Genomic DNA, 228,883 nt, shown 5'->3' on the forward strand with positions numbered 1-228,883 from the left:
TATTTCAGAGTACAGAATTATTGTCAAATAGATAAACAGCACTTAGTGAGTTAAAATAGCAAGATCAAATTGTTCTGATAATACCCGCCAGAGGGCGTAATTGACTTGAAAAATGTTGGTAGCAATCAGGACAAGATAACACCGATATCCGTGTTATGAAGTGGTAAATCGGTGGTGGATGATGGTTGCAACTGAGATCAGCTGTGTGGGGGATTTTAGAGCATATTGATGGTTTAAGGAGAGATCAGCTGGCTATAATCTAGTGGCCAATCTTGGTTTCTATTGGACCATAACTTGTATATCTTGGTCAGTCCTTGCATGATAGCTCTATGAATTTGAGAGTGGTTACATTTAACCTGGCACATCCCTCTGCCTTTTACTAAAAAAGAGGTGGGGGGGCATCCACTTTGTTATTGTTTCAATTCCGGATTGCCCCTTTAAGGGTGAGGAATGAGAATGCAGTTCATCTTTTTCAAAATCAGTTTTATTTCAGTCGCAGCAGTAAAAATCTGCCAAAAATACAAATACAAGTACTAACCTCCAATGAGGAGCAACAGTACTTTGATGCATTGCAAAAGTGAAGAAAATTATATTTACAAAACATTGCACTAAAATGAAGGAACCACAAGGATTGAGAAGTAACCAGTGATGCAGAATGATTTTCAACCATTTGAAAGATGAATAGTCTCATCACAAAATACCATTTTGGAGTGATGCAAGGTTACATTAGCAGAACAATAGAGCAACCATGTAAAGCAGAAAGATATTACATTTCATAACAACAAAAGAGATTGTGCTGAAATCAATGACTCCGATGATACGTTACATTTTCTAACCAACTCTGTGGCATTACTTTCGGCATCCTATTTCAAAATGTGACAGACTACTTATTAAGCAGTTAAACCATCCTGTACATATCTAATAAGCTAGGTTACCTCAAAGGGTTTGTACTTATATATCCTCTTTACACACTTTTACTTTGCTCCACTGCTTGCCCAAACATTCGGGACACATAATTCAATGGTCTAAATTCAATCTAATGTCACAGGCGTCCACCCTTAACAAAAGACTGTTCTGTTCTGTCCAGATCATTCAACGGGATCTGTCTGGTTCTAGCCAGACAGCAGACTGAGCGGTGTTCTGTTTCACGCCAGTGCTGCTGCATTTTGTCCTGAGAACAAACTGTCTCTTCGATTTTCAAAAGAGGTTTCCCTTTTCCTGTCACTCCTTAACCTGAGGAACGATACAGTCCGTCTCATGTAAAGCCAACGAATAGGCTGATGTTTGTAGTTACTGTATATTGGCTTCTGTCACACAGACTTCAGATGAGTTAAACAGAAAGGTCACCGGGGGAACCATGCAATACATTCAGATGCATCATGCTAAGGCAACGCCACAGCGTCAGCGAGCGGGAGATGTTGCCTTTTCTTTTGCAGATCTGATTTAGACCTAATATGAATTTTCTCTGAAGCTAATTCATTACTCCACACATCTGTTCCAACACTCTCTTTCAGACAGAAAAACACAGATGTTTAACAGGGCTATCCTATACATCTACTGTATACTAGATGCACTCCCATACCTGACCTAGCACAGCCAAAGGGTCAGGGGACGTGAGTAGCATTGTTTTCTCTGGTAAGCCCTTAACACCCAACTGCCGCACTTCAATATGACAAAGAAAGCAGAAAATAAGAAAAGGATATGAATTCCCCCTTTCCAAGCAGACTCTTACTCTATTCACCCAAAGCTCATAAAATCACCCTCTCTCATTAATGTTGATTGATACACAGCCCATTGCTATAGCAGGGGGTCAGCCAATGATCATGTTTTCTTAGATATTAAATGCACTATTTCTCAATGAGCATCCCTGACATTCACATTTGTACACAACCACCACCAGATTCACCAGATGGTCTACACATGGAGTGAAATTAGTCCTCCTCCACATGTTGTCGTATTCTTTCCCTGTTTGTGACACGTGTGTGTGTGTGTGTGTGTGTGTGTGTGTGTGTGTGTGTGTGTGTGTGTGTGTGTGTGTGTGTGTGTGTGTGTGTGTGTGTGTGTGTGTGTGTGTGTGTGTGTGTGTGTGTGTGTGTGTGTGTGTGTGTGTGTGTGTGTGTGTGTGTGTGTGTGTGTGTGTGTGTTATAAGCAAGGCAATAAGGACACAGTTCAGTCTTTGGAGCTCATCCCTTCTCCTTGAAGGCCTTTAAAAGGGGGGTGATTTGGGGGCGGAGGGAGGTCAGGCTAGGGGAGTGTTTTGATCCTCTGAGGTTCGGATGTCATGGTCCATTCCCAGTCTAGTGGGGTGGTCAGTGCTCAGGCTCCTGGTGTACCAGCCTGATGGCCCATCAGGGGGTCTCCCCCCTCCCCTACCATACCATCCTGGGTGGGGGTCTGCTTCTCGGCCGTGATGACGATGGTGTTTTCATCCAGCAACTCACAGGTTGGGTTGGAGAAGGCCGACAGGGGCAGGGTGATCCTCTGCATCTCCCGCTCATACACACGCTGGTCATGCTGCTGCTTCAGGTCCCGACCTCTGCAGCAAACAACACATAGACAGAACAGGTTAGGTGGACTGTGGTACCAGGGGCAGAGCCAGAGGGGTGTCCGGGTGGCACTGGACACCACTGACATCGGATTGGCCACCCCGGGTGCCACACCAAAATGTCATTCCCTACTGGCAGTTTGATGCTGATTGACATCTCATTTCTCCTCTTGTTGAAAGAAGCAATTATTTTGACGTTTTCAAATCAAGGACGAGGAAGAGAGAATATTAACGTTGGTTGCGAGATACAGAAGAAGAGAACATTTTCACAGATCCACTAGCTCTTTTCGCGATTGGTGAAAGCATCATATTTGAAGTAAGTTTTAAGGTTTAGCGTCGGGTTTAGGTTTCCTGAACAACTTTTACGAAAGTTGAGTCGCTGTGTAAGTTAATGGAGCCAAAGGTCTAACGTTAACAGACAGTTCATAAAATAAGAGAGATTGGTTCCCAATTTAGCCTAACATTATGTTTACATCTGTGCTAGTAATACACGCATATATAGTGCAGTGTCGTAAGTTACAGTATACGAATATTTAGCTCATGTGGGGTAACTAGTAGGCTACAGCTGTCAGTGTTCAGCAAGTTAACATTCAGCCATTTGAAATCCATTAACTCAGATTTTCGTACTTGAACTCAAAACGAACAATTGTTATTATCAATCTGTTAACGTTACTCAAAAGATTACCACAATTTGCAGATAGCCTGTTTGCTATCGTAAAGGTGTAAGAAATGTTAGCTAGCTAACTTACTTACTGCAGCGTAGGGCTAGCCATGATCTAACTAGTAACTTAGGCTGGTAGTTGATTTTAACGTACAGTTATGATAAAGGGGATTTATAATTGAGATTGAACTAAAATGTGGGTAATTGGATGCTTATATGTAACTATAGACTTAAGTCTTATTTTTGCATTGGGTCAATTAAACATGAAAAGAAAGGGAGAGATCAGACTTATTTTTAAAGAAGCAGAAACAGGCAGATCAGGTGCAAAAAGACCCCAGCCTTTGCATCACCACCAAACCCCAGAGCAGCTCCCGACATGAGGCTCGTCAGTGTGGTCAGACTTCACAAGGACCCAGTCTACCAACACCAGGTCAGAGCAGCTCCCTTACATGAGGCTCGTCAGAATCAGCGTGGTCAGACTTCACAAGGACCCAGTCTACCAACACCAGGTCAGAGCAGCTCCCTACATGAGGCTCGTCAGAGTCAGTGTGGTCAGACTTCACAAGGACCCAGTCTACCAACACCAGGTCAGAGCAGCTCCCTTACATGAGGCTCGTCAGAATCAGCGTGGTCAGACTTCACAAGGACCCAGTCTACCAACACCAGGTCAGAGCAGCTCCCTACATGAGGCTCGGCTGTGGTCAGACTCAGTCTACCAACACCAGGTCAGTCCCTACATGTGGAGTCAGTGTGGTCACTTCACAAGGACCCAGTCTACCAACACCAGGTCAGAGCAGCTCCCTACATGTCAGGTCAGTGTGGTCAGACTTCACAAGGACCCAGTCTACCAACACCAGGTCAGAGCAGCTCCCTACATGAGGCTCGTCAGAGTCAGTGTGGTCAGACTTCACAAGGACCCAGTCTACCAACACCAGGTCAGAGCAGCTCCCTACATGAGGCTCGTCAGAGTCAGTGTGGTCAGACTTCACAAGGACCCAGTCTACCAACACCAGGTCAGAGAATCCACCAGACAGTCAGTCACATGCCCAGTTCAGAATTTAAAGTTTAGCTTCAGCTTTTAATAGATGATTTTGTCAGATTAAGCCTCACTTTAAAATGTTGGTTGTTGATTCATGTGTGTTCTTGTTTGATGGCTGTGTATATTTTTATTTTGATTATACACTAATGGTTATTGTGTTATTTTAATGCAATAGATATATAAAGGGATGACACCGAGACCTCTGGCTCTGAGCAAGACAGTGAGCCAGAGCTGCCAGGAGATGTCATCGAGCCCCTCCCAACTGCATCAAGCACCAGATATGCTGTTCCAGAAGGACCCAATGGTAGGCCAGGCCTATACTTTAAACTACCCATTTTAGTTAGCAGCTGTTAGTATCTAATCTTGTGGATCCCTTAATTCTACATTTCCATAGAGATATGACACATTATTTAACGTGTATTTCAGACATTTCAAGATCCAGAGAAGAGGGTCCTGTACAGCCCTGTTTGAAAACATTTCCCAGAACTCAGCATGGTACTAGGAAAGGGGCTTCAAACAGCGCCTGGTATAAGGACAATTCATGGCTTAAATATTCTGTAAGTCAAGATTCAACTTGTTGTTTTACCTGTAGGCATTTTTCTCTGCCCAATGCACCTGAATCTGCCTTCACATCACAGTCATGTTTCTCTGCCCAATGTACCTGAATCTGCCTTCACATCACAGTCATGTTTCTCTGCCCAATGCACCTGAATCTGCCTTCACATCACAGTCATGTTTCTCTGCCCAATGCACCTGAATCTGCCTTCACATCACAGTCATGTTTCTCTGCCCAATACACCTGAATCTGCCTTCACAACACAGTCATGTTTCTCTGCCCAATGCACCTGAATCTGCCTTCACATCACAGTCATGTTTCTCTGCCCAATACACCTGAATCTGCCTTCACATCACAGTCATGTTTCTCTGCCCAATGCACCTGAATCTGCCTTCACATCACAGTCATGTTTCTCTGCCCAATGCACCTGAATCTGCCTTCACAACACAGTCATGTTTCTCTGCCCAATACACCTGAATCTGCCTTCACATCACAGTCATGTTTCTCTGCCCAATGCACCTGAATCTGCCTTCACATCACAGTCATGTTTCTCTGCCCAATACACCTGAATCTGCCTTCACAACACAGTCATGTTTCTCTGCCCAATACACCTGAATCTGCCTTCACATCACAGTCATGTTTCTCTGCCCAATACACCTGAATCTGCCTTCACAACACAGTCATGTTTCTCTGCCCAATACACCTGAATCTGCCTTCACATCACAGTCATGTTTCTCTGCCCAATGTACCTGAATCTGCCTTCACATCACAGTCATGTTTCTCTGCCCAATACACCTGAATCTGCCTTCACATCACAGTCATGTTTCTCTGCCCAATGTACCTGAATCTGCCTTCACATCACAGTCATGTTTCTCTGCCCAATACACCTGAATCTGCCTTCACATCACAGTCATGTTTCTCTGCCCAATGTACCTGAATCTGCCTTCACATCACAGTCATGTTTCTCTGCCCAATACACCTGAATCTGCCTTCACATCACAGTCATGTTTCTCTGCCCAATACACCTGAATCTGCCTTCACATCTCAGTCATGTTTCTCTGCCCAATACACCTGAATCTGGGTTCACATCACAGTCATGTTTCTCTGCCCAATGTACCTGAATCTGCCTTCACATCACGGTCATGTTTCTCTGCCCAATACACCTGAATCTGCCTTCACATCACAGTCATGTTTCTCTGCCCAATACACCTGAATCTGCCTTCACATCACAGTCATGTTTCTCTGCCCAATGCACCTGAATCTGCCTTCACATCACAGTCATGTTTCTCTGCCCAATGCACCTGAATCTGCCTTCACAACACAGTCATGTTTCTCTGCCCAATACACCTGAATCTGCCTTCACATCACAGTCATGTTTCTCTGCCCAATCACCTGAATCTGCCTTCACATCACAGTCATGTTTCTCTGCCCAATACACCTGAATCTGCCTTCACAACACAGTCATGTTTCTCTGCCCAATACACCTGAATCTGCCTTCACATCACAGTCATGTTTCTCTGCCCAATACACCTGAATCTGCCTTCACAACACAGTCATGTTTCTCTGCCCAATACACCTGAATCTGCCTTCACATCACAGTCATGTTTCTCTGCCCAATGTACCTGAATCTGCCTTCACATCACAGTCATGTTTCTCTGCCCAATACACCTGAATCTGCCTTCACATCACAGTCATGTTTCTCTGCCCAATGTACCTGAATCTGCCTTCACATCACAGTCATGTTTCTCTGCCCAATACACCTGAATCTGCCTTCACATCACAGTCATGTTTCTCTGCCCAATACACCTGAATCTGCCTTCACATCTCAGTCATGTTTCTCTGCCCAATACACCTGAATCTGGGTTCACATCACAGTCATGTTTCTCTGCCCAATGTACCTGAATCTGCTCATGTTTCTCTGCCCATCACGGTTCACATCACAGTCATGTTTCTCTGCCCAATACACCTGAATCTGCCTTCACATCACAGTCATGTTTCTCTGCCCAATACACCTGAATCTGCCTTCACATCACAGTCATGTTTCTCTGCCCAATACACCTGAATCTGCCTTCACATCACAGTCATGTTTCTCTGCCCAATGCACCTGAATCTGCCTTCACATCACAGTCAGGTTTTTGTAACTGGAAAAAGGCGCTGTTTAAAGATTCTGGGTTTAAGCTCCATTCGGAGGCAGAGCATCATATCAATGCTATGTATGCTTGGAATCAGCATAAAAGGGATATTGACAGCAACTCATCAATGTTAGATGTCATAAATGAGGACTGGAAAAAGAAAGTGGAGGAAAACTGTACTTATATTAAAACAATTGCAGATGTGCTCCTAGTAACTATCACTCAAAATATAGCGCAGAGAGGTTATCGGGAGTCTGATGACTCTCACAACAAGGGTAATGTTTTGACAATCTTAGAAGAAATAGCAACGCATGACCCTGTCATAGAGAAAATGATGAATGCATGTGGCAATGCTAAGTACACAAGACACCAAATCCAGAACAAACTTCTTGAGGGCTGAGCTGATACAAAGTGAAATAATAAGAGAACTAAAAGAAAGTGAAGTTTTTGGTGTAATTGCAGATGAAACCAAAGATTTAAAGAAAAAAAGAATAAAGTCTTTAGTTGTGAGGTACTATTACAACGGGGCCATCCACAAAATATTTTTACACTTTCAGTCAGCTGAAAGATTAGATGTCTCACAAATTATAATTGATTGCCTTGATTAGGCCAATTCCCAAACTTTTCTTTGCTATTAGTTAACATCATATATATGAGCATAAATATGATACTCTAAATTTGTAATATTGATTGGGCACAAATTATTTTTAAAGTCCATTTCTGCTTGATACCAGGTGTGTCAAATTGCAGTGTTTTTTTGCAAATAACATTTTTTGTAAATAACACAAATGCTATCTTATTGGTGCTTGATCTTTACTTTCTGAAAATATTTTGTATGTTCAACACCTATAGACCCAGATGATATATGAATGAAAACAGAGTGATTCAAGTCTCTCCAGTGTGTGTGTGTGTGTGTGTGTGTGTGTGTGTGTGTGTGTGTGTGTGTGTGTGTGTGTGTGTGTGTGTGTGTGTGTGTGTGTGTGTGTGTGTGTGTGTGTGTGTGTGTGTGTGTGTGTGTGTGTGTGTGTGTGTGTGTGTGTGTGAGAGAGACAGAGAGAGAGAGAAATTGAGCTGCAGTTCTGAGGTAGAGACACTGACTATCCATAGTATGTTATAGAATTCTAGTGAAGTAACCCTTTATATGAAGTAGCCCTTTATATGACCCTTTATATGAAGTAACCCTTTATATGAAGTAACCCTTTATATGAAGTAACCCTTTATATGAAGTAACCCTTTATATGAAGTAACCCTTTATATGAAGTAACCCTTTATATGAAGTAACCCTTTATATGAAGTAACCCTTTATATGAAGTAACCCTTTATATGAAGTAACCCTTTATATGAAGTAATCCTTTATATGAAGTAACCCTTTATATGAAGTAACCCTTTATATGAAGTAACCCTTTATATGAAGTAATCCTTTATATGAAGTAACCTTTGGACCACACTATCTGCCACAATGAAGAACTCTGCGTTACGTGAATTATCACTTCTACCTCCAACCAGTAATCATACGATTCATTCATGCTCCTTAGATGCCATGTTAGGGTTACACACTCATTTTGTGTCATGGTCTATGGACCCCCTGAAGTAGCCTTGGCCACCCCATGTATAAAAAACTCTAGTTCCGCCACTGTGTGGTACTGATCATAGTGTTGGGGCAGATTATATACACACATGGGGTTGACAGTTGCTATTTCACACTGCAGTTTGCAGAACTAATGTCTTTAACCTGAGGAAAACACAGCTTTAAATCAGAGAGGCTCATCATAGCGTGCCTCAGCAACTTATTTTGGCCTGGATAATCTTTCAAAACACTTGGAGAGCCATCTTGGGTCCTGATTTCTATTCATGACAAGAACGAGAGGTAGTGTCCCATGCTCAGTCTCATATCATTGGATGAGGCTATTTTTAAGTGTCCCATGCTGAGTCTCATATCATTGGAAGAGGGTATTTTTAACAGTGTCCATTAATCTTGAGGTAGCAGAAATGACAGGGGTGGTTCAAGGCAGTATCTGGTCTGGTACAGGGAAGGGAATGTTTTGATGGAGACTGGGGGTAGGTGGTGGCAGGCATGCTGCAGTATGAGCTAAGCCAGTCCAGGCAGTATGAGCAAACCCAGTCCAGGCAGGTGACTGGAGTTGTCTCAAATGGCACCCTATTCCCTATATAGGGCTCTGGTAAAAAGTAGTCCACTATGTCGGGAATTGAGTGCCATTCGGGACACAATCTGAGGGTGTTGTGAGGTCTGCTATCTGTTGAGCCCCAGCCGGCACAGGGAACATGCCATACTGTTGGCCAGGAGCCTCTTCCTGCCCCCTGCTTCTATGCGACACTACGCCCCACTACAGCACTGATTCTACACATTGGGTCTGCGTTATGTCATTTTAGGAATCAGCAAATCCTCCTAACCTTCGCTATTTACTTATTGTGCGGCTATCCTTCCAAATCTTGTCTCGTTGACTCGACAAGCCTGGGTTTCAGAGGCTGTACCTTTTCCCTAAACCTGATATTACTGCATGAGAAAGAAAAAGGCTAAAACTCTGTATGTACATATGATTTCAAATTGATCTAATCAACACATACACATATCATTGGTGGCATGGATTCACCATCAATATGTGATGATGCATGTTTACTATACATGTAGGAGGCTAAGCAAGCATCACATTACCCCCCTCTCTCCACTCTTTCAGAATCAAACGTGGGTGCCTAAAATACCCAGACCACAGGCATTCTCGTCCCCTGTTTTTCCATTACGTTTCTTGTTTTCACGTTGTTGTTGTCTTTGTGGCAGTTGGTCTCATTACATCCGACTGACACTGCTCTACATCCTGGTAACATTCTGTGCCCACTGCCCACACATGCCCTCCCTACCTCCCACTGGCATTCCGCCAAAGAGGTTCCAAGCACTCAGAGCTGCTGCCTTCATCATGAACACGACAAGTCTAAGCTTGCCTGTGCAACGCTACATTCCAGTTTTGAATCACCACTACACCACTGTCTCTCTCGCAGTAGAACAAAGCATATGTTGCAAATCGATGAAACATTGTGTTCCTACTCTCCGGAGGCACCATTTAGTCTTGTGGTGCACAACATGTGCTCTAGTTCTTATGTCACTCACACATACCACGTGATACAACCTAACAAAGTAGTGAAACATAGCTAGGGTTGTAATGTGCTGTCTCTCCAGTTGTAGCACCTAATGTAGCATAGTGGCTGATACTGACCTCTTGTAGAAGTATCCGAAGGTGATGCCCACCCCGAGGAGGATGATAATGGACATCATGAGGATGCCAACCACATAGCCTGAAAGAGACATGACAAACCGGCTCTGGTTACCAAACTGAATTCACAAAGGTTTATATACAGTATGTATTTGAAAATGTGCATATCAGTGCAGTTCACTTGCAGTGAGGTAAATAATGCTGTTATGACTATGAGAATATTTTGAATCCTTTATAACTCGTGACCATTTATATCCATCTCATTGTACCAAGCCGAGCTGCATCAAGCTGGCCCATTCCTTTTAATACTGTCCCTTTAGGTTCACATGTTATGGCCCTATGGCATCGCCCCTTTCCCCTATGGTCAGCAATAAGATCAGGACATACCAAGAGTGCCCAGGTCCTTCTTCTTCTTGGGTCCTGTGCGTACCCTCTGGATGATGCCCATGACTGGCTGGACCGCAGTACCCCCTCCCTGGGCAAGCCCAGACTTGGCCGGCTCAAAGATCTCTGTCTGTGCTGTGGTGAGGGGGCCTGCTTCTGCCTCTGTAGGGGCTTCGTCTGGGGAGACAATATGATCAACATCCAGTCCCCAAACACTGACCAACCGCCATGTTAGTTTGCTTTCTGTTTTTTTCCGATGTTGTATTTGGGTTTCTGTACTTGAGGACACATGATAGTAATAGTTTTAACTCTATTTCTTGTTTAATGATTCACATTTCCCAGGCCGGCCAGAAGGGGCTCTTTACGTGCTTTATTGTAGAATCAACATTGAGATCAAATAAATGAGTGAATAGAGGAGGAAACTAATTTCCACTTGGTTCCATGTAGTAAATCGCATGGTTTTTAATCACTGCCTTGTTTGACATCAATAAAGTGGACACAGAGGCCATCCTCAGATGGGCAGGAGAGCTACTGGATTTAGTCTCATTTGTTTACTTTGGAAGCAGTTCTATAAAGAAAATGCATAATCAAAAATGACAGCCATTTCACAGCACAATGGGGCAGAAGTGCCCTACACGTGACGTGATCGCAGTCTCAGGGAAAAGGAAACTGCAGCTGCGGATGTCAACATCTGCTCTCCAAAAAAGGTGTTTACCAACTCTGCTGGAGTTAAAGAACATGAGGTCATAGCCAGCATTAGCCAATTGCCTGCTGTCTCCATGGGAAAGGTCTCATTTCCACCGATGGGTTGAGTAAGAGTTTCAGGCTTATACCTAACTTTAGGCAGCCGCCTGCCTAACAAGTTATGGCTCTTTAAAATGTAGCATCTGCAGATTCCGTAAGGACAGGGCCCTTGTTATTGTTTGACATGTATTGTCTTCCCAGACAATGAGAGGTCAAAGATCAAACCCCCAGGAAACAGCCTCATCATAGTGGATTGACTCTTCTCTCACAGCTTTTCACATGGGAGAAGAAACTTCTCCAGATATGCCAATTCAGCAGGGTTATTAAAAATAAAATGCAGCAGTTTGTGTATAAATGCATAACCATAAAAAAATAACTACAGATATCTCTTGTCTAAAAATCTTCAGCTAAAGATCTCTAGTTTCCTTTTTAAAAATGTATTCTTTATTTAACTTGGCAAGTCAGTCTAGAACTTGCCTCCTAGAACTTGAGAAGAAATACATTCTAGGTTCCCGAGAAAAAAGACACGCCTCCCATTAGTTTGCTTGGTTCTCAAGGCCAACTCTTAGGGGGACATTCCCACCATAACACTTCTAGAGCCTCGCACCTTAATAATAACATTCACAGGGTTAGTTCGGAGAAAAACATTTACATTTCACCTCTTTAAAGTTAGCGATTTCTCAACTACAGTGACTTTCCTTTCCGAGAACTGCTTTGAGAATACATTTAGGGAAGGGCAGAGGAAGTAGTCCCCCCTCCTCATCCATTAATGTGTTTTTTCCCAGCCCTGACCTACATTTCAATGTGTGTGCATAATATATATTCCCTCCGGCAGGTATATGTTTATTTCTATTAGACTGATTATGTATTTTTATGACTGGGCAGCTAAATACCTTTGCATGTGTCAATGTCACATGACTGTCTCTGTGCCTCAGCATCTGGGCCAGTCACGTAGCACCAGGGCTTCTCAGATGAGTCTGGGTTACGGCAGTAGTTATGTTCCCCAATACCTACAGAGCATGAAGAAAAGGACATCAACATCCTCACTGTTCGTCACGGGTGGAAAAACCCTCACCGTATAATTAATTACAAGCTTGCATAATGAACACAAAGGGCATGAAATATACTGTACTACTGAAATGCATGGTCTGGCTCTGTATTTTGCCAACAATATTGAAATGCATCAACCCTGACCGTACTAATATAACCCACACAGAGAGACTAGAGCCTCGAGTTATACACTCGTGTCAGGAACATCTATAACCAAACAAACATTTTTACCATCACAACAAATGTGCCATTTAAACCAGGAACACTCCAGCAATGGTGGCTGGTGAGAACTTGTCAAATCAATTAACTATCAATTTGATGGTATATTACATGTTTGATTGTGTCATGAAATGACAATGTAATTTACCCATTTGTGAATCTCTATACGCCATAACATCATAGTCCCGGGTTGTGTTGGTCCAGTTCAGACAGGTTAGTCCTGTGTAGGAGTTCTGTTGCTCCCCTCTGTACTCTACGCCGTTGGATTTGATGCAGTCTGGGGACACATTGATTTATGGGAAAATGAACATGTTCAGTTGAAAATAAAGAGAAATGAATAGCAAATAAAACATCAATATACTGTAAGTGCAGAATCTAGAAGTAACACAAAGTGCTGTAGTCGTACATTCATATGAATTATCAACACAAAATGTATTCTTGAATCTTCTTGTAAACAAATACATTTTAGAACTTGCATTTTCTTGGACTCAATTTCTCAGGTCCTAAGCCATAATGTAACCATACAATTCTTAACTGATAAAGGGAGCATATTGAGTATATAACGAAAACAAATAAACATTACATGTAATAATAAATAGACTAGTGTGAACAAAGGCATTGCTTTTCAGTCGTCATAATAAGAGAATTGTGTTACCTTCAGCATTGGGTGTTCTGTCCGCTAAAGCAATGCTTAGCAAAACAAAGTGCAGCAAGAAAAACATTCCGTAGAAAGGATGAATAAAAACGAAAAATTATCAGTGCACAAAAGGAAATAGGTTATTTAAAAATAACAATATGTTTTGTTGTGGAAGAGCCTATGCTGAATAATTCAGTCAAACTGCTCTCCTCTCTGCAGACGAGCCCTTCTTCTTGTCAAAGCAAGATCTGTTTTCTTCGTAAACAGCCTCTCTCTCGCTCTCTCGGACAAGGAACGCCCCTTTGCACTGCAGTACCGGGCAGCGACAGCTGCGGCGCGCTGCCCTTTTCAATGTCCTAGACGTAGAGCCAAAAGAGCTCAACTCAGAAACTCGCTCCATCCATTGGGACCAAATTGACATGCTCAGATTGGTTACTCGGCACTGAATAATACACCTTTTAATATCGTATCGTCATGTAGTTATACGATTTGAATAACTCACTGTTTCTCTTGATGTTTGAGCAGCTAAAATGTAGTTTGTATAAGTAAATAATATATGGATCATTTGGGATCTGTAGATTTGAATGAACTGTGTTAAATGAAAAGGTTTTTAGATGACCTTGTTATACTGATCACTGATCAATTGTATCATCCTTTTTTCTAATCTTCTTTTAATGGTAAGATTTAGGTGATCTCCTCCTTTGGCAGCACAGAGCAAAGCCATCCCACTGCCCCACCAACTAGATTATCGGCTGCAGGAGATGATGAATGAATCGAATTGCAGAAAATGAAACAATGAGAAGCTCCTTGGAGTAACAGCATTGAAACACTTCTCCCTTGTTTGTTTCCCATTCAGCCTGCTGGCCCACTAGGCCCATTAGGTCCACTAGGCCCACTAGGCCCAATGGAACACATTACGGAACTCATCAATGATTTCCCCACTGCCCTACTTCGCCAGCGTACAAAACAACACTCTGAATATAGAGACTGAGTCCAGACACCGTCCCACTGTATCTCTCAAACAGCCTCTCTGCCTTCCTGAGCTGTCCAAAGATTACCCCAAAAGACTCACACTATAATGTATGAGTGCTGACAATAGACAACTTGCAACACTTTACATATTACCTCAATTATTACCCCCAAGTCATAAGACTCCTGAACATCTAATCAAATGGCTACTAATCAAATGACTATTTGCATTGACCCCCCCCCCCCAGACACTGCTGCTACTCTGTTATTATCTATGCATAGTCACTTTAATAACCCTACCTACATGTACATATTACCTTAATTACCTCGACTAACCAGTGCCCCCGCACATTAACTCTGTACCGGTACCCCCTGTATATAGCCTCACTATTGCTATTTTACTGCTGCTCTTTAATTATTTGTTAATTTTATTTAAAGTTTTATACTTATCTATTTTTACTTAACTTATTTTTCTTAACTTCTTAAAACATTGTTGGTTAAGAGCTTGTAAGTAAGCATTTCACTGTAAGGTCTTCCTACACCTGTTGTATTCGGCGAATGTGACAAATACAAAGCTATGCCCTTTGCTCCCTCCACTACCCACCCCCTCTCTCTCCGCCATGTTCTCCCTCAGCCTCTGTCCCTGACAGGACATCAGAAGGCCATGGGGACTGGAGGGGGCGGATGTTAAATGCTGCCCCCTCTCCCTGTACAGGCAGCTGGGTGCTCAAAGGCGAGAGGCCCCTGTCATTGTTGGCTGACCCCAGCAGAAGGAGAGAGCCACAGGCCACTAGCAGAGCATGACTCATTCACTCAGCAGCCGCTTTTCAAACAAACGTCACCCTGCTTTCAAACAATTACCAATACAAACACTCTCCCTCTCTCTCGTACTCTCTATCCCATACTATAGTCACTCTGTCTTTCTTCCCCATGCCAATACAAATACTCTCTCACACCCAGTTCTCTCTCTGGTTCATCTAAACACACACACTCTCTAATGCAGTATATTACTTTCATTGTCAGTCCTAAAAAACAATCTCACACGGACAGACTTCGTATATTTATTAACTTTACATTGAGTTGACCTAAATCAAGTTGTGTTGGTGCTGAGTAAAGTGTGAATGTTCACTCTTATTTCCTTAACCAGAACTGCACTGACTGGCAGAATGTCAGTTAGAGAAGATTCCTTGTGACAATAATGGAACACTCAGCTCATAAAAGACTTGTTCCTGTCTGCCGTGTCATTACCTGGACACAGACTTAATGAAACCTATCCAGGTAAACCTTCAGTCTCAGGGAAATGGTAACAAAAGCTCTAAGGCCAGACGGACAGCCTCCAGGTTCCTATTAAACCCTCGCCAGAGTGCAGGAAGCACGTACGCACACACACCTTCCAGAAAAGACCCAACTTTCCTTTTCTTAATCATGTAAGGAAAGTTCCCAATGGAAAAACATTTGGACAGTTAAATAGGTCATTGTTAGATGAGGGGGGGGAAAAACACTGAAATAAGAAAATGGGAAATTGTTGTTTATAAGATTAGGCGAGTCATGCTTTCATTATTAATTTCATTATATGTATGTTCTAGTTGAGGAAGACGTTGAAGGACAGAAATCAGAACATGTTATCTGTCCGTCTGGAACTAGCAGAGTTCACAGATCTTTTTTTTCTCTTTGTTTTAAAAGCACTTGAACCTCAGTGCCGGGTGTCACAGTGGGTAAATCGGCAGACCCATTTAAGTGTTCTGGTGCTGTTCCTACTCCAAGCCTGCTGTGGTTTGCTCTCAGACACATAAATCCTATAGGATTATCTCTCATTTCTAAGACGTGTCTGAGGAACACGTACTGCATAATTCCCACGTATGATTCATTAAGTGGTTACATAAAGTAAGTGAATAGGGAACTGGTAAAGAAACTAGCTAACATGTCACCCAGTTGCTCTTAGACCTGTATGTTAACATTGTAATTAACACAGGAGGGGAAAAAATGACCAGTTCAGAAACAGTCCTACTTTATAATGCCTGCGCCAACAGTCTACAAGGACATATTAGAAAGGTCATTCAGCCCCAATGTACACACAAACACTTCTAAAGAGTGTGAACTGTAGCCGTTCAAATATTTGCCTGCCACCAATAGAACAAAAAGGAGTGGACTGCTGTGATAATGGTGTAAGACTGTTCTAGTGTGGGGTGTTGCACGGCAACCAGCAACAGTAGTCAATCATCTTCATCTGAGGGAGGCAGGCAGTCTGACAATGGACACTTATCCAGGCAGGAGACTGGCCACTAATGGAGCGTAAAGCCTTGTATGCCCATTCTGTTCACCAACCCTCCTGTCTGTCTGCCTCTACTCCTGACGGCCGCCAGCATTACATCACTGTCTGTCTCCCACTGCTGCAGATGAAGCCCAATAAGACGTGGCTAATGCTGAAAGATGAGAAGGAGAGAAGAAAAGGCAACGTAGCCTACTATAGACTAGAATGAAGGAGGGCGCCTTGCTGTGGCTGCTGGTGGTATGACAGATATACCAGGAGTGGTCGGAAGCAGTTGGAACCGGACTGAGACAGCTGGAACCGGTCTGAGAATTCACAGAGGGGCCTTGTTCAAGCACAGAGGGATTTAATGTTGGGCAACAGATAAAGACATCCTAAACATAAAAGCCTACAGAAAAGAGAGGACAACCCCACTTTAATAGATTATTTAATCTATAAAATTAAACATTCATCCTTTAAAACCATACAAAAATACTTGCATCATGGCTGCATCATGATTACAGACATGCAAATGCATTAACATAGTAAATAAAATACACAATAGTATCAACAGAGATGTTCTAAGAGGCTCTTTGGATCAGTATAGACACTCTCAGTTCAGGCATAGTAGGTGTAAGGAGATGCTCTCTATAGCTGGTCAATACTTAGCAGGCCTCATCAGCTGCAGCAAGTAATCTGATCATTGCATTCATCTGGCTATAGTCAGTTCTTTTACATAACTAATTGGAGAACCTGCCTGCCAAATGCTACTGTAGTGCAGAAGCTACAGAGAGTACATTCAATGCCCACGTTGTTTGTAGCTGCAGTAGGCATTCATGCAGCATCCATGGATTCATTCATTCTGGACTTGGATCGTCAAAGAGGAGAACTAAGGCAATCTGTTGTCACAGTGTGGACCAGACTACTGTATCATCAAGGCAGGTCTCCAGTCAGTGCTGCAGTAAAGGCAGCGGGCATCTGGACACCGTTCTGGCGGAGCACACAGTGAACTTCCTGGATGTTCTTACGTAAACTCTCGGGATCACAGAGGGGCCGGAGGTCATCAGACATTTCTAGTAGCCGCAGGAGGAATGCTGCCCTGGCCCACAGACCACACAGGGTGCCATGGAAACTAGAATCCATGAGAAGGGCCAACCAGGACGGGTCCAGGGTGTCACCTAGAATGGAAGAACAGTTAAAGGGATACTTCGGGATTTTGGCAAAGATGTTCTTTATCTACTTCCCCAGAATCAGATGAACTTCTGGATAACATTTTTATGTCTAATTTGCGTCTCATGCTAGTAAATACCCATAGACTTCCAATCATTGCGCTAATTCTAGTTAGCTTTGGCTTGCGTAATTACCTCTAACTTCCTTCATAAGGAGACATACAACTGGTATCCACAAGTTCATCTGACTCTGGGGAAGTCGATAAAGGGCCTCATTGTCAAAAGCCCGAAGTATCCCTTTAAGCTCACGTAATCCTGTCTGCCATGACATTTTCAGTACGTTTACATGCACACTAATAATTTGATATTAAACTGATTATGGAAGTATGCAGAGTATGGCAATAGTCAAGTAAACACTTCACTCTGTTTATCTTAAAATCGGAGTGAGGTCAAAATCGAAGTAAGCATACACTGCTTAAAACCTGGTTTTCTGAGCCACCTTTCACTGGGACATGTAAACAGCTTAAAATATATGTATTTGATCTGCACATGTGCCAGCAGCAGTAGCGCAAGCCTCCCTCTTATGTGCGAGTATCTTAGAAATAGTTCACATACAAACTTTATATGCCCGAACTCAGAATCAAATATGCTTCGCAAAAATAACATGGTCGCTGTGGTAGAACATTTATTTTGATTGCTGATTTTCAGCATTTATTTAAGTCCCATCAGGGAGCCTGATTTCAGGTGTGTCCATGTAAACAGGATTATTAGGGAAATTGTTCTTCTTGCAAAGCATGTAAACATTTTCAAGAAACTATTATATTAATGACTAGCCACAATAATTGTGTTATTATGTGCTTTCCGACACAAATCAGTCAGCATGTGGTCCTTGGCCTGTGTGTTACCTGGCTGGAGGTCTTTACAGACCCGGAGGTTCTCCAGCAGGTCTGTAACATTCTCCCTGGCCCATACACCCAGGCGTTCTCCCACCACTGAGGATGCTGGGTACTTTTCAGCGAGCTGAAGCAGGTATGGAAGCAGACATGCTGACATCACAGACGGTTCTGCAAATACGTTGGCCTCATCCTGCTCATAGAGACTGGCACACCTGTGGAACAGAGAGGGATTGTTGAACAACATAAACAAAACAAATGACACTCTGCCTACATGCCATGAATTTGTGGACTGCCTGTGTGTGTTGTGACTCACCCAGTGTCCCTGGCCTCCCTCAGGACTGAGCTCAGGTCAGACTGGGGCATGTGACACAGCAACACCTCCAGGGCACCAGGACTATCCCAGCATTCCTCCAGCAGCAGCTCCAGCAGGAAGGGCAGAGCCTGGTTGACCTGCATCAGGTACATGCTCCTCTCCCCTCCTCCTCTCCTGGCTTGGCAGAGTGTGGAGGCAAAACCTGCCGCTTTTATCCTCACCTGCTGGCTCTCGTCCTGCAGCAGGTAAAGCCCTGTGTTGATCAACCTGCATAGGAAGAAAGACGGAGGACATTATGCAGCAGATTGTGACAAAGTCAGCATGCACACTGTAATTTACTTTTTAACCCACGACCCTGCTCTAGAACTCTACCTGGTGCTGAAGACAGGGAGAGGAGTGTGGTCCCTCAGGGCCATGCTCAGTAAGGGGGCCCCAGCCAGACACAGGGCCCCAGCACAGGATCTCCTGAGAGCCTCAGGGGCCTCTGGCACCCGGTGGACCTCCAACAGACTGCACCACCGAGGGAACAGAGATGTCTGAAGACTGAGACAGAGGGAGAAGAAATGTGTGAATGTTCAGTATGTTTTTTTGTGGATCTGACACCCTAATGACTTGTTGTCAAGTAAATTAAAAATCATGTCAAAACAGAGATGAGTGCAGTGTGCAGAATTCTGTATGCTGACCTTTGGGAGAGCAGCAGGCTGGCAGCACACAGGGCCTGGGATAGAAACTCTGGCCCCCCCTCTGTGGCCCTCCAGGGCCCCCAGCAGCAGCTCCACACACTCCAGCAGGACTGGACCCTCCAGGGGGGGGGAGAAAGGGAAGGCTTCTGGGATAGAGTATGGTCAGCCCCAGGAGTCATCACGGCAATTAGAGTTGTCAGATATGTCCTGCTGTACTCCACACTCTGATCCAACAACGCCTCCTTCAGGTTGGCCTGAGTACAGAGAGCAATGTTAAACACCATTCCCATAAAACAGCATGGTCAGGTCACCATTGTCAAATCAGGAATGTGAAGTCATTAAAGGGCAGCTAATAGGTGGGAAGACTTTGCTGTCCAGAAACCGAAGGAGGTATAAAAACAGGAGCTCTCACACAGGCATATTGATTGGGCCTATGGAGTTTTATTAAAAGGCTAAACAATGTTTTCTTTAGAATGTACAATAATATATGCCATTTTTATCCAATGTGAATTAGTCATGGGCACATACATTTTATGTATGGGTGGTCCCAGGAATTGAACCCACTTCCCTGGTGTTACAACTTACAAGTGCCATGCTCTACCCAGTGGTATTTGAAAGTACTAAAGCAAAAATACTTTCAAGTACTTTTTGGGGATATCTTTACAAAAATATAAATAGTAAGAGTCAACTTTTACGCTTACTTCACTCTTAAAGAAAATAGTGTACTTTTTACGCCATACATTTTCCGTGATTTCCACGGCACAACACAGCAGAGAAAAAGGATGGATATCCTTGACTGTATTGGTCTAGTTCAGATTTACCTGACCCTGTTTAGTGAGTTGGGTGTGAGCTGATACACACCCATTCATTTTCATGAGAAAAAAACAACAATTCTCAGCTTGATTTCAACCCTAAGCAGCATTGTGTTAAAGTCATATCTTTAGTGCCTTGATTCCTCATGTTGTATATTGAAAACTGTTGGTAAGTTTTTGGACCGGGTGACTTTTCCAGCATTCTCTAGTCTAGACAGGGTGTTTATGTCTCACCTGCAGTGCCGTCTGCAGCACCTGTTGCATGCTGGTCCCACTCCATCGCCGCCTTTCAGCCGCCCAACTGACCAATGACAGCCTCAGGTCAGAGCTCTCTGTGGAGAAACTCCCCCACACCTGGCAAGCCCACCGGGGCTCTGCACAGAGGAAGTGGATAGCGTTCTGATGGAAGGAGGCGGACCCAACCTGTAAAATGGAATGTCATAAACTTTCAGTATTGTGGGACCCAGATTATGAAAAGGATAACAAATCATGACAGTATCTCTGGATAAGAACGGTGTGTGTGTGTGTGTGCATGTGTGTGACAGACAGGATCTGTTGGGCACCTGGAGCCTTTGGTGTGGTGAGTGGAGCTCTGACAGGAGTACATCCCTCATCTGGCGGAGGAACCCCTGAGAGCAGAACCCCCTCAGCAGGCCTGCCACACCCAGGTAGGCCCCACGCACAAGGGGACAGTGCTGAGCCCCTGTCACCAACCACAGTCTGGACTCTACACGGTCCACCACATCACACAGTGCGTCTGGGGGAGGACTGGGGAAATAACAAAACAAATGACAAAACCTGACAGTGCCTTAATCACAGAATAAATAGAACCTCTATGGCCTCCATAGAATCCTTCCCTGTTTGTTTTCTACTCTGTAAACCCTCACCGTTGTGTGCATAGACCCCTGTCCAGGATGGCTCTGATCTGCAGTAGCTGTCCATGCAGACGATTGTGACAGCTGGGGTCCTGGGGCTCCGGCAGCTCTCCTGTCAACCTGAGAAGGGTGCTCACGTATTGGCAGGGGGGGCGTCATGGCGACCAATGCTTTGGAGGTCATGACCCTCACACTGTAGACGGGACTGGCAGCCAGCTGGAGCAGGGGAATCAGGAAGTCTGACAGAGTGCTGCTGGGAACAAAAGGTTTCATGGACCAGTTTTCATACTGCAAGGAGATGCACAGAACACTGTAAATGATTGTGTGCCTACCTGGAGAATACAGGTGTGTTATCCTTAAACAGGCCCATGGACATCATCACCTGCTTCATTGAGTAGATGCAGCTATAAAGGGATTCCTTAGCTTGACAAAATTAAATAAATGACACGAAAACAGTAATCACCCAGTTTGGTCTTGGACCCCTCGCTGGAGTTTGGCCAGGAGGGTGAGGACAGGGTAGAGGGAGGGGTGCAGGCGGAGCCGGGCCTCCCCAGAGGGACCCTGCAAGTCCTCTGCCGCCCCCCTCAACTCCCCCAGGAGGAAGGGCTGCAGGGCAGGGTAGTGGGTGAAGAAGGCGGGGGGGAGACATGCCATGCTGGGTGGAGCCCTCCTCACCTCCAGAGCGCTGACCCAGCAACCTTGAGCACAGAGAGCCTGTTCATGGGAAAGGGTTCAGTCAGAGGGAGCACAATAACAAATGAATAATTTAACATGCATGTCTGATCGCTACATGAAAGAAATTGGAGCAGACAGCGCAAGTGAACCTAATGGATTCTCTCCCGGTCTATATGATCTAATGTTTGAGCTGGTCAGTTTCAGAGAATACAAATGACACTGAAACCTGAGCTCTGTCCTCAGTGTGCGCATTACAGTAGTGAGAGGGAGAGATTGTCTTTTTACTGTAGAGCTGCAGTGCAGCATTCCTCATGGCCCAGCAGGGGGAGCTGAGGAGGGTCAGGGACAGGATGGCCACAGCCGGGGCAAACTGCAGCACAGCCACCCCCAGCCCAGAGCCTCGTACCAGGGCCTGCAGGGTGTGGACCGCACACACCTGGTGGAGAGGAGGGGAAAAGCCAACATTAGACAGCATGCTAACTGACCTGGACTTGAGTATCCTATTGGTATGTGTGTATCTCGATGGCTGTGCATCTCATCTGTGTACGTGGTAGGTAATGTACATGCGTATAATAATCATTCAGAATCTGGCTAACTTTTGATGAATTCATGATGTGTATTACCTGTGGCAGGTCCAGTGTCTGGTCCCAGTCCTGGGGCAGAGGGGACCTGGCTGTGTCCAGCAGGGTGTGTATGCTGTGGGCCAGGAGGGGCCGGGCCTTACTGGCCTCCTCTGCTGACACCACACACAGGATGAGCATGGGAAGCCCTGCCGCCCGCCGGGTCACTGACGTACAGCGAGACTGCAGCACTTCTAGGCCCTGGAGAGAAAACCCCATATCAGTTAGCACACACACAGTTTAACCATACTAGCTTAATATGCATGCAACATAGCTTCATTGTTGCAGGTAAAATTAGATATGAATTGGCAGAGAATGATAAGGTACATCACTGGCCTGGACCTAAAACATAAGCTACAGAAACCCCTTTACCCCATGAGAACCCTGTCTGCGGTGTGGATGAGCCCCCTCAAAAGGGCCTGGGTCAGAGGTTACCTGCTTCAGCATGTGTGCTGGGATATCCCTGAGCTCTGGGTCACTGCTGCTCAGGAGACAGGCACAGAACCTGGTAAAGCCCACACAGCAGCCCTCTACTGCCCCCTGGGGGATAGAAATGTGTATGTCAGGACTGAAGATGTGACAAGAAAACCAGGGAGGCTTTGAGTTGTGACCCATAGATGGATATTATGTCCTTTTTACCCAGTGGCGGCATTTGAGAAGAATGTTCTTGAACACTTTAGAGGCCCTCTTCAGGTCTTCTAAAGTTAGAAAGGGTTCTGTCTGTTTGGCCTGAGCAAGGATTCTCTCCACCAGAGAACCTAGAAAGATTCCTATTTCCTGAAAAGGAAAACAACAATAGTTATTGAAGGCCAGAATGTGTTTCTTAATTGTGCTGAACATGGGTTTGAATGTGCAGCCGGGTGGTCAGTGCGAGTGTTGATCGGTAAGATGTACCTTGAGGGAAACCCAGCAGCAGGTGAGGACCAGACTGTGTTCCTCAGACAGCAGCACACACTCATCCCCCTCCCCCTGGACCTCTCCTGCCACCTGGCCTATCAGAGAGGTGATGGCATTCCCCATGTCACAGAAAGATGGGGGTATATCTGGAAAAGACAAGGGCGGGGGTGAGACAACCGTTCCATTTCAAATGTACCCTTCTCCGATCTCGTGTGTGATGTCTCTTTACTCCTTCCTGGCGATACCTTTCTCATCACCGCAGGCATCCTGGTCTCCATACAGCACACCCAGTAGGAGCAGAGTGATCCTCTCCAGGAGAACCAGGATCTCTATGGTCATTCTGTGATCGACCACATCACACAGGGTGTTAGGTACCTCTAGTATACACCTCTCTAGGGCAGTCAAAATACCTGAAACAAATACATCACTCAAATAAGGTTGCAATGTCAAATGCTTTGGAATTCAACATGTTTATATACAAGCTGTTAGATAGCTGCAAAATGTAATTTTGTGAAATAGCAATGATGCAACAGGTCTCACCGTGTATGGGTTTGGTCCTTGCAGCAAGCATCATATCATCCTTAGCAATCAGGTAATGCTGCTCGAGTTCCTTGAGTAGATACCTGACCAGAGTAGAGGCCTTCGAGTCCCCAGAACTGACGTAGTTGATACGGCTGTCCAGCCAGGGCACATGAGACTGACCTCCAGACCTTCGGAGAGGGGGTCATGCAACACTGAGGTCGAGGACCAGAGCTCTGGCTACAGGTGGTGTAGAAACTAAGGTCTACTTACTTCTGGAGGAGGACCTTGATGATCAGAGCTCCCATCTGAGCCTCCGGCACACGGGGACTGCAGAGGAGTAGTTCCGCTCGGCCGAACAGCACAGGAGTAATGTCCTCCAGAAAACTAGGTGGGAAAAATCTCACCAGTAACCCTGCAGAGAGCTCCCGAATCTACATAGGAAGAAAATAGAGCAGAGAAAATACGTTATTTCACTTATCCTTTGTCACTTACAAATGTATTAAAAATAAAAAATGGAATTTGTAACATAAGTATTAAGTCTACCTCATTGGTGGAATCCTCTAAACAGCCAATAAGGACCAGCTGTTTTGATCGAGAGAAGAAATCCCACCATCCTCTCAGCCTTGCCCAGTTGATCAAAGAGGCCATGTTAACTACAGAAAGGGAACAAAAACCTCTTGGAATTTTGCGTCATACAGGCTTTAAAGCCCCAGAATGAAGTCAACCATCTCATTCATACCCCCTTTTACTGACCTGGGGGTTGGCCCTTCTTCTTGTCTGGGCTCCAGGTGTCTGTGCAGGTCTCTAGTACAGCAGACAGCAGCAGCAGGACAGTCTTTTTCCTCTGGTAGCTGTGTCCTGGTGCCAGATAGGACAACGTCAGCTGGGACAGCCAGTCCACAAACCCTACAATGATCAGGATGAACAGGATATTAATAAATTGCACCACACAGCTAGATGGGACAAGGAAATAAAACCATTATTTAGTGCTTCAAACTTTCACAGCTCTCACCTACTCCCTGATCAAGTGCCATCTCTGTCTCCTTTGTGAGGCTGACACCACCGTCCCTTTTTCCCTTCTGTCCTCTGAGGTGGGCCAGGCAGCTGTCTCGGATCCGGACCAGAAACCTCTTCACCCCCGCCTGAAGGTGCTGGCGGAACGGTGACGACTCACTGTTGAGGTTCTGTGGGATGAAGGTCCTCATGGTAGACAGCTCCTCCGGCGTCGGGGCCTCTTTGGTCTTTGGGCTGCAGCATAGCAGGTTGAGGGCGGCCAGGCGGACTCTATCGTCCACACATCCCAGGGCAAGACGGAGAGTCTCCAGGGCATAGCCACTCTCCAGGGCCCAGGGGGAGCCTCCATAAGTGGCTCGGCGGGCACTCATCACACAGGCCCAGGCATGGAGGTGCCCTGGAGAGGCAGGGTCTAGAGGGGCCAGCAGGGGCTCCACAGCAGCGGGGAAGACACGCAGAGTCCAGGGCAGCAAGTGGCTGGAGCTGTTGTTCTGAAGAAGGGTCACGTCAGACGTCAAGGCCTCCAGCAGAGTGGTCCGCCAACGCCTGGCCCACTGATTGGCCAGATCCAGCTCCAAGGGAGGAGCATCCTGGGCCAGTTCCTCACACAGCTCGCACCGCTGCTTCTGGATCAGACACTTGTAAAGCTCTGAGGCACATGGGGACAGATGATTGGTGGACATGCACTTCAGGAGATGGTTGGGAAGCTCGGAGTACTGCTCCAGCACCTGAGGGGTTAACGGAAAATTAATTATAATCAATTTCCACAAATGAACATACACTTTAAAAAGGTTAAGATGACTTTGAATACACTCACCATGTCAGTGCCAACATAAGGGAGCAGTGAACAGAGGGGGAAGTATTTGGCTTTGGCCTCCCAGGGCAGTTTGGTTATGCGGTGGAGTAAGGAAATGTGCAGGTTCTTCTGTGTGTCTCCAAAACGCTGGCAGTCCATCTCATAGATCTCCAGCAGCAGGCAGAATGCACTGCGCACAACCTCTGACACACCCTCGACCTGGGCATGTGTTAGGAGAAATGGGATGTTATTGTTACTACTATACTTTGCCCATGAGCTGTTCTTGTCTATTCATGTTCTGTATTATGTCATGTTACATGTTTTGTGTGAATCCCAGGAAGAGTAGCTGCTGCTTTTGCAACAACTAATGGGGATCCTAATAAAATACCCCCCCCCCCAAAAAAAAATATATATATACACACACAGTGGGGCAAAAAAGTATTTAGTCAGCCACCAATTGTGCAAGTTCTCCCACTTAAAAAGATGAGGCCTGTAATTTTCATCATAGGTACACTTCAACTATGACAAACAAAATGAGAGAAAAAAAAATCCTGAAAATCACATAGGATTTTTAATTAATTTATTTGCAAATTATGGTGGAAAGTAAGTATTTGGTCACCTACAAACAAGCAAGATTTCTGGCTCTCACAGGCCTGTTACTTCTTCTTTAAGAGGCTCCTCTGTCCTCCACTCGTTACCTGTATTAATGGCACCTGTTTGAACTTGTTATCAGTATAAAAGACACCTGTCCACAACCTCAAACAGTCACACTCCAAACTCCACTATGGCCAAGACCAAAGAAATGTCAAAGGACACCAGAAACAAAATTGTAGACCTGCACCAGGCTGGGAAGACTGAATCTGCAATACGTAAGCAGCTTGGTTTGAAGAAATCAACTGTGGGAGCAATTATTAGGAAATATAAGACATACAAGACCACTGACAATCTCCCTCAATCTGGGGCTCCACGCAAGATCTCACCCCGTGGGGTTAAAATTATCACAAGAACGGCGAGCAAAAATCCCAGAACCACACGGGGGGACCTAGTGAATGACCTGCAGAGAGCTGGGACCAAAGTAACAAACGCCTACCATCAGTAACACACTACGCCGCCAGGGACTCAAATCCTGCAGTGCCAGACGTGTCCCCCTGCTTAAGCCAGTACATGTCCAGGCCCGTCTGAAGTTTGCTGGAGAGCATTTGGATGATCCAGAAGAAGATTGGGAGAATGTCATATGGTCAGATGAAACCAAAATATAACTTTTTGGTAAAAACTCAACTCGTCATGTTTGGAGGACAAAGAATGCTGAGTTGCATCCTTAGAACACCATACCTACTTTGAAGCATGGGTGTGGAAACATCATGCTTTGGGGCTGTTTTTCTGCAAAGGGACCAGGACGACTGATCCGTGTAAAGGAAAGAATGAATGGGGCCATGTATCGTGAGATTTTGAGTGAAAACCTTCCATCAGCAAGGGCATTGAAGATGAAACGTGGCTGGGTCTTTCAGAATGACAATGATCCCAAACACACCGCCCGGGCAACGAAGGAGTGGCTTCGTAAAAAGCATTTCAAGGTCCTGGAGTGGCCTAGCCAGTCTCCAGATCTCAACCCCATAGAACATCTTTGGAGGGAGTTGAAAGTCCATGTTGCCCAGTAACAGCCCCAAAACATCACTGCTCTAGAGGAGATCCGCATGGAGGAATGGGCCAAAATACCAGCAACAGTGTGTGAAAACCTTGTGAAGACTTACAGAAAACATTTGACCTCTGTCATTGCCAACAAAGGGTATATAACAATGAATTTAGATAAACTTTTGTTATTGACCAAATACTTATTTTCCAACATAATTTGCAAATAAATTAATAAAAAATCATACAATGTGGTTTTCTCATTTTGTCTGTCATAGTTGAAGTGTACCTATGATGAAAATTACAGGCCTCTCATCTTTTTAAGTGGGAGAACTTGCGCAATTGGTGGCTGACTAAATACTTTTTTGCCCCACTGTATAACCCCATTTATATTAATAATGAGATGATTGGAAACTCACTGGACTCTCAGCATTGTCCCAGATGACCTGGATGAGTTGTTGTCTCAGGCTAGAGTCATCGGGCAGCAGGGGAGCGCTGGTCACCTCCCAGATCTCAGCTAGACACTCCTTAACACTCTTCAGCCACAGTGTTAACACTGCCATCAGACATAGGCTTTAATAAACATTGATTTGATACTCAGGTATTTCTTACTTTCATTACGTTTGCACTTACAGAAACACTGGTTTGGTTTTACAATACCTTCAAAGACATAGTAGTGACAGTCAAGCTTCTCCTCACACAAAGCAGAGACCAAAGGAAACAAACCACCCAGGAGTAGACAAGTCTGAAGAAATAGAGAGAAAACTTTGAATCAGAAACCACATTTTCTAGATTGGCCGAGGAGAATTCTATAAGAACGAATGAAGAAGATATATCAGTTAGCATGAGCAGTCTGTGACATACCCCTGTGGTGTCCACCTGACTGACTAGGATGCCCCTTCTACAGCAGGTTAGCAGACCCCTGCTCACAGCCAGTCTGTCCACTCCATCCTGCGAGCGGGGGATGCACTGCACCTGGAGACCACCCACACACAGCTGCCACGGCTCTGAGTAACACACATCAACCAGTGGCATATTATTATTATTTTTTAAACACTTAATCAGCACAGTCCTAATATGCATAGGGTTCTGTTTCAAATCCTTCATATGTGTTGTGATGATTTGTAATGTAAACAATGTAGAATGTAAACAATAAAAGTCAACATACAATGTCAACAATATGAAAGTCCTGAATGTGTACCTGAGTGAGTGACTTGTAGCAGACTCCAGGCAGCTGCTCCTCCCTCCCCTCCCTCGAGTACGGTGTTAATCAGCATGGCCACTGTGGTGCCAGCCAGGAGACGGGTGTCCCTGTTGGAGCACTGCCCGCACCCAGAGGAAACAAGTAATATAGTAATACAATTTTTAAAATGCTATTTAGCACACGCTTTTAACTAAAGTGACTTACAGTCATGCATGCATAATCTTTACATATGGGTGATCCCGGTAATGGAACCCACTACCCTGGTGTTACAAGGGCCATGCGCTACCAAATGAGCTACAAAAGGACCATGTAGTAAGAGTAAGAGCTGGACCATGGAGCGACATCAGGGAGAACAGACTGGCAAACCTCAATCATATTTATTTAAAATATGTTGGGATTTAACCTGAATCGATGTCAAACACAGACCTGTCCCAGGATGATGTCCATTAGAGACTGTAGGATGCTCTGCACTGCCAAACTCCTCTGTTCCTTCTCCCACACCAGAGGGGCCACCTCACCTGGCAACAGCTGAAAAACCTGCAAACACACCTGAAGGGACATGTCCCAGTAAGACACCTACTAACACAGCCAACTCAGAGGTCAGTTCAGTGACAAGACGTCTTCTGAACAGTGCTTCAAATGAATGAATGAAAAATGAAAAAAGAAAAGTACAATTTTGTTGACAAGCGCAAGGAAGTTAAAGGTTGATAAAGTGCATATAGAGTATTTACCTTGACAGCTTGGTAACACAGTGGTCCATTTCTCAAACCCTCCTGCTCCAGTATTACAGGGAATAACTCAGCCACTTTATCTATCAAGGAAGGGCAGGCCTCTCGCCACAGCTCACGACCAATAGAGCTGTCCTCCAGGAACATGCAAGCTGCAAACACAAACCACACACAGGAGATCACTTGGCACCTAAAATGAGGCCAAAAAGATAATAGTTAATATTGACAATGCCACTCACACTAAAACAAAGAACAATTCAAGATGATTCTAATCCACAACTAACCTATCTGGAGGTCTCCAATGGATAATGCCTGAAAAGGAAAGATGCTGAAACATTAACATTAAACATTATCACATTGCTAAAGAATACTTCTAAACATGGATTATTTTTAGAACACATACACATACCTGATCCTTTCCCACAATAGCGCACAAACAGTGTTGGATTTCTCGATAAACCAGCAAATGATTGACTTCTGCCAGATGTTGTAACATCTGTAATGGCATGATCACATACATATTCAGAATAGCACTTTAGTTATTCAGCATTGAAAACATAACTTCTAAAGGACAGAGCTTGTTCTGCACCTGGTCTAATTTGCGACTGGCAATGTTAAACATCTGCATCTGCATGGCGACGAGTAGCCTGATGAGTGGCAAGAGGAGCCTCTCCTCTAAACACTGAAGCTGCTTCACGGGGATCTTCCTCAGCAGCTGGCCTGCCTCCTCCAGACTACGCTCTTTGCATCGCTTTATGTTACTCCTGTTCAGAGACAGACAACATGTCATGAAGATGAGTGACACCGAAGGTAAACAATGAATGTGTACTAATTGGTTGGAAATGGGAACAGTCGGAGTGGAGCTGGAACCAGCAACTCAGTGACACCGCAGGGACTATCCCACTGCTGCCACCAGTGTAGTGACAGAGATAGAACAGGGCTTGAATCAACAACCCTGTGGTTATTGTGATGTGAATGTGATGTGAATGCATTACCACCTGATGTCTTGGCAGAGGCAGTAGTACATGCATTCCACCACATGCATTGTCATACAAACATCAGGGATGTATTCATTATGGAAACAGTTTAACGTTTTAGCACCAAACAGAAGCATCAGAGCATAACGACAGTTTCTATTAGAAAAATGCAGGTAGGTCCCTCCTGTTTCATTCCGTTTAAGAAACATTTTGCAACCGAATTGGTGTAATGAATAAAACACATTAGGCACTTGTAAACCAGATTTACCTTGAGCACTCATCAAGTTTGTTCATGAAAAGCTTTAACGTAGTGCTGACATCTGTGGGTATTTTATCCTCAGTGACCACACAGTCTAGTACAGCTTTCATCTGATCTTCGACCGATTGAACAGGCACCATTGTTTGTTAATTCCCGAAAGTTTGTCTTAAAATTATCCCTGGAAAGAAAGAGAACATGCTTCCTCGTGTTTTTCTTGTCAAACTAAATCTACTGTTGGAGTTGAGTCGTTACAGAACAGTGCATTATGAATTACCGCCATCTAGTGTATAGGAGTATGCGTTCGGTTAGTAAATCATCTTTGTAACATTACATTACGCTTTTGTGTTCATGTTTTGTTGTCAATTCATTAGGGTGCATGCAGAGAGTCCATATAATAGTGCATGTTGCAAATTTACTTCTAGAAGTTTGCTATAATATAATATAAGATATATTATTTGTCTGTTTCCGTAGTACAGAACAGCCCCACCGAAGGTCGCTGTTGGCTATCTCAGTAGAAGCTCTCCCATTTCTGGAGCATGAACGCAAGTAATCCCCTAAACTGTGATTGGTTAATATGTCATTGCCATTGACATCTCTCTACAACACTTTGCAAAAATGGTGACTCCCTGGTGAGGTGGAACTATTGCGTTCTCTGCAGGTTGTAGGGAAGGTTCACAGAACAATTCGTATATATATTAGGTTTAGTTATACAAATATTTGGAAGGCTCGCAGTTCGATTCCGGGGAGGACTACGGTTCCTTCCGGTTTAAGAAAAAGATGTCGGAAGCCGGTGCTGAGTTCGAAGCAAAATAAGTGAAGACGAATGTTCTGAATGGACAACAGCAGTAGCGAAAATATAACAAAAAGGAAATTGTCTAAAATTGGAGTGGATGATACGTGTATGAATGATAATGAATCGCTTCTTGTTGGGATGCATATGTGGGAAACCCGTTTGATGTGTCAAATGGTGAGGTATGCGCTGGGAAAAGTCTGTCATACTGGTCTTATTTTGATTAATCGTATTTCTGAAGAACATAGGAAGATTGCAGTGAGCCTCAAAAGAATCCGAATAACAGAAGTTTAGAACTTCGGAGTAGAGCACTCTCAAAGGAGTCGTTAAATACCTGAAGAAGAATTCCTGGTGTGGTTGGTGCCCGGCGTCTAACCCGCTGGGTGAATGGAGAAAAAGAAGAGTCTGTCAGCACCATTCTGTACTAACTAATTTTTATTCAGACATTTGGAACAACACAAATAAATATAACATTTTAAACTATATAAATCTAAAAACATATACAAAAAGACTCATGAATAAAGTGACAAAGAAACCAATTGTAATTTATAAATACAAATAAAAAATATAATTATTACCTTATTACCCTACTGCTAACAAAAAACACAAATAAAACTATATTGCACAAATCCTATACCACACAAATACACAACACACTTTTAAAGAAGAGAACCTGATTATTACACTATTGCACTTCAAACAAGAAACACACTAAATTGCACAAATAATACTGTACAAAGGTAGAGGTGCGCTATTTGATAGATTCCCCCTACCTCGGGTTTTCAGTGGGGGGACCTGAAGTCAACAACCCCCTACCCACCCATTTCATACTTCGGAGTGGGAGACCTTCCCAGGCAGTAGCCTGCCTAGCTCACTGACGATCCAGGGCGTCCACTCCGACAAGGTTAATTGACCCACAGTCCCACACGATGACAAGATATAATTGACGTAACGTGCAAATGAGTGATAGATAGCACAAATGTCACCTTTCCAATTTGTTTTTGTGCGGGTGCCTTGTGCAGCCCCCGGCAAGATGCCTCCCTGGGAGCCTGCCCATGTCGCTTATACCTACATCCGCATCATTAGAATTGATAAGGATTTGGCCATGTTTCAAGTATGTGCAGATGGACAGGGTATTGAAGAACAATGTGTAGAAGAACGATGGAGTTGCAATTGTGGTGGTAATCATGATCCTGAGTTCCTGGAGTGCCCTGTAAGGGTGAAGGAGATTGAGGTGGCAAAAGGTAGAGCAGTCAATCGAATCTCCTATGCGGAGGCGATTCAAATAATTGAGGAAACAAGACGCACCACAGCCTGTAGTCATTTTTGTTTTGAGGGGGATCAGCTTAATGTTGCGGAAAGATTGTTGCTTCCATCATTGTAATTGTCTGCATAATTTCCAATCCCCCATATCTTTTTTTTTGTGCTAAATATATATATATACATATGCATACACAAACATTCATAGTTCATAACGAGCCAGGCAGCCCAAACTGCTGCATATACCCTTACTCTGTTGCAAGAGAAGTGACACAAATTCATGTTAGCAGGCAATATTAACTAAATATGAAGGTTTAAAATATATATACTTGTGTATTGATTTTAAGAAAGGCATTGATGTTTATGGTTAGGTACACGTTGGAGCAACGACAGTCCTTTTACGCGAAAGCGCACCGAATTGATTAAATGCAACGCAGAACACGCTAGATAAACTAGTAATATCATCAACCATGTGTAGTTAACTAGTGATTATGATTGATTGCTTGATTGTTTTTATAATATAAGTTTAATGCTAGCAAGCAACTTACCTTGGCTTACTGCATTCGTGTAACAGGCATGCTCCTCGTGGAGTGCATTGTAAAGCAGTTGGTTAGAGCGTTGAACTAGTTAACCGTAAATGTTTTGTTTTTCTGTCTTGAATAAAAGTAATAATGGAAAAGAATAATGGCTGGGTCTTGACTTGTTTATTAAATTGTATTATGTATTATGTAGTCTCGTTTGTGTAGCCAGAAGGCTGACATTTCATTTATTTTATGCAGTGACTAAATACATTTTATAAAACAAAACCTTGAGATGATAATTAAATGTATTGCTAGAATAGGCGTATCATTGATTTTCAGGCTAATGAATGATAACGAATGTAATAAGTCAATCTTAGCTGTTATATACAGTAGAGATACATACTTTTTTTAGAATATACCTTTATTATTCCACACAAACCCTACCACCCTTCCCCCAATTGGAGTAAACTAATAAACAATAACACTTAGGCTTCTACCTTCAGTTTTTACATATTTTACCCATTTTACAGACACAATCTATTTTACAATAGTTCTATTTTGTTTGTTTTTTGTCCTTCCTCTATTTCTGATCCATCTGGTCCATTCAGTTTGATTTCTATTTGGAACTGTGCTATTTCACAGATTTTCTTAATTTACAGCTGATGTCGGAAGTTTACATACACTTAGGTTGAAGTCATTAAAACTCGTTTTTCAACCACTCAACAAATTTCTTGTTAACAAACTATAGTTTTGGAAAGTTGGTTAGGACATCTACTTTGTGCATGACACAAGTAATTTTTCCAACAATTGTTTACAGACAGATTATTTAACTTTATCACAATTCCAGTGGGTTAGACGTTTACATACACTAAGTTGACTGTGCCTTTAAACAGCTTGGAAAATTCAATTTCAGGGCTTTAGAAGCTTCTGATAGGCTAATTGACATCATTTGAGTCAATTGGAGGTGTACCTGTGGATGTATTTCAAGGCCTACCTTCAAACTCAGTGGTCCTTTGCTTGACATTATGGGAAAAGAAATGATCCAAGATCTCAGAAAAAAATTGTAGACCTCCACAAGTCTGGTTCATCCCTGGGAGTACTTTCCAAATGCCTGAAAGTACCACGTTCATCTGTACAAACAATAGTACGCAAGTATAAACACTGTGGTACCACGCAGCCGTCATACCGCTCAGGAAGGAGACGTGTCTCCTAGAGATGGACGGACTTTGGTGCGAAAAGTGCAAATCAATCCCAGAACAACAGCAAAGGACCTTGTGAAGATGCTGGAGGAAACAGGTACAAAATTATCTATATCCACAGTAAAACAAGTCCTATATCAACATAACCTGAAAGGCCGCTCAGCAAGGAAGAAGCCACTGCCTCAAAACCGCCTTACAAAAAGCCAGACTACGGTTTGCAACTGCACATGGGAACAAAGATCATACTTTTTGGAGAAATGTCCTCTGGTGTGATTAAACAAAAATAGAACTGTTTGGCCATAATGACCGTCATTATGTTTGGAGGAAAAAGGGAGAGACTTGCAAGCCGAAGAACACCATCCCAACCATGAAGCACGGGGGTGGCAGCATCATTTTGTGGGGGTGCTTTACTGCTGTAGGGACTGGTGCACTTCACAAAATAGATGGCATCATGAGGCTGGAAAATTATGTGGATATGTTGAAGCAACATCTCAAGACATCAGTCAGGAAGTTAAAGCTTGGTCGCAAATGGGTCTTTCAAATGGACAATGACCCCAAGCAAAATGGCTTAAGGTCAACAAAGTCAAGGTATTGGAGTGGCCATCACAAAGCCCTGAACTCAATCCTATGGGAAATTTGTGGGCAGAACTGAAAAAGCACGTGCGAGCAAGGAGGCCTCCCAACCTGACTCAGTTACACCAGCTCTGTCAGGAGGAATGGGCCAAAATTCACCCAACTTATTGTGGGAAGCTTGTGGAAGGCTACCCGAAACGTTTGACCCAAGTTAAACAATTTAAAGGCAATGCTACCAAATAATAATTGAGTGTATGTAAACTTCTGATCCACTGGGAATGTGATGAAAGAAATAAAAGCTGAAATAAATAATTCTCTCTACTATTATTCTGACATTTCACATTCTTAAAATAAAGTGGTGATCCTAACTGACATAAAATAGGGATATTTTTCTTTATGTACATTTTTCTTTAGGCTAAGGCACTAGGATTGGACTATAGTGAGAACCTGACCCAATATATTCTGCTCAGGTAAGTCACTGGATACACACACTGAGAAGTTGATCAAAATACCGCTCAATGCATACAAATGAGAAGGATCCATGTCTCTCTGTAGAATGTTTGACCTTCCTCATCTACCTCTGTTATTTTTTAAATTTAATTTTACCTTTATTTAACCAGGCAAGTCAGTTAAGAACATATTCTTATTTTCAATGACGGCCTGGGAACAGTGGGTTAACTGCCTGTTCAGGGGCAGAACGACAGATTTGTACCTTGTCAGCTCGGGGGTTTGAACTCACAACCTTGCGGTTACTAGTCCAACGCTCTAACCACTAGCCAGGATGGAGAGCCAGATTTCCTTACCCTGGCTGACTGGTTGATCAAACCCTTTCAACTTTAACTATTAAATCCTAATATTAGCTTAAATAGTCACCCTATTAATTCATAATTTTGGCTTTGTTGCTTCTCCATTCCACTTCTGTGACCAACACACTGAATAACTCACAGTTGTGAAACTGAACTGTAACATGGTATTCCGTCCCACCGGCACATCCACGTTAGGATCATTGTGACAGAGGTGGTGGTGGTGTGGGGGGGGGGTTGCCTTAGTGGGAGATCCAAGCAGTGGAAGTCAGATAAGTGGCAAAAGCCTATAACACTGTCCATTGCCATCACACCTATGTTACTTTTCTGTCTGTGCTGTCCTTCTGTTGAGACAAAAAAAGTGTAATTGAATAAAGTCCTCCCTGTTAGGACTACTGTCTCTGATGTGAGTGTTCCCCCGACTGGGACTCAGTCTTTCCCTGTCACCTCCACCATCACCTTCACTGATATCCCCATCAACACAGGACCACCCAAAACCAGGTGACTGACACCTGAAATACTAAAGCCCTCAGAATTGAAATCAACAGCCTCCGTATAATGTTTTTAAGACTACGTTGAAAGGTTTGGGAAGTGCTGTGAATAAAACTCTGATGTGGTTCTGCCCTGATGTCCTTCAGGTTTCAGATTAACTTTACTGAGTATGACTGCGACAGGAATGATGTGTACTGGCCCCAGCTGTCTTTCCCCCTCACCAGGTATTACACAGGTGAGACTCTGCTGTCCCAAGATGTGACAAGTGAAATATTATAAATAGATGATGGCAGTAGGATTAAAGCTTTCCCTCCACCCTTCTACCTCCAGGTGAGTTCTGGCCAAGGGCCTTATCCTGGTGTTTTTCTTCATCGCTGCCTCCATTCTTGAGACTCGATGGAAACAGATCCGACAGGCATGGATAAGTGCTTTTCTCTAAACCCAGGTATCTGAGAAAGAGTGAGGTAATAATCAGACAAATTAACATGCACCAACTCTTGAGGCTTGAATATGCTTGATCCTGCTGTTTGAAAAATAATGTCTGAACATTGTTATTGATGTAATGAAGTCATGTTCAGGTGGTAAGCTTAACAGTTTCAGCAGGTTTTCATGGTTTATAAGAATGTAAATTATCAAGTTTGATTGTATTTTGATATCTTTAAAGATATTTTTTTACCTTTTAAAATCTAATTTTTGATTAACTTGAAATGTGAATCTGGCCTGAGACAAAGATTGTCTATTATATTTATGAGATATTCAAGTGACCGCTCTAAGAATGGAAGAGGTGAGATCAGGTGTGACCATTCTAACCAATGAGAGGGCAGATATGAGTGTGAACAACAGGCATAGAGATAGATAGAGGACTCGTCTTTGTATCTGTGCCATTCTAGCATCTGCGATGGCATGGACAGTGCCATTGAAGACATCTCCATTTAATAGTAGTCCATTTCCTTCTTCAATGGCTGATTACTCCCTACTCATAGCAATCCCCACCTAGTTGACTACTTTATTTTAAAGTAGTACATTTTCTTCTTCTTCATTGGCTGATTGCTCCCAACTCATAGGAATCCCTATATAATAGACAATATTTGTCCCAGGCCAGATTCACATGTCAAGTTAATAAAAACGCTTTCCCTTACATCGGACTTTTTTGTACATGATGTTGCCGCTACCGTCTCTTATGACCGAAAATAACTTCTGGACATCAGGACTGTGATTACTCACCACGGACGGGCAGAATCGTTTTTTTCTTTTAACGAGCCTGAACAAGCCCAACGCGAACAACATACTGCTTTCTCGGGAACAGGCACAGATCCCCGTGATTTGCGTGAAGAGGAGGTGGAAAAAAAGGTGCTAGAGGGCAGGCTGCCTTCTGAGAATTTGTAAGCGATCGAATAAACCCCCACTTCCTTCCATTCTGCTAGCAAACGTGCAATCTTTGGATAATAAAATCGATGACCTACGCGGAAGATTAAACTACCAATGGGACATTCAAAACTGTAATATCTTATGCTTCACTGAGTCGTGACTGAATGATGATATTATCAACATACAGCTGGCTGGTTATACTCTGTACCGGCAGGATAGAACAGCAGCGTCTGGTAAGACAAGGGGCGGCAGAATATGTATTTTTGTAAATAACAGCTGGTGCACGATTTGTAAGGAAGTCTCCAGCTATTGCTCGTCTGAGGTAGAGTATCTCATGATAAGCTGTAGACCACTCTATCTACCTAGAGAGTTTTCATTTGTATTTGTCGTAGCTGTTTACATACCACCACAGTCAGAGGCTGGCACTAAGACAGCATTGAATGAGCTGTATTCCGCCATAAGAAAACAAGAAAACGCTCACCCAGAGGCGGCACTCCTAGTAGCCGGGGACTTTACTGCAGGAAAACTTCAATCCGTTTTACCAAATTTCTGTCAGGATGTTAAATGTGCAACAGGAGGAAAAAAACTCCACACACAGAGATGCATACAAAGCTCTCCCTCACCCTCCATTTGTCAAACCTAACCATAATTCTATCCTCCTGATTCCTGCTTACAAGCAAAATTTAAGCGGGAAGCACCAGTGACTAGATCAATAAAAAAGTGGTCAGATGAAGCAGAAGCTAAGCTACAGGACTGTTTTGCTAGCACAGACTGGAATATGTTCCTCTGATGGCATTGAGGAGTACACCATATCAGTCATTGGCTTCATCAATAAGTACATTGATGACATCATCCCCACAGTGACCGTATGTACGTACCACAACCAGAAACCATAGATTACAGGCAACATCCGCACTGAGCTAAAGGCTAGAGCTGCCGCTTTCAAGGAGCGGGACTCTAACCCTGGAAGCTTATAAGAAATCCCGCTATGCCCTCCGACAAACCATCAGACAGGCAAAGCGTCAATACAGGACTAAGATCGAATCGAACTGAACGGGCTCTGACGCTCATGGCAGGGCTTGCAAACCATTACAGACTGCAAAGGGAAGCACAGCCGAGAGCTGCCCAGTGACACAAGCCTACCAGACAAGCTAAACTACTTCTATGCTCGCTTCGAGGCAAATAACACTGGAACATGCATGAGAGCACCAGCTGTTCCAGAATAACTTTTAAATAGGTCAACATTCACAAGGCTGCTGGGCCAGACAAATTACCAGGACTTGTACTGCAAGCATGCACTGACCAACTGACAAGTGTCTTCACCCACATTTTCAATCTCTCCCTGTCCGCGTCTGTAATACCAACATGTTTTAAGCAGACCACCACAGTCCCTTTGCCCAAGAACACTAACGTAACCTGCCTAAATGACTACCGACCCGTAGCACTCACGTCTGTAGCCACAAAGTGCTTTGAAAGGCTGGTCATGGCTCACATCAACACCATTATCCCCAAAACCCTAGACCCACTCCAATTTGCATACCACCCCAACAGAATTCAAAATAAATCACAACAGTGTCCACAGCTAAGCACACCCACACCATCACACATCATCCTCCTTGCTTCACGGTGGGAACCACACATGCGGAGATCATCCATTCACCTACTCTGCGTCTCACAAAGACACGGCGGTGGGAACAAAAAATCTCAAAGATTTCCACTGGTCTAATGTCCATTACTCGTGTTTCTTGGCCCAACAAGTCTCTTCTCTCTTCTTATTGGTGTCCTTTAGTGGTTTTCTTTGCAGCAATTCGACCATGAAGGCCTGATTGACGCAGTCTCCTCAACAGTTGATGTGAAGATGTTTCTGTTACTTGTATACTCTTCAAAGCATTTATTTGGGCTGCAATTTCTGAGGTTGATAACTCTAATGAACTTATCCTCTGCAGCAGAGGTAACTCTGCGTCTTCCTTTCATGTGGCAGTCCGGATTGACTGACCTTCATGTCTTAAAGTAATGGTGGACTGCCGTTTCTCTTTGCTTATTTGAGCTGTTCTTGCCATAATATGGACTTGGTCTTTTAACAAATAGGGCTATCTGCTGTATACCACCCCTACCATGTCACAACACAACTGATTGGCTCAAACACATTAAGAAGGAAAGAATTTCCACAATTTAACTTTTAACAAGGCACACCTGTTAATTGAAATGCATTCCAGGTCACGACCTCATGAAGCTGGTTGAGAGAATGCCAAGAGTATTTAACCTTTATTTATCTAGGCAAGTCAGTTAAGAACAAATTCTTATCTTACAATGACTCCCTACCCCGACCAAACCCTCCCCTTACCCGGACAACGCTGGGCCAATTGTGCACCGCCCTATGGGACTCCCGATCACGGCCGGTTGTGATACAGCCCAGGATCAAACCAGGGTCTGTAGTGACACCTCTCGCACTGAGATGCAGTGCCTTAGACCGCTGCATCACTCGGGAGCTAAGACAAAGGGTGGCTACTTTGAAGAATCTCAAATATAAAATATGTTTTGATTTGTTTAACACTTTTTTGGTTACTACATGATTCCATATGTTATTTTATTGTTTTGATGTCTTCACTATTATTCTACAATGTAGAAAATAATACAAATAAAGAAAAACCATTGAATGAGTAGGTGTGTCCAAACTTTTGACTGGTACTGTATGCTTCAGTAAGGTTGGCTTCTTAGCAATGGTTATCACAGAAAATAGATGTTGTGGTGCCAGCTGCAGAGATGTATTTTGGCATACGAGAGATTTGACTTCAGAAGAGTTACAGGATGTGTTGAGTGGTGGTGTCCCGTTCTCCCAGGCCGTTGGCATGGTGCAGGAGCAGATAGGGTCAAAGTAGTTGAATGAGGTTGTGGACTTTTAATGAGTGTAGAGTTAGTTGGTAGCGTTTTTTTTTTATTATATATTTTTTTTAGTTTGGTTTAGTTTTTCCTTTTCCCATTTTGTTTCACAAAGTATAATATATTTATATTATAGTCCAGTTGTAGGCGGTAATGCAACATATTGGATGCCAACCGATGTTAAACTCAAAAGAAGAAGACTTGCCGAGTTGGATGATGGTTGGATCAAGTCGGAGCTCCTTTTCCCCCCCGAGTAAGTCGCTCTGGATAAGAGCGTCTGCTAAATGACTTAAATGTAAATTAGTTACCAGTCGTCTTGAACGCACTGAAGTCGGAGATTTCCAAGTTGTTTTGAACGCGGCATAATTTGCGTACAAGCTCCATATCAATGGGCGCATGAGTATTTAAAGCAAGTTAGACTTATTTGAAATTTCAAGTTTGTAAAATGTGATTATAGTAATAGTTATCTACCGGAACGTTTGTACTGTCAGAAGCTAGCTAACGTTACCACAACTTGATTGAGAAGAGAGTTTACGGAACCATCTAACGCTAGCTAGTGACAGTGGACCTTCTGGTTCGCTAAATCGATAGCCACGTTAATATGGTTACAAGAAGATGACTTCGACGGGTCCTTTTTGAGACTCACTGGACTGGAGACGTGTCACTGATGGGCCAATGATTGACACGGTGTTGAAGTGAATGCACCGGTAGTTTGCTAGCCAGCCAGCCAGCTAGCTGCTAGCTTGCTTGCCAGTTAGCTACTTCTAAGACGCCGGAGCTCGCGGGTGAGATTGTTCGTCTGCTAAGCCTACCCAGGGAAGTGGTTTGTGCTCGTGACTAAGATTAGCTGAAACTAGAGAGCCGGTTGTATTGTGTGAGGAGAAGCGCAGGCTGTCAAGATGGGCTCGTTGTTCCGAAGTGAAGAGATGTGTTTGACCCAGCTGTTTCTGCAGTCTGGATCAGCATACGACTGCATCAGCGAACTGGGAGAAATGGGTATGGTGGAATTCAGAGACGTAAGTATGATCCCCAAATAAACTGTCATGTAACTAGCACAGCTGTATTGAAACAAATTGAAAAGTTATTCTCTTGGTGCTGTTGTATTGTGAGCTGTCACTGTCAGACATGAGCAGGAATGTAGAATGATGCCCATGGGTTTCCTTAACACAAGACCTGACACAAGATGGCTTGTATAACACGTCAAGTCTAACCATATTGAGTAGAGTAGATTGTGCTTGCTTTACCGATGTTAACAGGTTCTTGTGAGGAGTCTGGACCAGTTTGATTTCATTCGTTGCAACTTGCCCTGTAGAGCAGTGGTCACCAACCTTTCCTGAGGCAAGACTACTTTGAGGCTAAATTCAAGCAGAGATCTACTGCTCAGATTGTTTTTAAACATGACTTTTAAAAAACGTAAGCCGAGGCAACAATAACCAATTAAAAACAGTTTTCTAGTAATGAGGTTTTTTCATTATGCTATATGCCCAATACATTATCATGCTAGATTTGTACTGGTGCTGTTCTCCTCAGATAATTTTAAAATGATTTAAACAATTGAGGTATATGATTACACTGGTAATGGATCATTTGTTGTATTACTTGTGAGGCACAGCTAAGTAAGCATTTTTTTTTTTTACTGGGCTGATGGCCTGCATCTGATGGTCAGTGTGAGGGGAGTGAGAGGGAACAGCGTGAGGCTCAACACCCTGACTCTCCAACCTGACTCACTGTTCCACCGCCCTCTTTCCCTCAGCTGAGAAAATGGGACACAGTCTTCCAGCTGATGTTGTTACTCCTATGACCAGAGAAAGTGAAATATTTCTTGGTATTTAAAAAAAAAATACACAAGTCACTAATAACACAAGCTTATCAGAACACTTTGCTATACTCATTCAATGCAGCTGCAATGCTGGTGGCTTATAAATGTGCTGAATAACAATTTAAATATGAACTTACAAACAGTAGCTCTTTTGTATTCGTTGAGTCGCCAGTCATGGTTTTAAGTTTTGAAATCTCACAGTATCAACATTGCATGTTCCAGGCTTCTTTTTACAGTCTATTGCTCAAGGAAACTTTGCAGACGCGTGATCTGGCCTATCTGATTGGCCAGTGGTAGGTCTATAGGTGCACTTGATTTGCTCACTGTGCCTCCCGGGTACGCAGAGTTCTACCTTCAGACACATGAAATGGTTCAAAATGGGACAGTTGACTTCCTGTTGCTAGGGCTGCTGAATCAAGTGCACCTACCGCCAACAGCGTGAAACGAATACAAAAGAATAGGACCGCAAATGGTGTTATCGTTGTGTTTTTAACAGAAATGTCTTGGAGAACGATCAGTCGATCACGACCGGTTGGTGACCACTGCTGTAGAGTATAATGTGGAATGTTGACGATAATTTTCAAAATCCAGTTAATCTGCTCAGACAGGTGTGTGTTTGTGGTGAAAGTAACAATGTGGCTCTGCTCTTACTGTTTCAGCTCAACCCCAGCGTGAATCTATTCCAGCGGAAGTTTGTCACTGAGTTAAAAAGATGTGAGGAGATGGAGAGAATTTTAGGTAAGGATAAAACCGGTCGGTTTAATCTTTAATAAAAGTGATGATGGGCATGATTCACTCCTGAATAACTCAACAACATTCACACTTAGTTAGTTACTGTGTAAATCCCAGTCTCCATGGTCATGGTGAAGTTATGAGATACACTGATCTGGCCAATGAGTCTCATCCAAGGTCAGCTAAACTCAGGCTTAATTTGAGGCCAATGCTTGGTGATTAAATATAGGTCCCCAAAAAAGGAAAGTACAAGGAGCGTTGGGGTGAGTTTCTCAGAAATGTGAGCTCCTGAGAGGAAAGGATAAGTGTGAGGCAGAGTACATTTGACTCGTGAGGACTTTTAACACTGCGCTGTCCTTAGCACCAGACAATGGGTGTTTTCACATATAGTCCTCTTTAAAAAAACAATCTCAGTTCTCTTTAAAGTGAACTCTGGGGTAAAGAAAAAGTGAAGCAAAATAACTTCTCTTTGTATTCACACTGCCCTTGCATTTGAATGAGGACTCAACTATTTTGCCAGTTCACTTCACCTATTTTGTGGACAGAGTCCTCTTTTCTTTCACATTGCTAACTTCAATAAGCATTACTCAACAGCTGGCCATGCCTTCCTCCTGGCTACTCCAACCTCGCCCAAGCCTCCCCAGCTGCCCCTTTACCCAAATCCAGATAGCAGATGTTCTGAAAGAGCTGCAAAACCTGGACCCGTACAAATCAGCTGGCCTTGACAATCTGGACCCTCTATTTCTGAAACTATCCGCTGCCATTGTCGCAACCCCTATTACCAGCCTGTTCAACCTCTCTTTCATATCATCTGAGATCCCCAAGGATTGGAAAGCTGCCGCAGTCATCCCCCTCTTCAAAGGGGGAGACACCCTGGACCCAAACTGTTACAGACCTATATCCATCCTGCCCTGCCTATCTAAGGTCTTCGAAAGCCTAGTCAACAAACAGTTCACTGACCATCTCGAATCCCACTGTACCTTCTCCGATGTGCAATCTGGTTTCCGAGCCGGTCACGGGTGCACCTCAGCCATGCTCAAGGTCCTAAACGATATCATAACCGCCATCGATAAAAGAGAGTACTGTGCAGCCGTCTTCATCGACCTGGCCAAGGCTTTAACATCCTTATCATTTATCGCCCTCCAGGTTCCCTCGGAGAGTTCATCAATGAGCTTGATGCCTTGATAAGCTCCTTTCCTGAGGACGGCTCACCTCTCACAGTTCTGGGCGACTTTAACCTCCCCACGTCTACCTTTGACTCTTTCCTCTCTGCCTCCTTCTTTCCACTCCTCTCCTCTTTTGACCTCACCCTCTCACCTTCCCCCCCTACTCACAAGGCAGGCAATACGCTCGACCTCATCTTTACTAGATGCTGTTCTTCCACTAACCTCATTGCAACTCCCCTCCAAGTCTCCGACCACTGCCTTGTATCCTTTTCCCTCTCGCTCTCATCCAACACCTCCCACACTGCCCCTACTCGGATGGTATCGCGCCGTCCCAACCTTCGCTCTCTCTCCCCCGCTACTCTCTCCTCTTCCATCCTATCATCTCTTCCCTCCGCTCAAACCTTCTCCCACCTATCTCCTGATTCTGCCTCCTCAACCCTCCTCTCCTCCCTCTCTGCATCCCTTGACTCTCTATGTCCCCTATCCTCCAGGCCGGCTCGGTCCTCCCCTCCCGCTCCGTGGCTCGATGACTCATTGCGAGCTCACAGAACAGGGCTCCGGGCAGCCGAGCGGAAATGGAGGAAAACTCGCCTCCCTGCGGACCTGGCATCCTTTCACTCCCTCCTCTCTACATTTTCCTCCTCTGTCTCTGCTGCTAAAGCCACTTTCTACCACGCTAAATTCCAAGCTGCTGCCTCTAACCCTAGGAAGCTCTTTGCCACCTTCTCCTCTCTCCTGAATCCTCCGCCCCCTCCCCCCTCCTCCCTCTCTGCAGATGACTTCGTCAACCATTTTGAAAAGAAGGTCGACGACATCCGATCCTCGTTTGCTAAGTCAAACGACACTGCTGGTTCTGCTCACACTGCCCTACCCTGTGCTCTGACCTCTTTCTCCCCTCTCTCTCCAGATGAAATCTCGCGTCTTGTGACGGCCGGCCGCCCAACAACCTGCCCGCTTGACCCTATCCCCTCCTCTCTTCTCCAGACCATTTCCGGAGACCTTCTCCCTTACCTCACCTCGCTCATCAACTCATCCCTGACCGTTGGCTACGTCCCTTCCGTCTTCAAGAGAGCGAGAGTTGCACCCCTTCTGAAAAAACCTACACTCGATCCCTCCGATGTCAACAATTACAGACCAGTATCCCTTCTTTCTTTTCTCTCCAAAACTCTTGAACGTGCTGTCCTTGGCCAGCTCTCCCGCTATCTCTCTCTGAATGACCTTCTTGATCCAAATCAGTCAGGTTTCAAGACTAGTCATTCAACTGAGACTGCTCTCCTCTGTATCACGGAGGCGCTCCGCACTGCTAAAGCTAACTCTCTCTCCTCTGCTCTCATCCTTCTAGATCTATCGGCTGCCTTCGATACTGTGAACCATCAGATCCTCCTCTCCACCCTCTCCGAGTTGGGCATCTCCGGCGCGGCCCACGCTTGGATTGCGTCCTACCTGACAGGTCGCTCCTACCAGGTGGCGTGGCGAGAATCTGTCTCCTCACCACGCGCTCTCACCACTGGTGTCCCCCAGGGCTCTGTTCTTGGCCCTCTCCTATTCTCGCTATACACCAAGTCACTTGGCTCTGTCATAACCTCACATGGTCTCTCTTATCATTGCTATGCAGACGACACACAATTAATCTTCTCCTTTCCCCCTTCTGATGACCAGGTGGCGAATCGCATCTCTGCATGTCTGGCAGACATATCAGTGTGGATGACGGATCACCACCTCAAGCTGAACCTCGGCAAGACGGAGCTGCTCTTCCTCCCGGGGAAGGACTGCCCGTTCCATGATCTCGCCATCACGGTTGACAACTCCATTGTGTCCTCCTCCCAGAGCGCCAAGAACCTTGGCGTGATCCTGGACAACACCCTGTCGTTCTCAACTAACATCAAGGCGGTGGCCCGTTCCTGTAGGTTCATGCTCTACAACATCCGCAGAGTACGACCCTGCCTCACACAGGAAGCGGCGCAGGTCCTAATCCAGGCACTTGTCATCTCCCGTCTGGATTACTGCAACTCGCTGTTGGCTGGGCTCCCTGCCTGTGCCATTAAACCCCTTCAACTCATCCAGAACGCCGCAGCCCGTCTGGTGTTCAACCTTCCCAAGTTCTCTCACGTCACCCCGCTCCTCCGTTCTCTCCACTGGCTTCCAGTTGAAGCTCGCATCCGCTACAAGACCATGGTGCTTGCCTACGGAGCTGTGAGGGGAACGGCACCTCAGTACCTCCAGGCTCTGATCAGGCCCTACACCCAAACAAGGGCACTGCGTTCATCCACCTCTGGCCTGCTCGCCTCCCTACCACTGAGGAAGTACAGCTCCCGCTCAGCCCAGTCAAAACTGTTCGCTGCCCTGGCCCCCCCAATGGTGGAACAAACTCCCTCACGACGCCAGGACAGCGGAGTCAATCACCACCTTCCGGAGACACCTGAAACCCCACCTCTTTAAGGAATACCTAGGATAGGTTAAGTAATCCCTCTCACCCCACCCCCCCCTAAGTTTTAGATGCACTATTGTTAAGTGACTGTCCCACTGGATGTCATAAGGTGAATGCACCAATTTGTAAGTCGCTCTGGATAAGAGCGTCTGCTAAATGACTTAAATGTAAATGTAAATGCTTTCGACTCAGTCAATCACCATATTCTTATCGGCAGACTGAGTAGCCTCGGTTTTTCTAATGACTGCCTTGTCTGGTTCACCAACTACTTTGCAGACAGAGTTCAGTGTGTCAAATCGGAGGGCATGTTGTTCGGTCCTCTGGCAGTCTCTCTATGGGGGTGCCAAAGGGTTCAATTCTCGAGCCGACTCTTTTCTCTGTATATATCAATGATGTTGCTCTTGCTGCGGGCGATTCCCTAATCCACCTCTACGCAGACGATACCATTCTGTATACTTCCAGCCCGTCCTTGGACAATGTGCCATCTAACCTCTAAACGAGCTTCAATGCCATACGACACTCTTTCCGTGGCCTCCAACTGCTCTTAAACGCTAGTAAAACCAAATGCATGCTTTTCAACCGTTCGCTGCCTGCACCCGCAGGCCCGACTAGCATCACCACCCTGGATGGTTCCGACCTAGAATATGTGGACATCTATAAGTACCTAGGTGTCTGGCTAGACTGCAAACTCTCCTTCCAGACTCATATCAAACATCTCCAATCTAAAATCAAATCGAGTCTGTTTTCTATTCCGCAACACAGCCTCCTTCACTCACGCCGCCAAACTTACCCTAGTAAAACTGACTATCCTACCGATCCTCGACTTCGGCGACGTCATCTACAAAATAGCTTCCAATACTCTACTCAGCAAACTGGATGCAGTTTATCACAGTGCCATCCGTTTTGTTACTAAAGCACCTTATACCACCCACCACTGCGACCTGTATGCTCCAGTCGGCTGGTCCTCGCTACATATTCGTCGCCAGACCCACTGGCTCCAGGTCATCTACAAGTCCATGCTAGGTAAAGACTTATCTCCCTCACCAACTTTAAACATCTGCTATCTGAGCAGCTAACCGATCGCTGCAGCTGTACATCGTCCATCAGTAAATAGCCCACCCAATTTACCTACCTCATCCCCATACTGGTTTTATTTACTTTTCTGCTCTTTTGCACACCAGTATCTCTACCTGCACATGACCATCTGATCATTTATCACTCCAGTGTTAATCTGCTAAATTGTAATTATTCGCCTACCTCCTCATGCCTTTTGCACACAATGTATATAGACGTTTGTTTTCTTTTTCTACTGTGTTATTGACTTGTTTATTGTTTACTCCATGTTTAAATCTGTCTGTTCACACTGATATGCTTTATCTTGGCCAGGTCGCAGTTGTAAATGAGAACTTGTTCTCAACTGGCCTACCTGGTTAAATGAAGGTGAAATAATAAATAATAAAAAATAAAAAATATGTTTAGAAAGGAACCAAGATGCTTTTTCTAACATGCACTCTGGTGTAGGCTAGATGCAGTGCATTGTGAAAGTTTTCAGACCCCTTGACTTTTTCCACATTTTGTTATGTTACAGCCTTATTCTAAAATGTATTAAATAACTTCCTCAGTCTACACACAATACCCCATAATGAAAAAGTTATTTGTATTTTAGCAAATGTATTAAAAATGGAAATACCTTATTTATATAAATATTCAGACCCTTTGCTATCAGCCTACAAATTGAGCTCAGAAGCATCCTGTTTTCATTTATCATCTTTGAGATGTTTCTACAACTTGATTGGAGTCCACCTGTGGAAAATTCAATTGATTGGACATGATTTGTAACAGCACACACCTATCTATATATAAAAAAAAGTCCATGTCAGAGCAAAAACCAATCCATGAGGTCGAAGGAATTGTCTGTATTGCTCCAAGACAGGATTGTGTTGAGGCACAGATCTGGGGAAGGGTACCAAAAAATGTCTGCAGCATTAAAGCTCCCCAAAAACAGTGGCCTCCATCATTCTTAAATGGATGTTTGGAACTACCAAGACTCTTCCTAGAGCTGGCTGCCCGGCCAAACTGCGCAATCAAGGGAGAAGGGCCTTGGTCAAGGAGGTGGTCAAGAGCCAAATGGTCACTCTGACAGAGCTCTAGAGTTCCTCTGGAGATTGGAGAATCTTCCAGAAGGAAAACCATCTCTGCAGCACTCTACCAATCAGGCCTTTATGATAGTGGCCAAAAGTAAAAGACACATGAAAGCCTGCTTGGAGTTTGCCAAAAGGCATCTAAAGACTTTCAGACCATGAGGAACAAGATTCTTTGGTCTGATGACACAAAGATTGAACTCTTAGGCCTGAATGCCAAGCATCACGTCTAGAGGAAACCTGGCACCATCCCTACGGTGAAGCATAGTGGTGGCAGCATCCTGTTGTAGGGATGTTTTTCAGTGGCAGGGACAGGAAGAATGGTTAGGATCGAGGGATGTTTTTCAGTGGCAGGGACAGGAAGAATGGTTAGGATCGAGGGAAAGATAAATAGAGCAAAGTACAGAGAGATCCTTGATGAAAACCTGCTCCAGAGTGCTCCGTACCCCCGACTGGGGCAAAGGTTCACCTTCCAACATGACAACAACCCTAAGCACACAGCCAAGACAATGCAGGACTGGCTTCGAGACAAGTCTCTGAATGTCCTTGAGTTGCCCAGCCAGAGCCTGGACTTGAACCAGATTTGAACGTCTCTGGAGAGACCTGTAAATAGATGTCAGTGTTTTAAAGCTGCAATATGTTACTTTGTCTTTAAAAAAACAATTGTTCTAAAGCTCTTAAATTGCTAGTGATCATCCAATGTGATTTCAACAGTAACAATGTTGCGCTTCCAGCCTACCTGAACTGCTGTATTCAATTTCCCTGTCTGGAAAGATTTACGACTGCATATAATGAATTACGAGTTTCCGGAGGCAGTGCCAGATCAGACTGAGATATGAATGGAACTTTGATGCCCATATGGCAGATACAGGTAGCACACCCCATCTAACATAATGTGTGTATGTTCTAATAGGTACTTTAGTATTGCCAGTCTAATCTCAGGAGTTGATGGGCTTGAAGTCATAAACAGCGCAATGCTTGAAGCATTGTGAAGAGCTGCTGGCAAACGCAGGAAAGTGCTGTTTGAATGAATGCTTACGAGCCTGCTGCTGCCTACCACCGCTCAGTCAGACTGCGCTATCAAATCATAGACTTAATTATAATAACACAGAAATATTAGCCAAGGTCATTAATATGGCCAAATCCAGAAACGATCATTTAAAAAAACAAAACGTATATTCTTTCAGTGAAATACGGAACCGTTTTGTATTTTATCAAACAGGTGGCATCCATAAGTCTAAATATTGCTGTTACATTGCACAACCTTCAATGTTATGTCATAATTATGTAAAACTCTGGCAGATTAGTTCGCAATGAGCCAGGTGGCCCAAACTGTTGCATACACCCTGACTCTGCGTGCAATGAACGCAAGAGAAGTGACACAATTTCCCTAGGTAATGTTGCCTGCTAACATTAATTTATTTTAACTGAATATGCAGGTTAAAAAAAATATTCTTCTGTATATTGATTTTAAGGCATTGATGTTTATGGTTAGGTACATTCGTGCAATGATTGTGCTTTTTTTCACAAATGTGCTCTTGTTAAATCATCCCCCGTTTGGCAAAGTTGGCTGTCTTTGTTAGGAAGAAATACTCTTGACACAGTTTCCAACGAGCCAGGCTGCCCAAACCGCTACATATACCCTAACTCTGTTGCACAGAATACAAGAGAAGTGACACAATTTCCCTAGTTAAAAGAAATTCATGTTAGTAGGCAATATTAACTAAATATGCAGGTTTAGAAATGTATACTTGTGTTTTGATTTTAAGAAAGGTGTTTATGTTTATGGTTCGGTACATATTGGTGCAATGACACCGCTTTTGTTGCGAATGTGCTTGTTAAATCACCCGTTTGGCGAAGTAGCCTGTGATTCAATGATAAATTAACAGGCACCACATCGATTAAATGCAACGCAGGATAAGCTAGATAAACCAGTAATATCATCAACCATGTGTAGTTAACTAGTTAAGAGTTTTAGTTTTATAAGATAAGTTTAATGATAGCTAGCACCTTACCGTGGCTCCTTGCTGCACTCGCATAACAGGTAGTCAGCCTGCTACGCAGTCTCCTCGTGGAGGGCAATGTAATCGGTGGCCAAAAATGCCGATTACCGATTGTTGTGAAAAAATTAGGGCCGATTTTCAAGTTCAGCCATTCCGATTAATCGGTCAACCTCTAAAAGAAACAGTGAACTTAAGAGCCAACAGGCGAAAAGGGAAAAATGATTGTGCCCGGGCCAAGACAAGAGTCGAGACTGAACCTCCTATTTGCGTTCAAAGTGGAGAGCGCTTGCTAGCGAAGGGATTCAAAACTGACCTGCTGAAAAGGTAAGACATACATTAGCTAATGTAGCTATCTTGCTAGCTAGATATAAAGTGATGTGTTTCATTTTAGTTGTAAATATGGAAGTGGGTGTTATAGCTACTATGGATTACTTGTTTGGGTTGTTGTTGTTGTTAGCTAGCTGACTGCAACAGGCATTGGTTTGTTTCATTTTAATTTAGACTATTGCTTCGCTATTTAGTTGTAGCTAGCTATACGGTTGAAGTCGGGAGTTTACATACACCTTAGCCAAATACATTTTAAACTCAGTTTTTCACAATTCCTGACATTTAATCCTAATAAAAATTCCCTGTCTTAGGTCAGTTAGGATAGTTCACATTCTTAAAATAAAGTGGTTGTCAGAATAATAGAAAGTGATTTATTTCAGCTTTTATTTATTTCATCACATTCCCAGTGGGTTAGAAGTTGACATGCACTCAATTAGTATTTGTTAGCATTGCCTTTAAATTGTTTAACTTGGGTTAAATGTTTCGGGTAGCCTTCCACAAGCTTCCCACAATAAGTTGGGTGAATTTTGGCCCATTCCTCCTGACAGAGCTGGTGTAACTGAGTCAGGTTGGGAGGCCTCCTTGCTCACACACGCTTTTTCATTTCTCCCCACAAATTTTCTATAGGATTGAGATCAGGGCTTTGTGATGACCACTTCAATACCTTGACATTGTTGTCCTTAAGCCATTTTGCCACAACTTTGGAAGTATGCTTGGGGTCAATGTCCATTTGAAAGACCTATTTGCGACCAAGCTTTAACTTCCTGACTGATGTCTTGAGAGGTTGCTTCAATATATCCACATAATTTTCCAGCCTCATGATGCCATCTATTTTATGAAGTCCACCAGTCCCTCCTGCAGCAAAGCAACCCCACAACATGACGCTGCCACCCCCGTGCTTCACGGTTTGGATAGTGTTCTTCGGCTTGCAAACATCCCCCTTCTTCCTCCAAATATAACAATGGTCATTATGACCAAACAGTTCTATTTTTGTTTCATAATTTTCTCCAAAAAGTACGATCTTTTACCCCATGTGCAGTTGCAATCCGTAGTCTAGCGTTTTCATTGCGGTTTTGGAGCTGTGGCTTCTTCCTTGCTGAGCAGCCTTTCAGGTTATGTCGATTATAGGACTCGTTTTTACTGTGGATATAGATACTTTTGTACCTGTTTCCTCCAGCATCTTCACAAGGTCCTTTGCTGTTCTGGGATTGATTTGCACTTTTCGCATCAAAGTACGTTCCACTCTAGGAGACAGAACGCATCTCCTAACCTGAGCGGTTTGACGGCTGTGTGGTCACATGGTGTTAATACTTGCGTACTATTGTTTGTACAGATGAACGTGGTACCTTCAGGCGTTTGGAAATTGCTCCCAAGGATGAATCAGACTTGTGGAGATCTACAATTTGTTTCTGAGGTCTTGGCTGATTTCTTTTCCCATAATGTCAAGCAAAGAGGCACAGAGTTTGAAGGTAGGCTTGAAATACATCCACAGGTACACCTCCAATTTACTCAAATGATGTCAATTAGTCAGAAGCTTCTAAAGCCTTGACACAATTTTCTGGAATTTTCCAAGCTGTTTAAAGGCACAGTCATCTTAGTGTATGTAAACTTCTGACCCACTGGAATTGTGATACAGTGAAATAATCTGTCTGTAAACAATTGTTGGGAAAATGACTTGTCATGCACAAAGTAGATGTCCTAAACGATTACCAAAACTATAGTTTGTTAACAAGAAATTTGTGGATTGTTTGAAAAACTAGTTTTAATGACTCCAACCTAAAGTGTATGTGAACTTCCGACTTCAACTGTATGTATCCTTGACCTTGTGTTATATTTCTGTCTGTGATCTTAACAGTGCTACTTCACAATACTGGCACGGAAAAGCCATGATCATCATTTGACGACAAAGCTCTAATTAGAAAACATATTTCAACAAAAATATTGCCGCCTTTTCAGTTATAACAGGGAGCAATCGACATCAACACCTACCAAGTGTAGTGTGTTTCCAGTCCCACCATTGTCAAGTATTGAATTAGATCGGGAAGCAGGCTTTAGCAAATTGTTTTTGGCCATGTCTGTTCCAACTTTGTATTTCCCCTAGCTGGCCAAGAACAATATTTCTACTAAAAATGAAGTAGACACCTGCAAATGCTAGGCATCTATGTGGCTAAGATGTTTAGGAAAATTAACTACCCAGGATTTTCTTTGAGTAATGATTGCATACTATCCCAATAGATTAGCTTAGTGCACAGAGATATGACTATGTTATTCCTCATTTGAGCTGTCTGGCTGAAATGTAGACAGTCCTAGCACGAAAGCTACACATGTATAGGACTGTGACCATTTATAATTAATGTTTCCAGTCATTTAATATGTTATGCCTAGTAGCCTCCAATGATCATTAATCCTAAACTGGATATATTTACCCTGGAAATATAAGATTGCTTATCATCAAAGGCAGTTCTGTCCCAGTTGTCAAATGGTAAAATTGAATTTCAGATTGGGATTGATGGAGCATGTTAAATTAAATAAAAACTATTATCTCTAGGTCAGGGATGGGTAACTCCAGTCCTTGAGGGCTTGATTGGTGACACACATTTGCCCCAGCTGACACCTGACTTCAATAATCAACTAATCATAGTCTTCGGGTTAGAATGCAATTAGTTTAATTAATCAGGTGTGATAGGTTTTTTTTATTTTTTTTATTATTTTTTTATAAAGGGCTGGGGGAAAGTGTGGCACTAATTAGCCCCCGGGGACTGGAGTTGCCCATACCTGATCTAGGTCTACATCTGAGCTGGAGTCATTCTAGAACCACATACTCATTTTACATGGTTTACTTTCCCTCTTCTGGTAGAACTTGTAACCATCGTCCAGCCTCATGGAATGTGGAGGGCAACTAATGTAAGTGTCAACTACAGTTCTGCACTTTATAGTAATGAAATTCTATAGACAGAATAATATTTGGTGAACAGTTTATCTTTCAGCTACAGGAGACTCTACAATAACAAGTCTCGAAGGTGAAGTGTCTAAGCATTGACAACTTCAGAGGTCTACTAAACCTACATCCCAGAACTTCAGAGAGCAGTGTTAAGACTGGGCTCTCAATTGGTGCTACCAAGAAGAATGACCCTGAGATCAAATGAACCAAGACTCCATGATGTGCCTCCACCAACAAGGGCTGAGCTGCTACAACTTCAAGGAGATATCACCACGCAACACAGGATGCTGTTAGCACACCTTTTGGTGGGGAAGGAGCTTTCCCTCATGTCAGACTTAGTGGTTCCTGGGAATGTGTGAAAACATTTCAGTACTCAGCACTCTGTAGGTTGTTGAAAGAGGGTGGCCTACAACCAAACATGAATCATATGTAAATAAGGGAAGTTTGTGTGGGCAACAAACTTGTGTATGAAAAAATATTTGTGTATTCTTTATCTAGCATATAGGCATCATTATTGTGGTTTTAGAATTATTTACTAAACTGGTTTCCTTTGTCTATGCTTTTGATGGTTTTCACTTCAAATTAGCATACTTACACTAGGGCACTTATCTAGAAAGATGGACTACCCTGGTGTAAATACAGTACAAAACAAGTCAGATCACACAAATCATGTCAAATAAACATTTATTATGGTGATAAAACAACCTATTCTATAACCTCCAAAATAACAAAAGTGCAGTGTAAGAAAACATACTTTAAAAATATATATTTGAAATGTAAAACATACAAACCTCAGTGATATCACCCTGCCCAGACCCACCTGCTCACACCCACATCTCCAGTGCCTGCATCACCCTCTGCCACATGACATCAAACTGCACCATTTTGTTTCTCTCTGTAAAACATTCAGATAAAGTACTGAACTGCTATCACCCAGACCTAGTGGAAAAAATCAATACTATAAGAATATTTTGAAAATAAATACACAATGTAGAGACAGAAGTCGAGCTGGGTTATAACCTACATCCTGTCCCTTTGTTCACTGGGGAGAGGATCGCTGAGGGAGCATCACTGAGAATGAACATCTACCATCTACCCCCAAGATTTGTCCTATTTGAATAAACCTATTTTCCTCCCCTGATTTGTTTGGGGGATCTGTGTTAAAGAATAACATCAACTGCTTAACATTAAAGATAGGGAAAATATTCAATTTGGTGCTAATTGGGATCCAAGTGAAGAATAAAGTACAGTGTAGTCATGGAAAGTGTTCAAATCGGGTTAAAGTTCTCTACTGCAATGGATTTCCATCATTGATTCTTGAGAGGTTGTTTTTGAGATCAGTGTAGATCTGCATTCAACCACTCCAGTGGGGGTTGGAGATGGCATAGCCTAATACTAACGGAAGCATGTCTTTTCAGCCACAACCGTTGATGACAGGTGTATAAAATCGACCACACAGCCATGCTATCTCCATAAACAAACATTGGCAGTAGAATGTCCCTTACTGAAAATCTCCAGTGACTTGCAACGTGGCACCGTCATAGGATGCCACCTTTTCCAACAAGTCAGTTTGTCAAATTTCTGCCCTGCTAGAGCTGCCCCGGTCAACTGTAAGTGCTGTTATTGTGAAGTGGAAACGTCTAGGAGCAACAACGGCACAGCCGCAAAGTGGTGGGCCACACAAGCTCACAGAACCGTGCTGCAGAGTGCTGAAGCGTGTAAAAACTGTCTTTCCTCGGTTGCAACACTCACTACCGAGTTCCAAATTGTCTCTGGAAGAAATGTCAGCACAAGTTGGAGTGGTGTAAAGCTCACCTCCGCTGGACTCAGTGGAAACGAGTTCTCTGGATTGAGGAATCACGCTTCACCATCTAGCAGTCCGACGGACGAATCTGGGTTTGGAGAACGATACCTGTGCGAATGCATAGTGCTAACTGTAAAGGAAGAATGGTCTTGGGGCTGTTTTTCATTGTTCGGGCTTGGCCCCTTCGTTCCAATGAAGAACATCTTAGCGCTACAGCATACAATGACATTCTAGACAATTCTGTGCTTCAAACTTTGTGGCAACAATTTTCCCTTGCCTGTTTCAGCAAGACGATGACCCCGTTGTGTGGGCGAGCGGTTTGCTGATGTCACCGTTGTGAACAGAGTGCCCCATGGTGGCGGTGGGGTTACGGTATGGGCAGGCATAAGCTATGGACAACAAACAGAATTGCTGGTCACAGAATTGTGAGGAGATCCTGAGGCCCATTTCTTTTTTCTTTTAAGGTATCTGTGACCAACAGATTCATATCTGTATTCCCAGTCATGTGAAATCCATAGATTAGGAGCTAATTCATTTATTTCAATTGACTGATTTCATCATGAACTGTAACCTAATGTGAAGCACAGTATCGCTCAACTCAGACAGCGGTGTGTAGCCTACTGTAACTGCTGGCAAAGTAATTCAAAGCCTGTACATTATCACTCAGGATATAACTTTCCAGTGCTACTATTTTTACCATGTAGGCCTAATGTTGTTATTAAAACAAAATCAGTCAACCCCATAGTAGAATAGTTTTGACCTATTTACCTAGTCAGCTTGTTGTGTATTTTATGAGAGATAAATATTCCTCGAGGGACATTCAAGTTGCGAGAGCCATGAGAGGGGAAACATGTCCGATTCTGATTAGCAGTCAATACACAACACTTCCATGAAAGCAGTTTTGGCAAATGTAGTTTAATAAAAAAGTTGGGGGATCCCAGTTTTACGTTGCTATCATGTTTATTTATCTACTCCTTCAATTGCGGCATCGTTTTACAAATGCAGGTTTTCAACCTGGGTTTTAAGAATGGTTTCAGCACAACAAAGCTTATAAAGGGAAATGTCCTCTTAAAAGGGCAATGAAATACTTTGTAATAGAAACAAAGCAAAAGTCAAATTTTGAGTGAAATTATTTTTATTCATATTAATTATAGAAAATAAGTAATAATATCAATCAGGATGTTGTGTCCAATGGGGTAAATGCAAATGGATGCAGGTCACTGAACTAAATGACTATCACCCGTGGCACTCACTTCTGTCATCATGAAGTGCTTTGAGAGGCTAATCAAGGATCATATCATCTCCTCCTTACCCGACACCCTAGACCCACTCTAATTGGCATACTGCCCCAATAGATCCACAGATGATGTAATCGCACTGCACACTGCCCTATCCCATCTGGACAAGAGGAATACCTATGTAAGAATGCTGTTCATTGACAACAGCTCAGCATTCAACAACATAGTCCCTTCCAAACTCAAGACCCTGGGATTGAACACCTTGAACACGGGGACCCCTTGGGGGTGTGTGCTTTGTGCCCTTCTGTACTCCCTGTTCACCAACGACTGAGCAGCCGCACACGACTGCAACACCAAGTTTGCTGACGACACAACGGTGGTAGGACTGATCGACAATACAGCAGAATATAGGGAGGAAGTCCGAGACCTTATCAGCCAGACAGAGAAGCTGATCGTGGACTACAGGAACTGGAGGGCGAGCACACCCCCGTCCACATTGATTGGGCTGTAGTGGAGCGGGTCGAGAGCTTCAAGTTCCTCTGTGTTCACATCACTAAGGAATTAACATTGTCCACACACCCACACAGTTGTGAACAGGGCACGACAGCGTCTTTCCCCCCTCAGGAGGCAGAAAAGATTTGTCATGGGCCCTCATCCTCAAAGTTATACAGCTGCACCATTGAGAGCATCTTGAGTGGCTCCATCACCGCTTGGTATGGCCACTGCAAGGCATCCGACCGCAATGTGCTACATAGGGTGGTGAGTACGGCCTAGTACATCACTGGGGCCGAGCTCCCTGCCAACCATGACCTCTATATACCAGGTGGCGTAAGAGGAAGGCCCAACAAATTGTGAAGACTCCAGCCACCCATAAACTATTTTCCCTGCTTCCGCATGGCAAGCGATACCAGTGCACCAAGTGTGGAACCAACAGGACCCTGAACAGCTTCTACCCCCAAGCCATAGGACTGCTAAATAGCTAATCAAATGGCTCCCCAGACTACCTGCATTGACCCTTTTTTGCACTGACTCTATGCACACAAGCTGGATTCTACCCACACACTTACATATACACTGACACCCCAACACACACACTCACTTTTTTACACAAACTTTTTTTTATACACTGGCTCTATGCACACCTGAGTCTACCCACGCACTCACACATACTGACACCCCAATATACACACACACATTCACACTCACCGCACGATGCTGCTACTGCCTTATCCATCCTTTTGCCTAGTCACTTTACCTCTATATGTACATAGCTACCTCAATTACCTCGTATCCCTGCATATTGACTCGGTATTGGTACTCTATGTATAGACAGCTCCTTCAGAAAGTATTCACACCCCTTGACTTTTTCTGTTTTGTTACAGCCTGAATTTAAAATGGATTAAACTTAAAAAAAATTGTCACTGGCCTACACACAATATCCCATAATGTCAAAGTGTAATAATATTTTTAGAAATATTTACATATTACTACAAAATAAAAAAGCTGAAACGTCTTGTAAGTATTCAACCCCTTTGTTATGACAAGCCTAAATCACTACAAAGATACAGCCGTCCTTCCTCACTCAGTTGCCGGAGAGTAAGGAAGCCACTCAAGGATTTAATCATGATGCAAATGGTGACTTTAAAACAGTTACAGAGTTTAATGGCTGTGATAGGAGAACTGAGGATGGATCAACAACATTGTAGTTACTCCACAATACTAACCTAATTGACAGAGTGAAAAGAAGGAAGCCTGTACAGAATACAAATATTCCAAAACATGGATCCTGTTTGCAACAAGGCACTGCTGAAAATGTGGCAAAGCAATTCACTTTTTATCCTGAATACACATGGTTATGTTTGGGGCAAATCCAATACAACACATTACTGAGTACCACTCTCCATATTTTCAATCATAGTGGTGGTTGGTTGCATCATGTTTATTCTTTCAGTGAAATACGGAACCGTTCCGTATTTTATCTAACGAGTGGCATCCATAAGTTTAAATATTCCTATTACATTGCACAACCTTCAATGTTATGTCATAATTATGTAAAATTCTGGCAAATTAGTTCGCAACGAGCCAGGCAGCCCAAACTGTTGCATATACCCTGACTCTGCGTGCAATAAACGCAAGAGAAGTGACACAATTTCACCTGGTTAATATTGCCTGCTAACCTGGATTTCTTTTAGCTAAATATGCAGGTTTAAAAAAATATATACTTCTGTATATAGATTTTAAGAAAGGCATTGATGTTTATGGTTAGGTACAGTCATGCAACGATTGTGCTTTTTTCACAAATGCGCTTTGTTAAATCATCCCTAGTTTGGCGAAGTTGCCTGTCTTTGTTGGGAAGAAATATGCTTCACACAGTTCGCAACGAGCCAGGCGGCCCAAACTGCTGCATATACCCTGACTCTGTTGCAAGAGAAGTGACACATTTTCCCTAGTTAAAAGAAATTCATGTTAGCAGGCAATATTAACTAAATATTCAGGTTTAAAATATATACTTGTGTATTGATTTTAAGAAAGGCATTGATGTTTATGGTTAGGTACACGTTGGAGCAACGACAGTCCTTTTTCACGAAAGCGCACCGAATCGATTAAATGCAACGCAGAACACGCTAGATAAACTAGTAATATCATCAACCATGTGTAGTTAACTAGTGATTATGATTGATTGATTGATTGTTTTTTATAATATAAGTTTAATGCTAGCTAGCAACTTACCTTGGCTTACTGCATTCGCGTAACAGGCATGCTCCTCGTGGAGTGCAATGTCAAATCAAATTTTATTTGTCACATACACATGGTTAGCAGATGTTAATGCGAGTGTAGCGAAATGCTTGTGCTTCTAGTTCTGACAATGCAGTAATAACCAACGAGTAATCTAGCTAACAATTCCAAAACTACTACCTTATACACACAAGTGTAAAGGGATAAAGAATATGTACATAAAGATATATGAATGAGTGATGGTACAGAGCGGCATAGGCAAGATGCAGTAGATGGTATCGAGTACAGTATATACATATGAGATGAGTATGTAAACAAAGTGGCATAGTTAAAGTGGCTAGTGATACATGTATTACATAAGGATGCAGTAAATGATATAGAGTACAGTATATACGTATGCATATGAGATGAATAATGTAGGGTATGTAAACATTATATTAGGTAGCATTGTTTAAAGTGGCTAGTGATATTTTACATAATTTCCCATCAATTCCCATTATTAAAGTGGCTGGAGTTGAGTCAGTGTCAGTGTGCTGGCAGCAGCCACTCAATGTTAGTGGTGGCTGTTTAACAGTCTGATGGCCTTGAGATAGAAGCTGTTTTTCAGTCTCTCGGTCCCAGCTTTGATGCACCTGTACTGACCTCGCCTTCTGGACGATAGCGGGGTGAACAGGCAGTGGCTCGGGTGGTTGTTGTCCTTGATGATCTTTATGGCCTTCCTGTGACATCGGGTGGTGTAGGTGTCCTGGAGGGCAGGTAGTTTGCCCCCGGTGATGCGTTGTGCAGACCTCACTACCCTCTGGAGAGCCTTACGGTTGTGGGCGGAGCAGTTGCCGTACCAGGCGGTGATACAGCCCGCCAGGATGCTCTCGATTGTGCATCTGTAGAAGTTTGTGAGTGCTTTTGGTGACAAGCCGAATGTCTTCAGCCTCCTGAGGTTGAAGAGGCGCTGCTGCGCCTTCTTTACAATGCTGTCTGTGTGGGTGGACCAATTCAGTTTGTCTGTGATGTGTACGCCGAGGAACATAAAACTTACTACCCTCTCCACTACTGTTCCATCGATGTGGATAGGGGGGGTGTTCCGTTCCCTCTGCTGTTTCCTGATGTCCACAATCATCTCCTTAGTTTTGTTGACGTTGAGTAAAGCAGGTGGTTAGAGCATTGGACTAGTTAACCAAGATTAAATCCCCGAGCTGACAAGATAAAAATCTGTCATTCTGCCCCTGAACAAGGCAGTTAACTAGGCCATCATTGAAATTAAGAATGTGTTCTTAACTGATTTTCCTAGTTAAATAAAGGTGTAAAAAAAAAACGTCCAAATCGGTGTCCAAAAATACAGATTTCCGATTGTTTTGAAAACTTGAAATCGGCCCTAATTATTCGGCCATTACGAGTAATTGGTTGACCTCTAATTCCACGTATGCAAAGCTCTTAGACTTACTCATAAAGACTCTCAGCTGAAATCGCTGCCAAATGTGATTCAGTGGTGTAAATAATTATGTAAATGTGATACTTCTGCATTTAATTTTCAATAAATTTACAGCTATTTCTAAAAAGAGGTTTTCACTTTGACATTATGGGGTATTGTGTGTGGATGCGTGAGAACATTTATACACCTGTTTACGAAGCATGTGACATAACATTTGATTTGAATTTAATGTTTTGTTTTTCTGTCTTGAATAAAAGTAATAATGGAAAAGAATAATGGCTGGGTCTTGACTTGTTTATTATGTATTATGTAGTCTCGTTTGTGTAGCCAGAAGGCTGACATTTCATTTATTTTATGCAGTGACTAAATACATTTTTTAAAACAAAACCTTGAGATGATAATTAAATGTATTGCTAGAATAGGCGTATCATTGATTTTCACGCTAATGAATGATAACGAATGTAATAAGTCAATCTTAGCTGTTATATACAGTGGGGCAAAAAAGTATTTAGTCAGCCACCAATTGTGCAAGTTCTCTTGAAAGATGAGAGAGGCCTGTAATTTTCATCATAGGTACACTTCAACTATGACAGACAAAATGAGAAAAAAATCCAGAAAATCACATTGTAGGATTTTTAATGAATTTATTTGCAAATTATGGTGGAAAATAAGTATTTGGTCAATAACAAAAGTTTATCTCAATACTTTGTTATATACCCTTTGTTGGTAATGACAGAGGTCAAACGTTTTCTGTAAGTCTTCACAAAGTTTTCACACACTGTTGCTGGTATTTTGGCCCATTCCTCCATGCAGATCTCCTCTAGAGCAGTGATGTTTTGGGGCTGTTGCTGGGCAACACGGACTTTCAACTCCCTCCAAAGATATTCCATGGGGTTGAGATCTGGACACTGGCTAGGCCACTCCAGGACCTTGAAATACTTCTTACGAAGCCACTCCTTAAGTGGGAGAACTTGCACAATTGGTGGCTGACTAAATACTTTTTTGCCCCACTGTATAAAATATTGCATACCTTAGAATGTCACATGATTCACGGCGGGTTTGGATTCGTGGGCAAAATATAAGCGCAACATGCAACAATTTCAAAGATTTTACTGAGTTACAGTTCATCATATAAAGAAATCAGTCAATTTAAATATATTAATTAGGCCCTAATCTATTGATTTCACATGACTGGACAGGGGTGCAGCCATCAGTCGGCCTTGGAGGGCACCCCCCACCCTCAGACGATTACACAGGTGATGAAGGGATGTGAAGGTCCTGGGCTGGCATGGTTACACGTGGTCTGCGGTTGTGAGGCAGGTTGGACATACTGCCAAATTCTCTAAAACAATGTTGGAGCCAGCTTATGGTAGATAAATTAACATTCAATTCTCTGGCAAACAGCTCTGGTGGACAATCCTGCAGTCAGCATGCCAATTGCACACTCCCTCAACTTGAGACAGCTATGGCGTTGTGTGACAAAACTCTTTATAGTGTTTTGTTTACATTTTAGAGGCGATAAGGTGATAGTTGCATGCCGCCACCTAATAATGTATTGGCTGTGTATCGGCATACTATTCTGTAGTATGAATTCATTACACTTTGTGGAAAAATTGCCCTACCAACTATAACCTTACACCTATTGAAACCTCATCACTGGGAACTACTTTTAGCCCTATATGATCCTACAGAGAGCGGGAGGTTCTGGGAAATTGCGTTCAAATCTAGAAAAAATACTGCATTCTTGCCAGAGGCGTCTCCAAAAACACTTATACACACATACAGTAGTTACGCTGTGCAGCTTTTAAATTGGTTTTGAATGAGGTATTGTACTTCGCTACTTTTGTTTAAGCATCTGTTACATAGTGCATTTTTGTAGGCTAGATTTTGTAGTTTTTGTAGGCTACAGTAGAGGGATGACACGGAAAGGTTGTGGCAGCCCCTCAGAGTCAGAAAGAAAATTGCTCATCGTTGTTCAGAGATTCTAATTTCCTGCAAGTTTCTAAAGACGTAACGGCATGCATGGGAATGCTTGCACATTAAATATCACTTTTTTATCAGTTAGCGATGCTAATGAAAATCGTTTTGGTAAACGGAAAGGCTTTCCCCAAAACCTTCTCAATTCAATGTTAACTACAAAGTAGACTTACCTGGCAGAATGATATCATGATTATTTGTATCAATCAGGTGGGCATTTGTATAGCAAACTCTGCAATCATGTGCAGTGTAGAAACATCTCTAACCAAACACATTCCTCTCTTTCTAGATTTGCAATTAAAGGGGAATTACAATCAATCAACAACAACATAAAATTATCCCACATTTCTTCGGGTGTGATTTATGCATTAACATCCACTCAGAACATCCAATTTTGTTGCATTCTATAAATAATTGTAATTTTGATAGTGGAAAGCAAAACAAAAATGAAAAAGAATCATAAACCAGGAAAAATATTAACAGAGAAAATGGAATTTGGGAAAATACTAAACCGAATTAATCAAATGGGGTGTGTGAGTGGAAGATGGAGAAAAATTAGTGAATGAGGGAAAGTGTGAATGGGTGAGTGAATGTCATTGCATGGAAAAGATCATGTGTAACAACGTTCAGGTAACTTTAGAGAAATTAGCTATATATCAAGGTCAATGTTTTTATTTTAAAAGTAACTTAAAATACTTTGACTCTGACCATGTTTTAAATTACCTACACCCATGCCTGCGACGTTCAGGCCCTCCCCTACCCGAGCCTGATAACACTGCTTCTTCCTCAGTTTAATAGTATCAATAAGCTGCTTGTCTCTCTGTCCCCGCTCCCTGAGTGTTTCGGCTGCTCAATGATGAGATGTGAGAGAGAGCTGTTGGCTGACGTTAGCCAACTACTTTTCATCACTCTAAACTCCGACAAAATGTGTGGAACATTATTATTTTCTATCAACTCGGACAATGTTTTTGCTAGGGCTGGCACAATTACCATATAACCGTGAAACCAACGGTTATGAAGACCGTCATGAATATAAAATAACCGCCATAACCATTATTTTTTATTGAAGATTGGACGGCTGGGCAGTCATGCAGTTGAGTCCGTTTCTGCGGTAATATGGACTCTTAACTCTTATGAAACTGTTTTGCTCCTTGCTGAAACAATCAAGGTGTTGTAGCAAACGTTCTACATTCCATGGTAATGAAGAATGTCCATTCAAATGATGTTAGATTCGGCAAAATGAAGCCACGAGCAGCACTGTAGATATTGAGATGAGCGAGATGTAAGACTTTGCTCTCGCAGTCACACACAGTGTCTGCGCAGCTTCATGCTGTTACAGCGTGGTAGCCAGGGCACCAAAACAGCTGAGAAGTGGAGGTTTGCGCTTCAAAGCTTTGTTGTTCAAGAAATTGACCCACTATGCAGTTTACTTTCTGCATCTGCGTCATATTGCTGAGTCTACCTTTTTAAAGGGACATTTCTAAAATGTTCAACTTCATATTCATAATCTCCAGCCGGGTTTAGAAATAATTAGGACTTTGTGACTGTGTTAACTAGTGACGACCCATATTGATGTGTATTCCTCCTGCTTTTACTGCCTGCTTTTACTTCCTGCTTTTACTTCCTGCTTTTACTTTCTGCTTTTACTTTCTGCTTTTACTTCCTGCTTTTACTTTCCTGCTTTGCTCCTATGGGTATACTCTCAATGGCCGCCAGTCCATCCATTATGCCATCATTGACTTTAATGAGTACGCCCGTTCCATTCATTCTATTTCTAGAGCAGCACATGCGGTCAGGAACTGAGGAGAGGAGAAAATGTGCTCCATAAAAAATACAATTTGACAGTGAATATTCTACGTGTTGTTCTTGACCCCATAAAACACTGGATATTTTGGCACTGTGTTTCTGAGGCTAACCCCTGAAAAGTCGGCGCTAACCCTGCTGCGGAGAAGGGCCAGCTAGCCCTGGGCTAAGGTTGGTGCTAGTTCACTATAGAATGTGCAAGTGTGAACACTCGCTTAGCCCTGGGCTAAAGAGACTCTTAGCCCTGGGCCTAGTGTGGGCTTGATGAAAAACACAGTGTAAATTACAACAGATTAAGTTTATTGATATACATGTATTATTTGAAACAAATGGATTGTTTGAAATGCAGTGACTCTGTGTTGTGTACTAAGACTTCATTGCATATTTGACAGGGTACCTTCTAAGAGAAATCAAGAGGGCAGACATTCCACTTCCAGAGGGAGAAGTGAACCCGGTTGCACCCCTGCCCAAACATGTCCTAGTTATAATGGTTAGCGCACCCTACCTGTCTCTCTAGAACGTCATAAATCCTTTTATCATAAGAATGAAGTATTGACTTCGTCCCAAATGACACCATATGTTCCCTAAGTAGTGCACTATATAGAGTATAGGGAACATATGGTGCCATTTGGGACACCGCCCGAATTGCCATTGCTATTGACTCTCTGTATGTATGGCTGTCTCCAGGAGCAGTTGCAGAGGTTGGAGGTGGAGCTGAGCGAGGTGACCAGGAATAAGGAGAAGCTACAGAAGAACCTCCTGGAGCTGACAGAGTATACACACATGCTGCGCATCACACGCAACTTTGTGCACCGCAGCGCAGAGGTAGGTCCAACAGCTTCTCCACAAAGCAGGATCCCACCACTGTACAACACTTTGCCCCTCAGTTTGACTTAAGAGCACTTGCAATGGCTTTGATTTGCTTCATGAAGTGACTGAGCAAATTTTAGGGTCACATGATTTGGCTTTGCACATAACATTAAGTCTTTCTTTTCTCTTTTTTTTTCTTTATAGCGGATGTTTTGGGGATATATCTGGGGCTAGCCAAAATCTTGCTGCTTGTCTTTTATTCATTTATGCATGGGAAAATTCTTGCCCTTTTTCTAACAATGTGTTATGGGGGTGTATGTGTTTTGTGTGTCCTCACACTGGGGTTATGTTTCACAGTGTGAGCCCCCGCAGGTCCAGTATGAGGAGTTCCCCTTCCTAGAAAAGGATTCCATGATGGACTACAGCAGCATGCAGCGACTAGGGGCCAAACTAGGGTAAAAGGCTATCAGCAGTCATATATATTTGTACACACTTGGGTATTTGTGCCTGTTTACTGTAATACCCTGTTTATCTCAACCTCACTCCTGCAGGTTTATATCAGGGCTGATTCAGAGAAGGAAAATAGAGGCCTTTGAGCGCATGCTGTGGAGAGTGTGTAAGGGCTACACCATCCTTAGCTACTCTGAGATTGACGAGTACTTGGAGGACCCTGACACGGTGGGTCAAAGTTGTTATGCCTGAGAGAGATTCTTAGCCCTTTTCTAAATGGTTGAGTGTGAGATAAAATAATAAGGTACTGCTTACCATATAGGTAAATTTAACAGCATCCCTGTTGGGCCTGTGAGAGGTAAAACATCTCACCTCAGCCTTACCATGTCTATATTCTAATCCGCTTCCTGTTCTCTGGTTATTGCAGGGTGAGCCAATTAAGAGTGTGGTTTTCCTCATCTCCTACTGGGGCGAGCAGATTGGACAGAAAGTCAAGAAGATCTGTGACTGGTAATTAAAACACCTCTCCAACTGACCTGTTACACTTTCAGCCTGAGGTGATTCCCTGCCAAACCATTAGGCCTGTTATCTTGCCCCCAACAAGCTCTGAAGACTGTGGCTTTAACCTATGTGATAACATCATGGAGCTTGTCTTTTTGCCCCTCAGCTACCACTGTCACGTGTATCCATACCCCAACAGCAATGAGGAGAGGAATGATGTTGTGGAGGGACTCAGGACTCGCATCCAGGACCTGCACACTGTAAGCTCTCTAAAATCCTTGTGAGCAACAACATAGTGGGTGATGTTTTTTTAGTTTGTTTTGTCTTTAAGTAATGAAAATAACTTTTTTACACCCATGTATTCTTTAACCAGAAAAGGTTAACTCCAGAGATCTCTCCCTAATGTCACTGGCTACTTAAAATATAAGCTATCAACAGATTAAGGTGTTATTCCTGCTGAATTTAGCTGTTGAAATACAGTGCCGTCAGAAAGTATTTTAGTCCTCTTTTTTAGTCCTGTTTTTGGTCCTTCCTCTATTTCTGATGTCCATCCAGTTTGATTTCTATTTGTAACTGCTATTTCACAACATTTCTTAACCTACAGTTGAAGTCGGAAGTTTACATACATTTAGGTTGGAGTCATTAAAACTCGTTTTTTCAACCACTCCACAAATTTCTTGTAAACCAACTATAGTTTTGGCAAGTCGGTTAGGACATCTACATTGTGCATGACGAAAGTAATTTTTCCAACAATTGTTTACAGACAGATTATTTAACTTATAATTCACTGTATTCCAATTCCAGTGGGTCAGAAGTTTACATACACTATGTTGACTGTGCATTTCAACAGCATATATGGGAACTCCTTCAAGACTGTTGGAAAAGCATTCCTAATGAATGTGGTTGAGAGAGTGCCAAGAGTATGCAAAGTTGTCAAGGCAAAAGGTTGGCTATTTGAAGAATCTCAAATATAAAATATATTTTAATTTGTTTAACACTCTTTTGGTTACTACATGATTCCATATGTGTTATTTTATAGTTTTGATGTCTTCACTATTATTCTACAATGTAGAAAATAGTCCAAATAAAGAAAAACCCTTGAATGACTAGGTGTGTCTAAACTTTTGAATGGTACTGTAAGTATTCACACCCTTGAGTTAATACATGTTAGAATCACCTTTGGCATCGAGTCTTCCTGCATAAGTCTCTGAGAGATTTTCACACCTTGATTGTATGATATTTGCCCATTATTCTTCCCATTAGTCAAAATTCTTAGAGATCTGTCGAATTAGTTGTTGATCTTTGCCTGATCCAGCCTCAATTTTCTGCTATCACAGCCATTAAACTCTGTAACTGTTTTAATGTCACCATTGGCCCCATGGTGAAATCCCTGAGCGGTTTCCTTTCTCTCCAGCAGCTGATTTAGGAAGGGCGCATGTATCTTTTGGATACACCATCTACTGATGCACCATCCAAAGTGTAATTAATAACATTACCGTGCTCAAAGGGATATGCAATGTCTACTTTAAAAATATATATATTTACACATCTACCAATAGGTACCCTTCTTTGCGAGGCATTGGAAAACCTCATCGGTCTTTGTGGTTGTATCTGTGTTTGAAATTCACTGCTTGACTAAGGGACCTTACAGATAATTGTATGTGTGGGGTACAGAGATGAGGTAGTCATTCAGAAATCATGTTAAACACTATAATTAAACACAGAGTGAGTTCATGCAACTTATTATGTGACTTGTTAAGCAAATTTCTACTCTTGAACTCATTTAGGCTTGCCATAACAAAGCGGTTTAATACTTACTGACTCAGCTTTTAATTTTTTAAATAATTTGTATACCTTTCTAAAAACATAATTCCACTTTGACATTATGGTGTATTGTGTGTAGGCTAGTGACACAAAATCTCACCATGCTCAAAGCAATATTCAATGTCTGCTTTTTTAAAGTTTGACCCATCTACGAGATATACAGTCACTACAAAGATGCAGGCCAATGGTGACATTAAAACAGTATCCCTTAAAGAATGGACCTCGTGCTTCCAGCTACGGCGAAGATTATAACTTCTTGGAAAGAAGCAGAATGGAGTGTGAGAGGTAGAGGTTTAGGAGCGAGAGGGAGAGTGCTCTCACTCAGGCGCCAGGGCGTGACCACTCTGGGGTCACTTGACTCTGCTTGTGCTTTGCAGTCTGGAAGAGTGTTCAGATCAATCGTTTTGGAAGTTCTACCTCTGAAGAAAAAAGAACTAAATTAACCTCTGGTCCCAGCACGTGATCTCCATGAGGTCTCAACTGAAGGCTGACTCTCTCCTCCCTTCCTCCCTCATGCGAACACACGCACATTCCAGAACTTAAAGCACACAGACTCAAATTCCCTCCCTGGCATGTTCATTGCATTTTCTCTAGCCCTCACACAACATTCTTAGACATTCATTCATCATTTACCCAACTGTGTCTCGTGCCAAAAATACCTTTGCTTCAATACCCAAACAAGCTATGGGCCCTTGCACTCAGTGGAGGCTGCGCTCAACGAGCCTAAGTCAATTCTACACACCCTTTTGATATTCTGAATGAATGTGAAATCCCTCCCATTAGTTAAAATGTCATACTAATACCCCCCCACCCCAACCCCCGGCTTCCACCAGGTACTCCACAGGACAGAGGACTACCTGAGACAAGTCTTGAACAAGGCCTCTGAGTCCGTCTACACCTGGGTCATCCAGGTTAAGAAGATGAAGGCCATCTACCACATCCTCAACCTGTGTAGCTTTGACGTTACCAACAAGTGTCTGATAGCCGAGGTGTGGTGCCCTGTCAACGATCTGCCCATCCTGCGAAGGGCATTAGAGGAAGGCTCGGTGAGTCAGCTCCCTGTTACAATGGCTCCCTGTGTAATGTCATCGTTGGGCTTAACTATTTTATTGTTTTGGATTGTATTGTCATTGTTTGTGACCCCACCTTCTAACTACACTTTGTTCAGTATTTGCCTAAACCAACAGTCACACACCCAGTCAGCATGACCTGCTTTAATAATGGGGTTTTGGTTGTGGTAGAAAAAGGGAAATTGTTCTCGTCTTGACGACCTCTGATTATTTACGAGAGATCCAGGTATTTAGAGAGTTGGGCCAACTTTTTGAATTGTGAATATTGTTATAATTCTAGACATTCAGTTACATAGCATTATTTTAATATTCCCATGGAATGTTTATACGCGATAACATGGCTGCCATAGAATTTTGAAGTGTCATGTAAATGCTTCATAATGCTTATTCTAGACATTATTGTCCATGTACTGTAATGTTAATGAGGCGCTAACATGGCTGCCATAGAATGTTATAGTGTCATGTAAATGCATAATAATGCAGAAACCTCAATTGCCCAACTCTAAATACATGGCTCTGGTCCTGTTGGGCCCCAATTGAGGGCTACCAGGGCTTCTGTCTATTATTACATTACATACCATGTGACCTTATAATATGTAATGACGTACATAATATAAGGTCACATTCAGTTCAATGACAGCAGTCCATGCAAAGGTTCTGCCAGTCCTTTAAAAGGCTTAAATGAGGCTTCTAAATACGAGGCTTAAATGGTCAATGTATTTGAACAGTCTTGAATGGTCAAAAATATTTGAACTAACTGTTTGATGAGATGTTAGGATTCTGTCTCCATTTGGAGAAAACAAATGATGTCTCAAATAATTGGGTTGCCATCACTCAATCTCCATGCAACCTTAATAGGCTAACATTGCAATAATCTCAGTCTGAAAAGCCACTGTCTTGACATTATTGGCTTACCTTTACAGCGGAAGAGTGGAGCCACGGTGCCTTCTTTTGTCAACCGTATTCCCAGCAATGACACTCCACCAACCCTAATAAGAACCAACAAGTTCACATCAGGCTTCCAGAACATAGTGGAGGCCTATGGAGTGGGCAACTATAGAGAGGTTAACCCAGGTACAGTACGCCCTCGCTAGCCAATGACCGCTAATTACTACATTTAGGATTAAATCACATGCTATCATTAGGCCTAATGCTTTTATGTTTTCTGTTTGTTTGCTATTTCTATGAGCCACATGCCTGTAGCCAAAGACACATGTTCACTCCTAACAAGAATGGACAATAAAGTTTTACACTTTATTGATAGTTGAATGTGTATATGGAGGAATTATGATGTATTGTCTGTTGTGTCTAACAGCTCCTTACACAATCATCACCTTCCCCTTCCTGTTTGCTGTGATGTTTGGAGACTTGGGCCATGGTGTGATCATGGCTCTGTTTGCTCTCTGGATGGTGCTGTATGAGGACAATCGCAAACTGAAACACACCAGGAATGAGGTGAGAGGGGCAGAGGAGAGGCTGTCAGTGTGTACGTCCCAAATGGAACCCTATTTCCTACGTAGTGCACTAGTTTTGACCAGGGGCCATGGGGATTTGGCCAAAAGTAGTGCACTACATAGGGAATAGGGTGCCGTTTGGGATGCTGGCCGGTTGTGTGGGGAAATTGTTTCTGGTCTAAATGAGCTAAATGAGTAATAAGCAAACAGTAAATGTTGTGGTTAGCTGGATGTTTCCCCTACGTTGACAATGGTGTATTTGTATGCTCAGATCTGGAACACATTCTTTGAGGGCCGTTACATCATCCTTATGATGGGCTTGTTCTCTGTCTATACCGGACTCATCTACAACGACTGCTTCTCCAAGTCTCTTAACATCGTTGGCTCGGGCTGGAGCGTCAATGCCATGTTTAAATCTGGAAATTGGACTTGGTAAGTACTGTACTGTAATATGTTCTGTACTGTAAGATCTGTTCCTGAGATTACAGAGATTATTAGGTCAGGGTGAAAGGCCACATGATCACAACTCAATGCCAATATGTTTTGGTTTTTGATGTCCTATCACTGATTGGCCATACTGGTTTTTCAATTATATATTAATTACAAGTCAAATTAAGTATAACAATTGCAAAGATGTATGCGACATTAAAGATTACATCACCTGATAGCTTGCTCTTTTAATTGTTCACTTTTGTATTTTCTTTAAAAGGGATTCCACACTCCGCACCAATGCCTTTCTGACCCTTGATCCCAATGTCCCTGGGGTTTTCAATGGACCCTACCCTTTGGGCATTGACCCGGTAAGTACATGGCTTTATGATTCATATGGTCACAAACTTCTTTGTCTTGTCTCTATGTTCGCTACACACACAAGTTATTCCCTGTCTCTTCTTAACCGTACACATTTGCCTCTCACCAACCAGGTCGAATAAAGTAAGTCATTTCAATGTTTTGTTAACAATCGCATCAGTCTGACTTTGATGTAGTTTGTCCATACCTCAACCTGATGTGGTTATTTTCCTTGTTTCTTCCAATGTGTAGATTTGGAACTTGGCGTCAAATCGTCTGACCTTTCTGAACTCCTACAAGATGAAGATGTCTGTGATCGTTGGTATCAGTCACATGAGCTTCGGGGTCATCCTAGGTATCTTCAACCACCTGTGAGTTACAGCACACTCTCCCCCCACACTTTGCAGCCTTCTGTGTGTCTATGAAAGCACTTTATAGCTCTGTTGTCTGTGTCTATCTGTGTAGGCATTTTAGAAAAAAGTTCAACCTGTACTTGGTACTCCTCCCGGAACTGCTGTTCCTGCTGTGCCTATTTGGCTACCTGGTCTTCATGATCATCTACAAGTGGCTGGCCTTCTCTGCACGCGACTCCCAGATGGCCCCCAGCATCCTCATCCACTTCATCAACATGTTCCTCATGCAGGGGGACGGGGTGCCACCCCTCTTCCCAGGACAGGTACATGTGTGTTCACACAGTGGTTGTCTCCAAAATGACATCCTATTCCCTATATGCACTATAGGGAATAGTGTGCTATTTGGGACACACCCGCTGAATATGCATATAGAACTGGGACTTCTCACTAAAACCCTTACTTGTGAAGGACCACTCGCTCAGTGAAGACATGTATACAAGCCCAACCCGTTCTGAAGCTACTTCAGTGAGACTGTAACAGACCTGTCTGTTCTTTCCCTCTCCTACTGTAGGTTGGGCTGCAGGTGTTCCTGGTGGTCATTGCTCTACTATCGGTGCCTGTCTTACTGCTGGGGAAACCAGTCTACCTGTACTGGCTGCACAACGGAGGAGCCAACCGCATTGGAATGTACAGGGTGAGGCTTTGAGTTTGTAGCTCTCGCTGAGCTACGAGTCATAAGCATGTGTGGGTAGTGTGTCCATATATGAGTCTGTGTTCTGGTTGTAACATAATCTATGGTGGTGTGTGTATGTAGACTGTTTATAGGAGTGCACTCCGGTTTTAACATGCAGAGTGTGTGTGGTGTGTGTCAACAGGGTTATGAGCGTGTGCGGCGGCACAGCGAGGAGGAGCTCTCCCTGATGAGGGCAAATGACATGGAGGAGGGCAGTGTCCCCAGTGACCTCTCCACCAGCAGAGAGCAGCAAAAAGAGGAGGTTAGCTGATGACAGCACGGTCACCACCTCCCACTAGCCTCTCATTCAGGCATCAGTACACCATGGGTCCCGAAAGTAACAGGTCCTCCTGTCTGTGTGTTGTTTTACAGTTTGACTTTGGGGACATGTTCCTGCACCAGTCTATTCACACCATAGAGTACTGCCTGGGCTGCATCTCCAACACAGCCTCCTACCTGCGCCTCTGGGCCCTGAGTCTGGCACATGCCCGTGAGTATCAACACACCACATCAAATGTTTATTATTTGTATTGATCTTTGAAGGATAAACATTTAAAGTGCATTTTACATTGAGAGGATAATTATTTATGTATGTAATGTTCTCTGACTGGAGCAACCTTCTTTTAAATTATTAAATCAAATGAATCAATCAGAGATGTGACGGTGTTTGTTTGTCCCTGCTCCCCCAGAGCTGTCGGAGGTGCTGTGGTCCATGGTGATGCGGTTGGGCCTGCGGATGGACACCAGCCTGGGCATCATGTTTCTGGTGCCAGTGTTTGGGATATTCGCTGTGCTCACTGTGTCTATCCTCCTGGTTATGGAGGGACTGTCTGCCTTCCTCCATGCTCTCAGGCTGCACTGGTTAGTTACTCACTATACTTGCAGAATTGAGTGAAGGACAGGAAATATGTGTAAATCATGCCTTTATAATGCTTTTATTAATGCTTACTCTATATTCAGTGATCTCTGTTCTCTCTCCATAGGGTGGAGTTCCAAAATAAGTTCTATACTGGGACTGGAATCAAGTTTGTTCCCTTTGCCTTCTCCCTCCTGCCCTCTAGCTTTGAGCATGATGGCTTGCTGTGAATGGGACAAACAATGCTTCTGCCCTCCCAGAGGCAAACTGACACAATGTGCCAGCAGGATCCAGTGCTATATAGCTAGCCTGGGTAATAGTCGGTTTGTGCCATCATGCCACTCCTAAATGACAAGGAGTGGCATGATGGCACAAACATATTGTTACCCAGGCTTCTATTGAGCCTCATAGACATACAGTACAATTTCATATTGTTTTTTTCTACTATTTGTTGCACTGACTGATTGCCTTACGTAAGTACAACCAAATCTCAGTGTATCATGCTCTATTTTCAATTGAATGATATTCTGGGTTACCAACACTTTGCAAGGAAAAGCCTCCTTCAGTCATGTTTGTAAATGAAAAGTATTTTTGGATGAATGTGGGAGAGATGTACATTTTATTTTATAGAGTGATAAAGTTTGAATGAGAAATTAACATTTGAATGACTATGACAGGCTTAAAAAAAAGTGGTGCATCACTCTTGAAAGTATGCATACCGTGTTGTGCTGAATGCTGACAAAATTATATTAAATTAAGATATGTTTCCTATGCCTCCATCGCTTTATGGAAGACTACTTCTTAAACTGCCCATTCCATGGATGGAAATTAAAAGTATAACTCAAGACATCATTTAATGACACCAACAATCCCTGATTATGAATAAGGCAGGAAAAGCAGGCACTGGACCAGTGCAGGGATCAATTCTCTCCAAAGCTTTTTCCTATATTCCCATCCTGTAGCACCATAACAGGAGGATGTAGTTTATGCTGTTGGGTAATTGTACCTTCAAGATGGAAAAATAAGAAAGAGTTATAATTTTTTATTTCATTTTTTTTTTTGATATTGGTTAAATGTCCTAATGATGGTATTAAACCCTCTGAAGAGGAGCTAATTGTTTGAATTGTGATTACCACGTAATATGGAACTTTAACATTATGGGGAGCTTGCACCATTTCATTGTAAACTCACTTGCTGTGTTATCAAACAGTAATGTGCTGTATCTTAGTGATGCTTAAAGATGCCTCTAAAGCAGGATCCTATGGGAAATGCTGCTGTGAAGTTGAGACGAGGGGAGAATCTCAATTGCATACTCCTCGCATCCTCAAAACCCATTGGAGGAGAAGTTCAGAGGGGAAGGACCTCTGGCTTTCTCATCCAATGGGTTTTGAGGAGGCGAGGAGCGTGAACTCCAGGAGTCTGCAATTGAGAATATGTCTAGATAATGTAAAAATAGTGGTTAGAAAATACTTTTCTATAACTATGATGACCACTAATTCTTAGATGTGAAGTCTGATTAGCAATGGCTCTAACGTCTAATCCTTGATTACACAATGTGTGTGGTTTGTTGAAGGGCTTGCTGTAAATGTTTGTACCTATTCTAATGTAGTCTATTTTAATCATATTTATTTTAAAGAATGTAAACATTTGATTGATTCGCATCATTAACTCCATACTTATATTAGTGGTATGCATACATTCCTCTGTTTTGGCTTTGCTGAATTATTTTATTTCCGATAATGGTGAACATGTTTTCAGTGTAACAGGTGAATAAAGCTGACTGAATAAAGTTGAATTTGACTGGAAATGTTAATGTCAGTGGCGTTACTTTTGCGCGAGACTATCAGATGTTGCGACTGGAGGGCGCCAAAGGGGGCGCATGGCTCACAGAAACAGAAAGTTGACCAGTTGCCATAGTGACATGAGGCTGTCAATTGGTTGCAGGTAGCTAGCTACATCAACAAACGACAACATTTGAAGTTAGCTAGCTAAATGCTAACATTAGTACTTTGTTGTAACTTAATTGAGGGATAAAATGTCCCTCGACGACCCGCGGGTGGAGTGGATCCGAAACCGGGTATATTCCTGTTTTTATTTGCCGGAGCCAGGTTGTTTCGAGGAATTGCTGAGCCGCGGAGATGGAGAAGAAGAGCAGAAAATAATCAGATTTCTGAATGAAGTTACCGAGGAAGAGTCAGCATCGACGCTGCTGTTTTTCAAAGGAGTCAACGAGGAAGAGATTGAAGTTGAAATTCCGATTGGTACGTGAGTGAGGAGTAGCCACACGTATGTTGTCAATGTCGCGTTCAAGACCACTTTAAACTTGTAACTCTGAAGTACTCGGAAATCGCGTTAAGTGCGACATCAGTGGGTTCAAGACAACAGCTGGGATTTCAAGAATAACTCATTTTAATACATTCTGAAATGAAATATCAATCAGAAACTCTGACATCATCATTTGCTGGGTTCAAAACAACTGGGAACTCGGAAATCTCTGACTTCAGTGCGTTCAAGACAGAGAATGGTGGAGATTTCTAGTGGCCAAAAGGCTGTATTAGCATGGGCAGCACCATTGAGGTCTTCCACCATTTTAATGTAGGCAACTGGGTGGGACTTCCAACTTCATTGGTTTATCCCTCCTGGGGACCCTGTTGGAGTCATGTCCAACCGGTTCATCGGGATGGATCAGCCAATCCTGAAGAAGAAAATCGACGATTTCAAAATAGAGATTGCCTCAATGGTGCTGCCCAGATACAAAGATGAGTCATCTGTCTATCTATCTAGTCTATTTAGCTATCTATATGGTTCAAGACAACTGGGAACTCTGAAAAAAACAAGTTCAGACTAGGAAAAAATGTTTGAATGGTCATCCAACTCGGAATTCCAAGTTCGAAAATGCAGACATCCCTACCTGAAGATCACTGACATCATGATTTGACCTTGTTTTTTCCCCGGTTCCCAGTTGTCTTGAAAGCAGCATAATGACTCACTCATCATCACACTGTGGCCTTTTCTCAATTGGATTTGTTCAACTCCTGCATCCTCTCACGCTTCCTTTTTGAAAAGGTCAAAGGTAATCTAGAGGAGGTGGTGAGGAGCGGGAACGTGGACAAAAATGTGCTTGTATGAAACTCCTCCAGTCACGCATCATCAGGCAAATTACATTTACTAGACCAAAGCAATCGTTGCAAATAGATTGATGTAAAGTAATTTAACATTGAGTTGGGAATGGAATTTGAGAGGAATGCGAGAGCCTTCCCAAGGATAAACTCACAGCTGGGGCTGCAACCTGGTCTCAGAGCATTTTGTATTATTCTGTATGTAAATTCGAGACACTCCATTTAGTATGATATTTTTCCACCTTGTCGGATCGAGGATTCAAAGCAGCGACCTTTCGACATCATAGCATTAGCTAATGGGGATCATAAATAAATAAAAATCAAGAAGGCAGGCCTTCAGTAGGCAACCTCAAGAAGGCTTCCACCCAGGTCAGAGGTTCATGGGCCAAAGGTTCCTGCTCCAGATGTTCCTGGACCAGCACAGGGAAGATGTCCACCTGGATGGTCAGTTTCCTGAACCAAAGGTGGGAGCAGTTCCTGGGTGTGTCCTGAGCCAGTCTTACAGCTGGGGGCTGAATCAGTGCCTCTCTGGTTCTCACCTGGTTAGGCTTATTCATCCCACACTTCCAGTAAGGCCTGGTCTCTTGCTTAGTGACAGTGGCTGTTGGGACAGGTTCTTGGACCACAGTGGGTGTTGGGACTGGTTCCTGGGCTGGAGTTTGATATGTTTCATGGGCGTCTCTGGTGGTGCGGTAGTTTATGTATGTTGACCAGAAACTTGACAAACTGACTTGTTGGAAACGTGGTATTTAATTATTATTTTTTTTAACCTTTATTTAACTGTTATTATGAAACCCCGTGGAAAGTCTTCTGGAACAGCAAACCCAACAAAATTAAGAATTTGTTCTCAGCTGTGAAGACCGGTCAGTTTGTCAAGTTTCTGACTGAAACTTGACAAACTGACTTGTTGGAAACGTAAAATTATTTTTTTAACGTTTGTCCAACAACAACTCAGCTGTTGCAATTTTTTGCAGAACTCCAGGTAATTCCAAATGGTTCACATACTTTCTCTTGCCACTGTATGTCTGTTTGAAGTGTCTGCAAATACACTGCTCAAAAAAATAAAGGCAACACTTAAACAACACAATGTAACTCCAAGTCAATCACACTTCTGTGAAATCAAACTGTCCACTTAGGAAGCAACACTGATTGACAATACATTTCACATGCTGTTCTGCAATTGGAATAGACAACAGGTGGAAATTATAGGCATTTAGCAAGACACCCCCAATAAAGGAGTAGTTCTGCAGGTTGGGACCACAGACCACTTCTCAGTTCCTATGCTTCCTGGCTGATGTTTTGGTCACTTTTGAATGCTGGCGGTGCTTTCACTCTAGTGGTAGCATGAGATGGAGTCTAACAACCCACACAAGTGGCTCAGGTAGTGCAGCTCATCCAGGATGGCACATCAATGCGAGCTGTGGCAAGAAGGTTTGCTGTGTCTGTCAGCGTAGTGTCCAGAGCATGGAGGCGCTACCAGGAGACAGGCCAGTACATCAGGAGACGTGGAGGAGGCCGTAGGAGGGCAACAACCCAGCAACAGGACCGCTACCTCTGCCTTTGTGCAAGGAGGAGCAGGAGGAGCACTGCCAGAGCCCTGCAAAATGACCTCCAGCAGGCCACAAATGTGCATGTGTCTGCTCAAACGGTCAGAAACAGACTCCATGAGGGTGGTATGAGGGCCTGACGTCCACAGGTGGGGGTTGTGCTTACAGCCCAACACCGTGCAGGACTTTTGGCATTTGCCAGAGAACACCAAGATTGGCAAATTCACCACTGGCGCCCTGTGCTCTTCACAGATGAAAGCAGGTTTACACTGAGCACATGTGACAGACGTGACATTCTGGAGACGCCGTGGAGAACGTTCTGCTGCCTGCAACATCCTCCAGAATGACCGGTTTGGCACTGCCAGCAGGAGGAGCACTGCCAGAGCCCTGCAAAATGACCTCCAGCAGGCCACAAATGTGCATGTGCCTGCTCAAACAGTCAGAAACAGACTCCATGAGGGTGGTATGAGGGCCCGACGTCCACAGGTGGGGGTTGTGCTTACAGCCCAACACCGTGCAGGACTTTTGGCATTTGCCAGAGAACACTAAGATTGGCAAATTCGCCACTGGCGCCCTGTGCTCTTCACAGATGAAAGCAGGTTTACACTGAGCACATGTGACAGACGTGACATTCTGGAGACGCCGTGGAGAACGTTCTGCTGCCTGCAACATCCTCCAGAATGACCGGTTTGGCGGTGGGTCAGTCATGGTGTGGGGTGGCATTTCTTTGTGCTCGCCAGAGGTAGCCTGATTGCCATTAGGTACCGAGATGAGATCTCAGACTCCTTGTGAGACCATATGCTGGTGCAGTTGGCCCTGGGTTCCTCCTAATGCAAGACAATGCTAGACCTCATGTGGCTGGAGTGTGTCAGCAGTTCCTGCAAGAGGAAGGCATTGATGCTATGGACTGGCCCGCCCGTTCCCCAGACCTGAATCCAATTGAGCACATCTGGGACATCATGTCTCGCTCCATCCACCAACGCCACATTGCACCACAGACTGTCCAGGAGTTGGCGGATGCTTTAGTCCAGGTCTGGGAGGAAATCCCTCAGGAGACCATCCGCCACCTCATCAGGAGCATGCCCAGGCGTTGTAGGGAGGTCATACAGGCACGTGGAGGCCACACACACACTGAGCCTCATTTTGACTTGTTTTAAGGACATTACATCAAAGTTGGAACAGCCTGTAGTGTGGTTTTCCACTTTAATTTTGAGTGTGACTCGAAATCCAGACCTCCATGGGTTGATAAATTTGATTTCCATTGATCATTTTTGTGTGATTTTGTTGTCAGCACATTCAACTATGTAAAGAAAAAAAGTATTTACTAAGAATATTTCATTGATTCAGATCTAGGATGTGTTATTTTAGTGTTCCCTTTATTTCTTTGAGCAGTGTAAATTATACAAGTGGTTAGCCATTTTTAATACATGCATGTTTCTTAAAAAGACTAGAATATAAGTAGTATATTTCTCCTCAACAGTGAAAGACTATCAAGTGTGTTGTTGATGTTATTTCTGTGTGTGCAGTTAAGGGCAAGGAGTGCTGATTTGTTTTGAGCCAGCTGCAGCTTTGCTAGGACTTTCTTTGCTTCACCTGACCATATTACCAGACAGCAATCAAGATGGGACAAGATCAAAGCCTGAACAACTAGTACAGTTGATCTTTGTGTCATAAACGCAGAATAGCTTTTTATAACAGACATACCTCTTCCCATCTTCACAACAACTTTGTCAATATAACTTGACCATGATCACTGACCATCCAATGTTACTCCTAGGAGTTCAGCTTCTTCAACTTGTTCAGTGGTTACACCCTTTATGCTCAAATCCTGTTGAAGTTTAGGTCTAAGAGAATGCTTTGAACCAAATACAATGCTTTTGGTTTTAGAAGTATTTAAGTCCAGTTTATTGTTAATTACCCATTCTGACACTGACTGTAACACCTCGCTAAGAGTCTCAGTGCGCTCACCGGATGTAGGTGCTGAGGTGTAGTGTGCAATCATCAGCATACATAGTCATTTTAGCTTCTTGTAAGACAAGTGGCAAATCATTTCTAAAAATAGAGAAGCGTAATGGCCCAAGGAAACTGCCCTGAGGGATACCACACTGTACATATCTGATGTTAGAGAAGCTTCCATTGAATATTACTCCCTGAGTTCTATTGGATAAGCAACTCTCCAACGATGTGATAGCAGGTGATGTAAAGCCATAACAAGTTAGTTTTTTCAAAATCAAATTATGATCAATAACATCAGAGGCTGCACTGAAATCTAAGAATAGAGCTCCAAGTACCATCTTATTATCCATTTATTTTAGCCAATTATCTGAGTCAGTGCAGTACAAGTCGAGTGCCCTTCCCTATATGCATGCTGAAAGTCAGTAGTTAACTTGTTCTTTAAAAAATAGCATTGTATTTGTTCAAACATAATTCTCTCCATCAGTTTACTAAGAACAGGCAGCAAACTGATTGGGCAGCTGTTAGATCCGCCAAAGGGTGCTTTACTATTTTTAGGTAGTGGAATTACTTTAGCTTCCTTCCACGCCTGTGGACGTACACACTCCTTTAGGCTTTGGTTAAAGACATGGTAAATATGGTGTGGCAGATTTCAAGACTCCGGTAGGATACACTCTTCCGTTCACCTACTAACTAATTGACATCTCCTCTGCCACTTATCAGTTTCCGGGTCACGGAGGAGAGAGGGTAGAATATGGACTTTTGCCCAAATGAGAAAAGACCTGTGATACTTCTGCTAGCAAAGCAGGCCCAAGCAGCCTAGCTAGCTACGTTTGCTACATTTGCTAACCAACAACAGAGGTTTCTCATTTAAACCTAGCTACATGACCAAGAGTGACTGTGACAGCAAACAATATTTTCAATTGTTCAGCTAGTAATTACTATTATGTGTAACATTAAAATACTTTCTACCTGTTTTCTGATTAAAGGTCCCTCGGAACTAGCTGAGAATGGGGATGAAGGCAGCCTGGCAGAGTCATCCAAACCCTCCTGTGACACACCTGCTTCTGAGAGAGACAAGTCCCCTGGAGATAGTCAGTACTACTAGTGTAGTATCTGCTTAGATACAATGTGACTGGTTGTGGTGTAGTGGTACACGTAATACATACAGTAGACCTATAATTTTTCCTCCTATTATTGGATACAAGCTTTTACTGTCATTGCATATGTTGACACTTGTTTCTGTATGGCCACAGAAAAGAAAAAGAGGAGAGACTCAGAGGCCTCACGTATGTCAGATGCCCCAAAGCCAGAGTCTACACATCCTGCAGATGACTCCCAGGCCCACGAAACTGAGGGCACCTCTGACTCAGAAGATGAGCCTCCCCTCACTGTAAGATTTACCCTCTGTGTGAGACTACAGCCTCCCTTTCAAACATTATTGAAGGTGTTATAAAATGCATAGCACTTAATAGTAGTCTATTGTTTTTGAGGGCTAGGCTATAACAATAATCTGTAATCTGGTCAAATAATATGATCCGTGTATTGGATATGAAGTGAAGGCCATATTAGTTGAGTGAGATGGAAGCACATCTATCTTGTTATCCGTCTGATTTTGTGTTCTTGTCACAGAGGATTGAGGTTCAAGTCGTGTACCACATGGAGCTGCATGTAGCAGTAAATCATGTCCCAGAGAGGTTCATGAAATCCAACATCCTTTACTTTCTCAGGAACACTAAAGGTGGGTGAGAGAAGGGAACCAAAGGAAGACCGGTCTACTCACTGTGTTATTATTCGTGTGTCCCTAATTTGTCACAGAGAAAGCATTCGAGACAACCCTATTTAATGTTTCATTTATATATTTTTTATTCTGTTTTTAGAAACCATCATTGAGCCCATTGACGTGAATGAGGCCAACAATCTGATGCCCAAACTGTTGGAGATTGGCATGCTGAATGGACACTCTCTACTGATGCTGAAGGACATGCTCAACTATGTGTGTAATAGACAAGGGATTCATACTCTACTTGAGACAAAATCTTCAAACTTGATGAACAAGTTAGATAGGATATTCATGTTTATGACTCATGTATAATATGCACTCTTCTTTTTAAGTGGCCCATTAAAGCTTACTGCGTTCTGTTCTTAGTTGTTTCAGATGAGCCCTTTAAGTCTCAAGCCATCGTTACCTTACTGTTTCTTGGTGATTCCAGGTGTACATTCCAATGCTGTCTGTCAACCAGCTGAAGTTGACTGATGGAGGCTACCAGCAGGGGGCAGCTGCCTCCCAGGATAAGGAGGCAACTGGTGATGGGAAGGGGGACAAGGATGAGAGGCCTGTGGAGTCTCGGGGGGTACTTATGATTCGTGATGAGTTACTTAACAGCACTCACAAGTTCCTGGGTCACATCGAAAGGACTCTCCAGCAGCTGGAAGGTGTGTGTGTGTGTTTGTATATCATACCATCAAATAGTTCCTCCTCCCAGACAGGACCCAACCATCAACAGGGTCAGGACTTAGTTCAGCAGCTACCATGCTCTCTGTAAGCATGATATGTGTAAATGCATGCATGCTTCATGTAACAAGTGCACCGCTTTCTCTGGTATTTTTAAAGAGTATCTGAAGGTTTATGTGGTAAATGATGATGCTGTGTGGCCTCTCCATTTCAGGTGAGATTAAGCTGCACATCCCTGAGTTGGACCTGGAGCCAGAGGTGGATGCGCTGCTGGCCACTCCAGAGGTGGTGGAAAAGCTGGAGCAGTGTGTGATGAACTGGCAGACTCAGATCACCATCGTCATTGAGGAGCAGCAGAAGAAGAAACCACAGGTGAGAGGGAATAGGCTACTGGGCCCATACATTTGATGTATGCAGACCTTTTATGATTAAAAATTAAAATAAATGAGTAAAATTGTTGTTGGTTTTTTTATGTAAAAATGTATGATTACTACTATTTCTCGTTGTTTTACACTCGTTCCTATTCCCAGGTGCCAGGCCCCATGGCAGAGATAGATTTCTGGCGGGAGCGAACAGCCATTCTGAGTGCTCTGAGTGAGCAGCTCAAACTGCCTGTGGTGAAGAAGATCCTGGAGGTGATGACCAAAGCTGACCCGGTCACTGTCCAGAACCTGGACCTGACCGTGACCGAGCTCAGCAAGCTCCATGTGGAGTCTGTGGAGAATGTACGCTTCCTCAGCACACTGGAGCGACACTTCAAGGTGGGCTCATAGTCCTGAAAAAGATACCCTGTTCTCCCCAAACCTCACATTATGGCAGAAACATTTTATGTATAATTGAAAGATGTAGGTCTGACTATTCTGCTGTTGTAAAATGGAATAAGTTATTTTGATATGTCGTCCTTATATCCTTGAGGCCAAATTGTAAGCTCTTCTCCATGCCCCGACTTAGCATTTGTCTTGTGTATCCCAGAACCTGGCCACGGGGGCAGACTTTGGTGTGATCCTGGACACCATCCCTCTGATGATGAACGGCCTGCGCATGGTGTGGATAATCTCCAGCCACTACAACAAGGACGAACGCATGGTGCCCCTCATGGAGCGCATTGCCTGGGAGCTGTCTGAGCGTGTGGCTCGTGTCGTCAATGTCCGCATGCTCTTCAAGTGAGTTGACCCTGTCCTCTTACCTCTTCTCATGACTTCAGCTAACTCCACACTTAGTTTTGAAATCCTAACTGCAATCTATAACCCTAAAGGTTTTTATACGAAAGTCATGTTTTCTCATCCTCTCTTTACAATGACATGTACTGTATGTCGCTGTCTTTGCTTGATTCTTATATTCTTTGTAATGGACAGAGACAAGAGGGAGGTAGCGAAGGCCAAAGCTCAGGATGGAAAGCAGGTGCTGGACCAGTGGAAGGCTTGTTACTTTGAGGTGCGGGCCAGGATTGAAACATCAGGTAGAGACCCACGCTGGGAGTTTGACCGCAAAAAGCTGTTTGAGAAGACCGACTATATGGCCTCCATCTGCCAGGACCTGTACAAAATCCTGCAGGTCAGTTCAACCTGCCTGAGTGACAAACACCTCAACATCCTCTCAATCTAACCTTAAACAGACCGATCACATGCATATCCTTTATTTATTCAATGACTAACCCACACCCTGTTTTCCCATGCATTCTATGAATGCTCAACACTTTATGAAAACCAATTGTAAGGCATTCACTTCTAGCTAAACACAATAGGAACATACTTTTTCAGATCTTGGAGGAGTTCTATAACATCTTTGGTCCAGAGCTGAAGGCAGTGACGGGGGATCCTAAGCGTATTGACGATGTGCTGCGCTGGGTAGACAGCCTGGTGGTGCCCATCGAGGAACTCAGCTTCGACCCCTTCAACATCCGCAAGATGGGCAGTTGGAAGATGGTCATGCAGGACTTCAAGGCCAAGGTTCAGGTGGGAGCAGCAGGACATCCTGGTAGCAATTTTGGAATCCACATTCATTCATTCATTCATCATCAAGCCATGATTCACTCCTCTCACCTTGTCTGTCTACCCAGGCTATCGAAGGAGAGGCCATCAACTTCATTGACCAGTCCTTCAAAACGCTGCGCTCTGCGTCGGCAGCCTTTGACATGCTTCTGAAGTTCAAACACATCCGCTCCAGAGAGGCCATCAACAACCAGATGATGATGAAGTTCAACGACATCCTGGCCCAGTACTGCAAAGAGGTACCTTAGGAAACAGACATCAAAAGACCAGAAAAGAACACAAATGTGTTGATTGGATTGGTCTTGACATAAGCTCTAGGCTTATAATATATAATTGTATATTTTTCATATAATTTGTAGAGTTCAAAAGGTACTCGCACTGAAATAGTCTAATTTGTATACACAATGTGGCATCTGGATGGAGTCATGGTAATGGTGTGAGCTTTAGGAAAGCTTGGTCACTGTTGTGTGTTGTGGGATAGGTGGACATAATCAACGGGATATTTGTGAAGTGCAAGGACAACCCTCCTCTGAATAAGAACCAACCCCCGGTGGCTGGAGCCATCTACTGGGAGCGTTCTCTCTTCCACCACATCAAACACACCATCATCCGCTTCCTGGAGGTCACAGATATGCTGGAGAGTGAGCCGGGCAAAGCGGTGAGAGCACTGAGCAACTAACTAACTAATCAGAGTAATTGCTCCATGTTGTACATCACATGTATGTCTCCAAAATGGAAACCTTTTCCCTGGTCAAAAGTAATGCACTACATAGGGAATAGGGTGCCATTTGGGATAAAAAACTTTGTCTGAAACAGTTTTTTTACAGCACCATCTTCTTCTCCTTAGGCTAAGGCCAAGTACCTGGAAGTAGGGATCCGTATGAAGGAGTATGAGCAGAAGAAGTATGAGCGCTGGCGTGACGAGACAGAACAAAGCCTGCCCCTGCTGATGAAGAGGACCCTGCTGGTCATGGTCAACAGCTCAGGGGTCATCACTGGAGAACAGCCCCCTCTAGACATGGTACATAGTAATGCATCACCGGGCGGCTGGTGCCTAGGATGAAATACACCTTTCCTCACGAGCAAGGCTTTTATGAAAAAGTCTATCCTGTAAACATCTTGTGAAGTCCCTTAACATTGTCTCTTGGGTGATATGTCCCTTGTGTTTTCTCATCTCTGCATACTTTCTTTCTTTCTCAGACTGGCCCAGCAACTGAGCGTGACATGGAGAGAGGGGTGCGTTACATGATGAATTTTGCCCCGGAGCTGAAGGAGATCATTTCAGAGACCAAGTACTTGGAACAATTGGGCTACTCTGTGCCTGAGCTTGCCCGTAATGTGGCTCTGCAGGAGGACAAATTCCTCAGGTGATATTTCCACACAACCAACACTGAGTGGCAACAGATGAAAACAGCTAAACCAGTTGGTGTACTCATCACAGTTGTCTTAACCTGTTTTAACCCTGTTCTACTAGATATGTGGATGGGTTGAAGAACCTGGTGAACCGCTACCACTCTCTGATGGACTGTCTGAACGATGCAGAGTTCTTCCTACTGGCCGAGCAGATCCAGGAGCTGAGGAGGGTGATGCGCTCAGGATACAAGAGGCTCAACTGGAACGCCCTGGGTACATACGCTCTGCTCTGATATAATGAAATAAATGTGCATTTGAAGTTTTCATTGTTTTTTGTTCCCCAATGTGAGTAAACGTCACAATACTCTGTCCTTTCTGGTTTAAGGCATCTCTGAGTTCATCAACCGAGGCACCCAGGCTGCGTCGAAGTTTGAGTCGCTGGTCAATCAAATTCAGAAGAATGAGAGGGACATTGATGCCAAGTTGCAGTCCATTGAGACAGCCAACTTATTCAAATTTCCAGCCCCAGACAAATCTGATGACCTTCCAGGTAAACAGAATGTCAATACTATTTAGAATGACATTGGGTAAGCTAAAATATCACATCAAGTGGGAACGAGAGTCTGATAAACTGGCATTTTCAGTATTTTAGCCCTCCCTCACTGTAACTGTGGTTTTAGGAGTGAAAGAGTTCTGTGAGCTGATCGAGCGAGAGAGGGTGAAGGATTTGAATCTGTTGAGTAGGAAGTACACAGCCATTGGCCCTCTGCTCACCAAGATGGAGAGTCTGATCATGCAGACCAACAGTGGCAAAGCCAAGCGCATGGGCCAGTACTACACCTACTGGGAACGCAAGGTCTTCGACTCCCTCACCAAGATGGTGCTCAGGTGGGACATTTAGCATACCTCTTTCCAGGTGGCTTTAAGTACAGGCAAATACACATTGTGGTATTGTAAGCTATGGAAAAATTGGTAATGTTTCATAATTTGAGATGAAAGGTGTGGACATAACAGTGCATTGTCTCTGTTCTCTCTTGTAGGAACATCCATACTTTTAACATGGCCATGATGGGCAACACCCCACTTTTCCAAATTGAAACCATCTTGTCTGCCCCTGAGATTGTGCTGCACCCCAAAAACAGCGAGGTGTACAAGCTCATAATGCAGTGTGTCAGAGACTGTGTAGAGAGCACCAAGGTAGGACACAACACCCTTCCCCTCCCCCATACCTGTTTACCAACATATAAGAAGACATCCCTGTGTAGTGTATGACTGGTGTGACTCTCTTCCCCCACTAGCGGTTTGTGCGCTGGATGCATGGCACCTGTATAGAGTGTCCCCCTCAGCGTGTTGATGGAGAGGGTGAGTCGGTGGTGTTCAGTTTCTACAGCGAGGTGTGTCAGCACCCCCAGGTCAATGAAAGGGCCATGGCCGTCTCCCAGAATATCCAGCGCCTCCTCAGCGCCGTGGGACGCTACCTCAATCGCTGGAAGCGCTACCGGCCCCTCTGGAAGCTGGACAAGGCCATTGTCATGGAGAAGTTTGCTGCAAAGAGGCCCTCCTATGTCATGTACGACGAGAAGCTGCAGTTCTATGCCCGGGTTAGCGTAGAGGTGGCACTGCAGCCACTGGTAAAGGATGAGCACATCATGAGGCTGAACCTGGAGCCTCTGGCCCGCACCGTGCAGGAGAACGCTCAGGCCTGGGTCAACTCTCTGGGCAGACTGCTCAACGAGTCAGCCCGAGAGGACCTGTTCAACCTGCGGGATGAGCTACTGGTACTGCATACTTATTATTCAGTCAATGTTCCTATCGGTCCTAGACTATGGCGACATCATCTACTGTATATGAACGCAGCTGCCACTTCATTAAAGCTGTTAGATGCAGTTTATCATAGCGCACTGCACTTTTTTACGACAGACAGTTGTATTACTCATCACTACCAGAAAGTTGGTTGGATCTCTCTTTGATGTCACGTAGGTTGAAACATTGCTCTGTTTTAATTTATAAAGCCCTTTTACAAAAACTGCCACTGTACTTAACATCATTACTAAACTTTTGACTTTTGACTGCAACCAAATGCTTCCTACAGATATTCATCAGTCTCACATTGCTGTGGAGGAATTTTGGCCCACTCTTGCATGCAGAACTGCTTTAACTCAGCGACATTTGTTGGTTTTCATGCATGAACTGCTTATTCTAAGTCCTGCCACAACATCCCAATTGGGATTAGGTCTGAACTTTGACTAGGCCATTACAAAACTTCAAATGTGTTGCTTTTGAACCATTTTCATGTAAACTTGATTGTGTGTTTTGGATCATTGTCTTGCTGTATGACCCAGCTGCGCTTCAGTTTCAGCTCACAGACAGATGGCCTGACATTTTCCTGTAGAATTCTCTGATACAAAGCACAATACATGGTTCCTTCTATTAAGACAAGTTGTCCAGGACCTGGGTCCCATTATTCCTGGCGAAAACCAAACACTGCATTCAACGGTAAGAACCTTATACCAACTGTCAAGCATGGTGGGGGTAGTGTGATGGTTTGAGGATGCTTTGCTGCCTCGGGACCTGGACAACTTGTCTTAATAGAAGGAACCATGAATTGTGCTTTGTATCAGAGAATTCTACAGAAAAATGTCAGGCCATCTGTGTGAGCTGAAGCGCTGCTGGGTCATGCAGCAAGACAATGATCTAAAACACACAATCAAGTCCACATGAAAATGTCTGAAAGCAACAACAACAACAAAAAACATTTTGGAATGGCGTAGTCAAAGTCCAGACCTAATCCCAATTGAAATGTTGTGGCAGGACTTGAAACGAGCAGTTCCTGCTTGAAAGCCAACAAATGTTGCTGAGTTAAGGCAGTTCTGCATGCAAGATCGGGCCAAAATCCCTCCACAGCAATGTGAGACTGATCAATATCTGCAGGAAGCATTTGTTTGCAGTCATTGCAACTAAAGGTGGCACAACCCGTTATTGAGTGTAAGGGGGCAATTACTTTTTTGCACAGGGGAATTGGGAGTTACATCACTTTTAAATAAATAAAGTAAGTATCCATTTAAAAAAAAAAGTCAACTCAAGTTCCGTTTATCTAATATTAGGTTTTGGTTGAAGATCTGATAACATTCAGTATAAAAAATATTCAAAAATAGAGAACATCTGAAAGGGGGCAAATACTTTTCACAGCAATGTATTTATATTTTGATGTGTGTATTTTCTGTCATTTCTGTAATTCAGGGCTCATCGGTACAAGAGACCTTGGTCTCAGTATGACGCCCTGATAAAATAAAGGTTAAATAAAAAAGAAATGCATCATAATATGAATTGCTGCTATTCTCTTAAACTATATTCCTTACTAAGCAACCCCTCATGTTTGTGTATGATTGTATTGTTGAATAGCAACTGTCTGAGAACCTGAAGAGGAGCCCAAACACCCTGGAGGACCTGAAGTTTGTCCTGGGCACCATCTCAGACATCAGGGACATGTCTCTGGCTGTGGAAATGAGGTTCACTGACATCCAGGAGAGATACAGGACCCTGGGCATGTACAAAGTAGAGGTGAGGAACATACATGACTCGAGTGTCTGTATATTGTCTCTTCGTTATTTGTCTGTTGAGTGTAAGTCCGTATAGTTTTCCCTTTTGAGTTTATTGTGTTGCTGTCCCCTGTTTGAGTGTGGATCCCTGTGTGTGTTGCAGGCCACGGAGGAGGAGCTGCAGTTGTCGGCGAGTATCGGCCGCCTGTGGAGTGATCTCTTTGAAGAATCCAGACTGGTGGACCGCAGCCTAGGACGGGTCAAGAAGACCTTCACTGAGGTGAGACAGACACCATGACACCTCGACCAACACTAACTTTACCATCACATCTCGCCTATATCTATCATTACGATCCTCATCCCAAAATGTACATCCCCTCTCCCCTGTCTCACAGATTACTAAGGAGCAGATTGAGACGTATAAGCAGGAGCTGACCGTCTTTGCAGAGAGCTTCAACATGCATGGACCTGGAGCTGTGGGAGACAACCTGGAGAAAGGTAAGTGTTGACCCCCTTCCCATCAGACTGTCCTAACAGCCCCATCACTGCTCACTGGGTGATTTAATGTCTTTCCCCATTCTCTGTGTAGGAGTGACAGTGATGGGGACCTATGAGACAGAACTAGCCAAAATAGAGGCGGGACGTCAAGAGTTGGCCAATGCAGAGAAGCTCTTTGACCTGCCAATCACCATGTATACAGAGCTGCAAAACGTACAGAAGGAGATGAAGGGCCTGCGACAGATCTACGAGATCTACAAGTCTCAGAAGGTACGAGTTTGTGGGTTGAGTACAGTGTGTGTTTGTGTAGTAGAGAACACAATGGCGCCAAACTTGCAAACATAAGCAAGCATTTCAAGTTAAACAGGTTCTCATGCACAAAATGTGTATCAGCCAATTAAAATGGCTGATTTACTTGCATGTGACATAAAGACGAATATATTGATAAAAGTCACCTTGTGATTTACACGGTTATCAAAACGTCACGCCAGGGTAAGCCTACACAAATCACAGCCCTTATTGTAAGTGTTTCTAAAATCCCCTATGGGAAAAATGAATGATGGAAAAATGATTGGAACCATTTCCAGGTTTTATGGGTTTTATGACTCATACTGTGGTACTCTATAGTAGCTGGTCCCATCAGATAACATGGCACATGTTAGCCCTTTTTTATTTATTTTTAATTTTACAGCTTCTGCAGCCAATAAAAATCCTAGACGTAGTTGGACATGTTCCAACACTTGTTCATGGAAGCATCTTTAACATACCTCAGTCCAACAGCCTGTCTTTGACTGACTGGTCAAATTGCTGTCTGTGTAAAGTTCCTAGTCCATGTAATTGTCCCAGATTTTGGCAAGAGTTCGAATCTCACGAATAGTCGTCCCCCGCCCCCTTTGAAATATAGATTTATATGGAAAAATCAAATCAAATGTATTTGTCACATACACATGGTTAGCAGATGTTAATGCGAGTGTAGCGAAATGCTTGTGCTTCTAGTTCCGACAATGTAGTAATAACCAACAAGTAATCCAGCTAACAATTCCAAACTACTACCTTATAGACACAAGTGTAAGGGGATAAAGAATATGTACATAAAGATATATGAATGAGTGATGGTACAGAGCGGCATAGGGAAAGGTACAGTAGATGGTATTGAGTACAGTATATACATATGAGATGAGTATGTAAACAAAGTGGCATAGTTAAAGTGGCTAGTGATACATGTATTACATAAGATGCAGTAGATGATATAGAGTACAGTATATACGTATACATATGAGATGAATGATGTAGGGTATGTAAACATTATATTAGGTAGCATTGTTTAAAGTGGCTAGTGATATATTTTACATAATTTCCCATCAATTCCCATTATTAAAGTGGCTGGAGTTGAGTCAGTGTGTTGGCAGCAGCCACTCAATGTTAGTGGTGGCTGTTTAACAGTCTGGTGGCCTTGAGATAGAAGCTGTTTTTCAGTCTCTCGGTCCCAGCTTTGATGCACCTGTACTGGCCTCGCCTTCTGGATGATAGCGGGGTGAACAGGCAGTGGCTCGGGTGGTTGTTGTCCTTGATGATCTTTATGGCCTTCCGGTGACATCGGGTGGTGTAGGTGTCCTGGAGGGCAGGTAGTTTGCCCCCGGTGATGCGTTGTGCAGACCTCACTACCCTCTGGAGAGCCTTACGGTTGTGGGCGGAGCAGTTGCTGTACCAGGCGGTGATACAGCCCGCCAGGATGCTCTCGATTGTGCATCTGTAGAAGTTTGTGAGTGCTTTTGGTGACAAGCCAAATTTCTTCAGCCTCCTGAGGTTGAAGAGGGCTGCTGCGCCTTCTTCACGATGCTGTCTGTGTGAGTGGACCAATTCAGTTTGTCTGTGATGTGTACGCCGAGGAACTTAAAACTTACTTCCCTCTCCACTACTGTTCCATCGATGTGGATAGGGGTGTGTTCCCTCTGCTGTTTCCTGAAGTCCACAATCATCTCCTTAGTTTTGTTGACGTTGAGTGTGAGGTTATTTTCCTGACACCACACTCCGAGGGCCCTCACCTCCTCCCTGTAGGCCGTCTCATCGTTGTTGGTAATCAAGCCTACCACTGTTGTGTCGTCCGCAAACTTGATGATTGAGTTGGAGGCGTGCGTGGCCACGCAGTCATGGGTGAACAGGGAGTACAGGAGAGGGCTCAGAACGCACCCTTGTGGGGCCCCAGTGTTGAGGATCAGCGGGGTGGAGATGTTGTTGCCTAACCTCACCACCTGGGGGCGGCCCGTCAGGCTTATTGGGTTAGAGTGTGCATGGGTGTCAAACTCATTCCACTGTGGGACGAGTGTCTGCAGGTTTTTGGTTGATCTTTTCAGTTGTTCCTTACTAATTAGTGATCTTAATTCATCAATCAAGTACAATTGTGGAGCAAAAACTCGCAGACACTCAACCCTCCGTGGAATGAGTTTGACACCTGTGGGTTGGTGTGTTGAAAAGGGACATTCATTCAATTTCAGCCTTGCACACAAACACACTGCTATTGCCTAATAATCTGATTGCATAGGATATCTTACGTGGACGCCTGAAAGCAGGCCGACATTTTCATGCATTTTTATAATCATCTGCTTTGTCTTAAGTGTTATTTCACTAGAGAAGGATGATCCAAAGTAGAACTACAGTCATGGCCAAAAGTTTTGAGAATGACACAAATATTAATTTTCACAAAGTCTGCTGTCTCAGTTTGTATGATGGCAATTTGCATATAGTCCAGAATGTTATGACAGATGGTCTCACATTGCCTTAGACTTCAGCCTTTTCTGGAAGACGAGAGTGATCAGATAAATTGCAATTAATTGCAAAGTCCCTCTTTGCCATGCAAATGAACTGAATCCCCCAAAAACATTTCCACTGCATTTCAGCCCTGCCACAAAAGGACCAGCTGACATCATGTCAGTGATTCTCTCGTTAACACAAGTTTGAGTGTTGGCGAGGACAAGGCTGGAGATCACTCTGTCATGCTGATTGAGTTCGAATAACAGACTGGAAGCTTCAAAAGGAGGGTGGTGCTTGAAATCATTGTTCTTCCTCTGTCAATCATTGTTACCTGCAAGGAAACACGTGCCGTCATCATTGCTTTGCACAAAAAGGGCTTCACAGGCAAGGATATTGCTGCCAGTAAGATTGCACTTAAATCAACCATTTATCGGATCATCAAGAACTTCAAGGAGAGTGGTTCAATTGTGAGGCGAAGACTTTTGGAGGATGGCCTGGTGTCAAGAAGGGCAGCAAAAAAACTACTTCTCTTCAGGAAAAACATCAGGGACAGACTGCTTTGCACAAAAAGGCTGACTTCAGTGGGCTCATTGGTCCGTTAGCGGGTCATCCCAGTGTTCCTTGTCCTCGCGTTTGCAAGATTGCACTTTAAATAACTTATCTGGGTCATCAAGAACTTCCGCTAAGGGACGTGCTGTCATTATTGAGAATGTGATTTCCTCCGTTGTTCCTCCTCGAGTGCGCCAGGAGGCGCCGGTGAGACTTTTGGAGGGGTTCTGTCATGTTTGTCATTCATTGTCATGTCTTGTCCCTGTCTCCCCATGCTCGTTTCCCTCTGCTGGTCTTGTTTGGTTCTATATTCTGCAAAAGGTACAGGGATTGGAATGCTGAGGACTGGGGTAAAGTAATTTTATCTGATGAATCCCCTTTCCGATTGTTTAGAGCATCCGGAAAGAAGCTTGTCCTGAGAAGACAAGGTGAGCGCTACCATCAGTCTTGTGTCATGCCAACAGTAAAGCATCCTGAGACCATTCATGTGTGGGTTTGCTTCTCAGCCAAGGGAGTGGGCTCACTCACAATTTTGCCTAAGAACACAGCCATGAATAAAGAATGGTACCAACACATCCTCCGAGAGCAACTTCTCCCAACCATCCAGGAACAGTTAGGTGACGAACAATACCTTTTCCAGTATGGGGGAGCACCTTGCCATCAGGCAAAAGTGATAGCTAAGTGGCTAGGGGAACAGAACATCGATATTTTGGGTCCATGACCAGGGAACTCCCCAGACCTTAATCCCATTGAGAACTTGTGGTCAATCCTCAAGAGGCGGGTGGACAAACAAAAACCCACAAATTCTGACAAACTCCAAGCATTGATTATGCAAGAATGGGCTGCCATCAGTCAGGATGTGGGAAGTTAATTGACAGCATGCCAGGGCGGATTGCAGAGGTCTTGAAAAAGAAGGGTCAACACTGCATATATTGACTCTTTGCATCAACTTCATGTAATTGTCAATAAAAGCCTTTGACACTTATGAAATGTTTGTAATTATACTTCAGTATTCCATAGTAACATCTGACAAAAATATCTAAAGACACTGAAGCAGCGAACTTTGTGGAAATTAATATTTGTGTCATTCTCAAATCTTTTGGCCACGACTGTACAGTAGAAACAGTTTGCACTTGTTATGATCCTACAGGTGGCAGTATTGCATCTTAAATCAACTCTTAATGTAGTTAGACACTTGGCTGTCATTAGTATGTTACACTTACATGCAGGCCTACAATGTTTTATAGTTTTGCACTATTATAATAACCCCCTTTGCCACATGCCTTTGAGCATCAAGGACCATCATTGAACAGATTTTTCCTCAACAAAAATGCTTAATGCGACAATGGCTCGAACCCATTGTTAAAAAGCACTATCAATTACGAGTCAGCCACTTTAGTAGTGGGTTCCACCTAGAAGTGGTGAGAACTGCGATTTTACAAATATATAAGACTCTTTCTTTTTTTAACGATGTATAATAAGCTTTCTTGTAAGGACCTCATTTATCTTTTTTTCCATTGATGGATTCTGACTTCTAAACTTGAAATATTGTTAAACATCAGGTATCCTATGGCAAGGAGAAGGGCCACAGTATGGTTGTTTCACACACCAGAAGTTAATGGTTATCTGTAGGAGGAATGTATATGGTGGAGTCAATTAAGGTTGGATATGAGCCAGGGGCTTGGAATCTTACTGTGTGAGGGAAAGGCAATCGCATGGTTGCGGTCCCTGATAAGGATGGAGAGCTGTGGATTAGTGAGGAATGGGGGTCAAGATCAGGTCAGGTCACATTTTGGGAGAAGGAACAGTTAATTAACCACATCACTTAACTTCCTGCCTAGCGATAAAGATGTAATGTTTAGAGGGAAGGAGGAGTTCACCTAAATTGGAGTATATATATTTGTGCTGGTAGGAACATGTCTTTGTCTGTTCAGCTGTCTGACCCTTTGGGTGAATAAACTTGGTTTGAGCTCTTTATAGTTGTCCATCAGTTTTTACCCTGTTATTTAGAACCTAACACCATAAAATCACATGGATGTGAGGGAAATTGTCATATATGCAAAAACAGGAAAATGTTGTCTAACGTTAGTAGTAGCTAATAGCTTAGTCAAGAATGCATCCGTGCAATTTTGGCAGGCAACATTTTGTTACAGACCAATGGAACAAGTAAACCTTGAATTTGTAGGTTTAACATATCCTTCTAGTGGCCAGGGTCGACCTATTTTAAGAAATGCCATTGGTTGGTGGATAGAAAATCTAAGATATTTGATAGGCTGAAGCAGAAGTTGTGCTAGGATGTAATCACTTCCACCTGGTGAAGTTAGCATAGGGCTAACTTGTACCATGTTATCTGATGGGACAAGCTACAATTTAACGTTCGGTCATATACTAGTAAATCAACTATTTTAATTGGATGATGCGCATTTTGTACGTGAGAATCTGTTTAACTTTAAATGCGTGCTTATGTTTGCAAGTATGGCCCCAATGTTTGCCTTTGTGTGTTGCATTATGTGTGTCTTTCAGGCAGCTAAGACGGAGTGGTCCCAGACTCTGTGGGCGAACCTGAACATTCAGCTGCTGCAGGAGGGCGTTGAGAGCTTCATTAAGAGTCTGAGGAAGCTGCCTAAAGATGTGCGGGCCCTGCCTGTGTCCTTCTTCCTAGAGGGACGCATGAAGGAGTTCAAAGAGTCCCTGCCTCTCCTTCTGGACCTGAAGAACGAGGCCCTCAGAGACAGGTACGCCTAATCACCTATGGATGTGGACTTAGAGAGTAAGATGTTTAGGTGACAGAACCTGATATCAACACACAGGCCCTATAACAATCACATGACTGTAGTGGGAAGTAATATTTGATATGTGTATATACAGGATATTATATATACAGTATATCACACAAGTGAGTACACCCCTCACATTTTTGTAAATATTTGAGTATATCTTTTCATGTGACAACACTGAAGAAATGACACTTTTCTACAATGTAAAGTATTGAGTGTACAGCTTGTATAACAGTGTAAATTTGCTGTCCCCTCAAAATAACTCAACACACAGCCATTAATGTCTAAACCGCTGGCAACAAAAGTGAGTACACCCCTAAGTGAAAATGTCCAAATTGGGCTCAAATTGTCAATATTTTGTGTGGCCACCATCATTTTCCAGCACTGCCTTAACCCTCTTGGGCATGGAGTTCACCAGAGCTTCACAGGTTGCCACTGGAGTCCTCTTCTACTCCTCCATGACGACATCACAGAGCTGGTGGATGTTAGAGACCTTGCACTCCTTCACCTTCTGTTTGAGGATGCCCCACAGATGCTCAATAGGGTTTAGGTCTGGAGACATGCTTGGCCAGTCCATCACCTTTACCCTCAGCTTCTTATCATGTTGGAATACTGCCCTGCTGCCCAGTCTCCGAAGGGAGGGGATCATGCTCTGCTTCAGTATGTCACAGTACATGTTGGCATTCATGGTTCCCTCAATGAACTGTAGCTCCCCAGTGCCAGCAGCACTCATGGGGCCCCAGACCATGACACTCCCACCACCATGCTTGACTGTAGGCAAGACACTCTTGTCTTTGTACTCCTCACCTGGTTGCCGCCACACACGCTTGACACCATCTGAACCAAATAAGTCCATCTTGGTCTCATCAGACCACAGGACATGGTTTCAGTAATCCATGTCCTTAGTCTGCTTGTCTTCAGCAAACTGTTTGCGGGCTTTCTTGTGCATCATCTTTAGAAGAGGCTTCCTTCTGGGATGACAGCCATGCAGACCAATTTGATAGAGTGTACGGTGTATGGTCTGAGCACTGACAGGCCGACCCCTCCCACCCCTTCAACCTCTGCAGCAATGCTGGCAGCACTCATACGTCTATTTCCCAAAGACAACCTCTGGATATGACGCTGAGCACATGCACTCAACTTCTTTGGTCGACCATGGCGAGGCCTGTTCTGAGTTGAACCTGTCCAGTTAAACCGCTGTATGGTCTTGGCCACCGTGCTGCAGCTCAGTTTCTGGGTCTTGGCAATCTTCTTATAGCCCAGGCCATCTTTATGTAGAGCAACAATTATTTTTTCAGATCCTCAGAGAGTTCTTTGCCATGAGGTACCATGTTGAACTTCCAGTGACCAGGATGAGGGAGTGTGAGAGTGATGACACCAAATTTAACACACCTGCTCCCCATTCGCACCTGAGACCTTGTAACACTAACAAGTCAGTCACATAACACCGGGGAGGGAAAACGGCTAATTGGGCCCAATTTGGACATTTTCACTTAGGAGTGTACTCACTTTTGTTGCCAGCGGTTTAGACGTTAATGGCTGTGTGTTGAGTTATTTTGAGGGGCCAGCAAATTTACACTGTTATACAAGCTGTACACTCACTACTTTACATTGGTGCAAAGTGTAATTTCTTCAGTGTTGTCACATGAAAAGATATGCTCAAAAATATACAAAGATGTGAGGGGGGTACTCACTTTTGTGATATACTGTACATCACATCAGACTCATAATAAGACAAGGCAATTAGCTAATTAAAATGTTTATCTGACTCCATAAAGATAATTAAAATATACATGCAAGCATTAGGCAATGAGTTGACATTGACTCGCAAGAATTGGTCTGAGAATTGTCTATATCAAAGGCAGATATTTAATTTACATTGCACAATGAATGGATTCACATACAAGGCATAAAGCTTAAGTAATAAAACATTAACAAGCATTACAAACCATACTTCTAGGCATACAGTGGGGTAAAAACATATTTAGTCAGCCACCAATTGTGCAAGTTCTCCCACTTAAAAAGATGAGAGAGGCCTGTAATTTTCATCATAGGTACACTTCAACTATGACAGACAAAATGAGAACAAAAATCCAGAAAATCACATTGTAGGATTTTTTATTTATTTATTTGCAAATTATGGTGGAAAATAAGTATTGTAGAGCCTAAGGTTAACTTATAGGACAAAGCATGAACAAAGAGATGCCTAATTAGGCAAGAGGCCTAGAAGCCTAGGAAATAAGAATTGATCATACAACCTTCCTCCATGGACTGGATACAGGAGAAGAGCAAGAACAAAGGCATTTAATTCCATTTATAATATATGAAAGTGTACATTTCAACCTAAAACCAACCACCATTGACCATTACCATTAACGTAAACACTCCCATGGACAATCGCAACAGTGTGTCACAGAATTTAAAGGTGTGTGTGGGGGATGAGACCTATGTAAATAAAGCAGAATTCCTGAGAAGACAAAACGTTTACATAATAGAGTAATTTAGAGATAGAAATCATCATTCATATAGATAGCAGAGTTATCCTCCGTGAACACGTTTCAGATAGATACCAAACATGGATAATGTAGTATTATTCTGTCACTCATTCAATAGTCAGTCCTCTGGATACTGTAACAGAGAGATACATTTTGGCCCCTCAGAGGGAGAAGGGCTAACTAGTCTTTGAGCATTGTCCTTTGTGCTTTCCTTGTGTTCCTGGAACATTTGCCATGCAACTCCATGTGTCAGAGAGCACATACATGAAGGCCAACAAAATACCTCCTGAAAAAACTAGAAACAAATGAAGTGAATGTGGTTTTAATGTATTTATTTATATAGAGAGTATGTGAATGTTTGTTTGTCCTTGATCCTCCTCAGACACTGGAGGGAGCTGATGCAGAGGACTAACACCAGCTTTGAGATGAATCCAGACACCTTCACTCTAGAGAACATGTTCGCCATGGAGCTGAACAAGTATGGCAATGTCATCGGTGAGATTGTCACCTCAGCTGTTAAAGAGCTCAGTATTGAGAAGGCAAGCAACCCCTTTAGGACGTTTATTTCATCACACAAAGCTGTAATTGTACAATTCTCTTTGCGGTGTGTTCAACATTGTATGGTCAGTATCAATAACTAAACATTGAGTTTATATGTCATTTACATTTAGATAATGGGTATATGTGTGTTTGTGTACAGGGAGTTACGGAGGTGGTGGAGACCTGGGAGAATATGAAGTTTAGTGTGCAGCGCTACTTCAAAGGCACCCAGGAACGTGGCTCTATCCTGGGGGTGGTGGACGAGATTCTGCAGAACCTGGATGACAACGCCATGAACCTTCAGAGTATGGCAGGCAGCCGCTTCGTAGGGCCCTTCCTGGCCACCGTACAACAGTGGGAGAAGAGCCTGTCCCTCATCAGCGAAGTCATAGAGGTCAGTCAACGTCCCAAATAGCACCCTATTCCATATATAGTGCACTACTTTTTACCAGGGCCCATAGTGCATTATGTAGGGAATAAGGTGCCCTTTGGGACACAGCCAGTGACCTTTGGGTCCTAGTTCATGGAAGAGTTCAAATACTGTTGCGTACAACTCTCATCACAAGCTCATTGTCCTTTGAAACCACCTTTGAGTATAATGGTAACCACCCATACAGGATCTGTCCTGAAATTATATGGCATCTCCTAAGGTTTGGATGCTGGTGCAGCGGAAGTGGATGTACCTAGAGAGCATCTTCATTGGAGGGGATATCCGCTCTCAGTTACCTGAGGAAGCCAAGAAATTTGACAACATTGACAAAATGTTCAAAAAGGTGATTGACTTGAGTCCCACTTCTATTAGAACATAATTAAACACAACACGTAATGCTTTTAGACAGTATTGTCTTACTTAGTTTTGTGTGCTTGCATGGTCTACTCTAGATTATGACAGATACAGTGAAGGACCCGGGAATTAAGAGGTGCTGTCTGGTGCCCAACCGGCTGACTGACCTGCAGAGTCTGAGTGATGGTTTGGAGCGCTGCCAGAAGAGTCTCAACGACTACCTGGATTCCAAACGTAACGCCTTCCCTCGCTTCTTCTTCATCTCCGACGACGAGCTGCTCAGCATCCTGGGTAGCAGCGACCCTGTCTGCGTCCAGGAGCACATAATAAAGGTACTGTAGCATGTCACTACAGGCCAGGGATGGTTCTCTTCAGGTGATCAAAGGTGTAGTCATCTTTGTGGCTTTTGTTTCCTAAAGTGTGTGCAGTTAACGTTGCCTTTTCTCTCCCTTTTTCCTCCCACCCAGATGTATGACAACATAGCTTCTCTGCGGTTTGACGTGGGGGGTAACGGGGAGACGGTGGCTGGGGCCCTGGTGTCTGCGGAGGGAGAGGTGATGGACCTGAAGCGGCCGGTGCCAGCCGAGGGCCGGGTGGAGGACTGGATGACTGGAGTACTTCTGGAGATGAGGAGGACCAACAGACTCATCACCAAGGAAGCCATCTTCCGCTACTGTGAAGACAGGGGCAGGTTAGTGTGTTTCAGAAACACACGGACCTACTCCTGTCTTCAAAGTAAAACTTTGTATGTGTGTAAGATGCCAGTGAAATATTCAGCAGCACCAGTCCATAGTGTGTGTTTCCCTCAGGATTGACTGGATGTTGCTGTACCAGGGGATGGTGGTGCTGGCTGGGAACCAGGTGTGGTGGACCTGGGAGGTGGAGGACGTCTTCCAGAAGGTGAAGAAGGGAGACAAGCAAGCGCTGAAGAACTACGCCAAGAAGATGCACCAGCAAATAGATGAGCTGGTGACACGCATCACTCAGCCCATGAAGAAGAACGACCGAAGCAAGATCAACACTGTCCTCATCATCGACGTCCATGCCAGGGACATTGTGGACAACTTTGTCCGGGACAGGTAGGGAACAACATAGTGCTTTGTTATTATACTTACTGTACTGCATGCAGTGACATATGACTTCAGATGAAAACTAGATGATGTTTCTCCTCATTTCTCTCTCATGCAGTATAATGGACGCCCGTGAGTTTGAGTGGGAGAGCCAGCTGAGGTTCTACTGGGACCGGGAGCCCGATGATCTGTTTGTGCGCCAGTGCAGCGCTGCTTTCTCCTATGGTTATGAGTACATGGGACTGAATGGTCGTCTGGTCATCACCCCTCTGACTGACCGCATCTACCTCACCCTCACACAAGTACAATACCTGAACCTCAGAAAGCTTTGTCAGTCTGTATTTATACCCTGTTGAATGATGGAGGTGAATGATTTTGTCTAACTGTAACTACCATTGTGTTTGTGCTTGCCTCAGGCCCTGTCCATGTACCTGGGTGGAGCCCCCGCGGGGCCGGCTGGAACGGGGAAGACAGAGTCCACCAAGGACCTGGCCAAGGCTCTGGGCCTCCTGTGTGTGGTCACCAACTGTGGAGAGGGCATGGACTACATGGTGACGCCCCTCACACCAAAATTAAATCTTTATTTCCTCTATTGTAGTCCACATGAATAGTTTCTTTATTTACCTCGTGTATTCATTTATCATGCTTCTCCTCTCCTCTGTCTTCCCCCTCCTCTGTGTCCAGGCTGTGGGGAAGATCTTGTCTGGCCTGGCCCAGTGTGGTGCCTGGGGCTGCTTTGATGAGTTCAACCGCATCGATGCCTCTGTGCTGTCTGTCATCTCCTCCCAGATCCAGACCATCCGCAACGCTCTCATCCTGCACCTCAAGAGGTTCCATGTAAGTTATTATGACACACAGTCATCTCTTAGATGTCTGGAGACTGCCTGGACAGTTCTGGATTGGGAGAGGGTGATACTAAAACCTTGCAATTTGAGTAGGTAAACACAAAAGATTGCTACAGAACATTATTGCAAGGTAAGTTTTGGGATGTTTTATTTTTTATTTTATTTTACCCCCAAATGTCGTGGTATCCAATTGTTAGTAGCTACTATCTTGTCTCATCGCTACAACTCCCGTACAGGCTCGGGAATGACGAAGGTTGAAAGTCGTACGTCCTCCGATATACAACCCAACCAAGCCGCACTGCTTCTTAACACAGCGCGCATCCAACCCGGAAGCCAACCACACTAATGTTTCGGAGGAAACACCGTGCACCTGGCAACCTTGGTTAGCGTGCACTGCACCCGGCCCGCCACAGGAGTCACTGGTGCGCGATGAGACAAGGATATCCCTACCGGCCAATCCCTCCCTAACCCGAACGACGCTAGGCCAATTGTGCGTCGCCCCACGGACCTCCCGGTCGCGGCCGGTTACGACAGAGCCTGGGCGCGAACCCAGAGTCTCTGGTGGCACAGCTGGCGCTGTAATGCAGCGCCCTTAACCACTGTGCCACCCGGGAGACCAGTTTTGGAATGTTTTCCCTCAAAACTGTTGGTGACATTGACTCAGGACGATTTTAACTCAGTACTCTGTATGTGTTTTGGGTGTCAGTTTGAAGGCCAGGAGATCAGCATGGACGACCGCATGGGCATCTTCATTACTATGAACCCTGGCTACGCTGGACGCACAGAGCTGCCTGAGTCGGTCAAAGCCCTGTTCAGACCCGTGGTCGTCATCGTCCCTGACCTGCAGATGATCTGTGAGATCATGCTCTTCTCAGAGGGATTCCTCTTGGCTAAGGTGAGCAGCACATCCTCTCATCAACACACACACACACACAAAAACACACGTACAATATTATAGATAAGTGTTGTCTGACATTGTTAGACGCACACTCACTCACTTCCTTTGAATGTAGATTTTGGCCAAAAAGATGACGGTGCTGTACAAGCTGGCCAGGGAGCAGCTGTCTAAGCAGTTCCACTATGACTTTGGCCTGCGGGCTCTGAAATCTGTGTTAGTGATGGCTGGAGAACTGAAGAGAGGCTCACCAGACCTCAATGAGGTAAAGACCTGTGAAATTATGCAAAGTCCACTGTGATATGATTCCTATGTGTTGTACTTATAGTAAGGAGACAAAGAGAGCATTTATAATTTTCTGGAAGTTTGGGGTGGTTTTATTTCATTGACTTCTTTGACAATCTCTCTCTTTCTCTATCCCTCTGTCTTTTTTCATTCTCTCTCCCGTTCTCCTTCCTCACCTACTCCTCACCCTCTCTCTCCATTTTTCTCTCTCAGGATGTGGTGTTGATGCGTGCCCTGCGGGACATGAACCTGCCTAAGTTTGTGTTTGAGGATGTGCCTCTGTTCCTGGGGCTGATCTCAGACCTGTTCCCGGGGCTTGACTGCCCCCGTGTGTGCTACCCCAGCTTCAATGATGCTGTGGAGCAGACCCTGATGGAGAACAAATACCTCATCCTGTCCAACCAGGTGCCCTGGCTACCCTTCTCTGTCTAAACTTTAAATCTCAGGGCATAGGCAACTTTGTGAAAATGTCTATCCGCATTGAAAGATGACTCATTATTATTTCTACACATGAAAGTGAAGATGTTGATAAGTCCCTGTTTCTAATGCTGAGTGTCTGTGGTGTTCAGGTGGACAAGGTGGTGCAGATGTATGAGACCATGATGACCAGACACACCACTATGGTGGTGGGCCCCACAGGTGGAGGCAAGTCAGTGGTCATCAGCACTCTGTGCCAGGCCCAGACCAGGTCAGTGCCTCTCAGACCATTGTGACAGCTGGCATCACAACAGCCTTGCTTCTCAAAGCATTCAACAGAGAGTGTTTTTAGGAATAGTAGCTCTCATAATTGTGGTTGTTTTCATGCCTACAGGTTAGGCTTGGTGACCAAGCTTTACTGCCTGAACCCTAAAGCCATGAGTGTCATCGAGGTGTACGGCATTCTGGACCCTGTCACCCGTGACTGGACTGATGGGATACTGTCCAACATCTTCAGAGACATCAATAAGCCCACTGACAAAAAGGAGAGGAGGTAAGACCATGTCACTGCCATTCCCTTGTAGAGTTCAACCTGATGTTTCTAGGTATTTTGTTGTATCCAATGCTACACTCTAGACCCAAACTGTTATAGATCTATATCCATCCTACCCTGCCTTTCTAAAATCTTCGAAAGCCAAGTTAACAAACAGATCACTGACCTTTTCGAATCCCACCCTACCTTCTCCACTATGCAATCTGGTTTCCGAGCTGGTCATGGGTGGACATCAGCCATGCTCAAGGTCCTAAACGATATCATCGACCGCCATCGATAAAAGACAGTACTGTGCAGCCGTCTTCATCGACCTGGCCAAGGCTTTCGACTCTGTCAATCACCGCATTCTTATCGGCAGACTCAATAGCTTTGGCTTCTCAAATGACTGCATCTCCTGATTCAGCAACTACTTCTCAGATAGAGTTCAGTGTGTCAAATCGGAGAGCCTGTTGTCCGGACCTCTGGCAATCTCTATGGGTGTGCCACAGGGTTCAATTCTCGAGCCGACTCTTTTCTCTGTATATATCAATGATGTCGCTCTTGCTGCTGGCGATTCTCTGATCCACCTCTATGCAGACGACACCATTCTGTATACCTCTGGCACTTCTTCGGACACCGTGCTAACAAACCTCCAAACGAGCTTCAATGCTATACAACACTCCTTCCGAGGCCTCCAACTGCTTTTAAATGCAAGTAAAACTAAGTGCTCTTCAAACCGATTGCTGTCCGCACCCTCCCACTCTACTAGCATCACGACGGTTCTTACTTAGAATATGTGGACAACTACAAATACCTAGGTGTCTGGTTACACTGTAAACTCTCCTTCCAGACTCACATTAAGCATCTCCAATCCAAAATAAAATCTAGAATCTGCTTCCAATTTCACAACACAGCCTCCTTCACTCAAGCTGCCAAACATGCCCTCATAAAACTGACTATTGTCGTGGAAATTTCCTCTATTTACCAAATCATGGGAGCAAACCACACACACACACGTCAGAGTTAGTTATAAGACTCCATCTTTAATTATATGAGCTCTATCACAATCCTGTGACTCTCAGATAAATTCAGTGTCTCCCAGTGAATTCTCTGAGAGCCCCCTTACAATGCAACTGAGTTCCTTTAATAGCAAAGACACACACATAGTCAGACAGCATAGACATAATTCATCGTTCAGCTTTGTCTCCTTTCCCAAACCCCAGAATCATAAACCAAATCCTCCATATCAACAGGCATATATCAAATTGTCATTTAGATACAACCAACTCAAAATACAACCTCCTGGACAAACTCATAGAGAGGAGAGTAAGGCTATAGGTTAAGATAAAAGCAACATTAGAGGGAGCATAGAATGATTCCAGACACTGCCACCCTTCTTTCCCCACTAGAAAAAGGTAGGGAGTAAAAGATATGTTTACACATGATGACACTTTGACCTCTCCCCACTCAGCGGCCCATGCAACTTAGTTTTGACATAGAACAGATAACTGCAACCTCGCCACAGTATTATCAAAAATACCATTCTGATGAGAAGTAACTTACACACATTTGATGAATATTAAACATCTTACAAATGTTACCAACAAATTCTGATCCTTCCACGACACTATCCTACCAATCCTTGACTTTGACGATGTCATTTACAAAATAGCCTCCAACACTCTACTCAGCAAACTGGATGTAGTCTATCACAGTGCCATCCGTTTTGTCACCAAAGCCCCATATACTACCCACCACTGAGACCTGTATGCTCTCGTTGGCTCGTCCTCACTACATACTCGTCGCCAAACTCCAGGTCATCTATAAGTCTATGTTAGGTAAAGCCCCGCCTTATCTCAGCTCACTGGTCACCATAGCAATACCCACCCTTAGCACGCTCTCCAGCAGGTATATTTCACTGGTCACCCCCAAAGCCAACACTTCCTTTAGCTGCCTTTCCTTCCAGTTCTCTGCTGCCAGTGACTGGAACAAATTGCAAAAATCACTAAAGCTGGTGTCTTATATCTCCCTCTAACTTTAAGCATCAGCTGTCTGAGCAGCACTGTACCTGTACACAGCCAATCTGTAAATAGCACACCCGACTACCTCATCTCCATATTGTTCTTATCCTCTTGCTCTTTTTCACCCCAGTATCCCTACTTGTACATCATCATCTGCACATCTATCACTCCAGTGTTATTGATAAATTGTAATTATTTTGCCTCCATGGTGTAACGCTGTTCTTCCATTGAAGGAGAGGTGGACCAAAACGCAGCGTGGTTATTATTCATGGTTCTTTAATAAAGAAACTATACATGAATAGACTAACAAAACCAAAACAGCCCTATCTGGTGCAAACACAGAGACAGGAACAATCACCCACAAACCCCAACACTAAATAGGCTACCTAAATATGGTTCCCAATCAGAGACAATGACTAACACCCGCCTCTGATTGAGAACCATATCAGGCCAAACACAGAAACAGACAAACTAGACACACAACATAGAATGCCCACTCAGATCACACCCTGACCAAACAAAACATAGAAACATACAAAGCAAACTATGGTCAGGGTGTGACACATGGCCTATTTATTGCCTTACATCCCTACTCTTCTACATTTACACACACTGTACATAGACACTTCTATTGTGTTAATGACTGTACGTTTGTTTCTGTGTAGCTCTGTGTTGTTGTTTTTGTCGCACTGCTTTGCTTTATCTTGGTCAGGTCACAGTTGTAAATGAGAACTTGTTCTCAACTGGCCTACCTGGTTAAATAAAGGTGAAATACATTTTTTCTAAAATATATTTATACAGTGCCTTCGGAAACAATTCAGACCCCTTGACGTTTTCCAGATTTTAATATGTGACAGACAGACAACCTTATTCTAAAATTGATTAAATGTATTAATAATAAAAATCAGAAATACCTTATATACATATTATTGAGACCCTTTGCTATGAGACTCGAAATTGAGCTCAGGTGCACCCTGGTTTTCCATTGATCATCCTTGAGATGTTTCTACAACTTGATCAGTGTCCACCTGTGGTAAATTCAATTGATTGGATATGATTTGGAAGGCACACACCTGTCTATGTACGTTCCTACAGTTGACAGTGCATGTCAGATTAAAAACCAAGCCATGAGGACAAAGGAATTATCCGTAGTGCTCCGAGACAGGATTATGTCGAGGCACAGATCTGGGGAAGGGTACCAAAAAATTTCTGCAGCATTGAAAGTCCCCAAGAACACAGTGGCATCCATCATTCTTAAATGGAAGAAGTTTGGAACCACAAAGACTCTTTCTAGAGCTGGCCACCCGGCCAAACTGAGAAATCAGGGGAGAAGGGCCTGGGTCAGGGAGGTGACCAAGAACCCGCTGGCCACTCTGACAGAGCCCTAGAGTTCCTCTGTGGAGATGAGAGAACCTTCCAGAAGGACAACCATTTCTGCTGCACTCCACCAATCAGGCCTTTATGGTAGTGGCCAAATGGAAGCCACTCTTTAGTAAAAGGCACATGACAGCCCGCTTGGAGTTTGCCAAAAGAAACCTAAAAACTCTCAAAACATGAGAAACAAAATTCTCTGGTCTGATAAAACCAAGATTGAACTCTTTGGTCTGAATGTCTAGCATCACATCTGGAGGAAACGTGGCTCCATCCCTACAGTGAAGCACGGTGGTGGCAGCATCATGCTGTGGGGATATTTTTCAGCAGCAGGGACTTGGAAGACTAGTCAAGATTGAGGCAAAGATGAACGGAACAAAGTACAGAGAGACCCTTGATGAAAACCTGCTCCAGAGCACACAGGACCTCAGACTGGGGCGAAGATTCACCTTCCAACAGGACAATGAGTCTAAGCACACAGCCAAAACAACGCAGGAGTGGCTTTGGGACAACTCCCCGAATGTCCTTGAGTGGCCAAGCCAGAGCACAGACTTGAGCCCAATCGAACATCTCTGAAGAGACCTGAAAATAGCTGTCCAGCAATGCTCCCCATCCAACCTGACAGAGCTTGAGAGGATCTGCCGAGAAGAATGGGAGAAATTCCCCAAATACAGGTGTACCAAGCTTATAGCGTCATACCCAAGAACACTCGAGGCTGTAATTGCTGCCAAAGTTGCTTCAACAAAGTACTGAGTAAAGGATCTGAATACTTATGTAAATGTGATATTTCCATTTTTTTAAATAAATTACCAAACATTTCAAAACTGTTTTTGCTTTGTCATTATGGGTTATTGTGTGTCAATACTTTCCAAAGGCACTGTGTATGTACAGTACCAGTCAAAAGTTTGGTTACACCTACTCATTCCAGGGTTTTTCTTAATTTTAACTGTTTTCTACATTGTAGAATAATAGTGAAGACATTAACACTATGAAATAACACATATGGAATCATGTAGTACCAAAAAAATGTTAAACAAATCAAAATCTATTTTATATTTGAGATTCTTCAAAGTAGCCACCCTTTGCCTTGATGACAGCTTTAGGCACGCTTGGCATTCTCACAACCAGCTTCATGAGGTAATCACCTGGAATGCATTTCAATTCACTTCTTGACGCTACCCATCCCTGTCGCGGGATGATTTTCGTCAGCAACCGCTGAATAGCATAGCGCAACAGTCAAATAATATTACTAAAAAATATTCATATTCATGAAATCACAAGTGCAATATTGCAAAACACAGTTTAGCCTTTTGTTAATCCACCTGTCATCTCAGATTTTGAAATGATGTTTTACAGCGAAAGCAATCCAAGCGTTTGTGTAAGTTTATCGATAGCCTAGCATAGCATTATGTACACTTCAGGAAGCTTGGTCACGAAAATCAGAAAAGCAATCAAATTAACCGTTTACCTTTGATCTTCGGATGTTTTCACTCACGAGACTCCCAGTTACACAACAAATGTTCCTTTTGTTCCATAAAGATTATTTTTATACCCAAAATACCGACGTTTGTTTGTCGCGTTATGGTCAGAAATCCAAAGGAAAGAGCGGTCACGACAACGCAGACGGAAATTCCAAATAGTCTTCATAATGTTCACAGAAACATGTCAAACGTTTTTTATAATCATTCCACACATAGTTTTTAAAATATATTTGATAATATATCAACCGGATGTGTGTAGGTTTTTCAATAACAGCGGGAGGAACAATGGCGGCTTTATTCTGTAGAGCAAAAACTCACTCTATCCACTTACGCGATGTGATCTTTCACGCTAATTTTTCAAAATAAAAGCCTGAAACTATGTCTAAAGACTGTTGACACCTTATGGAAGCCAGAGAAAAAGGAATCTGGTTGATATCCATTTAAATGGAGGATAGGCATGCATAGAAACAGAAGGGTTTCAAAATAAGAGGCACTTCCTGATTGGATTTTCCTTAGGGTTTCGCCTGCAATATCAGTTCTATTATACTCACAGACAATATTTTGACAGTTTTGGAAACTTTATAGTGTTTTCTATCCTAATCTGTCAATTATATACATATTCTAGCATCTGGTCCTAAGAAATAGGCTGTTTACTTTGGGAACGTTATTTTTCCAAACATTAAAATAATGCCCCCTAGCTTCAAGAGGTTATTAACAGGTGTGCCTTGTTAATTTGTGGAATTTCTTTCCTTCTTAATGCAAGAAACGAAGACCCAAAGTTACCTCTGCTGCAGAGGATAAGTTCATTAGAGATGCCAACCTCAGAAATTGCAGCCCAAATAAATGCTTCACAGATTTCAAGTAACAGTCACATCTTCACATCAACTGTTCAGAGGAGACTGCGTGAATCAGGCCTTCATGGTCAAATTGCTGCAAGGAAACCACTACTGAAGGACACCAATAACAAGAAGAGACTTGCTTCGACCAAGAAACTACGAGCAATGGACATTAGACCGATGGAAATCTGTCCTTTGGTCTGATGTGTCCAAATTTGAGTTTTTGGTTCCAACCCTGTGTCTTTGTGAGATGCAGAGTAGATAAACGGATGATCTCTGCATGTGTATGGTAAACGGATGATCTCTGTGAAGCATGGAGGATTAGGTGTGATGTTGTGGGGGTGCTTTGCTGGTGACACTGTTATTTATTTAGAATTCGAGGCACACTTAACCAGCATGGCTACCACAGTATTCTGCAGCGATACGCCATTCCATCTGGTTTGCGCTTAGTGGGACCATCATTTGTTTTTCAACAGGACAATGACCCAAAACACACCTGCAGGCTGTGTAAGGGCTACTTGACCAAGAAGGAGAGTGATGGAATTCTGCATCAGATGACCTGGCCTCCGTAATCAACCAACCTGGTTTGGGATGAGTTGGACCTTAGAGTGAAGGAAAAGCAGGAAACAAGTGCTCAGCATATGTGGGAACTCCTTCAAGATGATTGAAAAAGCATTCCAGGTGACTACCTCATGAAGCTGGTTGAGAGAATGCCAAGAGTGTTCAAAGCTATCATCAAGGCAAAGGGTGGCTACTTTGAAGAATCTCAAATATAAAATGTCTTATGATTATATTTTTTGTTTACTACATGATTCCATATTTATTATTTCATCGTTTTAATGTCTTCACTATTACAGAATAGATATTATTTTACACTAATACAATTGCTCTATTTTCATGTCATCTGACCATAGCACCAGTTCTAATCCAAGTGCCAATGCCATTTAGCAAACTCCAGGCTTTAACATTTGTTGGAGAACATGCAAATAGAGCTCTTTGGCCACACACACCAGTAAGGAAATAAGGATGCACAAGCAGAAAAGAACCGAATACTATTACCTACTGTAAAATATAGTGGTTTATCTTTAATTTTATGGGGCTATTTTGCATCCACTGGTCCTGGGGTCCTTATTAATGTTTATGCAGTATGGCAGTATGAACTTTACCCAGTACCTAGATAAAAACCTGGTTGCCTCTGCCAGTAGGCTGAAACTTGTCCGCAAGTGGATCGTCCAGCAAGACAATAACCCCAAGCACACATCAAAATCCACATATAAATTTTGCAATGGCCATCTCAGTCTCTGGACTTGAACCCCTTTGAAAACTTGTGGTTTGAATTGAAGAGGGTAGTCCTAAAGTGCAGACAATGGATATCTAGGGTCGGAAAATATTATTTATAGAGGAATGGTCTGAGATCCCTCCCAATGTGTTCTCCAATCTCATAAAGCATGTTAGAAAAAGTTTCAGTGCCATTATCCTTGTGTAACGGATGTGAAACGGCTAGCTTAGTTAGCGGTGTGCACTAAATTAGCGTTTCAATCGGTTACGTCACTTGCTCTGAGACCTTGAAGTAGTAGTTCCCCTTGCTCTGCAAGAGCCGCGGCTTTTGTGGAGCGATGGGTAACGATGCTTTGTGGGTGACTGTTGTTGATGTGTGCAGAAGGTCCCTGGTTCGCGCCCGGGTATGGGCGAGGGGACGGTTTAAAATTATACTGTTACATTGATGCTGTTGACCCGGATTACTGGTTGCTGCGGAAAAAGGAGGAAGGTCAAAGGGGGGGTGTGTGTAACGGATGTGAAACGGCTAGCTTAGTTAGCGGTGTGCGCTAAATAGCGTTTCAATCGGTTACGTCACTTGCTCTGAGACCTTGAAGTAGTAGTTCCCCTTGCTCTGCAAGAGCCGCGGCTTTTGTGGAGCGATGGGTAACAATGCTTCGAGGGTGACTGTTGTCGTTGTGTGCAGAAGGTCCCTGGTTCGCGCCCGGGTATGGGCGAGGGGACGGTTTAAAATTATACTGTTACACTTGCAAGGTGAGGTACGGAAAGGTATTGAAAACAGGGGTGCCAATCATTTTGACCCCTATCTTTTTGAGAAAAAAATCTTACTTGTTAAACAAAATCTCTTTTTCTTAGCAATTGTATTAGTATAAAATAATATGATTTCCTTTTTTTTAGCATACAATAAAGCACATTATTTGTATTATTTATTTGATGTGGTATTTTTTGTTAATCTTTATCAAGGGTGGCAATAATTTGGAACCTGACTGTATATCTCTTGTTGCCACATGAACTCTTACCTACAGGTACATCCTGTTTGATGGGGATGTGGATGCTCTGTGGGTGGAGAACATGAACTCAGTAATGGATGATAACAAGCTGCTCACCCTGGCCAATGGAGAGAGGATACGCCTGCAGAACCACTGTGCTATGCTATTTGAGGTTTGTCACTAATATCACTATAGTCTCCTCAGACCACACCTTACTTACTTGGAATAGTTTACCCAAATTACAAAATTACACACGTTTGAGGCGCAAATCCCATTCAAGTCATGGGACCCATGTTAGCATTTTTCACACATTCAAATCATCTATAAGTGACTTTGTTGAGCTTCACAATCCATTTTTTGAAGGGGATTTGTGCAACAAATTCTAAAATGTTAGCATGTGGAAACTAAATAAAAGCATGATTATTTGTCATACCTTGTCCATAGACTGCTTACAGGGTGAGGAAGTCAATGTGTCATTTTGTAATTTGGGTGAACTATCACTTGAAGAATTTCTCAATAGCGAATGGTAAATACATTTGTCCATCATGTGTTGTAGGTTGGAGATCTGCAGTATGCCTCCCCTGCTACAGTTTCTCGCTGTGGGATGGTGTTTGTGGACCCCAAAAATCTTCGCTATACTCCTTACTGGCAGAAATGGGTCAGTAACAGACCTCCAAAGGTAAGGAACATGACACAGTAAAATGCATAAAGGTTTTATCCTTTCAGCTTTATCAAAATTGATGTTGAAATGTCTCATCTAGCATTTGCTTGTCTTTTCCTGGACAGGAACAACCACACCTGGAGAAGCTGTTTGTAAAGTACGTGCCCAGCACTATCGACATGATAGTGGAGGGTATTGTTGATGGCAAACAGGTGGAGAAACTGAAGACCATCGTCCTTCAGACAGATCTCAACATGGTTGGTACAGCTTGGCCTTCTTGAGTGTTATAACATGAGTGTTATAACATGTTGCTAATTATATTTACCCAAATTGAATCTCATGAACAGGTATGCAGTATTTCCTGCAACAAAATCAGTTTCTGTATCACCTACCTAAGATTGGATCCAGCAAACTTCTTACCCTACATTTATAGTTCTATAGTCCATTTTCATGATGCCTGTTCATAACCCCGCTCTCTGTCTGTCTGTCCGTCCGTCCGTCCGCCCGTCTGTCTGTCGTGTCCAGGTGACTCAGTTGTCCATGATGCTGGATGCCCTGCTGGAGACAGAGGTCTATGATGCTGATGTTCTGGAGTGTTTCTTCCTGGAGGCGCTGTATTGCTCTCTGGGGGCATGCCTACTGGACAACGGAAGGGCCAAATTTGATGACTTTGTAAAGAAACTGTCCAGCTTGACCACTGGTCATGATGAGAAGGCTCTTGTTGGACCTGGAGAGATTCCAGGTGAGCAAGGCACCATCCAAGCCATCGGTCAAATACAGTCATACTTCAATTTGTATTCAGCTATTAGATACCCAAAACTGCAAGTTATTCACAAAATGAATGGCTGGGATGTCCGTTCACACAGGTTACCTGCCTACTCTGTATGATTTCCATTTTGATGGGACCAAGAAGAAGTGGGTTACCTGGAGCTCCCTGGTCACCAAATACGTCCACAGCCCTGATGTGAAGTTCATCGATATCCTGGGTAAAGCATCAATGCATGTGTGCTCAGCAAAAAACAAATAAATAAGTCATCCACTGGATTCCTACAGATACCAAATGTTTCCAACCTCCCCTCTTTCTCCCTCCTCTCTCTCCATATATTTATCTCAATCTCTATCTCCATCTTTCTCTCTCTTACAGTCCCTACTGTGGACACCACACGAGCCAGTTGGCTACTGGAGCAGATGGTGAAGATCAAGAGGCCTGTAGTTCTGGTGGGAGAGTCTGGCACCTCCAAGACAGCCACTACTCAGAATTTCCTGAAGAATCTCAACATGGACACTACTGTGAGTTTACAACAGGATGACACAGAGACACAGACAGAGCCCATGACACTGAAATGGCAACCTATTCCCTATTCCTTATATAGTGCAATACTTTTGAGGCAGGGCCCATTTAGGACGAACACCATGTGTATTAACTGTGTTTAATGTTGCTTCTTTGTGTCTCCAGATGATGCTGACCATCAACTTCTCATCACGGACCACCTCCATGGACCTCCAGAGGAACCTTGAGGCCAGCGTGGAGAAGAGGACCAAGGAGATATACGGCCCTCCCATGGGAAAAAGACTGCTGGTCTTTATGGATGACCTCAACATGCCCAGGGTAGGTACATGCCTGCTCTTCTCTAGCTCCCCATCACCATCTCTTCCATCCCTCAACCTTCATCCTTTACATGTGTGTCTGTGTTAATGTAGGTTAGTGTGTTTGTTTGTCTGGTTGATTGTATGTTGGTATGTCATTGTACCTGTGTCCTATCAGGTGGATGATTATGGGACCCAGCAGCCCATTGCCCTGCTGAAGCTGCTGTTGGACCGAGGAGGCATGTATGACAGAGGGAAGGAGCTGAACTACAAAGTTCTGAAGGACCTAGGCTTCATCGCAGCCATGGGCAAGGCAGGAGGTGGGAGGAACGAGGTGGACACCCGTTTCATCTCCCTCTTTAGTGTCTTCAACATTCCCTTCCCAGACGAAGACTCCCTCCATCTTATCTACTCCTCCATCCTCAAGGGACACACCAGGGTGAGACGCACGATCACACTTTAAGATGCAGCTCTTACCACCAAAAACAGCATTACCACACATTAATTATTGTATGAAATGACTTGATTGAACTCTAACCATTTAAACCATAGCCGTTTGAGGAGTGCATTCAGACGATGTGTGACAAGCTGACTATCTGCACTCTGGAGCTGTACAAGAACATCATTAAAGACCTGCCGCCCACACCATCCAAGTTCCACTACATCTTCAACCTCAGGGACCTGTCCAGAGTCTACAACGGTCTGGTCCTCACCAACGCTGAGAGGTCTTAAACATTACCCTCGGTTGAATCTAAATAACATGTGTTAAGAAGATGTTGCTAACACCTAGAAGCCCATGTTAAGTGTTGTGTCATGTTTAGTCTCTGAACGTTTCTCTTCTGTAGGTTTCTAACGGTCACCCAGTTTGTGCGTGTGTGGAGGAACGAGTGCCTGAGGGTGTTCCATGACAGGCTCATCAATGAAATAGACAAAGCCCTGGTACGTTCATCTGCATGGTTCTGTTCTACTTAATCATGAAAAATGTATTAATCCCTTTACAGTAACTTCCTCTTACTATATTGTACTTGTTTTCCATCTCATCTGTCCCCTTGTTGTCTCAGGTCCAGGACCATATAAAGAACCTGATAGATGAGCACTTTAAGTCAGACTTGGAGTCAGCCATGAGGGACCCCATCCTGTTTGGTGACTACAGAACTGCCCTCAACGAGTCTGAGCCACGAGTCTATGAGGACATACAGGACTATGATGCTTCCAAAGCCTTGTTCCAGGTACTCAGAAGTTGGGATGATGACTTTCAAACGTGTTTGATTTTTACATTTATAATTGCCCCTTGTCACCTGTACTAGGCAAAATTAAACGGCACCCTTTTTTCAATATGTTCAAAATATCACAACTTTACTGTTTGCCCAGTCTCAAGCCTTTGTCTCGTTGCTGACCTGCCCCTGTCACTGCTCTGTAGGAGATCCTGGAGGAGTACAATGAGAACAAGACCAAGATGAAACTGGTTCTGTTTGACGACGCCCTGGAGCACCTGACAAGAGTGCACCGCATCATCAGGATGGACCGCGGCCACGCCCTGCTGGTGGGGGTTGGCGGCTCCGGGAAGCAGTCCCTTACCAAGCTTGCCGCATTCACCGCAGGCTGCGAGGTCAGCCAGACACATCCTCTGCGTCCCAACTGGCACCCTATTCCCTATATAGTGCACTACTTTTGTCCAGAGCAAAAGTAGTGCACTATATAGGGAATAGAGTGCCAGTTGAGACACATCCATCATCTGCTACTGCTCATATGGGAGGAGGCCTTTAAAGAGACACCAGAAAGATACCTTCTTATATGGACTGTTGTTTGCCTCTTCAGGTGTTTGAGATTACACTGAGCAGAGGCTACTCAGAGACCAACCTCCGTGAGGACCTGAAGATCCTGTATCTGAAGCTGGGCATTGAGGACAAGAAGACAATTTTCCTCTTCACTGATGCCCACGTGGCTGAGGAGGGCTTCCTGGAACTCATCAACAATATGCTCACCTCGGGTAAACACTTGAGCATACACCAGCTCCCACACATTGTGTGCATCCGAAATGTCACCCTATTCCCTAGATAATGCACTACTTTGGACCAGATTCTGCAGTCTGACTAACCCTCTGTGTGTGCAGGCATGGTCCCTGCTCTGTTCCCAGATGATGAGAAAGAGATGGTGCTGAACCAGCTCCGTGATGAGGCCATAAAGATGGGCTCTGGCCCGTCCAAGGAGAGCGTGTGGCAGTACTTTGTCAACAAGAGTGCCAACAACCTGCACATTGTCCTGGGAATGTCCCCTGTGGGAGACACCCTGAGGACACGCTGCAGAAACTTCCCAGGTACACAACCCTTCACTACTGTTCAATTGGCTTTGTCTACTGTCTGAAGAGTTTATGTAATTGCTCCTTGTCTCATTTATGTTACAGGGCTGGTGAACAACACTGGTATTGACTGGTTCCTGCCCTGGCCTCCTCAGGCTCTGCATGCTGTGGCTCAGTCTTTCCTGGGTATGGAATCACAGATTCACACTTCCACCACCACTGCAATGTACTAAAATTATACAATCGATACATTTATCACTGACTCTGATTAGGGTGTTTATATAAGCTTTATAGTGGTGCAACTGAACCCATTAATGTCATGCCACAGGTGAGAGTCCGATGATCCCCGAGAGGCACTCGGCAGCCGTAATTGCTCACGTGTGTATGGTGCACGGCTCGGTGGGTGACTACAGCAAGATGTTCCTGCAGAAGCTCAGACGCAGCAACTATGTCACCCCTAAGAACTACCTGGACTTCATCAGCACCTACGCCAACCTCCTGGAGGACAAGGACCAATACATCCTGGGTAACAGGGAGCACAGAGTGGGAGAAATATCAAAGGGCCTTGGTTTCCCTGCTACTGCTGTGCTGTATTGCAGTGGTATTTGTGTTTTTATTGTGTGTGTGCCTGTGTGTGTGAGAGATTGTAAAGTTGTCTCCCTCTGTCCCTCACGTGGTGTCCCAGCTCAGTGTAAGCGTCTGGAGGGTGGTCTGGATAAGCTGGAGGAGGCCAGTGTGCAGCTGGCTGAGCTCAACATCAAGCTGGCAGAACAAAAGGTGGTTCTAGCAGAGAAATCCTCCGCCTGTGAGATCCTACTGCAGGAGATCGCCACCAACACCACCGTGGGTCAGTGCAGTCAACACAGCATTAGACTGAGTTCCAAATGTAACCCTTTCCATATACCCTATTCCCTATTTAGTGCATTACTTATGACCAGGGCTCATACGGTAATGCACTATAGAGGCAATCTGGTGCCATTTGGGAAGAGCTTTTAGACACGTTCGCTGTACCCATACCATGCTAATCATAGCCCACAGGGCAGCACAAGTAAACACAACTCTCCTTCTTGTGTAGCTGAGGAGAAGAAGAAGCTGGCAGAGGACAAAGCCAAGGAGATCGAGGAGCAGAACAAGGTTATTGCTGTGGAGAAGAGGGATGCTGAGAGCTCATTGGCTGAGGCGCTGCCTGCTCTGGAGGCAGCCCGCATCGCCCTGCAGAGCCTGGACAAGTCTGACGTCACTGAGATCAGGTGCCCCTCCCTACCTTCCCCCCTCTGTGCTCCACTGCACCCACCTGGTTGGTTTTGTGTCCCACAAGTTACACAGAGGTTGCATCACAAATGGCACCCTATTCACTATATAGTGCACTACTTTTGACTCTGCACTGTATAGGGAATAAAGTGTAATTTGGGAGGCACCCATAATGTAGTGGTTACACTCATCAGACAGTCTGGGCCAGGAGTCAGCAGTCTGGTCCTGATGGAGTGTCACGTTGTCATCTGGCCCCTTCCCCGACCCTTGGCTCCCTGGAAAATAGGAAAATGTTGTCATAGGAAAATTACAAATTGTGATTTTGGGAAATGTCTTATGTTGATTAATGGAACAAGTTACTCAGTGGCTTTAAAGCTTACACAGAGCAGACCTCCAGGAGCAAGACTGAACTGAACACACTTGGTCCAGACCACTAACCTCATAGATAGAGAAGGCAGCTTTGGTTAGACACAAATCAATAAAAACATATAACAATAAAACACAAATCAAATACGTCATTCCCACACTTCAAAAACATTCACTGGGAATACGTTTAGAGTTTTTATTCCATCTGTTGAAGGAGGATGTAAGTATGAACCCAGTGTGACCTATGCTTTTTTCCGTGATCCTTATCCTAATTCATAGAAAACTCCATTTCAACACTCCAAAGAAAATACAGTGCCTTCAGAAAGTATTCACACCCCTTGACTTTTTCCACATTTTGTTGTTACAAGGAGGGATTAAAATGGATTTAATTATAATTTTTTGTCAACGATCTACACAAAATACTCAATGTCAAAAATTCTAAGATTTGTCATTTAAAAAAAATAAAATACAAAAATAAAAAACTATATATCTTGATGACACTAATATTATACAGTTGAAGTCAGAAGTTTACATACACTTAGGTTGGAGTCATTAAAACTTGTTTTTCAACCACTCTACAAATTTCTTGTTAACAAACTATAGTTTTGGCAAGTCATTTAGGACATCTACTTTGTGTATGACACAAGTAATTTTTCCAAAAATTATTTACACACTTATAATTCACGGTATCACAATTACAGTGGGTCAGAAGTTTACATACACTAAGTTGACTGTGCCTTCAAACAGCTTGGAAAATTCCAGAAAATGGTGTCATGGCTTTAGAAGCTTCTGATAGGCTAATTGACATCATTTGAGTCAATTGGAGTTGTACCTGTGGATGCAATTCAAGTCATACCTTCAAACTCAGTGCCTCTTTCTTGGGTAAATCAAAAGAAATCAGCCAAGATCTCAGAAAGATAATTGTAGACCTCAACCAGTCAGTCTGGTTCATCCTTGGGAGCAATTTCCAAATGCCTGAAGGTACCACGTTCATCTGTACAAACAATAGTACGCAAGTATAAAAAACATGGGACCATGCAGCCGTCATACCGCTCAGGAAGGAGACGCGTTCTGTCTCCTAGAGATGAACGTACTTTGATGCGAAAAGAGCAAATCAATCCCAGAACAGCAGCAAAGGACCTTGTGAAGATGCAGGAGGAAACCGGTACAAAAGTATCTATATCCACAGTAAAACAAGTTCTATATCGACATAACCTGCTTTGCTGCAGGAGGGAATGGTGCACTTCACAAAATAGATGGCATAATGAGGGAGGAAAATTATGTGGATATATTAAAGCAACATCTCAAGACATCAGTTAAAGCTTGGTCGCAAATGGGTCTTCCAAATGGACAATGACCCCAAGCATACTTCCAAAGTTGTGGCAAAATGGCTTAAGGACAACAAAATCAAGTTATTGGAGTGGCCATCACAAAGCCCTGACCTCAATCCTGTAGAAAATGTGTGGGCAGAAATGAAAAAGCGTGTGCGAGCAAGGGGGCCTACAAACCTAACTCAATCACACCAGCTCTGTCAGGAGGAATGGGCCAAAATTCCCCCAACTTATTGTGGGAAGCTTGTGGAAGGCTACCCTAAACATTTAACCCAAGTTAAACAATTTAAAGGCAATGCTACCAAATATTAATTGAGTGTTTGTAAACTTCTGACCCACTGGGAATGTGATGAAAGAAATAAAAGCTGAAATAAATCATTCTCTCTACTATTATTCTGACATTTCACATTCTTAAAATAAAGTGGTGATACTAAATGACCTAAAACAGGGAATATTTACTAGGATTAAATGTCAGTAATTGTGAAAAACTGAGTTGAAATGTATTTGGCTAAGGTGTACGTAAACTTCAGACTTCAACTGTATCTTGATGTTAGAATCAAGAATTGGCAGCAATTACAGCTGTGAGTCTTTCTGGGTAAGTCTCAAAGATCTTTGCACACCTGGATTGTACAATATTGTCACATTATTATTTAAAACATTCGTCAAGCTCTGTCAAGTTGATTGATCCTTAGTAGACAGCCATTTTCAAGTCTTAACATAGATTTTTTAGCCAATTTAGGTCAAAACTGTAACTAGACCACTCAGGAGCATTTAATGTTGTCTTGGTAAGCAACTCCAGTGTATATTTTGCCTGGTGTTTTAGGTTATTGTCCTGCTGAAGGTGAATTTGTCTCCCAGTGTCTGTTGGAAAGTAGACTGAACCAGTTTTCCTTTAGAATTTTGCTTAGCTAGCTCTAATCGGTTTATTTTTATCCTATAAAACGTCCTAGTCCTTGCCGATGACAAGCATACCCATAACATGATGCAGCCACCATCATGCATGAAAATATGAAGGGTGGTACTCAGTGTTGTGTTGGATTTGCGCATAACATAACGCCACATTTTTTGCAGTTTTACTTTAGTGTCTTGTTGCGAACAGGATGCATGTTTTGGAATACTTTTATTCTGTACAGGCTTCCTTCTTTTCACACTGTCATTTAGGATCGTATTGTGGAGTAACTGCAATATTGTTGATCCATCCTCAGTTTTCTCCGATCACAGCCATTAAACTCTGTAACTGTTTTAAAGTCACCATTGCCTCATGGTGAATTCTCTGAGCAGTTTTCTTTCCTCTCCTGCAACTGAGTTAAGAAGGACGCCTGTATCTTTGTAGTGACTGGGTGTATTGCTACACCATCCAAATTGTAATTAATAACATCACCATGCACAAAGGGATATTCAATGTCTGCTTTTGTTATATTTACCATCTACCAATAGGTGCTCTTCTTTGCGAGGCATTGGAAAACCTCCCTGGTCTTTGTGGTTGAATCTGTGTTTGAAATTCACTGCTTGACTGAGGGACCTTACAGATAATTGTATGTGTGAGGTACAGTGATGAGGTAGTCATTCAGAAATCATGTTAAACACATTTGAACTCCTGAACCTATTTAGGCTTGCCATAACAAAGGGGTTGAATGCCTATTGACTCGAGACATTTCTGCTTTTCATTTTTTATTAATTTGTAAACATTTCTAAAAACTTAACTCCACTTTGACATTATGGGGTTTTGTGTGTAGGCCAGTCACACAAAATCTCAATTTAATATTTTTTTAAATTCAGGCTGTTAATACTTTCTGAAGACACTGTAAATCCTGTTTTATAGATCTTGCTGTGCTGTGCTGTGTTGAGACACTGTATATTTCCTCCTTGGAGAGGTGTAGGATTGGCCAATGGATAGAAACAAAACAAATATTTTTCCCGCTTGACTCCTTTAAAGCAGCAATTTGTACTTGGTGAAACTGCGATGTCCATTTGTGATATTACAACAACAAATAAGTTATTTCAGACAACGAACAGTTTTGTCCCCCTCAGACATCATTACATGCATGATTTTTTTCTAAATTACCAGATTGCCAGATGTTCCTCTCCTCTTTTTCATCAACAAAAGAAAATAATAACCAAGGCGCTACGTCATACAGTGGTGCTGTTTCACCTTATGCGGATTCCAGCTTTAACAAAAGTTGTTGCCCTAGAGCTCCATTCATGTTCATTGATTATTTTTTTCCTGTGCCTGTCTCTTTGGTTGTGCTTCTGTCCACTCGTCTGGCGCGTCAACCCTTGCAGATCATTTGCCAAGCCGCCCAAACAGGTGCAGGTGGTGTGTGAGTGCATCCTGGTGATGCGAGGCCAGAAGGAGATCAGCTGGAAGTCAGCCAAGAGCATGATGTCAGAGGGCAACTTCCTGCGTGCATTGATGGAGATGGACTGTGATGCCATCAACCCCAGCCAGGTCAAGACTGTCAGAGGTAGGTAGGCCATTTCTGTTCTGTGGTTTTCACTCTGAAACAGTACAACAATAGGTCTAACTTTATCCGTAATGCAACTTTAATATGCAGCATGAGCCCTCAAATAGCAAATACATGGATACAGGTAACTGCCAAAATAAAGGAAACACCATCATAAAGTGTCTTAATAGAGTGTTGTGCCACCATGAGCCGCCAGAACAGCTTCATTGCTCCTTAGCGTAAATTCTTCAAGTGTCTGGAACTCTGTTGGAGGGATGCGACACCATTGTTCCACAGAAATCATTTGGTGTTTGTGGTGGAGGCGCAGCTCCAGACTCTCCCATAAGTGTTCAATTGGGTTGAGAGTGGTGACTGAGACACGCACACACACTTTAAATCCCCTATGTTCCTTTGAGACCCCTGTGGCTTCTTCTAGCCATGGTAGCCAAACTCATGGGCAACTGGGCATATGTATAGATGACCCTAAGCATGATGGGATGTTAATTGCGTAGTTAACTCAGGAACTGTGTGGAAACACCTGATTTCAATATACTTTGTAAGCCTCATTTACTCAAGTGTTTTCTTTATTTTCGCAGTTACCTGTATATGTTCACTCTATTGCCCTGTGTTTCCCCTGGCCAGGCTTCTTGAAGAACCTGAACACCAGCTTTGAGGAGATGCAGGCCATCAGTAAGGCTGGCTCTGGGATGCTCAAGTTTGTGGAGGCTGTCATGGGCTACTGTGACGTCGCCAGGGAGATCAAGCCCAAGAGAGAGAAGGTAACGTGATCCAGGCAAATGTGATAGAGATAGTATAAACAGTGTAAATTACTTTGATCGGCACAGGGGAAGTGTCATAGTCGTAAATCTCTTTTGTTTATGTTATAGGCATAACACTATCCAGCACATGGCCCATGCCAGTTAAATGGCACCAGCCTTTAAGAATGAGCAGTGTTGTGTTAGTGGCGTTTCAACCCCCCTGGCTGTCTGTTGCAGGTGGCGCGCCTAGAGAAGAACTTCTTCCAGAGCAAGCGTGAGCTGGAGCGTATTCAGAACGAGCTGGGGACCATCCAGAGGGAGCTGGGGGCGCTGGGGGACAAGTACAGTGCTGCCATGGGGGAGAAGCAGCTGCTGCAGGAGGAGGCTGAGGTCATGGAGAGGAGGCTGATCGCTGCTGACAAACTCATCTCAGGCCTGGGCTCAGAGAATGAGCGGTGAGGACAGCACGGTGGAGTGCATATACACACAGAATCCGCATGACTTACAGCCAGTTGAAGGCTGTGGACCGTATTTGAATCAACGTTGTTTCCATGTCATTTCAACAAAAAAAATCAATGTGATGATGTTGAATCAACGTGGAAAACTGATTGGATTTGCAAGAAGTCATCAACGTCAGCATGACTTACAGCCAGTTGAAGGCTGTGGACCATATATGAATCAACATTGTTTCCATGTCATTTCACCCAACTTTTAACCTAAATCCAATGACATGGTCAAATGTTTTGTTGAATTCACATTAGTTGACAACTCAACCAAATGTAAACCAAAACTAGATGTTGAAATTACGTCTGCCCTACCATCTCTGTATCTGTCTCTTCCTCCTCTTCTCGTCTTCCTCTCCTTCTTCCTCTTCAAAGATGGACAGATGACCTGGAGGAGTTGAAACAGCGTCGTGTGCGTCTCCTAGGCGACTGCCTGATCTGTGCTGCGTTCCTGAGCTACGAGGGGGCATTCAGCTGGGACTTCAGGAATGAGATGGTGTTTGACGTGTGGGAAAAGGATGTGTTGGAGAGAGGCATCCCTCTCAGCCAGCCCTTCAGAGTGGAGAGCCTACTGACCGACGAGGTGGAGATCAGCAGGTCAGAGTCTGTACGTGTGTGTTGGTGTGTGTGCGTACATGCATTCATACTTGCATTTGTGAGTGCGTTTTTTTAAAAGCGTGTGTTTCCGTCCCTGTGTGAGAGGAAGAGAGGGAGTAAAGGTGTCTGTGTTGTAGATGGGGGTCAGAGGGCCTTCCTCCAGATGAGCTGTCAGTCCAGAATGGGATTCTGACCACCAGGGCCAGCCGCTTCCCCATGTGTATCGACCCCCAACAGCAAGCTCTCAACTGGATCAAAAAGAAGGAGGAGAAGTTCAACCTTAAGGTACGGCTAACTTTATCAGCTGACTTTACAGGATCTAACTATTATTCTTTTACATCTGCATCTACTGGATGTTATTCTTATACTGTATGTGATTGACCTCTTCCATAGATCTCTTCGTTCAACGACCCAGACTTCTTGAAGCAGCTGGAGATGGCCATCAAGTATGGCTTTCCCTTCCTGTTCCAAGACGTGGATGAGTACATTGACCCTGTGATCGACAACGTCCTGGAGAAGAACGTGAAAGGAGCCGAGGGCCGGCAGGTTATAACACTGGGGGACAAAGAGGTGGACTACGACCCCAACTTCAAACTCTACCTCAACACCAAACTGTCCAACCCTAAGTACTCTCCCTCTGTGTTCGGAAAGGCCATGGTCATCAACTACACTGGTGAGACGTCTCTGTATGTCAGCACGCCTGTGTCTACACTGTATGTGGTGTGAGTGTGTGGGGTAACAGTTTGTGTGCCTGTGTGTGTGTGTGTGTGTGTGTGTCTCTCTCAGTGACGCTGAAGGGTCTGGAGGACCAGCTGCTGAGTGTGATCGTGGGCTTTGAACGTAAGGAGCTGGAGGAGCAGCGGGAGAGACTGATCCAGGAGACCAGTGAGAACAAGAAGCTGCTGAAAGACCTGGAGGACTCTCTGCTGAGGGAGCTAGCCACCTCCACAGGCAACATGCTGGATAACGTGGAGCTGGTCCACACTCTGGAGGAGACTAAGTCCAAGGCCAGCGAGGTTTGTCTGGAGACAGGATACACTCACTCTCAAGGGGAAGACATCAGAGAGCATGAGGCCTGGGCTCTCTTAATGCTTTGTCTGTGTTCTCTGATGTAACTCCCTAGGTGTTTGAGAAGCTGAAGCTGGCAGAGAAGACATCAACAGACATTGATAAGCTGCGAGATGGCTACCGTCCCGCTGCCAAGCGCGGTGCCATCCTGTTCTTTGTGCTGGCGGAGATGGCCCTGGTGAACAGCATGTACCAGTACTCTCTGGCCTCCTATCTGGAGGTTTTTGACTTCTCCCTGCGCAAGTCCCTGCCTGACTCCATCCTGCCCAAGAGGCTGAAGAACATCATGGACACCCTGACATACAATGTCTACAACTATGGATGCACAGGTGAGGTGACAGGGTGTTCAGGAATGGTCAAACTTGGACTTTTGTGGGAACAGTTATGTGATAGCTGGGATTGATCTGAAACTGTGTGTGTGTGTGACTCAGGTCTGTTTGAGAGACACAAGCTGCTGTTCTCCTTCAATTTGACAATAAAGATTGGGCAGCCAGAGGGGAGGGCTCCCCAGGAGGAGCTGGACTTCTTCCTCAAGGGTGAGAGACATATGATGTCATCTACCATACACTCACATAAACACAGCACACCAACTTGGAGACCCATAACTCACATATACTTTTTTTCCTCTCTGTGCTCCCCAATCCAGGCAACCTGTCCCTGGAGATGAGCAAGAGGAAGAAGCCGTGTCACTGGCTTCCAGGCCAGGGCTGGGAGGACATCATACGACTGGCTGAGCTCTTCCCTGCTGAGTTTGGCTCCCTACCAGATGATGTGGAGAAGAACCTACCAGAGTGGAAGACTGTGAGTAACACCATACAATCTTGTGACCTAGTGATGCACTGAATATGTTCCTATGTCCTCTCTAGAATGGTTCATTGTTAATCCTCCTCTCTGTTGTCATCTCAGTGGTATGACCTGGATGGGCCAGAGCAGGCTCCCTTCCCCATGAAGTATAAAGACAACCTGACTGCCTTCCAGAAGCTGCTGTTGCTGCGCTGCTTCCGCCTGGACAGAGTCTACCGGGCTGTCACTGACTATGTCACCATCACCATGGGAGAGAAGTAATAGAACGTTCTCCTACAAACCTGAACTCCTATTGCTTTGATCCAAAATATCTTGACTTTAGTGTTTAGTGTTTCTCCCTATTCACTTTCTACTGTCTACCTCGCCCCCCTCCCTCTCAGGTATGTGCAGCCCCCTGTGATCAGTTTTGAGGCCATCTATGAGCAGAGTTCACCCAACTCCCCCATCGTGTTCATTCTGAGCCCCGGTTCTGACCCAGCCAGTGACCTCATGAAGCTTGCTGAGAGGTCTGGCTTTGGGGGCAGCAGGCTCAAGTTTCTGGCCATGGGACAAGGTCAGGAGAAGGTAGCAGGCAACACTCATTAATCACAGCAATAGAGCTTCCAATGTTACAATTTATTTTTTATTTTTTTATTTAACCTTTATTTAACTAGGCAAGTCAGTTAATTAAGAACCAAATTCTTATTTACAACGACCTACCAAAAGGCAAAAGGCCTCCTGTGGGGGCTGGGATAAGAGAAAAATATATAGGACAAAACACACATCACGACAAGAGAGACACCACAACATAAAGAGAGTGGTCTAAGGCACTGCATCTCAGTACAAGAGGCGTCACTACAGTCCCTGGTTCACATCCATGCTGTATCTGGCCGTGATTAGGAGTCCCAGAGGGCGGCGCACGATTGCCCAGCGTCATCTGGGTTTGGCAGGGGTAGGCCGCCATTGTAAATAAGAATTTGTTCTTGGGCCTCCCGGTTGGCACAGTGGTTAAAGGCGCTGTACTGCAGCGCCAGCTGTGCCACCAGAGACTCTGGGTTTGCGCCCAGGCTCTGTCGTAACCGGCTGCGACCGGGAGGTCCGTGGGGCGACCCACAATTGGCCTAGAGTCGTCCGGGTTAGGGAGGGTTTGGCCGGTAGGGATATCCTTGTCTCATCGCGCACCAGCGACTCCTGTGGCGGGCCGGGCGCAGTGCCCGCTAACCAAGGTTTCCAGGTGCACGGTGTTTCCTCCGACACATTGGTGCGGCTAGCTTACGGGTTGGATGGGTTGTGTATCGGAGGACGCATGACTTTCAACCTTCGTCTCTCCCGAGCCCCTACGGGAGTTGTTGCGATGAGACAAGATAGTAGCTACTAACAATTGCATACCACAAAATTGGGGAGAAAAGGGGGTGAAATTCAAAACAAAAACAAAACAACAACAAAAGTTGTTCTTAACTGATTTGCCTAGTTAAATAAAGGTTGAAATCAAAAATATAAATGGATGAGAGAGCTTCCTACTGCATGAGCTATGTTGTTGATGTAAATTGAGAAGAGCGTGGGGCCTCGGATCGAGCCATGGGGTACTCCCTTGGTGACAGGCAGTGGCTGAGACAGCAGATGTTCTGACTTTATACACTGCACTCTTTGAGAGAGGTAGTTAGCAAACCAGGCCAAATACCCCTCAGAGACACCAATACTCCTAAGCCGGCCCGCAAGAATGGAATGGTCTACCGTGTCAAAAGCTTTGGCCAAGTCAATAAAAATAGCAGCATAACATTGCTTAGAATCAAGGGCAATTGAGACATCATTTAGGACATTTAAGGTTGCAGTGACACATCTATAACCTGAGCGGAAACCAGATTGCATACCACGTGTACTTTTGGTGCACATTCAACCACAAAGCTAATTGGAATGTTGTTAGTATGATACAGTATTGTTGTTGTGTGCTGTAGGTGGCGCTGCAGCTGCTGGAAACAGCGGTATCTCGGGGCCAGTGGCTGATGCTGCAGAACTGCCACCTGCTGGTGAAGTGGCTGAAGGACCTAGAGAAGTCCCTGGAGAGGATCACCAAGGCCCACCCTGACTTCAGACTGTGGCTCACCACTGATCCCATCAAAGACTTTCCCATCGGCATCCTACAGAAGTCTCTCAAGGTGAGGAAGAGCTCTAACTTAGTCAAACAGGCCTGCTACCTACTGCAGCTAACACAGACTGTTGCCTACTGCAGCTAACTGTAAACAATGTGACTTATGATAAAGTGTCTGTCTGTCTATCTCTGATTCACTCTTCCAACACCATACAGTCTCCCCAGCCCGATTCATTCACCTAATCACAGCAAAACTGAGCCATTGAGGATTGAAGCGAATTGACTTTAGGACCTGATCTCTGTTTTTCTGTTCGTCCAGGTGGTGACGGAGCCTCCCAACGGGCTGAAGCTGAACATGAGGGCAACCTTCTTTAAGATCGCCCACGAGACTCTGATGGGCTGCCCCCACCCGGCCTACCGCAGCCTGGTCTACGTGCTGTCCTTCTTCCACGCTGTGGTGCAGGAGAGACGCAAGTACGGCAAGATCGGCTGGAACGTGTCCTACGACTTTAACGAGTCTGACTTCCAGGTGAGTGGGAAAATGGCTGTTTTTAACAGCATCCACAGGACTTAAACTATTGATTACATTTACTTCATAGTAATTTCCTTTTGCTGATCAATTTAAATGTCATGTCTGTAACTCCAGTTTTTGTGTGCGCTGATGTGGATGTTCTTTGTTGACTAGGTGTGCATGGAGATCCTGGACACCTACCTGACCAAAGCTCACACTCAGGGAGATGCTAAGATCCCCTGGGGAAGTCTCAAGTATCTCATAGGAGAGGTCAGGCTCACCTATTCATACATCACATTGACTTAACAATGATAGTGTTATGTATTGTCATATATTGTCATGTCTTGTCCCTGTGCTTTCTCTTCTATTCGTTTCCCCCTGCTGGTCTTATTAGGTTTCTTTCCCTCTCTCTATCCCTCTCTCTCTCTATCGTTCCGTTCCTGCTCCCAGCTGTTCCTCATTCTCCTAAACGACCTCGTTTACTCTTTCACACCTGTCCCCTATTTTGCCCTCTGATTAAGTCTCTATTTCTCTCTCTGTTTCTGCTTCTGTCCTTGTCGGATCCTTGTTTGCTGTGCTGTGTTCTTGTTCCGTCCTGTCGTGTTTTTGCCTTCATCAGATGCTGCGTGTGAGCAGGTGTCTCTGTCAGCTACGGCCTGCGCCTACCCGAAGGGACCTGCAGTCTGTGGCCGCTTATCCTGTTATTCCCCTCTACAAACTAGAGGATTTCTGTTATCCCCGTTTGGACATTTCCTGTTAAGGATTCAGGATTTGTTATTTTCTTTTTGGACTTGAATAAACTCTGTTTCTGTTAAGTCGCTTTTGGGTCCTCACTCACCTGCATAACAGATAGTACAGAATCCTATTAGTATAATAGCCTCGCACTAATGGCTTCCATTTGTGTTTGTGTGTGTGTGTGTGTGTGTGTGTGTGTGTGTGTGTGTGTGTGTGTGTGTGTGTGTGTGTGTGTGTGTGTGTGTGTGTGTGTGTGTGCGTGCGTGCGTGCGTGCGTGTGTGCGTGCGTGCGTGCGTGCGTGCGTGCGTGTGTGCGTGCATGCGTGTTTACGCTCCCTCTCTCAGGTAATGTATGGAGGCAGGTGTATAGACAGCTTTGACCGCAGGATCTTGACGGTCTACATGGATGAGTACCTGGGAGACTTCATCTTTGACACCTTCCAGCCCTTTCACTTCTTCCACAACAAGGACGTGGACTACAAGATCCCTCCTGACGGGCCCAAGGAAAATTATGTTGGTCAGTGGATGTAGTTCATCACTGGTCTGATATACTGACTTCAAATGTAGCTTTTTACATACGATTTCTACTGCACTGCCATTGTTGTTATTAACTTGTAGTTGTCATCCATCTTCTCTGATTGACTTGCTATGTATCACAGGGGAGATTGAGACCTTGCCCCTGGCCAACACTCCAGAGGTGTTTGGTTTGCACCCCAATGCTGAGATTGGATACTACACACAGGCAGCCCGCGACATGTGGACCCACCTGATAGATCTGCAGCCGCAGACTGGTAACAGAAACCTCACACACACACATACACACAGACTGAGCATAATCTGGCCTCCTCACCTTTCTGTCGGGGTCCTCAGGTGAGTCTGGTGGAGGCATCAGCAGGGATGAGTACATCAGCAACGTGGCCCGGGACATCCAGAACAAGCTACCCCAGGTGTTTGACCTGGACGTGATCCGTAAGAAGTTTGGCCTGGAGATCTCCCCCACCTCCGTGGTACTGCTACAGGAGCTGGAGCGCTTCAACAAGCTCATTGTCAGGATTGGACGCTCTCTGGCTGAGTTGCAGAGGGTGAGAGAGGGGGAGAAGACAGGCAGGAATAGTGAGGGGTATAGAAAGAGGAAGAACTACAGGGACAGATTGTCATGGGGCCTTACTTTGTATCTACATAAAACAGTATAATTATCTTTAGAACGTTTGCTGTTGTCTATTGCATATTTACTAAAGGAACCAGGTGAGATACCTATAGTACCTATAGTTTGTTATGGGGATGTGAACTAACAAATGTGTCTGTGCCCGTAGGCTCTGGCTGGTGAGGTGGGCATGAGTAGTGAGCTGGATGAGGTGGCACGCGCCCTCTTCAACGGCATGATCCCTGCTATCTGGAGGAAGCTGGCACCTGATACCCTCAAGTCCCTGGGCAACTGGATGATCCACTTCAAGAGGCGTTACGACCAATACAACTCCTGGGTGAACATCCTGCGCTCTAATACAGTTATTCTCTGAGACATATCGTACACATCTCCCAGAAGATTGGTTTAGTTTATAAGGATCCCCATTAGCTGTTGCTCATGCAGATATGTTATTCAAAGGTCACACTTTCTTGGTATCAAAGTATCCATGATGTATAGTACATATAAATGTAAATACAGTATGTACATGTATGTATGTAGTGGTTGTGTAGTTATGTTTTATTTTGATGGTTCTTCCTTCCAGGTGGATAAAGGGGAGCCCAATGTGATGTGGTTGTCAGGGCTGCAGATCCCAGAGTCCTACCTAACTGCTCTGGTTCAGGCCACATGCAGAAGGAACGGCTGGCCGCTTGACCGCTCCACACTCTACACACAGGTCACTCAGTACACCACTGAGGAGGAGGTCAACGAGAGGCCTGGACAGGGTGAGAGTCCTCTGACAGACAGACAGACACACACACACACACACACACACACACACACACACACACACACACACACACACACACACACACACACACACACACACACACACACACACACACACAGACGGACATATTAACACATACACTGACAGACATATTAACACACACTGACAGACATGTTAAGACACACACTGACACACAGACGGACATACTAACACTGACGGACGGGCGGACGGACAGACAGTCACGGACGGACATGTTAACACACACACTGACAGACAGATGGACAGACAGATGGACAGACAGATGGACAGACGGACGGACGGACGGACGGACGGACAGAGACGGACGGACGGACATGTTAACACACACACTGACAGACAGACAGACAGACAGTCACGGATGGACATACTAACACAGACAGACAGACAGACAGACAGACAGACGGACGGACGGACGGACGGACGGACGGACGGACATGTTAACACACACACTGACAGACATACTAACACACACACTGACAGACATACTAACACACACACTGACAGACATTAACACTGACAGACATACTAACACACACACTGACAGACATTAACACTGACAGACATACTAACACACACACTGACAGACATTAACACTGACAGACATATTAACACACACACTGACAGACATACTAACACACACACTGACAGACATATGGACAGACAGACAGATGGACAGGCGGACATACTAACACGGACAGACAGACAGACGGACGGACGGACGGACGGACGGACAGACGGATGGACATATGGACACACAGACAGATGGGCAGACAGACAGACAGACAGACAGACAGACAGACAGACAGACAGACAGACAGACAGACAGACAGACAGACAGACAGACAGACAGACAGACAGACAGACAGACAGACAGACAGACAGACAGACAGACAGACAGACAGACAGACAGACAGACAGACGGACACACGGACGAACATACTAACACTGACAGAGAGACAGACACACACACAGACGGACATACTAACACTGACGGGCGGGCGGACGGACAGACAGTCACGGACGGACATGTTAACACACACACTGACAGACATGTTAACACACACACTGACAGACATGTTAACACACACACTGACAGACATGTTAACACACACACTGACAGACATACTAACACACACACTGACAGACATGTTAACACACACACTGACAGACATGTTAACACACACACTGACAGACATGTTAACACACACACTGACAGACATGTTAACACACACACTGACAGACATACTAACACACACACTGACAGACATTAACACTGACAGACATATTAACACACACACTGACAGACATATTAACACTGACAGACATATGGACAGACAGACAGACAGACAGACAGACAGACAGACAGACAGACAGACAGACAGACAGACAGACAGACAGACAGACAGACAGACAGACAGACAGACAGACAGACAGACAGACAGACAGACAGACAGACAGACAGACAGACAGACAGACAGACAGACAGACAGACAGACAGACAGACAGACAGACAGACAGACAGACAGACAGACAGACACGGACATGTTAACACACACACTGACAAACATATTAACACACACACTGACAGACATATTAACACACACACTGACAGACATATTAACACACACACTGACAGACAGACAGACAGACAGATGGACAGGCGGACAGACAGACAGTGATGCTTTGATACTGAGGGTTGTGGTTGTGTTCTCCCAGGCTGCTTCGTGTCAGGCCTGTATCTGGAGGGAGCAGACTGGGACATAGAAAGGGGTTGTCTGATCAGGAGTAAACCCAAAGTGCTGGTGGTCCAGTTGCCCATCCTGAAGGTCATCCCCATTGAAGCACATCGCCTCAAACTACAGGTAGGGCCAACACCACTCACCACCTTATCCCTTCAATCAATCAAACAACTGTATTTCTAAAGCCCTTTTTACATCAGCCGATGTCACAAAGTGCTATACAGAAACCCAGCCTAAAACCCCAAACAACAAGCAATGCAGATGTAGAAGCACGGTGGCTAGGGAAATCTCCCTAGATTGGCAGGAACCTAGGAAGAAACCTAGAGAGGAACCAGGCTCTGAGGGGTGGCCAGTCCTCTTCTGGCTGTGCCGGGTGGAGATTATAACAGAACATGGCCAAGATGTTCAAATGTTCATAGATGACCAGCAGCGTCAAATAATAATCATCACAGTGGTTGTAGAGGGTGCAACAGGTCAGCACCTCAGGAGTAAATGTCAGTTGGATTTTCATAGCCGAGCATTCAGAGTTCGAGACGTCCGGTGAATAGGTTAGGGTTTCATTGCCGCAGGCAGAACAGTTGAAACTGGAGCAGCTGCACGACCAGGTAGACTGGGGACAGCAAGGTGTAATCAGGCCAGGTAGTCCTAAGGCATGGTCCTAGGGCTCAGGTCCTCTGGGAGGGGAGGGAGAGGGAGAGAGGGAGAATTAGAAGGAGCATACTTTAATTCACACAGGATGCCAGATAAGACAGGAGAATTACACCAGATATAGCAGACTGACCCTTCAGAACATGTGCTTAGTGACTTCGCTAGTGGCCTCTAGCAATGCAGTTTCATTGTTTTAAAATGTCTGTTTTGACGCTTTCTAACTGTGTCAAAATGTCTATCTGTTTGTTTCGTAGAATACTCTGAGGACTCCAGTGTACACCACGTCCATGAGGAGGAATGCTATGGGTGTGGGGCTGGTGTTTGAGGCAGATCTCTTTACCACCAAGCACATCTCCCACTGGGTGTTGCAGGGAGTCTGTCTGTGCCTCAATGCAGACTGATGATGTTTATATTTGTTTTAGATTTCTATGTAGATCATTTAAAGGCACATTTTAAAGGCTGAATTTATTTTAAATGTTTGGGAAACTATATAATATCACATTTGGTGACATGCTTATTAGCATACTATTATTACTGCATCTCAGTGCAAGAGGCGTCACTACACTTCCTGGTTCGAATCCAGGCTGTATCACATCCGGCTGTTATTGGGAGTCCCATAGGGCTGCGCACAATTGTCCCAGCGTCGTCCAGGTTTGCAGGGGTAGGCCATCATTGTAAATAAGAATGAGTTCTTAACTGACTTAGTTAAATAAAAAAAAGTTTTCAAAATCCACAGTTGTTCTTATCATGAATTAACACTAGGTGGCAGCCCACCCCAGTCCTGTGTTCACTCAGAGTAGTGGAGTAGAGACCCACTGCAGAACTGCTGTCTCCAATCAGTCCTCTGAAGAGGTGCCATTGGATCTCAGAGGTTCTTTCCCCAACCCCTGCTATTTTTAATCTCTGACGACAGATCTTTTTATTAAGTCCTCTCTCTGCTTTATTCCTCGTGACATTTCTAATGCCCAGCATCTGTGCTCAGGCCGCCTCGACCGACTGACGGGGGAAATAAATCCACAGGGAAAACAAGGTCTGTTTTGTATTAGTTTTAATTAAAATCGTAACATTATTTCTCCAGGTTATATTTCATCCTCCCTTTTCATTGACTACATAGAGCTGGCGTATAGGGGAAGGGAGGCCCTCCATTCTGATATAGTCTAAAGATAGGTGTTTTAAAATGTATATCCCCACACATTAAATGTAGATTTAGGTCTGAATCTGATCGTACAGGTCAGGTGTGTACGTGCTGTCTTCATATGTTTGTAATTTAATTCATTGAAACATCTTTCATGGTTTTTTTCATGCATAATCCAAAAGGAATTGAGTCCATTTTTAAAGAGCTTGAGATATATTTCCTGCCTATAGAGGCTAAAAATGTATTATAGCTGTCACTTTGGGAAAACCAGAAGTCTGGAAAATGTGTATCTGAGTGAAACATTGACCAAAGTGCACACTCCACAAACTTATCCTAGACCTCCAATATTATTTTCCTTTTTATTTATTTGATCGAGCTCTGACTATAAGTATTGTGGTTTGTTCTCTGCGTTAGCTATTCAGAGTGAGCAAATAGACTGATATTGAGTAATCTCAGATACTGAGGTACTGAGATACTGAGATAGCGGTCTGGGTCACAGAGAGGCTCAAGCATGACCATGACGTCGACATACAGCACATGTACAGGCAGTTCTGCTTGGAATTATCTGACTCAAGTCACCCAGCTCGAGCCCTGTATTTTATAATCCCACAGCAGTGAGCAGTGTGACCAGTCTTGACAGTGTGGGGCAATGGTTAGAGGGGTGAGGGGGGCAGGCCAGATAGCACCTGCTGGTTTCACTAGTATGGCTGTCATAAAGTAGACAGCACTGTGGAGAGGAGCTGGAGGCACCTTTATGAGCCTACACAGGGAGGGGGGGAGGCAGTAAAAAGTCTGTGTTGCAACTCTATAGAATAGAAAAGTCTGAATGGTCTACTTTTTCACGTATGTGCACGGCAAATTAGTCAAAGGAACTTCAGTAATACATGACCTTAGAGAGACAATAGGTAAAGGAACTCTTTATATTTGATTACAGGGTGGAGAGAAGAAAAAAGGGTAGGAAAAAAGTAACAAGACAAGAAAGGGAAAAGATAAAATGCAAACGACCCCTACCTCCCCCTTCAGAGGCCAAGATAATTTTCAGCTGAGCGAGACTGGAGGGATTTACATTAACCCTAAACTCCTCCAGTTCCTTCTTGGCTCCACTCTGCGCCGGTCTGCTGCCTCATAAAATGCCAAGCATGCCCTGAAACAAAAAATGCAGACACTACAACCCCCCCCCCCCCCCCAAGCTTTCTGAAGCAGTTTCCGTTTGGTGTGATTCGGAGCAGATGAACCTCAGAGAGTAGATCAAAGCTTCCACTGCACTGCGAGGAGAGTCTTGCGCCAGTCTGTCTCAATGTCCATCTGTGCAAGGGTGTCTGAGTCTGCGACAACCCACAAGCAAAGCCACTACATTAGGGAAGCTTGCCCACCTACGTGTTAATGTGTGTAAGGGGGTGCAGTCATCATCAATGCCGTAATAATCTCATAAATGCAGTAGTGATAGGAGTCAAACTACCTCACAACATACAGTGTGCCTCCGGAGGACAGGATGCCACGATGTCTGCCCTGTGTTGTGGTGTAACTGTGTGCTGTTATGAATCATGCTCTTAGATGGCCTCTCTTCCTCTTCAGCATCATGATTGTGTGCAGCTGGTAAGCCCTACAGTGCTGCCCATTGAGATACCTGAGAAGTGTAGTCACTTTGACCACTGATATAGATTACTGGGCTGCAGGCTGCAGGTCCAGGTGTTTAGCTTGGAACCTGCCCACAGCTCTGTGGTTAGTGGCTGGACAGAAACCTTCCAGGCCCCTTTCCGCTGGGCATGGGAGAGAGGTTACAGAGCCCACCACCCCTGCTCTTTGGCTCTGTCTGCCTGGACCTTGCCCAAACACCAGGGTCTGCCCACAGGCTGCTGAGTTAGGATGCAAACGGCAACCACATAGCTTAAGGCTGGACAAAGACCATGATTAGGAGGGACTGGAGGCAGAAGGATCACTGGCGTAGCACATGCCCCACATATAGCATATGAATGCATCATAAGCTATGCCATTTTTTATTTTTTATTACAGGAAATCATATTTCACACTGCCAAAAATGCTCTCAGCCTCATGGCAAAATGTGTAGAATAGCAGTAAATAAGCTCAAGGATTCTTGAAAGTCGGGACAATCCTTGTCCGGCACAGAAACTGTGTTTTATTGTTGAAAAAATTGCTTTTGTTGCATTATTTGAGGGGGGGGGTTCAAAATACTTTCAATATTAATTTCCATGTCGGCTCTATGCCTGCAAATGCCCTTGTCCGGGGCAAAGGATCCGAAATTAAAACTCTCCAAAATAATATTTAACATTTTTAATAAAACTGGCAAAAATGTATATCAACTGAAAGAATATTACATGTAGTTTCTTGCAATAGCCTTCTGTGACTTTAAATAATATTTCTCTCAAAACTTTGATTCCTAAAATGTTTGTCCGGAGATTTGGTTTACTACATCAGATTTGTCTAAAATCCTAAATGAATCAGGAATGAGCATGGTCAGCTACAAATATTCATACCCTTTGACTTATTCCACATTTTGTTGTGTTACAGCATGAATTCAAAATGGATTAAATATTTTTTTAAATTACACACAAAAACCTGTTTTTATAAACGTTGCTAATTTATAAAATATTTTACAAACAGTCAAAGGTTTGGACATACCTACTCATTCAAGGACATTTTCTTTATTTGGACTATTTTCTACATTGTAGAATAATAGTGAAGACATCAAAACTATGTAATAACATGGAATCATGTAGTAACCAAAAAAGTATATTTTATATTTGAGATTCTTCAAAGTAGCCACCCTTTGCCTTGATGACAGCTTTGCACATTCTTGGCATTCTCTTAACCAGCTTCACGAGGTAATCACCTGGAATGCATTTCAATTAACAGGTGTGCCTAGTTAAAAGTTAATTTGTGGAATTTTTTCCTTAATGCGTTTGAGCCAATCAGATGTGTTATGACAAGGTAGGATTAATATACAGAAGATAGCCCTATTTGGTAAAAGACCAAGTCCATATTATGGCAAGAACAGCTCAAATAAGCAAAGTAAAATTACAGTCCATCATTACTTTAAGATATGAAGGTCAGTAAATCCGGAAAACATGAAGAACTTTGAAAGTTTCTTCAAGTGCAGTCGCAAAAACCATCAAACGCTATGATAAAACTGACTCTCATGAGGACCGCCTCGGGAAAGGAAGATCCAAAGTTACCCCTGCTGCAGAGGATAAGTTCATTAGAGGTAATAGCCTCAGAAATCAGCAATGAACTGCACCTCACAGAGTTCAAGTAACAGACACATCTCAGCATCAACTGTTCAGAGGAGACTGCATGAATCAGGCCTTTGTGGTCGAAACCATCACGAAAGGACACCAATAAGAAGAGACTAGCTTAGGCCAAGAAGCACGAGCAATGGACATTAAACCGGTGGAAATCTGTCATTTGGTCTGATGAGTCCAAATTTGAGATTTTTGGTTCCAACCACCGTGTCTTTGTGAGACGCAGAGTAGGTGAATGGATGATCTCCGCATGTGTGCAACAAGACAAACAATATTGGAATCACCATGGTCACAACAATAAACTGTCAATTCCATCTGCCTTATAGATTAAAATAGAATATGAATTTTAGTTCAAATATGTTACATTTAACTAGGTCTTATAGTCATAAAGCAACTGAGGAAAAAGTTAAATTGTGTATACCACTTCAATGAAGAAGAGAAATGCAATTTTTGTCAACTCCTTAAAACATAAACTCCATCAGAGTGCTGAGAGATCTGATAGAATAATTATGCTTTTATTGGGTATTTTCAAGTAATACATTTTCCATATTTTACCCATTTTGTATTAAACTTTTATTTTTATAGGCAACAATATGTCTGTTTTGAGTATCTGTTGTCAACTCTGTCATTGACGGCTTAATATTTTTTTTGTAACCACTGTTCTGCAACTAACAATTGAAGTATTTGCTGTGCTGACCTAAGGGATAATGTTTGCTTTATACAGTGCCTTGCGAAAGTATTCGGCCCCCTTGAACTTTGCGACCTTTTGCCACATTTCAGGCTTCAAACATAAAGATATAAAACTGTATATTTTTGTGAAGAATCAACAACAAGTGGGACACAATCATGAAGTGGAACGACATTTATTGGATATTTCAAACTTTTTTAACAAATCAAAAACTGAAAAATTGGGCGTGCAAAATTATTCAGCCTCCTTAAGTTAATACTTTGTAGCGCCGCCTTTTGCTGCGATTACAGCTGTAAATCGCTTGGGGTATGTCTCTATCAGTTTTGCACATCGACAGACTGACATTTTTTCCCATTCCCCCTTGCAAAACAGCTCGAGCGCAGTGAGGTTGGATGGAGAGCATTTGTGAACAGCAGTTTTCAGTTCTTTCCACAGATTCTCGATTGGATTCAGGTCTGGACTTTGACTTGGCCATTCTAACACCTGGATATGTTTATTTTTGAACCATTCCATTGTAGATTTTGCTTTATGTTTTGGATCATTGTCTTGTTGGAAGACAAATCTCCGTCCCAGTCTCAGGTCTTTTGCAGACTCCATCAGGTTTTCTTCCAGAATGGTCCTGTATTTGGCTCCATCCATCTTCCCATCAATTTGAACCATCTTCCCTGTCCCTGCTGAAGAAAAGCAGGCCCAAACCATGATGCTGCCACCACCATGTTTGACAGTGGGGATGGTGTGTTCAGGGTGATGAGCTGTGTTGCTTTTACGCCAAACATAACAATTTGCATTGTTGCCAAAAAGTTCCATTTTGGTTTCATCTGACCAGAGCACCTTCTTCCACATGTTTGGTGTTTCTCCCAGGTGGCTTGTGGCAAACTTTAAACAACACTTTTTATGGATATCTTTAAGAAATGGCTTTCTTCTTGCCACTCTTCCATAAAGGCCAGATTTGTGCAATATACGACTGATTGTTGTCCTATGGACAGAGTTTCCCACCTCAGCTGTAGATCTCTGCAGTTCATCCAGAGTGATCATGGGCCTCTTGGCTGCATCTCTGATCAGTCTTCTCCTTGTATGAGCTGAAAGTTTAGAGGGACGGCCAGGTCTTGGTAGATTTGCAGTGGTCTGATACTCCTTCCATTTCAATATTATCACTTGCACAGTGCTCCTTGGGATGTTTAAAGCTTGGGAAATCGTTTTGTATCCAAATCCGGCTTTATACTTCTTCACAACAGTATCTCGGACCTGCCTGGTGTGTTCCTTGTTCTTCATGATGCTCTCTGCACTTTTAATGGACCTCTGAGACTATCACAGTGCAGGTGCATTTAATTGGAGACTTGATTACACACAGGCGGATTGTATTTATCATCATTAGTCATTTAGGTCAACATTGAATCATTCAGAGATCCTCACTGAACTTCTGGAGAGAGTTTGCTGCACTGAAAGTAAAGGGGCTGAATAATTTTGCACGCCCAATTTTTCAGTTTTTGATTTGTTAAAAAAGTTTAAATTATCCAATAAATGTCGTTCCACTTCATGATTGTGTCCCACTTGTTGTTGATTCTTCACAAAAAAATACAGTTTTATATCTTTATGTTTGAAGCCTGAAATGTGGCAAAAGGTCGCAAAGTTCAAGGGGGCTGAATACTTTCGCAAGGCACTGTAGATACTTTTGTACCTGTTTCCTCCAGCATCTTCAGAAGGTCCTTTGCTGTTGTTCTGGGATTGGTTTGCACTTTTCACACCAAAGTACGTTCATCTCTAGGAGACAGATGCGTCTCCTTCCTGAGCGGTATGACGGCTGAGTGGTCCCATTGTGTTTATACTTACGTACTATTGTTTGTACAGATGAACAAGGTACCTTCAGGTGTTTGGAAATTGCTCCCAAGGATGAACCAGACTTGTTGAGGTCTACAAAAAAAATTCTGAGGTCTACAAAACATATTCTGAGGTCTTGGCTGATTAATTTTGATTTAACAATGAAGTCAAGCAAAGGGGCACTGAGTTTGAAGGTATGACTTGAATTACATCCACAGGTACACCTCCAATTGACTCAAATTATGTCAATTAGTCTATCAGAAGCTTCTAAAGCCATGACATCATTTTCTGGAATTTTCCAAGCTGTTAAAAGGCACAGTCATCTTAGTGTATGTAAACTTCTGACCCACTGGAATTGTGATACAGTGAATTATAATTGAAATAATCTGTCTGTAAACATTTGTTAGAAAAATTACTTGTGTCATGCAGAAAATAGATGACCTAACCGACTTGCTAAAACTATAGTTTGTCAACAATAAATTTGTGGAGTGGTTGAAAAACGAGTTTTAATGACTCCAACCTAAGTGTATGTTAACTTCCGACTTCAACTGTATATGGCTAATATACCACGGCTAAGGGCTGTGTCCAAGCACTCTTGTTGCTTTATGTGTAAGAACAACCCTTAGCCTTGGTATATTGGCCGTGGACCACACCCCCTCGGGCCTTATTGATTAAATATATTTCAAATTGTGTTAATATCAAGATAAATGTTTGCGATTATCCAGTCTTTCAAGAATCCCTGAACAACAGAAACATTTTCTAGCAGCCTCATGACAAAATGTGTAAAATAGCATGAGATTAGCTATAAAACTGCCATTTTTTTCTTGCTTGGACCTTGCGGGTCGTTCAGCGAAACTGCGCTATGCCACTGAGAACGATACAGAGCATGTCTACTGCATGCTAATATATACCAGATGACACAATGCAAAGTGTGTCTGGCATCTCGGTGTTATGTCCTTAGAATAAAGCATGGGCATTTATAGACACTCACGAACAGAGATTTAAAGATTAATTCAGCAGCAGCAGCATCACATAATCTTGGTTATTTATGCATGTGTTGCATGTTATTGTCATCAGAATGCATCGGACTAACTTCTTTATTTCACAATCATTTATTCTGTTCACATGAGTCCCACGTGTAGCCTACCACTGTAGAATTTCGAAACTATAATGATTTAGGATTAGGAATATGACATAAATCACTCCGGGATAGTTCAGTGTTGATAATGACGATAGACGCTTAAAGGGAATCTGTTTTTAAACGTGCCTTGTTTCCGGTGAAATGTTGAAATAGAGAATGGGCAGGGTAAAAGACTGCGGGCTGTGCTTTTAAAAGACTGAAGGAGACTAATTTATTTCCATTGTGAGAAGCTCGACTTGAGATAGGCTACAGTACGCACAGACGGAGGGAGGGAGTGCTGATAGTGAAAAGAAAAGAGACCGGCCAGTCACATTAGTCTACCTATTTTGGCTGGTTGCTTCGGAACACTGCCTATAGATTAGGGCATGTGGGGAACTTTCTGCAAAGTCGGTGAATGTTTGAATATTTTTGTTTTCGGCCTGTAATTTTTACCTTTCTTTTCGTGATATTTAAAATGCAGCCACGTTCTTTCTTGCTATTATAACGGTAAAGGTGTAGTTGATATTTGTATTTTATATATTTGGTTGATGAAGGGATGCGCTCTCCCTCCGTGAAGCGAAAACCTGGAGTTTTAGGTATATGTTTTTCTCGAATTGGAAAGAAATCTACTCACTAGCTCACTTTTTTAGGAACTCTTCAGCCTGTGCTTTTTTGACGCCGCGGAAATGGGAGCGTGTCAACCGGACTGCGTGTCCGCGCTTTCCCGAAAAAGTTTCAGTTGGATTGTGCTGCTGCTGTGGCTGACCTCTGCAGCGCACGGAACCTGGAGGACGGGGCTTTACAAATATTCAACTGGGACACAGCTCAACAGAGAGTCTTCCGCAGCGTCTCAAACCTCAATTTATCAAAAAAGGTATGGATTAATGCCTTATCGTTTATTGTTGTGCATCTTCTAATTTGTATATTAGAGCATATAACCTTTCATGGAAATGATGATTACTAGGCTAGTACAGTAGGCTAGATCTTCATAAGGCCCAATAAAACAAACCTGTCAAAGACTCACTCAAAGGTTCTGTGTCTTTGAAGCATCCTTTCAGATAAAACGGCCTGCTTTAGGATCCATACCATTCACAATTTTAAACATTCATAGATTAGGCGACATTTAATGTCACTAATTAAAAACTCTATTTTCCTTTACCTCAAAGACCCATATTTTTCTGCCTATTTAAGCAACCAACAATGACTTTTCCCAACCCTATTCTATCCATCTAGCAGGTCTCATTGTCTGCTTGACACTGGGTTTCCTTTTTCCTGTCCAGGCAGCACATTGCGCACTGTGTGCAGTGCTCTCCCATCCTCATTGGCCTGCCCACTGTCGCTCTGTGTGGCCTATTGGCTCCTATCCTGTGAGAGCAATGCTGTCTCTAAACTGTGCTCTGGTCTGGCCGGCAGCAGTTCTCTTCCTTTCCAACATCTGCTGTCTCTCAGCTGTCAGGGAGCTCCTCATCTGACCAGACTCAGTCCTCCACTAAGCCCCCCACACATCCATAAAGACAGGTACAAACCACCAACTCAACCCGCTCATCTGCCTCTATAAATCTCCCTTGTATGGGTCTCTCAGCAAACAGAGGGGAGCTCTTGAACTGGAATGGGTAGTGAATGGAAAACGCTAGTCTGTTTTATGTTGTAATAAAGTGGGTCTGCTGAATAACAGGTGAAAAAGCTACTCTTTATCGTTTGTTGCACAAATATACTACTATATTGTGTGAAATGGTTAGATCTGTGTTTGGTAATCTCTCTTGCTTTTGGATTGTTTTGATGTTCTCCCTCTGTGTGTTCCTCCCCTGTGATCCTCAGAGGTGAGGGTTCCGTATAACAGCAGGGTTGTTGATGAGGGTGGTTCTGTGAGCAAAGCCCTCAGACTAAACACAGAGTGGAAAACACCAGCCCCCTCGCTTCCCTTTTGGACAAAGCTAGTGTTTTTCACAGAGGCCAGCCAGCCAATGTGGATGTGATCAAGTTCCCCATCACACTAATATTTACTCTCTCAGGTTCTGAGCGATGGGGGGGTTGATGGGGGAGAGGAGCGTGGGTGGAGGGTCCTGCTGATGAGTGTAGTGTCCCTGAGAAGTGTCCAGGTGGTGCAGAGAGGTCCTGGCCTTGGTTGGCTGCGTTTACTCCTCCACCCTGAGTCTCTCTCTGTCCCTCATGTGCTGTGGTTGGTGGACATGTTTACTAAACACATGCAGCTGCAGTTCTACTTCATCTGGGCTGTTGTCTATGCTGCGTCATGTAGACAGGCATGTTTATGGTGTGTGTCAACAAGACCATTTGGGGGCATTACCATTAGTTCCGTGTAGGACAGAGGGCTGTCCTCTCCTCTCACATGGCCGTAGTAGGAGCACTGTAACATTCCTTTGTCCACATACAAAGCATTGAACAAAGTCTTGATGACAGAGGTACTGAGAGAGATAACAGTTTATTTTAATAATGGTAGGGGTGGTCAAGAGATAATGACTATTGGTCAAGAGATAACAATGACTGAAAAAAAGTCTCCCTAGTGCTAGATTCAGACCAGCACCCCGGGCAACCTAGACATGTTATTTATTGAACCTTTATTTGACCAGGGTCTCCAAGAGATAAACATCTATTTTACAAGAGAGACTTTGACTGAGACAGCAGCATCAACACATCAGTATCAAGGCTCCTGAGTGGCGCAGTGGTCTAAGGCACTGCATCCCAATGCTAGAGTTGTCACTACAGGCCCTGGTTTGATCCTGGCTGGATCACTACAGACTGGGATCAGGAGTCCCATAGGGCGGCGCACAATTGGCCCAGCATCGTCTGGGTTAGGGGAGGGTTTGGCCGGGGTAACCCGTCATTGTAAAATAAGATTTTGTTCTTAACTGACTTGCGTGAATAAAAATAAAAGTGAAATGAAAGACAAACAGGCACATGACATCAACCAGACAAAATTGCCATCAACACAATAAGCAGCACATACATGACACAAGCCAGAGCTTGTAATAAATCACAGGGCCATTACAGTATCAAAAACATACTTTGAGTGAACCATTCTTACAATAAAGGCAATGCAGCAGGGTTTTTTCCACCCTTGGCCTAAATGAGGCCTATTGAAGCCAAGTGTAGTTAAGGGATAAGACAGCAGCTGTGTCATTCCACTAATTCAGTGGTTCTTGAGAAGTTTAACTTGGTTATAAAAAACTTTTGATTTCATTTTCCCATCTCGAGGTTAAAAAAATATAATTAAATTACTATAGTAAGTGTGTATGAAGTGCCAATTAAACTAACAGGGTTGACTGTAACAAGGTTGACAATTTAATTTTAAATCAGCCACAAATCTCCTTGTGACGAGGGAATGGAAACTTGTTGTGTGCAACAGGGGGTGGCAATTGAATGCAAGCTTCACAAGTTTGCATTTATTGTTTAAAACATTTCCAGTCAGTCTATCTATGGGTAACAAGGTTGACGTGTTATGCTCGGCCAGCTCAGTTTTCCACCACAAAACACCAGCAAATGGCCAAAAAGAGTAGGACCAGTTCACCTCCCACTAGGCAGAAACGCCTATTTAACTTCTATTCCCCTTTGGTTCAACATCATTTCATTGAAATGACATGTAAACTACATTGGTTCAACCAGTGTGTGCCCAGTCGGCTGCTTTTCCACCATGATTTGACTATTAGATCTTCAAGGTTTCTTTTTTTCACTCTTTTTTTTTAAGGAACAGTTTCACCATATTAAACTGAGTGAATCACTAGCCACCTTAAATAAGTAATAATATTCAGAAATGACTTTGTCAACGCAACAAAATAACTAGGGCTTTACAATGATGGTGAAAATGTTGACAAATGTTGGGGCTAAGTGGGTTCAAATGTTTCTATAAGTCACTGAGGGTACACGGGAAAAAGCATTTATTCATATAAAAAATCTGAATGATAAAGTGCACTTTGTTTAATTAATTTCAAATAACATTTTTTTTCAATTCAATATTGGTGCACAATTTCTACTTTAAATATCAAAGGGATGCAAAAGGTACTCATTTTGTGAACTATTTCCTGTGCTGCCAGCCTGAGGAGGGGGAGTCATGGTCTGACTGCCACACAGACCTCTCACTGTGGGACCTCTAGAGCCTGACCCATCACCACCGCATTCTCCTGCACTACCCCCAACAGAGGAGCTGACAGTTACACATGCACACGCACACACACACAGCTTGGTCATCCATATCAAAGAGTGTCACACACTCCCACCTACACATTCACTCAAACATCACAGGTGTCAAAGGAAAGCCCCAAAAATGGTCAAATACTCACACGTCAGACAGTTTTCTCTGCTCCCGCAATGCAAGCGGTACCGGAGCGCCAAGTCTAGGAGCAAAAGGCTCCTTAACAAAAGGCTACCCCCAAGCCATAAGACTGCTGAACAATCAATCATATGGCCACCAGATTATTTACATTGACACCCCTCCGCCTTCCTTCCATTTGTTTTTTACACTGCTGCTACTCGCTGTTTATTGTCTATGCATGTCACTTCCCCCCTACCTACATGTACAAATGACCTCAACTAACCTGTACCCCCGCACATTGACTCGGTACCGGTACCCCCTGTATATAGCCTCCACATTGACTCGGTACCGGTACCCCCTGTATATAGCCTCCACATTGACTCGGTACCGGTACCCCCTGTATATAGCCTCCACATTGACTCGGCACCGGTACCCCCTGTATATAGCCTCCACATTGACTCGGTACCGGTACCCCCTGTATATAGCCTCCTTATTGTTATTTTATTGTGTTACTTTTTATTCTTTTTTACTTACATTTATTTGGTAAATATTTTCTTCACTGTTTCTTGAGAAGTCACTGTTGGTTAAGGGCTTGTAAGTAAGCATTTCACGGTAAGGTCTACACAGAGCGGGGACGTTTATCAGGTATAGAGAGCCCTTTTGCCCGGCTCTGCTTAGAGGGCTTTGGCCCCCTCCTCTCATTCACTATGGCCCGATTGGCCCCTGACATGTCCTTTGATCCTGACTAAAATTGGAGCCCAATGGGACACCCCTAATGTCCCCATGAACCTCTCATTCAACACCTCTTCTACACCGCTGCAGTGTATCAACCCACCGAGCAGTGACGACCACCAACACACTATACTACTGGTACTTATCTGCTCTTTCATGTTCTTTTTTTGGGGCTTTATTTATCTTTAGATTTTTCTCTCTCTCTCTCTATTGTTGTTGTAAACAAAATACACTCTTTATCTAACGCTGTGTTCTATTCTCTCTTGTCCTTTGTTAAAATCAGTCCTTCAACTTTCCCTCTGTCCTTGTGCAGAATAATGTCTTTCATGGTCTATCCCAGTTAGAAGCTCACTCTCGTTCTCTCCAGCTCCAGATTTTAACTCCAGGAATGTTTGATCCGTCTCTCTTCAATAATGTCACTGAATATCTCTCTCTCTCTTTTGTTGCACCCTTTTTCCCTCTGCCCTGGGACCCACAGTGCATCCTAATTGGTCTATCCTCTACACCTTGTCTGTTCCACTGAGGGCTTCCTTGTGTGACCTCTGCCGTCTCCTCTCCTCCACCTCCTCATCGCTTCTCGTCTGGCCTTCTGCCACATCTGTCTTTTGTCGTTTGTTCTCGACAAGAGCTTTTCCCACAGCCAGAAATCTAGAGGAATTCCTTGAGATTTTTATCATACTAAATGTCTTTTTTTTTATGTTCTACCCTCCTCCCACAGCATTGGGCTGGAGAAAGAGGGTGAGAAAGGGGGGCTGCGATTTTCAACTATGTCCCAGATGAAGAGAGTTATTGAGAGGGAGAGGGACTGAAACAGGAAGCTCGGTGGGGAATGCACCTGGACATTATTCACCCTAACCTGGCCTTCCTCTGTGAGCCTGCCTGTCTGCCCTCCTCTACTCTCTCTGTGTCTCAGAGGGCCTGGCTCTAGGTTTATTCCTCTCTCTATCTCTGTTTCTATCTTCTCTCTCGCTCTATCTCTCTCTCTCTGTTGTTGTTTCTTCTCTTTCCAACAACTAGTGCTCTTACCTAACTGCATATAGATCTGCATGGCCTTGGAGGATCCTTCCTGTGTGAACAACAGTCCTCAGGCACACTGCAGTGAGAGGACAGCAGCAGCGCTGCTCACCTTGAAGAGTAGAAGCTTGTCAACGTGACAATTTCATGAGCTCTCTGTCATTTTTATTAATTAGTTGTTGGGCCAAAGCTGTGATCTTTCTCTCCCTTAAGCATTTAGATTTCCTTTTTCCCTCTAAACATTTGGCTGTGATCAGTTTCAGGGCTCGTTGTGCCTTGTGATTTACTTGGTTTTGGTCCAGCATCGGGAGTGAAGGAAGGAAGGAGGGAGGGAGTCTGAGGTGTTTGCAGAGAGACTTGATACTCGCAGTGGGCCTGCTTGCCTGCCTGGTGCCAGTGCCAGTTAAACACAGCCGTGCTGTTGGGTTTCACACCTTGTAACCATGGGACATCTCAACCCTGGGGAAGTTTTACACTTTGCAGTTGAGACTGGAACTATTAGGTAAAACAAACACCTGTGTCCCTAATGTGAGATGCAGTACCCCAACTCCCCACTAGTTCAACTGTAATGTTTCACTTTGATAGCACAAGCTACAGTATACTGAGTTTCTATAAAAACTACTTCAGCTGTAATCTGTTTATCACTGTGGTACTCTTTCAATGGATAACACAAGCTATAGTGAGTCTCTATAGAAACAAAGTTGTCTCTTCTATCAAATAAAGTAATTATTTGTGAGAGCCTTACTGCAGACTGCTGTGATTCCAGCTGAGTAGTAGAAATGACATGGGGGCCATGTTGTAGCAGGGGATAATGGTCTTAGGCGGTGTTACCTCTGCTTAACAGACTCTTGGTGAGCCCGTAGGCCCATGGTGGATCAAAGCTGGGAACAATCACAGTGTCTGATCCTCTTTGTAGTGGGGAGGATGTGGGCAATTCCTCTCACACACAGAGGCAGGCTCATCTTGGGCATTACCAAACTGGCGTACTGTTATGTTCAGCTCATAACGGTTTTATTTATCTTTCTGTGTACTGAACTCGACCCTACTCTCCTGCGCTGCACTGTGATGTCCAAACTTGTTAAACATGAGGAGAATGACATTCATATCCATAATTATGTATTTCTGTGTAGTACAGATCAATGACCAAAATATATTTTTTCAATCTCAAGGTGCTATCTAGAACCTTAAGGGTTCTTTGGCTGTCTATATGGGATAACCCTTTGAAAAACCCTTTTTGGTTCCAGGTAGAACCCTTTTGGGTTCCATGTAGAATCCTTTCTACAGAGGGTTCTACATGGAACCCAAAAAGGTTATACTTGGAACCAAAAAGGATTCTACATGGAACCAAAATGGGTTCCCCTATGAGGACAGCCACTTTTTTCTATAAATGTGTGCCATGTCATAGCTGACACCGATTCCTTCTGTAGATGTCTTTGAATCTTAATTCTGAGAAGACAGCTAACAGAGCTTTTGGAAAACGTGGTCGCATAAAACCGGAGGGAGATTTTACCATAATTCTGTTAACAAATTTCGCATCTGCACAGTTCTTCCACTAAATTTGTTTTGTACATTTTTCAGTGGAAATTGTTAAAAGTAGTCCTTGTGCATAGAGTTATATGGTTTGTTAAACGTTGAAATCAATAGTTTCTGTTTGGCAGACATTTTAAGGAAAACAAACCTGAGTCAAAGCATAATTCCATTAATGTGGAAATTCTCTCTTCTAATATCCACTGGATGAATTCATCTGGCTAATTCCCAGTCCTGTTGTGATCTAATCCGTGCTATCAGTCATGGTAATATTCCTCATACAAGGTTAGTGGTTTAAACGGTGTAACCTGCTTTTCTTTTGATCCAGGTCCAATGCTGTCCGGGTAGTGGACAGATCATTGTGGGGCGTAGCAGCAATAGCAGGAATCCCCATTTCAGGTGATTGTGGTGAGGGTAGGCAACCACACGTCTGCCACGCTGATCCTCAACACGGGGTGCCCCTCAGGGGTGTGTGCTTAGTCCCCTCCTGTAGTCCCTGTTCACCCACGACTGCGTGGCCAAACACGTCTCCAACACCATCATTAAGTTTGCTGACGACACCACAGTGGTAGGCCTGATCACTGACAACGATGAGACAGCCTATAGAGAGGAGGTTAGAGACCTGGCAGTGTGGTGCCTGGACAACAACCTCTCCCTCAATGTGAGCAAGACAAAGGAGCTGATCGTGAACTACAGGAAAAGGCGGGCCGAACAGGCCCCCATTAACATTGACAGGGCTGTAGTGGAGCAGGTTGAGAGTTTCAAGTTCATTGGTGTCCACATCACCAACGATATATCATGGTCCAAACATACCAAGACAGTCGTGAGGGCATGGCAACACCTTTTCCCCCTCAGGACCCCAGATCCTCAAAAGGTTCTACAGCTGCACCATAGAGAGCATCCTGACCATAAGGCACTATAGAGGGTAGTGTGTACGTCCCAGTTCAGGACCTACAGTATATACTAGGCGGTGTCAGAGGAAAGCCCAAAAAATTGTCAAAGACTCCAGTCACCCAAGTCATAGACTGTTTTCTCTTCTACCGCATGGCAAGCGGTACTGGAGCGCCAGGTCTAGGACCAAAAGGCTCCTTAACAGCTTCTATCCCCAAGCCATAAGACTGCTGAACAATTAATCAAATGGTCACCGGCTTATTGACATTTACAGACTGAAGCATTTCACGGTAAGGTCGACACATGTTGTATTCAGAGCATTTGACAAAGTTTGATTTGTTGTGTGATAGAATAGCTAAGGTCTAGGAACAAGATAAGAAAATCGAGGGATATCAAGGGATAAACCACTTCCCCTGGCTAGTTCTGAACTGAAGGAGGGATGGTTAGAGGTCTGGCCTCCCATGAAGCGCAGGGACAACAGATGACAATTAGCTATCAAGCTAAATCTGGTGCAATGGCATGTTGTACATGGTCCCTGACAAATAAACCTAATAATTTTAAAAAGCATGGTAGCTCTCTCTCTTTATTTTTTTCTCTTCATTTACTCTCTTCATCTTCTCTCTCTCTTTCATCTTCATCTTCTCTCTCTCCTCTCTCTCTTTCTCTCTTCATCTTCTCTCTCTCTTCATATTAACTCCTCTTTTCTCTCTCTTTCTGAGGCTTCAGAAGGTTATCTATTGGTTCTGGAGGCCATGGAGGGGGAAGGAAACAGGGACCCATCCCAACAACCCATTTACCCTTTATGGAGGCTCATACAGTGTTAAAGAGGGAAAGGTTCTCAAGATTATATGGCCCTAGTAGGAGCTTGGGTGCACTGTGCAGGCACTACAACATGTAGGAGTTGTTACTGTGGGCTGCTTTAGGGCTGCTCAGCTTGGTACACACACACACTCTTTCTCACACACACACTACATGACCAAAAGTATGTGGACACCTGCTCGTCAAACATCTCATTCCAAATGTATGGGCATTCAAATGGAGTTGGTTCCCCCTTTGCTGCTATTACAGCCTCCACTCTACTGGGAAGGCTTTCCTCTAGATGTTGGAACATTGCTGCAGTGACTTGCTTCCATTCAGCCACAATAGCATTATTGAGGTCAATTCATCCAGAAGGTGTTCTATGAGATTGAGGTCAGGGCTCTGTGCAGGCCAGTCAAGTTCTTCCACACCAATCTTGACAAACCATTTCTGTATGGACCTCGCTTTGTGCACGGCGCATTGTCATGCTAAAACAGGAAAGGGCATTTCCCAAACTGTTGCCACAAAGTTGGATGCACAGAATCGTCCAGAATGTCATTGTATGCTGTAGCGTTAAGATTTCCTTCACTGGAACTAAGGGGCAAAGCCCCACTACGAAAAACAGCCCCAGACCATTATTCCTCCTCCACATAACTTAATATTTGGCACTATGCATTCTGGCAGGTAGCGTTCTCCTGGCATCCGTCAAACCCAAATTTGTCCGTCGGACTGCCAGATGGTGAAGCGTGATTAACCGCTCCAGAGAACATGTTTCTACTGCTCCACAGTCTAAATAATTTTCTCTGGGTGTGCACCAGCTCATGCTTTTTATGAAGCTCCCGACAAACGGTTATTGTGCTGACTTTGCTTCCAGAGGCAGTTTGGAACTCGGTAGTGAGTGTTGCAACCGAGGACATACGATTTTTATGAGCTACGTGCTTCAGCACTCGGCGGTCCATGTGGCCTATCACTTCTCAGCTGAGCTGTTGTTGCTCCTAGACCTTTCCGTTTTACAATAACAGCCTCTACAGTTAACCGGGGCAGCTCTAGCAGGTCAGACATTCGACAAACGGACTTGTTGGAAAGGTGGCATCCTATGACGGTGCCACGTTAAAAGTCACTGAGCTCTTCAGTAAGGCCATTCTACTGCCAATGTTTGTCTATGGAGATTGCATGGCTGTGTGCTCGATTCTATATACCTGTCAGCAACGGGTGTGTCTGAAATTGCCGTATCCATTCATTTGAAGGGGTGTCCACATACTACTTTTGTATATACAGTGGCTTCTCCACATTTTGTTACATTACAGCCTTATTCTAAAATTGATTAAATTGTTTCCCCCCCTCATAAATCTACACATAATACCCCATAATGACAATACAAAAACATATTTTTATACATTTTTGCTAATTTGTAATAAACCCCCCCAGAGTTCAAATCTTGGCTGGGCCTGGATTTGGACATTCAGAGACTTGTCCCGAAACCATTGCTGCATTGTCCTGGCTGTGTGCTTAGGGTCGTTGTCCTGTTGGAAGGTGAACCTTCGCCCCAGTCTGAGTTCCTGAGCACTCTGGAGCAGGTTTTCATAAACAATCTCTCTGTACTTTTCTCTGTTCATCTTTGTCTCGACCCTGACTAGTCTCCCAGTCCCTGCTGCTGAAAAACAACATGATGCTGCCACCACCATGCTTCACTGTAGGGAGGGTGCCAGGTTTCCTCCACACGTGACGCTTAGCATTCAGGCCAAAGAGTTCAATCTTGGTTTCATCAGATCAGAGAATCTTGTTTCGCATGGTCTGAGAGTCTGTAGGTGCCTTTTGGCAAGCTCCAAGAGAGCTGTTATGTGCCTTTTACTGAGTGATGGCTTCGGTCTGGTCACGCTACCATAAAGGCCTGATTGGTGGAGTGCTGCAGAGATGGTTTTCCTTCTGGAATGTTCTCCCATCTCCACAGAGGAACTTTAGAGCTCTGTCAGAGTGACCATCAGGTTCTTGGTAACCTCTCTGACCAAGGCCCTTCTCCCCCGATTGCTCAGTTTGGCTGGGTGGCCATCTCTAGGAAGAGTCTTGGTGGTTCCAAACTTCTTCCATTTAAGAATGATAGAGGGCACTCTGTTTTTGGACGTTCAATGTTGCAGAACATTCTTGGTATCCTTCCCCAGATCTGTGCCTCGACACAATCCTGTCTCGGAGCTCTACGGACAATTCCTTTGACCTCATGGCTTGGTTTTTTGCTCTGACATGCTGTCAACTGTGGGACCTTTTTATAGACAGTTGTGTGCCTTTCCAAATCATGTCCAATCAATTGAATTTACCACAGAATCATTTATAATCAATTGAATTTACCACAGAAACATCTCAAGGATGATCAATGGAAACAGGATGCATCTGAGCTCAATTTCGAGTCTCATAGGGTCTCAAAGGGTCTGAATACTTATGTAAATATGCTATTTATGTTTTTTTTTTTTATACATTTGCTAACATTTCAAACCTGTTTTCCCTTTCTCATTATGGGGTATTGGGTGTGCATTGTTCAGGATTTTGTATTTATTTAATCCATTTTAGAATAAGGCTGTAACAACACAAAATGTGTAAAAAGTCAAGGGGTGTGAATACTTTCCGAAGACACCGTATAGTGTATATAGAAGTTACACACAGTCATTGGTTTAAACAACCTGCCACATATGCAAACATCATGACACGAGTATTATTATAATCAAATCATAGTATTACTATGAAGTACACAGAGACTCCTCTGCTGTTCTGTGTTCTATATACTAAACAGGTGGCGATATGGTAATTGTTTTCCATGTTCTGCCCTCTACTCAGCGCAAGCCATATGAGGGTGATCATGGTATTTGTACACTTTGTTGTTAACAAAAGACTGCTAACACATGTTGGCTCTAATAGCCTCCGTGTAGATTTCTCTCTGTGTCGCTCCATGTTTCCTTGATTTATGGTTGTCGACTTGAGGGATGAGAAGTAAATCCAAAGAGATATCAATAGGACTTTGTCTCGTCTGGGTTTTGCAGGGTTTGTATCATAAACTCCTCTAGGTTCTCCTCAGTTTGCTCCCACTCTGGTTTATAAAACACTTAAGAAAAAACTTTTTTTATGTGTGTTCTGTTTTGTCCCTCATCCGGTCTGTGTTGCCGGTGGCTTTTAATTCCTGCTCGATGTCGGACATGTTTAATGAATACCATCGAGAGGTTTCCCCCCCCCTTAGTTCTAAGAGCATTGTTTCCCTTGTTAGCATTTTCTTCCGACCAATAACGCAGTGATTGAAACCATCCCACGGCTCCTCTCCTAAATCAGGCTCAGATGTCTTTGGCTGCATGTGGTCCAAAATAAATGCAAAAACCAAGACCTTCATTAGTTGTGAGAGCTTTATGTAGTGACAGTATGTATACAGAGCCTTTATAGAGGCTACATAACAACTGAGCGGTAAATGTAAAGCTTTGGTGTTTAACTTCTTAAAATACACACTTTGACCAGTGAGGGCTTCTGTGTCTCATATTGACCTGTGAGGGAGTGGGCCTATGACTTACTATTAACCTGTGTTTGAAACTCACTCCAATGTGTAGAGCTCCCCCCCCCCCCACACTCTCGGTTCCCCCTCGGTGGCTCTGCCTCTCAAGAGACCCAGGGGGGGATGCCAGCGGATAAGGGAAGAATGCAATGTCAACACAGCCTACAACAAGAGTGTGCAAAGCTGTCATCAAGGCAAAGGGCGGCTACTTTGAAGAATCTCAAATATAAACACATTTTTATTTGTTTAAAACTTTTTGGGTTACTACATGATTCCATATGTGTTATTTCATAGTGTTCATGTCTTCCCTATTATTCTACAATGTAGAAAATAGTAAAAACATTTTAAAAACCCTTGAATGAGTAAGTTTGTCCAAACTCTTGACTAGTACTGTATGTTTGTGTGAGAGATATAAATATACTGTGTGGGTGTTAAATCAGATAATGATATGACCACCTGTTGCTTGTAGTTTTGTAGAACAGGTGTGGAGGAGAACTGAAGCCAATAGTACGTCTTGTTGACTTTGAGTGCGCATGCTAAACCTGCTCTGTGTCCCCCCCCCCCCTCTCCTCACCCTCTCTCTCCTTCTCGCCACTCTCTCTCAGGAACTGGTGTCCCCATACGGTCACTAAGACAGTGACGTGCCAGGTGCAGAATGGGACAACCATGCAGCGTGTCTACCAGACATGTCGCTGGCCACAGGGATGCACAGGGGGCAGGTGAGTCTCTCTAACCCAAAACATAGCATGTCAAAACCTCATGAACACACCCTACATCTACAGCTTGATGAATGAGCCACACGATCAGAGGAACTGGCTCCTCCTTACACTGTTTGTGACATTGGCCTATGCGTGTGTGTTCCTCAGCTACCGGACAGTGGTCAGACCCTCCTATAAGGTGGTGTACCGTGCCGTCACCTCTCTGGAGTGGAAGTGCTGTCCAGGCTACAGCGGCACCGCATGTGAAGAAGGTAAGAGGGCAACAGAGGGATTTATGCACTTACAGACTTCTCAGATCTTCTCCAGATCTTCTCCCTGTCTCTGTACTTCTATCATTTCTGGTCCCTGTAGTGTCTATCTCTCATATCTCTCTCTCATCTCTCTCTATCATCTCTCTCTATCATCTCTCTCTCTCTCTCTCTCTCTCTCTCTCTCTCTCTCTCTCTCTCTCTCTCTCTCTCTCTCTCTCTCTCTCTCTCTCTCTCTCTCTCTCTCTCTCTCTCTCTCTCTCTCTCTCTCTCTCTCTTCCTCCTCCTCTGCTTGACTGGTAGAAGAGAGAGAGAGAGACCCCAGGATGTGAGAGTGATTAAGGACTGAGGTAGTTAATCATGTGGATCTGGAGGCCTGGAGCCTGGTTCTGACGCAGCCGTGGGTTGGAGGGGGAAACCGTGACGACCAGACAGCTGCCAGGATGCCTTGGCTCTCCCCTCCACTTCTTCTGTCTCTCCACACTCTCACTTCTCTTTTCACTCTCACTCTGGTTTGATCTCTCTCTTTTTTTCTCATCCCTTTCTCCAAGTTATCTTTTCTGACTTATCTGAAGTTCAATAATGTATCTAGGTCTTTGTTCTATTCCCCATTTCCATCAGCACACCTCTCGGTCTCTATCTTTCTCTGTGTTATCCAGTATTCCCAGTTCCCCACTGGGTTTGTCTCCTAGGAGTTCCTCCGAACTAATATATGAGTAATATGACTAAAGTGTTTGGTACTTTCCACTAGGATACCCCTCTGTTTGCCTGCATCATAACAAAACATTCTCACTCTCCAATAGTCTTGCAAAAACCTCAGGATCTCAGGGCAGAGCCAACAGCCTCCATTTTATTAATCTTCTAGGTTTTTATGTGTCCAACTTCACAGTCATTGAAGCACGTAAGGTCAATTATTTTTTGTGGTTTAGAGTTATATAGTCCAGCTGCAAGTATGTTGTCATCCTCTACCATGCTAACTCTCTGTTATTGCTCTTCTGATCATTTCAACTCCAGTAGCTCCCCCCGTCTATGCGACCACGCCCCCAAACACACCTCTCCTCACCCCTTCTCACCCAGAACAGAACAGAGCCTAATGATTTCCCTTGGTGCTGGCTGGCCCCCTGTCTCAGCCTTGTCTGGGGTACAGGGTGGAGTGACTGTTTGTCCCAGGACTCGGGGCTGTTAGTGTTCTAGGTGGAACTGTAAATCGTTGAGCTTTGTGACACAGATTACAATAACCCTTTGCTATGGTAAAACATTGAGTTCTCAGTGGTGTTGACATGGAACTGCTGTTTTCCTCTCCAACCAGCTCACTCCTCCCAGGTGAGCTAACAGTTTCTCTGGGGCCTCCCAGGGGCCTGCTGCCTGCTGCTGGGTGCTCTAAGGGGGCCTATTTGGGGAGAAATTACTCCACTTTTCCCACCAGCACACCCTTTACACATGTTGACACAAGGTGTACACATGTAACACATACTCGATACAGGGAAAGCAGACACACACACACTGTCAACATAATTATCCAATTACTGTATGTGCTGTGGGAGATTCCCTCTGGTTGTCATGGAGGGCTGTAGTGGGGGTTTGACTGGAGGGCGGGGGGGGGGGGGGATTAGGCACTTATCAGAGTGCCCTTCCTGGTGGCTCAGATCACAGGCAGCGCTGAGTGGAAGTGACAGCTATAATTTGGAGAGAGCTGCGCTGAAGCACCGTGGATAGCATCCAGGACCGCCTCCGGTGCTCTGCAGAAGAGGCCCCTGACAGCACACAATCTGATAGCCCTCCTCTCAGCCCCCTCATCCCCTTTCTTAGGGAGCAAAAACCAGTGACATGGGGATGACTGGAGATAGGATTGCACAAATTGTTGACATAGCGTTGTCAAGGAAGGTTAGAGCGCCACTCACAGGTCCATTGAATGTGAGGTCAAGTACAAGCTGTTTGCTTGTCCCTCTGCTGCCTGTTTGCTGTCTGCCTCTCACAGACTGTGGGAAATGTGCATGATCCTCTCATTTACTTTACCTCCCCTACCTCTACCTCCTCTGTACTGCACCATTACCCTAACCATTACCCTATCTGAGGGCTGGTCAGCATTACTGCATCCGTCACCACAGCAAACAGGCAGACTGGGAGGATGAGAGTAGAGGTGAGATTGAATGATGGCAAACCTCCTCAATCAGGAAAAGGCAGAGTGGTGAGGGCACTGGCTGTAATCTTAGTGCTCAGTATTGTTGTTTTCGTTCGCTCACTTTTCTGAGTTCAGCCTATGTCCCATTACATATGTGTACTCTCTGACCCGGTTGTGGCGTTTGGAGTTTGGTCCCCCCTTGCTGCTCCCCTGCCTGCTGACTAGGGGTTCTGACTGTCTGGTCTGTCTGACCTAGAGATAACACATCTCTGTTTTAGTTTAGAGTCCCCTGAATGTGTTTTTCCCCAGTCCCGATGACCCTGGGAGCAGAGTGCACCAACCCAGGATGAGTGAGCGCATGCTATTGGACGGGTTCAGGTCACTCTGGCACCTGAGAGACTCTCTCATCCAATCAGAGGTTCCCATGAGATCTGTGGCCTGTTGGCTCCACCAGATCCAGCCCAAGGGCTCCAAAAACAAAACATTACATCACACACAGGGGGGTAACAGAAAAACAGTCAGAGAATCAATGTGGAGTAAGATAACACTGTATTAAACCACCCCTCATATTGCTCTCTGTCTCTCAGGCCCCCACCCCAATCTCAAGCCTTGGCTCAAATTCCAGACCAGTGGTGTGATTACTAGGTCCTAATTGTTTTCTATGAGGTTGGGGAGATATTGTGTTACTGCTGGACCTGGACCACGATGAGCTTGATGGAGGCACTTTCATAAGCTTTCAGATAACAGGGATATCCTTTCACCCTTCCAAATAACACTATCAAAAGTAAACCCCATTTAGATAGCAATTTTAGAATTTCAAATGTATTCCATACAGGCTTGACTATGACATCCAATCTAGCTGTCAAACACATCAGTGTGCCTACAGTATCAAATTCTGCATCAAATGGAGATCCCAGTCTCTCTGACATATCAACTGTGATAGTATTCATGTCTCCCTCAGGTCAGGTGTGTTAGTTGGCGTACTGTCCTTGTCCTCTGCTGTGACTGAGTTATGTGAGGATGACACTGGGAGACTCCAGTTGATATCATGGACTGTACTTGATATATAGAGATAGGCACTTGAAAGCAACTCACCACCATGGCAGAGTATCTCATGAGGGGGCTGCAGGCAGGCAGGCAGCACAGTGAGTGGGGCGGCAGGGTAGCCTAGTGGTTAGAGCGTTGGACTAGTAACTGGAAGGCTGCAAGTTCAAACCCCCGAGCCGACAAGGTACAAATCTGTCGTTCTGCCCCTGAACTGTTCCTAGGCCGTTATTGAAAATAAGAATTTGTTCTTAACTGACTTGCCTGGTTAAATAAAGGTTAAAAAAAAAAAAAAAAAATTAGGGAGGAGGTTTTGCTGAATTAGCGAGGTTGTCGATGCTCTGCGGGAGAGTCCCCATCAATGTCTCTCATCCAAGCTGAGGCTGCGGTTTCTGGGCCGCAATTACGCCGTGGCCGGGAGGTAGAGGCGCGGCGTCTGCAATAAGCCGCGGAACTGTAATCTGTGTTTTCACAGCTCTGCGTGGCTTATCAGAGGCCTACACGCTAAGCCCCTTGCTTTTAACATCACTGGGCTGCAGCTTGCCATTAGCAAGGGGAGTGTGGGAGTATGTGGGTGCTGGTGGATTTGTGTGTGTGGGTGGGAGTATGTGGGTGCTGGTGGATTTGTGTGTGTGGGTGGGAGTATGTGGGTGCTGGTGGATTTGTATAGTGAAGGATACAGCTGTTAACCTGTTGCGACGAGCAATCCCGTATCCGGGAGCGTAATTATAGCCTCAAGCTCATTACCATAACGCAACGTTAACTATTCATGAAAATCGCAAATGAAATGAAATAAATATATAGGCTCACGAGCTTAGCCTTTTGTTAACAACACTGTCATCTCAGATTTTCAAAAAATGCTTTTCAACCATAGCTACACAAGCATTTGTGTAAGAGTATTGATAGCTAGCATAGCATTAAGCCTAGCATTCAGCAGGCAACATTTTCACAAAAACAAGAAAAGCATTCAAATAAAATAATTTACCTTTGAAGAACTTTGGATGTTTTCAATGAGGAGACTCTCAGTTAGATAGCAAATGTTCAGTTTTTCCAAAAGGATTATTTGTGTAGGAGAAATCGCTCCGTTTTGTTCATCACGTTTGGCTAAGAAAAAAACCTGATAATTCAGTCATTACAACGGTGAACTTTTTTCCAAATTAACTCCGTAATATCGACAGAAACATGGCAAACGTTGTTTAGAATCAATCCTCAATGTGTTTTTCACATATCTATTCGATGATAAATCACTCGTGGCAGTTTGGTTTCTCCTCTGAACAAAATGGAAAAATGCACGCACCTGGAGATTACGCAATAGTTTCGACGGAGGACACCGAGCGGACACCTGGTTTTTCATCCAAAAATGAAATTCTGCCCCCAGGGGTTCAAGAGGTTAAGCATGATTAGCTGTTTTAATGGCTGCAGTTTCTAGTAGCTGTAAATCGAAAGACCCAGTGTAAGGTCCCGGGTTTGGGGCCTGCACGACGCCAGTTCCCCTCTTTGAGTGCCGATCTCCACTCCCACTCCTCTTGGACCACACGAAGGAGCGCTGACCCAATATAAAGCCACCATTTTCCAGAGCTGTCCCTGAAGTGGTCCTTCTCCCTCCTCTCATCCACACACCCCGGGTCCCCCAATCCCTGTGTTTACAGTATAAACAGGTTGTAAAACCACTGGAACACTCACACGTACAGTGGGGTCTGAAATGATTGAGACCCTTGAAAAAGATGAACAATAATGACTGTATAAAATAAATCGTTCAAATACTGAGCTCCGTACTGTATGCTGTATGCTAAAAAAAATTGGGAAATTATATTATTTTCTACAAATACAATTACTTAAGTAATACTTTTTTTTTCAAAATGGTAGGGGACCAAATTATTAGCACCCCTAAAGATTATTTTAAATAAAGTAGTCAAAAGTTTAGTATTTGGTCCCATATTCCTAGCATACAATGACTACATGAAGATTTTGATGCATGTGTGCAGTTAGTTTTGGTTGTGTTTCAGATGATGTTGTGCCCAATAAAAACGAATGGTAAATAATGTATTGTGTCATTTAAGAGTCACTTGTACAATTTTCTAAACACTTCTACATTAACGTGGATGCTACCATGATTGCAGAACATCCTGAATGAGTGTTAATAATGATGAGTGAGAAAGTTACAGAGGGTCAAAGATCATACCCCCAAGACCTGCTAATCTCCCCTGTTATTGGTAATGGTGAGAGATTAGCATGTTTTGACTATTTTATTTATAAGAAACTTTAGGGGTGTCAATAAATTTGACTCCTATCTTTTCAAGAAAAATTATTACTACTTGTTCAACTAAATCTCTTTCTCTGAACAGTCGATTAGTATTTTTTTTAATCCAATTTTTTGGGAGAATACAATATAGCTCAGTATTTGAATTATTATTGCTCATCTTTATCAAGGGTGTCAATAATTTTTGACCCCACTGTACATACACACACATACATACGCACGCTTACTGATTTATTTATAAGGAAATATAGACACACATGTCACATTTCACACACATGCACGTTCAGATACACTCACAACACAGGTTGGTGGCACCTTCATTTGGGAGGACGGGTTTGTGGTGATGGCTGGAGTGGAATGGTATCAAATACATCAAACACATGGTTTGATATCATTCCATTCGCTCCGTTCCAGACATTATTATGAGTCGTCCTCCCCTCAGCAGCCTCCACTGACTTAAAATCACCCACAAAACATGATTTACACAGACACACATACCCACAATGGCATCCTATGCATACACACAGACAGGCATGCCCCCAGCAGAATGCAGACAGGCCTGTGCGGAGATTCATAGGCGTGTAAATGGCGAGCGACAGCAGCACAAGTGCCAAGCCCAAATTGGAAACCGCTGAGGCGAGGGGAGCTGAGGGCCCCCAGATGAGATTAGAGGTGGGAGCGTCTAGCTCCTCGCTTCTCCACTCAGTGGGGAATAGTCACAACAGCCATTTATTATAAAATGACACCAGTCATTTTACCAATGTGACCAGCCATCAATTAACTAAAGCAAACAGGGAAAAGGAAGCATTTTTCTCCCTCTGTTTGCCCCTCTGTCGTGCTCCTCCTGTTGATGTTTGTGAGCTCGTTTGTTAGGGTGGAAATGGTAAAGAGTTGTTTTAGACTATTTCAAAGTATATTTTCGAGGAAACCAACAATTGCCACAGGTCAGATGAGGGTTGAGATTCCTTGTGCTGTATGCAGGTCAGTTTATTTATGGTTTCCCTGGCCTCTGTTCTGAGTCCCTAGGGAGGTGTAAATGATTGAAAATCATGCTTCTTCTTCTTCTGGGGAAATGGACCCAGCAGGCAAACTAGTAAGGCTGCAGGGATGAAATTAGTGAAGCTGTGCACACACACACACACACACACACACACACACACACACACACACACACACACACACACACACACACACACACACACACACACACACACACACACACACACACACACACACACACACACACACACACACACACACACACACACACACACACACACACACACACACACACACACACACACACACACACAGAGTCCTGCCCCGTGGCAGACACTATGAGCTCCTCTGTCCCCAATAAATCAGAGGCATTTCCTCTCACCCTGCAGTTTAACAGGGACTGTGTGGGCTGTATGAGTGACCCGTAAACCCACAGGCACTCTGTGGCTCTTTTCAGGGCCCTGCACAGAAAAAAACTATCAATGGGAAGAGGCAGAGAAATGCAGAGGGAGATAGGAGGGGGAAGAAAGGGGGAAGAGGAAGGGAAACTAGGGTTTTGACATCTAAAAAATAACCATCCACTATCCTATTCTTTTTTTGTGGGGGGGGGGGGGGCAGTGCCGCTACTGACATCACCCTTCATCTCCCTGTGTTAGCCTCAGTTCTCAGGAGTAGCTAGCGGTGTTGAGGTCAGTCATGGTGTGGTGTGGTGCTGCAGCCCTCAACTGTCTCTGCTCTATATCCTAAGTGATGTCATCAGAGGTTTCACTAGGCCTGTCTGCTGTCCCTCAACCCCTCAGAGTGTAAACCAATTACCATCCCTCAACCCACCAAGGCACCATTCAGAGGTAGTGAGTGACATGCAGTAGTTAGAACACATAGCTGTCCTGTAGCCATGATGTATATGTCTCTGTGTTTTGACGTCGTTGAGTCTGAAACAATGGCAGCATTGATGGGATGGCCTGAGCTCCCAGGGGGCAGGTGGTAATGTACTGTACAGCCCTGATGAGTTCACCTGTCCTAGCGCTGCCTGGCTCCCAATGGGACTGCCCTCCCTCCATCTGTGGATCTCTTTCACAGAGGGACCTCCACTCATTCCCTATACCACCTCTCCTCTTCTCTTTTAATCTCTCTTCCACCTCTCTCCTCGCCTTACCGTGTCAGTCTCTCCACTCTCTTCTCCTCTCCTGTCCTGTCTTCTCACATCATCATTCCTCTTCTTTCCTATCCTTTAGTCTACTGTGTCTCTCCTTCCCTTTTCTCTCTCCCTGTGCAGTGTGTCAGTACTGGCTGCCTCTCAATCGTCCACACTGCCAGCTCTCTCTTTCTCTCTTACTTATCTCTTTATTATTTTATTCAAGCCCTGGGCAGCCGCAGATATGAATCAGAATGATATCTCTTCTCCTCTTTTCTCCCTCCCTCCTGCAGTTGTGTCCAGATGCTGGAAGGCAGAATGTTTAGTGTGAAACCAGCATGTAAACAATGCTAGCAGTTGCTATGTTGGTGCTGTGTATCATTCTGTTAATATGCAGCATCTGTTTGAGGTTTTGTGTACTCCCAGAAGTCTTAATTGTAATTTGTCATCTATAAGAGTGCAAAAACATATTACAACACCACATGAGAAAGACTCAAAGTGTTTTGGTCCAATGGGCTGGGATTGAGGAAGGAGATATCTAACCCAGGCCACACCTCCCCCCACCACCACACTCCCTTTTATCCCAAACCACAGACAGACCGACAACCACAACAGAGCATTGGACTGCGGTGGACGGACAGGTGGTGATGACATAATTTATGACCCCTCATTTCAAGGACCTCCCAAAATCACTCTCCTTGCTCTTCTGGGTGGATGAGGGGACTCAGGTTGCAGTCACATTAGTGTCCCCACTCCTCTCCCCTCAGTGGCTGCTGCTGACGTGGTGGAGGGAGGTAGTGCTGAGTCAGAAAGAGAAGCGGTCTGGTGATAGTTAGTTCTGGGTTGAGAAGGGGCAGAAGAAGGAGAAGTTTTTTTGGGGATGAGCTGAACTTACACACAGGCTAATTGGAGACATGACTGGTTCTGTGAGCAGCAATCAGAGAAAACAGAGGACACTGCTTCCCTCAGGGCTCTGTGGAACCAAATGCCTTGACTGGGGGAAAATGACTTCCCTTCGTAGGGTGGGACAGGGAATAATGGAAAGTATAGGATCGTATCTCTAAAGATCAGATGACTGATATATGAGACCAAATGAAGGTGATTGGCTGGCAGACAGGCTATGCATTTACAGTAGGGTGTGGCGGAGAAAGATGAAGTGTGAAGATCTCTGATAAGACCCATGAGTGACCCATCCCTCATTATCTGTGTCTTGTGTGTGTGTATATGTGCGTGTCTGGGAAGTGACAGTCCTCAGTGACAGTCCTCCTCAGCACAGCCTCTTCAGCACAGCCCTGTATCTGGCACCGAGTGTACATTCACACATGCGCCAGACAGATGAGGAGCGTTTCCCTCTGCAGTGTGCTGTTTACCTACTAATAGAGCATGGAAGACATGCATCATTTAGAAGAGAGCTCATATCTCCTCCTCTGTCCTGACTCCTCCACTGTCACGCCTCAGAGACCTCTGGACTCCATCATACTGCCATCCCCCCCCACACACACACACACACACACACACACACACACACACACACACACACACACACACACACACACACACACACACACACACACACACACACACACACACACACACACACACACACACACACACACACACCTCCTCTCTGCTCTCTCCTCCTCTCCTCCATGCACAGAATGAAGGACAGACTTGGGAGGACCATCCTCCTCAGTGAATTTTTCATTTTTTTTTTAAATAGTGAAACTTATAGTTACTATTTTTTAAATAAAACATTATTCAATATATTTCCATGTCACAAAAATAATTGATTAAAACACACTGTTTTGCAATGAAAGTCTACAGTAGCCACACCAGCACTCTGAGCTCTTGCAGCATGAACTGACATGTTGTCCACCCAATCAAAGGATCAGAGAATGAATCTAGTACTGAAAGCATACATTACAGCTAGCAGTGCAGTGCATAAAATGTGGTGAGTAATTGACTCAAAGAGAGACGAAGACAATAACTGAAAAGTTTTGAACAAATTAATTTCTTCAAAAATGAAGGAGAGGCGAGAGAGAGAGCTATATTTAGTTGTATTTTTTTCACTTTCACTTAGCTAGTGAATGCTGCAAGCTAGTTTAGCCTACTCAAACACCTGGATCAAACAGAGAGGGATGGTAAGTGAGCTAGCAGGCTATGGCTATCCAACACGGGTACTTTTCCAAGTCAAGGTAAGCTTTTGGTTTGATGAATTTATTGCCACCGGGTCCGCCGGTGTAACTACTAAACTGCTTGCTAACTGTACATTGTACTGCATGATTGTAGCGTATTTACTAACGTGTGAGTTCTAGTAGCTATGTTGACTGACATTAGCTAATATGGTGACAACAATGTAGGCTGTGTGTATCGGTTATGATATGTATGTTTTTGTCTGGTCACATATGTTGTGCACTGAAGCCAACAAGCAAAGGGAAAAGGTTAGAGGAGGAGCGCACGTAGATGCAAGAAGGAATTAATGAGCAAAGTGATCATGCTGTTTGTATGTGGCTGCTATGAAAGTGAACTGTATTTGCTTGTGGTCAGGGGTGTATTCATTCTGCCGATTCTGTTGAAAAACGTTTCTTAAATGGAAGTAAACGGAATGAAACCGGGATAAACATACTTGAATTTGTCCAATAGAAACTCTTGTTTGCAGCTGTGGGACTATTGATTACATTCAAGATCAGCTAGATCACATGGCAAACTCTTTCCAAAGAGGACAGAGTGTCTGTGGGTTTTTGCTCCACTCTTGTACTTCATTGATGAATTAAGATCACTAATTCGTAAGGAGCTCCATGCACCTGGTTGTCTAGGTCTTAATTGAAAGGAAAAACCAAAAACCAGCTGACACTCAGCCCTCCATGGAATGAGTTTGACACCCCTGAGCTAGATGCAGACAAGAGTGTGCAAGGCGGTATTGAATGTGCCACTGTCTGTCTGTCACCTTGATTAGTCAAAATGTTTCTCTCGACCTGTGTGCCTACGTTAACGTTCATTCATAGGCTAGTTTGTAGCAACCTCATGATGGGTATAGAGAAAATTAGGGTATCATGTAGTAGCCTAAACCTATCAATGTTACATTGAGCTGTGCGAATGGAATATGAGTGACAGTCATTCAATATGCTATAACAGAAATAAGGCCATGCTCATTAAACGTCACCTACTGCCACTGGTCTAAACATACTGTAGTCTTAGTGCTACTGGATGGGAGCACAGCAGAGCCTCCAGTCACAGCCCTGTCTATCTGCTGCTGTCGTTGGAGCGAGGCAGGGAGAAGAGTGGCTCTTCAGTACTGGCTGTATTATTTCTGTTGGCTCACCTCCATGTTGTCTGTCTGAAGGTTTCACCTGACAGGGACTGTCTGGGTCTGAGAGACGGTGCTAAGATTCCTTAACATGACCAGCATGCTGTAACAGACAGCCTTATTCTGCAGATGGATACCTGACCTAAAAGAGGAGCTGTGAGGTTCTGCGTGGTTCTGACTCTGAGTACCAGTCAGACTGATACACAAATCTCTCTGTCGCTGTCTCCTCAAATAATGTGTTTCCTTTCTGGACATAAACCCGTCATAACATCCTATTTACAAAAGAACAGAAGCATTATTCCAAGCTAATGCGTCTTTTATTGAAACTTGAAACTTCCACTGCTCTGTAAACCTAGCTGCTAGTGTAAACAGAGATTCCTTAAGACTGTGTTACCGACGCTGAAACCAGATGGGTTCTGAACCAGAGACTGTTGAGAAGTGCTAAAAGTCCTAGCACAGGTTTAGATCCTCCCCGTCTCTCTCTCCTCCTCTCTTTCTCCATCTCAGTAATCTATTCACCCCATTGAAGATGGGAGAGAGAGAGAGAGAGAGAGAGAGAGAGAGAGAGAGAGAGAGAGAGAGAGAGAGAGAGAGAGAGAGAGAGAGAGAGAGAGAGAGAGAGAGAGAGAGAGAGAGAGAGAGAGAGAGAGAGAGAGAGAGAGAGAGAGAGAGAGAGAGAGAGAGAGAGAGAGAGAGAGAGAGAGAGAGAGAGAGAGAGAGATGGCGGTGAAAGACATGAGCAGCCGAATGAGTTGAAATTTGCCCCTGCTCCAAAGGGACACGTTTCTCTGAGTGCTGCCAGGAAGAGATAGAGCAGAGAGAAGAAAGAGGATGGAGGTAGGGATGTCCTCTCCTCCCCTTTTCATTGTTAGTCCTGACACTTGGCAGCGACGGCTGAGGGGTTTGGATGCCACAGTGTTTTTTCAGCCAGCGGTGAGAAAAATAAGGTCCTTGTAACAAAGAGAAGAGGAGAAAGAGGGAGTTTATTCTCTGTTTGAAAGGCTTGTTGAAGGTTGGTAAGGTCATAACCTGAAAGGAACAAGTACTGACTGGACAGATTGATCAGCTGACCTAACTGATGGTGATGAGGAAGGTGATTCAGTTGAAGTATTGGATTAGAGGGTTGAGGTCTATAGTACATCACAGCTTCTTGCAGGAGTCTGCAGCCGTTCCCTGCTCTACACATGGGTGATTGATAGGAGGGGTGTAAGGCCAGAGTAAGGAGTGGTACAGGGTAGGGCCAGTGTTATAAAAGAACACCATGCATTATTTCCTAATGGCTTTACCCATGCTATCCCTGGAAACCTCTCAACACATTCTCATGTTCAGTCAAACATACTGAAACCCCTTAAGGGTGTATGTTCTAAGTATGTCAGACCTCTGGGGACAATGTCCCCCTGTGCATTGGTCAAAGCTGAAGAAAGGAAGCGTGTCTCTAGTGTTTCATATATTGTATGATTTCCTCTCATAATAGATGGAGATGAATATCTAAGATAGTCCAACTGAGTTGTTTCAGCCCTGTAGTACACTCAGTTCCCTTCTCTTTTTCGCTCTCATTTCCCCTCTACTCTCCCTCATTCACTGGCGGGCCGGGAATGCTGCGGTTACCATGGACACCTGCCAGAGGTGCAGAGATTCCTGAGGCGTTTATGAGCGACGGTCCAGTCTGGCCTGGTTCTGACAGACTGCTACTCTTCCTCTCTCCCTCTCTCTTTCTCTTTTTGTTAGTATAGCAGTGATGGAGCCCTCACACACTCTCAGATCCACTTAGGGGATGGAGAGGACATGCTGTGAGATGCTGGTTAGGATCACTCATCTTTCTCAAAGAGCTTTTTTTGCAAACTGGAATTCCTTTCTCATGGCTGCACCTGACAGAACAGAAATCTGACCCGCTCGTAACTGTACAGCCAGGTTCAACAGCTCTGCACAGTGTTCCATAGTGTTCCATAGAGCTGCACAGTGTTCCATAGTGTTCCATAGAGCTGCACAGTGTTCCATAGTGTTCCATAGAGCTGCACAGTGTTCCATAGTGTTCCATAGAGCTGCACAGTGATCCATAGAGCTGCACAGTGTTCCATAGTGTTCCATAGTGTTCCATAGAGCTGCACAGTGTTCCGTAGTGTTCCATGGAGCTACACAGTGTTCCATAGTGTTCCATAGAGCTGCACAGTGTTCCACAGTGTTCCATAGAGCTGCACAGTGTTCCATAGTGTTCCATAGTGTTCCATAGAGCTGCAGAGTGTTCCATTGTGTTCCATAGAGCTGCACAGTGTTCCATAGTGTTCCATAGAGCTGCACAGTGTTCCATAGTGTTCCATAGAGCTGCACATTGTTCCATAGTGTTCCATAGTGTTCCATAGAGCTGCACAGTGTTCCATTGTGTTCCATAGAGCTGCACAGTGTTCCATAGTGTTCCATAGAGCTGCACAGTGTTCCATAGTGTTCCATAGAGCTGCACAGTGTTCCATAGTGTTCCATAGTGTTCCATAGAGCTGCACAGTGTTCCATTGTGTTCCATAGAGCTGCACAGTGTTCCATAGTGTTCCATAGAGCTGCACAGTGTTCCATAGTGTTCCATAGAGCTGCACAGTGTTCCATAGAGCTGCACAGTGTTCCATAGTGTTCCATGGAGCTGCACAGTGTTCCATAGTGTTCCATTGAGCTACACAGTGTTCCATAGTGTTCCATAGAGCTGCACAGTGTTCCATAGTGTTCCATAGAGCTGCACAGTGTTCCATAGTGTTCCATAGAGCTGCACAGTGTTCCATAGTGTTCCATAGAGCTGCACAGTGTTCCATAGTGTTCCATGGAGCTGCACAGTGTTCCATTGAGCTACATAGTGTTCCATAGTGTTCCATAGAGCTGCACAGTGTTCCATTGTGTTCCATGGAGCTGCACAGTGTTCCATAGTGTTCCATAGTGTTCCATGGAGCTGCACAGTGTTCCATAGTGTTCCATTGAGCTACACAGTGTTCCATAGAGCTACACAGTGTCCCATAGTGTTCCATAGAGCTACACAGTGTCCCACAGTGTTCCATAGAGCTGCACAGTGTTCCATAGAGCTGCACAGTGTTCCATAGTGTTCCATAGAACTACACAGTGTTCCATAGTGTTCCATAGAACTACACAGTGTTCCATCGTGTTCCATAGAGCAGTGTTCCATAGAGTTCCATAGGGTTCCTTTGAGCTGCACAGTGTTCCATAGTGTTCCATAGAGCTGCACAGCGTTTCATAGAGCTACACAGTAGAAGGGTCTTACAATGGGAAAGAGCATGTCAGCGCCAGGCAGCTAGGTGCCCTCCTCTGTGAATGTGTCTGAAGGTCAGACAAAGGGAAGAGATGCATCATCACCCTATAAAAGACTAACATCAACACCCATCGTCTGCACTGTGCATGCAGTAGTTTGTGTGTGTGTGTGTGTGTGTGTGTGTGTGTGTGTGTGTGTGTGTGTGTGTGTGTGTGTGTGTGTGTGTGTGTGTGTGTGTGTGTGTGTGTGTGTGTGTGTGTGTGTGTGTGTGTGTGTGTGTGTGTGTGTGTGTGTGTGTGTGTGTGTGTGTGTGTGTGTGTGTGTGTGTGTGTCAATGTGGTGTGTGTGTCAATGTGGTGTGTGTGTGTCAATGTGGTGTGTGTGTGCTCTCCAGACTACTGTCTTTTAAACTTTTAAACTGGGAAATCGTTCCACCAAGCCTGACTGATAGGGTTTTATATGAGTCAGTCATGGCAGAGATAGGGATTATCAATGAACCCTGTCGCTATGAAAGCAGCCAAGGAGTCACACGTCTCAATTATGATAACTCGCCCCCTCGCTCCTCTTTCCACCCTCATCCACCCGCAGAAATATGGTGAAAGGCTTTAGTGCTGAAATTGCACTGTTACTTTCATTTTCCACTTGCTTCAGCATCTCATCATCTCACCACCAAGTGATGTCATTTATAATTATAAAGATTTCATAAAGATTATAAGTGAAATACTTTTTACGACAGCTTTATGTAAAGACCATTTTTATGTAGACGGGAGTGGAATGATTTTAACATGATTGTCCTAAATTGTTACTTGTGATTTTTTACAGCTTTCATGAGTAGTTTAACAGGCTGCTGATAAAACAGAAATGGTCTGCTAAGTCAAGGACCTTGTTCCTATTAAACTCTACCAATTATATTATACTCCCTCAAAAATGACCTAGAGACTTCAGTTAAATTATCACCTTCATAAACCCCATAAAGTCCTAAAAAGGGTTGAAGACCCTTTCAGATACAATGGCGCCGGAGGAGATGGCTGCCGTTTCACGGCCTGCTATTGTGTGTGTTTTTTCGCGTTATTTGTAACTTATTTTGTACATAATGTTTCTGCCACTGAAAAGAGCTTCTGGATATCAGGACAGAGATTACTCACATGGTACTGGACAAAGATTTTTTCTTTACCCAGTCGGACACGAAGGATTTACTTCAGACACCCGACAAGGCCCAAATGCCAGTCATTTGCATGAGAAAAAGACAGAGATATCTGGGATGCAGGTCCGGGTGCCTTGTAAGGATTTGACAGCAAGTGGGTAATCTGTCTCTACAATCAGTCCTATTCGCCAACTTGCAATCACTGGAAAACAAATTGGATGATCTACGGTCGAGACTATTCTACCAACGGGACATATAAAAACTGTATTATCTTATGTCTCACCAAGTCCTGGCTGAACAACGACATGGATAACATACAGATAGCGGGTTTTACGCTGCATCAGCAAGATAGAACAGCTGCCTCCGGTAAGACAAGGGGTGACGGTCTGTGTATATTTGTAAACAACAGCTGGTGCATGAAATGTAATATTAATTCTCAAGGTTTTGCTCGCCTGAGGTAGAGTATCTCATGATAAGCTGTAGAACACACACAGGAAAATCTAAATACGTTTTACTTAATTTCTACCAGCATGTTAAATGTGCAACCAGAGAGAAAAAAACTCTACACCACCTTTACTCCACACACAGAGACACATAAAAATCTCTCCCTCGCCCCCCATTTGGTAAATCTGACCATAATTATATTCTACTGATTCCTGCTTACAAGAAATAACTAAAACAGGAAGCACCCGTGACTCGTTCAGTAAAGAAGTGGTCAGATAATAATAATAATAATAATATATATAATAATATATGCCATTTAGCAGAAGCTTTTATCCAAAGCGACTTACAGTCATGTGTGCATACATTCTACGTATGGGTGGTCCCAGATGACGCAGATGCTAAGCTACAGGACTGTTTTGCTAGCACAGACTCTTCCGATAGGATTGAGGAGTACATCGCATCAGTCACTGGCTACATCAATAAGTGCATTGATGACGTCGTCCCCACAGTGACCGTACGTGCATACACCAACCAGAATGCATGGATTACAGGCAACATCCACACTGAGCTAAAGGGTAGAGCTGCCGCTTTCAAGGAGCGGGACTCTAACCCAAACGCTTAGAAAATTCTGCTACGCCCTCCAACGAACCATCAAACAGGCAAAGCGTCAATACAGGATTAAGATTGAATCTTATTACACCGGCTCCAACGCTCGTCGGATGTGGCAGGGCTTGCAAACTATTACAGACTACAAAGGGAAGAACAGCCGCGAGCTGCCCAGTGACCCGAGCCTACCAGACAAGCTAAATTACTTTTATGCTTGCTTTGAGGCTAGCAACACTGAAGCATGCATGAGAACATCAGCTGTTCCGGATGACTGTGTGATCATTCACAAGCCCGCAGGGCCAGACGGATTACCAGGACGTGTACTCCGAGCATGCGCTGACCAACTGGCAAGTGTCTTCACTGACATTTTCAACCTCTCCTTGACCGAGACTGTAAAACCAACATGTTTCAAGCAGACCACCATAGTCTCCGTGCCCAAGAACACTAAGGTAAACTGCCTAAATGACTACCAACCAGTAGCACTCACGTCTGTAGCCATGAAGTGCTTTGAAAGGCTGGTCTTGGCTCACATCAACACCGTTATCCCAGAAATCCTAGACCCACTCCAATTTGCATACCGCTCCAACAGATCCACAGATGATGCAATCTCTATTGCACTCCACACTGTCCTTTCCCACCTGGACAAAAGGAACACCTACGTGAGAATGCTATTCATTGATTTACAGCTCAGTGTTCAACACCATGGTGCCCTCAAAGCTCATCACTAAGCTAAGGACCATGGGATTAAACACCTTCCTCTGCAACTGGATCCTGGACTTCCTGACGGGCTGCGGGCTGCAGGCTCCAGGTGGTAAGGGTAGGTAACAACACATCTGCCACGCTGATCCTCAACACGGGGGCCCCTCAGGGGTGCGTGCTCAGTCCCCTCCTGTACTCCCTGTTCACCCATGACTGCATGGCCAGGCACGACTCCAACACCATTATTAAGTTTGCAGACGACACAACAGTGGCAATCCTGATCACCAACAACAGTGAGACAGCCTATAGGTAGGAGGTCAGAGACCTGGCGCCAGGATAACAACCTCTTCCTCAATGTGATCAAGACAAAGGAGATGATTGTGGACTACAGGAAAAGGAGGACCGAGCACGCACCCATTCTCATTTTACCTATCTATTTTTGACTTAACTCTTATTTTTCTTACAACTGCATTGTTGGTTAAGGGCTTGTAAGTAAGCAGTTCACTGTAAGGTCAACACCTGTTGTATGTGGCACATTTGACAAATAAAATTTGCTTTGATTTGACAGAGAGGGAGAAAGAGACAAAGAATGAGTGTGAAAGAGAAATGGAGAAAGGGAGAAAGAGGATAAGTGTTTGGGAGATATAGGGCAGATGAAGATAGAGGGCGAGTAAGGGAGAGGATGAGGACTAGAGGTCTTCATGAGTCCAACAGATCTGAAGAATGGGTCCTGATCCTAAATTCTGACTTTTGTCTCGGATCTGGGTCTGATATAATTGCCACGAGTCTCAGGTATGTACAATTAAAATATATTTACAGATTTGCGCCAATTAGACCCGACCCCTGTTAATTTAATGTGTGTGAGTCGATGAGAACTGCGTGAGCTTGTTATCTGTCAGCCAGTTGCAACTCAATAAAACTTGTAGCTTATGTCCAACTGAAACTGGTTCCAGCTACTTATGACATACGCGCCTGGTGCTGAGGAGAGAGAGAGCGAGTGGAAGGAGCCTTGGCCTAGGCTACTGTTGATTGCGAAAATTGAGGCCTTTTTCATTGAAGTAAAATTAAAGTTAGAGGAGAAAGAGTATAGTGAAAATAATCTGACAAGGGGACTGTCCTCTGGGACAACTTTTAATATTGTACTGGACAAAGATGAGAAGAACCTTGGCACGGCCATATGGACTGTGTGTGCAACTCCCTAATCAGGTTTGATGCAATTTTCTAACTTTTATGTATTTAGTTTCGTATTTATTATAATTTGTTTTATCGTTATTATTATTATTATTATTATTATTGTAGATCTATTTAAGAATCTATGTCATTTCTTTATATATGCACAAAGTGTTTTGTTTCATTTTGTTGATACATTTTCGTTGGCTAAATTAAGTTTGAACTGTCTTTTTAATTTTGTGCTATATTTAGTTGAAGATTAAAAATAGGCCTCTTGTGTCTATGGGTATCTGGAAGTCTATTGGTATCTGCTAGCATGCTAGTAGATACCCATAGACTTCATGGCATTGCGCTAACGCTAGTTAGCATTGGCTCGCAAAACTATCTCTAACTTCCTTCACACTGGACACAGAGACATACAAATGGTATCCACGAGTTCATCTGGCTCAATGGTTTCCATTGATCATCATTGAGATGTTTCTACAACTTCATTAGAGTCCACTTGTCATAAATTCAATTGATTGGACATGATTTGGAAAGGCACACAACTGTCTATAAAAAGGTCCCACAGTTGACAGTGCATGTATTAGCAAAAACCAAGCCTCGAAGGAATTGTGTCGAGGCACAGATCTGGGAAGGGTACCAAAACATTTCTGCAGCATTGAAAGTCCAAGAACACAGTGCCCTCCATCATTATTAAATAGAAGAAGTTTGTAACCACTGAGACTCTTCCTAGAGCTGGCTGCCTGGCCAAACTGAGCAATTGGGGAAGAAGGGCCTTGGTCAGGGAGGAGACCAAGAACCCAGTGGTTACTCTGACAGAGCTCTAGAGTTCCTCTGTGGAGATGGGAGAACCATCACTGCAGCACTCTACCAATCGGGCCTTTATGGTAGAGTGGCCAGACGGAAGCCACTCCTCAGTAAAAGGCACATGACAGCCCGCTTGGAGTTTACCAAAAGTCACTTAAAGACTCTCAGACCATGAGAAACAAGATTCTCTGGTCTGATGAAACCAAGATTGAACTCTTTGGCCTGAATGCCAAGCGTCACGTCTGGAGGAAACCTGGCACCATCCCTACAGTGAAGCAAGGATGTAACGTAACAATGTGGAAAAAGTCAAGGGGTCTGAATATTTTCCAAATGCACTGTATAATGCTTATCTTTATAAAAAACAAATAATAACAAATTAGCCTCCTTCTGTATGATTATATCTGTATAGCAGTAGTAGCCTATCTGACAAGTATAAAGATATGAATGTCATGTCGGGATATCTGTATCTTTCTCTCGGTTGCTCTAGGCCTAGTTCTCTTCCTTTATATGTTAAATATGAATATTATACAGTGGATGTTTAGGCCTATATGCCTGTAATGCCCTGATGCATTTAGGGCTCAACCCCCCGACAGCCAAACCATGTGGTGGACAATTATTGTTTTAGGAAAGTAAAAACCAATAAAACAATAGGCTATAAAGTTTTGAATATGCTACACATCGAAACATTGAATATACATTTTTTGTTGTTGTTATAGGCAGTTTTTAAGGACACGTAACTGTGGATCACTTAGCCAATATCACTCATTTATTGATGGCGCTGGCAGAACCGGTCTGAGGTTTTGTTCTTTTTTCTCTCTCGGATCCGAACCGGCTGTTCTCGGGTCCATTCGGAACGGGTCTCAGTTTTATAAAAATGTATTTATGCATATCAGGTGGGGTGGGAAAGCCACTAATTCAGTTCGGAACAGGTCCAACGTTTTGGACATGGTGAATACCTCTAGTGTGAACTCTTCAGTAGTGGTTTTCATCTTCCCACTCCTGTATTGTTGAAATTAGAGTTGCTCTCCAATGGTTTGTATGACAGCTGGATCCTGTAATACCCCATCACTCAAACCTACACTCACTATGCAGACACACACTCACACTGTCTCACACACTCACACTGTCTCACACACTCACACTGTCTCACACACTCACACTGTCTCACACACTCACACTGTCTCACACACTCACACTGTCTCACACACTCACACTGTCTCACACACTCACACTGTCTCACACACTCACACTGTCTCACACACTCATACTGTCTCACAAACTCACACTGTCTCACACACTCATACTGTCTCACACACTCACACTGTCTCACACACTCACACTGTCTCACACACTCACACTGTCTCACACACTCACACTGTCTCACACACTCACACTGTCTCACACCCTCATACTGTCTCACACACTCACACTGTCTCACACACTCACACTGTCTCACACACTCATACTGTCTCACACACTCATACTGTCTCACACCCTCATACTGTCTCACACCCTCACACTGTCTCACACACTCACACTGTCTCACACACTCACACTGTCTCACACACTCACACTGTCTCACACACTCACACTGTCTCACACACTCACACTGTCTCACACACTCACACTGTCTCACACACTCATACTGTCTCACACACTCACACTGTCTCACACACTCACACTGTCTCACACACTCACACTGTCTCACACACTCACACTGTCTCACACACTCATACTGTCTCACACACTCACACTGTCTCACACACTCATACTGTCTCACACACTCACACTGTCTCACACACTCACACTGTCTCACACACTCATACTGTCTCACACACTCACACTGTCTCACACACTCATACTGTCTCACACACTCACACTGTCTCACACACTCATACTGTCTCACACACTCATACTGTCTCACACACTCACACTGTCTCACACACTCATACTGTCTCACACACTCACACTGTCTCACACTGTCTCACACACTCACACTGTCTCACACCCTCACACTGTCTCACACACTCATACTGTCTCACACACTCACACAACATATGCTATCACATTCTCTCACTCAGAGACACATGCATGTGCACAGAAGCACTCACACTCACTCCCTTTATCTGTATCTGGATGTCACTATGTTTGATTTAGTTCTCTTGCCTCACCAGTTCCTGGGCCAGATGTCAGTGTGAGGGATAATATACTGTATATCCATTCTGCTTTACTACACTCCACTCTCATACGCCTAGGGACCCAGGCCTTTCCCAGCCATGACCTCTGGGCCTCCTCCAGACCAAAACACATACTGCCAGACACAGCAGGAGGACACACACACACACACACACACACACACACACACACACACACACACACACACACACACACACACACACACACACACACACACACACACACACACACACACACACACACACACACACACACACACACACACACACACACACACACACACACACACAGGTAGAGAGGTACAGTGGAGCAGACAGAGCAAGTTTTGGCCCAATGATTTATAAGGTCTCTGTACGTGTGTCACAGGCACAGTACTGTCTCTGGAGTGGAGAGTAGAGCTCACCCAGCCTGCACATTATTTAGACCTTCCACACAGTTACAGTTAGCAGCCAGAAAACACCCCTTTAAATGCAAGCCTCTTATTACTCATAAATTAAGGGGATTTTCTCTGGTGATCATATTTGTGTCCAATGAAATAATGACATTTTACCCAATTCTCTACTCTGCTATGATGATTTCATAGAACCAGTGTGCCATAGAACCGTCCAACATGTCCTCCCCTGCTGGGCCCCTGAGGGTGAGCTGAACCCTGTTGACCCTGAGCTGTGATCACACAAGCCTTTTTATAAGCTGATGAGAGAACAGCAATTGATGGCTCTGGATCGCTCTTTTGAATTTCTTTTGTTTGTCGTTTTCTTTACAGTAAAGCCCATGATAGTTCTGCCATTTTTCTTCTTTTCCATTTTGATCTGCCTCATCTGTCATCCCTCTCTCCTGATCCTCTTCCACACTCCTGAATGGGAACCTCCGATCTGTGTGTGTGTGGTTTATCCCTGCATGTCTTCACATACACAGCTCTGTCTGAAGGCATGTTGTGTTCAAGTGCCTTTCAGAGATAAGACTCTCATCATTCTGCCTGCTGGGAAAAGAAGTGAACAAGAAAGGGGCAAAGACACAAACAGAATCCTCCTTTATTCTCTCTCTCACCCCTGTCCTTCTTTCACTCTCATTCAGTCTCCCTGCCTCCATTTATTTATGGTTCTTCCTGTGTTGGTGGTCCAGCGTATTGAGAAAGCAGGCATGTGTCTCGGTCATGCTGTTTTTGAACCCCAGCTCCGGCCTTAGCTGTATTGCTGCCTGGCCCTGGGACTGGCCCTGGACTGGCACTGGGACTGGCCCTGGCACTGGGACTGAGAATGAGAATGGATGTCAGAGAAAAGCTAAAGCACTTCATCACTACAGCATTGTCTCTACAGCTCTGGTTGAGAGATGGGAGAGAAAGACAGAGACAGAGACAGAGACAGAGAGAGAGAGAGAGAGAGAGAGAGAGAGAGAGAGAGAGAGAGAGAGAGAGAGAGAGAGAGAGAGAGAGAGAGAGAGAGAGAGAGAGAGAGAGAGAGAGAGAGAGAGAGAGAGAGAGAGAGAGAGAGAGAGAGAGAGAGAGAGAGAGAGAGAGAGAGAGAGAGAGAGAGAGAGAGAGAGAGAGAGAGAGAGGAGGGGGGGGGGTAGGCTGTCTCTATAGGCCTCTCTCTCAGTCCCCTATTGGCCATGGTGTATTTCAGCCAAGAAGCCTTTGAAAGCCCAAACCCCCACGTCTGCTATACGACTCTGAGAGCACTCATCACACGCATAATAAATTTGGCCTTTAAAAGAAACTACTCCCTCTTTTAGACACAGTAAAACAATAACGACAGGGAGGGGTGCATGCATGCATGCGAGGAGGGCATTGGGTCTGTGTATGCATGTGTGTGTGCGGGTGTGTGTGTGTAGTAGGTGTGTGTGTCTACGCCTTGTTTTATTTGCACTTGTAGGATGCAGAGCAGTTTAGGCATCTAGACACACACGTGCGCACACACATGCACCCGCACGCTAGTGATGCGCGGGTTGACTCATAGGGTCATTAAATACTGTGTGGATGAAGGGCGGGTGGCTGTTGGGCGTGTTGAATGAAGAGAAAACAATAGCTTAAAAAATCCATAAATGTATTATTCTTGTGCAATTTATATCTATAGGCTACATTGAGGTTTGTCTTTCATTATTTTAGGCGATCTGGCATTACTGTGTAAGCCTTAGGGCCTATTAACGGTATTCCAAATAGCCTACACGCCAATCGCTTTTGGGAACTAGCACGCACACACACAGGATCGCACACACACAGACAGACAACTCTGGCTCTTTTCCCTCCAGCTATTTAAGCAACCACATTGCAGCCTGCCACTGGGGAAACACTCAATGATCCTAAACTGGAGATTTAACTCTGAGGAAGGCCCCATGTTGAACCGAGTAGCCCGTCCCCAGTCCTCTCTCCTGATCCACTGGCCCCTGCTCCCTCTCTCCCCAAGCCCTGCTCCCTCTCTCCCCAAGCCCTGCTCCCTCTCTCCCCAAGCCCTGCTCCCTCTCTCCCCAAGCCCTGCTCCCTCTCTCCCCAAGCCCTGCTCCCTCTCTCCCCAAGCCCTGCTCCCTCTCTCCCCAAGCCCTGCTCCCTCTCTCCCCAAGCCCTGTTCCCTCTCTCCCCAAGCCCTGCTCCCTCTCTCCCCAAGCCCTGCTCCCTCTCCCCAAGCCCTGTTCCCTCTCTCCCCAAGCCCTGCTCCCTCTCTCCCCAAGCCCTGCTCCCTCTCTCCCCAAGCCCTGTTCCCTCTCTCCCCAAGCCCTGCTCCCTCTCTCCCCAAGCCCTGTTCCCTCTCTCCCCAAGCCCTGCTCCCTCTCTCCCCAAGCCCTGCTCCCTCTCTCCCCAAGCCCTGTTCCCTCTCTCCCCAAGCCCTGTTCCCTCTCTCCCCAAGCCCTGCTCCCTCTCTCCCCAAGCCCTGCTCCCTCTCTCCCCAAGCCCTGTTCCCCTCTCTCCAAGCCCTGCTCCCTCTCTCCCCAAGCCCTGCTCCCTCTCTCCCCAAGCCCTGCTCCCTCTCTCCCCAAGCCCTGCTCCCTCTCTCCCAAGCCCTGCTCCCTCTCTCCCAAACCCTGCTCCCTCTCTCCCCAAGCCCTGCTCCCTCTCTCCCCAAGCCCTGCTCCCTCTCTCCCCAAGCCCTGCTCCCTCTCTCCCCAAGCCCTGCTCCCTCTCTCCCCAAGCCCTGCTCCCTCTCTCCCCCAGCCCTGCTCCCTCTCTCCCCAAGCCCTGCTCTTTCCCCAGCCCTGCACTCCCCCCGCAAAACACAAACAGCCTACTGACCCGGTGAGCAAGAGGGCTCTGTATTTCTGTCTGTCAAAGGAACCAGATGAGATACAGACCCACGCGCCTCTCTAACACTGCCCAGACCCAGGCCCTGGCTGCTGGATTCAGGAGAGGCGGAACTGGGGTGGCTGGTTCAGATAGGGGTGAGACAAAAGGTGTGGATGCATACATCTGTAGCACAAAGGACCATGGTGGAGTTGAGATGAGATGAGCGAGGCTTTCATCTAGGCTGATATCAGGGAGAGCAGCACATCACAGGAAGATAAGATAGCACTATACAACCATCCACACACACAGACACACACACACACACACACACAAACAAAACTGTCTGAGTATTTGCTTTGGCTTACCCATTCATTAAAGCCAGGGTATGGGGAGGCCAGCTCAAGCCTGCCTGTCTGGTCTCGCTCGCCTGGTACTGAAAGCTCAGGTCCTTTAAAGGTCATTTAACTGCTATTCTTCTCATAACACCATTGAATCCATTTCAACAAGCAGGATTACTCTTATGAAATACTGTATGTATTTATCTTACGATTCCATAGTATTGTTACATTAATTCAGCATCCACGTTACCCACCAATCAAATCAAATCAAGTGTATTTATATAGCCCTTTCGTACATCAGCTGATATCTCAAAGTGCTGTACAGAAACCCAGCCTAAAACCCCAAACAGCAAGCAATGCAGGTGTAGAAGCACGGTGGCTAGGACAAACTCCCTATACAGGAGAGTGTGTTGTGATTACTATTGTAGTGACTACACCTACCTGCCAGTCTGTTTTGTGTGTCCAAGCACAGCTGTTGCTTTAATTATTTAAAAAAAAACTATTTGAATGATTTCTTATATCTATCCGATCTGTTCGTAGCCATAGAACTGCATAGAAGTGTGTGTGTTTATTTAGGTTGAGGTGGAGATGCTCCGGATATCCAAGGCTATACGTAGATAAGCCATTGAAGTTCCAGCATGCAAAGAGAACAAGGTTGTGAATGTGTGTGTGTTTTTTCCTTTATGTGTGGCCATGCTTATCCCGCTCTTGTGTTTCTCCATGTGCTGCGGTCGGAGGGGAGACAGACAGGGGCCTGAGATCTCTGCCAACTCTACCTCTGGTTGAGTTGCTTTACTTCCTGTCTTTGACACTGTCTACTTCCATGATAACGACTCCTCCACATCCCATGTGTTGTCATTGCAGAACAGAGGAAAAACCTTCAGATGTACATACTATTGAGTAATCTTGTATTTCGCTCTCTCTTCCTCTGAGAGCGCAATAGACAGCCATGTGATTCTACCTAGGTAAAGGTCGAAAGTCATGTCCGTTTAAATCATTCACATTTGTTTGGTAAAAACAACAGGATAAAAACACATGTAAGTAAAGTCCATTCCCCTTTTTTTCTCCTTTGTGTAATTTTGTCAGAGATCAGTCCTAGTGTTTGTTGTAATCTTTGATCAGTCCCGTTGGATGTTTGTTTAGCCTTGAAGGAGACAGATGTGTGAGCCAAGACAGTGTTACAATAACTGTTCGTCATTATAATTATCAGGGACTTGTTCGCTTGTGGCTCAGCTCTATTGCTTCACTCATTGTACAAGGCTACCTTTCATTCATAAACCATCTCCATGAATGACTGCAGGTTGACGTTTATTGGGATGAGTCTTGTCCTGGAGGCAGAACTTAGCAATTTCGTTAGATGTTCCAACTGCAAACTAAAATGAGTCTATATTGTAAAAATGTATGAAAACAAAAATGAGCTTTCTGGTCTTAATTTAAGGTTAGGGGAAGCATTAGGGTTAGCAGTGTGGTTCAATTTAGGGTTAAGTTTAAACTCTGATTTTCTGACTTGTGGCTATGTCAGCTAGTGACCATTCTGCAGAGCTGCCTCCAGAACAAGATTCATGACAAAAAAAACGCTAACCTGCGGAATGACTCTCCACACAGTGTGTAAAGTGATCCCAGATTTAAATCTGAATTTTTATTCATTTGTGTACCCTGTTTGTGTAACTTCCAGTAACTGAGGTCTAGAATACTTAATTTATTGTTGAAGTGTAATCCCAGACCCAGGTCCTATCTCCCAGGGCCCAGCTGTCAGTCATCACAGCTTGGGTTAGCAGTGACATGGATTAGGTCAGAATTTACCCCCACTGGGTGTTTGAGACCTGTGTTAGAGTCTCATGTCTCTGCTGTGGTGTCGTGTTCCCATGTCCCCCTGTGTGAGTCAATCTCAGGTGAGTATGGGCTCAGTGTCCCTCACACCACCACCCTGGACGCCATAGTCCAATCAGCTTTGATCCCGCCCGCGGCCCCTGGAAGTAAGTGGGGTCTAATCCCCAGAAAGCCCTATAAGACACAGAGGAATGTCTGGCACACAGGAGACCATTCAACCGGGGATTACACAGAAAGCAGCTCAGTCTCATACAGCCATAACCCCGGTGTGTGTGCGTGTCCTTGCATGCGTGCAGGCATATGTGAGCGTATTTGAGTGACCTGAGCAGTGAGGGTGTTGATTCCTCAACACAGTTTTGTGTATGTAAAGAGTCGGTGACCACACATCTGATAATAGCTTCCATCCCCGTATTAACCCTTTATGGAACTAAACCTTAAGCGACAGAGAGTGTGTCCATCCACACACTGAGCCTGATAGTTCATCCATACCTGCTGTGCCAGTTGAAACGTAGAGCAGCTGTAGGGAAAACGTTGTGAGAATGTTTCAGATGGTTTTTTAGGTGTCTATGGCCCAGAGGTGGAGAGCGGCCATATTACTGTCTCAGCACTCTGGCTTTTATTCTCTGTCATTCTCAACCCTTTTAAGAGGTCAACTCTTGGACACTCAAGTATATAGTGGGTTGATGGTTTCTCTGTGGATATTTATTTTATTGAACCTTTATATAACTGGTTCATGGGTGTCCATATGGCAGTACTCCGCCTGTTCGTGTGTACTAGGAGGCTGGACACAGTGGATCTGGCTGATTTCAGAGTGGGTTTGAAACTCATGTCACAGATCCACGGGAACCAGCGTATCATCATCTGCATCTCAATTTGCACACTATTCCCTGTATATTGCACTACTTTTGACCAGGGCCCATGGGGTAGTGCACCGTAGGGACTAGGGTGCCATTTAGGATGCATACCCAGTGTCTTCCTGCAGAGTGTTCTGCTGTGTAGGGATCCCAGCCCAGACTCCCCTTCTGTTTTCTACCCTTCAGCTACAGACAGCTCCCCTCTCCCTGCCCTGACCCACTCTACAAGTATGAGATGGCCTGCTGGGAACCTGGTGTGTGTGTGTGTGTGTGTGTGTGTGTGTGTGTGTGTGTGTGTGTGTGTGTGTGTGTGTGTGTGTGTGTGTGTGTGTGTGTGTGTGTGTGTGTGTGTGTGTGTGTGTGTGTGTGTGTGTGTGTGTGTGTGTGTGTGTGTGTGTGTGTGTATCACCAGGCGTACAGTCGCACACGTGTGCATGACTGTAGAGATTGATGTAGCGATTTGGCCCAGAGCAGATGGTGAAAACAATGAGGCAGCAATCTGGAGCAGGACCATCAATCTGGAGGAGGACCATCAATCTGGACCAGAACCATGAGAGTGGAGGGAATTATGTTGACCCTGGCCCAGGTCCATGGAATTAAGAGTGTGTGTGTGTGTGTGTGTGTGTGTGTGTGTGTGTGTGTGTGTGTGTGTGTGTGTGTGTGTGTGTGTGTGTGTGTGTGTGTGTGTGTGTGTGTGTGTGTGTGTGTGTGTGTGTGTGTGTGTGTGTGTGTGTGTGTGTGTGTGTGTGTGTGTGTATTCTTGAGTCTACAGTAAGTGCTGACTAGTATGGGTTCCTTGTATTGTCTTGTGGAAAAGACATGTATCTTTATCCGTTTGTTTATATGTGCAAAACGTTTCTTTTACATGCAGCTATTCCTTCCTGCTTTTTTATGTGTAATGGTTTTACAGTCGGCCCAAATAGACAGGGACGTTTTTATCTGCGGAGAGTATATAGGCCAACTAAATCAAGGCCTCTGAGACCCAGCTGTCTGAGCGCTGCAGTCTGTGTCTTTCTGAGTCAGGACCACAGCAAAGAGCTTCTTCTGTTAACATATTGACTGGCTGTCTTCCTGCCTTACTGCCTGGCACGCGGACACAGCACTCTAATCATCCTGTGGTCCATGTCTGTCTTCCTTGGCCACATCCTCTGCTCGGGAATCAGGGAACCAGGGGATCTGGAGGACAAGCTTTATACACAGATCATCCATTAGTGCTATTGTACGTGTCAACGTGTCGCCATCTGTAGTTCAATCTAAAAACTCCCACCCTGCTGGGAGACATCAGCGTTAGGAAGGCCATAAAGATCATCAAGGACAACAACCACCCGAGCCACTGCCTGTTCACCCCGCTGTCATCCAGAAGGCGAGGTCAGTACAGGTGCATCAAAGCTGGGACCGAGAGACTGAAAAACAGCTTCTATCTCAAGGCCATCAGACTGTTAAATAGCCACCACTAACATTGAGTTTCTGCTGCCAGCACACTGACACTGACTCAACTCCAGCCACTTTAAACAATGCTACCTTATATAATGTTACTTACCCTACATTATTCATCTCATATGCATACATATATACTGTACTCTATATCATCTACTGCATCCTCATGTAATACATGTATCACTAGCCACTTTAACTATGCCACTTTGTTTACATACTCATCTCATATGTATATACTGCACTCGATACCATCTACTGTATCTTGCCTATGCTGCTCTGTACCATCACTCATTCATATATCTTTATGTACATATTCTTTATCCCCTTACACTGTGTATAAGACAGTAGTTTGGGAATTGTTAGTTAGATTACTTGTTGGTTATTACTGCATTGTCGGAACTAGAAGCACAAGCATTTCGCTACACTCGCATTAACTGCTAACCATGTGTATGTGACACTTTTGATTGGATTTGATTTGATTGGATATGTCTGCAACTACTGATGCGTGGTACTGAATTTGCAATAATACAGTGAATACAAGGTATTCTGAGACCAGTGAGTGCTGTGTGCCTGGCACTCTGTCTGGGCAATCTCTCTCTGCTCTGTCTAAACTTTAAAGAAGGAATGTTTAAAAAGGACTGGTGTTTTGGTTTTTTCATGATACTAAATCTTTTGTTTTTCCTGAGAGAACTGAGTTTCAGTGGAAATTCCACTGCAAGGCTAAAATCTCTGAACGGTGCAATGATCCAAGCTTTTAACGACAAAAGAGAGATTTGGGGGCCGTGAGAGAAGTCCCATAGGAACATGTACATTTAAATAATAGCCGAGCGAATGAGGGAAATGGACAATGTTCTCTAAAAGGAGCTGAATCCTGAGGAAAATGTAAAGAAGAAAGAGGGCGAGCTTCGCCCCCCTCACCGTGCCCGTCTCTGCTGCTTCTAGTTCATTCATAGCACACTGGATTAAGGCAGGTTTACGGTTTGCTGTTGGAACAGAATATCACCGAGGTGGGAGTTGGAATAGCTACGCCTGGCAACCGCTGCCTGGCTTCGGGAGCTGTGCAGTCACTATCATATAGTCAGTCAATACATTAGAACAAAACCTTTGTGTTTGGTTGCCATGGGTACAGTTACGAGGTTGTCATAGGGGGCTCTTAATTATCTGAGTTGTTTCGGTGGGTGGTGATGGGAGGGAAGGGTGTTTTAAGCCTTTTTTAATGCGCCTCGCTTGCCTTCATCTGCTCTCATGTACAGATCAGCTCCCCGTCCGTAGAACAAATACAGTGCTATGGACTGATGGAGCAACAGCAGGCCCCAGAGCTACAACGAGTAATCAAAGCAAACTCTGGGTTTTACTGTGGCATATAAACGATGTGTGTTGGAGCTGATGTGTCATTCAAAGATTTAGTCCACAGGACATGGGGCCAAATGTTTAGCTGCAGGCCTGTGGCCTGAGCTGCTTCTCGCTTGGCTGGTGTTGTGGGCAGAGTGGGCAGAGTTGGGGGCTGAGTTCCAAATGGCATCCTATTCCCTATAAGGTGCATTACTTTTGACCAGGGCCCATAGTAGTAGTGCACTACATAGGGAATTGGGTGTCATTTGGGGCTCAGCCCATGTCACATATCCAGGGTAATGAGTACATGGTTCACTGGCCAAGAATTCCCCCAGTATTTTGTTGTTGCAGGGTGTCTTGCTGCAGCAAACCACAGTGTGTGAAATAGCCTAGCTCACCACGGTTCTTACATGGGGTTTTAGATCAGTGTTCTTAGCTTGGAAGCAGATTTTTTCATATTTCTCTCTTTCCTACTCTCACAGTTTTCTCTAGTTTTCAAGCCAAGAGTGCAATAAAATACTTGCCTCTCACAACACATGAGTACTGTGTATATTTACTGTGTTGTCAAATTCAGCTACTCTATTCCTCAACTGGTGGAATTTAAAAAAAATATGTATGAATCGTGAACATAGACTTTATAGCTCATTGCAAAGTGTTAATACATAGTAATGCACGGTGTGGTTATTCCTGGGCCTGGGGAAAGTATGTGTATGTATGCAGGTCAGTAAGCAGGTCTATTCCTGGGCCTGGGGAAAGTATGTGTATGTATGGAGGTCAGTAAGCAGGTCTATTCCTGGGCCTGGGGAGAGTATGTGTATGTATGGAGGTCAGTAAGCAGGTCTATTCCTGGGCCTGGGGAGAGGATGTGTATGTATGGAGGTCAGTAAGCAGGTCTATTCCTGGGCCTGGGGAGAGGATGTGTATGTATGGAGGTCAGTAAGCAGGTCTATTCCTGGGCCTGGGGAGAGTATGTGTATGTATGGAGGTCAGTAAGCAGGTCTATTCCTGGGCCTGGGGAGAGTATGTGTATGTATGGAGGTCAGTAAGCAGGTCTATTCCTGGGCCTGGGGAGAGAATGTGTATGTATGGAGGTCAGTAAGCAGGTCTGTTCCTGGGCCTGGGGAGAGTATGTGTATGTATGGAGGTCAGTAAGCAGGTCTGTTCCTGGGCCTGGGGAGAGTATGTGTATGTATGGAGGTCAGTAAGCAGGTCTATTCCTGGGCCTGGGGAGAGTATGTGTATGTATGGAGGTCAGTAAGCAGGTCTATTCCTGGGCCTGGGAAGTGTATGTGTATGTATGGAGGTCAGTAAGCAGGTCTATTCCTGGGCCTGGGGAGAGGATGTGTATGTATACAGGTCAGTAAGCAGGTCTATTCCTGGGCCTGGGGAGAGTATGTGTATGTATGGAGGTCAGTAAGCAGGTCTATTCCTGGGCCTGGGGAGAGTATGTGTATGTATGGAGGTCAGTAAGCAGGTCTATTCCTGGGCCTGGGGAGAGGATGTGTATGTATACAGGTCAGTAAGCAGGTCTGTTCCTGGGCCTGGGAAGAGTATGTGTATGTATACAGGTCAGTAAGCAGGTCTGTTCCTGGGCCCAGTTGTTTTTGGAGCCCTTGTTTGTCAGCCACTTGTGGCTGTGTGTTGGCTTAGAGGAGAGGGTTTTAATTGCTGTGGTGTGTCGGGATGGGACAGGAGGAGGTCACAGACGGTCCTCTCCCTGCCACTCTAAATACACAACAGAGGAGATGTGGCGAGTGTGGTTTTACCCAGGCACTGTCAGTAGCACAGTGCTCCTGGTTTGAGAGAAGCATCTGCATTTCGACTGGGGTCACGAAACAGCGACATGAAAGGATGTATTTTTTATCGTTTTCCAGTGTTTTGTGTCTTAGTAAAAAAGTGATGGGTGGGAAGTTGGTAACGTCAGCCTTTGCCTCATGTTTTTATTGGACATCTGTTACCTTCAAGCGGAGGAAATGTTGAAAAAGTGTCGGGCGGATTTGTGGTGCAGCCGATCACGACCGCATGCCGCTCAAACCCAGCATGCTTCACTTCCCGAGATATGCCTGACGCTAATTTTAGCCATTTTACACAGACCGCAGCGTTGTTTGTTTTCGCAGCACCAGTATAATCGTTGCCATTTTGCCATAAACTAACAATCTAAACCATTTTTTTGGGAGGGGGGTGGTGAATCTTTTTAAAACCATGTTTAGCCTTGCATTTTCACATCTGTTTGTTATTTCAAAAGACTTTTATTTTCTTGCTCTATGAACCCACCCAGTTGTTGTTGTGGGCTTCAGGTATCATGTTGGTAAGATGAAACTTGCTGAGAGGACTGAAACAGTACTGAAGCATATGTTAGGAAAGGAAAGGGATATTTTGGACAGTGAAATAAATAAAGTGGTCAGGCAGCAAGAGAGGGAGGTACTGTAGTCAGAGGTCAGAGGTCAGAGGGAGGTACTGTAGTCAGTAGTCAGAGGTCAGAGGGAGGTACTGTAGTCAGTAGTCAGTAGTCCGAGGGAGGTTCAGTAGTCAGAGGTCAGAGGTCAGAGGGAGGTACTGTAGTCAGCGCTCAAAGGTCAGAGGGAGGTACTGTATTCAGTACTCAGAGGTCAGAGGGAAAGTGAGGAGAGAGGGAGATGTGAAGCAGAGCTCATTGTTCCTGTATTCATTATAGTCATTATTATTTATGAGAGTGCCTTGGAGCGATTCTCAGCAGTGGGACGTCACTTCAGGATGGTACCCTACCCACAGACCAGGCTGATGGGAAATAATAAGCAAGGGCTTAGAGAGGAAGGGGGAGGGGAGGGAAATTAGGCTGCCCTGTGTTGAGATGCGTCATCCTTGGTGGGGTGGGGGAGCTGAGGTAGAGGAAGGTAGAGGGGGCAGGAGGAGCAGCTCCTGTCTGGGACAGGGAGGTGGGAGGAGGAGAGATATAAAACCTCCTCTTGCTGTGTAAGATTAGAGGTCTGTCTGTGTGCACATCTGGCCACATGAGCTGATAGCTCTGATCTGAGAACAGAGGCCAGTGCTACACTACTATAGGAACCCTTGAGGAAGAATGCTCTCATTCACCCTGCCTCCTACCGTGTGTGTGTGTGTGTGTGTGTGTGTGTGTGTGTGTGTGTGTGTGTGTGTGTGTGTGTGTGTGTGTGTGTGTGTGTGTGTGTGTGTGTGTGTGTGTGTGTGTGTGTGTGTGTGTGTGTGTGTGTGTGTGTGTGTGTGTGTGTGCTCCATATTATAGGACCACAAGGGCCTGGCCTTCTCTGTTGAGGAGCTGGTGTGGGTTAGTGTCACCCTGCTGAGTCTGTCGGTACCTGCTCTGTGCAGGCCAGTTAACAGCTCATCTGGAATCAGAACACACGAGTATGTTCAAGAGGAAGACAATAGAATTCAGTCAGTAACTGCAGCCACACAGGTTACCACACTACGCTGAGAGGCCATGCATGCCAAGTGTTTGTTAAATAATCCAGGGAGTCTGAGTCTGTTCTCAGATCCATTAGTGATGCAAGTCTAGCCTAGTGGAGGTGGGGGGAGGGAGGGGGGGTCTGACTGCAGACCAGGGCTCTCCTGTCTGTCTGCCTCCCAGCCTGCTGGTGTGTTGACTGATGAAGTGAGATGTGTCTGTAGGAGGTGAGAGCTCCTCCTGCCCCTTCCCTGACCCCCCACCACTCCAACCCTCACCTCAGAGTCCTACAGGCAACGTCTGGTTTCAGTTGCAGTTTGGCTGGCCCAACACCACTGCAACAGGCCTGCTCACAACAGCCATAGCAATGTGTGTTTGTGTGTGTAGCCAAGTATGTGAGTGTAAAGACTCCCTCAGCTCCCCCCACCCTTACACCTGCCTACAGGAACCCAGTGGGTACTGCAGTGTGAGAAGAGAGTGTGGGTCTCTGCACCACTGCAGGCTGAAGTCAGGTGTCGATGGGGTGTGGCAGTTCATCTGCAAAAGAAAGGAAATAAGGAAGGCCGTCCCTCCCTCTCAGCCAATCACCTAATAAAAGTAAAGCTGGAATCCTGGGAAAGCATAATACACTGGGGTACAGGCAGGTTTGTGTTTGCCCATTGAGGATGAGCCCAGGTCCCAACGCAGCCTGGGAGATGGAAGGAGGGAGACACAGAGAGAACTGGATGAGCCCGGGTCCCAACGCAGCCTGGGAGATGGAAGGAGGGAGACACAGAGAGAACTGGATGAGCCAGGGTCCCAACGCAGCCTGGGAGATGGAAGGAGGGAGACACAGAGAGAACTGGATGAGCCAGGGTCCCAACGCAGCCTGGGAGATGGAAGGAGGGAGACACAGAGAGAACTGGATGAGCCCGGGTCCCAACGCAGCCTGGGAGATGGAAGGAGGGAGACACAGAGAGAACTGGATGAGCCAGGGTCCCAACGCAGCCTGGGAGATGGAAGGAGGGAGACACAGAGAGAACTGGATGAGCCAGGGTCCCAACGCAGCCTGGGAGATGGAAGGAGGGAGACACAGAGAGAACTGGATGAGCCAGGGTCCCAACGCAGCCTGGGAGATGGAAGGAGGGAGACACAGAGAGAACAGGATGAGCCCAGGTCCCAACGCAGCCTGGGCAATGGAAGGAGGGAGACACAGAGAGAACTGTATGAGCCAGGGTCCCAACGCAGCCTGGGAGATGGAAGGAGGGAGACACAGAGAGAACTGGATGAGCCCGGGTCCCAACGCAGCCTGGGAGATGGAAGGAGGGAGACACAGAGAGAACTGGATGAGCCAGGGTCCCAACGCAGCCTGGGAGATGGAAGGAGGGAGACACAGAGAGAACTGGATGAGCCCGGGTCCCAACGCAGCCTGGGAGATGGAAGGAGGGAGACACAGAGAGAACTGGATGAGCATCACCCCAATTTGTTATCATATGTCATTTTAGGTCAAAATAATAGACTATGGAAACTGCTGGATATAAAGCATATTTGTAGGATCACAGGGTTGTCTAATAGTAGTGCTTCTACAGAAGTGTTCATATCTTTGTCCACATGCAGCAGTGATCTTTAGTCTTCCTGAAGGCTTAAGCAGCATTATGACAGAGACAAACTCCGTGGCCTGGCTGGTCAGCAGCACCTGGTCACTAATGGTGTTGTAGTGCTGAGCTCAGCTCTCTGAGCAGACAGAGATGGATCAGATCAGGAGGACTCCCCTCCCCTGCTCTCCCCTGCTCTCCCCTCCCCTGCTCTCCCCTGCCCTCCCCTCCCCTCCCATCCCCTGCACCCCCTCCCCATGACCCTCCCCCTCCCCTGCCCAGCCCTCCCCTCCCCTCTGCTCCCCTCTTCCCTCCCCTCCCCTCCCCTGCCCTACCCTGCCCTCCATTCCCCTGCACCCCCCTCCCCTGACCTCCCCTCCCCTGCCCTTTGTTGACTGGATGGTCGGTGTGTCCACAGCTGCCCCCACTTTCTCAGATCCCATACCTCCCCATGGGAACCTCTAGCTCTAAGATAAACCAGTCTTATGAAACTCAAGCAAAAGGAGGAGGGGGGGGCAGCCAGGGCCTCAGTCAGTGACATGTCACAGGGTTCATTCTCAGGTCTGACTGGTGAAATCACAGAGCTTCACTTCACACCTCGGTTTTGATTCAACTCCAGCAAGGCCACCACCGAGACGAGATGTGTGTGAGCATAAAGTCAACCGTCAATCATTACAGACCATATGAAACAAAGAGACGCTTTAGCCATTGAAGTACCTCCACAAGACAGGCCTTCCTGGCAGAAACCAGCACAAGGACGGTGTATGTCTGCACAGTGCTACTTATCTTACATCCATATGAAAGAGAGAATAAATAAACCAGGGCAAATAATGAGCTGAGGAGAGGGAGCACGGATGGGCTCTGTAGATAGAGAGGAAGGGGGAAGCGTGCTCTCTGGGCTGACTGGGCACTCTGCAGGATGGTCTGGTTTGTTTTCACTGGTAGTATTACTGGAGGACTGACCTTGGACCATTAATAATACTGCAGGCAGAGGAGAGGAGAACAAAAAGAGCCTGTGGAAAATGACTACACACACACACGCGTGCACACACCAGCCTGCTGGTTGGTTAAACATTGTTCTCCTCTCTGAGTGTGATGGCTCCCAGCCCCTCTCCCTCTGACCGTGTGCTGGCAGGGGCCTCCTCCGGACTGCCACAGAGGGCCCTCAGGGGCATGCTTAAAGGGTGGTGAAGGGGGTTATTTGGGTAAAACCAGTCACAGAGGGGGAACGTGTTATGCTTTTTGGAAGCTTGTCAGCAAGAATGCCAAGACCCCGTCCCCTGCTCCTAGCGTCAGTACACATACTGTATGTACTTTATACTTCTTCATATGAGATAGACTTGAACACATATAAAGGAGGTATGAATGAGACTCGCCATTTATCTGCAAAAAAAAAGCATCCAACCCTACTACTGCCATTCTGTGTGTGTGTGTGTGTGTGTGTGTGTGTGTGTGTGTGTGTGTGTGTGTGTGTGTGTGTGTGTGTGTGTGTGTGTGTGTGTGTGTGTGTGTGTGTGTGTGTGTGTGTGTGTGTGTGTGTGTGTGTGTGTGTGTGTCTCATACATTATTTCTGTGGCTATGTGAAGGTTGTGATACACATACACACACACATAGGTTTTAGGTAACCCTGACACTGCAGTGGTGTGACCTTCGCTCCTCTCCCTCTTTATCCTGAGACGGTTGCACCAGGCAGGCCAGGCCAGTGGGGAGGAAATGACTTGTCAGTGTGTTTGTAAACAGTGGAAAACTCCCCTTGTGCTGTGCTGTGCAGTGTGTCCTATCCTGTCAGCCCCAGAGCCTGGAAGCAGACACAGAGACAGAGCTGAGGTCAGGATGACCTCTACCCTCTCCTCTCTCCACAGGGGTCTCCTCTAATGAAGAGTTCTGATTCAATCACTGATTACGGCCCAGAGCAGCGCAGGGTCAAGGGCCAAACGCACTCGCAAGTCTCTTTGACCCCCTCTAGTGGGCCAATTAGTTGAGAGACAGAGATAGAGACACAGAGATAAAGAGAGAGAGACACAGTGAGAGAGACAGAGAGAGACAGAGACACAGAGAGAGAGACAGAGAGAGAGAGAGTGGACACACTGAACCATGTCTGTCAGGGGCCAGTCATTAGCCCTGACATTATTACTATCTGCCCAAATGAATGGATCCCAATCAGCACATCTAAGTCAACACACACCCATCCCGCACACGCACAGACATGCACACACACCCTGGTTAACAGACACTGTCTATGGGGATATAGAGGAATAAAGTTTTCTTGTTATCCTGTGATTTCTAAAACTTGAGACACGGAGAGACAGAGTGAATAGAAGAGAGTAAGAGAATGGAAGTTAGGCGGTCGGGGTGGGGGACGGTTGTCTGTGTGCAAAGCCAGCAGAATGTTTTATCAATGTGTTTGAGTGTGGGTGGAGGGAACTTGGCACTTGAATGGTCTATAGTCTAGAGGAGAAAAGAGGTGCTGTCTGTCAGAGAAGAGAGGGACGCTGGGTTAGAGGTGCCTTCAGTGCGTTCTGGAGCAGGGGTATATTTTCAATTCCCGAGCCCATTTGAAATCAGACACAGCTATTATTATGAGCCGGTCTCCATAGGAAACTTCTATTGAGTCCCCCCCACCACACACACACACACACACACTCGCACACACACACACACACTCGCACACACACACACACACACACTCGCACACACACTCGCACACACACAAGCTCACGCTCACACTCACACTCATAGACAGACATGGAGCAGAACAGAGTGTGTTTAGTCCCCGATCGAAGTTCGCCACACATTTTACATTACTTACTGAAATGGAAGAAGACACGGCTCATAGCAGTTTTTCTTTACACATTCCTTTGAACATACCAATACTTTACAGTCTCAGCTCTAACATTGTTTCATTTCCACATGCACTATTAGTAACCCGCTGAGAAAGCCTTTACAACCCAAAACATAGAAAATCAAAACCACAAAGGTTGAGGGAAAGTGCCTGGAGCAGGATCCATTTACACAAAGCCTTTTCACACTGTTCTTTTCTCTTTCTCCTTCTCTCTCTTTATGCACATTGACTCTTTCTGTTAGGGCTCTCCTTTGTCCTCTCTCTCCCACTCACTCTCACCAAACTCTAAACAGAACATGAACTCTCTGTTCCGTGTCTGTCTGTGCTGTCTCCGACAAGCATCTGTAGCGCATAGGATATATTACAGTATGTGTGGCTGACTGTGAGTGTTTGACAGAGAGAGATTGAGTGAGCTCTTGGAGGAGTATAATTGTCTCCTCTGCCTGCCCCTGAAAGGGTTGCAGGTGCTATTCCCAGGCTATGTTGGGCAGTGGCTTGCAGTGTGTTTGGCTCCAGCCAGCTGACTCTGAGAGGAGAGGAGATGTTGGCTGTCCTCTAACGAGGTGCTAAGTCCAGGCTCTTGTTTTTGTCAGGAGCACCTGGGTCATACAGACGGAACCACACAGTCTAGGACTTCACAAAGGTCTGCCCATTCAAAACATCCCCAACCCGCAGGACCAGAAACTCCCGCACTTCATCAAATAAAGGAAAGACAGAACATCGAGCTCAGAGCTCAAATGGCTCATTCTCCTAATACAAGGCAGCTATTGTTTGTCTAACTCACTCTCTCCCAGGCATTGTGTTTTTATACTCAATAAAATCATGCCAGAATGAAAGCAGTTTATTGTGTGTGAATTTGATACAATTGCAGAATATGATGTTTATGGGTGGGACTTTGGAGAGCAGAAGGCATGCTGTGGGCCTTTCGTGTCTGATCTGGCACCATCCCTTTCCATCCCTCTCCCTCATGGCCCTCACCGGCTGGGTCTCTGCCCACCATGACTGTGGTGTTGGTGAGGTCACCTGGTGGAGAGGGGCCCTGTCTCCTTACTGTCACATGACACCAGAGAGTTATTGTACAGGGCTTTCAGAGCAAATGCCAGATCATTTGAAATGACAAGAGAATGTTGGCTCCACTGAGCATTCAGAAATTGAGTGAAAATACTTTTTTTGGGGGGGGGGGATACTTGTTTTCTTTTTCTGTTGATTGAGTTATGTAATGAAGTTCTGTTGCCTGGAAGCCTCGCTGCTCATCAGTGCCATTTGCATGACTGACTATGTGCCTCATAACGGAATGACTGTATGTCTGTGTGACCTCACTGTGTGGTCCATCGATCTGACTCCACTTCATCCTCATCCTCCTCTTCCTCTGCAGAGTCAGGAAACCAGCTGGTGGCTCAGGAGGCGGTGAGGAAGCCGTCTACTCTCCGCCGGCCACCTGCCCAGGCCCGTACAGGAACAGGGGAGCAGCTCTCCACCAGTAAGAACCAGGACCCTAACACTCTCTTACACAGTACTATAACACTTGGAAACATATTTGTCTCTTAAATATCGTCAGACTCAGAACACCTGGGATTTCATTTCTCTCCTTTACACTGTTTCTGTTTTAATACTCAGGCCCCATGTTTCTCAAATTCCCTGAAGTACATTTTAGAAGCGCTTTTTGCAGATATCGATACTTGTCCACGTATAATATCTGTCTCTTTCTCCGTTCTCCAGATTGCCTCAACTGTAGTCGAATCACAGCCCTGACAGACAGACTCAGCTCACTGGAGGCAAAGGTACAGGGGTGACTCCTCTACTGGAGAATGTGTTGCAGTGAGAGACTACACTGTCTCTCATCATAAACAACAGTGTTGGAGTCCATTTGAAAGGCATTGGCGTTACTCTCTAAATTTCTCTCTTTCTCTCTCTTCACCATTTTATCCCACTAGGTCCAGGTGCTGTCCTCTCCCGCCTCCACTTCTCACCGCCACCTACAGGGTAAAGGAGGATTGGCACGGGAATCTTCCTCACAGATGGTGGATCCACAAACCAAAGGAGCCCCTGGCGAGCAGGGACCCATAGGTATGTACAAGTCTCCTATGCCCATGTATGGGCAGGTTTGAGGAGCAACCATAATTGCCTATTATTTTGAGTGGAGTGGTTATGTTTGATAATTGAGTAGGAAATCACTCTGCACATGCCATAATTCTTTCTCCATTGCCTCTCTACCTGCTCTCCTCCCCTCATATCCTATTTCCTCTGTCGCTGAGAGAGAGATGGAGACACACACACACACACACACACACACACATCATTTCTTCTTTGACTAGTCAGAGTCCAGTTGTCTGCGCTGCTCACTTTCAGGGTTCTGTGGGAAGGAGGGAGGGATGGTGTGTGGAAAGTGAACAGTTTAGGGCATGAAAGCCCTCTCCTTCCCTGGAGCTCAGCCTAGCCTTGGCTGCAGCTGAAAAGAGAAGGTGCTCTGCTGCTGTACTCTCAAAAGACCTTTCAATAGTGTATCAACTTCCATCCAATTACATTCAAATCTGTTTTAGCTAAAGGCTTCCAGGTTAAAATCATCACTGGCCTTCTAAGGCCTGTTGAAGAATGTAAATGCCCCATTATGGGCACCCTAACACACAGTCAATGTCTTACTGGTTTAGAGAGAGAAGGACATAATCTGTTTGGTATAGGTGTTTAGTTCCCCTATAATATTAGAGCTATAATTTGGCTGAAATGTTCGCCCCCTGCATGGGCTTGGGTTTTGGGGTTTGGGTTTTAGTCTCCCATGACAAGCTGAGGGGTTCGTTCCTCACTGGCACCTCTGTGGCCCTAATTAACATCTCAGTGCTTAGTCTGTCAGCGAGTCTGTCTAATCCAGAGCACAGCGCAGCTGCTCTGCCACCTCCATCTAGTGACCCTTCACCTCAGGAAGCACTCAACCTCTAGTCCATTTCTCCACACAAGGCAATGGACGACCCCTTTCTCTTCCTCTTTCCCCGGTCTGCTGTCTGACGTCTGTCTGTTTCCTCCCTAACACACAGGTCCACAGGGTGAAAGAGGCAGAGACGGTACCCCTGGACGAGATGGTAAGTTTGAGATGTTGTCAGCTCAGTCATTACTTTTTTTGTAACACAAAATATTGTGGCTGTATCAGTATGGCTCCATAGTTACTGTCCGCTGTCTTTGCTCAGGGAAGCCAGGGTCTCAGGGACTGCCGGGACCCAGGGGCGAGGCTGGGGTGAGGGGCCCCTCAGGGACCCCAGGATCTAAGGGAGCCCCAGGACCAGTGGGTAAGATACTTACTGTAACTAGATGATGGCAGACTGTATGATTTAATTAAACAACCACTGATTTCACTGTAAGATTTCATAAGCCTCCAAATTTGTGACAGTCATTTCTTTTGGCTGAAGTATGATAATAACAGACCGTAATCAGTATGAATGATAGCAGTTTCATGAATACCACATGAAGATAATTCCATGTTTACAGTTGATCAAGCAGGGTGCACCGATGTCAAACAAGACAATGACACTGTTTGTCAATAGATGCGCATGTTGTGAAGATCATTGTGGGCACAGAGGGATTGTATGCATACCCACCCACTTAACCCATTGTCTCTGACAAAACTATGACAATACTCTCACACCAGAGCAAACAAGAACCCTGAGTGTTGCTCACTTTAAGACCTGAAACAATTGCGTAAAAGTCCCTCAGAACTATCTCAACGAACTGCAACAAACTGCATCTCAACGAACTGCAACAAACTGCATCTCAACGAACTGCAACAAACTGCATCTCAACGAACTGCAACAAACTGCATCTTGACGTACTGCATCAGAGAGTTTGTGTTTCTGTGAAACCACTCGGCCATTCCACAAACCTATGCTGTAGTCCATGAAAAACACAGCTGTTCCTCAGTGGACAGCACGGTGATAACTTCCACTTTTCAAACACAAGACTTACTAAATACGGAGTTTGCTGATTCAGCATGGTTTCCAGCAGGCTGCCAAAATATTTGTCCTCAGACTACAGAAAACTCCCCTATGGCTCGGGAACACTCGCTGTTGTTCCTGCCTGCTGACCAACCAGAGTCGTTCGTTCAACAACATAAAGAAAGCAAAAATCATATATTTGAGGCTAAATGGTTACGGACAAATAATAAATAACAGTCGTGAAACAAGAAATCCCCGGGCATCCCCAGGCAGTTACAAGTTTAATGATAATAAAATAAATCAAGTTTGTCATAACGTGTTGTAGCTGGCGGCGGTGGTTCCTCTCCGTGTGGAACATTTAGACAGTGTGTGTCCTTCCCTCTCCGAGGGATATATGAACCCTGCTCTGTGCCTACTGCTGCCGGATAGGCATGAGAGGTAGAGCAAATGTTCAACTACAAAACCCCTTTCGGAGAAGCACCATGTGAATCCAATCTGAAATGAACATGAGCTGTGTATACAAGTCCTGTCTCCTTATGCCTTCCATATGTCTGCCGTGTTGTTGTTTTCCCCATCTCCATTATATTAGCTGTATTCTCAGAGTGCACTAGAGTTTCTATCCAAAACGATGTTCTCTCTCCACATGCAGAATTCTTCCTGTCCGTTGCACGTAAGACAAATGTTACCATTGACGAGAATGTGTTTGATGTAACCTGAGCGTTATGAGAGCGTGTTCGGTGGCGATAGGTCCAGGGGGGGTAAGGTGTAGGTGTAAGGGAACGTAATGAACTCAGGAGGGGTGACAACACAGTAAAGACCGATTCAATGAGACTCAAGGGGAGATTGAATGACATTAACAGAGGGCTGCTACCTTTCTGCAGGGAGGGAAGCAGTGTGAGGTTGGGGTTGGTGTCATGCAGGTGAATGAGGACCCAAAAGCGACTTGGCGAAAACAGAGTCTTTAATCCAGTAAAGTAAATCTACAAACATAAGACATAATTCCACTCGTAATGACGAGAACAGACTGGAGACTCGATCAAGAACTGCAGGTTGCCTCGGGAAGGCACTTGAACGTAGCAGACTCAGACACCTGCTCACCACGCAGCATCTGAGGGAAACACGACACGACAGGGCGATACACAGACACAGCACGGTGAACAATAGACAAGGATCCGACAGGGCAGAAACGGAAAACAAGGGGAGAAATAGGGACTCTAATCAGGGGGAAAGATAGGGAACAGATGTGGGAAGACTAAATGATTGATTAGGGGAATAGGAACAGCTGGGAGCAGGAACGGAACGATAGAGAGAAGAGAGAGAGGAAGAGAGAGAGAAAAAGGGGAACGAACCTAAAAAGACCAGCAGGGGGAAAACGAACAGAGGGAAAAGCAAAATGACAAGACAATCTAAGACAAAACATGACAGTACCCCCCCACTCACCGAGCGCCTCCTGGCGCACTCGAGGAGGAATCCTGGCGGCAACGGAGGAAATCATCAATAAGTGAACGGTCCAGCACGTCCCGAGACGGAACCCAACTCCTCTCCTCAGGACCGTAACCCTCCCAATCCACTAAGTATTGGTGACCCCGTCCCCGAGAACGCATGTCCATGATCCTACGTACCTTGTAAATAGGTGCGCTCTCGACAAGGACGGGAGGGGGAGGGAAGACGAACGGGGTGCGAAGAAAGGGCTTGACACAGGAGACATGGAAGACAGGATGGACGCGACGAAGATGTCGCGGAAGAAGCAGTCGCACAGCGACAGGATTGACGACCTGGGAGACACGGAACGGACCAATGAACCGCGGAGTCAACTTACGAGAAGCTGTCGTAAGAGGAAGGTTGCGAGTGGAAAGCCACACTCTCTGGCCGCAACAATACCTTGGACTCTTAATCCTACGTTTATTGGCGGCTCTCACAGTCTGTGCCCTGTAACGGCAAAGTGCAGACCTCACCCTCCTCCAGGTGCGCTCACAACGTTGGACAAACGCTTGAGCGGAGGGAACGCTGGACTCGGCAAGCTGGGATGAGAACAGAGGAGGCTGGTAACCCAGACTACTCTGAAACGGAGATAACCCGGTAGCAGACGAAGGAAGCGAGTTGTGAGCGTATTCTGCCCAGGGGAGCTGTTCTGCCCAAGACGCAGGGTTTCTGAAAGAAAGGCTGCGTAGTATGCGACCAATCGTCTGATTGGCCCTCTCTGCTTGACCGTTAGACTGGGGATGAAACCCGGAAGAGAGACTGACGGACGCACCAATCAAACGACAGAACTCCCTCCAAAACTGTGACGTGAATTGCGGGCCTCTGTCTGAAACGGCGTCTAACGGGAGGCCATGAATTCTGAACACATTCTCGATGATGGTTTGTGCCGTCTCCTTAGCGGAAGGAAGTTTAGCGAGGGGAATGAAATGTGCCGCCTTAGAGAACCTATCGACAACCGTAAGAATCACAGTCTTCCCCGCAGACAAAGGCAGACCGGTAATGAAGTCTAGGGCGATGTGAGACCATGGTCGAGAAGGAATGGGGAGCGGTCTGAGACGACCGGCAGGAGGAGAGTTACCCGACTTAGTCTGCGCGCAGTCCGAACAAGCAGCCACGAAACGGCGCGTGTCACGCTCCTGAGTCGGCCACCAAAAGCGCTGGCGAATAGACGCAAGAGTGCCTCGAACACCGGGATGACCAGCTAACTTGGCAGAGTGAGCCCACTGAAGAACAGCCAGACGAGTGGAAACAGGAACGAAAAGGAGGTTACTAGGACAAGCGCGCGGCGACGCAGTGTGCGTGAGTGCTTGCTTAACCTGTCTTTCAATTCCCCAGACTGTCAACCCGACAACACGCCCATAAGGAAGAATCCCCTCGGGATCAGTAGAAGCCACAGAAGAACTAAACAGACGGGATAAGGCATCAGGCTTGGTGTTTTTGCTACCCGGACGGTAAGAAATCACAAACTCGAAACGAGCGAAAAACAACGCCCAACGAGCTTGACGGGCATTAAGTCGTTTGGCAGAACGGATGTACTCAAGGTTCTTATGGTCTGTCCAAACGACAAAAGGAACGGTCGCCCCCTCCAACCACTGTCGCCATTCGCCTAGGGCTAAGCGGATGGCGAGCAGTTCGCGGTTACCCACATCATAGTTGCGTTCAGATGGCGACAGGCGATGAGAAAAATAAGCGCAAGGATGAACCTTATCGTCAGACTGGAAGCGCTGGGATAGAATGGCTCCCACGCCAACCTCTGAAGCGTCAACCTCGACAATGAATTGTCTAGTGACGTCAGGAGTAACGAGGATAGGAGCGGACGTAAAACGTTCTTTTAGAAGATCAAAAGCTCCCTGGGCGGAACCGGACCACTTAAAACACATCTTGACAGAAGTAAGAGCTGTGAGAGGGGCAGCAACTTGACCGAAATTACGAATGAAACGCCGATAGAAATTAGCGAAACCTAGAAAGCGCTGCAACTCGACACGTGACCTTGGAACGGGCCAATCACTGACAGCTTGGACCTTAGCGGAATCCATCTGAATGCCTTCAGCGGAAATAACGGAACCGAGAAAAGTAACGGAGGAGACATGAAAAGAGCACTTCTCAGCCTTCACGTAGAGACAATTCTCTAAAAGGCGCTGTAGAACACGTCGAACAAGCTGAACATGAATCTCGAGTGACGGTGAAAAAAATCAGGATATCGTCAAGATAGACAAAAACAAAGATGTTCAGCATGTCTCTCAGAACATCATTAACTAATGCCTGAAAAACAGCTGGCGCATTGGCGAGACCAAACGGCAGAACCCGGTACTCAAAATGCCCTAACGGAGTGTTAAACGCCGTTTTCCACTCGTCCCCCTCTCTGATGCGCACGAGATGGTAAGCGTTACGAAGGTCCAACTTAGTAAAGCACCTGGCTCCCTGCAGAATCTCGAAGGCTGATGACATAAGGGGAAGCGGATAACGATTCTTAACCGTTATGTCATTCAGCCCTCGATAATCCACGCAGGGGCGCAGAGTACCGTCCTTTTTTAAACAAAAAGAACCCCGCCCCGGCCGGAGAGGAAGAAGGCACTATGGTACCGGCGTCAAGAGACACAGATAAATAATCCTCGAGAGCCTTACGTTCGGGAGCCGACAGAGAGTATAGTCTACCCCGAGGAGGAGTGGTCCCCGGAAGGAGATCAATACTACAATCATACGACCGGTGAGGAGGAAGGGAGTTGGCTCGGGACCGACTGAAGACCGTGCGCAGATCATGATATTCCTCCGGCACTCCTGTCAAATCGCCAGGTTCCTCCTGAGAAGTGGGGACAGAAGAAATGGGAGGGATGGCAGACATTAAACACTTCACATGACAAGAAACGTTCCAGGATAGGATAGAATTACTAGACCAATTAATAGAAGGATTATGACATACTAGCCAGGGATGACCCAAAACAACAGGTGTAAAAGGTGAACGAAAAATCAAAAAAGAAATAGTCTCACTGTGGTTACCAGATACTGTGAGAGTTAAAGGTAGTGTCTCAAATCTGATACTGGGAAGATGACTACCATCTAAGGCAAACATGGGCGTAGGCTTGTCTAACTGTCTGAAAGGAATGTCATGTTTCCGAGCCCATGCTTCGTCCATGAAACAACCCTCAGCCCCAGAGTCAATCAAGGCACTGCATGTAGCACCCGAACCGGTCCAGCGTAGATGGACCGACATAGTAGTACAGGATCTAGATGAAGAGACCTGAGTAGTAGCGCTCACCAGTAGCCCTCCGCTTACTGATGAGCTCTGGCCTTTTACTGGACATGAATTAACAAAATGTCCATCAAATCCGCAATAGAGGCACAGGCGGTTGGTGATCCTCCGTTCCCTCTCCTTAGTCGAGATGCGAATACCTCCCAGCTGCATGGGCTCAGTCTCTGAGCCAGAGGAGGGAGATGGTTGCGATGCGGAGCAGGGAAACACCGTTGACGCGAGCTCTCTTCCACGAGCTTGGTGACGAAGATCTACCCGTCGTTCTATGCGGATGGCGAGAGCAATCAAAGAGTCCACACTGGAAGGAACCTCCCGAGAGAGAATCTCATCTTTGACCACTGCGTGGAGTCCCTCCAGAAAACGAGCGAGCAGCGCCGGCTCGTTCCAGTCACTAGAGGCAGCAAGAGTGCGAAACTCTATAGAGTAATCCGTTATGGATCGATCACCTTGGCATAGGGAAGCCAGGGCCCTAGAAGCCTCCCTACCAAAAACTGAACGGTCAAAAACCCGAATCATCTCCTCTTTAAAGTTCTGGTAATTGTTTGAACAATCAGCCCTTGCCTCCCAGATAGCTGTGCCCCACTCTCGAGCCCGGCCAGTAAGGAGTGAAATGACGTAAGCAACCCGAGCTCTCTCTCTAGAGTATGTGTTGGGTTGGAGAGAGAACACAATATCACACTGGGTGAGAAAGGAGCGGCACTCCGTGGGCTGCCCGGAGTAGCAAGGTGGGTTATTAACCCTAGGTTCCGGAGGCTCGGCAGGCCAGGAAGTAACAGGTGGCACGAGACGAAGACTCTGGAACTGTCCAGAGAGGTCGGAAACCTGAGCGGCCAGGTTCTCCACGGCATGGCGAGCAGCAGACAATTCCTGCTCGTGTCTGCCGAGCATGGCTCCTTGGATCTCGACGGCAGTGTTACGAGCGTCTGTAGTCGCTGGGTCCATTCTTTGGTCGGATCCTTCTGTCATGCAGGTGAATGAGGACCCAAAAGCGACTTGGCGAAAACAGAGTCTTTAATCCAGTAAAGTAAATCTACAAACATAAGACATAATTCCACTCGTAATGACGAGAACAGACTGGAGACTCGATCAAGAACTGCAGGTTGCCTCGGGAAGGCACTTGAACGTAGCAGACTCAGACACCTGCTCACCACGCAGCATCTGAGGGAAACACGACACGACAGGGCGATACACAGACACAGCACGGTGAACAATAGACAAGGATCCGACAGGGCAGAAACGGAAAACAAGGGGAGAAATAGGGACTCTAATCAGGGGGAAAGATAGGGAACAGGTGTGGGAAGACTAAATGATTGATTAGGGGAATAGGAACAGCTGGGAGCAGGAACGGAACGATAGAGAGAAGAGAGAGAGGAAGAGAGAGAGAAAAAGGGGAACGAACTTAAAAAGACCAGCAGGGGGAAAACGAACAGAGGGAAAAGCAAAATGACAAGACAATCTAAGACAAAACATGACAGTTGGAGCGTGTGCAGCCCTGCATTGTTGTGTTTTGGGTTGTTTTTCTCTTAATCAGCGCACAGAAAGGACATGTTTCCTGTATAGAAGAACTAGGATTCCCTAACACACACATACATACACATACACACACACACACACACACACACACACACACACACACACACACACACACACACACACACACACACACACACACACACACACACACACACACACACACACACACACACACACACACACACACACACACACACACACACACACACACACACACACACACACACACACACACACACATGCAAGAGCACACACACTTTTACTCAAAACATTGACACCGTAGCCCATAGCCGCATCAGGGCCCCATTACTCTGCAGGAAAAATAGAGCCTTGTTTGCCCTAACATCATGGGAACACACAGACTCTGGAGAGGCCACTTTGACTACCCAGCTGTGCTACTATACTGCTGACCAAGGGTCATGGTCCTTCAGGTGGGGTTGAGCTAGTGCAGATCCACAACGCAGTTAGTTACAAATTAAACAATATTATGCCAAGTTATTCATAGTTGATAATACAATAATTGTAAAACCTCCAGAGCCTTATTCAAGGTCACAAGACAAGGAGATAGATTAATAGATGAGGGTTATGTGTGCTTGCGCTTTGGGGATGGGGAGGTCAGGGGTCATGTTGAGCACAGCATTACCTCAGGAAAGTGCAAACAATGAGGTCAGATGTTGTGGTTGGGAGGTGAAGCACTTTGTTTGGGTTTGTGGATGGAACAGCCCAAACCAGCTGGGCCACAGGGACAAGTCACATCTCAGCTTTTCTTTCTCGACCTCTTTTCAACAAAAGGAGAAGTCGTTGTGGGAGGGAGAGAGAAACATTGGCTGGCTTGTCGGGACAAGTTATATATACACACACACACACACACGTGCACAACGGCGCACACTCCCACACTCCGGCTCGTGCAGACGCAGGCAGAATGTAATTTATTGCGCAATAGTCCGCTAATACGCTCCGGCTTTAATGGTGTTTATTTGAGCTTTTCCCAAGTCTCCCTTTGAGCTCCCAGCACACGGCCATTAAGAGGCCTCCTCCTGTTAATTACAGCTGAACACCAGTCAGTCTCTCAGCCCGCCTCTCCTCTCCTCTCCTCTCCTCTCCTCTCCTCTCCTCTCCTCTCCTCTCCTCTCCTCTCCTCTCCTCTCCTCTCCTCTCCTCTCCTCTCCTCTCCTCTCCTCTCCTCTCCTCTCCTGCTCCTGCTGATATTAGCCTGCCTCGCACAACCGCCAAGCACTGAAACTTAATACACCATGCAGCGCTTGCTGTCTCTCCCGCACTCTCCCTCCCTTTACATTCTCTACTATATATCGTATTGCTCTGTACCCATCACCTTAATTCTAGGTTCACCAGCGTTCCCCTGCCACTGGTATGCATGCCAGGAAAGGCAACACAAACCTCTTCATCAAGGAATCACCTCTGGTGCCCTTTGAAATGATGAAAATACTCAATAAAAAATCCATTAGTATAGCTAAAGAGATGAAAAGTTTCTCTGTTCACCAATGCTGGCTCAATGTTGATTCTTGTTTTTGTCGCTGACTTTTCACCTACCCTTTCTGTCATTGTCATGCCAATGCTGTCCCTCAGCATAACAGTGTGGTGTATCTCATTTACATTACATTTAAGTCATTTAGCAGACGCAATCTCCTCTCCCCCCAGGACCCAAAGGTCTACCAGGTCTCCCAGGAGAGAGGGGTCTACTTGGGCTTCCTGGACCTCCAGGACCCCCTGGACCCACAGCCACTACCAGTGCCCACATCCCAGAGCCAGACCGGGGTAAGGGGAGCACCACTACAACAGACAGCCACATCCAACACCACACACACTCCATTCATCAGATTAACAGTAGTGTTATGGAACACCTCCCACTCAAATCATTTGTTTGTAATTAAGATGTCATGTAGGCCAATGTGTGTGCCTTACAGCCCTAATTGCTCTTTGTCACCATCGCTCATACTCATTTGGGTCAATTTTCCATTCAGTGGGTTTGTATGAAAATGGTAGACCATTCAGGTGCAGTTCATGAGTTTTCACACCCCGGAATTATGGACTTGGAGATGTCCCAGAGGTAAAAAACCAGATGCATAGTCGGCCCCTGTCAGACAACCACCCTCACCCCTCCCCTTCTCACAATAGGTGGTCTTTTTCTGTGCCAAACCAGAGGAAGTGACCTCAGTCCACACAGAATCAATTTGCCATGAGTCCAAAATAAGTGGATCTGCAGAGGCAGTAGTTTACTGAGAGGTGTGGGGCTGAGGATGCCACCTTCCTTTGGTCTTTAAATAGGTGAGAAATACCTGTTGATGCTCTCACTTCCACTGAAAATCACCATGTTCCCCATGGCTTTTACATTACACAGTGTCACACCCTGACCTTAGAGATCCTGTTTATGTCTCTATTTTGGTTTGGTTAGGGTGTGATTTGGGGTGGGTATTCTATGTTCTATTATTTGTATTTCTATGTTTTGGCCGGGTAGGGTTCTCAATCAGGGACAGCTGTCTATCGTTGCCTCTGATTGAGAACCATACTTAGGTAGCCCTTTTTCCCACCTATCTTTGTGGGAAGTTGACTTTGTTTATGGCACATAACCTTTAACTTCACAGTTTGTTTTGCAGTGTTTATTGTTTCGTTTGGCGTCTTTTCTAATAAATAGAATATGTACGCTCACAACGCTGCACCTTGGTCCTCTTCATTCAACGACCTTGACACATAGAGTCATGTTGAACTTCTATTTGAGTTAGAAGAGAGAGATGGAGAAACAGAGAGGATGGCTGAGGGAATAAATGTAAGGATATTAGAAAGAGACAAATGTATGCAATGTGTTTTAACAGGTACTCCCTCTCCCCAGGTCATGTCTACTTGCCAAAATGGCCTGAGAGGAAGGTGATTGAGTGCCGGTTGAGAGGGTCTGAGTCAGTGGAAGGGATATATATATACATCTATATATATACATATATATAGAGAGAAAGAGATGGGAGAGAGAGAGAGACAGAGGGAGGGGCGAAGACACAAACTGGGATAAGAACCTGTCCATCACTGATGTCACTCAACCATTTCCAGATGTGGAGCTGAAACAGGGGTTTATACAACCTCCCGCAAGGTTGGAACTCAGGCAATATGGGAAGGTATGAGGGCTGAATGGCTAAAATAGAGAGGAGGAAATGGGCTGCAGAGTGTCGGTTGTGTAGTTGAAAACATGGATAATTCTAGCTGTAAGTAAATCAGGGTTGGCATTGAGAATTCTGAGACTATGAGCTGTTTCTTTCACATCAAAGTGAAAGCAGGGGTTCTGTGCTGAGCTTCCTCTGGAAAACACTGGCTTATTGGCTTCACCGTATCGATCTGGAGGCTGGAATCTCCTGCAACAGAATGGGAATAAACCCTGCTATCTTCAGGTGGGACAGGGTCACAGGTAGAGAGGAGAGGATGTGTGAACCTAGCCGTTTTAGAAGATCATAGAAATTACAGATGAAGGACACTAGGCAACAACATCTCCACCCCGCTGATCCTCAACACTGGGGCCCCACAAGGGTGCGTTCTGAGCCCTCTCCTGTACTCCCTGTTCACCCATGACTGCGTGGCCAGGCACGCCTCCAACTCAATCATCAAGTTTGCGGACGACACAACAGTGGTAGGCTTGATTACCAACAACGACGAGACGGCCTACAGGGAGGAGGTGAGGGCCCTCGGAGTGTGGTGTCAGGAAAATAACCTCACACTCAACGTCAACAAAACTAAGGAGATGATTGTGGACTTCAGGAAACAGCAGAGGGAACAACCCCTATCCACATTGATGGAACAGTAGTGGAGAGGGTAGCAAGTTTTAAGTTCCTCGGCATACACATCACAGACACACTGAATTGGTCCACTCACACAGACAGCATCGTGAAGAAGGTGCAGCAGCGCCTCTTCAACCTCAGGAGGCTGAAGAAATTTGGCTTGTCACCAAAAGCACTCACACACTTCTACAGATGCACAATCGAGAGCATCCTGGCGGGCTGTATCACCGCCTGGTACAGCAACTGCTCCGCCCACAACCGTAAGGCTCTCCAGAGGGTAGTGAGGTCTGCACAACGCATCACCGGGGGCAAACTACCTGCCCTCCAGGACACCTACACCACCCGATGTTACAGGAAGGTCATAAAGATCATCAAGGACATCAACCACCCGAGCCACTGCCTGTTCACCCCGCTATCATCCAGAAGGCGAGGTCAGTACAGGTGCATCAAAGCTGGGACCGAGAGACTGAAAAACAGCTACTATCTCAAGGCCATCAGACTGTTAAACAGCCACCACTAACATTGAGTGGCTGCTGCCAACACACTGACACTGACTCAACTCCAGCCACTTTAATAATGGGAATTGATGGGAAATGATGTAAATATATCACTAGCCACTTTAAACAATGCTACCTTATATAATGTTACTTACCCTACATTATTCATCTCATATGCATACGTATATACTGTACTCTATATCATTGACTGCATCCTTATGTAATACATGTATCACTAGCCACTTTAACTATGCCACTTTGTTTACATACTCATCTCATATGTATATACTGTACTCGATACCATCTACTGTATCTTGCCTATGCTGCTCTGTACCATCACTCATTCATATATCCTTATGTACATATTCTTAATCCACTTACACTGTGTATAAGACAGTAGTTTTGGAATTGATAGTTAGATTACTTGTTGGTTATTACTGCATTGTCGGAACTAGAAGCACAAGCATTTCGATACACTCGCATTAACATCTGCTAACCAGGTGTATGTGACAAATAAAATTGTATTTTATTTGATTTGATTTTATTGTAAACCCAGGACATTGTGGGGTTGGAAGTAGAGGGACATGGACTCCATGTCAGAGAAGGTGTTGAAGAACAGGAGCTGGAAATGAAGAGAAAAATAAAGAATGTTTCAATAGAGACAGACAGGCAGACAGACCGAAGGACGGACTAGTGGGAGGCTCGGAAGAACAGACGAACAGACAGAAAAACAGGCAGACACCTCACCTCCGCAGCTATTTTTAGCAAGGGTTGTGTGGGACTGGAACAGAGTTTAGAGTCAGTGTGGCAGCTGGAGGATGTGTCTCGTTGATAGGCCTTCTCCTCCCTGCTCTCCTCTTCTGTGGCACTCCATCAACACTGTGCCCCTTGTCAGCCTGAGACAACCCTTGAAAAACACACTCTTCCACATCACTGGGACATTTCCTACCTTTTTTCCTCTCTCTTTCCCAACAGATGTAGAGCAGCTCAGAAGTGCTCTGTCAGCACAATGTCAATGGAGGTGACTCAAGTCATTCTTAAATAGTGAACCATGTGTACTTGTAGGACATGAATTCCACATACACATGAGTGCAAACAATGTGATAATCATGATATGATATTTAGCCATACATTTACCTATCTATGTTAGAAGATGGGCCGTGTGATGGTGCTGAAAGAAGCCTGGACATTTGTGTGAGAGCATTGCCCCCTGTAGGCACCTGTCAGTAATGCAGTTCAGTAAATGAAGTGCTCCATCAGTCCTCTTGCCATTGTCCTTTTTAACCACTCGCCTGTGTGCATGTCCTCTGTATTCCAGGTCAGGGCAAGCTGCTCCTCTCCAACACCTTCCCTGACCCACGAGGGGCTCCTGTCCAGGGCCCCCAAGGCCCTGCTGGACCTGCTGGTCAGTATCTCCGTCTCTCTGTCTTGGTCCCCAGCCAGAAAACATATTGGTTTCAATATCATGTCAGTGTAGTGATTATATTGCGTATTCATTTGGGTTCTCGTACCAGTTATGCCCCTGGACTAAATATAAGAATTAACAAAAGTCTCTGTTCCCTGTCAGGTTCACTGAAACACATCTCTCCTGTCCCCAACTCTCACTGAAACACATCTCTCCTGTCCCCAACTCTCACTGAAACACATCTCTCCTGTCCCCAACTCTCACTGAAACACATCTCTCCTGTCCCCAACTCTCACTGAAACACATCTCTCCTGTCCCCAACTCTCACTGAAACACATCTCTCCTGTCCCCAACTCTCACTGAAACACATCTCTCCTGTCCCCAACTCTCACTGAAACACATCTCTCCTGTCCCCAACTCTCACTGAAACACATCTCTCCTGTCCCCAACTCTCACTGAAACACATCTCTCCTGTCCCCAACTCTCACTGAAACACATCTCTCCTGTCCCCAACTCTCACTGAAACACATCTCTCCTGTCCCCAACTCTCACTGAAACACATCTCTCCTGTCCCCAACTCTCACTGAAACACATCTCTCCTGTCCCCAACTCTCACTGAAACACATCTCTCCTGTCCCCAACTCTCACTGAAACACATCTCTCCTGTCCCCAACTCTCACTGAAACACATCTCTCCTGTCCCCAACTCTCACTGAAACACATCTCTCCTGTCCCCAACTCTCATCTTGAAATTCCTGATTTCCTCATTAGAGGAAGATGGAGTTGCTTCCTGTCTCTTAAACGTTGGATTGATTTGTTGTTCGCCTGTCTCTCCTGCCTTAGTTTGCATCAACAGCGTTCAATCGAATTATGTGTCAAGAAGAGCCTTTTCCATTCCCGTGTTTAAAGTGAGCCGTAAGAGGAGTGAGCTTGGGCCAGCTCCTATGATTGATCACATTTTGGATAAGACATATCTAGCATCCCTTCTATCATGACCAACCAAGGCAGATTTAAGTGTGTTCAATATAACGTTGTAACAAGCATGTCTGTATATGTAACGGTTTCCCCAGTCCAGTAATTCTTTACACGCCTACAGTGGAGGTAGGAATAGGAAGACACAGTTGTTAGTATTCATCTGAAAAATGACTTCTTATTATTTGTTTGACTTTTTAACCGCGGTTTATGTCATAGTCCAAATGCCTTTGCATAATCTGATTGTCTTATCTTGTTCCAGCTGTTCCAAAACACACATAACATGAAACCCTTTCCTATCAATGATCCATAATTCATCTTTTTTTCTCTCCTTTATTTTGTCTCTCCTTTCATTCTCAATTTGCCTTGTGTGTCTGATAATAACCTTTCTTGGCCTATAAAGGCAACCTAACCTAAAAGCTGCTCATTACCTTAATGCTCACATTCCTTATGTGTCCCATTATACAGGTCCCCCAGGCCCCAAAGGCCCCATGGGACCCCCTGGCCCAGCAGGACAGAACGTAGGTGTTTGCCTTAGCACTACAGTAGGCAGTGTGTAATGGTGCAATAGAAATAATCATCATCATATGAGTGAGATTAGATCCACTTACTGCACACTTCTACAAATGATGTGTCTTTCTCAACATTATATCCGGTCTCTCTACAGGGGAAGTCGGGGGCCCCTGGGAGACACGGCCCAGTGGGGCCAAAAGGAAAACGTGGGGAGAGAGTGAGAACAATGCACAGGCCAGCCAGGGCCCAACCACACCTAATGTTTCCATTCTATTTTTTCCATCCCCTAGATAGAGAGACAAAACTCCTAACTTGCCTCTGGCTTCTTAGGGTCCTCTGGGATATCCAGGAGAGAGAGGATTCATAGGAGATCCGGTAAGACACCTACTTCCTGTATAGCTGTGGCCCTGATGAGTATGGCCTTCATAAAGATGCGTTAGTGTGAGGAAAACCTACACGTCACACCTGAATACAGCATGGTAAACTATACAAACCTGCATTCTCACAAACTCAAGAGAATGGGTTTCTTCTGCTGCTTTTTCAAAGGCAGTACTGTCATGCAATTGAAGTGACATCACAGGTGTTCCATTACTCTTTACTTAATGTTTCTATTTAGGGAGTACCAGGAGACAAGGGAGAACCAGGAGAGAAAGGCCTGCCGGTAAGACTAAAATATATGGGCTGTACACCACTGGACTGCATAAGGCCAGGAGGCAGGAGAGGAAACTGGGGCCCTTTCTCAATGAGTCTTTCTTTGATTCCTTATGTCTTCTCTCCTTGCATCCACCAAAGCCATAGGAGGAGAATGTCCAAGGGGAGGAACCTTGGGGTCTTCTCTTCCAATGGTGTTTGAGAAGGAAGCGAGGATATAGGATGCGAGAAATGTGGGAAAACGAATTGAGAAAGAGTCAATTTCCCCACAGTGTACTTAAATTGTATAAATACTGTTTACTGTATAGACAATTATTGTGTCCGTCTAATCACTGATTTTCCTTTGCATCTTTCTTATGTTACAAGAACAATCTAAATGTAAGTGATCTAAATGATTTTTGACAGCAAGTCACCACTATGATCCATGTCCAATCACCACGTTTACATGCTTATCTTTGCGATTTCCCTTTTTGATAAAGTTTACTGTTAGTATTGTTCTGCAAATGGTCCTGAATTTGTTTTGTTTTTGAAAAACTTATTTACTATAGTCCGTTTACTGCATGTGGGATTGTGGTTGCTGTTGTTTGTGTGTGTTCTGTTTCATGATGATTTCCTGATCATGTGGTTTTTTGGTCCTTGGGGTGTGCTGTAGAATGCTGCCCCTTGTTGAAAACACTGTCCTACTCCTGTCCGACCCTAAAGCTGTCTGACTCCCTCTGCAAGCTACTGTCTCCATGGCTACCTTTCACAGTCACATTCTGAGAATCTGACATTGGCATATACATACACACACGCCTGCCTGACGCTCCTACCTCACACGTGCTAAGTCATTTGCTGACTGAGGGAAAGATCATGGAATCTATAAGAATCTGTTGAGTGGCATGTAATATATAGTTGTATTGAGGATCAATATTTGATCATGCCATGCTTTTACAAACCCTTCTACAAATTATATACATTTAGCAAAGGATGACATGTTCATATGTTAATTTAACTAGTGTACAACACATATTGTGTATACATAGTATAAATGTTATTATAAACTGGGTGGTTCGAGCCCTGAATGCTGATTGGCTGACAGCCGTGGTATATCAGACCGTATATCACAGGTATGACAAACATTTTTACTTCTCTAATTACGTTGGTAACTAGTTTATAAAAGCAATAAGGCACCTCGGGGGTTTGTGGTATATGGCCAATATACCACGGCTAAGGGTTGTATCCAGGCACTCCGTGTTGCGTTGTGCGTAAGAACAGTCCTTAGCCGGGGTATATTGGCCATATACCACACCCCTTCGGGCCTTTTTGTTAAGCATGTGTCGAATGTATATGCCAAATCACTCCATTTAGAGTTGTGGGAACAGTGGTGATGGGTTAGTTCTGGGTGTGTGGGGTAGGGTGTTTTGGATTGGGGTTGGAAATGTGAGTGGATACAGCTATCCTCCAGTGTCCCACAATGCATGGCTGCATGCTCCCATCCTTAGTTACTGCACTGTTTGCCATTTCTCTTTTTGCTTGCCAAACTCATATGTAAACTCTGTGTTTAACTTAGTGTATTAACAAAAAAATGCAGCAATAACACAGGAACCAGGCACGATTACTCTAAAATGTATCGCAAACCCAAAATATATTTCTTATCTCCTCAACGGCCTCACTACAGCCCCATTATCTGTTCTGCTCCCATCTGCTCCTCATCAATCAACCATGACATAGAGGAGCTTGTTATTGTGGAGCCATACAACCTGGAAAAACACGAATACACTGGACATTAGACATTGTTATGATGTATAGATATACAGGACTGTAGCTTAAGGAAATATTGCCTTTTGTTCCGTAGAGGTTTGTCCGCTACTCGTTAATCAGTTTATTTCTTGACCCAAGAGAAAAGTACTCAGGTATCCACGTTAACAAAATCGTGTGCATGCGTTCTTTATCAACTGTCACTGACATGACTGCTTGTGTCTGTGTTTTCTTTGTGTTTTTATTTTCAATGTTTCATATTTTTTCTTAGGGATTATTCATAAAGCCAGTAGGTTTTTCTTGAAAAGTAGATATTGATCTGTTTCTCATTTGAAACCGAAACTTTAAAAAAGACTAAAGACTTACTGGCTTTATCTGGTGAGCATATTTTAACACAGTGAGAGATGGATTGGCAGCTATTATGACCACAGCTGTATTAACAGTCATGTAGATACAATATACTGAGACTTCAGACTAAGACTTTACAAATGTTTTAGAAAATCACTTTTTTGTTGTTGTCATGCAACCCCTCTAAAATACTTGCCTGGTTGAATAGCTGCTCATCTTGATCAAGTCCAGAGGGAATGTGGATGGCATGGTCAAACCTGAAGCCTTGGACAGTCTACTCCACTTTTGTTATGTCAACAACATAGGAATGTGTTGTGATGTGCATGCTGTTTTTACCCAGCATGGCAAAGACTGGCCTGGTATGGCAGCATGGCCAGAGAACGAGGGAGATAGAGAGATACAGGGGAGGGATGAGGTAAAGGGATGCGGGCTGGGTGCGTGGACTGGTTTTAACCTGCTAACTGCTGCAATGGATTGACAGAGAGAAAATGACTTGCACCTTGGCGGGCAATTTGTTTGGCTTGTGCTCCTTACCTTGACAGCTGTATCTATCTTCACAGGGGGACGGGATACATCAGATCAGAGAAGCGCTGAAGATCTTAGCCGAGAGGGTTTTAATCCTCGAGACTATGATCGGTATTCATGGTGAGTAGGAGGCGTGGTCAGCTTGAGGCAGCAGGGTCAGCTTGAGGCAACAGGGTCAGCTTGAGGCAGCAGGGTCAGCTTTAGGCAGGGGTCAGATGAGGCTGGATCTCACCCCACCCTCCACCACTCGTGGGATGTGGGACGTGGGACATGGGGTATGGACAGAGGTAGAACAGCCCCAGGACCAGGCCTGGTGTGTCCACTCTCCACCCCTCACCCAGTCCCCTTGTCACTGTTCTCCGATAGGACATTAGTTTGAAGATGTTCCAAGACTTGCAGGCAGACCTGGAGCTTCTGGCTCGCAGGGTGACACTGCTGGAGGCTATCATCTGGCCAGGTAACGCTGGTAACCATCCTCACCCCTCATTCAGGCTAGATTACATTATCCACTGCATTTGGCATGCAGGGATCATACTTAAAATACTATTTTATGTATTTTTTTTGCTTTAAAAGTTGTTGCTCTATGTGGACTCACATTAGTAGACATCTACCAGTAAATGCTGATTTCTTCACTAAATAAATGCATGTAACTCAAATGACTTTCATCTCTAGACACATGATAATGATCGATATCTCATCAGCCTCCTATGGCAACATCATATAAATGCTTTATGATATTTAATAATGTGCTCTATTAACTAAGTATTTTATATGTATGTCTCATATATGTATGCATAGGGTAGCATGGCCCCAACTCATTGTTTCTTCAACAGAGCCTGATCTAGGGTCTGGAGATGGTTCGTTCGGCACTGCGTCCCAAGGCGGTTTCTACAGGAATAAGCGGGCAGGCGCCCTACCCTATTGGCTGGTCTCCCCTCCTCTGTCCTCGGACACCAAGGTTCAGGGGAAGTAGAATCCCTCCTGCATCTCTGAGGATCACGGGGTCTAACCACCCCTCCCTTAGGTCTCTCTGGCACTCTACTGATCCAGACCTTATCTGATACCCTCTGTCAGCTGTACCATCAGACGAAAGGTGGAGGACACCTCAGGGAAGCCCCACTGGTGCTCCGGAGTCTTCCCACCTCCATTGGGAACCAGTACCACCCCCCTCTACCCCAACACACACCTCCCCATAGACCCATGGCTCCCCCTGTGTCCCGTCCCTGTGTCTACAGCTAGGAAATATTTCAGCCTCGGAAAACATGCAAAGATTCTTGTAAGATAAAAGGAAACCCAATATTGAAGGAAAATACCACCCCAAAACTATATTTTGGTATTTGTTTCATTCGTGCATTGTTGACATAGTCCCAAATGTTTTGCTTGTCAGCAATAAAGTTTTCAAGATATGTAACTTTCAAAATACAGAAATCATCCCTGTATGATGCATTTAAGCATCGTATGATCATTTTTGCGGGGAGTTTTCCTTGAAATGTTTAATGGTGCTCATTCAACTGAAACAATTCTGGACTATAAGGGTCATTGCAGTATAGTACAAATGAGGGTCAATTAAAGGAGAAATCAAGTGTGAAAGAAAAGAGACTGGCTCTGAGAATTTGTTTGGACTTTAACAATGTCGGGAATCTCAGAGGTTTACTTATTTAAATATATTTAACATGTACAGACTACAAGACACACATGTACACAAACAAACCTCTTCCCTTTATATTCCTTTTGGTTCTATAATATTGTTTTAATCCTTGTTATGAAGTGCACTATAAAGATGAAGAATTACACACCGTTCCCGTTGAGGTGTCAGTTAACATGTTCTGAAAAGTCAAGCATATCTGTGTGTGTGTCTTGGTGTCTGATATCCCCCCATTTCAATCAAACACACAAGGGATGTCATTCTATTTATTTGATTCACATTCTAGTTGAGATTTATGTTGTTGCACATCAATTCAGTTCTGTGCTACCCTTTTCTGCACTTTCTACATTTTTAGACAGTATTTTCTCAAGAACGGTGCCGAAATACAAAACTCATATCCTTATAGCAAAGTATATTCTACAAAGTTCTGATTTGTGATCAAATTCCTGCATTTCTTTCGAAACCCAAGCTGCAGCTCGTGCATAAACTGCCAGTAGTAAGACACCTCACATTTATTTTAAAGCCACAAGCTAAAGCAATGTCATCTCTAAGAAACCCTTCCTCCTACAGCAACTTCAGTCCTAAGCACACAGTAGGAGTAGAGGACTTGTTGATGGAACTTGAATACATTTTTTGCGTAACTTTGTACCACTATTTCATTCTTTAGATTTGACCTTTTAGTAATTTAGCAGACGCTCTTATCCACAGCGACTTTCAGTAGTGAGTGCATACATTTTTCATACTTTTTTCGTATACTTCGACTGATTTATCTGTCACAGTAAAGAAAAAGGCTTCTTTGATCAAATGTGTTTCTTTATCTTATAAAAAAAAATATCAATCACAGTTTCTTATTTTGTATGTAACGTCATATGTATTTCCATTTTGGGCCTATTTCAAATTACTTGCTAATGTGTTATTGTGCAAAACAAATGTGTAGATGCTTGGTATAATAAATAATTGTTTTGTGTTTTTTAACAGGCTCATTGTCCTCATTCTTTTCATAATTACATTTATTTGAGTACTCTTGTCTTTTCCTTTTATCCCCCAGGGTACATTTTAACACAAGTTCAGCTCAGTAAAACCCAAGCAAATAACTATATCATGATACTAAATCATATTTTCTGTTCCAAGCTCCTGCTAGTTGGCCACTCTGTGTTGATCTGACAGGCCTCAGGTATTCCTTGGTGGCAGAGGGCTCTTTTCTTTGGATGTCATCACAGCCTCCTCCCCAACTCTGTCATCAATGAGCAGGGAGATGGCGCCATCTAACTGTCGAGTGGCAGCCAGCGCCACCACAGCTTTATGCACCATCTAACTGTCTAGTGGTAGCCAGCGCCACCACAGCTTTATGCTCCATCTAACTGTCGAGTGGCAGCCAGCGCCACCACAGCTTTATGCGCCATCTAACTGTCGAGTGGCAGCCAGCGCCACCACAGCTTTATGCGCCATCTAACTGTCGAGTGACAGCCAGCGCCACCACAGCTTTATGCGCCATCTAACTGTCGAGTGGCAGCCAGCGCCACCACAGCTTTATGCACCATCTAACTGTCTAGTGACAGCCAGCGTCACCACAGCTTTATGCGCCATCTAACTATCTAGAGGCAGCCAGCGCCACCACAGCTTTATGCGCCATCTAACTGTCGAGTGGCAGCCAGCGCCACCACAGCTTTATGCGCCATCTAACTGTCGAGTGGCAGCCAGCGCCACCACAGCTTTATGCGCCATCTAACTGTTGAGTGGCAGCCAGCACCACCACAGCTTTATGCGCCATCTAACTGTCGAGTGGCAGCCAGTGGAATCAGCTAAGCATTATATGATAAATTACTCCATAAAATAGAATACATATAGGCTACAGCAAATATGCTCTTCTTTACTAGTAAATACCCTAGTAAACCTGACTGACTTCAGAGAGGACACCAGGACATTGACAATTCCACTTTGACCCCTGGTTCCTCCGGGACATCCTGTAAGGAGGTCAGTACCCCCGCCCTCAGCATCTGCTCCTCCAATAATTGGGCCTCTGACACTGCTTCAGACCCATTCATCAGCCATTGAGGAACAAGCGCTGGCCAAGGCTGTGGGTTCATGGGTGAAAGGTTAGAGGGAGCCGCCTGAGGGAATGACCCAAATCTGTAATAAACAACAAAGTCTCATGTGACAATACTCACTCATGCAACCAACTCTGCCATTCCAAGGCTAGGTAGTAGTAAGTCAGACTTGAACAAGCTACTGTTGTTCTCACCTCTGTGCCTGGAGTAGTAATGAACATAGGCCCAAGCAGGGTGGAAGTTGAAAATCCCAATATCCTTTATTTTCTGCAACACTCCAATAAAGGATGGACAATCATTAAACAAAGGTAAGGTATATAATCACAGAATTTAAAAGATAAGCTGTACATTTTTATGAAACATGGTGAAGCCCCAAAATTGCCCTCGCTGGAAGCCTGTGTTTCAGACATAAGGAAGTGGATGGCTGCAAATGTTCTACTTTTAAACTCGGACAAAATAGAGATGCTGTTCTAGGTCCCAAGAAACAAAGAGATCTTCTGTTGAATCTGACAATTAATCTTGATGGTTGTACAGTCGTCTCAAATAAAACCATGAAGGACTTTAACGTTACTCTGGACCCTGATCTCTCTTTTGACGAACATATGAAGACTGTTTCAAGGACAGCTTTTTTTCCATCTACGTAACATTGCAAAAATCAGAAACTTTCTGTCCAAAAATTATGCAGAAAAATCAATCCATGCTTTTTTCACTTCTAGGTTAGACTACTGCAATGCTCTACTTGCTGGGTTCCCTGATAAAGCACTAAATAAACTTTATAGTACTAAACACGGCTGCTAGAATCTTGACTAGAACCAAAAAATTTGATCATATTACTCCAGTGCTAACCTCTCTACACTGGCTTCCTGTTAAGGTAAGGGCTGATTTCAAGGTTTTACTGCTAACTTACAAAGCATTACATGGGCTTGCTCTTGCCTATCTTTCCGATTTGGTCCTGCCATACATACCTACACGTACACTACGGTCACAAGACGCAGGCCTCCTAACTGTCCCTAGAATTTCTAAGCAAACAGCTGGAGGCAGGGCTTTCTCCTATAGAGCTCCAGTTCTATGGAATAGTCTGCTTACCCATGTGAGAGATGCAGACTCGATCTCAACTTTCAAGTCTTTATTGAAGACTCATCTCTTCAGTAGGTCCTATGATTGAGTGTAGTCTGGCCCAGGAGTGTGAAGGTGAACGGAAAGGCACTGGAGCAACGAACTGCCCTTGCTGTCTCTGCCTGGCCGGTTCCCCTCTCTCCACTGGGATTCTCTGTCTCTAACCCTATTACAGCGGCTGAGTCACTGGCTTACTGGTGCTCTTCCATGCCGTACCTAGGAGGGATGCGTCACTTGAGTGGGTTGAGTCACTGACGTGATCTTCCTGTCTGGGTTGGCGCCCCCACCTTGGGTTGTGCCGTGGCGGAGATCTGTGTGGGCTATACTCGGCCTTGTCTCAGGATGATAAGTTGGTGGTTGAAGATATCCCTCTAGTGGTGTGGGGGCTGTGCTTTGGCAAAGTGGGTGGGGTTATATCCTGCCTGTTTGACCCTGCCTGTTTGGCCACAGTGTCTCCCGACCCCTCCTGTCTCAGCCTCCAGTATTTATGCTGCAGTAGTTTATGTGTCGGGGGGCTAGTGTCAGTTTGTTATATCTGGAGTATTTCTCCTGTCTTATCTGGTGTCCTGTGTGAATTTAAGTATGCTCTCTCTAGATCTTTCTTTCTCTCTCTCGGAGGACCTGAGCCCTAAGACCCTGCCTCGGGACTACCTGGCCTGATGACTCCTTGCTGTCCCCAGTCCACCTGGCCGTGTTGCTGCTCCAGTTTCAACTGTTCTGCCTGCGGCTATGGAACCCTGACCGTTCACCGGACGTGCTACCTGTCCCAGACCTGCTGTTTTCAACTCTCTAGAGACAGCAGGAGCGGTAGATATACTCTGAATGATCGGCTATGAAAAGCCAACTGACATTTACTCCTGAGGTGCTGACCTATTGTACCCTCGACAACCACTGTGATTATTATTATTTGACCCTGCTGGTCATCTATGAACATTTGAACATCTTGGCCATGTTCTGTTATAATCTCCACCCGGCACAGCCAGAAGAAGACTGGCCACCCCTCATAGCCTGGTTCCTCTCTAGGTTTCTTCCGAGGTTCTGGCCTTTCTAGGGAGTTTTTCCTAGCCACCGTGCTTCTACACCTGCATTGCTTGCTGTTTTGGGGTTTTAGGCTGGGTTTCTGTACAGCACTTTGAAATATGAGCTGATCTAAGAAAGGCTTTATAAATCAATTTGATTTGACTTGATTTGAGAAGACAGAGACAATAGGTACAAAACATTATTCCAATCATTTGTTGTATTTTATGACAGAGAACGATACAATTGTATCCTATCAGTATGGCACAGTAGTGGAGCAGTCCAGGTACCTGGGAAGCAACACCAGATTAAGGAGTAAGAGCAGCCAGGGCAGGAACCCAACAGGTACACATATGAGCAGCTTCCTCTGGGTCACCTGACGAAACTAGGCTGCTCTTTACTCTTTCTCTTAAATTCAAGGGGCTTTATCGGCATGGGAAAAATATGTTAACATTGCCAAAGCAAGTGAAGTAGATAATATACAAAAGTGAAATAAACAATAAAAATGAACAATAAACATTATACTCACATAAGTTCCAAAAGAATAAAGGCATCACAAATTGTCATATTATGAATATATACAGTGTTGTAACGATGTGCAAATGGTTAAAGTACAAAAGGGAAAATAAATAAACATAGATTTGGGTTGTATTTACAATGGTATTTGTTCTTCACTGGTTTTCCTTTTCTTGTGGCAACAGGTCACAAATCTTGCTGCTGTGATGGCACACTGTGGTCTTTCACCCAGTAGACATGGGAGTTTGCCAAAATCTGGTTTGTTTTCAAGTTTTTTGTGGATCTGTGTAATCTGAGGGAAATATGTGTCTCTAATATAGTCATACATTTGGCAGGAGGTTAGGAAGTGCAGCTCAGTTTCCACCTCATTTTGAGGGCAGTGTGCACATAGCCTGTCTTCTCTTGAGAGCCAGGTCTGCCTAAGGTGGCCTTTCTCAATAGCAAGGCTATGCTCACTGAGTCTGTACATAATCAAAGCTTTCCTTAAGTTTGGGTAAGTCAAAATGGTCAGGTATTCTGCCATTGTGTACTCTCTGTTTAAGGCCAAATAGCATTCTAGTTTGCTCTGTTTTTTTGTTAATTCTTTCCAATGTGTCTAGTAATTATCTTTTTGTTTTCTCATGATTTGGTTGGGTCTAATTTTGTTTTTGCCTATTTTAACCGCACGCTTTTTGTTTGTGTACATGGATTTTAGAATGTTGTATGTTTTTCCCCCAACACCACTTTACATCAATTTGTATAGCAGACCCTCATGTCAAATTGAGTTTAAGGCTTATTTGAAATCAACAAATCATGAGAAGACTTTGCCTTTGTTTTGGTTTGTTTGTTTGTTTGTTTGTCAATTAGGATGTGCAGGGTGAATACGTGGTCTGTCGTACAATCATTTTGTAAAAAGCCAATTTGACATTTGCTCAGTACATTGTTTTCACTGAGAAAATGTACAAATCTGCTGTTAATGATAATGCAGAGGATTTTCCCACAGTTGCTGTTGACGCATATTCCGCGGTAGTTATTGGGGTCAAATTTGTCTCCACTTTAGTGGATTGGGTTTATCAGTCCTTGGTTCCAAATATTGGGGAAGATGCCAGAACTAAGGATGATGATAAAGAGTTTAAGTATAGCCAATTGGAATTTGTTGTCTGTATATTTTATCATTTCATTGAGGATACCATCAACACCACAGGCCTTTTTGGGTTGGAGGGTTTTTATATTTTCCATGTAGTTCATTCAAGGTAATTGGAGAATCTAGAAGGTTCTGGTAGTCTTTAATAATTAATTCTAAGATTTGTTTTTGATCATGTATATGTTTTTGATGTTTGTTCTTTGTTATAGAGCTAAAAAGATTGGAGAAGTGGTTTACCCATACATCTCCATTTTGGATAGATGCTTATTTGTGTTGTTGTTTGTTTAGTGTTTTCCAATTTCCCAGAAGTGGATAGAGTCTATGGATTCTTCAATTACATTGAGCTGATTTCTGACGTGCTGTTCCTTCTTTTTCCAGTGTATTTCTGTATTGTTTTAGTTATTCACCATAGTGAAGGCATAGACTCAGGTTTTCTGGGTCTCTATATTTTTGGTTGAAAAGGTTTCTCAATTTCTTTCTTAGGTTTTTGCATTCTTCATGAAACCATTTGTCATTATTGTTCATTTTCTTCAGTTTTCTGTTTGAAATGTTTAGATTTGATAGGGAAGCTGAAAGGTCAAATATACTGTTAAGATTTTCTACTGCCAAGTTTACACCTTCACTATTACAGTGAAACTTTATGTCCAGGAAGTTTTCTAAAAGGAATTGAATTTGTTGTTGCCTAATATTTTTAGCATACTCCCTGAGTCCCTTCCCTGTTTCACACCTGGTAGTTTGGTGGATGGGACTACCAGCTCTCTGTAACCTTGTCATGCAGGTGAAAGAGGACCCAAACGCGACTTAACAGAAACAGAGTTTATTAATGCTCAAAACGGAATAACTGAAATCCTCTAGATTTGTAGAGGGGAAAACCACTGGAGAAGCGGCCACAGACTGCAGGTCGCTTCGGGTAGGCGCAGGCCGTAGTCGACTGAGACACCTGCTCACACGCAGCGTCTGATGAAGGCACAAAACACGACAGGACAGGGTGATACACAATCACGGCAAAAAACACGACAGGACAGGGCGAAACGCAATCACAGCATGGTGAATACAATGCAAGGAACCGACCGCACAGGAACGGGACACAAAGGAATAAATAGGGACTCTAATCAGGGGAAAGGATCGGGAACAGGTGTGGGAAGACTAAATGATGATTAGGGGAATAGGAACAGCTGGGAGCAGGAACGGAACGATAGAGAGAAGAGAGAGCGAGAGAGTGAGAGAGGGAGGGGGAGAGAGAGGGATAGGAGGGAAAGAACCAAATAAGACCAGCAGAGGGAAACGAATAGCATGGGGAGCACAGGGACAAGACATGATAATAAATGACAAACATGACAGTACCCCCACTCACCGAGCGCCTCCTGGCGCTCTCGAGGAGGAACACTGGCAGCAACGGAGGAAATCATAGATCAAACGGTCCAGCACGTCCCGAGAAAGAACCCAACTCCTCTCCTCAGGACCGTAACGAAAAACGATAAAAAGGGAAACTAGGGTACTACTCTAAAAAAAAAAATGAGAACTAGGGACAGACTGAGACACAGCAAGGGCAGGGACAAGAACAGGAGAGATGCGATGGCAGGGAACAGACTGAGACCCAGCAAGACCAGGAGCAGAAGCAGAAAAAAAAAAATTACCAGACTTCTTCTGCGCGCAGTCTGAACACGCAGCCACGAAACGGCGCGTGTCACGCTCCTGAGTCGGCCACCAAAAGCGCTGGCGAATAGACGCAAGAGTGCCTCGAACACCGGGATGACCAGCTAACTTGGCAGAGTGAGCCCACTGAAGAACAGCCAGACGAGTGGAAACAGGAACGAAAAGGAGGTTACTAGGACAAGCGCGGCGACGCAGTGTGCGTGAGTGCTTGCTTAACCTGTCTTTCAATTCCCCAGACTGTCAACCCGACAACACGCCCATAAGGAAGAATCCCCTCGAGATCAGTAGAAGCCACAGAAGAACTAAACAGACGGGATAAGGCATCAGGCTTGGTGTTCTTGCTACCCGGACGGTAAGAAATCACAAACTCGAAACGAGCGAAAAACAACGCCCAACGAGCTTGACGGGCATTAAGTCGTTTGGCAGAACGGATGTACTCAAGGTTCTTATGGTCTGTCCAAACGACAAAAGGAACGGTCGCCCCCTCCAACCACTGTCGCCATTCGCCTAGGGCTAAGCGGATGGCGAGCAGTTCACGGTTACCCACATCATAGTTGCGCTCAGATGGCGACAGGCGATGAGAAAAATAAGCGCAAGGATGAACCTTATCGTCAGACTGGAAGCGCTGGGATAGAATGGCTCCCACGCCTACCTCTGAAGCGTCAACCTCGACAATAAATTGTCTAGTGACGTCAGGAGTAACGAGGATAGGAGCGGACGTAAAACGTTCTTTTAGAAGATCAAAAGCTCCCTGGGCGGAACCGGACCACTTAAAACACGTCTTGACAGAAGTAAGAGCTGTGAGAGGGGCAGCAACTTGACCGAAATTACGAATGAAACGCCGATAGAAATTAGCGAAACCTAAAAAGCGCTGCAACTCGACACGTGACCTTGGAACGGGCCAATCACTGACAGCTTGGACCTTAGCGGAATCCATCTGAATGCCTTCAGCGGAAATAACGGAACCGAGAAAAGTAACGGAGGAGACATGAAAAGAGCACTTCTCAGCCTTTACGTAGAGACAATTCTCTAAAAGGCGCTGTAGAACACGTCGAACGTGCTGAACATGAATCTCGAGTGACGGAGAAAAAATCAGGATATCGTCAAGATAGACAAAAACAAAAATGTTCAGCATGTCTCTCAGAACATCATTAACTAATGCCTGAAAAACAGCTGGCGCATTGGCGAGACCGAACGGCAGAACCCGGTACTCAAAATGCCCTAACGGAGTGTTAAACGCCGTTTTCCACTCGTCCCCCTCTCTGATGCGCACGAGATGGTAAGCGTTACGAAGGTCCAACTTAGTAAAGCACCTGGCTCCCTGCAGAATCTCGAAGGCTGATGACATAAGGGGAAGCGGATAACGATTCTTAACCGTTATGTCATTCAGCCCTCGATAATCCACGCAGGGGCGCAGAGTACCGTCCTTCTTCTTAACAAAAAGAACCCCGCCCCGGCCGGAGAAGAAGAAGGCACTATGGTACCGGCGTCAAGAGACACAGACAAATAATCCTCGAGAGCCTTACGTTCGGGAGCCGACAGAGAGTATAGTCTACCTCGAGGAGGCGTGGTCCCTGGAAGGAGATCAATACTACAATCATACGACCGGTGAGGAGGAAGGGAGTTGGCTCGGGACCGACTGAAGACCGTGCGCAGATCATGATATTCCTCCGGCACTCCTGTCAAATCGCCAGGTTCCTCCTGAGAAGTAGGGAGAGAAGAAACGGGAGGGATGGCAGACATTAAACACTTCACATGACAAGAAACGTTCCAGGATAGGATAGAATTACTAGACCAATTAATAGAAGGATTATGACATACTAGCCAGGGATGACCCAAAACAACAGGTGTAAACGGTGAACGGAAAATCAAAAAAGAAATAGTCTCACTGTGGTTACCAGATACTGTGAGAGTTAAAGGTAGTGTCTCAAATTTGATACTGGGAAGATGACTACCATCTAAGGCAAACATGGGCGTAGGGTTGTCTAATGGTCTGAAAGGAATGTTATGTTTCCGAACCCATGCTTCGTCCATGAAACAACCCTCAGCCCCAGAGTCAATCAAGGCACTGCATGTAGCACCCGAACCGGTCCAGCGTAGATGGACCGACATAGTAGTACAAGATCTAGATGAAGAGGACTGAGTAGTAGCGCTCACCAGTAGCCCTCCGCTTACTGATGGGCTCTGGCCTCTTACTGGACATGAATTAACAAAATGTCCAGCAACTCCGCAATAGAGGCACAGGCGGTTGGTGATCCTCCGTTCCCTCTCCTTATTCGAGATGCGAATCCCTCCCAGCTGCATGGGCTCAGTCTCAAAGCCAGAGGAGGGAGATGGTTGCGATGCGGAGCAGGGAAACACCGTTGATGCGAGCTCTCTTCCACGAGCCCGGTGACGAAGATCTACCCGTCGTTCTATGCGGATGGCGAGAGCAATCAAAGAGTCCACATCTGAAGGAACCTCCCGGGAGAGAATCTCATCCTTAACCACTGCGTGGAGTCCCTCCAGAAAACGAGCGAGCAGCGCCGGCTCGTTCCACTCACTAGAGGCAGCAAGAGTGCGAAACTCAATGGAATAATCCGTTATGGACCGTTCACCTTGGCATAAGGAAGCCAGGGCCCTAGAAGCCTCCCCACCAAAAACTGAACGGTCAAAAACCCGAATCATCTCCTCTTTAAAGTTCTGGAATCTGTTAGAGCAATCAGCCCTTGCCTCCCAGATAGCTGTGCCCCATTCTCGAGCCCGGCCAGTAAGGAGTGAAATGACGTAAGCAACCCGAGCTCTCTCTCTAGAGTATGTGTGGGGTTGGAGAGAGAACACAATCTCACACTGCGTGAGAAAGGAGCGGCACTCAGTGGGCTGCCCGGAGTAGCAAGGTGGGTTATTAACCCTGGGTTCTGGAGGCTCGGCAGGCCAGGGAGTAACAGGTGGCACGAGACGTAGACTCTGGAACTGTCCAGAGAGGTCGGAAACCTGAGCGGCCAGGTTCTCCACGGCATGGCGAGCAGCAGACAATTCCTGCTCGTGTCTGCCGAGCATGGCTCCTTGGATCTCGACGGCAGTGTAACGAGCGTCTGAAGTCGCTGGGTCCATTCCTTGGTCGGTTCCTTCTGTCATGCAGGTGAAAGAGGACCCAAACGCGACTTAACAGAAACAGAGTTTATTAATGCTCAAAACGGAATAACTGAAATCCTCTAGATTTGTAGAGGGGAAAACCACTGGAGAAGCGGCCACAGACTGCAGGTCGCTTCGGGTAGGCGCAGGCCGTAGTCGACTGAGACACCTGCTCACACGCAGCGTCTGATGAAGGCACAAAACACGACAGGACAGGGTGATACACAATCACGGCAAAAAACACGACAGGACAGGGCGAAACGCAATCACAGCATGGTGAATACAATGCAAGGAACCGACCGCACAGGAACGGGACACAAAGGAATAAATAGGGACTCTAATCAGGGGAAAGGATCGGGAACAGGTGTGGGAAGACTAAATGATGATTAGGGGAATAGGAACAGCTGGGAGCAGGAACGGAACGATAGAGAGAAGAGAGAGCGAGAGAGTGAGAGAGGGAGGGGGAGAGAGAGGGATAGGAGGGAAAGAACCAAATAAGACCAGCAGAGGGAAACGAATAGCATGGGGAGCACAGGGACAAGACATGATAATAAATGACAAACATGACAAACCTAGAGGGCAACCAGTGGGTCCGTCTCTATACCATGTTTCTTGTAGGATGACAATGTCTGTATTTCTTTGATGAAGGTCCAGGTTCCTGCTCTTTAGGCCAAAGGCAGATGACCTCAGGCCTTGGAAATTCCAGGATGATACAGTGGGCTTTGTGTTCCATAAAGTGTCCAATGTTGTTGGTCGTGTGGTTTGGCCTCAGGCCAATAAGTGTGAACAGAGCCTGCTGGGCTAGTGCAAGAGAGGGGGTTGGGCCTGTTTGCCTGCTCACGGCCTGGGCGTACGTGTGACTTCCATGTTGAGGCCCTCTTTGCGGGGCTGGGGTGCATGGGATGGGAAGGAGGGGCATAGTATCTCTACTTGCACATTCATCTTCTGCACACCTACCATTCCAGTGTTTAATTGCTATATTGTAATTACTTTGCCACCATGGCCTATTTATTGCCTTAACTTCCTTATCTTACCTCATTTGTACTCACTGTATATATAGACGTTTAGTTTTTTTGTTCTACTGTATTATTGACTATGTTTTGTTTATTCCATGTGTAACTCTGTGTTATTGTATGTGTCGAATTGCTATGCTTTATCTTGGCTAGGTCGCAGTTGCAAATGAGAACTTGTTCTCAACTAGCCTACCTGGTAAAATAAAGGTGAAATAAAAATATAAAAAAAGAAAAATAGGTCTGATCTGAGGGGGCATAAGGAGCTTCATTTTGTGCTCTTTTCCTGTCTTATCATTCTTTACATACACATGGTACTGTATTTTAATTACCTCTGATCAGCGGGAGGCAGGTTCTAGCCTCTCCATTTGGTTGGAGTAGACTGTGCGACTCTCCTGCCATTGTTGGGCTAAAAGGCTTTGACATCTCTCACTTGACACGTCAGTGCTAATTGAAGTTGTATCAAGCTTGGTAGCCTTAACTTAGCGTTCAGTCCTTATAAAGTAATGTAATGCATTTTTATTCTTGGCTTTTGGAAATAAAATATAGCTTCAGACTAAACATTACTCACTCAGTTTCAGGTTGGATGGTGTTATCTGGTTTCTGTTGTTTTCCAGAGCATTTTCCAGAGTATAGCTTTGGAATAGTAATCTTTGGTAGTTGTAAGCCTTACATGTGATTCTGTAATTCTGTCCAAAATCAGGTTGTAGTTTTTGAGTTTTGATTTGGAGTGAAGGTCATGTTGTAGAGGATAGCATCCTGTATATGTCCCTGACAAAAAAATCTAAGTTTATCTAACTGTAAATCTATCTTTATTTAAGAACATGCTGAAAAATGCAGGACATAATCTGCTCATGACCTCTCCTCTCTGTCTCTCCTCTCAGAGGACCGGAGCATCAGGACTACCTGGCCTGATGACTCCTTGTTGTCCTTAGTCCACCTGGTCGTACTGCTGCTCCAGTTTCAACTGTTCTGCCTGCGGCTATGGAACCCTGACCTGTTCACCGGATGTGCTACCTTGTTCCAGACCTGCTGTTTTTCGACACTCTCTCGACCGCACCTGCTTATCTCTAACTCTGAATGATCGGCTATGAAAAGCCAACTGACATTTACTCCTGAGGTGCTGACCTGTTGTACCCTCTACAACTACTGTGATTATTATTATTTGACCCTGCTGGTCATCTATGAACGTTTGAACATCTTGGCCATGTACTGTTATAATCTCCACCCTGCACAGTCAGAAGAGGACTGGCCACCCCTCAGAGCCTGGTTCCTCTCTAGGTTTCTGCCTAGCTTTTCCTAGCTCACAAACTAGACTCAGGGTGCCCACCCCGAGAAGCTTAATTGAGCCAATGTCCCACATGGTGACATTATATCATTGACACAACAGTTTTTTTTGTGCGGTAAAATGCCACTCATGTCGCCTATACCAAAATCCGACACTGAGAGTGAAAGGGAAGCCACCATGCCCCACCATTGCTCCTGGCATGGATCCAAGCAACAGTAGGAGAACTGCATTGTAGAGAAGAGATGGCAGCTCCTAATGACTGAAGGCGTAGAGTTAAAGATCTGTGTGTGTGAGAGGGAAATTTACACATTCTGTTTTCTATTTTTAATTTCACCTTTATTTAACCAGGTAAGCTGGTTGAAAACAAGTTCTCATTTACAACTGCGACATGGCCAAGATAAAGCAAAGCAGTGCGACACAACAACACAGAGTTACACATGGAATAAACAAGCATACAGTCAATAAAACAACAAAAAAAGTCTATATACAGTGTGTGCAAATGGCGTGAGGAGGTACGGCAATGAATAGGCCATAGTAGCGAA

The 228,883-nt window shown here is 44.7% G+C and overlaps 6 protein-coding genes and 1 pseudogene across 17 annotated transcripts; 3 read left to right on the forward strand and 4 right to left on the reverse strand.

Annotated features, from left to right (window-relative positions):
* Positions 1-466: 466 nt before the first annotated feature.
* Positions 467-13,454, reverse strand: LOC124034263 (phosphoinositide-3-kinase-interacting protein 1-like). Its single transcript, XM_046347196.1, has 6 exons — positions 13,214-13,454; positions 12,707-12,835; positions 12,183-12,299; positions 10,549-10,722; positions 10,165-10,243; positions 467-2,537 (listed from the first exon to the last, which is right to left on the reverse strand). The coding sequence occupies exons 1-6, from the start codon at positions 13,278-13,280 to the stop codon at positions 2,318-2,320; spliced, it is 786 nt and encodes a 261-aa protein (XP_046203152.1). The 5' UTR covers positions 13,281-13,454; the 3' UTR covers positions 467-2,317.
* A 3,379-nt stretch (positions 13,455-16,833) lies between these two features.
* Positions 16,834-21,043, reverse strand: LOC124034266. The gene is made up of 7 exons (XM_046347201.1): positions 20,849-21,043; positions 20,520-20,708; positions 19,474-19,727; positions 19,163-19,333; positions 18,791-19,057; positions 18,487-18,689; positions 16,834-17,590 (listed from the first exon to the last, which is right to left on the reverse strand). Exons 1-7 carry the CDS (start codon positions 20,897-20,899, stop codon positions 17,346-17,348), a joined length of 1,380 nt encoding a protein of 459 aa, XP_046203157.1. The 5' UTR covers positions 20,900-21,043; the 3' UTR covers positions 16,834-17,345.
* On the reverse strand, positions 20,886-30,698 carry si:ch211-225b11.4 (thyroid adenoma-associated protein homolog). Of its 6 annotated transcripts, none has more exons than XM_046347198.1 (25): positions 30,491-30,698; positions 29,835-30,009; positions 29,655-29,741; positions 29,530-29,557; positions 29,249-29,397; positions 28,944-29,066; positions 28,515-28,635; positions 28,178-28,320; positions 27,974-28,058; positions 27,733-27,869; positions 25,706-25,903; positions 24,887-25,616; positions 24,628-24,780; positions 24,418-24,527; positions 24,145-24,305; positions 23,893-24,062; positions 23,598-23,762; positions 23,350-23,498; positions 23,095-23,232; positions 22,891-22,995; positions 22,459-22,656; positions 22,062-22,271; positions 21,624-21,874; positions 21,173-21,410; positions 20,886-21,053 (listed from the first exon to the last, which is right to left on the reverse strand). In XM_046347198.1, the coding sequence occupies exons 1-25, from the start codon at positions 30,619-30,621 to the stop codon at positions 21,030-21,032; spliced, it is 4,179 nt and encodes a 1,392-aa protein (XP_046203154.1). In that variant the 5' UTR covers positions 30,622-30,698; the 3' UTR covers positions 20,886-21,029. The 6 variants fall into 6 exon arrangements, 3 of the variants coding, with proteins under 3 accessions (XP_046203154.1, XP_046203153.1, XP_046203155.1); XM_046347197.1 differs by having other exon boundaries at positions 21,173-21,413; XR_006838545.1 differs by having other exon boundaries at positions 20,911-21,053; positions 22,121-22,271.
* Positions 30,699-40,578: 9,880 nt separating this feature from the next.
* Positions 40,579-75,558, forward strand: LOC124034267 (V-type proton ATPase 116 kDa subunit a2-like). Of its 3 annotated transcripts, none has more exons than XM_046347202.1 (20): positions 40,579-41,383; positions 42,846-42,924; positions 65,304-65,401; positions 65,599-65,736; positions 66,079-66,176; positions 66,273-66,399; positions 66,599-66,681; positions 66,839-66,932; positions 69,330-69,542; positions 70,490-70,640; positions 70,882-71,021; positions 71,292-71,452; positions 71,730-71,820; positions 72,062-72,180; positions 72,275-72,485; positions 72,734-72,856; positions 73,038-73,157; positions 73,268-73,385; positions 73,585-73,756; positions 73,879-75,558. In XM_046347202.1, the coding sequence occupies exons 1-20, from the start codon at positions 41,267-41,269 to the stop codon at positions 73,979-73,981; spliced, it is 2,556 nt and encodes an 851-aa protein (XP_046203158.1). In that variant the 5' UTR covers positions 40,579-41,266; the 3' UTR covers positions 73,982-75,558. The 3 variants fall into 3 exon arrangements, with proteins under 3 accessions (XP_046203158.1, XP_046203159.1, XP_046203160.1); XM_046347203.1 differs by lacking the exons at positions 40,579-41,383; positions 42,846-42,924 and adding exons at positions 63,411-64,305; positions 65,019-65,082; XM_046347204.1 differs by lacking the exons at positions 40,579-41,383; positions 42,846-42,924; positions 65,304-65,401; ... (2 more) ...; positions 66,273-66,399; positions 66,599-66,681 and adding an exon at positions 66,707-66,728.
* Positions 75,559-75,681: 123 nt separating this feature from the next.
* dnah10 (dynein axonemal heavy chain 10) lies at positions 75,682-134,152 on the forward strand. The gene is made up of 79 exons (XM_046347205.1): positions 75,682-76,012; positions 81,360-81,464; positions 81,627-81,763; positions 82,003-82,111; positions 82,251-82,366; positions 82,584-82,806; positions 83,040-83,197; positions 83,356-83,586; positions 83,798-83,988; positions 84,181-84,379; positions 84,586-84,780; positions 84,885-85,055; positions 85,298-85,474; positions 85,664-85,837; positions 86,017-86,183; positions 86,291-86,442; positions 86,555-86,719; positions 86,850-87,057; positions 87,210-87,366; positions 87,468-87,947; positions 89,572-89,730; positions 89,872-89,988; positions 90,104-90,206; positions 90,298-90,476; positions 96,030-96,241; positions 99,161-99,321; positions 99,483-99,712; positions 99,969-100,091; positions 100,201-100,434; positions 100,570-100,793; positions 100,912-101,181; positions 101,291-101,474; positions 101,589-101,723; positions 101,857-102,009; positions 102,724-102,912; positions 103,031-103,177; positions 103,411-103,602; positions 103,767-103,885; positions 104,009-104,167; positions 112,159-112,294; positions 112,679-112,801; positions 112,909-113,040; positions 113,309-113,525; positions 113,650-113,769; positions 113,928-114,073; positions 114,240-114,392; positions 114,549-114,809; positions 114,923-115,095; positions 115,216-115,309; positions 115,432-115,599; positions 115,791-115,979; positions 116,189-116,360; positions 116,484-116,687; positions 116,775-116,855; positions 116,998-117,195; positions 117,355-117,516; positions 117,745-117,919; positions 121,901-122,082; positions 122,704-122,840; positions 123,057-123,274; positions 123,698-123,919; positions 124,057-124,204; positions 124,313-124,592; positions 124,706-124,935; positions 125,043-125,316; positions 125,419-125,523; positions 125,634-125,788; positions 125,894-126,048; positions 126,172-126,355; positions 127,726-127,926; positions 128,179-128,388; positions 128,545-128,640; positions 129,451-129,622; positions 129,765-129,896; positions 129,976-130,187; positions 130,419-130,586; positions 130,833-131,013; positions 132,774-132,919; positions 133,699-134,152. Exons 1-79 carry the CDS (start codon positions 75,787-75,789, stop codon positions 133,843-133,845), a joined length of 13,890 nt encoding a protein of 4,629 aa, XP_046203161.1. The 5' UTR covers positions 75,682-75,786; the 3' UTR covers positions 133,846-134,152.
* Positions 134,153-141,683: 7,531 nt separating this feature from the next.
* On the forward strand, positions 141,684-216,428 carry LOC124034269 (EMI domain-containing protein 1-like). Of its 5 annotated transcripts, XR_006838547.1 has the most exons (18): positions 141,684-142,339; positions 154,826-154,939; positions 155,087-155,190; positions 194,570-194,674; positions 194,914-194,975; positions 195,129-195,261; positions 196,224-196,268; positions 196,374-196,472; positions 205,039-205,155; positions 208,974-209,060; positions 210,500-210,552; positions 210,699-210,761; positions 210,875-210,919; positions 211,161-211,205; positions 211,562-211,573; positions 213,844-213,928; positions 214,175-214,265; positions 214,642-214,676. XR_006838547.1 is itself a non-coding variant. In XM_046347206.1 (17 exons), the coding sequence occupies exons 1-17, from the start codon at positions 142,152-142,154 to the stop codon at positions 214,779-214,781; spliced, it is 1,503 nt and encodes a 500-aa protein (XP_046203162.1). In that variant the 5' UTR covers positions 141,686-142,151; the 3' UTR covers positions 214,782-216,428. The 5 variants fall into 5 exon arrangements, 4 of the variants coding, with proteins under 4 accessions (XP_046203162.1, XP_046203164.1, XP_046203165.1 ...); XM_046347206.1 differs by lacking the exon at positions 213,844-213,928 and having other exon boundaries at positions 141,686-142,339; positions 214,642-216,428; XM_046347207.1 differs by lacking the exon at positions 214,175-214,265 and having other exon boundaries at positions 141,689-142,339; positions 214,642-216,428.
* A 195-nt stretch (positions 216,429-216,623) lies between these two features.
* LOC124033002 lies at positions 216,624-226,985 on the reverse strand (annotated as a pseudogene).
* Positions 226,986-228,883: the final 1,898 nt, after the last annotated feature.

Source organism: Oncorhynchus gorbuscha, linkage group LG04 (genome assembly GCF_021184085.1).
Source record: "Oncorhynchus gorbuscha isolate QuinsamMale2020 ecotype Even-year linkage group LG04, OgorEven_v1.0, whole genome shotgun sequence".
Lineage (NCBI taxonomy): Eukaryota > Metazoa > Chordata > Actinopteri > Salmoniformes > Salmonidae > Oncorhynchus > Oncorhynchus gorbuscha.

Coding starts and splice junctions, on each gene's coding strand:
- LOC124034267 (XM_046347202.1), top strand. CDS start 41,267: ATGGGCTCGTTGTTCCGAAGTGAAGAGATGTGTTTGACCCAGCTGTTT. Junction 66,177..66,272: donor CGACTAGGGGCCAAACTAGG/GTAAAAGGCTAT, acceptor TCACTCCTGCAG/GTTTATATCAGGGCTGATTC. Junction 72,181..72,274: donor CTAGGTATCTTCAACCACCT/GTGAGTTACAGC, acceptor CTATCTGTGTAG/GCATTTTAGAAAAAAGTTCA.
- LOC124034269 (XM_046347206.1), top strand. CDS start 142,152: ATGGGAGCGTGTCAACCGGACTGCGTGTCCGCGCTTTCCCGAAAAAGT. Junction 155,191..194,569: donor CGGCACCGCATGTGAAGAAG/GTAAGAGGGCAA, acceptor CTTCCTCTGCAG/AGTCAGGAAACCAGCTGGTG. Junction 210,762..210,874: donor AAGGAAAACGTGGGGAGAGA/GTGAGAACAATG, acceptor CTGGCTTCTTAG/GGTCCTCTGGGATATCCAGG.
- LOC124034263 (XM_046347196.1), bottom strand. CDS start 13,280: ATGTTTTTCTTGCTGCACTTTGTTTTGCTAAGCATTGCTTTAGCGGAC. Junction 12,300..12,706: donor GTATAGAGATTCACAAATGG/GTAAATTACATT, acceptor CATGCTCTGTAG/GTATTGGGGAACATAACTAC. Junction 2,538..10,164: donor TTCGGATACTTCTACAAGAG/GTCAGTATCAGC, acceptor TGTTTGCTGCAG/AGGTCGGGACCTGAAGCAGC.
- si:ch211-225b11.4 (XM_046347197.1), bottom strand. CDS start 30,621: ATGGTGCCTGTTCAATCGGTCGAAGATCAGATGAAAGCTGTACTAGAC. Junction 24,781..24,886: donor GGCACTTGATCAGGGAGTAG/GTGAGAGCTGTG, acceptor TGATCATTGTAG/GGTTTGTGGACTGGCTGTCC. Junction 22,657..22,890: donor CAGCACACATGCTGAAGCAG/GTAACCTCTGAC, acceptor TTTTCTCTCCAG/GGCCTAGAAGTGCTGCAGTC.
- dnah10 (XM_046347205.1), top strand. CDS start 75,787: ATGTCCCTCGACGACCCGCGGGTGGAGTGGATCCGAAACCGGGTATAT. Junction 87,948..89,571: donor ACCTGCGGGATGAGCTACTG/GTACTGCATACT, acceptor ATTGTTGAATAG/CAACTGTCTGAGAACCTGAA. Junction 123,920..124,056: donor GACGAGGTGGAGATCAGCAG/GTCAGAGTCTGT, acceptor TCTGTGTTGTAG/ATGGGGGTCAGAGGGCCTTC.
- LOC124034266 (XM_046347201.1), bottom strand. CDS start 20,899: ATGAGGGATGTACTCCTGTCAGAGCTCCACTCACCACACCAAAGGCTC. Junction 19,334..19,473: donor AGCCTGCTGCTCTCCCAAAG/GTCAGCATACAG, acceptor CCTCTGTCTCAG/TCTTCAGACATCTCTGTTCC. Junction 18,690..18,790: donor AGGGAGGCCAGGGACACTGG/GTGAGTCACAAC, acceptor TCTGTTCCACAG/GTGTGCCAGTCTCTATGAGC.